This window comes from Pseudorca crassidens, chromosome 2 (assembly GCF_039906515.1).
Source record: "Pseudorca crassidens isolate mPseCra1 chromosome 2, mPseCra1.hap1, whole genome shotgun sequence".
Classification (NCBI taxonomy): domain Eukaryota; kingdom Metazoa; phylum Chordata; class Mammalia; order Artiodactyla; family Delphinidae; genus Pseudorca; species Pseudorca crassidens.
In genome coordinates this window covers 27,982,819-28,207,910 of record NC_090297.1, presented here as the reverse complement: position 1 = coordinate 28,207,910, position 225,092 = coordinate 27,982,819, and the positions used below count along the sequence as shown (strand labels likewise).

General features: G+C 37.5%; 1 protein-coding gene, 1 non-coding gene and 2 pseudogenes across 11 annotated transcripts; 1 reads left to right on the top strand and 3 right to left on the bottom strand.

Moving 5' to 3' along the window:
• Window positions 1–15,276: 15,276 nt before the first annotated feature.
• On the bottom strand, window positions 15,277–190,464 carry ZMYM4 (zinc finger MYM-type containing 4). Of its 10 annotated transcripts, none has more exons than XM_067725443.1 (31): window positions 190,164–190,274; window positions 171,621–171,717; window positions 117,140–117,185; window positions 77,239–77,763; window positions 75,479–75,540; window positions 74,960–75,130; window positions 67,987–68,071; window positions 67,502–67,757; window positions 63,488–63,662; window positions 63,164–63,376; window positions 59,465–59,615; window positions 58,861–58,976; window positions 58,161–58,436; window positions 57,837–57,987; window positions 56,864–57,036; window positions 55,944–56,094; window positions 55,244–55,384; window positions 54,874–54,911; window positions 53,373–53,517; window positions 50,745–50,863; window positions 49,868–50,039; window positions 46,841–46,894; window positions 46,256–46,435; window positions 45,501–45,595; window positions 34,846–35,014; window positions 34,569–34,664; window positions 32,198–32,349; window positions 29,298–29,409; window positions 27,567–27,815; window positions 18,148–18,277; window positions 15,277–17,279 (listed from the first exon to the last, which is right to left on the bottom strand). In XM_067725443.1, exons 4-31 carry the CDS (start codon window positions 77,750–77,752, stop codon window positions 17,072–17,074), a joined length of 4,554 nt encoding a protein of 1,517 aa, XP_067581544.1. In that variant the 5' UTR covers window positions 77,753–77,763; window positions 117,140–117,185; window positions 171,621–171,717; window positions 190,164–190,274; the 3' UTR covers window positions 15,277–17,071. The 10 variants fall into 10 exon arrangements, with proteins under 10 accessions (XP_067581544.1, XP_067581546.1, XP_067581541.1 ...); XM_067725445.1 differs by lacking the exon at window positions 171,621–171,717 and adding an exon at window positions 81,499–81,556 and having other exon boundaries at window positions 190,164–190,234; XM_067725440.1 differs by lacking the exon at window positions 171,621–171,717 and having other exon boundaries at window positions 190,155–190,332.
• LOC137220384 (U2 spliceosomal RNA) lies at window positions 126,065–126,177 on the top strand (annotated as a pseudogene).
• LOC137210254 (neuropilin and tolloid-like protein 2 pseudogene) lies at window positions 134,461–135,686 on the bottom strand (annotated as a pseudogene).
• A 7,267-nt stretch (window positions 190,465–197,731) lies between the features above and the next one.
• On the bottom strand, window positions 197,732–197,838 carry LOC137220408 (U6 spliceosomal RNA). The gene has a single exon (XR_010941696.1). It is a non-coding gene; the product is annotated as a U6 spliceosomal RNA (small nuclear RNA).
• Window positions 197,839–225,092: the final 27,254 nt, after the last annotated feature.

Here is a 225,092-nt window from a genome sequence, read left to right as displayed (position 1 = left end):
TCAAGTAGGCTGCCTCCTCGCAGCCTAGAATCTCTCCCCTCTAAAACCCGGGGCTGCATCTGGGGCTACAGTGACTCACGTGCCTCTACACTCTACACAGCACTCAGCCTCCTGCCTCCTACTTGCTTACAAGTTCATGAGGCTGTGGAGCCATCTCGTGTTTTATAACACTCTTCTGATTCTGGTGGGTTACATGGAGACAAAACACAAGTCTCAAACACCCGTGCGTCAGACAAAGAGGGTTCCTGTCATGCTGCCTATAATCTGCACGTGCTCATCAGTGATTAATGCCAACAACAGGCAGCTCTGGAGAAAGCACAGACACCACTCTGTCCCTACCTTCGCTCAAAAATCCCAAGCTATCTCTATCAAAAGCATGAAGCGCTTTTAAACGTGGTACTCTTTGGATCCATTAAGTGCCATATTCTTTTTTTTTTTTAATTAATTAATTATTTATTTTTGGCTGTGTTGGGTCTTTGTTGCTGCCTGCGGGCTTTCTTTAGTTGCGGTGAGCAGGGACTACTCTTCGTTGCGGTGCATGGGCTTCTCATTGCGGTGGCTTCTCTTGTTGTGGAGCACGGGCTCTAGGCACGTGGGCTTCAGTAGTTGTGACATGTGGGCTCAGTAGTTGTGGCACACGGGCTTAGTTGGTCTGCGGCATGTGGGATCTTCCCGGACCAGGGCTCGAACCCGTGTCCCCTGCATTGGCAGGTGGATTCTTAACCACTGAGTCACCAGGGAAGCCCCCAAATGCCATATTCTTGTTTGGAAAAGCAGCGTCAACTTCAGCATTCCAAAAGTGCCCATGTCATCTTACGGTGGCTGGCATGCACTTGAAAGCATGCCTAGGATGAACACAGAGCCTAGCACAGACTGACCAAGCCAGGGATGCAGAAGAGTTGGCTTCTCAAAACACGCCAGCTGAAGAGGGAAGAGGATCTGGTCACCGCTGAGCTGACACTCCAAGGTAACCTGGCCGAATAAGCTCCCAGGTAGTGCTACTTGAGGGGGAGAATAAAAAGATGGAATTAAAACACTAAACAGTGAATGCCATTTAAGATAGAGGTAGGGTGGTAATTGAAATGAAAGTAATCTAAGCTCCTTTCATAGAAGGACAGTAAAAATGCTGATTAATTTTAGAGTTGAAGTCAGGTGTTCTTGTTATAAATACTGAGTAAGCCACTAAAAATTCAGAACTAGAATATCTAAACCAGAAGAGGAAAAAAAAATTAAAATACTTCAATCAACCAAACAGAAAGCAGGAATAGAGGTAAAACTGCAGCATTAAAAATTTGATCACTGGGCTTCCCTGGTAGCGCAGTGGTTGAGAGTCCGCCTGCTGATGCAGGGGACGCGGGTTCGTGCCCCGGTCCGGGAAGATCCCACATGCCGCGGAGCGGCTAGGCCTGTGAGCCATGGCCGCTGAGCCTGCGCGTCCGGAGCCTGTGCTCCACAACGAGAGAGGCCGCAACAGTGAGAGGCCCGCGTACCGCAAAAAAAAAAAAAAATTTGATCACTTAATAGGCAGAAGTTGTCAGATTGGATATTAAAACAACTACCACTACCACCTCCAAACAGAAGTTAACAGATGGGATGTACCTGTAAAACTATATTCACAACAGACACCTAAAATATAGCATACAGAGATTGAAAATAAAAGGACAGCAAAGATATACTGGGGGTTTTGGTTCCTATTAAGACAATGAAGTAGCATAGACTACTGGCTCCCTTCCTCAAAAATTAACCCTAGGAAAACAATACACCTTAGGAAATAGCATACATCTGAGGAACCACCACCAAAAACCAAACCGACACGAAATCTCCCCCAATCCTGTTAAGAACGCCTAGGACACTGAAGGTCATCAGAAACTGTAAGGGCAGGTAGGACATCAGTGAGTTTACTCTTGCTGAACATGAGACACACAGCCAAGTCACTGGCGTCAGAGGGACACTACCGAGTCAGCCCAAAATCTCTGCTGGGGTAAAAAGAGGGGGTGGGCCAGGCAGCTGCTCTTGGGATTAAAACCTTTCCCCCTCCAAAGCCCCAGGGCTGGTAGATGACAATTAGGAATTGCTGCTTCTTCCTAAGGCTCTGAAAGTAAATCTTTGAGCAGTTACTGGTAGAGTGGTTGACAGTGACTGTGAGGTACCCAGAGGTCATTACCTTCCCCTTCTTAATTGAAAGGGACAGCATAGAGCATGGTCTTGACCTTTCACCAATAAATACTACCAGACAGAAGAGCTAATGCTCTGGAGGGACATAAGCTCACAGGCCAAAATAACCAGAATACAACCCCTGGCCCCCGAAGACAGCAAACTAAACATATACTCTCTAACCAAGAACTGAAAATAAAGCAAAATAAAAATACAGGAAAATATTAGCAATATGAAGCAGGAACAAGAACCAAGTGAAAATGTTATGAAAAATATAACGAATGGGATACAGGGACAGATACAGGTCAAAACCAATTAGTTGGAGCATCATCTCAAGGTCCTTTACCAAAAGGAAGCAGGAAATGGTCAGAAGACACACACACACACACACACACACACACACACACACACACACACACACACACACAGCAGTCCAGCAGTAGAGTAGAAGTGCCAACATCTGAATAAATGGGAGTCCAAAAAGACAAGAGAAAAAAGGAGGAAATATTTGAAGAAATAATGAGAATACGTTGATCAGAATTAAAGAAAGATGAAATAACTCATGGATGATTAAGGAAAACGTACAACCAGAAACACTGTAGTAAGAGATTTAAGACCACCTAAGAAAATGAAAAATTCTGAAAGCTCCCAGAGAGAAATAGCAGATCAATTACAAAGGAGCAAGAATCAGATTGACATCAGGTTTCCTAACAGTATCCTTAGATGAAAGAAGACAAAGGAATCACGTTTTCAAAATGCCGAAGGAAAAGAATTTTGAACTCAAAATTTATATCAAAACAAACCCATTTAAACATGAAAGTAGAATAAAAAGTATTCTCAGGGATACAAAGCTTCAGAATTTTTTCACAATACATCCACCTAAAATATACTTAGAAGTGGTTAAATATGAAAAATAAATTTAGACATGGGAAGACATATAGGAAGTAAGGGTGAGCAAATAAATACTTTGGCAAAGTTTGTACAGATGGTCCCCAACTTACGATGGTTTAAGATTTTTCAACTTCATGATGGTGTGAAAGTCATACAGATTCAGTAGAAACCATCTTTTGAATTTTAATCGTTTCCTAAGCTAGCAATATGTGGAAGGACACCTTCTCGTGATGCTGGGCAGTGGCAGCTGCCACAGCTCCCAGTCAGCCACACGATCACAAGGGTAAAACACCGACACAACTATTTTGTATCCATATAACCCATCTGTTTTTCACTTTCAGTACCATATTCAATAAATTACATGAGATAGTCAACACTTTATTATAAAACAGGCTTTGTGTAAGATGGTATTGCCCAATTAATGTTAATGCAGGCTAATTTAAGTGTTCTGGGCACCTTTAAGGTAGGCTAGGCTAAGCTATGATGTTCAGGTTAGGTGTGTTAAATGCACTTTTTAAAATTTATTTACTGGCTGCATTGGGTCTTCATTGCTGCAAGCGGACTTCCTCTAGTTGAGGTGAGCGGGGGCTACTCTTCGTTGCGGTGCACGGGCTTCTCATTGTGGTGGCTTCTCTTGTTCCGGAGCACGGGCTCTAGGTGCATAGGCTTCAGTAGTTGTAGCACACAGCCTCAGTAGTTGTGGCTTGCAGGCTCTAGAGTGCAGGCTCAGTAGTTGTGGTGCACGGGCTTAGTTGCTCCGTGGCATGTGGGATCTTCCCAGACCAGGGCTCGAACCCATGTCCCCTGCATTGGCAGGCGGATTCCTAACCACTGCACCATCAGGGAAGTCCCATTAAACGCATTTTTAACTTACAATATTTTCAACTTATGATGGGTTTATTGGGACATAACACCATCATAAGTTGAGGAAGATCTGTAGTCTGAAACAGCTAGAAGGAAAGAAGAGGAAGTGGGGAGGAGAGAAGAGGAAGGGGGAGGAGAAGAGAGGAAGGGGAAGGAAAGGAAAACAATGAAGTATATTAACAACCTAGAGCCAAAATTCTAAACAATATCCACATGGTAGCATTGGGAAGACCAAAATCTTACCAGGAAGAAGATTTAGATGACAGTTAAAGAAACCAATAGGGGTAAACACGCATGTTTAGTATTAACATCAATAAAAAAGTAGAATGTATTACTTTTAAACAGGTAGAAGAAAATTTTCCATTGCTACTCAGTGGAAAGCAAGGGGGAAAAAGTACACTAAGTAGAAATTGTGAAATAACAGCAGAAATATGGTTTAATAGCAGTGGTTAAAATGAATGTAAACATCTTAAACTTAACTGAAGGCAGACTCACCCCTTCTTTTCCATCTTCACTTGCCCTCCCTGAATGGACATTAGTGTTTGAGGAAGTAAATGCATGTAAAGGGAGTAACTGGTGGGCCTGGAGCCCACGGAAGCCCACTGGTGAAGGGGGCCACAGTGAAGCAGCCCAGCAACAGGGCAAGTGAGACAGTGGGTGACTAGAATAGGAGACTGATTACATTGTGCAAATACATTAACTGATTGAGAAAATAACTATATATATTGAGGATAATGGGAGACAGATTTCTCAGTGTTTAAGAAAGGATTTATGAACATGGAAAGGGAGAAGGCTTTCTCCCGAGGTATTGAACTCAAATTGGAAGAACTGGTATGAACTCACAGGTTCAGATAGATGACAGATGATAGATAGATAGATAGACAGATAGATGATAGATAGATGATACACAGATGATAGATGATAGATAGATGATAGATGATAGATAGGCAGATAGATGGTAGAGTTGTATATAGTTATATAAACATGTGTATATATTTGCTTATGGATTGAGTCTATCCACTGACAGGGCATAGGAACAATTTTATCTTAGTAGCAACAAGCGTACCAGTTGCTCAGGCATTAGGGCTTCATGGCTGAGTCTAAGACTGGGGAAGGGAAAGTACAAAATAATGCTGGAACATTTGGTTTGGAGTAACTAAATGCTGAAAAAATAATGGGGACATGTCAGAAGGACGAAGAAGCCAGCCAGAAGTGGCTTCCATTGATTAAATCTAGGACAATTTGAGTATCAAAATAAATGAGTATTGAATTATAACCTAATAAATGAAATAGGAATCTATGACTCTATACTGCTATACATAAATGTATAAAAAATTTAAAAGACCCAATATGAATTCTTTTTAAAAAAAACAGCAATTTAGGGCAATAATGATGGAAAAAAAGAATAAACAACAGGAAAAAAACAAGAAAAGAGGAAAAACAGTCATAAAATCAGAGATGGAAAAGAGAAGACTGACAAAACCAAATGATGGTTCTTTAAAAAGATTTTTAAGATAGATAAGACTGATCAAAAAGCAACAAATAACACACAAGGGAATCCCGTTAAGGTTATCAGCTGATTTTTCAGCAGAAACTCTGCAGGCTAGAAGGGAGTGGCACAATATTTAAAGTGATGAAATGGAAGAACCTACAACCAAGAATACTCTACCCAGCAAGGCTCTCAATTCCTATTCGATGGAGAAATCAAAAGCTTTACAGACAGGCAAAAGCTAAGAGAATTCAGCACAACCAAACCAGCTTTACAACAAATGCTAAAGGAACTTCTCTAGGCAGGAAAGAGACCAGCAACTTAAAACAACCTTCTCTATATATAGACGGCTATATCAAAACCTCATGGGAACAGCAAACCAAAAAACTACAAGAGATACACACACACAAAAGAAAAAGCAACCCAAACACAACACCAAAGATAGTCATTCAAATCACAAAGGAAACAAAAGAGGAAGGGAAGAAAAAAGACCTACAAAAACAAATTGAAAACAATTAAGGAAATGTCAATGGGAATATACATATTGATAATTACCTTAAATGTAAATGGATGAAATGCTCCAACCAAAAGACAACAGATACAAAAACAAGACCCATATATATGCTGTCTACAAGAGACCCACATACAGACTGAAAATGAGGTAATGGAAAAACGTATTCCATGCAAATGGAAACCAAAAGAAAGCTGGAGTAGCAATACTCAGACAAAATAGATTAAACACTGTTAGGGCTTCCCTGGTGGCGCAGTGGTTAAGAATCCGCCTGCCAATGCAGGGGACACGGGTTTGAGCCCTGGTCCAGGAAGATCCCACATGCCGTGGAGCAACTAAGCCCATGTGCCACAACTACTGAGCCTGCACTCTAGAGCCCATGAGCCACAACTACTGAGCCCACGTGCCACAACTACTGAAGCCCGTGAACCTAGAGCCCATGCTCCACAAGAGAAGCCACCACAATGAGAAGCCTGCGCACCACAACGAAGAGTAGCCCCCACTTGCCGCAACCAGAGAAAGCCCATGTGCAGCAACGAACACCCAACGCAGCCAAAGATTAAATAAATAAATAAATTTATTTTTTAAAAAAAGGACTGTTACAAGGGACAAGGTAGGACACTACATAATGATCAAGGGATCAATCCAAGAAGATATAACAATTGTAAATATTTATGCACCCAACATAGGAGCACCTCAATATATAAGCCAAACGCTAACAGCCATAAGAGGGGAGATTGACAGTGACACAATAATAGTGGGGGACTTTAACACCCTGCTTATACCAATGGACAGATCATCTGGACAGAAAATCAATAAGGAAACACAGGCCTTAAATGACACGTTAGACTTGATGGACTTAATATTTACAGAACATTCCATCTGAAAGCAGCAGAATACACTTTCTTCTCAAATGCACATTGGAACATTCTCCAGGATACATCACATATTGGGCCACAAATCAAGGCCTGGTAAATTTAAGAAAACTGAAATCATATCAAGCATCTTTTCCAACCACAATGCTATGAGATTAGAAATAAATTACAGGGGAAAAAAACTGTAAAAAACACAAACACATGGAGACTAAACAATATGTTATTAAACAACCAATGGATCATCGAAGAAATCAAAAAATACCAAGAGACAAATGACAATGAAAACACGATAAAAAACCTGTGGGGGGACTTCCCCGGGGGGTCCAATGGCTTAACACTCTGTGCTCCCAACTCAGAGGGCCTGCGTTTGATCCCTGCTCAGGGAACTAGATCCTGAATTCTGCAACTAAAGATCTCACATGCCACAACTGAAACATCCCACATGCCACAACTTAAAAAAAAGAAAAGAAAAGAAAAACAGATCCTGCATGCAGCAACGAACATCCTGCAAACAGAGATGAAGACCCTGAGTGCTGCAACTAAGATCCAGCACAGCCAAATAAATATTAAAAAACAAAAAAACAAAAAAAAAACCCTATGGGATGCAGCAAAAGCAGTTCTAAGAGGGAAGTTTATAGCAATACAATCTTCAAGAAACAAGAAAAGTCTCAAATAAGCAACCTAACCTTACACCTAAAGCAACTAGAGAAAGAAGAAAAAAAAAAAAAAAACCTCAAAGTTAGTAGAAGGAAAGAAATCATAAAGATCAGAGCAGAAATAAATGAACTAGAGATGAAAATAACAATAGAAAAGATCAATGAAACTGAAAGCTAGTTCTTTAAAAAGATAAACAAAATTGATAAACTTTTAGCCAGACTCATCAAGAAAAAAGGGAGAGGGCTCAAATCAATAAAATCAGAACTGAAAAAGGAGAAGTTATAACTGACACCACAGAAATATAAAGGATGATAAGAGACTACTATAAGCAATTATATACCAATATAATGGACAACCTAGAAGAAATGGACAAATTCTTAGAAAGGTACAATCTTCCAAGACTGAACCAGGAAGAAATAGAAAATATGAACAGACCCATAACGAGTACTGAAATTGAAACTGTAATTTTAAAAACTTCCAACAGGGCTTCCCTGGTGGTGCAGTGGTTGAGAGTCTGCCTGCCAATGCAGGGGACACGGGTTCATGCCCCGGTCCGGGAAGATCCCACATGCCGCGAAGCAGCTAGGCCCATGAGCCATGGCCGCTGAGCCTGCGCATCCGGAGCCTGTGCTCCGCAATGGGAGAGGCCATAACAATAAGAGGCCCGTGTACCGCAAAAAAAAAAAAAAAAAAAAAAACAACAACTTCCAACAAATGAAAGTCCAGGAGCAGATGGCTTCACAGGTGAATTCTATCATTTAGAGAAGAGTTAACACCCATCCTTCTCAAACTCTTCAAAAAATTGCAGAGGAAGAAACACTCCCATGCTCATTCTATGAGGCCACCATCACCCGGATACCAAAATCAGACAGATACCACAAAAAAGAAAGTTACAGGCCAATATAACTGATGAACATAAACACAAAAATAAACAAAATACAGGCAAGACAAATCTAACAACACATCAAAAGATCATACACCCTGATCAAGTGGGATTTATCCCAGGAATGCAAGGACTTTTCAATATACGCAAATCAATCAATTTGATACACCATGTTAACAAATTAAAAAATAAAAACCATATGATCATCTCAATAGATGCAGAAAAAGCTTTTGACAAAATTCAACACTGATTTATGAAAAAATTCTCCAGAAAGTGGGCATACAGGGAACCTACCTCAACATAGTAAAGGCCATATATGACAAACCATTATCAATGGTGAAAAACTGAAAGCATTTCCTCTAAGATCAGGAACAAGACAAGGATGTCCCCTCTCAGCATTTTTATTCAACATAGTTTGGGAAGTCCTAGCCATGGCAATCAGAGAAGATAAAGAAATAAAAGGAATCCCAATTGGAAAAGAAGAAGTAAAACTGTCAATGTTTGCAGATGACATGATACTGTACATAGAAAATCCTAAAGATGCCACCCAAAAACTACTGGAGCTCATCAATGAATCTGTAAAGTTGCAGGATACAAAATTAATGCACAGAAATCTCTTGCATTCCTATATACTAACGACAAAAGATCAGAAAGAGAAATTAAGGAAACAATCCTATTTACCATCGCAACAAAAAGATTAAAATACTTAGGAATAAACCTACCTCAGGAGGCAAAACACCTATACTCAGAAAACTATAAAACACTAATGAAAGAAATCAAAATGACACAAACAGATGGAGCGATATACCATGTTCTTGGATTGGAAGAATCAATATTATCAAAATGACTATAATACACAAAGCAATCTACAGATTCAATGCAATCACTATCAAATTACCAATAGCATTTTTCATAGAATTAGAACAAAAACTTTTACAATTTGTATGGAAACATAGAAGACCCCGAATAGCCAAAGCAATTCTGAGAAACAGAGCTGGAGGAATCAGGCTCCCTGACTTCAGACTATACTACAAAGCTACAGTAATCAAAATAGTATGATACTGGCACAAAATCAGAAACACAGATCAGTGGAACAGGATAGAAAGTCCAGAGATAAACCCATATACCTATGGTCAACTAATCCATGACATAGGAGGCAAGGATATATAATGGAGAAAAGACAGCCTGTTTAGTAAGTGGTGCTGGGAAAACTGGACAACTACATGTAAAAGAATGAAATTAGAATTCTCACTAACACCATACACTGAAATAAACACAAAATAGGTCAAAGACCTAAATGTAAGGCCGGACACTATAAAACTTTTAGAGGGGGCTTCCCTGGTGGCGCAGTGGTTGAGAGTCCGCCTGCTGATGCAGGGGATGTCGGTTCGTGCCCCGGTCTGGGAGGATCCCACATGCCGCGGAGCGGTTGGGGCCGTGAGCCATGGCCGCTGAGCCTGCGCGTCCGGAGCCTGTGCTCCGCAACGGGAGAGGCCACAACAGTGAGAGGCCCACGTACTGCAAAAAAAAAAAAAAAAACTCTTAGAGGAAAACATAGGCAGAACACTCTTTGACATAAATCAAAGCAAGATCTTTTTTGATCCACCTCCTAATGAAAATAAAAACAAAAATAAACAAATGGGGCCTAATGAAACGTAAAAGCTTTTGCACAGGAAAGGAAACCATAAACAAGACAAAAAGACAACCCACAGAATGGGAGAAAACATTTGCCATAAAGCTACTGACAGGAGATTAATCTCCAAAGTATACAAAGAGCTCATGCAGCTCAATAACAAAAAGACAAACAACCCAATCAAAAAATGGGCAGAAGATCTAAATAGACATTTCTCCAAAGAAGACATACAGATGGTTAAAAAGCAAATGAAAAGATGCTCAACATCACTAATTATTAGAGAAATGCAAATCAAAACTACAGTGAGGTATCACCTCACACTGGTCAGAATGGGCATCATAAAATAATCTACAAACGATAAATGCTGGAGAGGGTGTGAAGAAAAGGGAACCCTTTTACACTGTTGGTGGGAATGTAAATTGGTACAGCCACTATGGAGAAAAGTATGGAGGTTCCTTAAAAAACTAAAAATAGAGCTAACATATGATCCAGCAATCCCACTCCTGGGCATATACCTAGAGAAAACTATAATTCTAAAAGATACATGCACCCCAATGTTCATTGCAGCACTATTTACAATAGCCAGGACATGAAAGCAACCTAGATGTCCACCGACAGATGAATGGATAAAGAAGATGTGATACATATATACGATGGAATGTTACTCAGCCATAAAAAAGAATGAAATAATGCCATCTGCAGCAACATGGATGGACCTGGAGATTGTTATACTGAGTGAAATAAATCAGACAAAGACAAATAACATATGATATCGCTTATCTACGAAATCTTAAAAAATGGTACAAATGAACTTATTTACAAAACAGAAAGAGAGCCACAGATGTAGAAAACAATCTTATAGTTACCGGGGGGGTGGAAGGGGGGAATGGATAAATTGGGAGATTGGGATTGACATATACACACTACTATATATAAAATAGATAATAAGGACCTACCGTATAGTACAGGGAACTCTACTCAATACTCTGTGATGACCTATATGGGAAAGAATCTAAAAGAGTGGATATATGTATATGTTTAACTGATTCTCTTTGCTATACAGCAGAAACTAACAGAACATTGTAAATCAACTACACTCCAATAAAAATTTAAAAAGAAGGAAGAAAAAAAGAAAAAAGACTGATCAGGAAAAAGAAAATGCAAACAAAACAGAAGAACAAAAAATATAGAATGGAATAAGGAATTATGAACCAAATGCTAATAAACCTGAACATACAGATGAAACTGAGAAAATTATAGAGAAATATAAAAAATCCAAATTGACAACAAAAACTTGAATAGACCAATGAGCATTACATAAACCAAAATGGCAAAGACATGCCCTTAGAGGAATTTTGAAAAATAAACTGAATTAAAAGTTTTATAGTTTGACTACACTTTCAGAATATAAGTTTTATATAAATTGTTCCACAAAATGGAAAAAGAATAGAATTTACCTACTTCTTTTTCTAACAATGATTCCAAAATCAGATGAGAATTCAAGGGAAGAAAATTTTTCACTTTTGATTATAGATGTAAAAACAAAACAAAAACTAAGTAAGATATTAGCAAGCCAAATCTAACAGTATATATATATATTAACAAAGGTGTATCCAAGGGATGCAAGAACCATTCAATGCACTTCACAACATTAACAAAGACAGATTAGTAAGATGACTATATAGAGAAATCCAAAAAAAAAAGCATTTGTAAGTTTAACACATAAAGAAAAACTGATGGCAAACTAGGAAGGTAATATCCTTAACTTGATAAAAATTATATATCTAATCCAATAGTGTGTGTATATATATATATATTTAAAAGTCACGATTGATTAGTATTTCATCAAGGAATGCAGCGATGGTTCAATATTAGAAAAATCCATCAAGGTATTCTGGCAAATGAATAAGGATAAAAATTACATGGACACACACACAGAAAAGACCACTTAATAACATTAATCATTTATTTAATGAGAGGAAAGGGGAAATTTCTTAGTAAAAACTATCAACCTTCTTTAACTCGATGTTTAAAATTGCTCTACAGAATGGATATACACAGTTCTACACTTATTCTTGCAATATGTAAGGGTTTTTATGTCCCTACATCACCGCCACCACTTGGCATTATCAATTTTTCTAATTTTGGCCAGTCTTAAGGATGTAAAGTGACAGCTCTTTTATAAAATCCCATGTTCATACATTTGTTACCGTTTTGGGCTCCTCACCTATGAACTATCATTCTTTGTTTTCTTTACAATTCAGCAGTTTTTGTATATTCGAGGCATAAATCCTTTGGTGGTTTTACACAGCATCTTCTCTGAGCTTGTCATCTGTTTGTCGTCCTTTATTGACAGATATGATTAATCACTAAATACTTTATAGCTTGCATAGCTACTGTGAATAGTATCTTTCCCTTTTAATTACATTATCTAATTGGCTATTGCTCTTGTGGGAAAATGCCTGAAGTTTTTATAAACTTATTTTATAGTAAACTGCCTTAAACTTATTTTTAATGGTATGTTGTTTCTTTTGGCTTAATTTTTATTTTTGGCCTCGTGGCATGGCTTGTGGGATCTTAAGTTCCCTGACCAGGGATCGAACCCGGGCCCACAGCAGTGAAAGCATGGAGTCCTAATCACTGGACTGCCAGGGAATTCTCTCTCTTGGTTTTTTATAGATGTTCCTGAACATCTGAAAATAATGACTTAAATATGAGTTTTACTTCTCACTTGCCAACATTGATAAGCTGTTTCTTTTTCTTTCCTTATAGTCTGGATCAGAACTTCCAGTTCTATATTAAGTAGTAGCATGATACTGGGCATAGCAGGTCTATTAGTTAGGATACTGGTTTGGCTACTTTAGTAGAGGCCAAATAACAATGGCTTCAGTAAGATGGAAGGTTCTTTCTTTTTTATGTGAAGGTCTGAGGTAGCAGGCAGTTCAGGACATAAGTGGCTGCTCCATGAGATTAATGTGCTTAAGGTACGTTGCCCTTTCCCACACAGACAAAACTGGTTTGCCACGACCACTGGCTATGTTTACATTCTGGTGCATGGGAAAGAGGAAATTAGAAGAGGAGGGTGGGCTCTTTCCTTTTAAGGATGTGGCCTGGTTGTTATTTATTTCTGCTTCCATCCCACTGGTCAAAACCTAGTCACTTGTTTACACCTAGTTGCAAGATAGCCTGGAAAATAGAGTCTCTTACCAGGAAGCTACAGGGGTTCAGAATGTGGGGGACAGGGGTTCTGTAATGAGGAAGAAGGATGAAGATGTATATTGCACAGTTGTCTTCTTCCTATGTGGTGGTATATAACCATTACCAAGTAAAAGAAATTTCACAGATTAAGAGTTTCTCCAATTAAAAAAAAAGGGCTTCCCTGGTGGCGCAGTGGTTGAGAGTCTGCCTGACGATGCAGGGGACGCGGGTTCGTGCCCCGGTCTGGGAAGATCCCACATGCTGCGGAGCGGCTGGGCCCGTGAGCCATGGCCACTGAGCCTGCACATCCGGAGCCTGTGCTCCACAACGGGAGAGGCCACGACAGTGAGAGGCCCGCGTACCGCAAAAAAACCAAAAAAAAAAAAAAAACTACATCACATGCTCTTCTTGTATCCATTGATATACCATGTATTACTTCTTACCTTCTTCAATGCAGTGAAATGTATCAATGGATTTTTGTAATGTTGATTACAGTTCATATGCATATAAGCACATGAGTGAAGAACTTATGATTTAGTGTATATAGTATTTAGTTTTTCTAAGTATTTGATTCAAATATATAGAACTGATGATGTTGGGTATTATGTTTTGCACAATCTGAAGCACTGAACTTAGTGAAAATTCAGGCTGCAGTGCGGGAATTAGCACTTATTTAAAATTTTACTATATGTCTAGAATTTTCATATAAGTAAAAAATAGCTGACATTTGAAAATCTACCGTGTGCCAAGTTATAAATAGTTATTATTATTCTCACTTCATGAGAAAACTGAATCACAGAGAGGTTAGGTAACTTACCTAAAGATATACAAACAGTAAGTAGAAAGACTAGGCTCTGAAGCTTCCGATCTTCCCACTCTGTAACAATGCCTCTCAATTATTAGTTTTTCAATGATGATAATAAATTATGATGATGACAGACAAGAGGAGTTGGGGGTATTATTGCTTAATTCTTTCCCAAAATTTCAACTCAGAACCATAGCGAACTTTTCTATTTGCATGGAAAATTAAAATTTGAATTTACTAGAAAAACTGCGATTCATTTACAGAATTTCATTTTACTTAAAACTTTTTGGGAAAGTCCTATTATACAAAATTAGGAATGCCACAGGGCACGTAGATAGAAACAATCTGTGGAATTTGAAGGTATATTTGCACAATACCAATATAGCTCTACAGTCTAAGGAAAATGCCACTTAGTCTCACATTCCCAAATTAAATATGTATTTATACTTAAGAATGGATATATTCTTTATTCTAATTTCATGATTTCAAAATGATTCAAGTTGAACGAGGCAAGCTTTGTGAATCTCAAAAAAAAAAAAGTCTGCCTGAAATGAAATATATACATGATACTTGATACTTCTAGCTTTCAGGGCTTTGAATATAGTTAATAGATTAAAAATCAGAACAAGTCTTTGATGGGAAAAAAAAATTTGAAAAGATTTTGCAGTGAAACAGTATGTTTTCTGGACTGAGTAAAAATCAAACAATTTTCTGAAAAATGCTCTCTTTCTTTGTAATATGCCATCTGTTGGGTCATACATACCAATAGGGTCAAACAGGAAAAAATATTTAAAATTCTTTCAAGACATAACAAAAAGGAATAATTCACCCATCAAATACAAATATACTGTTTTATTCTAAGGGAATATTTCTGTGGTTTCTGCAAGGTGAAAACCCAAGTGTTTAAAAAACAAAAAAGAACAGAATGGATAATTTAATGTTTTCTCTTGTTTGATATTTTTTCTCCCCTGGGGGGGAAAAATGTAATTTAACATAATTTTAATAAAATTTTAAAAAGCAAATAACCAGACACACATATCAATGGCTATGCTTATGAGGAATGACCAATAATATTTTCTTTTACGAATTAATTCAGGATCTGGACAACTGTGTGGACTAACATGCAATTGACATCCTGGTACAGCCATTTACCTGGATATTGGCTGTTCGCAATTAAAAGATACAGATTTTTTTTTTCTCTCTAGTGTTTTACAATAGTTTATCTACTATGCCATATATTTGTTTTTCTACAGAAGGGGAAATATTAGTGTTTATATAAACCATAAAATTTGTATACTGGGGACTATTACACCTGATGTTTCTGGATAGTTTATTGGCAGACTTATCAGACAATCCAACTGTTTTTCCTCCATATCAAACAAGGTCTGGAAGTAAGAAGTTTTCCAGTCAGAAATGACAAACACAGATGGAATTAATCATACAGAACTGGGGCAGATTTACTTCTTTCACATAGTTCTTGGTAACAAAAACAAAATTTGTTACAGGCAGAGGGACAGAACCGTAAGTACACAATGTCAAAAGGCCTACTTTTAAATTTTTATTGTAGTTAAAGAGTTTATTTATTGAAAAAAACCCCAAAAAACAACCTGTCACCCCCATCTGAAAAATGGGACATACTGTAAAGTCTTTCAAGGTTAAAGTTTCTAGGAGGCTTTTTAGACTTCTCTCATTTCTATTAAAGGGTCAAATTAACCTCAGCTAACGAAATTCCGTGATTGGCCAATATCATAAACGCTTTGATTCAAAATTTTGTGGGGAAGAAACAGAATGGAGATGAAGAAGAAGGATCCATATGCCAAACACACCCAGGACTTGCAATCCTCAGAGAACTACTAAAACAGCTAGAGTCTGGAATAATGCTATAGAAGACCTGCTCGTGGATATGAAAGACAGTCAGTGTCTTTGTATCCTAACCCCAAAATCCTATTTTCAAGTTTCTTTGGGCAACAAGCTCATCTTCCAAATGCTTTATATAGGAATATACTAGGACCTCTTCTACCATAATTCTGATAGCTAAGTAACACTGTGTCTTTGTGGAATCACCCACAGGCTTGCCAGAGTAAGGAGAGAGACTCTTTCTGAAATGACAAGGGCCTCCAGAAACTGGTGCAAAAGACAAAATGATAGGAACTATCTGGGAAACAGGAAGATAAAACAATGGGAGAAAAGCTGCCATTTGGGGATAAAATGGAAACAAAAGGAGAACCCCCATTTCTGTGTACCACAGCTCATGCTGTGAGACAGCAGCAATAAAGGCTGACACCCAGAGAAGTGGGCATTTTAGTGGGTTTTCTGCAAACGTTTCAAGACACTTGGGGTCTAATGGGCTCCACAGATTTTCTGTGTGCATAATCATTTTGCAGAGTTTCAGCCCCTTGAACTTAATTTACCCACATCCAGACCCACAGCTGAGAAGGCTAGACCCAGAAAGTGAAAGGGACACATTACTGCATGAACAGCAGTGAAGGCCTTTTCCTCTGATTTGAGGGACCCCATGGCAAAAGCACCAGAGGCTTCTATCCTTCACAGAATTGGCTTGGCAGTGAAAATCAAAATCAAGACCACTTCACTCTCTACCTTTTAAAAAAAGTTGAATATTTTTATTGGGTCTTCAAGTCTGGGTCCCACAGTCCTCATCTGATGCCACTCTTAGCTCCGAACTGATTTCTCCCCTGACTTTTACATAGGGCTTGCCCAAGTAGCCTACTGCAGCCAAGGTTTCACTCCAAAGCTACCTCTCTAAGGTCTAAGGTTACTATGGTAGAGTTTTATACAACAGTTTTCCTTAAAAATATTCCACAATTTGTTATTCCCAAACAAAATAAGATTATGCACCACTCAGAGAAATTGGTTAGTCATTCTGAAGATGTCTAAGAACTATATCACTGCCAAAGAACAACATTTCTCAGTTCATATTCTTTCCTTCAATTTTCATTTGTACATCCACACTGTGGTTCACGAGTCGTCTGTTTTCCATTATCTTATAATCAAGTCAAGAGGACTTGGACTTATAGATCGTTTTCCAAAGCTGGATGCATTCACAGTTTGGTGCATACCAACGTGTATGAAAATAGGAACCCCACTTCCACTTTAATCTGATAATTCAACATCAGAGTCTTCTGATTTGGCTTTGGCAAGTTCTTCGTGTACCTCCCTCACCATGAGAATACGTGTTAACATGGTGTCCAGGGTCCCAGGGTCTATTGGAAACGTGGAGTACCACATGGGGCTATTTGGAACACAGGAGCGCTCAGGTTGAAGGTAAAACACATCATTCCTCTGCTTCACACTTTCAGAACTATCCACAGGAGAAAAAAAGAAAAAGAAAGAAAATTGGGATCAGAGAGTATAGGAAATATGTAACTACTCTTTAAATATAATGGCTCTCAACTTTTCCATACTGCGACTAATAAACAATGCACCCACAGATATAAACAAGTTTACAGGCATTTATGCTCCAGGAGCAACCTGTAACTCTGTATTTTTTCTCCCACACTCAAGAATCACACTGGATTGAAAGTGAGTATAATGTTAATAGATGACAAAGTGTAAATCTTTCAGACTTTAGTACTTAAAACATTACCAGGAGTAACAAAAAATTCAATTCACATGTGACACTATGGCTGAGAACCACATATCCTCAGTGCCCAATATCCTGGAATGAATCCCAAGAGCACTCAATACACATTATCAAAGAACAAACCCAGTGATTATATTTCTTTGAGAAAAAAATGCTTTAGTGTGGATCTTACAACTCTATAAAGTCATAAAGTTTCTGTAAGAAAAACACCACTCAAAAAATTTCAATTCTTTAAAAATAAATTGCTTTCCTATTTATAGAGTTAGTACTACAACTTTTCCCCTTCTTTTCTATATAAATAATAAATTCACAGCAGTTTAGATATCACATAAAGTTGAGTAACAGTTGTAAAGATCAAACAATGGCAGCGATTCTTACTTTTCAAGAGATTTTTGGGAAAAAAATTTACCAAGGTGAAGCAATTTGTTTCTTGGTTCAAAATCCAGGCAGATATGAGAATGGGGAAAAAATAAAATTGTAAGTAAATCCTTGTTTAGAGTTACAGACCAGCTACCTTTCTGAAATCTATAGTATTTTAACTATTTTTTGCAGTGTGTTATATCTAGTTCAGAGGAAAATCACTTACCATTTGGACAGGTAAAACTCATAAAGTCGGACTGGGCATCTTAGTGGGTTGTCAGTATTTTCTGCCATCTCCACACCCACTGGAACCTCATCATCTTCGCTTCGTTTCCTCTTGCCAACAGTTAGTTTATCTTGAGACAGGAAATTATAATCAAAGTATTAGAAAAGTCTTTCTTCGAGTCTTAAGACACCCAATGAGCTTTGCTTCTAGTCACTCCCTCTCCCTTCCTTTCACTTACTCACTCGTTCAACATTTATTGAGGACCTATGGAGGCACCAGATTAGTGCTGGGTTAATCAAACAAAGTCCCTGTCCTGTAAAATTTATGTTTCCCTTCTCACCAAAGTGGAGGCAGCATGACAAAAAGCACTGATGCTTGAGAGTACGTCTCAATTCTGAGCCTGAATTTAAGAGATTTTATTAGGCATAGGGTTGTTAAGCCACAGCAAAATAAAGAGAAAAAAGGGTTCCATATGTTCTTCTATAGTAGAGATCAAGACAGAAGTTGATCTCTTTCTCTGAAAATATTTCTCCTGTGGGGCACCCGTGTCCACTGGGCATCTGTTTAAGTTTCTTTCATTTGCATAGTATTATGAGAAATGAAATCTTTGCTGGGAAAAGAAATTCTCGGTAAGTTGACCATTTGATAAGGAAAGAGCAAACCCTTTTTCACCAACAGAATTTTGCAGAGGCCAAGGATTATCAGAAAGAAGCCGGGGTGAGACTTCCCTGGCAGTCCAGTAGTTAAGACTCTGTGCATTCCAATGCAGGTGGTGCGCGTTTGATCCCTGGTTGAGGAGCTAAGATCCCACGTGCCTTGCGGCCAAAAACCCCACCAAAACATAAAACAGAAGCAATGTTGTATCAAATTCAATAAAGACTTTAAAAATGGTCCACATCAAAAAAAAAAAAGTCCACATCAAAAAAAAAATCTTAAAAAAAAAAAAAAGTGGGGGGGGAGCTTCCCTGGTGGCACAGTGGTTGAGAGTCCGCCTACCAATGCAGGGGACACGGGTTTGTGCCCTGGTCCGGGAAGATCCCACATGCCGCAGAGCGGCTGGGCCCGTGAGCCGTGGCCACTGAGCCTGTGCGTCCAGAGCCTGTGCTCCGCAACAGGAGAGGCCACAACAGTGAGAGGCCCGCGTACCACAAAAAAAAAAAAAAAAAAGAAGAAAGAAAGAAGCCAGGGTGAAGTCATGGAAGGTAGTTTCTTTCCCACTTTCTCCATTGAATTTTCAAGAGAGTATTAGGTGGATCTGAAAACCTGAGGAAAAAGGTTTTCTTGTTTTTTTCTTATAGATACTTTTAACAACTGATCCAGAACTTTCCCTAGCCTCCTGTATTAGTTATGACTTAAACAAAAGTCATCCAGTTTTCCATTTAAAGACTACCTAAATAATTTGCTAGCTGCTCATTCAGAAAAAGAAGCTAAATTTATTACCAATCTGGTAAAGCACCTAATCAGAAAACAGAGAAATGTTGCCTCCTTGCCTCTGCCTCCCTGAATTAATATCAATTAAGAGCATAAAATGGGCTATATATAAACACAATAAAGGAAAGAGGACATGGACACATGGTGAAAAAGCAAGATAATCTTAGTATTTTATAAAGTAAAGGAGCAACTGAGAAAAAAGTTAACACAACGATGAACATCACAATTATTCTTTACAGATTTTAGTTTCAGTAATTTAAAATTCTCACATTGAAAACATATACTCCACTCTTTTCCCAAGGAAGTAACAGCTTGATTTGGGGAATTTTAGAACTTACAATTTTCTTCAAAATTAATAAATGTAATTTCTAGTTCCATAATAACATTAGTTTTTTAAATATTAAAAACAAACTATTACTTAATAGGCTGTTTTTGGAATGCAAGACCATAAACCTTCTAATAAAACAGTCACTGCTGATATTATTCTACTGTGTATGAAGGCAGTATACGCTAGGTCAGGTTTAAGTTCCTTCATATTTTGACAACGTTAACTAAGACGGAGCACTCTGGTAAAAAAAAAAAAAAGTTTTAGAAACAGTAGATGTAAAAGTTAAGCAAGTTCCTTTTAACTAGGAATTGACCTATCAGTTGCCTCTAAATCAGTGATTCCCAACCTTGGCTTTATATTTAAATTCCCTGCGAAGTTTTAAAATGCAGATTATCTGGGCTATAGACCAATTAAATCAGAATTTCTAATTTAAAAGCCAATAAAACAGGACTTCCCTGGCGGTCCAATGGTTAAGACTCTGTGCTTCCACTGCAGGGGGCACAGGTTCAATACCTGGTCTGGGAACTAAGATCCTACAAGCCATGCAGCACAGCAAGGAAAAAAAAAAAAAAACAATAGAAGTGATTCCTCTAATTTTGAGTTGAGCCTTTAACCTGGCCCTGACAATAAAGAAAAGCATTTAAATGTTAAAGCTATACTCTTCCATGTCTAGAATTTGCAATTACTCTTCTGTAATGTGTCTATTTGAATATTAATAAATTGACTTCAAATAGCAATCTTACAAGAGGGGGACAAGATGGCAGAGTAGGAAGATCCTGGGCTCATCTCCTTCCATGAACACACCAAAATTACAACTACACATAGAGGAACTATCCCTGAGAAAGACCTGAAGACTGGCAGAAAAGATTTTCCACAACTAAGGATGAAAAAAAAATCCTCACTAAGATGGGTAGGAGGGGTGGAGATGGTATCTGGCCAGGACCCATACCTCTGGCGCAGGGATCCACAAGCAGGGAGGAGATCAAAACTGTAGAGGTCCTCCTGAGGAGCAAAGGGTGCAAACCCCACTGAGCTCCCCAGCCTCGGGGGAACCATCACCAGAAAGACAAACCCCCATAACAACTGGCTTTGAAAACCAGTGGGACTTATGTCCAGAGAGCTGTAAGAAAATGAAACTCCACTCTAAAGGGCACATGCAAAAACTATCTTGCTCCAAGTCCCATTGCAGAGGAGGTGGTTTGAAAAATACCTGGGTCATACGTAAAGGAGATTCATTGACTGATTTTATGGTGTGTGCAGGAGAGTCAGGGATCTTTTGTAATTTTCTCTGGTTATGTAGCCACTGGGCAACACCAGGATTTTTTGTTCACCTTCTACACCTAGCTGGTACAGTGCTGGTAGGCACCATTTATGACTCTCCACATCTCACCCCAGGTTCACCTGCAGATCCACCCCAGTTGACACTCCTCCAAAGCAACTCCATACGCTATCATACTCAGCAGGTGGCTTCAGCGAGCACTAGACCCCAAAGCATCCCACCATCCTGCCACTGCCAGCAGGCTCCCTCAGCTGGTACTGGAGCCCCTCCAAAAGCAGCTCCCACCCTAGGAGATGGCCCTGCACACCAGAGTACCTGCAAGTCACAGCTGGGCATTATAGCCAGCTGTGCCAGGGGCCAGCCCTGCACACTAGCACACCCACAGCCATCATGGCCCAGCCACAACAGGAGGGTACATGCAGCCTTGTGCTACTGGGCCTCATAGGATACCTTTTACATAAAGCCATGCTTTTAAGAATGGGAGATGTAGCTGATCTATCCAGTACATAGAACCAAACACAGAGAGCTAGGAAAACTGAGGAGACAAAGGAATTGTTCCAAAGGAAAGAACAAGACAAAAACCTCAAAAAAAAAAAAAAAAAAAAAAAAAAAAAAGAACTAAACAAAACAAAGATAGACAATCTACCAGATAAAGAGTTCAAAATAATGGTCATAAAGATACTAACCGAATTCAGGAGAAGAATGGAGGACCACTGTGAGACCTTCAACGAAGAGATAAAGAAAATAAAAAAGAACCAATCAGAGATAAAGAATACAATGACTGAAATGAAAAATCCACTAGAGGGAATCAATAGCAGATTAGATGAAGCAGAAGAATGGATCAGTGACCTGGAAGAAAGAGTGGTAGAAATCACCCCACTGTAACAGCAAAAGGAAAAAAAAACTGAGGATAGCTTACCTCTGGGGACAACATCAAGCATACTAACATTCGCATTATGAGGACTCCAGAAGGAGGAGAGAAGAAGAAACAGAAAACTTATTTGAAGAAAAAATGACTGAAAATTTGACTAACCTGGAGAAGTCATCCAATTTCAGGAAACAGAGAGTCCCAAACAAGATGAACCCAAAGAAACCCACACCAAGACACATTATAATTAAAATGTCAAAAGTTAAAGATAGAGAGAGAATATTTAAAGCAGCAAGAGAAAAACAACTAGTTACATATAGGGGAGCCTGCATAAGACCATCAGCTGGCTTTTCAGCAGAAACTTGACAGGCCAGAAGGGAATGGCATGAGATGTTCAAAATACTGAAAGGAAAAAATTTACAACCAAGACTACTCTATCTGTCAAGATTCTCATTCAGAATTAAAGGAGAAATAAAGTTTCCCAGAGAAGCAGAAACTAAAAGAGTTTATCATTACTAAACTGACCTTACAATAAACATTCAAGAGACTTCTTTAAACATAAGAAAACGCCATAACTAGAAATATGAAAATTATGGAAGAAAAAAAATCTCAATGTAAAGGCAAACATATAGTAAAGGTAGTGAATCAACCACCTATGTACCTAGTATGAAGATTAAAAAAGTAGTAAGATCATATAATCTATAATTATTAAAGAATATACAAAATTTTTAAAAAGTAAAGTATGTCAAAAACATAAAAGGTGAGGGGGGGAGTAAAAATGTAGTACTTTTAGAATGCACTCAAACGTAAGCAACCATCAACTTAAAATAGACTGCTATATACACAAGTTGTTATGTAACAGCCTTATGATAACCACAAACCAAAACCCAATAACAGATATACATACAAGGGCTTCCCTGGTGGCGCAGTGGCTGAGAGTCCACCTGCCGATGCAGGGGGTGCGGGTTCGTGCCCGGTCCGGGAAGATCCCACATGCCACGGAGCGGCTGGGCCCGTGGGCCATGGCCACTGAGCCTGCGCATCCGGAGCCTGTGCTCCGCAACGGGAGAGGCCACAACAGTGAGAGGCCCGCGTACCGCAAAAAATAAAAAATAGATATACACACGAAAAAGAAAAAAGAATACAAACATAACACTAAAAAGCCATTAAATCGCAAGGGAATAGAGCAAGAGAAAAAGAAACAGACAAGAACAATACAACCAACCAGAAAACAGTGAACAAAATGGTAATAAGTATGTACCTATCAGTAATTACTTTACATGTAAATAGACTAAATGCTGCAATCTGAAGACAGAGGGTGGCTGACTGGATACCAAAATAAGATCCATATATATGCTGCCTATCAGAGACTCACTTCAGATCTAAAGAAAACACACAGACGGAAAGCAAGAGGGATAGAAAAAGATATTCCATGCAAATGGAAATGAAAAGACAGCTGGGGTGGCAATACTCATATCAGATGAAACAGACTTTAAAACAAAGAGACAAAGAAGGACACGGCATAATGATAAAGGGATCAGTCCAACAATAAGAAGAAACACTTGTATATATGTATGCATCCTACACAGGAGCACCTAAATATATAAAGCAAACATTAAGAGACATAAAAGGAGAAAGTGACAGTAACACAGTAACAGTAGGGGACTTTAACACTCCACTTACATCAATGAACAGATCATCCAAACACAAAATAAATAAGGAAACATTGGCCTTAAATGACACATTTGACCAGATGGACTTAATAAATAGTACATTCCACCCCAAAATAGTATAACATTCTTTTCAAGTACACATGGAACATTCTCCAGGATAGATCACATGTTAGGCTACAAAACAAATCTCAATAAGTTTAAGAAAACTGAAATCATATTAAGCACCTTTCCTAACCACAACGGTACCAGGCTAGAAATCAATTAAAAGAAAACCATTGGCAAAAACAAATATGTGGAGTCTAAATAACACGCTACTAAACAACCAATGAATCACTGAAGAAATCAAAGAGGAAATCAAAACATACTTTGAGACAAAATCTATGGGATGCAGCAAAAACAGTTCTAAGAGAGAAATTTATAGCAATATTGGTCTACCTTAGGAAACAAGAAAAATCTCAAATAATCTAACCTTACACCTAAAGGAACTAGAAAAAGAACAACCAAAACCCGAAATTAGCAGAAGGAAGGAAATGATCAAGATCAAGATCAAAATGAAAATAAATGAAACAGAGACTAAAAAACAATAGAAAAGAGCCTGTCCTTTGAGAAGATGAACAAAATTGACAAACCTTTAGCCAGATTCATCAAGAAAAAAAAGAGAGGGCCCAAATAAATAAAATGAAAAATGAAACAGAAGTTACAATTGACACCACAGAAATACAACAGATCTTAAGTGATTACTATGAACAACTATATGCCAACAGATTGGACAACCGAGAGGAAATGGATAAATTCCTAGAAACATACTATCTTTCAAGACTAAATCAGGCAAGAAATAGAAAACATGAACAGTAATGAAACTGAATCAGTAATCATAAAACTCCCAACAAACAAAAGTCTGGAACCAGATGGCTTCACAGATGAATTCTACCAAACATTTAAAGAAGAGTTAATACCTATCTGTCTCAAGCTATTCCAAAACATAGAAGAGAAAGGAACTCTTCCAAACTCATTCTACAAGACCAGCATGATACCAAAACCAGACAAAGACACCAAAGAAATAAAATTACAGGCCAATATCGCTGATAAACACAAATGCAAAAATCCTCAACAAGGTATCAGCAAACTGAATTCAACAATACATTAAAAGGATCGTATACCATGAGCAAGTGGGATTTATCCCAGGGATGCAAGGATGGATCAATATTCACAAATCAACATGATACACCACATTAAGAAAATGAAGGATACAAAGCACAAGATCATCTCAATAGATGCAGAAAAAGCTTTTGAAAAAATTCAACATCCATTTCTGATAAAAACTCTCAACAAAGTGGCTACAGAGGGAATATACCGCAACATAATAAATGTCATGTATGACAAACTCATAGCTAACATCATACTCAATGGTGAAAAGCTGAAACTATTTCCTCTAAGATTGGGAATAAGACAAGGATGCCCACTCTTGCCACTTTCATTTAACATGGTATTAGAAGTCCTAGCCATGGCAATCAGATAAGAAGAGGAAATTTTAAAAATCCAAACTGGAAAGGATGAAGTAAAACCACCACCATCTTCAGAGGACATGATACTGTATACAGAATATTCTAAAGACACTACCAAAGAACTATCAGAATAAATAAATTCAGTAAGTACATTTTACAGGATACAAAATATGCAGAAATCTTTTGCATTTCTATACACTCATGACCATCTATCAGAAAGAGAAATTAAGAAAACAATTCCATTTACAATTGCATCAAAAATAATAAAACACCTAGGAATAAATTTAACCAAAGAGGTGAAAGACCTGTACTCTAAAAACTGTAGGACACTGATGAAAGAAATCAAAGACAACACAAATAAATGGAAAGATACACCATGCTCATGGATTGAAAGAATTAATAGTGTTAAAATGTCCATCCCAAAATAACTTACAGATTCAATGCAATGCTATCAAAATACCAGTGGCATTTTTCACAAAAATAGAGCAGATACTCCTAAAATTTATATGAAACCACAAAAGACCCCAAATAGCCAAAGCTATCTTGAGTAAGAAGAACAAAGCTGGAGGTTCACACTCCCTGACTTCAAACTACAGTTGACCCTTACACAACACAAGTTTGAACAACGTGGATCCACTTATACATAGATTTTTTTCAATAATTAGATACTACGGTACTATACAATCATGGCTGTTTGAATCTGCAGATGTGAAACTGTGGATAAGGAGGGCTGACTGTAAAATTATATGCGGATTTTGGACTGTGAGTAGGGTTGGTGGCCCAACCTACGTATTGTTTAAGGGTCAACTGCATACCACAAAGCCATAGTAATCAAAACAGTATGACAGTGGCACAAAAACAAACACACAGATCAATGGAACAGAATAGCTTGCCCAGACATAAACCCATGTTTACATGGCCAATTAACGTATGACAAAGGAAGCAAGAATATACAATGGGGAAAGGACAGACTCTTCAATAAATGGAGTTGAGAAAACTGGACAGCTACATGGAAAAGAATGAAACTGGACCACTTTTTTCACATCATATACAAAATTAAACTCAAAATGGATTAAAGACTTAAACGTTAAGAACTGAAACCATAAAAGTCCTAGAAGAAAACACAGGCAGGAAACTTTGACATCGGTTTTAATAATATTTTTTTGGATCTGTCTCCTCAGGTAAAGACAACCAAAGCAAAAATAAACAAATGGGACCACATCAAACTAAGAAGATTTTGCATAGCAAAGGAAACCCTTAACAAAATGAAAAGGCAACCTACTGAATGGGAGAGGATATTTGCAAATTATATATCTGGAAAGGGATTAATATCCAAAATGTATAAAGAACTCAGAGAACTCAATATCCAAAAAACAAACAAAAAATGCAATTAAAAAATGGGCAGATGATCTGAATAGCCATTCCCAAAGGGACATACAGATTGCCAACAGAAACAGGGAAAGGTGCTCCACATCACTAATCATCAGGGAAATGCAAGTCAAAACCACAATGAGATAACGCCTCACCCTTGTCAGAATGACTATCATGAAAGGGACAAGAGATATCAAGTGTTGGCAACGATGTGTAAAAAGGGGAACACTCATGCACTGTTGGTGGGAATGTAAACTGGTGCAGCCATTGTGAAAAAACAGTATGTAGCTTCCTCAAAAATTAAACATAGAACTACCATATGATCCAGCAATTCCACTTATTGGTATTTTTTACCCAAAGAAAACAAAAACACTAATTCAAAAAGATATGTATGCACCCCTATGTCCACTGCAGCATTATTGATAATACCCAAAATATGGAAGTGTCCATCAACAGAATGGTTTAATTCACTCAGCTATAAAAAAGAATGAAATCTTGCCATTTGTGACAACATAAAGGGTGTTATGCTAAGTGAAATAAGTCAGTGAGAAAAAGAAAAATACCGTATGATTTCACCCAAATGTAGAATACAAAAAATAAAACAAATGAACAAACAAAACAGAAATAGATTCACAGCTACAGAGAACAAATTGGTGGTTGCCAGAGGGAAGAGGGGTGGGGGATGGGCAGAACAGGTGAAGGGGATTAAGAGGAACGAACTTCCAGTTATAAGATAAGGCACAAGGAGGTAACATACAGCATAAGGAATACGGCCAATAATATTGGAGTAACTTTGTACGGAGACAGATAGTTACTAGACTTATCATGGTGATCATTTCATAATGTATTTAAATGTCAAGTCTCTATGTTGCACACCTGAAACTAACATAATATTGTACATCAACTACACTTCAATTAAAAAAAAAGAATGAAAGAAAGGAAACTTAAAAACTCCACCACACACCTGGTTCTGTCTCCTGCTTTTGTGAAGGTGGGAAGAACCTCAGATATGTCATCTTGGTACTGTACTTCAGAGTCCTGGTCCGTCTCATCACATGGGCAAAGGAAAGCTTCAAGTGCTCAGTAACATTCTTTAGTTGAAAGTATTTGGTATTGAAGAAAAGGAGGGTGTTCAAGAGGACGATTGGTGAGTAAGCGCCCAGCTGTTTGCACTCCCACAAATGCTCTTCTTCAATGCGAGAGAACATGTAACCTGAACAGAAGAAAGGGGAAAAAGAAACAGTCCTAAGCTCCTGCTAAATGGGACTAAGTAATTTCTCTAATCCTCAGACAGGAAGATACTAAGGAAAAGACTGTTCCTCTCTTTCTCCCTCTTCCTCATACAGAAAAATAGAAAAAGCACTGCAAAGAAAAGGGCAGATGATTCCACTGAAGCAGACACTGTGAGCACTCCCCTGAAACAGTTTTAATCTATTGTTATTTTAGACCAGGGGCTGGTAAACTTTTTCTGTGAAGAGCCAGATGGTAAACATATTAAGCACTGTGGGCCATGAGGGCTTTGAAAACAACTTTGTTGTTGTAAAAGATAAGGAAGTGTAGACAATACATAAACAAATAGGTGTGGCTATTTGTAAAATTTATTTATAGAAACAAATTTGAATTTCATTCAATTTTCACAGGCCACAAAATATTTTTCTTTAATTTTTTTTCCCAACTATTTAGAAATGTAAAAAATATTTTTAGCTCATGTACTATACAGAAACAGGCAGCAGGCCTGATCTGGCCCGTGAGCTGCAGTTTGCAGACTCCTGTTTGAGATCATTCTGTTTACTGTTAACTGGTTCAGTTTTATTTGTCTAATATCTTTAGAGGACAGATAGAGCTCTCTCTCCCTCCTATCTCTTCTTATTTTAAATTTATATTAAGAGCGATTGCTTCACGATAACTTATCTGGATTTTGCTTGAAAATCAGAGGTCAGAAAAAAAAAAATAAGTATACTTTTAAATGCACCTTCCTCATGATACCCCGTAAACACAGGTCTTTCCTAACGTTCTCTCCCCAATCCTCTTTGTTGCTGCTTCTGCATTCTATTCCTGGAAGGCTATCCATGAACACAGATTTATTACTTGCAAATCTATGTCTCTAGCCCCCTATTTGAATGCTAAATGCATCATGCCACCGCACTGCTCATAATGCGTCAAAGGTGCCCTGTAGCTGAACAGAAAGGGCACACATTTCTGGGCATCACATTTAACCTCTCCATTCATAGCCAAGGAGCATGAGACCAGGAGTGAATTAGGGACTTGTCCAAAGACATATGGTCACAGACAATTCAAGGATGAAGACTTAACTCTCTTTAACAACCAGTTCAGGGTACTTTTTATAAACTATTGAAAAAGGTCCATTGCTAACAGAGTCTAAAAGTAGCATATGTGCCAGCTACTGATACCATGTACAACTTTACCAAAACTACCAGATCAAAAATGGTTTCTAAAAAGTAAATGTAACCTTCAGTTGTTTTTTATATTCAATAGTTAGTATCTATTCATGTACTGTATGGAAGGTATAGTTTTACTAAAATAATTGATAATAAACCAAAGACTTTCTCCTCAAAAGTCCAAATATGTTATAAATCAAGACAAATACAAAATGAACAATTTATAAAAAGAGAATCACAAAACAAGCAATTTAAGAAGGCATATCATGAAAAGAATCAAAATATAATCATCCTACCATTAGGAAGTATTGTAGGTTCCCATATTTTCAAGAGTTTGGTAAGTTCAATCATAAATCTGGAATAGGGCTCAGTAAAAATGTTATCTATTCTACCATTTTCAAACAGGTACTACAAGAGAAAAAAATGGAAACATATATGTTGATACAAAAAAACCCACAAGTTTTTAAAAAGAATATTTTTAGGAATATAGTTTACCCTTAGTTTTTATCCTTACAATACTGTGAACCATTTTAAGGATACAGTTAAAACACCAGAATTTAAGCTAAAGATCCTTTTCACATGAATTAACATTATCTTGAGCACTGAGCTTGTAAGGTAAAGTTTTCTATTTCCTTTTAAAAACATGAATGGTATAAAATAATTATAATAAGTACCCTTTAGTTAGTTAATAAAACTGATATACTAAAAATTGGTCCTAATTCAAATTTCTCAAATCATTTTTCTAATTCTCAGTGTCTGAGGTGCGCACTTAGCAGTTTTTGTTTGTTTTTTAGCCTAGTTATAAGATGACTTCCTGCAAATAATATAGTTATCTAGTGTCAGATAACCTGAGGCTATCCAAAATTTAAAACTATTTATTTGGAGGCTTCTAACCACAGCTCTCAACTCTCTGCCTCACAAGCCAGCCTTCAAAAAGTTCAAGTCTAATTATATGACTTAAAAGTATGCTAATTATAACCATCAAGAATCATATCACAGGGCCTTCCCTGGTGGCACAGTGGTTAAGAATCCACCTGCCAATGCAGGGGACATGGATTCAAGCTCTGGTCCAGGAAGATCCCACATGCCGCGAAGCAACTAAGCCCGTGTGCCGCAACTACTGAGCCTGTGAGTCACAACTACTGAGTCCATGTGCCTAAAGCCTGTGCTCTGCAACGAGAAGCCACCACAATGAGAAACCCGCGCATCGCAATGAAGACTAGCCCCCACTCGCCACAACTAGAGAAAGCCCGTGCGCAGCAACAAAAAAAAAGACCCAATGCAGCCCCCCCAAAAAAAATCACATCACAGAATGGGAAACACGCAACAGTTTGAGTAAATTACTGTTAAATATTTTGACGGTGCAGGTCAGGTCAGAGTCAAGCACTTCAGAGAAATACAATGAACAGAACAAGAGAATAACACAAAGTAGCATAATTATATGCTAAAAATCTTTCAGTGTTCTTTTTTGTTGTTGTTGTTGATACGCGGCCTCTCACTGTTGTGGCCTCTCCCGTTGCGGAGCACAGGCTCCGGACGCGCAGGCTCAGCAGCCATAGTTCATGGGCCCAGATGCTCCGCGGCACGTGGGATCTTCCCGGACCGGGGCACGAACCTGTGTCCCCTACATCAGCAGGCGGACTCTCAACCACTGCGCCACCAGGGAAGCCCCTAGTGTTTTTAAGATCTGGTATTTTAAACTTATTTATCTATGGCTATCTTGGTTTCCTGCTTTTTGATCTATGTATGACTTGCAGTAAATTTTTATTTCCACTTAAATTTATTCCGGCTAATAAAAATTACACACCATTTCAACGTGCATTTTTATAGGCCTCTTCAAAGGCAATTTATGATTGTATCGCCAGATTACAGTTTTGTTGTTGAAAAGTATTCTTCATTTTCTTTATTTTAATAAAGTTATTTTCACAACTTAAAAATATTATATCCTCATTATGGAAAGAGTTTAAAATACAGAAAAGGTGGAAGAAAGATATACTCAAACTCACTACACAAAGGCAACTACTGGTAACAGTCAGGAGTTATTTCAATCTTAAAAAACATTTCCTTTATGAATACACAGAATTGAGTTTTGTACCTTTACTCAAATATGAGTACCTATAAAATACATGGGTTTAAAAAAAATCACTTCCCCCTTAGATCAGAAACAAGATAAAAATGCCACTTCTACTGAACATTGTACAGGAAATCCTAGCCAGAGTAATCAGGTGAGAAAGAGAAATAAAAAGTATTGAAATAGGAAAGGAAGAAGTAAAACCATCTCTATATGCAGTGACATGAACCTATATATAGAAAATTCTAAAGTGTCTACAAAAAAACTAGTTATTAGAGCTAGTAAATGAACTTGGTAAAGCTGCAGAGTATAAGCAACACAAAATCAGTTGTAATAAACAATCCAAAGAGAAAATTAAGAAAATTCCATTTACAATAGCATCAGATAGAATAAAATACTTAAGAATAAATTTAACAAAAGAGGTATGTGATTTACACGCTTAAAGCTACATAAAACTGCTGAAATTAAAGAACACCTAGGAAAAACATCTTGTACTCATGGATCTAAAGACAAAATTGTTAAAACAGCAATATTCCCCAAAGCAATCTACAGATTCAATACAATCCTATCAAAATCCCAACGGTTTAGTTTTTGAAGAAATGGAAAAGTTGATCCTAAAATTGATATGAAATTGCAAGGAACCTCGAATAGCCAAAAGAATCTTGAGGAATCACACTTCCCAATTTCAAAACTTACTACAAACCTACAGTAATCAAAATAGTGAGTACTACCATAAGAATAGCCATAAACCAATGTATTAAAAACTGAGAGTCCAAAATAAACACATGCATATTTAGTCAAACGATTTTGGACAAGGATGTCTCCTGTCACCTATGTCAAATCACCTATGTCACTTCTTTTGTGAACTGCTATTTATGCCTTTTTTGTGCATTTACCAATAAAATGCACCAACCTCAATTCCTCTTATTCTAACAGTCTCAGTTTAACTTATAAAAGGCTTATATGACCAAGACTTTTAAATCAGGGTCAGTAGTTCATTAAGGAGAGAGTATACGAGCAATACCAAACAAACAATATACACTATAAGTTTTCAGCTTAATTCACAAGTTCTATCAGAATTATTAAAAATGCAATAGATTTTGTAACAATTATTGAATTTCGTACCTGCTGAATTCCAAGGCACAAGTATAAGATACTGTCTGGATCATACTTTTCACCATTTGGTCTCCGCACTTCTTGAATAAACTGGCATAAGCCTAAACTCAACTCAGCAAAAGTGCAGGACAGAATATCTTCCTTCAGCTTGATAGAGCGGACTGTGGAAAGGTATAAAACATCTGAAATACTAACTTATAGAAAAATAATAACATTACTCAACTCACTGAATAAACACTGACTACACTGCCCCAGGTATTGTGGTGTACACTGGTGAATACATGGATTAAAGACAGATCCTGATCTCAAGGCTTTTTTAGGTAAAGAAATAAAGACAATGAAGCACATATGACATAATAGGGTGCTATGACAGGGGTTTTATCTAAATAAAATTCTATGAAAAAAAATAAGGGCCATCTAACAGACAGGGAAGGGTCACGTTAGATTCTGGGAGATGTGAAAGGTGGAGAAGAATTAAACAAGTGGAGGAAGAATTCCAATTTGAGGATATAAAAAGATTTCCCGAAGTATACTCCACAAAATACTAATCATGTGAGAGCTCAAGAAAACTGGGTTTCTAAGATCTGATAAATTTGGAAAACAGCAGTATGTTATACCTGCCTCTAAAGAATTCACAATGTTTTTTTAACATATTAAAGGCTCTGGAGATTTCTGCAAAAAAAAATGCTGTTTAACTTTCTTTAAAGTCATATTTATTTGAATAAGGAACACTTTAAGTAACATATAACTTCATGCCTTTGAAAATGCCAGAAAATATAGTATGTGCTCAACCACAAAAGTGAAAAGGTTCAGGGGACTCAGGTGAACAGCGGAAAAGAAAAGAGGGCAGATGCGGGCAGATTATGGTAAGCCTCATATATTACATTAAGAGTTTGAAGACAACTAAGAACTGAATTAGTTTTAGGCAGGAGAGTTATCTAATTTGACTTGTAGAGATCTTACTGCAACAGACTGGTCCACACTGTGGGATGAGTTGAAACACTCTTTCTAGTTACTGCTTTTCTGCATTTAGAAAACACTGCATGTTTCCAAAGATACACTTGAGCTCCCCTGAGTTGGTTTTGCAAATTGAAATAGGTGATTCATGAGGGCAAGGACCATGTCTGATCTTTTCACCTGAGTGCCTACAACCATGCCTGATACATGACAGGTATATTCAGTAAGTATTTTTTTTGGATGAATGAGTAGCGGAAATGAGTAGGCATCCCCTGTAGCTACTGCATTTAGGCTTGGTGGTCTAATACAATATTACTTCTCCATTTTCACTACCCCTCCTTTTTTCTTTCTTTTTAAATTTTTATTTTTTTAAATTGAAGTACAGTTGACTTACATATCCACCGTTTCATTTGTTTATTTTTTGGCCACGCTGTGCGGCATGCAGGATCTTAGTTCCCCAATAGGGGACTGAACCTGTGCCCCCTGCTTTGGGAGAACAGAGTCTTAACTACTGGACCACCAGGGAAGTCCCTACCCTTCCTTCTTTCTTAAAAATGTTGTGCCTCAAACTGGAAGGTGAAAGGCCTAGTAAACTCCCATAACAGGAGTATATTTATATCACTCTGGAGCAGAGAGATTATACTTGATCTGTGGGAACTCAATGAGTCAGTCACAGACCACAGCAGCAACTAACTGCTCCAATAATGAGGGTAGACTGAGGCAAAGCCAAGAGTGCATGCAATCACCCAGGTATTAGAGAGAAGGTATAGTTGGAAAGGGACAAAAATATCTAGTTACAAGGACATATTCATTCCTGCCCCATCTCATCCCACAAAGATTGTATAAGTATCTTATATAAAACACAGATAATAAAAAAGCAAAATACAAACTGAAAACAAAGTTTAGAATAGAACGATCGGGGAAAAAAGAAAGCTAATGATTAGGGTTCTAAATTTATACAGTGTTGCTCTATTTGAACTGTTTATTGGGTTCCAAAGTTTTTGGCACCAAAAATGAAACCTGCAATCATGGTCAGTCATATACAACTCCTTGATAGGAAAAATTCCTACAGTAACAGCAAGGCTTTTCCAGGTATTCTTCTTAACAACAACAACAACAACAAAAAGTGTTACACTGGGTTCCACACTGATTATTCTACAAATATAGGGCTCAAGAAGACAGATTTGAGTTACTTGCATAGTGTTAGAAAAAGAAACAGAATTCCTTATATTTGCACAAGAAACTCATGATCAGAAGATACAACCTTACCTTTATAACAAGCTCTTTAAAATTGGGAGTGGATATTAATTTCTCTTTTTAAACATAAACTTCAAATTTTAAATAATTTTAAATATTCCATTTACAAATTTAAAATCAACAATGATATTACAAGCAATTCAGATCACAAGGAGAGAAATTTTACCTCTACAGCCTGGCTCTGAAGATTCTTGAGAGAGTGCATGGTCTTGAGCACTTCCTAAAGGGTCAGAACACGGGCTAGATGAGGCATGTTCAACTCCTGACAAAGAAAGAAAAATTAATGAGAATAAATAAAGATGGGGAAAAAAATTAAGTAAAGCCAAAATCAAAGTTTTATGGGATTTCTGACCTACTATTTATCCCTTTTGAGTAGATTTATGACTTAATCTGTATTCCTCCCACCCCCTAAATCAAGACACAAATTCATGCCGTGTATTTACCACTTTTCAGATCCCCCTGCTCTTCCTTGGCATTTTTCCACTGAACCCAGTTCTTCCAGGCATTTACCCCATACATGTATTTCAGTGTCATCCCAGACACTGAGCACCCTTGAAAGGCTCCTTGAATAAGACTCCTGGGCTCCACAGACACTACAGACTTCTTCCGTCCCTGTAAGAATTCCAAAAATTTACAGAATATAAAATTTAGTTTCAGAGCTTTAAGAATTGGGATTCTCAAAGACAGAATGGGCATAAATTTACAGAAAATGCAATTTAGTATTAGATCCCAAAGATTCAGAGCTCTTAGAGCTAGAAAGAGCTTAGTCATCTAATCCAATCCATATGAGAAAAGAAAAAAAGAGAAAATTGAAGCGTAGAAGGTAATATTTTAATAATCACTAACATATGGGTATTTACTATGTTCCGGATGCTGGACCCACCCAATGAGGTATGAATAACAGTTATTACCACTCAGGTCTATTTAATGGAACATACGAATAGATGGCTCTAAAAGAAGCCTCAATAAATTCTCTAACTACAATGGAATTCAGCTAGAAATCAGTAATGAAATAGTGTTAGAAAAATCCTGAAAACTCAGAAATTAAACAACACATGTTAAGAAACCACAAATGCGATTAGAGAATATTTTGAACTTAAGTAAAAATGAAAACAAAACGTATCAAACTTTATGTAATAGTGCTAAAGCAGTGCTTATAAGGGCATTTACAGTATTAAAATGCTTCTATGAGAAGTGAAAGAAGTCTAAAATCAATAATCTAGCCTCTGTGTTAAGAAACTAGAAAAAAGACTTCATTAAAACCCAAAGTAAGAAAATAATAAAAAATAGAGCAAAAATCAATAAAAAGAAAAGATAAAGGAAAAATCAATAAAATGAAGAGCTGGTACTTTTAGAAGGTTAAAAAAACATGATAAATCTCTAGCTAGAATGATCAGGGATAAAAGAAAAAAGACACAAATTATCAACACCTGACCCCACACATATAAAAAGAATAATAAAACTGTGAACGTCATTATGACAATAAACTAGACAGCTTAGATAAACTGAACAAATTTCTTGAAAGACACAAACTAACAAAGCTTGCTCTAGAAGAAATAGATAACCTAAGTAGCTAGAGAAATTCAATTCATAGTTTAAAACCTTCCCATAAAAAAAAATCCAGACCCAGATGGCTTCACTGTTGAAGTCTACCCAAGAATTAAGTAATTATATAAACTGTATTTCAGAAAATAGAAGAGGAGGAACACTAACTCACTTATATTACTATTATCCTGACAGCAAGGCCAGATAAAGTCATCACAAGAAAACAGATCAATAGCTCTTTTAAACTGAGACACTTAAAACCTTAACAAATATTAGCAAACTGAATCCAGCAACGTATAGAAGAATAAAAACATCAAAAGAAAGTAGTGCTCATCCCATAAATGCAAGGTTAGTTTATAATTTAAAAAATTAATGTATTTCACCACTTTAAAAGACTCAGAAAAGAAAAACCAGATGATCATCTCAAGAGATCACCTGACAAAGTTCAAAACACAATCAAAAACACTCTGAGCAATTAGAAATAGAAAGGAACTTCCTGAACTTGATAGAGGTCATCTATGAGAAACATATAGGTAACATCATATTCAATATTGTAAGGCTGAACACTTCCCTAAAATTGGGAAGAGGCATGAAGGTCTGCACTCATTACTTATATTAAACATTGTACTAAAGATCCTTGTTAATGCAATAAATCAAAAAAAGAAAGAAAATGCACTAAGATTGTAAAGGAAAAAGTGAAACTGCCTTTATTTACAGATAATATGATTGTGTAGGTAGAAAATCCTAAGGATTTCAGTTGAGCAAAATCACCGTATATAAAATCAATATTCAAAACCATCTCTATTTCTATGTCAATGAAGAACACTAGAAAAGGAAATTTAAAAATAACGCTATTCACAACAGGATCAAAAATATATTAAAATACTTATTAGATAAATTTGGTAAAGTATAAGACTTGTAAAATGAAAAATACAAAACACTGTTGGGAGATAATCTGAATAAAGGTGAAAGATACCATCTTTATGGACTGGATGGCTCAAAGTTGCTAGGATGTCAATTCTCTGCAAATTGATCCATGGATTAAGAACAGCCCCAATCAAAATTTCAGCAGACTTTTTTGTAGAAATTGACAAGCTGATTCTAAAATGTATATGGAAATTCAAATAAATCCTTTGAAAAAGATGAACAAAGATGGAAGACCTACACTCCTATTTCAAGACTCACTGTAAAGCTACATTAATCAAGTCAGTTGGTACTGGTATAAAAATAGACATGTATATCAATGGAACAGAATAGTTTCAGAAACAGACCAAGACATATATGGTCAGTTGCCTTTAACAAAAGTGCCAATGTAACTGAAGGGGAAAAGACAGCGTTTACAAAAGTGGTACTAGAACAACTGTATATCCATACACACAAAAAAATGAAATGTGATGCCTTAACTTATACATAAAAATTATCTCAAAATGGATCACAGAAAACATAAAAGAAAATTATAAAACTAGGAGAAAATGTAAGAGAAAATCTTAATTACCATAGTTAAGTTAAGCAAAGATTTTTAGATGGGATAATAAAAAGCACAAATTATAAAAGAATAAAAACTGATAAAGTAGACTTCTCAAAAGTAAAAAGTTCTGTCCTAGTGTGGGTGACCAAGATGGCAGAATAGGAAGACCCTGAGCTCCCCACCTCCCATGGGCACACCAAAATTATTACTATGTACAGAGCAACTTTCCATAAAAATGACCTGAAGACTAGCAGAAAAGATCTTTTACAGCTAAAGATATAAAGAAGGAACTACAAGATGGGTAGAAAGGGGCAGAGACACGGTATAATCAAGACCCACACCACCAGGTTAGGTGACACACAAATGGGAAGATAATCACAATTGGAGATGTTCTCCCCAAGAAGTGAGAGGTCTGAGCCCCATATAGGGCTCCCCAGTCTGGGGCTCCTGCACTGGGAAGATAAACCTCCAGAACACTTGGTTTTGAAGGCCAGCGGGGCTTGTTTTCAGGAGAGCCAGAGGGCTGCAGGAAACAAGAGACTCCCACTCTCAAAGGGTACACACAAAATCTCACATGATCTGAGACCCAGGGCAAAAGCAGTAATTTGAAAGGAGACTGGGTCAGACCCACTTGATTTCAGAGAGCCTCCCAGAGAGTCAAGAGGAAACTGGGACTCACCCTGGGGACACAGATGCTGGCGGAAGCCATTTTGGGGAGCTCACTCTACAACGAGAACACTGCTGCTAGCAAGCACCATTTTGGACTCCTCCCACTAAGTTAAATGAGAACTGGAGCCAGCCTGCCCACCAGCCAGTTGCCAACAATCCTGGGACGCTTGAGGCCAAGAAGCTAGCCAGGTGGGGACACAGCCCCAAACACCAGCAAGTTTGCTGCCTTAGGCTCCCATGAGCCCTCAGCCACCCTGAACAAGGCTCTGCCCACCAGTGGATAGGCACTAGTCCCAGGACCTCCTGGGCCCTGGCCTTGCCCACCAGCAGGCTGACACCAACTCTAGGATCACCAGGGCCCCACAGCCAGAGATCCTCAGGAGCAGGCTCTTCCCACCAGTGGACCAACACTAGCCCCAGGATACCGTGGGACCTAGACCAATACATCCACAAGCCAATACCAGCTTCAGGAACCAGGCCCCCCAGCCAGAGACCCTGGGACCCAGCTCTGTGCACCAATGGAACAGAACTAGTCCCAGGATACAGCCTCACCCACCACTGGTTGGAACCAGCCCTGGGATCCCATGAGCCCTGGCCCTGCCCACTAGAGAGCAGACACTAGCCCCTGGGTATACCGCAGCCCTGTAGCCACCTGTGTCAGGACCCAGCCTGTAACCCACTGGGTCAAAACCAGGCCAAGAACACCCACCCTCCACCCAGTCCCACCCACCAGCAGGACAGCATTAGCCTGGGAACTCCTCAGGGCTCTGCTGCCTCATGACGTGGCCCTGTCCACCAGTGGGCCAGCACCAGGACCAGAACGCCCCAGGCTGCAGCCAACCACACCAGAGTCGGAGGCCTCTGCATTAGGCAGGGTCTGGCAACCAACCGGTCTTGGACTTTCTGGTCCCAGCACGCCCACAGTAGTCAGCCATGCTGACCATGCTTATCAGAACGCCCACAGTAGTCAGCTTGTCATAAGGGCCCATGCAGTGCATATACAGGGCACCCCTAGAGCATACAGCTCTGGTGACTAGAAGGGAGTCTGCTGCTCAGCCCCGTAGAATGTCTCTTACATAAGGTCACTTATCTAAGATTGGTAAACGGAACCAACCTATGAAATACATAGAAGTAAAAACAAAGAACTAGGCAAAATAAGGCAACAGAGGAATATGTTCCAAAGGAAGCATTCTACCCAATAAGACTGCAAGGCAATGACTGTAAAGATGCTCAAAGCACTCAGGAGAAGAATGAACACAGTGAGAGGTTAGAAGTTTCTAACAAAGAGTTAGAAAATATAATGAACAAGCAAGCAGAGCCAAAAAATACAATAATTGAAATAAAAGGAATTAACAGTAGGTTAGCTGATACAGAGGAACAGATCAGCAAACTAGAAGACAGTGTAGTCAAAATCACTCAAACTGAAGAGAAAAAAGAAAAAGAATTTTAAAAAGTGAGGACAGTTCAAGAGAACTCTGAGACAACTTTAAGTGTACCAACATTTGCATTGTAGAGGTCCTGGAAGAAGAGAGCACGGAAGGAGCAGAGGATGTATTTGAAGACATAATAGCTGAAAACGACCCTAATCTGGGAAAGGAACCAAACATCCAAGTCCCAGAAGTACAGAAAGTCCCAAACAGACTCAATCCAAAGATTTCCACTCAAAGACACATTATAATTAAAATAGCAAACATTAAGGATAAAGAGAGAATTTAAAAGCATCAAAGGAAAAGCAACTAGTTACGTTAAAGGAAAATCCCATAAGGCTATCAGATGACTTTTCAGCAGAAATTCTGCAGGCCAGAAGGGACTGGCACCATGTATGTAAAGTGATGAAAGGGAAAAAACCTACAACGAAGAATACTATACCCAGCAAGCCTTTCATTCAGATTTGATAGAGAGATTAAGAGTTTTTTACAGACAAGCAAAGCTAAAATAATTCAGTACAACAAAACCAGCTTTATAAGAAATGTTAAAGGGAATTCTCTAAGCAGAAAAGAAAAAGCAACAACTAGAAAAATGAAAATTAAAAAAGGAAAAATTTCACTGGTAAAGACAAACATACAGTAAAGATAGTAGATCAGTACTATCTACTAGAAAGATTAAGACAAAAGTAGTAAAATTATCTATATCCATAATAAGTAGTAATGAATACACAAACCAAAAAACGTAAAATATGATGTCAGAAACATTAAATGTGGGGAGGGTAAAAATTCAGGGTTGGTAAAATGTATTCAAAATTAAAAGATCAGCACTTAAAATAATCATGTATAAACATAAATAGACTGGTATACATAAACCTCATGGTAACAACAAACCAAAAATCAGTAATAGATACACACACAAAAAAGAGAAAGGAACCCCAAAATAACACTAAAGATAGTCATCAAATCACAGGGGATGAGAGCAAAACAATGAGGAACAAAAAAGAGCTACAAAAACAACCACAAAGCAATTAACAAAATGACAATAAGTACATACCTATCAATAATTACTTTACATGTAAATGGACTAAATGCTCCAATAAAAAAACATAGGGTAGCTAAATGGATACAAAAACAAGACCCACAGTGCTGCCTAAAAGAGACTCACATCAAATCTAAAGGCACACAAAGACTGAATGTGAGAGGATAGGAAAGGTGCACCTAAATACATAAAGCAAACATTGACAGATATAAAGGGAGAAATGGACAGTTACACAACAAGAGTAGGGGACTTTAAAACCTCGCTTACATCAATGGACAGAGATAAATAAGGAAAATAAGTAAGGAATCACTGGCCATAAATGACACATTACAAGAAATGGATTTAATAGCTATATACAGAATAAACACACACACACACATATGTTTGTGTGTATATATATACATATATATATATGTAATATTTCACCCAAAAGTAGAACACACATTCTTTTCAAGTTCACATGGAACATTCTCTAGATCACTTGCTAGGCCACAAAACAAGTCTCAGTAAATTTAAGAGAAAAGTAAAATCATATCAAGCATCTTTTCCAACCACAATGCTATGAGACTAGAAACCAAATACACAAAAGAACTGTAAAAAACACACAGCACAGAAGACTAAACAATATGTTATTAAACAACCAATGGGTCACCAAAGAAATTAAAGAGGAAATCAAGATTATACCTGGAGACCAATGAAAATGAACACAATTATCCAAAATCTATGGGATACAGCAAAAGCAGTTCTAAGAGGTAAGTTTACAGTGACAAGCCTACTTAAGGAAACAAGAAAAATCTCAAATAAACAAACTAACCTTATACCCTAAGGGAACTAGAAAAAGAAAAAGAAAACCGAAAGTTGGTAAAGGAAAGAAATCATAAAGATCAGAGCAAAAATAAACTAGAGACTAAAAAGCAATAGAAAAGATCAATGAAACCAAGAGCTGATCTTTTTAAAAGATAAGCAAAGTGGATAAACCTTCAGCCGGACTCATCAAGGAAAAAAGAAACGTACAAATAAATTAAAAAAAAAAAATGAGAAGAGAGAAGTTACAACAAACAACACAGAAATATAAAGGATCTTAAGAGACTACTATGAACAATTATACACCAAAAGAATCACCTGGAAGAAATGGAAAAATTTTAGAAATGTACACCCTCCTAAGACTGACCCAGAAATACATAGAAAATATGAACAGACCAATTACTAGTAATGAAATTGAATCAGTAATCATAAAACTCCCAACAAACAAAAGTCTAGGACCAGACAGCTTCACAGATGAAGCTGACCAAACATTTAGAGAAGAGTTAATACCTATCCTTCTCAAACTATTACAAAAAATAGCAGAGGAAGCAACACTTACGAATTCATTCTACGAGGCCAGTATCACCCTGATACCAAAAGTAGATGACCATAAAAGAAGACAATTACAGGCCAATATCACTGATGAACATACATACAAAAATCCTCAACAAAATATCAGCATACCAAATTCAACAATACATTACAAGGATCACACACCATGAGCAAGTGGGATTTATTCCAGGGATGCAAAGAACAATTTGGTATTTGCAAACCAATGTGATACACCACATTAACAAACTGAAGAATAAAAGTCATATGATCATCTCAACAGAAGCAAAAAAAGCCTTTGACAAAATTCAACATTCATTTATGATAAAAATTCTCCACAAAATGGCTATAGCGGGAACATACCCCAATGTAATAGAGGCCAAATATAACAGACCCACAGCTAACATCATACTGAATGATGAAAAACTGAAACAATTTCCTCTAAGATCAGGAATAAGACAAGGATGCCCATTCTGCCACTTTTATTCAACATGGTATTGGAAGTCCCAGCCACAGCAATCAGAGAAGAAAAAGAAATAAAAGGAATCCAAATTGGAAAGGAAGAAAACTGTCACTGTTTGCAGATAACACCATACTATACATAGAAAATCCTAAAGACACCACCAAAAAGTTATGAGAACTCACCAACGAATTCAGTAAAGTTGCATGATACAAAATATACAAAATCTGTTGCATTTCTATAAACTACCAACAAACTGTCAGAGAAATTTTTAAAACAATCCTGTTTATAATTGCATCAAAAAGAATAAAATACCTAGGAATAAATCTAACAAAGGAGGTAAGACTCGACTCAGAAAACTATAAGACACTGATGAAGGAAACTGAAGATTAAACAAACAAATGGAAAAATACACCATTCTCGTGAATTAGAAGAATATTGTCAAAATAACCACACTACCCAAGGCAAACTACAGATTCAATGCAATAAAATCAAACTACCAATGGCATTTTTCACAGAACTAGAACAAATAATTCTAAAATTCATTAGGAAACATAAAACACCCAGAATAGCCAAAACAATCTTGAGAAAGGAGAACAAAGCTAGAGGTATCATACTCCCTGATTTCAAACTATGCTAAAAACTACAGTAATCAAAACAGTATGGTAGTGGCACAAAAACATACACACAGATCAATGGAACAGAATAGACAGCCCAGATAAACCTATGCTTTTATGGTCAATTAATCTATGCCAAAAGAGGCAAGACTATATTGTACAATGAAGAAAAGACTGACTCTTCAGTAAATGGTGTTGGGAGAAGTGGACAGCTACATGGAAAAGAATGAAACTGGACCACTTTTTCATACCATATACAAAATTAAACTGAAAATGTAAGACCTGAGACCATTAAAGTCCTAGAGGAAAACACAGGCAGGAAACTTTGACATCGGTTTTAGTAATATTTTTTGGGTCTGTTCCCTCAGGTAAAGACAACCAAAGCAAAAATAAACAAATGGGACCACATCAAACTAAAAAGATTTTGCATAGCAAAGAAAACCCTCAACAAAATGTAAAGGCAACCTACTGAATGGGAAAGGATATTTCCAAATTATATATCTGGAAAGAGGTTAATATCCAAAATGTATAAATAACTCAATATCCAACAAACAAACAAACAAACAAAAAATGGAATTAAAAAATGGGCAGAGGATCTGAAGAGCCATTTTCCCAAAAGGGACATACAGATTGCCAACAGACACACGGAAAGATGCTCCACATCACTAATCATCAGGGAAATGCGAGACAAAACCACAATGAAATATCACCTCACACCTGTCAGAATGACTACAACGAAAGGGACAAGAGATATCAAGTGTTGGCGACGATGTGTAAAAGGGGGAACACTCATGCACTGTTGGTGGGAATGTAAACTGGTGCAGCCATTGTGGAAAACAGTATGGCGCTTCCTCAAAAATTAAACATAGAACTACCATTTGATCCAGCAATTCCACTTCTGGGTATTTTTTATCCAAAAGAAACAAAAACACTAATTCAAAAAGATATATATGCACCCTTAAGTCCACTGCAGCATTACTGACAACAGCCAAGATATGGAAACAACCTAAGTGTCCTAGATGAATGAATAAAGAAGATGTGGTACACACACACACACACAGTTACATACAATGGAATTATTACTCAACCACAAACAAGAATGAAATCTTGCCATTTGTGACAGCAGGGATGGACCTAGAGGGTATTACAGTAAGTGAAACAAATCAGACAGAGAAAGACAAATACTATATGATTTCACTTATATCTGGAATCTAAAAAACAAATGAACAAACATAATTAAACAGAAACAGAATTATAGATACAGAGAATAAACAAGTGGTTCTCACAGGGGAGGGGGTTGGGAGATGAGAGACATAGGTGAGGGAGATTAAGAGGTACAAACTTCCAGTCACAAAGTAAATGAGTCATGGTTATGTTATGAAATGTACAGTGTGGGGAATACAATCACACAATTATAATTATGTAATATCTTTGTATGCTGACATATTGTAACTAGACTTATCCTAGTGAACATTTTGAAATATGTAGAAATGTTGAATCAGTATGTTGTGCTCCAAGAACTAACAAAGTATTGTAGGTCTATTATATTTCAAAAACAAACAAATTCTTAGAAAAAGAGATCAGATTTGTGGCTACCAGAAGCAGGGAGTAGGGGGAGGGAGACTGGATGAAGGTAGTCAAAAGGCGTAAATTTCCAGTTTAAGTAAGTACTAGGGGTATAATGTGCGACAGGATATATATAATGAACACTGCTCTGTGCTATATATACAAGTTGTGAAGAGAGTAAATCCTAAGAGTTCTCATAGTAAAAAAAAATTTTTTTGTTTCTTTAATTTTTTATCTATATGAGATGATGAATGTTTACAATCTTATTGTGGTATTCATTTCATGATGTATGTAAGTCAAATCATTATGCTCTACACCTTAAACTTAGTCCTGTTATGTCAATTATATCTCAATAAAACTGGAAAAAAATAAATAAATGAACCATGGAAATAGGGAAAAAGTTGTTTTTCACTATTAAGAAAATAAAAATGAAGTCACAAAATAGGAGGAAAAGTCATATTTGATAAAAGAATTATATCCATAATAAAAAACATAACTCAATAAGATGAAAACTAACCCAAGTAAAAAAAAAAAAAAAAAGTGTGCAGGGCTTCCCTGGTGGCACAGTGGTTGAGAGTCTGCCTGACAATGCAGAGGACATGGGTTCGTGCCCTGATCCGGGAAGATCCCACATGCCACGGAGCGGCTGGGCCCGTGAGCCATGGCCGCTGAGCCTGCGCATCTGGAGCCTGTGATCCACAACGGGAGAGGCCACAACAGTGAGAGGCCCGTGTACCGCAAAAAAAAAAAAGAGGAAAGTGTGTAACAACGATTATAAAAAACTAACAGAAAAATCCTTTGATTATAGAAACAAAATAAAAAGTCCCTCCTGAGGAAATATAAAATAAGAGATATGGTTTTTGACTTCAAAAAAACAAAAACAAAAGGACAAAAATACAAGGTTGGAAAACAACAAAGAAAAGAAAATGCTAGAAAAATTAAGTTACTGCTTACTCTTCGTCTGGGCTGGGGGAAGCCATCTCTGTGTCGTCTTCTTGTTCGGGAACGTGCCTGGATTCCCTGTCCTTTATTCAGTGGGTCAAAGGATTCTATGATATCCAAGAGAAAGCATAATGTGAGATAAATCACTCACAGACTTAAATAAACACTTAGGGTGAAGGAGGAAATATCAGGTAATCATCACTATATTCATTACTTTGTTTATGATAAAATATGGATTTTACTTATATACATAAGAAAACAAGGAGATACAGCATGTATAAAAACTTTATTATCTCGCAAAAAAAAAAAAAGGGGGGGGGGGCTTCCCTGTTGGCGCAGTGGTTGAGAGTCCGCCTGCCAATGCAGGGGACACGGGTTCGTGCCCCGGGCCGGGAAGATCCCACATTCCACGGAGCGGCTGGGCCCGTGAGCCATGGCCGCTGAGCCTGCGCGTCCAGAGCCTGTGCTCTGCAACAGGAGAGGCCACAACAGTGAGAGGCCCGTGTACCGCAAAAAAAAACCCCAAACTTTATTAACAATCAAGAAAAATCCCTATATGATTACTGTGGGAAACTTAAAAACAACAACAACAAAAACAAATTAACCCCTTATAAAGAACAATATGGTATGAATTAATACCTTCAAAGGCAGGGACCATTTGTGCCCTAGACAGTTATCATACATTATAACTGCTTCATTATGCCAATTCAGAGTTGTACGAATATTCTAATAAAGGACTTTGAACAGACAGGTTACACTGCACAAACCTGATGGAAAATCTGCTTCCAGATCCTGTTCGGTTTCCCCTTTTGAGAACTGCTTCACTTCTAAATCAGCCTCTTGCACAGTATTTGACTTTAAGGCATAATGATTTAATTCTTCCTCCCAGCTATGTGGAGTAGATACTGCCTCTGATTCAAGATCACCACTGTAAGTACTTCCTTGGTCTGAAATATACAGAAAAACAAACAAGCCCTCAAAATGAGATAATATACTTGACATACTCAGAAACCTCTCTGAAACCCTAAATACCAAAAAGTCAGGTATGGTTGCTGGACAATTCCATAGGTACACTCAAGAATGAAGTAACTTGTTCACCAATATCACAGAACTAGATTTATATTCTTGGTACACACTTCAGAGCATTATTTCAATTAATCCTTAAAACCAATATCTGAGGTAGCTTTTATTAGTCTCTTTACAAATTAGCACAAAATCATAGATGTCTGATGCCCCCTACAAACAGCTAAAATTGCAAATATTAAATCCAAGGATGCTAATACTTTACGGATTTGTTGTCACTAACAGAGGATAATATTTCTAAGATTCAAAATACATTTACAATTACAAACCTTTTTCAAATATCTTGGTGTCTAGAAAGAGCTCCTGTTCAGAAGTTTGGGATCCTAAAGAAAAAGAAAAGCACATAATAAGTCAATTTATATGTATACAAAAAACAAACCGCATCTCAAATGAAATGACTGCACTAGGGAGGTTCTACGTAAATAGTCTTTATATGCAGAAAAGAATGGTTCATTAATAAAAGTCAGGCATTAGTGATAAATACAGTTAAATTACAATTGATAACAGTGGTTACACTTCTAGATAGCAAGCGGTATGAAAGAAGTCATGGCAAGAGAGACCTTTATTTTGGATTCTGTGCTATCTGAAATTCTTTTTTTTTTTTTTAACCACAACACACACACACACACAATATTGATTTACTCACAGGTTGACAAATCTGTTTTAAATTCCTTTTTCCTTCCCTAAATAAAATATGCTTTACCATGCAGTGGAAAGCTGACAAACTTAGAATATAAATACATGAGCAATCAGCACATGGAACTAAACAGAACAAAGTTCTATCAATTATAAACTACTGTAATTTTTTTTTGTTTGTTTTTGGGCCACACCATGCAGCATGTGGGATCTCGGTTCCCCGACCAGGAATCGAACAAGTGCCTTCTGCAGTGGAAGCGCAGAGTCTTAACCACTGGACCGCCAGGGAAGTCCCTATAAACTACTTTAAAAGTAAAGAGTTTAGGGAATTCTCTGGCTGTCCAGTGGTTAGGACCCGGAGCTTTCACTGCTGGGGTCGAGGTTCAATACTTGGTCAGGGAACTAAGATCCCACAAGCTGCACAATGTGGCCAAGAAAAAACAAAAGAAAAAAAAAAAAAGGAAGAAGAAAAAAAGTAAAGTGTTTAAAGATTTAAAGTATTAAAAAAAAGATTTTTTAAAAAACCAAGGAAAATTGTCTCTTTTCCCTGAAATCAAAGATAAATGAGCCAGATCCTTTCAGTTGGAATTAATTTCTCCCCCCTTTATATTTCTAAACCATTTGATTTTAATTACACTATGATGATTAAAACTGTCTGTCTTGAAGCTCAGTCTAAAGTTTTTCTGTTTGACTGAACTGTAGGCAAAGGCAAAGTCACAATATTTGTATAGAGGAAACATTTGATAAATGCTGACTATTAACATGAATGGAGAAGCCAACTTAGAATGAGGTTTCTCATCAGGAATTGCTGGAACTTGCAAAATAAGTATCAGAAATTAGAAGATCAAGCATAGGTGCAGTACTCTTTTTATTTATTTATTTATTTACTTACTTTATTTATTTATTTATTTATTTATTTATTTATTTATTTATTTATTTTTGGCTGCGTTGGGTCTTCGTTGCTGTGCGTGGGCTTTCTCTAGTTGCGGCCAGCAGGAGCTACTCTTTGTTGCAGTGCACGGGATTCTTGTTGCAGTGGCTTCTCTTGTTGCAGAGCGCAGGCTTCAGTAGTTGTAGCTTGCAGGTTCTAGAGCGCAGATTCAGTAGTTGTGGTGCATGGGTTTAGTTGCTCTGCGGCATGTGGGATTTTCATGGACCAGGGCTCGAACCCGTGTCCCCTGCATTGGCAGGCGGATTCTTAACCACTGTGCCACCAGGGAAGCCCAAGGGCAATATTCTAAGACTTTAAAATCCACATATAAATGGGTCAGAATTGATATTATACACTAAAGAGCAAAATGAGACCAGAAACTTTGGGATAATAACAAAAAGCTTTGTACCCATCTCTCAGAGTATATCTGATTTAAAAACGTACTGGCAACACAACAGAAAAGTTGACAGTAGTTTTTTCAAATGCTGTGGTGTTCAGAAAACCAGCTAGAATGTATTACGCAAAATCTGAACCCAGTGGCTAGCTTTATAAAAACCATCACAGAAAAAAAAAAATTGTCAGGAAAGAGTAATTTCTTGGTTCATCAATGATATATGAAAAGGCCACTGTGGGCTTCCCTGGTGGCACAGTGGTTAAGAATCCGCCTGCCAATGGAGGGGACACGAGTTCGAGCCCTGGTCTGGGAAGATCGCACATGCTGCAAAGCAACTAACCCATGCACCACAACTACTGAGCCTGTGCTCTATAACCCGCGAGCCACAACTACTGAAGCCTGTGCACCTAGAGCCTGTGCTCTGCAACAAGAGAAGCCACTGCAGTGAGAAGCCCGCACACCACAGTGAAGAGTAGCTCTTGCTCACCGCAACTAGAGAAAGCCCACGGTGCAGCAATGAAGACCCAATGCAGCCAAAAATAAAATAAATTAAATAAATAAAAAAAATACGCCATTGCAAAAATTCACCTATACATTTCAGCTCCCTTTAACACCATTTCCTTTATCTCTTCTTATATCCAAAAATCAAGGCAGTGCTAAATAAGGCTGGAAACCTTTCTGGAATTTATACTACTGAGTTCTGGTTAAAATCCTTTCTTTGGAGTCAGACAAACCTGGATTCAACTTCTGATTCCATTATTTCCTGATTTCATAACCATGGCAAGCCTATTTTCCAAAAGAGGAATCTAAAGTAAACAGTACCTCACTCATAGGGTTGTTGTGAAAATTAAATGAGGTGACGCACACAGTGCATTTAGGACAATGCCTAGAGTACGGCAAGCACATAAATGTTAATTACTGTTCATTATTCTACACTCATAAAATGGTAGTTATCTATAGGTTACTTTGAACCAAATGGTTTTCCACCCTAAAATTCTTTTTACCTTCTACCAACATGCTGATTATTTTACAACAGTAATTTTTATCTGGAGACCATGGCTTTGACTGCAGGGGATAAAACTAGAACATGACCATGAAACATGGATTTATAAGTTATTTTTCTGGAATCACTAAGAACTAGAAACCGTATCGATTTCTTTCATAAACAGGATAGAGCTCCAGAGTTATCAACAAGTTTAACAAGCCCATAGACTTCATATTTAAAAACAAATAAAGCTTTTAGAAACTCCTTGACTGCCTAATACTTAAAATTACATGAGCTACCTAAAAATTTATAGGTGTGTTTTTCTTTTTTTACTTTAAAATTATACCAACCTCCCTGAGATAGAGTCTTTTCCTTCTCTTCATCTTCTGCAATCATTTCTGCCATCTCAAGGAGATCAGCTTCAAAAGGATGTGAGGGAAGTTTTTCCTTAATGTCTTCAATACTCTCAGTGACTTTATCTTCATTATCCATTGAGGATGGAATAAGCATAGGGACAGGCATCTGAAAGACCAAGGATAGACTGAAGAGTTTCTTGGTCGACCATCAAAACTATTATTTGTGAGATCATTTAAATATAAAAATTATTAATAAACAAATTCAAGATATTTCTATTGCTAATGGTTAAGATAGTCTTGCTAGTTTGTTTTTATAAGACTGCAGCCATTTAAATAGAAATTCAGTAAGTGCTTTTCTGGATACTTAACGTGTCTCTGATTCATCTAAAAGAATAATTAAGTAATGAATTTTTGTTTTGTTTTTGACTATATTTCTTGCTTAATATTTTCACACAAGTGTTTCTCTTAAGAATTCAATACCGAGAAAATATATATTTCCAATAAAAAATGAATACATTTTTCTTTAACGAAAAGTCAGAATCCTGTAAATCACAGTATTCCTCTTTTCATTCTTGCTACAATCTAGGATTCTAGCATTCACACACTGTTTCTGATCTTTTTCTATGTTAGTGGTCTTTTGTGTTTAAAATGTTTTTAAAAAGCTAAATCATAACCTCCTCTGACAAGGCAGGGTACAAATAGAAGCAGTCCTTTATATATTCCATATTTAAGTAATAAAACAGTATGATTAATAGCCAACCAGAGTCAGGTATATTTTACCAACAAGTAAAAAGTATTTTTATGGAGCTGTCAAATCTTAATTGAGAAAAATGCATACTAAATTAGGCTTAATCTCTAAATGACTACTCACTGGAACTGGAATTCCAAATGGGACTGGGGCATACTGAGTATAAAGATGAAGAGGTATAGGTACGAACACTGGTACTGGAACTGGCACCACAATAACTTGGGGCTGAGTTGGAGTGTCTTCTAATGGAAGAAAAAAAAAAAAACCCACAAAAAAACAAAGAGGGTTAGAAACGACATTTTAATTTAAAAAAATTTTTTAGGTATATGAAGACTTATAATTCAAAAGAAGTGTAATTTTAATTTAAAAAAAATTTTTAAAGCATGTGGACATTTACAGCTCAAAAGAAGTATCTATGAGGGACTTCCCTGGTGGCACAGTGGATAAGACTCTGTGCTCCCAATGCAGGGGGCCCAGGTTCAATCCCTGGTCAGGAAACTAGATCCCACAAGCATGCTGCAACTAAGACCTGATGCAACCAAATAAATAAAATTAAATTTAAAAAAAAGAAGTATCTATGATACTAGGAATTCACAGAAAGGAGAAATAGCAAGGCTTGAGTATAACAGCACTAAAAAAAGTGGGCAACACAATAATTATCAGTGATACAAGGATAAGATGAATGAAGGATATAACTTGGATGGATAAATGGAATAGTTATCTTAGAAGAAAGGTATAGAAGACTTAACATGAATAAGTAGTGTATGTTAAAGAGGAGACTGAATAGGTAGAAGGGCCATTTTTGTGAGGCTATAATACACATTTAAAATCATTAGACAGTGGGGAACTACTACAGATTGGTTAGCACAAAGTAATGTGAGGAAAATGGCTGTAAAAAGATTAATTTGGCTGCCATCTTCACATGGAATAGAAAGTATACAATGTGGGAGGCAACTACAATATATAGAGCTAAGAAGATGAGGGCCTGAACTAGGGTGGTTATGATACCTGCAGGAAAAAAAAATAAGTATACAGAGCAGAGGTTCTAAGATATTTTTTAAAAAAAGGAAACAACTTTGGGAACTAACTTAAACATGAGTAGGGAAAAAGTGGGAAGGATGGAGGTAGAAATCATTAACAACTATCTACAGAGTCTTTTCTGTAGGCCAGAAAAATATGTTAGATAACTGTAAAATCATTAATGTAAGAGAAAGGTAATGCTAGTAAAAAGAAGTAAAAAGCTGACAATTTGACTAGGGTTAGAAGTGGGAAATAATATGGGATCAATTTTACCATGGTGCAGTGGACATAAAAAAAAAGTTATCTGATTAGAGATGTCTGATAACCAAGCTACATAATGCTAAACTGTCACTATTTGGGGATTGACATGTACACATTGCTATATTTAAAACAGATAACGAGGACCTACTGTAAAAAAATGATAAATAAAAAAAATATTTTAAAAAATGACTTTTTTATAAAGTCACTATTGGTACAATAAAAATACAGGACTAAGTCATCTATAGCCCTGCTGTTCAACATGACCCGTGGATCAGCAGCACTGACATTACCCAGGAACTTAAAAGATGCAAAACCTTGGCACCACTAAATGAGAATCCACTTAGTAACATTCCCAAATAATTCATATGCATATTAATGTTTGAGAAGTACTGGCCTAGAGGATAACCTTCCAGATCTAAGAATCTAGGATTCCTTTCCACTTTAAAAATTCTGGGGAAAAAAAAAAAAAAATTCTGGGATTTTCAGATGGCAGCATGCCAGAGACCCAATTCTCTAGGGAAACAAGCAAAGTTGGTGAAAACCTAAAAAATAACCACTTAATAAATTCTTTGGAAATTGTCCCAAAGGCATACAGCAAATGGAGAAATATTTATTCAAGAAAATCTACTAAATACAGTAAGAACAGTAGGCATCTGTGACTTCTGATCTACTACCTGCTCCACACCCCTGCCTCAGCCAGCTAAATATGATAGAAACTCCACTCTGGAATGGGTGGGACCAGAAAGAATGGGCTCCTCTTCCTTCAGCTCCCATCAAGGGTTACTGTATCTCACCAGGAGGGACAGGCCACCATCATTTCTTATCCCCTCAAAGTCCAGGTTAAAGAGGTTAATTTCCTAGTGAGTACAGCTACCACCCACAAAGAGAAAACCTACTATAGGAATAGCAGGCCAAGAAAACTAGGGTACGAACTACCTTCACCCCAGATCACTTGTAGGGCAGAGATTCCATGCTAGGAAAGGCAAGTTGAGGAGATCAGAAGCTCACACCATGCCCATCATTCAGAAAAGTAGTAACTCAAAGAGGGTAGAGGCAGTTCATAAGAAAAGAAAGCCCTAAAGCTCTCCCCAAAGGAACTGACATTATTTGAAATAGAGTGTGGAAAAGTTCAAACCTAAGGGTGCTCTGGAAAACAACAGTTCCTCTTAACTAAGACCCTGTTTATGTAATTCCAAAGTCTATGCTTACCCATAATACTACACTATCATGAATAAGGAAATTAAATGAAGCATTCAGAGTATGGTATTATCAACTACCTTCTCTTTGCCATAACTTGTTAAGTTGATGAAAATACCTAACCCACAGGGATATCGTGAGAACTCAATTGGGCAGCGAATATAAGCAACCAAACACAACACCTATAAAATAGAAGGCACTTAATTAATTTAACCAGATCCCACATTACTTTCCCCTAGGAAAAATTAAATGAAGAAAGCACAAGGAACACACCTGTCTGGCATTCTTTGTTTTGGGTATGTGGTTTGCAAGAAGTGGCCTTGGTCTGTGTGATGGGTTTGCACAATAAAGCTTTATTCTTCAAAAGTCTTGGAGGCTGGGAAGGTGGCAGTTTGAGGGCATCTGTTTGTGTACTTGCCTAGTAAAAAAAAATAAGTCAGAAACCAAAAGCTTATCATTAATTACAAGAAACATTATAAATATTATATTTCAAAATATAATTTCAAAAGAAATACTATATTGGAATTACTTGGAAGACACAGAATATAAATATTCAACTAAATATGTAAGGAATATAATATTCCTGAAATATCAATAAAGGAATATTTTGATAACTATATATTGACCCTGAATGTATCTAATTACCAGTTCTGTTTACCAAGAAAAATGCTGTTTGTATTGTGACATACTGTTGATCAATAACAATGGTGGGGCTTCCCTGGTGGCACAGTGGTTGGGGGTCCGCCTGCCGATGCAGGGGACACGGGTTCGTGCCCCGGTCCGGGGGGATCCCGCGTGGCACGGAGTGGCTGGGCCCGTGCGCCATGGCCGCTGAGCCTGCGCGTCCGGAGCCTGTGCTCTGCAGCGGGAGGGGCCGCGGCAGTGGGAGGCCCGCGAACCGCAAAAAAAACAAATAAATAACAATGGTGGTTGAGCTTAAAATGAGAACTGTTGTTTCTTGACTGAGTTAAGTCTTAAAAGAATTAGTTTCAGGCTTCCCTGGTGGCGCAGTGGTTGGGAGTCCGCCTGCCGATGCAGGGGACACGGGTTCATGCCCCAATCCGGGAAAATCCCACATGCCCCGGAGCGGCTGGGCCCGTGCGCCATGGCCGCTGAGCCTGCGCATCCGGAGCCTGTGCTCCACAACGGGAGAGGCCACACAGTGAGAGGCCCGGGTACCGCAAAAAAAAAAAAAAAATAAAAAAATAACTAGAATAGGATCATTTATGATCATTTAAGTTACCTGAAAAAAGATGACATGAAAATTATCCCAGAGACCAGGAAACACTTTAAAAATGCCACTGTTCTAGTCATAAGTTTTTCTCATTATTTATTTTTTTCTTTTTTTAAGAGACAAAGCACAAAAATATTGTTTTTTTTTAAAAAAAGAATGCTTATTTACAGCATAATCTACACTGAGTGGGAAATAAACTATATTTTATAAGTACTTTATTTACAGTCTATGTTACAAAATGCCCCCCAAACCTTTTACGCCTGAATTCTGTACAATTTACTTTAATTCTGTACAATTAAAAAATAACAAAAACCTTCAGTAACTATTATATAGTTACTATTATATAGATACCAAGCATTCAAAGAAATTAAAGTACATAAAAGACCTAACTAAATAACCAGAAAATCCTGTTCCTGAACTCATGCAATTTGTTTTATATAACAAACAAAAAATAAAGGAGGGCAAATCAGCTTAGACATATTCATACTGCATAAAAAGGGAAAAGACAGTGGCAATACCAATAAAAATAATAAAACTTACATCCCCAATGATTTTCGCTGTTACTGTTGGAACTGCACCTGATATAAATAAAAACATATAATGTAGGATCTTATTATTTAAACATTAGTATTAAAAGCTGATATTTGGAAAAAACACACAAAGTTTCATAATAAAAACATGTATTATCTTACTTTAATTCAGGGGAAGAGTAACACCTAAAGCCTAATATGAGAAAAAGAGATCTGGAAACTACAAAAACACTGTTTAATGCCATAGCAGCACATAGTGAGCCACCATTCCTAATATGAATGTGACAAACACATGAAAATGAACACTGACAAAAAAGAGTAGAGAAGCCTTATATTCAACCTCAAAAAGGCTAGATAAATGCTTTCAAATCAAGTCATACCTTGTAAGACACTGTTAGAATTCACTGTGGGCTGAGCAGCAGGAGCACTGGCTAATGATACTACATTAGCTATAACTGGAGTTGAATCTTTTCTGTGAGATGGGGGCCCTGATGAAGCAGCTGGCACCATGGAAACACTTCCTGATTAAAATAAACAAAAATAAGAAAATCTCATGTAATTTATATGCACATACACAGAACCAACATTTCAAGGAGGTTAAACAATGCTTTTAGGTTAGAGTAAATTCTGTTGGAGCCAAGTGTCACTTCAGGATTAACTGGATTTTTTTCTGTTTTTTAATTAGTGAACCTTTAAAGTATTCCATGTACCTTCTCTTGCCTAACTATGCATGTGGTATATTTAAAAGGCTATGTGATTTAGATTCTATGTTCTTTCTCTCAAATCCTTTTCTAAGGAAGTCAAGATGTATATCTTCAATTATAAAACATTAACTGCTATTCTTCCCCATAAAGTTCTTACAGAGTTTATTTGACTCAACATGCTCAGGGAAAACTAAAAGAACTCGTTTTTACAGGGCATTAATCTAAGGTGTTAAACAAAAAGAGATCTAAATGTTAATGTCATTTGAATAGAATGAAATTTACGTTTCATGAAATTATTGACAACTACTTAATGTTCTCAACTTGTAGAACAGTAGTTAGTCCCTGGCATTGACCAAAGACTAAAGTTTAATTTTACCTGCATTATTTTGTGAAGGTGGGTCACACATACTTTGCTGATTACAGAACATCAAGATACAAAGCAGGTTACAGAAATGTTTCATTTCTCCCCGCCATTTCAAGGACTCACTGAGCTTACCCTGTCGCTTACAACCATCACATTTGGCCATCTGAAAAAGAAACAGAAGATAGTAAAGAAGTAAAAAACAAACTGTCTATGGTCTGATGGAATAAAAGCAGGCCACAGGTTAACAAGTGAGGAAATTTGCTTAGAATTTAGATCACAAAAATGAAGGTTAACTATCCTGGGGGGAGGGGCAATATAGAGGTAGGGGACTAAGAGGTACAAACAATTATGTATAAAATAAGTTATAAGGATATATTGTACAACACAGGGAATACAGTCAATATTTTATAATAACTATAAATGAAGTATAACCTTTAAAAAATGTGAATCACTATATTGTATACCTGTTAACTAATATCATACCTCAACTATAATTCAGTTTTTTAAAAAATGAAGGTTAACAATCCTAAATTTGGAAATAATTAGTTACCTATCTACTATTTTGTACAACATTAAAAAAGGTCACATTATAGAGATGCCAATAAATAGTAATTTTAAAATAAGTGAAATGGAAATAGACCGATCTTCCTTAAAGACATCAGAACACAATTCATTTTAGTTAATAAATGAATATAATTTTAAATATTTTAATGTTTTAAGACTGATATGTCTTCTACAAGGAAATTAAAAACAAATGTAACTTCAGTGACATTAAAGTCTTTTTAAAATCTTATATTAATACTAGAGGAGAACAGAATACATTTAATACTTAAGTTTTAAATCATTAATTGTCCTTCACACTATTTGAAAGAAAAAAAGACGGGAAAAATATGCCCTGACTTGAAAAACCCAGGAATGTGAATTATATTTACCTGATAGAACAGAACTGTATATTTGGACATGCACTCTTCACAACAAAACTCTTCTACTTTCCCCCCTAAATTATTCTGTACCAATTTGGGAGATGTCTGTAAACAATAACTGCACATTTTACAGTGATTTCCCCAGCGTTTTGCCAAGTCATGTTTATAAAGCAATTTGCAACCTAAAAAAATCAGAGAAGATAAAATTAACATTAGGGAGAAATAATAAGTATCTACATCTTTAATTTAAATGTCCTACAACAAAGTTTGCACATTTGGGTTCTCACCAATTAGTAGATCAAGAGGTCAATTTAGAGGATTAATACTATCATTTTCTGTTTTTAAACGAAGTAAGACAGCAGAGCAAATATTACAGTGCATCATATATGGTAAAAATCAGTTTTGTTTCATGAAACTTTTGTTTTATTTGGGTATGTGAACATACACTGGGTCACAATGTAAAATGTATGTCTTGTTTGTGTCGTGGTCAAAAGGTTTGAAAGCCACTAGCCTAGGAGGCTAATCCTGCATGGTTTTAGAGTAAAACAAAACATTCTAACCTTATAGTCATCTAAATAAGGAAGACACTGATTCACATATTCAGATCATTTATATTCAGAAACATAATGGATGTTTAAAACAATAAAAGTATTATCTTAGGATGCTACCAAAATTTAAGCAGTTCCCTTTAGAAATAAATACAAGAACTAAAGGATCCCTATCAACCTAATAACTAACATTAAATGTTTTTCACATCACCACCATTTTTTGCTATACACATTGAGGAGATTTTTCTTCATTTTAACATCTATATAATATGAAGAATTAGATCAGAAAAGAGAGAACCAAGTATAAACAAAACAAAAAGGTTTTGGTGTTATACACAAAAGATAAAATAAACTTACACAGTGACAGCTTAAATCATCAACTACTTTTGAAACAACAAACATGCTCAGTAGGTAAGATAATCTTCTATCTTTACCTTCACTACAGAATGACTTGTCAGCACCTGAGAATCGCACAGTCTCCTTTACAATTTTCTCAATTTTACAATATTCACACATTGCCATTAAATTATTTATTTTCTTATATTCATCAGAACAATTTTTGCCACAGAACTGAAACATTTTACCCTGCAAAGAAATAATCATTAAGTACTAATTAAACATTTGGTTTATCTTGTGGAAATCTTTATCCCTCTTATTTTCAAAACAAATAGTGTATTTCTGAAAGGTGAAAAGCCAGAAATAAGTTTACAGATAGACCAGTTTATACTCGAACCCTCTATCATGCTCCTTTACTCTACCTTATAATCAAGAAGTTCTGGTTTTGTGGCAAAGAGACGGTTACAGTGCTGACACTTGAGTTTTACAACACTTCGTGCAAACCCAACATGTTGGGATTGGGCAGCAAGACGCTGGAGACCAGCTGCAGCAGAGCTACTGATGGAGGTGGGAGAAACAGCAGAGGTGTTACCGCCTCCTGCTGACACTGTTGAACCTGTAGGGATGCTTACAATTACTTGGCCCTGAGACAAGGGCACCACTGAAGAATTCATTCCTGCTGGTTTGTTGAACAAATTCTGAAAGAAGAAACAAACAAAAAGATCAATCTACTCATTTGTTCAAACAAGAAGGTACTGAATACCTACCTATGTCAAGCACAGTTCTAGGCACTTAACATATATTTGTGAAAAGGCAAACATCCCTGCCTTTGAGCAGCTTATAGCTGAATGGGGGGAGTGATATTTATATTAAAAAATGAAATAATTTAATAATATTCTTTAAAAATAATATCCTCCCAATAGATAATCTAGGTAATAACAGTACCATTTAATTTCACAGAAGGCAATTAAATAACATGCCTCCAAAAATAGGATGGACCAAAGAACCCAAGTTTAAAAAGACTGAGGTAGAAATTTAGGCAATCCAGGCACTTAGTACCACCTAATAAGTTTACTATCACAGGCAACTAACTGGAGAAAAGGAAGAGTCCTGAAGCCATACCTGGAAAGCTACCACACAACTGTAGCTGCAGAAGTTGCGAATACTTCCATCTGACATGGCTAGGTGATACTGAGGGATTGCTGAGGTTTTGCAACTGTTACACTGAACTTGTACACCTTAGCAAATCAAAATAAAAGCTAATGAGTAATACAAATGTAAACAAATGTATGAGAAAATAAGTATTATATGATACATGAAAATTCAAGAGCCAAGTCAAGTTGCAGGAACTGAAATTAAACTTAGTTACCTCACATATAGACAAAAACTAACAACGTCAAAAATATTTCTGTTTATTTAAAGTTGTCACAGTCTACACCCTGAAACTAAAAAATAAATGAATCTTGAAATAAATCAGGTGTAGATAAAGAAAATACATTTTAAAAGCCATAAATTCTTTTGGTAAGAAAGAATGCACAAATAGGCGCAACTAAATAAACATAAAATAAGCAATCAAGAGGTGATATTTTACAACACAGATCTGAAGTATTTTAAATTTGCGTTAAAAATCAACTAAATTTGGACAAAAATCTGCACTATAACAACAAAGCAATAACCATAAGTTATTCAACTATTATATTTATAAAGTTTATGAAACCAGTATTACCTGCAGAAGTAACCATTTTAACTCTGTAAGCAGATAAGCAATTAACAGAACAGAAAAGCTCTGTCTTTCCCAAGCTATTGGTATTTTCAATCATTTCTGCTGAGGATCTCAATGATTTGCAAAGCGCACATGGTGTAATTTTGGCTGATTTCTATTAAGAGAATAAAATAACATTCATTTTTACCAAGTTACAAGTAAAAGCATAATTCTTTGAAATGTTTATACTTAACACTGTTGAAATATTTTAAATTAGTGGCTTCCAAACTTTTATGATTACAATCCTCAGTAAGAAATAAATTTTACAAAGTGACCCAGTAACACATACTTCTGAGGTTTTGTGTTTGTGTATTAAACATGTATGTATATAAAACTGAAAGGTTTTACGAAACAATATATATCATGATAACATGTGATGCACTTTGATATTTTTCCACTCTACTCTACTTCATTAAAAAATATGTTGGGCACAACCTAGCAATTAATTTTGGGATCTATTAATTTGTTATAACTATAGTTTTAAACGCACTATTTTAGCCTTCCCCCAAGATAAGGTTACGGGGTTAAGCACAAAATACTATGTATAAAATAAATAAGCTGCAAGAATATATTGTACAAAACCTCCAAACAAACAAAAAAACCCACTATTTAAAAAATTACACAACAGGGAATTCATGCTCTTACACTATTCAAAGAATTGGAAGAACTTCCCACAAAAGGTGCTCTATATAGCAATGAAATGTGAATCCAAGGAAATTAATAAACTTACTAGAAAATTCACACTCAAATATTCTACCACTAATAATAACAAAGCACAGGGACTTCCCTGATGGTCCAGTGGTTAAGACTCCGCGTTTCCACTTCAGGGGGCGTGGGTTCGATCCCTGGTCAGGGAACTAAGATCCCGCATGCCGCGTGGTGCAGCCAAAACAAATAATAACAACAACAAAGCACACTCTAAGCAATAAAGTGGGAGGAAACTTTGCATATCCCAAGTGTCCAAATATAAGCAACGAAAGAGTCTGTTATCTTAAATTTCCACTCAGTGATTTAGTAGCAAATAATGCTAAATACTATTAACATGTCATACATTCAGGATAACTTATAAGGTATATCCAGCACCCATTAAGATAATTTCAAGATCTCTATGTCCTCTTCAACGATAAGTCTGTTATACTTACTATTAAAATAAATACATATTCAAGTGAGCATATTCCTACATTCTGGAATCTCTTCTGTATCTCCAACCCTATTTCTCCTTTCCTCCTCCAACAGGACTGCAAACACAAACTTCATTTATAAGAATTAGGTCAAGAGTTATCTCTGAAACTATCAAGTAGAACGACCTTGCTTCCACGGTGCCCCTCTACATCCCATAACACTTCTATCCTAACATCTCTACACACTTGTATCTCCCCCAGGGGACATGTAACACCTCAAAACAGGAATCACATCTAATGTTTGTTGAATAAATTTTATATAAGGAAGAAAAGAAAAGTAGCAGAAATGACCATCTTCAATGTTCCAGGTTCTATACTAGGTGCTTTCTCATTCTTACTTCATATAATCCTAAAAACATCCCAGTGACATTGCTAGTATATACCCATTTACAGATAAGAAAATGGACTCGGGGAGTTTAACTGCTTTCCCCAAGGTTAAATTCTATTTGAACAGAAAGTCTGGGAATCAAACCAAGATCTGCTTTACCTCTAAATCCACGTTCTTTCTCTAAACCACAGTACACACTAATATGTGAAAATTTTAATAGGTATTGGCTAAATTAAAACTAATAAATTTAAAATTAAGGTATTTCAAAATACTTCTCTTATAGAATGTATACCACCTTTCAATGGACTGAATCAAAGTAACTTTTAGAATGTGATACAATATCAGGAAAACTGTCCTTTGTACAAGAATAAAGCTAATGAAGATATTGGGTTTTTCCTCCCCTTTGAGAACAAAAACAAGGTGTTTCTAAGGAAGAAATAAATAGTAACTAACACTAATCCCTTTTAATGTGCTTGTATATTAACAAGAAATAAATTGAAACACTAGAATGTTTAAAATTACAAAATCATTGCAAAGTTTTAAGAACATTTAAGAGAAATTTCCAAATTAACATTATTAAATTCACCAATTTTGGTTAACTGTATAAAAATTTACTATTCTAAGAAAAAGAATGATCAGCAAATGCAGTGAAACAGGAAAATATTGTAAAACTGAAAATGTAAAAAGTTCTTACTATTCCTTTGGGTTTACCAATTTTAAAATTGAACTTTTGATCAAAATTTACTAACAAAATATAAATCTAGTATAAATAAAACTGCCAACATTGCTAATTATTGGAGAAATGCAAATCAAAACAAACCACAGTGAGGTACCACCTCACGCCAGTCAGAATGGCCATCATTAAAAAGTCTACAAATAACAAATGCCAGAGAGGGTATGGAGAAAAGGGAACCCTTCTACACTGTTGGTAGGAACGTAAATTGCAACCACAGTGGTGCAACCACTGTGGAAAACAGTATGGAGGTTCCTCAGAAAACTAAAAGTAGAATTACCACATGATACAGCAATCCCACTCCTGGGCATATATCCAAACAAAACTGTAATTCAAAAAGATACATGCACCCCTATGTTCACAGCAGCACTATTAACAATAGCCAAGACACGGAAACAACCTAAATGTCCATCAACAGATGAATGGATAAAGAAGATGTGGTACATATATACAATGGAATACTACTCAGCCATAAAAAAGAATGAAATAATGCCATTTGCAGCAACATGGATGCAGCTAGAGATTATCACACTAAGTGAAGTAAGTCAAAAAGAGAAAGACAAATACCATATGATATCACTTATATGTGGAATCTAAAATCTGACACAAATGAACCTATCTATGAAACAGAAACAGAATGAGGGACATAGAGAATAGATTGGTGATTGCCAAGGGGAATGGGAGTGGGAGAGGGATGGATTGAGAGTTTGGGATTAGCAGAAGCAAAGATTAGAAGGTATACACCAAAATGATGGGACTGGGTAACTCTAAGAGATGCCTAATTTTTTCTTCTTTGTGCTTTTCTGCATTTTCAAAATCTTGTTCAAAAACATTAATCATATTTTAAATAAAATAATCCATACCCTAAAAACATGTATCGATATTTCAAATGCATTAAGAGAAATACAGTCTGCCCTCCATATCCCTGGGTCCCACATCTGCAGATTTAACCAAATGCAGATCGAAAATATTCCAGGAAAAAAATTCCAGAAAATTCCAAAAAGGAAAAGAATTTGCTGCACACTGGCAACTATTTACATGGCATTTACATTGTATTAGGTATTATAAATAATCTAGAGATGATTTAAAGTATGCAGGAGAATGTGTGTAGGTTATATACAATTACTACACCATTTTATATAAGGGACTTGAGCACTCTCAGATTTTGATATCCTCAGGGTTCCTGGAACCAATTCCCCATGGATACTGAGGTACAACTGCATATGGTACTTATAAAACTCTATAACAAGAGTTTTTTAACACACATGCATTTGAAAAATACTATTTACATGCAAAAAATATTAATTAAGCTAATAACAAGAAATTAATATTTTTGTGACATTTTCATAAATAATTTCTATCAAAAAAATTCAATCCTTCTGGAAGGAACAAAGACGTCAGGATTAAATATGGTCATGTACCTGCTTATATGCTGTGACACACGTGGAACTACAAAACTTCTTAGCCTGTCCCTCTATCTGGAGCATGTGGCATTGTCCAGAGCCACTGTAGCAGTAACCCCCACAGTTTTCACAACAGTTCATGGTGAGGTTGTTAGCAGAGCGAAACTTAGAAAAGCAGGCATCACTGCAAAGTTTATGTACCACATTCTGGTAATTAACTTCATGTCGAATCTAGGAATTATAAAGTAATAACTTAGAAACAACAAGCAAAGACCATCAAAAGCTGCCCTTTAAGCACAAATATCAGACTCCTTCCCCCACTAAAGTAAAAAGATAACTTACAACAGCATTCTTCTGACACATGCTGCATTTGGTTGAAATGCTATTCGTATTTATGGTAACAACAGGTTTTCTTTTCAGTTCATATGTTGACAAACATGACTGACTACAAAAATCTTTACTAGTGGTGGTATTTTCAAACTGGGCACTGATCACATCCTTTGGATTTAAAATGTCTCTAAAAATGACAACAAAGATAAAATAAGCCATAGTATAATTCATTTTTTTCCTTTTTGTCAACTAAAAATATCAAATAAAACAAAGGCAATTAAAAGTGTAGGGAAAGGGCATTGGTATTTAAATCTGAAAACCTGTGTTTTCTTGAATAAAGTGATAAATCACTTTGATCCTCAACCTCTGTTGTATAAAATGAAACTAATACACGGCTTAGTTCATAGAACTGTTGTGAGGATTAGTACACTATGTTTCAAGATTAAAAAGATATACATCAAACATTTATCATTCACTATCTCTAGTAGGTAGGATTATAGAAGATTTTCATTTTCTTCCTTAGGCTCTCCTATATGTTCAAAAATACTCTTTAACATTACACTTGAAAAATTTTAAAGCCACTATCTTTTAAAAGTAGGAATACATTTCAAACTACACAGTGCATATTCTAGCATGATTATATAAAATTGAACATTTCCAGATCTAAATAATTCAATCTGTAAGCATTAGCAGTAAAAGACAATGAAGATTAATACCCTAAGGATTAAGACTCCCTACCACTCCACCCCTTATCCCACTCCCAAATTACTCTTCCTACATAGTAGTTTATCGCTTAAGTACAAACCATTTTAAAAACCAATTTAAAAAATACCTTGATGAAATTCTGTAAACAATGTCTCTCTCCCATGAGTATACACTCACATAATATTTAGTAAATAGTTATATTCACTCTTACATTTTAAACAGATTATACTAATATAGTACTTTTAAGAAAAGATTACAAATATCTCTGCTTCAAAAAAAAGATAATAGCAAATACAGTGGGACTCATCACAAGGAGCACCTGATATTGTACTATGCTGTAATATACAACATCACACCTCATCTTCAATACTTAGTAGCTTGAGAGTGCTCTATTACCTGCATTTTTTTTTGGCCTTTCCAGCTACTTTTTATTGGGTTTTAATCTATTTCATTTATAAGGGTAATTAATAAGCAGTTACCTTGAGCCAGGGACTAGCCCAGCCCTATGTCAAGATATGGTACAAGCCCTCAAGCAGCTCACAGTATACTGGGACAAATAGACAAATGATATATAAAATACCATAAAAGAAGCATTCTTAATATAAAAAAGTAAAATAATTTTGAAAAATGTATTTATATACATAAAATGTACTACAGAAATAGAAATGAAGAAACAATTATTTCAGACAAGATGTGACATGAAAAGCTACCCAAAAGGTGGTATTTTAGCTGGACCTTAAATAGATGTTTTCTAGAAGGCTAAGGAGATAAAAGTTGGAGAACAGCGTGGATCAAGGCAATAGAATCATAAAAGTAGCTACTTCTCACTACTCTCAGTATGCTTAACATCCAACTGCATTACATTTTATTGTAACAGATTACATCTTATCAGAATGAGAAGGAGCAATCTCATTTCAGATAGTAAAAATTCAGATGGTACAGACAATCCTGAAACAGTTACCTCTCTTACTGCCATTATTATCAAGAAAACTGATCTTTCTAATAACAGTATTAACAAAAGTACCCTCCAAGTTACCTCTTTTAAAGTGTAGGATTTGAAACTGATTTTTTTAAAACAAATTGTTAGGTCCCTATTACTAATGAAATCTAAAAATTAAATGATGATTAGCCAAAACATATTCAGAGTTTAGGTTAAATTCAAGATGCTAAGAGATTTGGTTAATAAAAGACTAACAAAAATAAAATTGTTACTCCAAACAGCTAAGGAGTTTCTTTCAACCTAAGTGCTGCTGCTATATTTCTAGTGGTCTACAAAAACAGCAGTAGTTATCAGGAAGGAAATCTTTTCTATCTCCACCTATTCAAATTAAAGTAAAAATCCTTCTTATAGGGACTGACTTACAAATTAAACCTGTTCGATGCATGGACTATCTAGAGGGGAAAATGCATGTGCCAGAACTACCCAGCTATGTGACACTGAGCAAATCATTTAACTTCTTTGAATCTAACTTCCTTATATTTCAGGCACAATCCAAATCAATAATTTTATAATCAGATAAACCAGACTATCCCAAACTGCTGTAATGACTGTGTAAATAAGAGAGGAAAAAGGGAAGGAAAGGAAAAGTGGTGAAAAGGAGATGAAAGAGTAGTACAGAAAATGAAATGGAATACAAAGAAAAACAAGACTGATAAATGGTTGAGAACTGAGCAACAAGAGAAAAACGTATTCTGTAAGAAGAGAAGGGGGGAAAATTAAGAAAGACAGAAAATGAAAAAGAAAAGTTGAGGTGATAGGCAGGCAAGGAGTACCTGAAAGAAGAACAGAAAGGGGTGAATGGAAAAGAACAAGGGATAAAAAAAAAGACAACAGAGTAAGTGAGTGAAAAGGTAGAACAGTTAAAAGTCAAAGAACGACAGGTTAAAATTCATGGATAAGACCAAACATTACAAAAGAAGAACATTTAATCTTTAAAATAATTAAATTACATAAGATCAGACAGAGCTAAGATATGACATGCAGGTAAAAATGACCATCTCCAGATAAAGCAAGGCAAACACCAGAGACCAAAGAGATATAGTAAATTTAGATGAGAAGAACAACATGTATGGACAAGAATTAAAAAACACAGAAAGAAGGCACACATTTTAAAACTTCCATGAGTTTCCTATGGTCATTTTGAAATTCACTGTTAAATCTTTGCACTAAGTATCTATGACTATTATTATGAAAGGAGAAATACTGCTGAAATTTTAGAAAGCGCTGATCGCTAAAGTAAGAATTAAATAAAGAAACATAAAAGGAAGTTTTTACGTGAAATTATTTCATAGCAAAATAGGAAAAGAACAAAGAACCTTATAAAAATTATAATTTTCTAGTTGATTTGATCTTAGAAAGGATGAATATACTGGAATATAGAAATTAGATATCATCTATAAGTACTCTTTTTTAAACATGTTTCATAATTCAAACAGAAGTCTATTTTTACTAAATTAAACTTGAAACATAAGGGGATGCACATATAACTTCTAGAACATCTTCTAACCATACTCAAATTTCTTTTAGAAGTTTCTTTCTATACTTTTTCCAATTGAACCAGAAGAGGGAGCATCTTTTCCCTTTCTAGACAGAGAAAGGGCAGCATCCATGTGAGGTACTCTAAGTACAAATATCGAAACTAATAAATCATGGTTTGAGTAGCTTAATAATAGAAGCCAATATATTTCAGAACAAGAGCATTATTCATCTTTTTCTGACTTATTTAAACAGTGTCTAATGACCACATTGCAAAATTAGCCTAAATTAGTTCATATTCCTCAAATATATCAGGATGATTTTATTAGGATCTAAGGTCATAATTTTTTGTTGTTAAACACTGAAATACAACCTCTGAGATACCTGAGATACTGAGAAAATAAAAATACACACACTGGAATCCAATTAAAGTTAAGATGAAAAGTATTAAATGAATTCCAACTACCTAATAGAAACATTACATAAACATTAAATATTTGTTGCATCTAAGCATCTATTGCCTACAGTTACAAGATAAAATATTGTGGTCATGTAATACCCCTAAATGGCATAGTTTTTGTTTTCTCAAGCATCTCAACTAACAAGGATAGTAAAGTACATTTCAAAAGCACCTCTTATTATATAAAAGGCACATTACTTAAAGTTAAAAGAAAGCTGAGCACCTAGCGTCCAGAAAGATTAAAAGCAGCAACAACATGTTCATAGTAAACAATGTGATATTTCTCAAAAAACATAGAAAGGTAGAAAATTAAACAATACATAAATAAGAACAAAGTATCTTGAAAGAAAGAAAGCAAAGACGATAATTTAGAATTCTGCTATACTTTGAGCAACTTGAACAAGTTTTCTTAGTGGGAGGAGGCGGTGGGCGGGCAGGTGGAACTGTATATCCAGTGAGGCACAGTGTAGAGCAGAATAGCTGAGTAGACCCTTTCCTCTGATAAGCAGTTTGCCCCTTCTGGAGGATTTTTTTACAACCAGAACAGGAAACTCGAACAGCTGTGGCTGGAACTGAAGGAAGCATTTTATTCATGCCAGATGATGCCAGTGAAGGCTGAAAGCCAGTAGTCAACTGTGGAGCTTTAAAAAAAAAAATTTAAAAAAAAAAGTTTTACTTTTTACTATGAATTTTAAGTAGGCATCCTTTCTTTCTCTTCTAGAGCTAGTCTTGAAACCCAACACTAATTATGCAATACACAATTAAAGCCATTCTAAACTGCCTAGTTTACTAATATAAGTAGATACTTCCTCTCACTCATACTGGTCAGAATAAATAAACATGATTCATTCATTCAGTTCTGCTTCTTACCAAGAGGACTGCCACTGACTGAAAACACAGCACTAATTTTCAGTTCCCCTTCTTGAGTTTTTTGCTGTTGGCCATGACTATACTCCTTTTAAAAAGAAACATAAATAAATATGTAAAGAAAAAATAAATACAATGTATCTAAAGAAATCCAGATATTCAAGACATTTTACTATGGCTATATAGGGGTGGAAAATGTTTACTACATTAATATTAATAAGTAATAGCAAGCAAACTATAATTACAATAAGGGTATAACATGTTTATACACGCTGAGAGTTGAGGTAAAAAATGACAGTAGCTATCTAGCCTATAGCACTACCAGATATTCACAAATTATTTTTTAAATTCTTAATATTATTACAGTATTTTAAGTTGCTGTTCATCTATTATAAAAGTAATACACACTTACTATACAAAATTTAGACAAGTAGAAATGAGAAAAAAATTCTAATCATATTTCCATTACCCCAAAACAACCACTGTTACTCTTTTGTTATATTTCTTTCCAGTCTTTTCCCCTGCCGTATGTGTTTCTTCACACAGCTGTAATTATACTGAATATAGCATTCTTATAAAATGATTTTTTGGTCACTTGAATCAACTGAACATTTATTTGCATATTATCACATATTACTCTAAAATAAATTCTAGTGGCTAAATATCAGTGTTTCTAAGGTTGGAGTCCAAGAATCCCTGAGGTTTGTAAAGGCAGACCAGGCAGTCTGAGAATTCTAAAAAAAATATTTTAAAAGTCTGGGTTTTTATTTCAATAATTTTTTTAGTGAATGTAAATATATTTTTAGTCATGAATAACCACATATAACTGAGTTGTACAACAAGTTTTTAGTGCTGTTGTTAGCTTTTACAATTCTATTATTGCATTGTGAAGCCTCTAAGTGGTAGATTTAACTTTGTATTTTAATTCACTGTTTATCACACTGAAACTTGCAAAACCCTGAAAGATGTCTTGTTCTTGGAATTCTCAGGCAACTCCAACATACCGCCTTTTTTTGTGATAAGACGTGTCTGTACATTACTGGAATTCGAGAAAATACTGATATATATTATTTAATAGACATATCAGATTACATAAGGATGAGACTGGGGTGAGGTGAGGCACTTGCCTCAGGCACAAATTAAGGCACCAAAAATCTCAGTAATATTTTTTAAAATGCCATAATCCACGATAAACAAAATACCAAAACTTTAAATAAGTAAAGACAGGATCAGTATTACTAATTTTTCCCTTGGCCTCAGTCTCCAATTTGATAGCCTTGAATGGCACTGAAATTACATAACCACAACCCAGTGTTGGTTCACTTGTTTCCACACATTTGCTTTTATCGGTAATGCCATGATGAACATCTCTGTGAATACTCATACACTCATATTTAGGATTATCTCCTAAGGAAAGAATCTTAAAGTGGAATTACCAGGTAAATAAGTACATAGTAAAGGTTCTTGATGCACAATGACAGATTGTTTTGTAAAACCTTAATTTTATTTATTCTAGCAATTTGTGATAAAAGCCACTTAAAAGTCTCTTCCCATTCTTGTTTTAATTTCCAATTTTTTAAATATCCATTTACAAAAAAAGCATTATAAGGTAACAAGATTAACCTCTGATAACATCTGTTATCAACATTTCCTCAATATGTACTATGAGATAAATTTTACATACTGAAGTTTCCATTTTTATGCCAAAAAATCGACAGTTTTTACCTTTGCGATTCCTTCTATTTCTTACAAAGTTCTACTTCCACAATAAAATACTAAGAAAGTTTTCATTGTTTATAATACAGTCCTTTAATCCAGAGGTCAGCAAACTTTATCTGCAAAGGGCCAGATACTAAATATTTTTGACTTTTCAAGCCATGCTATCACGACTACTCAAGTCTGCCCTGGTAGAGCAAAAGTACCCATAGATAATATGTAAATGAATGAATGTGGCAATGATCCAATAAAACTATAAAAACAGTATGCAGAAAAACAAAACAGAAACAAAGAGGGCAGGCTGGATTTGGCCCACTGCTGAAAGATAATTTGCCAACTCCTGCTTTAATCCATCTGTGATTTATTGATATTTATTTTGATATATAATGAGCATTTTTCTTTTTCTTTCTTTGACTAGCTAATGAATTCCTTCCACTCACCATTAACATATCAACTTCCTCTAAAAATATCTCTTTTATGGCAATCTATTCTGCATCACTATCAGGCTGACGACTCTTATGATATCACACTATCCTAATGAAAATAATTGTGAGATGTTTAATCATTTAATAGTTCACCACATCTCTAATGTTTAGAGCATACATGTAACATAATGTGTGTGTGCATGCCTATTTATTTTTCTTCAAAACGTAAGAAACCACTGATATTTTCATAATTGTATCCATACTGTATCTTAATTTAGGAATAACTAATATCTTATATCAAAAAAAAGTCTCTGCATTCATTCAAGTTGTTTTATCCGATACAAGCACTTTTTAGTTGCTCTGCTGTAGGAAACAGTATATCTTTTCATAATATTGTCTAACTGGGAAACAACTGATTTATAGAAATATTTCTGTTTTATATAACTAAAATTCAACTAGCTACTCCACTAAACTTTCAAGAATTCTATTAATTTTCTAATAAAGATCCTTACCAGTAAATGATGATAATTTTGTCTCCCCTTTTCCATTATTTCTTCTAATTTCTTTAACATGTATTGGGTCGAAAATCCAACAAGAGTTAAATAATAATGCTGACATCAGTAATTTGTGTTCATTTAGTTATTATTAACAGAAGGTTTCCATCATTTTACTTTTAAATTCAATGACTGTTATTGATCAGAAGTAGGTATTTCCTTACCTGATCAAGAGAGTATCTATTATAAGAAATGCATAGTGAATTACATGAAATGTCTTTCGGCATCTGTCTATCTATCTATATATCTAGCCTTATTTGACCTGTTGATGAAGTTACGTATATTAAGAGATTTTCTAATATTGATTCATCATAACATTCCTACATTATATAGTATATGAAAGCATATTACAAGTAAAAAATTTTTTTAAATCTCAGAGAACTCCAGAAAAAAAATCAGTATTCATGGGCATACTTTCATGGTCTCCAGTCAGCTCTCTTTCTCACTGTCTGTGACAGTTATTTCAAACTTCTGATACATTCCTTAAGCCTCAAGTACATATTACTTATATAATATAGTAAAGTAAGAATATATCTTAAGTACTCTGCTTGTACACCCCACAATGCCTTCAAGGCATAATCATGTTTATGTTAGTATCCTCCCAACAATGATTAATTTTACAAATATTTAATAAAAAATCAATGACTAATAACTTGAGAAGTGAAAATCTGATGATCCAAAAGCTTTCAGAAACAGAAAAACAGGTGTCAAAACAAAACCAAAAAATCCTCTACCACAATATCTTTACCTTCCCTTTATTTACCATAAAGTATGTATCAGTATCCCAAGACAGTATTTTAGAAATGAAGAACCCAGTTTCTATAACCAAGTTAACTTGACATGGCTAAAAAAACAAGCCCCAACATTTAATTACTGCATTCCATTTGCCAAGACTATATGACTCACTATTGTGACAATTAATTAATTTGCTTTCCCATTCTAATCCATTTACTTCAATGAGAGATTACAGATCAGCTCTCCTTTTATTATGAGCAAAAAGGAAAGAAAAAAAATCATGATTTTAATATAATATTTACTGAATTTCCAGCTTTCAGAAACTACAGAAAAGGGGAGAAGAAAAAATGACGTCTCTGGCTCTTTAAAGTTTTTATTTTAAAAACTTCTCTAGTCATTTTTTTAAACAACTTTTATTTACAGAAAGTTTGGTAGACTATAATAATAAGGCCTTGATGAAGGCCGCTGATTGGCTCCTTCCTGGCCATATGGCCTTGAGTAACTAACTTATTAACCTCTATGAATCTCAGTTCCCTCACCTAAACATAGAGTTAATATCATCTACTCTGGCCTTCTTATATTGGAGGATGAAACAACATAGTACACATAAAAGTTATCTGTAAGTATTATATACAGAATATATTATAGTAACATGCAATAGGATTTGAATGAAGAAATGTAACTGGGAGGACAAATGATGCTACGCCAGTAACAGAGGCAGGAGGATGACAACTGGCAAACCCAGAAAATTATAACTGAAGAAATAAGAACAATTGGGAAGAAGTAAATATATATATATATAAACATACATTTCAGTATCTTAGTGATTTACATGGGAAAGTAAAAAAATTAAGACCAAAGTGAACTGTGTAAAAAGGAGAATAAGGAAGTGAGTTGAAAGCAGAGCTACAAGTTAAGCAAAGAGAAAAGCCAAGGGAGGTTTTGACGAGGTGCCAGAAGCTAAAGCTATGATCTTATTACACCAAGAGAAAAGTTATTACAAGTAACTGATGGTCAAAAGTAAAGACTGACCACAGCTGTTAAATCTATCAGTATTTTATGAGCATTAGGTTATAGTACTGTTTTCAGAGTCTAAGAGAATAATTTGTTGGAACTCCTTTTTCCAGTCTATGGGAAATGAATAAGAATAATAAAGCATTAGGCAGTGTTGAACAAGGAATATAGATTTCCAATGGTCACTGAGGAGAAATACCTAAAAGAACAGGACAATGAAGAAGGAGGTGGGAGAAGGGGAGAGGAAATAGGAGGGGGGGAGAGGAAGTAGGAGGGAAAGGGAGAGGAGGGGGAGAGAGAAGGTAAGGAAGGGATGGAAAAAAAAGAAAGAACCAGGTATCCATAGTTTAACATGAGGTCAGGGATTTCTAGAAGAGTTATCAAAGGTATGATCCCACAGGATTGGTGCAGCTGATAACAGAAAGGACTTCTCAGAGAACACCTAGTTTTACCACTCACATGCTGGAACTGCCTTATTGTGGGGTCAGGGCAAAGAATGCTTCTGGACCTTATGCCTAGAACTTACACAGATTCCTGCTTGGTTTCAAAGAGTCCAGTCAATCAGGTGGTGAGCCCTTAGGGAAGTTCTTCCCCAAAATCATGACGAAACTTCATATACGGCATTTTATAACACATTATTACACTTTGAATAGTGATAAAAATGTAGGTGTTTCTGTGTCCTGACTGTTCCACCCTGTTGGTATCCTCCAGTCACTGGAATCTATGATTGTTTTCAAAACAGTAATATTGGGTTGGCCAAAAGCTTCATTCAGATTTTTCCGTAAGACATTACAGAAAAACCTGAACGAACCTTCTGGCCAACCCAATACAAATAACCTTTCCTGATGCCCTCTTCCCACAATGTGTTTGGTCTTTGCTATAACTGCCTTTTCAGCTCAAGGAAAGTGTCACTGGGTCATGTACAGGCAGAAAGTGACGTCTTTGGTACCCTGCCAGCATTATGATTTCTTATGGATTTCCCATGTCCAGATTGGGGCACTTAAAAGACAGGAGATCTGCCCTGTATAGGCATGGTAGTAGTCTTCTAAAGCATACACTGCCATATGAACCTCCCCTAGGTGTCAGGACACTTCCTTATCTCTAATTCAGATATCCACGACCTCCACTTTGCCTGCTTTTATTAACACGTTTTCATTATTCAGATATTTTCATATTCCTTCTCTACCATCTTTGTAGCTACCACACTCACAGCCATCCAACTCTACAGCTTTATCACCACTACCCTATACAGCTACTCTCCACTGGGCACCATGGCATTCTCACTTAATTGAAGCATCAATCTGACTCACATAAATCACCTACATCTATAAACCACCTATTCTTCCATTTCCTCACTCTAAAAGAGTGGTTCTCAAAAGCAGAGGATTTTGTCCCCCAGGGGACATCTGGCAATGTCTGGAGACATGGTACTACTGGCATCTAGTAGGTAGAGGTCAAGGATGCTTCTAAACACCCTACAATGCACAGGACAGCCCCTCACAACAAAGAATTACCTGGCCCCAAGTGTCAATAGTGCTGAGAAACCCTGCTAAGAGACATCTGAGTGAAAAAAACTTCTTCCACAGAAGTCTCACATTCTCAACCCCCCTAACATAAAAGAAAGATATGGAAAGGTAAGCTTTCTCCACATCAAATGTCATTTCAAAAAAATAGCTAATTCATGCTATCTTTACTTCTCAGCCTCTGCACTCATACCAGCTGTATAAAACACAGAACACCCTCAAACAACTGCTCTATTGCATATTCATCCCTTGGTCCTTTTCCTACGTTCCAAAATGATTACAGCATCTTTATTCCGTTCCAACCACTGCAATGTCGTCAATTGCATGGATAACTTCACTGACTTCAGCATTCACACTTACAGAATCTTTATGACTTTTACCTCCAGAGCAACCTTGAAATAACAGAGCTCTATCCTTACCCTTATTACTCACAGATCTCAAAACTGGAATCCTATATCACCCATCAAAGCATCAAAACCTCCTTTATCTTCTACCCACTGATCTAATGAACTGGATCTTCAATCACCTAATTTTTCCAAAGATTAATTAATCCCATTAATCCCTCCTGAAAAACACTTAAATCCATACATAGCCTATACTTCATTAGCAGCAACTGCAAAAGGCTTATTACTACCTTATATAAACTCAATCACACCATAAACTCATAAACCATCATAAACCTTCAGCCATGTCTGCTGTATCAATCTCAAATCCTTGAAGACTCACTTTGCCTAATCCTGCACTGAAAATGTAAAATTCACAGAACAGTGGTATTAAGGAACGATGTGGATTAAAAGCCTTAACTACTACTTGGACAAAGTTTCCTATAACTCTGGTTGATTCCTTAGTATTATTCTTATAAGATAATTCAATTGCCTCAACCTTCATTAAGAGTCTCCTCTCACCCCATCAACACAACACTTCACTTCTTAATCAAGAACTTCCTTTCTTGAATGAATAATTCATGTGTGGAACAAAAAGAAGGGGGAAGAAAAGGTGAAATGTTTACTTGAGCATTGTCAGGTTCATCTTTAATTTTGTCTAGTAGTCCCTGCTGTGGTGCCATTGCTTTGTCATACTCATCATCCAAAGGTTCTTCTTTAATTCTAACATTTGATGCAAAGGAATTCCCCAGTTCCGAACCAATGGATTCTTTATTGGCAAATGGATAGCTGGAATCCTAAAACACAATATAAAGGATTAATAAATATTCAGATTTTAAAATTATTCCTCTTCAGGTTTAACACCCAAAGAAAAGCTCACTGGAAATGAAGAACTCTACGGACATTCATTAGAGTCCCTATGCTTACAAGTAAATGTGATATATGTCTAAATATCAAATACAAATAAAGAATCTAAGAGCAGAGGCTTCTGAGAACATCTCCAAAGATGTCCTTACGAAAATAATAAAGGAAATTAAAAAAAATAAAATCAGCGCTCTACCTAACACATATAGTTACAGTTTAGAAAATCACATAAAGAAAACTTGCCACAGTTATAGCAATCTACATACACACTGAAAACTTACCCTAAAGTTTGTTTCTGGGGTTTGTGGTAAATGGGTATGTAATGTTTCTTCAACTTGATTAGCTATTGAAAGAAAAACAAAACAAAACAAAACAAACACATGTATATGAATAACAAATCTTACAAAGAGTGACCTAAAAAGCTATCATTTGATAATCACCTCTCTTTTCCAATGAAGCTGCTCATTAGAGTGAAATGGGTACCAAAAATACCCAAAAGGTAGTTTCACTCAAAACAAACAATCTGGCCCCATCTAACTTTTAGCCTTGCCTCATGCTCTTTCCTTGTTCAAACCTAAATAAAGTGGTTACATTATCCACTATGTTCTGAAAATTACTTATGTTTGTTCTTCCCCATTTCTGCTTATATCATTCCAAGTCCCCTCTATCCTAATATTTATACAGTCTTCCAGACTCAGCTCAGTTCAAAATTCACCTCTCCTCTATAAAACCTGCTCTTGTCCACTGAGTTAAAAATCATCTCTCTCCTAAGAATACCTAAAACAGTTTCAGTTATTTGATAGAAATTTTATTATGCTGCCTTATAACAAACTCTTCTACTACTGTCTTTAATTGTAAATTAAGTTTTATGCTATTCAACTGGTCGTTGACACTTCTGCTACTTGACTTGTCTTGTCCCTTCTGCTATTAGACACTATGTTCCTTGAAGATAAGTACCCTTAAAATTTATCCCTCATAGGGATACTGAAAATACATATTGAATAATATATACTGAAAAATACAGTATACCCTTGTAGAGTCTTGTACATAATGGATACTTAAATTAATTGTTATTTTTAACAATACTGATTTGTTCTTTCAATCATAGTTTTCCTAGCACTGTCAAAAGAAATATAAGGATTGGTGTATTCTACCAAGCTTTCTTTCACACCTATTGAACATTTATTGAAATATTACTATTTTCACTACACCACATTAGGCCCCAAGAACACAAAGATGAATAAGATACAATCTGGCCCTCAATAAACTCCTACACTAGCACGTAAGGCAAAACAAATAGAGCTATAATACCGTGTGATAAGTACTATAAATAATGAGGCATAAACAAAATGCTATGGAAATATAGATAAGGAAACAAACATTCTTGATGTAGAGAGGTTAGGGATGACCATAGGGCAGAAGAGGTTTATGAGTTAGGTGTTGTTGAATAAGAAGCACTTTTACAGGCATATATACAAAGAGAGAAAACGACATTCAGGCAAATGGAACAGCAGGAGGAAAGAGAGGCACAGAAATAAGAAAATGTATATATTCAAGAATGGAACTGAAGCTAAGTATAGGGTACGCTGGGCAAAGAGGCTCAAGAGGAGTCTCAAGAAACTTCTAAAACATAAAATAGAAATGTTATCAAAAAGAAAAACCCTCCCTAATTTGGACTAATTTGTGGGACAGCAGTTTGAATTAGTGCTTACAGCACAAAGAAGTTAAATCCAACTTCAGGTTCCAATGTTCAACCAAAGAATATGAACAGGTGATTCGAGTATCTTGCCTTCTCATCAAAATATTGCAACCAGGGGAGGGAGAAATGAGGTTTAGAGCTATTTTTCAACCATTTATATACCATTACCAATAGTTACTGGGAGAAATTCAGTCACTCTGCAAAGAACAAGGATAAAAGAAAAATGACAAGCTTACAATGAATTTAACTGTTCATACTTTGCTTAGCATCAGAAGTAATAAAAGCTGTATTATTATCAGTACGTTATTTATTGTTTTATGGCTCTATTCCAACAATTATTACCTGCTTTATCAAAAAAACTGCTTTTCAACCTTGAATCCAACTCTTTATGGGGTTTATCCAACCGTTTTTCACGTTCAAGATAAGTTAGGTCTCTATTTTTCTCCTTTCCAGAAAAAGTCTCTTTGCTGTTTTCTCTTACTAGACTAAAATCTTTCCGTATTGATTTAAAGACAGAAACCTGATCAAATTGTTTAGGAAAGTCTTTTTTTAATTTATTTTGAATCTGTATTTCATTTTCATTGTCTGATTCATGCTGTGTGACTCTTCTCTCTACTTCCAAGCTATCATCAGTATGAATTGAAGAAACAAGATTGTCCTTTGAACTAAAATCCTGTTCATCCTCATTGTCACTACCAACGACTGGAATTCCTGCAAGATCCCCAGAGTTCAAAAAATAATCATCTTCATCCAGCAATGAATTTTCAGATCCTGTTTGATTCGGCATTCCATAAGACATGCTGTCAAGGGTAGGAGTTAAGTTGTGGTCTATATCTTCAGACATTTCTGTATCCATGATACCACCACCTTAAAAAGTAAAATACTGTTTAGACAAATGATAGTGCTAAAGATGACCATATTTATAAGGTCTGTCTGGCATTTAACCAAATATATATTTTTTCTTTTCAAACAAAATATAGATAATAATACTGTGGTATTCAATTAGCACTTTGATATAGGTGTGACAGATAAAATATCCCTATCTGACAGATAAGGAAATAGGGACGTAAAACTTGAGAAACTATTTCAGGTTAGAAAGAAAGTCAATGCAATATAGAAAAAAAGAGCACCAACTTCAGAATTAGACATATCTGTGTTGGAATCATAGCATGATTAACTGAAAATCTATGTGATCCTGAGAAGTAAACGCTCAGGCTTCTTTATCTGTAAAACAGTGTAATACTCACCTTGGAGATTAATTTGTGGTGAGGTTTAATGACAGTATGTAAAAAGGGCCTAATAACACAGTGACTGACACATAGAAGGGAATATAAAAGTGATAATTATAGTTATCATAGAGACTACTCTGGGGAGCTGAGATTAGAACCCAGATCTCTGACCTCAGAGTCCTAATTTCTCTGCACTAACTCTAATAAACACTTACAGCAGTTAATGTTTATAATGGTAAATATTTAAACATAAAAATAAAATTTATCCAAGCCAGAATATATATTAAAAACTGTTTACTGTTCAAAACTACATGCTAAAGTCTCTTCCATCCCCAAATAAAACAAACAAAAAAAACTCAGCCCTGTTATTTCTTTTTCCTGACCTAATTCACCTTTCTTTCACAAACTCCTAGGGAAAAAGTTTACATTGGTTTGTTTCTACTTCATCTCCCAGTCATTAATCCTTTGAACTTAATGCAATCTGGTTCCCAACTTCGCATCGGAACTTCTCTCATTAAGATCATCAATGATTTCCTCATGGTCAAGTCCAATTATTTTTTCAATCCTTATGTGGCATATCCCTCCTAGATAAAATACCTTTGGTTTTTTTGTATTGTTCCCTAGTTTTATAATTGTCCTATTAATTTATTTTATATGTCTCTTCCTCTGCTTTATGTGCTCAATATTCCAATTCTCGCCTCATTTTATACACTCAGACTATTTTATTCACCACTATAGCCTTGACTTTGCTGTTGACTTCCTAAGCATTTTAGCTTAGACCTTTCTTCCAAACTTCAGATATCTATATTCAATTAGCTTCTATAGGTCCCCTAGGGACCTTTAACTTAGCACTTCTAAAACCAAATTCATCATGTTCCCGTTCCAAGCATACTTTCTTGTTTTCCCGTCATTTAATTAACAGCATCACCAAGTCAGCAATTTGCTCAAGATAAAAAAGAGAATCACTCCAATTCTCCTTCCCCTGGGACAAATTCTGCAAACTGTATTAATTAATATCTCTCTCAAATCCATCTCCTCCACTTGGTACAATTCCAACACTCCACATCTCTTCCTGTTAACAGTGTACTAACTCAATCCACATGATATCTAGGAGTCAACCATATTCTTACAAATCCTGCCCTGAAACCATATTTAATTGGTCCATGAGCAGACAAACTAGAACTGGTAAAAACACAGAGTGAAGCAAAGACTAAAAATATTAGTGGCACCGACAGCCTTGCTTTTATTTGTTCCTGAAGCCCAGATGAACCCTTTGTGTGGCTGGATCTTCAAATCATTCCCTGGGTTCCATGATCCAGGATAAATTCCTCTTTTTGTTCAAGCTGATTTGATTTGAGTTGGATTACTTATAATCAAGTTCTAACTGATACAGGGTCCAAACGAAAGCTTTCTTCAAGTTGCTCTCCTCCATAAAGACATCAGAATTATCTTTCTACACCATTAATCATTCTACATTATACCTTCACTTGAAATCCTTCAATAACATCCCACAGCCTAAAGTACTCACTCATTCATTCAGCACTTATTTATTAGGAAATCACTCCGTGATAAGTACTATGCTAGATGAAAAAGATAGCTATGATTCCCTCTCCTCAGCGAACCAGAAAAACAGACAAATGGAGGAAATAATAAAATTAGAAAATCACCATTTTCACTTAACTAAGTAATTAATTCAAACAAAGATGCTAATAAAATCTTAGGAATTTCTACAACTTACTTTCACACAGTATATATATTACAGAGAGAAGGGCTTCCCTGGTGGCGCAGTGGTTGAGAGTCTGCCTGCCGATGCAGGGAACACGGGTTCGTGCCCCGGTCTGGGAGGATCCCACATGCTGCGGAGCGGCTGGGCCCGTGAGCCATGGCCGCTGAGCCTGCGCGTCCGGAGCCTGTGCTCCGCAACGGGAGAGGCCACAGCAGTGAGAGGCCCGCGTACCGCAAAAAAAAAAAAAAAACTACAGAGAGAAAAGCAGGGAGGGATGAGAGAGCATGCACAAAACTATATTCACTATACTGTTCTTCCAATTGTTCTAGTTGAAAATTTTCATAATAACAGAAGGTTAAGGAGAAAATATAAATAAAGGAGCAGGGTGGGGCTTCCCTGGTGGCGCAGTGGTTGAGAGTCCGCCTGCCGATGCAGGGGACACGGGTTCATGCCCCGGTCCAGGAAGATCCCACATGCCGCGGAGCGGCTAGGCCTGTGAGCCATGGCCGCTGAGCCTGCGCGTCCGGAGCCTGTGCTCCGCGACGGGAGAGGCCACAACAGTGAGAGGCCCGTGTACCGCAAAAAAAAATAATAATAATAAAATAAAATAAAGGAGCAGGGTGTTAAAACACACACATACATATAGTGTGATAAATTTGCCAGACTGTAAGCAGCTAAAGGTCAGGGTTAGAACCTCCTCTTTACAACAGTTTATCCTTACTACCTGACCACACAGCATATGCTCAGTAACTGTTTCATGCATGAAATATGCACTTTGTGTGATCAACAGTTTAATCTAAGTTCTACAGTATATAAGAAGTCAACTAAAAAGTAACATTGCAAGCAACTTCCAAAATCTCTATGTTTTAATTCAGGATATGGTACTGGGAAAAAAGGTAACCACCTGAAAAAACTGGATTCCTAACTCATACCAAAATAACTTCCAGATGTATTTAAGGTTTAGACATAGAAAATAAAACACTAGTATTAAAAAAACCATGGAAGAATTATTTTTAGAGGAAAAACCTCTCTAAGAATGACAAAACCTAGAATAAAAGACTGATTTACTGAATAAAAGACCAAATGTGACTATAAAAAAATTCCTAAAGAAAACATAACCCAAACCAAAAGATTAAAGACAAAGTTGTTGAAAACAATTTTACTGCACTTTATATCACGAAAGGTCATTTCCCTAATGGATAAAGATTAAGACTCATAGTTCAATAAAGATACCAAAAAGCAAATACATTTGTAAAAGCAAAGGATCTGAACAAACATTTCACAGGAAAGGAAACACTAAGGTTGAACTTTGCTCATAAGTGAAATGCAAATTAATAATGCAATTAGATAACAGGTTCATACAGCAGGCTGATAAAAGACGAAAGGTTTTGATAACAGCCTGGCAGCTATGCTATTGGCCAAAGCTGCCAGACTATGACCTGAGGCCAGAAAAGTATACAAAGAAGAGTGTGGCATAGACCGTATGTGAGCTGAAAAGCCTAAAATATTAATATTTACTATGTGGCCCTTAACAGAAAAAAAGTCTGCCAATCCCTGTAGTAGAATACTATTAGAGGAAGTATAAAATGGTACAGTCGTAAAAAAGAGCAACCAGGCAAATATTCATGATACTTTAAATACACATACCTCTTGATCCAGCAATTCAACTTCTAAGAATTTATCCTACAGATATTTCTCAAAAGATCTATGAAAAAGAACATGTATAAGCAGCAAAGACTGGAAACAGCCTATCTGTTCAACAGTGAGGCTCAATTAATTACAGTACATACCTATAATGGAATATCATATAGCTGTTAAAAAGAATGAGGCAACTTTATACGAGTTCTCAGGGTCAATTAGTAAAAATATCTGAGTGAGGAAGAATATACATATATATGTTATCCTACCACTGCTGTATGTTTTATAATTTATGTGTATGTACAATTGTTTATACATTAAAATACCTTCCACTGATTTTCTGTGACACCAGAATCAGGTGGCTATAAGACAGAAACACTAACTCTTCAAAGCATATCCTTCTGTATCTTGAGTTTTGAAGCACATGCATCTATTGTCTATTGAAAAAAAAATTTTATCCTTATTTGAGTGCACTCAAGCTTTTTCAGAGATGGCAATTTCTAATAAAGCATCTAATGTGAATTTGCAATTTTGCTAGTTATCACACAATAAATCTGTAGGCTGCATAAAATCTTATGAGATTAAATTATGTTAGTTATATTTTAATATATATAATTAAATGGAACAGAATTGTACTCATTCTTGTGGCCCAAATAAAAGAAATAGCTTCTGTTTCTCGGAGTCTACATCTACAGAAAAAATGCAACACTAAAATTATATTTGGGGATCACGGTAGATAATGAAACACTTGAAAGCAAATTTCTCACAGAAGATTCCTAGCTAGTTTTTAGACACTGTGAACAGGCTTGGTATGTTTGAGGGAAAGCAAGGAATATAGGGCTGGAATTGAACAGGCATGAGGAAGAGTGCTTAAAAATGACAAAAGAGAAAAAGCCAGAGGATACATATATTAGGAATCTGCAAACCACAAAAAAGATCCCAAAGAGGAATTCCATGATTTACGTTTTACAAGGAACACCCCAGCTTCTGCAGGAGTACTTTAAGGCTGTTAAATGTTACAGGGAGTGAAGAAGGGAAGGAAGAACACCACATAGGAGGCTAATGCAATAATCCAAGGGAAAACTGGTGGCTAAGACCAGGATAGTAATGGTGGATGTGAGAAAGAGTAGTCAGATTTGGGTATAATTTGAAAGTAGAGGCATTTCTTGGTACATGAGAAGCTGAATATAAAAAGTCAAAAAGAGCACAACAGGGTGCCATTTCTTGAGATGTAAACACTAAGGGAGTAACAGACTGAGAGGGGTAGAATGAATAGTAGTTTGGTTTGGACCCATTAATTTTGAGAACCTTATTAAACCTTCAAATGGAGATATCAAGAAGGCAATTGGACGTATTAAAGAGTTAAAGAGGAGACTCTTGCCAAGAAATGACATAAATTTGGGAGTCATCAATGAAGTTCATGGGACTAGTTAAGATCACCTAGTGACTGTACTTATTACTGATGGAAGAGAGCTGAGAGTCTTGAGATACTTCAACTTTTAGAAATCTGTAGAAAGGAAGGAATCAGAGAAAGAGGCTAAAATGGAACAGCCAATGAGGTAGGAGGAAAATTAGGTGGGTGATGTTATAGAAGCAAAGTGAAGAAAATATTTCAATAAGAAAGAAGTGGCCAACCATAATGAATGTTGTTGAGATAACACATAAAATGAAGACTGAAGATTGATTATTAATACTGGGAAAGATGAAACAAACTTCTTCCTTGACAAGAGCTATATCAGTGAAAAAATGGGTACACAAAAGCTGGAGTGGGGTGATCCCATAAAGAGACTGAGAGGAGAGAACTGGGGAAACTTAAGTACAAACAACTCTTTAGAGGAGTTTTGCTCTAAATTAAAGAAAATGAGCAGAAACTGGACTAAAATCTGGAGTGAAAAGTTTTTCTGACTTTGTATTTTTGTTTTTTTTTTCTTTTTTTTGGTGAGATTGTTTTTCTAAAGATGGAGACTATTACAGCTGACAGTATACTCATGGAAATGATCCAATAAAGAAGGAATAACTATGGGAATAGAATCTAAAAAAGAGTGGATATATGTGTATGTATAACTGACTCACTTTGCTCTACAGCAGAAACTAACACAACACTGTAAATCAGCTATTCTCCAATAAAAAAATTAATTAAAAAAAAGAGGGAATAATTAGTAAGTTCTGAGGGAAAATCAGGGCACGTGATCAGTACATAATTTTCCTTTGTGAAAGAATGAAAGGAGCACATGGGTTAAATGCAGGTAAGTTGTTAGATTTTGTAAAAGGAGAATAAAAGTTATTTTAAGCAATTTAAGTACAATATTTGTGTCTGATAATGAAAGTAAATTTCATGATGTCAAATCAACTTTTACTCCTTGTCCTCGCTTTAGTGGCATACTGATATTTATATACTATACAGAAGAATCATTTCATTTTAAGGTACAACCACCAACAAGGAACCCACATAGATGAACATTATGAAAGGGCTGTTAGTTACTTTCATTGCCAATATATTACTCAATTACTTCCATACATTTTTGTTTTAATCAAAGGATAATTTTCAGAACTAAACTAATATCAATTATAATTTTAAGTTCAGAAGTTATGGTTCTTTAACAATTCTCTGACACTGTTTTCCTCTCTTATATAAAGAAACAAAGGATCAAAAGAAAAAAAAAACACAAACTCCAAAGAATGCAAAACAAATAATAAGCATAAAAATGACGTAATCTTGGTTCATCTTAAATAAAAACTTAAATCTGCACTTTGTTTCTAAGAGATGATTTATTTTCAATAAAATACAATCTCCTAAATAATAAAAGCCTCTTTAAACTATAAGATCAGGAATGCAGTCACCAGTTAAAAGTCCAATAAAGTCAGGAATCTTAAAAATGAAATGTACATGCCTTAAACATTTATTTTTACTTGGAATATATAAAAACGCACATGGGCCAATCATTGACCAATGAAGTCAGGAATCTTAAAAATGAAACGTACATGCCTTAAACATTTATTTTTTTTTGGAATATATAAAAAAGCACCTTGGCCAATCAATGATGATCAATCAAGACTTTGGAAATGGGTATGCTAATTTGAGTTCTTTCTTGAACAAATCACAGCCATAATGCAATCTTCATGATTGCAATTTTGGGTTCTTTAAAATGGCATGAGGGACTTCCCTGGTGGTCCAGTGGTAAAGAATCCGCCTTACAATGCAGGGGACATAGGTTTGATCCCTGGTCAGGGAACAAAGATCCCACGTGCCCATGGGGCAACTAAGCCCTCACGCCACAACTGCTGTGCTCACGGGCCTCAACTAGAGATAGCCTGCATGCCACAAACTACAGAGCCCACACGGTCTGGAACCCACATGCCACAACTACAGAGCCCACACGCCCTGGATCCCACATGCCACAACTAGAGAAGAGAAAACTCTCATGCCACAACTAGAGAGAAGCCCTTGTGCTGCAACGTGCCGCAACTAAGACCCCATGTAGCCAAAGATAAATTAAATAAATAAATAATAAATGTTTTTTAAAATGGAATGAGAAAATAAAGACACTTGCCCCTCCACCTTTTTACTGACTTTACCTACTAAGTCTTTCTAAAGCATTAAAATTATTCACAGAAACAACAATCTACTTTTCAGAGGAAATTTTATTAGTGTCAAAATGGTACAATAAAAATTATTTAATTACAATGACAAGTACTACTCGAATAAACAGGTTTGGGAACAACTGACTCTTGGTAAGCATGCAATTCATCAAGAGCTGAATCAAGTTGTCTTTGTCTGAAACTACTAGATGCTCCTCAATAGCCACTCTAGCTTCTTCCCTTAATGACAGATCCTCATTCTCAATGAGGCACAATTTACAGTAACAAGAAGAATGGTAATTCCTAATTATGATCCTAAGCTGAAAAAGAATCTTAGCTACGAATAGGCCAATAACCAACAGAAAACTTTTCATGAAAATAGGACAATAAGTGAAACACAACAATCCAGTGTTCTTTCAAACTCCAAGCATCAACCCATTAGTGAGCCAGGGCCATGATTTGTTTTTTTTAAATAGGCTAGAATAGAAAACAAAGAACATAATTCAGAGTGACAACAAGTAATGCTACAAAACACCTGTACACACACACACACACACACACACACACACATAAGTAGGTCTCAATGTAAAATATATTTCTAACAGTGTTTCAAAATTTTAAAAAAACAGTGGTAATGGATGTTAACTAAATGTATTATGATAATCATTTTGCAATATATATATATATATAGCAAATCATTGTGTTGTATACCTAAAACTAATACAATGTTATATGTCAATTTTATCTCAATTTTTAAAAATGTCTTAAACAAAACAAAAACAAGCACCCCTAAGATAATTTTGCTTCTGATGCACAATAATGCTTGAGGATCACTGAACTAAACAATGCTTCTCAACAATTACTGGATAACAGAATCTCTTGGTGAGCTTGGAAATGGATTCCTGAGCTCCACTTCTAAAGATTCTGGTTCAGTAGGTCAAGGGTGGCAGCCAAGGATCTGACTTCTAACACACTCTCAGGTGATGCTAATACTGCTGATGCCCTATCACACTTTGAGTGACAGGCTCTAGTTTTTTATGAACCAGCCATAAATAAACTGCAGGTAATAAATCACTGTACTCAGAGGCTGAACAGCGAACTTCAGATTAATCAAGTCCAATCTCTTATCAGATGGTTGAATTTCTTCCACAAAACCCCAAGTGGTCAACCATCCCTTTGAATGTTATACCAACATAGATGACCCACTAAATGCTCTACCACACCAGAGATGAACCATTTATGACAGTTCACAAACAACCCATGTTAAGTACTAATGAAGATGAATTAGTTTCATCAGGGAGTCATGACTAAAGATTACAGCTCTCTTTTCTTGTTTTCATTTAAATACGTGTTGTTACTGTGGCATACTATTAAGGTATGCCACTGTTCATTCTATACATTCAATGAGGAGAGATGAGACTCATAAGTGAGATTCACAGAACTTACTTTCACTAATTTTTGCTTTTATTTGTTCCCACAGTGGGGAAAAAACAGTTTGAAACCGGTGGAATACTTAGAACTTGATTTTATAACTTACTAAAAGGTGATTAACAAATACGAACACTTGAAACACCTCTAACAGAAATCAGTTACGTTTTACTAATTTCAATAGTCCACTTGTACACTATTAAAGCTAAAATATAATTTAACACACATTATAAAGTAAAACACATTAACTATTTCTTCTTCACTATGAGGACAACTGAAATAAATACAACAGACTTTACTCATTGACATTTACAGTGCTCTGAAAGCAATGATCAAGAAGATCAGAGACATCTATAAATGGATATATTCGGCATGTACCTAAAAATTGTCCACGGTCTATTAAAACTGAAGCATATCACTACAACAGAATGTTGTACATTTTAATGGAATAAAATGTTTATATGTTTTTATAACATTTCAGAAAACATATTTCTTCTATAAGTAGAAAACAATGAAATTTTAACAAAACAAAAGCAAAAGTAATTTATGCTAATAGTTGCAGAAGCACTACGCCACAGAGGTATGGAGAGATAGTTCCAACTGCGTCCCAAACCACAGTTCTACAACATTCCTGCAAATTCTAAAACTTCTCTAATATATTTACAGATAAACAAGGATCTGTTCCAGTCCTGAACCTAAATTTTTATCCCTTTTAACCGGGAAAAAATGCAACGTTCAAATAATCATTTTTTAAGGGCTTTAAAACTGTAGAAACATAGTAACTTGCACTTTTCCCCCTTCGATGGCATTAGTAAACTTCTAACAATTCCACACTGTTACTCTCATGAACTCATTAAACACAAGATACACCAATTCTACTGGCACATATTACCTGCGACAATGGTCAACAGAGATTTAAACAAAGAAAGAAAAAGTCCTACTTGAACAATTTTATAGTAGGGGTTGGTAAACTACAACCTTTGACCAAGGGATGGCCCCTGAGCTAAAAATAGTTACTACATTTTTGAGAGAGTAGAAGAAAGAAGACAAAAGAGAGGGGAGGGGAAGGGAGGAAGAGGAGGAAGAGAAGAATACACAGGACACCATGTTTTCTGACTACACCCAACAGAGCTTAAATGTTTACTATTTGGCCTTTTTCAGAAAAGATTTCCTGAGCCCTACCTACAGGAATATTGCTGAGTGTAGTTCACACAGTATAACTGCATCATGCCAGAAAATCATATGAAGCTAAATAGGCCTAGGAAAGTCCTTAGGGCAATTATCTCTAGAACTATTTGTGAGCTATATCCAAAATGATTTAGAACAGGGCTTCCCTGGTGGCTCAGTGGTTAAGAATCCACCTGCCAAGACAGGGGACATGGGTTCAAGCACTGGTCCGGGAAGATCCTACATGCCATGGAGCAACTAAGCCCGAGCGCCACAACTACTAAGCCAGTGCTCTAGAGACCGCGAGCCACAACTACTGAACCCGAGTGCCACAACTACTGAAGCCCGCATGCCTAGAGCCCATGCTCCAAAAGGAGAAGCCGCTGCATGAGAAGCTCGTGCACCGCAACAAAGAGTAGCCCCTGCCTGCCACAACTACAGAAAAGCCCGCACACAGCAACGAAGACCCAACGCAGACAAAAATAAAACAAAAAATAAAATTAAAAAATTTTTTTTAATGATTTAGAACAAAGAAATTGTAAATTAGGCACTAGCTACAATCCACTGTCATAAAACTCTACTTCCAGCTGTGGCACAGTACTGATAGAAGAATAATCCTCCTGTTGTGAATAAAAAGCTTGACAAAATATATAAAACCAATGTATTCAAAGTACGGACAACAATCAACAAAAGACTATGATCTCTGAGAAAACGAACTAACGAGGTGACTGTCCTAGGCTTTCTGCCTGGGAACATATAGCAAGTTCCAGTATAGAGAGGAAAAACTCAAGTAGAGAACACTAGTCTCAATAAACTGGGGAGACAACAGACTGAGAAAGCTAAAGGAGCTGGTATTTGCAGGACAGATTACCAAGGAAAAGACAAAGACCCACTGAAAGAGGACTAGAAATTCTTTGCCAGAACAGTAAACCACACATGAGACAGTGGGGAACGTTATGCTTGTGTGATGTAAAGGAACATATGGGAACTCTGTACATTCTGCTCAATTTTGCTCTGAACTTAAAAAATGTTCTAAAAATTAAAGTTTATTTTTACAAAAGAAAAAGAGACTTGGTCAAACAACTGGGAGCATCAATGGAGACCTCTGAAAAATGGCACATTAAAAGTAGGGCTAGGGGGACTTCCCTGGTGGTCCAGTGGTTAAGACTCCACACTCCCAATGCAGGGGGCCAGGGCTCGATCCCTGGTCAGGGAACTAGATCCTGCATGCCGCAATGAAAAGATCCTGCATGCTGCAAATAAACACCCCGCAGGCGTCAACGAAGATCCCGTGTGCTACAACTAAGACCCGGTGCAGCCAAAAATATAAATAAGTAAATATTTTAAAAAATGAAATAAAAGTAGGGCTAAACTAATTCTAAAGTAAGGCCAATCCTAGAGCTGCCCTAAAAAGTTTTAAAAACAAGTCTCAAATCCTAAAGATGCTACCAGAAAACTACTACAGCTAATAAATGAATTTGGTAAACTAGCAGGAAACAAAATTAATGCACAGAAATCTATGGCATTCCTATACACTAATGATGAAAAAGCTGAAAGAAAAATTAAGGAAACACTCCCATTTACCATTGCAACAGAAAGAATAAAATACCTAGGAATAAACCTACCTAAGGGGACAAAAGACCTGTATACAGAAAACTGTAAGACACTGATGAAAGAAATCAAAGATGATACAAACACATGGAGAGATATACCATGTTCTTGGATTAGAAGAATCAACATTGTGAAAATGACGATACTACCCAAAGCAATCTACAGATTCAATGCAATCCCTATCAAACTACCAATGGCATTTTTCACAGAGCTAGAACAAAAAATTTCACAATTGGTATGGAAACACAAAAGACCCCAAATAGCCAAAGCAATCTTGAGAAAGAAGAACGGAGTTGGAGGAATCAGGCTCCTGGACTTCAGACTATACTACAAAGCTACAGTATGGTACTGGCAAAAAGACAGAAATATAGATCAATGGAACAGGATAGAAAGCCCAGAGATAAACCCACACACATGTGGTCACCTTATTTTTGATAAAGGAGGCAAGAATATACAATGGAGAAAAGAGAGCCTCTTCAATAAGTGGTGCTGGGAAAACTGGACAGCTACATGTAAAAGAATGAAATTAGAACACTCCCTAACACCACACACAAAAGTAAACTCAACATGGATTAAAGACCTAAATGTAAGGACAGACACTATAAAATGCTTAGAGGAAAATATAGGCAGAACACTCTATGACATAAATCACAGCAAGATCCTTTTTGACCCACCTCCTAGAGAAATGGAAATAAAAACAAAAAGAAATAAATGGGACCTAATGAAACTTAAAAGCTTTTGCACAGCAAAGGAAACTATAAACAAGATGAAAAGACAACCCTAAGAATGGAAGAAAATATTTGAAAATGAAGCAACTGACAAAAGATTAATCTCCAAAATTTACAAGCAGCACAATATCAAAAAAAAATCCAAAAATGGGCAGAAGAGCTCAAGAGACATTTCTCCAAAGAAGATATACAGATTGCCAACAAACACATGAAAGGATGCTCAACATCACTAATCATTAAAGAAATGCAAATCAAAACTACAATGAGGGATCACCTCACACTGGTCAGAATGGCCATCAACAAAAACTCTACAAACAATAAATGCTGAAGAGGGTGTGGAGAAAAGGGATACCTCTTGCACTGTTGGTGGGAATGTAAATTGATACAGCCACTAAGGAAAACAGTATGGAGGTTCCTTAAAAAACTAAAAATAGAACTACCATCCGACCCAGCAATCCCACTACTGGGCATATACCCTGAGAAAACCATAATTCAAAAAGAGTCAAGTACCACAATGTTCATTGCAGCTCTATTTACAATAGCCAGGACATGGAAGCAACCTAAGTGTCCATCGACTGATGAATGGATAAAGAAGATGTGGCACATATATACAATGGAATAATACTCAGCCATAAGAAGAAAAGAAATTGAGTTATTTGTAGTGAGGTGGATGGACCTAGAGTCTCTCATACAGAGTGAAGTCAGAAAGAGAAAAATAAATACTGTATGCTAACACATATATATGGAATCTAAAAAAAAAAAATGGTTCTGATGAGCATAGGGACAGGACAGGAATAAAGATGCACACGTAGAGAATGGACTTGAGGACATGGGAGGGAGGGGAAGCTGGGACGAAGTGAGAGAGTAGCACTGACATATATAAACTACCAAATGTAAAATAGATAGCTAGTGGGAAGCAGCTGCATAGCAGAGGGAGGTCAGCTCACTGCTTTGTGACCACCTAGAAGGATGGGATAGGGAGGGTGGGATAGAGGCACAAGAGGCAGGGTATATGGGGATATATGTATACATATAGCTGATTCACTTTGTTATACAGCAGAAACTAACACAACATTGTAAAGCAATTACACTCCAATAAAGATGTTTAAAAAAAGTCTCAAAAAGATCAAGCTGATCCAAAGCAAACTAACTGCATGTCAGAATGAAAATCAACACTCCTAAAGGAAATAGAATATAAAATATAATCTGACACTCAACAATGTAACAGTGTAACCCAGCATCCAATCAAACATTATCACACATTTGAAAAAGCAAGACATGAGAGCCATAACCAGAAGACAATTCAGCCAACAGAATTGGGGCCGGAAATAATACAAATGATGGAATTAGAATTACCACAAAGGACTTGAAAAGTTATAAGAAAGTATAAAGATTTAATGGAAAACATGAACTTGACAAGAATAAAATTAGAAACCGTATTTTTTAAAAAGAAGCTTCTAAACTGAAAAATATAGCTGAAATGAAAAATCAACTGAATGAGTTAACTGCACATTAGACCATGTAGAAGAAAATAACAGTGAAACAGGAAGAGAGGGCAGTAAAAAATTATATAGAAAGAAGCATAGAGAGTTTAAGGTTGAAAAATAACAGTGTCAGACATGTGATACAATATTAAGCAGGCTAACATATTTAATTGGAGTTGGAGAGATGGGTATTTGAAGAAATAAATACTTTCTAAAGCAGTTGAACCTAAAAGTGCCAGGACAAAAATCTTGTCAACCTAGAATTCTGTAAGAGAAAATAATCTTCAAAAAGGAAGATGAAATAAAAATATTTTTAGATGAAAGCTGAAAGAATGTGTTACCAACAGACCTGCATGACAAGAAATGTTAAAGTTCTTTAGCTAGAAGGAAGAAGACACCTGATGGAAACCTGAATCTCAACAAGAGAATGAACACTGGAAACTGACAGAATTAAAAGCAAAAACAGGTAACCCCACAGTAATATATGAATGGTTCAACGTTCCTCTGCCAGTAATTGAACAGTCAGAAAATCAAGAAAAATAGAGAAGACCTGAAAAGATGCTGTCAATCAATTAAACCTAAATGACATTTATAAAATGTTAACCCCAAAATGGCAGAACACATTCTTTTCCAATACACATGGAACAATCACCAACACTGATGACATGATAAACGATGGAAATATTGCATGGTAAAATTATCAAATAATGGAACTCATACAGAATATCTACTTTGATCAAAATGTACTCAGTAACAAAAGCACATGTGGAAATCCCCCAAATATTTAGAAATACTTCTTTGAAAAAAAGTCATAAGTCAAAGAAGAAATCACAAGGAAAATTAGAAAATATGAACTGAATGGCAATTAAAACACAACTTACCAAAATTTGAGAACTGCAGTAAAAGAAGTCCTCAGAGGGAAACTTACGGATTTATACACTTCTATCAAGAAAAATTCTAAAATCTATGACCTAAACCTCTGGCTTCAGAAGCAAGAAAAAGATCAAATTAAGCACAAAGTAGACGGAAAAGTAAAGATAAAAGAAAAATCTGTGTAATAGAAAATAAACAGTGAAGAAAAACTAAGGAAACCAAGAGCAAGATACTTAAAAAGAACAAAAATGATAAACTCCTAGACAAACTGACCATAAACAGAGAGAAGTACAAAAAGCAAACAAGTACATGAAAAAAATGTTCAACATCACCAATCATTTGGGAAATATACATGAAAATTACAATGAGATAACACCTCACACCCAGTAGGCTGATTACCATCAAAAGGACAAAAATAACCACACTGGTGAGGATGTGGACAAATTGGAACCCTTGTGCACTAGTGGTGTGGATGCAAAATGGTACAGCTGTTATGAAAAACAGTATGGCAGTTCCTAAAAAAGTTGAAAATAGAATTACCATATGATCTGAAAAGAATTAAAAGCAGGGTCTGTAAGAGATATTTATATTGGTACACCATGTTCATTGCAGCATTATTCACAATAGCTTAAAGATGGAAATAATCCAAGTGTCTGTCCACTGATGAATAAACCGATAAAATGTGATATATCCATACAATGGAATATTACTCGGCCTTAAAAAAGGAAAGAAGGGCTTCCCTGGGGGCGCAGTGATTGAGAGTCCGCCTGCCGATGCAGGGGACACGGGTTCGTGCCCCAGTCTGGGAAGATCCCACATGCCACGGAGCGGCTGGGCCCGTGAGCCATGGCCGCTGAGCCTGTGCTCCGCAACGGGAGAGGCCACAGCAGTGAGAGGCCTGCATACAGCAAAAAAAAAAAAAAAAAAAAAAAAGGAAAGAAATTCTGACACATGCTTCAACATAGATATACCTCAAGGACATTATGCAAAATGAAATAAGCCAGTCCCATAAAGACAAACACTATGACTCCACTTATATGAGGTACCCAGAGTAGTCAAATTCATACAGACAGTAAAAAGGTGGTTGACACAGCTGCAAGGAGAAACAGGGAGCTGTCTAGTTCAGTTTTGGGGACTTCCCTGGTGATCCAGTGGCTAAGAATACACGCTCCCAATACAGGGGGCACGGGTTCAATCCCTGGTGAGGGAACTGGATCCCACACAATGCAACAAAGATCCCGCATGCCGTAACTAAGACCAGGCACAGAGAAACAAATAAATAAATATTTTTTAAAAAAGAATTTCAGTTGTGCAAGATGAAAAGTTATGGAGGTTGGCTGCACAACAATATGAGTGTAATTAACACTATTGAACTGGACACTTAAAAATGATAAAATGGTAAATTTTAGTTTCTGTGTATTTTACCCTTAAAATATTTTAATGAAAAAATACAAAGAGAGTTGAGGGGGGAGGAAAGGAGACAAAGAGAAGATGACTTAAATTACCAATCTCAGGAATAAAAGAGCACTAAAGATTTCATTAGAGAGTAAAAATAAATTAAGAAAAAATTATAAACAACTTTGTATCTCCATATATACGTGTGTGTCTCTCTCTCTACATATATACATACATATATATATATATATATATATATATATATATATATATATTTGCCACACTGTGAAGCTTCCAGGATCTTAGTTCACCAACCAGGGATCGAACCTGGGCCCCCTGCACTGGAAGTACAGAGTCCTAACAACTGGACCCCAGGGAATTCCCTACAAACAACTTTATAGAAACAGATTTTAAAACTATGAACAACTTTATGACAGTACATTTAAAATTTATTAACAATTTTATAGAAATGAATTTACAACTTAGAGCTACAATAGCCAGTGCAGTAAGCCAACAGCCACCTGTGACGATTTAAATAAAATTAAAACTGCAGCTCTGCACTCATCACATTTCAAGTACTCAACTGCCACAGGTAGTCGGTGGCTACTGTATTTAAGAGTGCACATAGAGAACATTTCAAGTGACACAGAAAGTTCTACCAGACTGTGCTGTCTTATGAGAAAATGTCTTGAAAGGTGCAAATTACACAGAAGAAACAGAAAATATGAACAACATCAAGCCCAGATGACGTAAACGAAGTAAAATATTTAAGGAAGAATAATACCCATCTTGAATGAACTCTTTCAGCAAATATAAGGGAAAGGAACACTTCCTAACTAATTGTATGAAGGCACTATCACCCTGGAATCAAAGCCAGAGAAAGACGTGACAACGAAAGAAAACTATATACCAATATCCTTCATAAACATAGGTACATAAAAATCAGCATACTTAAAATATTAGCAAATTGAGATTTAAAAGATATGAAACAAATAACAGATCATGACAAAGTAGGACTTATCCCATGAATGCAAGGTGGGTTTAAGATTCAAAAATCAATTCACCACATTAACACAATAAAGAAAAACACGATCATTTCAGCAGATGAAGAGGAACCATTTGACAAAATATTCATTCACTGAAAAAAATCGTTCAGCAAATATAGAGAAGGTCCTCGGCCTGAGAAAAGGCATCTACAAAGATAATAATGATCAACTGGAAACTTAAAAAAATTTTTTTAATCATTATAATAGAATAAAAAATAGGAATATTACATTTCAAGTTAGTAAGGAAAGAATGGATTATTATTCACTAACTTGGAAAAGAAAAATTGGCTAGTCCTATGGGGGAAAACTGACCCTCAATTCATCCACACACACACAAAACCCAGACAAAATATTGAAAACACAAAAAATAGGAAGGCCAAATTTCTTTTTTTTTTTTAAATAAATGTATTTATTTTATTTATTTATTTTTGGCTGCATTTGGTCTTCATTGCTATGCGAGGGCTTTTCTCTGGTTGTTGAGAACGGGGGCTACCCTTCATTGCAGTGCACAGGTTTCTCATTGAGGTGGTTTCTCTTGTTGCAGAGCACGGGCTCCAGGCGTGCGGTCTTCAGCAGATGAGGCTCGCGGGCTCTAGAGTGCACGCTCAGTAGTTGTAGCGCACAGGCCTAGTCGCTCCACGGCATGTGGGATCTTCCTGGACCAGGGCTCAAACCCGTGGCCTCTGAATTGACAGGCAGATTCTTAACCACTGTGCCACAAGGCAAGCCCTAAATTTCCCTTTATTTTTATTTATTTATTTTAACATCTTTATTGGAGTATAACTGCTTGACAATGGTGTGTTACTTTCTGCTTTGGAAAAAAGTGAATCAGCTATACATATACATATATCCCCATATCTCCTGCCTCTTGCATCTCCCTCCCACCCACCCATGCCACCCCTCTAGGTGGTCATGGAGCACTGAGCTAATCTCCCTGTGCAATGCGGCTGCTTCCCACTAGCTATCTATTTTACATTTGGCAGTGTATATATGTCCATGCCACTCTCCCACTTCGTCCCAGCTTGTCCCTCCCCCTCCCCATGTCATTTTTTTTTTTTAACATTCCATATATATGTATTAGCATACAGTATTTGTTTTTCTCTTTCCGACTTACTTCACTCTACATGACAGACTCTAGGTCCATCCACCTCACTACAAATAACTCAATTTCATTTCTTTTTATGGCTGAGTAATATTCCATTGCATATATATGCCACATCTTCTTTATCCAATCATCTGTCGATGGACACTTAGGTTGCTTACATGTCCTGGCTATTGTAAATAGAGCTGCAATGAACATTGTGGTATTGACTCTTTTTGAATTCTGGTTTTCTCAGGGTATGTGCCCAGTAGTGGGATTCCTGGGTCGTATGGTAGTTCTATTTTTAGTTTTTTAAGGAACCTCCATACTGTTTTCCTTAGTGGCTGTATCAATTTACACTCCCACCAACAGTGCAAGAGGTATCCCTTTTCTCCACACCCTCTCTAGCATTTATTGTTTGTAGAGTTTTTGTTGATGGCCATTCTGACCAGTGTGAGGTGATCCCTCATTGTAGTTTTGATTTGCATTTCTATAATGATTAGTGATGTTGAGCATCCTTTCATGTGTTTGTTGGCAATCTGTATATCTTCTTTGGAGAAATGTCTCTTAAGGTCTTCTGCCCATTTTTGGATTAGGTTGGTTTTTTGTTATTGAGGTTCATAAGCTGCTTGTAAATTTTGGAGATTAATCCTTAGTCAGTTGCTTCATTTGCAAATATTTTCTCCCATTCTGAGGGTTGTCTTTTCATCTTGTTTATTGTTTCCTTTGCTGTGGAAAAGCTTTTAAGTTTCATTAGGTCCCATTTGTTTATTTCGGTTTTTATTTCCATTTCTCTAGGAGGTGGGTCAAAAAGGATCTTGCTGTGATTTATGTTATAGAGTGTTCTGCCTATGTTTTCCTCTAAGCGTTTTATAGTGTCTGGCCTTACATTCAGGTCTTTAATCGATGTTAAGTTTATTTTTGTGTATGGTGTTAGGGAGTGTTGTAATTTCATTCTTTTACATGTAGCTGTCCAGTTTTCCCAGCAACACTTATTGAAGAGGCTGTCTTTTCTCCATTGTATATTCTTGGCCTCCTTTATCAAAAATAAGGTGACCACATGTGCGTGGGTTTATCTCTGGGCTTTCTATCCTGTTCCATTGATTTATATTTCTGTTTTTGTGCCAGTACCAAACTGTCTTCATTACTGTAGCTTTGTAGTATAGCCTGAAGTCAGGGAGCCTGATTCCTCCACCTCTGTATTTCTTTCTCAAGATTGCTTTGGCTATTCGGAGTCCTTTGTGGAAATGGAAGGATCATATGGAAATAAAAATTATGAAATTTTTGTTCTAGTTCTGTGAAAAATACCATTGGTAGTTTGATAGGGATTATTACACTGAATCTGTAGTTTGTTCTGGGTAGTATCGTCATTTTCACAATGCTGATTCTTCCAATACAAGAACATGATATGTTTCTCCTTCTGTTTGTGTCATCTTTGATTTCTTTCATCAGTGTCTTATAGTTTTCTGCATACAGGTCTTTTGTCTCCTTGGGTAGGTTTATTCCTAGGTATTTTATTCTTTTTGTTGCAATGGTAAATGTGAGTGTTATCTTAATTTTTCTTTAGCTTTTTCACCATTAGTGTATAGGAATGCCATAGATTTCTGTGCATTAATTTTGTATCCTGCTACTTTACCAGATTAATTGATTAGCTCTAGTAGTTTTCTGGTAGCATCTTTAGGATTCCCTATGTATAGCATCATGTCACCTGCAAACAGTGACAGCTTTACTTCTTCTTTTCCGATTTGGATTCCTTTTATTTCTTTTTCTTCTCTGATTGCTGTGACTAAAACTTCCAAAACTATATCGAATAACAGTGGTGACAGTGAGCAACGTTGTCTTTTTCCTGATCTTAGCGGAAATGGTTTCCGTTTTTCACCATTGAGAACGATGTTGGCTGTGGGTTTGTCATATATGGCCTTTATTATGTTGAGGTAAGTTCCCTCTTTGCCTACTTTCTGGAGGGTTCTTATAATAGGTGTTGAATTTTTTCAAAAGATTTTTCTTCATCTATTGATATTACCATATGGTTTTTCTCCTTCAGTTTGTTAATATGCTGTATCATACTGATTGATTTGCGTATACTGAAGAATCCTTGCATTCCTGGGATAAACCCCACTTCATCATGGTGTACAATCCTTTTAATGTGCTGTTGGATTCTGTTTGCTAGTATTTTGTTGAGGATTTTTACATCTACGTTCATCAGTGATACTGGAATGTAGTTTTCTTTCTTTGTGACATCTTTGTCTTGTTTTGGTATCAGAGTGATGGTGGCCTCACAGAATGAGTTTGGGAGTGTTCCTCCCTCTGCTATATTTTGGAAGAGTTTGAGAAGGATAGGTGTTAACTATTCTCTAAATGTTTGATAGAATTTGCCTGTGAAGCCATCTCATCCTGGGCTTCTGTTTGTTGGAAGATTTTTAATCACAGTCTCAATTTCAGTGCCTGTGATTGGTCTGTTTATATTTTCTATTTCTTCCTGGTTCAGTCTTGGAAAGTTGTGCTTTTCTAAGAATTTGTCCATGTCTTCCAGGTTGTCCATTTTACTGGCACATAGTTGGTTGTAGTAATCTCTCATGATCCTTTGGATTTCTGTAGTGTCAGCTGTTACTTCTCCTTTTTCATTTCTAATTTTATTGATTTGAGTCTTCTCCCTTTTTTTCTTGATGAGTCTGGCTAATGGTTTATGAATTTTGTTTATCATCTCAAAGAACCAGCTTTTAGTTTTATTGATCTTTCCCATTGTTTCCTTCATTTCTTTTTCATTTATTTCTGATCTGATCTTTATAATTTCTTTCCTTCCACTAACTTTGGGGTTTTTTTGTTCTTCTTTCTCTAATTGCTTCAGGTGTAAGGTTAGGTTGTTTATTTGAGATGCTTCTTGTTTCTTGAGGTAGGATTGTATTGCTATAAACTTCCCTCTTAGAACTGCTTTTGCTGCATCCCATAGGTTTTGGGTCATTGTGTTTTCACTGTCATTTGTTCCTAGGTATTTTTTGATTTCCTCTTTGATTTCTTCAGTGGTCTCTTGGTTATTAAGTAGTATATTCTTTAGCCTCCATTTGTTTCTATTTTTTACAGATTTTTTCCTGTAATTGATACCTAGTCTTATAGTGTTGTATTTGGAAAAGATATTTGATATGATTTCAGTTTTCTTAAATTTACCAAGGCTTCATTTGTGACCCAAGATATGATCTATCCTGGAGAACGTTCCATGAGCACTTGAGAAGAAAGTGTATTCTTTTGTTTTTGGATGGAATGTCCTGTAAATATCAATTAAGTCCATCTTGTTTAATGTATCATTTAAAGCTTGTGTTTCCTTATTTATTTTCAGCTTGTATGATCTATCCACTGGTGAAAATGGGGTGTTAAAGTCCCCTACTATGATTGTGTTACTGTCGATTTCCCCCTTCAAAGCTGTTAGCATTTGCCTTATGTACTGAGGTGCTCCTATGTTGGCTGCATAAATATTTACAATTGTTATATCTTCTTCTTGGATTGATCCCTTTATCATTATGTAGTGTCCTTCTTTGTCTCTTGTAATAATCTTTAAAGTCTATTTTGTATGATATGAGAATTGCTACTCCAGCTTTCTTTTGATTTCCATTTGCATGGAATATCTTTTTCCATCCTCTTTCACTCTGTATGTGCCCCTAGGCCTGAAGTGGGCCTCTTTTAGACAGCATATATATGGGTCTTGGTTTTGTATCCATTCAGCCAGTCATTGTCTTTTGGTTGGAGCATTTAATCCATTTACATTTAAGGTAATTATCGATATGTAAGTTCCTACTACCATTTTCTTAATTGTTTTGGGTTTGTTATTGTAAGTCTTTTCCTTCTCTTGTGTTTCCTGCCTAGAGAAGTTTCTTTAGCATTTGTTGTAAAGCTGGTTTGCTGGTGCTGAATTCTCTCAGCTTTTGCTTGTCTGTAAAGGTTTTAATTTCTCCATCGAATCTGAATGAGATCCTTGCTGGGTAGAGAAATCTTGGTTCTAGGGTTTCCCTTTCATCACTTTAAGTATGTCCTGCCACTCCCTTCTGGCTTGCAGCATTTCTGCTGAAAGATCAGCTGTTACCCTTGTGGAGATTCCCTTGTATGTTATTTGTTGTTTTTCCCTTGCTGCTTTTAATATTTTTTCTTTGTATTTAATTTTTGATTAATGTGTGTCTTGGCATGTTTCTTCTTGGATTTATCCTCTATGGGACTCTGTGTGCTTCCTGGACTTGATTGACTATTTCCTTTCCCGTATTAGGGAAGTTTTCAACTATAATCTCTTCAAATATTTTCTCAGTCCCTTTCTTTTTCTCTTCTTCTGGGACCCCTATAATTCGAATGTTGGTGCATTTAATGTTGTCCCAGAGGTCTCTGAGACTGTCCTCAATTCTGTTCATTCTTTTTTCTTTATTCTGCTCTGCAGTAGTTATCTCCACTATTTTATCTTCCAGGTCACTTATCCATTGTTTTGTCTCAGTTATTCTGCTATTGATTCCTTCTAGAGAATTTTTAATTTCATTTATTGTGTTGTTCATCATTGTTTGTTTGCTCTTTAGTTCTTCTAGGTCCTTGTTAAACGTTTCTTGTATTTTCTCAATTCTATTTCCAAGATTTTGGATCATCTTTACTATCATTACTCTGAATTCTTTTTCATGTAGACTGCCTATTTCCTCTTCATTTATTTGGTCTGGTGGGTTTTTACCTTGCTCCTTCAACTGCTGTGTGTATCTCTGTCTTCTTATTTTGCTTAACTTACTGTGTTTGGGGTCCCCCTTTCACAGGCTGCAGGTTTGTAGTTCCCATTGTTTTTGGTGTCTGCCCCCAGTGGCTAAGGTTGGTTCAGTGGGTTGTGTAGGCTTCCTGGTGGAGGGGACTAGTGCCTGTGTTGTGGTGGATGGCTGAATCTTGTCTTTCTGGTGGGCAGGACCATGTCCGGCAGTATGTTTTGGGGTGTCTGTGACCTTATTATGATTTTAGGCAGGCTCTCTGCTAATGGGTGGGGTTGTGTTCCTGTCTTGCTAGTTGTTTGGCATAGGGTTTCCAGCACTCTAGTTTGCTGGTCACTGAGTGGAGCTGGGTCTTAGCACTGAGATGGAGATCTCTGGGAGAGCTTTCACCGTTTGATATTACATGGAGCCAGGAGGTCTCTGGTAGACCAATGTCCTGAACTCAGCTCTCCCACCTCAGACGCACAGGCCTGACACCTGGCCGGAGCACCAAGACCCTGTCAGCCACACGGCTGCTAGTGTTGGAGGGTCTCCTGCAGAGGTGGGGGGTGGCTGTGGCCCAATGCGGGGACAAGGACACTGGCAGCAGAAGTTCTGGGAGGTACTCCTTGGCATGAGCCCTCCCGGAATCTGCCATTAGTCCCACCAAAGACTCTCTAGGCCCTAAATTTCTTAAATACTTGTAAAATCTATAGACTGAAAACTACAAAGGTTATTTAGAAATTTAATAATTTAGAAATTATTTACAGATTTAAAGAACTAAATAAATTCAGAATTATGTCATGCTCATGGATATATTTAAGATGTCAATTCTCCTCCGAATTAATCTACAGATTTAATGCAATTCCAATAGAACTCCCAATGGCTTATCTGTATATTGATACACTTACATGTTGATTCTATGTATAAATGCAAAGGACTTGAATAGACAAAGCAATTTTTTTTAAGAACAGAGTTGGATGACTTATAGTAACTTGTTTTTAAGTCTGTAATTATTTCAAAGTTAAAGTTAAAATAAAAATGATTTCAGCTGTAAAAAGGAACGAAATGGGATCATTTGTAGACACATGGATGGACCTGGAGACTGTCATACAGAGTGAAGTAAGTCAGAAAGAAAACGGTATTGTATATTAACGCATATATGTGGAATCTAGAGCAATGGTACAGATGAACCTGTTTGCAAGGCAGAAATAGAGACACAGACGGAGAGAACAAACGTATGGACATGAAGGGGGGAAAGGAGAGTGGAATGAATTGCAAGACTGGGTTTGACATACATATACTAATATGTATAAAATAGATAAATAATGAGAACCTGCTGTATAGCATAGGGAACTCCACTTCACTGTACAGTAGAAACTAATACAACATTGTAAAACAAATATACCCCAATTTTTTTAAATTTAAAAATAAATAAAAATGATTTCAAGATACAGTATATTTTTATCTGTAAATTATATTTCAGCAAATTTAGTTTTTTAAAATTTCATTTACAATAGCACAAGAAGTTTTAAATATACAGGGATAACAAAATATGCATAAGACCTGTACTTGAAAACTACAAAACATTGCTTAAAGGAAAGAAGAGCTAAATAAATTGAAAGACACATCATATATATGAATTGGAAGACCACTAGTATTTAGATAGAAATTCTCCCCAAACTCATTTATAGATCCAACACAATCCCAATCACAAACCCAGGAAGATTTTTTTATAGAAAATGACAAGGTGCTTCTAAGAAATTCCATGAAAATGCAAAAGATCTGGAATAGCAAAAACAACTTTGAAAAAAAATTACTTAGAATATCTCATTTAATATAAAACCAAAGTAATTAAGACAGTGAGGTACTGACTTAAGGAAAGGCATACAGATCCTTGGAACAGACTGAGTCTCGAAATAAATTCAAATATACAGATCAACTGATTTTCAACAAAAATACCAAGGTAAATCAATCAGAAAGAACAATCTTTTCAATAAATGTTGCTAATACAACTAGATATCCATATGCAAAAATTATTTATTTTGACTCTTAAATAACACTATACACAAAAGCTATCTTGAAATGGATAATAAACCTAGTCATAAAAACTAAGGCTAGGGACTTCCCTGGTGGTCCAGTGGTAAAGAATCCGCTTTCCAATGCAGGGGATGTGGATTTGATCCTTGGTGAGGGAACTAAGATCCAACACGCCACGGGGCAACTAAGCCCATGTGCCGCAACTACTTAGCTCCTGCACCTCAATGAGAGAGCCTGCGTACTGCAAACTACAGAGCCCATGCGCCCTGGAGCCTGAGCACCACAACTAGAGAGAGAAAACCCACGCACCAAAACAAAGAGCCCCCGCTGCAACAAAAGATCTCGCATGCCTCAATGAAGACCCCACTTGCTGCAACTAAGACCTGACACAGCCAAAAAAGAAAAAGAAAGAAAGAAAGAAAGAAAATAAATTAAAAAATAACAAAGAAATAAAATAAAAACTAAAAGGTAAGGTTAAAACTATTAAGTTTCTAGGAATAAGTACATGAACATATTCTTGATCTTGCAATAGGTCTTCTAGTCAGAATACAATAAATATAGCCCACAAAAATATAATAATTAAAAAATGGAACTTCATCAAAATTAAAACTTGTGCTTTTCAAAGGACACTACTGAGATAATGAAAAGGTCAGCCACAGAATACATGGATGGATGGATGAATGAATGGGTGGGTGGATGCATAGATATGGAAAGAGCTATACAGATACAGATGGATGGAGATAGAGATATCCACATCTATTTCTAATGATCTATAAAACAGAAGATTTGTATCCAGAATATGTAAAAAACCCTTACAACTTAATAATAGAAAAGAAAAACTCACAAATTTTTAAAAGGGGCAAAGATCTGAACAGACACTTTACAAAAGAACATTTTAAGAATGGCCAATATGGGCTTCCCTGGTGGCGCAGTCGTTAAGAATCTGCCTGCCAATGGAGGGGACACAGGTTCAAGCCCCGGCCCGGGAAGATCCCACCTGCTGCGTAGCAACTAATCCCGTGCACCACAACTACTGAGCCTGAGCTCTAGAGCCCACAAGCCACAACTACTGAAGCCTGCCTGCCTAGAGCCCATGTTCTACAACAAGAGAAGTCACGACAATGAGAAGACCGCGCACCGCAATGAAGAGTAGCCCCTGCTCACTGCAACTAGAGAAAGCCCGCACACAGCAACGAAGACCCGACACAGCCCAAAATAAATAAATTGATATTAAAAAAAGAATGGCCAATACACACACTGAAAAGATATTCAAAATTATTAGTCAGCAGGGAAACGCAAATTAAAACCACAATGAGTTGCCACTATCGTTCCCATTTTTAAAAAAAACTATAATTCAAAAGACAAAGACCACTTAAATGAAATGAACAAATTACTTGAAAAACACAATTTACCAAATCTGACACAAGATTAAATATAAACTATAAATAATCCTGTATCTATTTGAAAATTTGAATTCATAATTTACAAACTCACACCAAGAAATCTCCAAGCCAAGATGGTTTTATTGGTGAATCCTATAAAACATTTCATAAAGCTGTAACTCCAATTGTACACAAAGTCTGTTAGAAAAATCCTTAATGAAATATTAGCAAATTGATCCCAGTAATTTTTTAAATACTAACATTCTTCACCCATTCCTCAATGTAAAATGGGAATAATAATTTTTAAAAATGTAATAAAGCCTTAGCAAATGTGACAGTAACCTACAATAATTATCCCTAAATGATTATGAGAACCACTTAACTGGACTCAAAAATTAGTCAAAAGTGACAACTACCTTGATTATTACTTACAATAAAATCCTGAGGTTTGGCAAAAACATTAAATACATAATTTGAGTAGTCACTGGGATAAAGAAATAAAATATTTTTAGTTGATACAGTTTTATGACTGGAAAACTAGGCTCAAATTTTAAAAGACTATTAGATTTAATAAGGAAATTAAGTAAAATAATAGACTGTTCTTGTAATAAGAACATAGAAATGAAAAAAACTCCATTTGCAAAGTTCAAATGATACGAGAAAAGCACAATACATATTACTTGTAAGCAACTATAAAATTTAAGTAAACGGCATAAACCAAAATCTGTATAAGATGTAGTCTGCTCCTGAATAGAAAAATATAGTAAACTACTGATTCTCCCTAAAAAGTAACATATAAAGGTATGCATTTTCAATTAGAATTCCAACAGACTATTTTTGGATCTTCAATACAATCACATTAAAATTCAGTGGATGAACAGCCTAAAGAAAAGCTTTAAAATAACAGAAATTAAAACTAAGACATTGGCTTGACATAGCAGATAAATGTCTATACCTCAAAGCGAAAAAATATTTCTTATAATAATATATACTAATAATAAAATCAATGACAATAGTATAGAATTAAATATTTACTGTAAACATTAACATGTAAATATATAAATACAGACTTTAACAGAAATACAGAAAAAGATTCCCTTATATATAAAACTTAAATATACCTCATAGTGCCAATTCGGTTCACTGATAAAAATATTAACTATTAAGAGGAAAAGATAAATTTTTAACATGTCAGCACAATCAGCTACTCATCTGAAGAAAGCGGACCCCAATCTTATCCTAAATCCAAAAATAAATATCAAACTAAGACTTAAATGCTAAAATATAAAATCTTCCAAGATAATCCATTATAGATTATAAAATTTTATTGAAAAGCATTAAAGATTTAAATAAATGAAAAGACACACGAAGTTCATAGATAGAACGACTCACTATCATAAACATGCCAATTCTCTCTCAGGTGATCTATAGACTCAAAGACAATCCCATCAAAATTTTGCGCTTATTTGATTTTGTTTTGTTAGTGACTTGGCAAGATATTTCTAAAATGAACAGTAGGAAGAACAGGTGAAACATTCCTGAAGAAAACTTTTCAAGAATGTCAACCATCAGGTTATCAAGACTTATTATAAAGTAAATTAATTAAAAGAACATGGCACAGAAATAAACAAAACGTCCATTGGAGAATGTGGAGAAAAAGCCCATAGGTATACACTACAGAGTAGCTTTTCAGGTAACTATGTAAAGGAAATAGTATTTCATAAATGGTGGTGAGACAATTTGTTAGTATTATGGAAAGAAATAAAATTAGTTCCCTAAGCCAAACCATGAAACAGTTGATTCTATGATAAAGTAAAACCAATGAACATTTTAGGAAATAATATGTAAGATCTTTCTGACCTCAACCTAGAAAAGGTTTACCTAAATAAAATTAAAAAAAAAAAAGAAAATCAAACCATAAAGGAAAAGACTGATACATTTATTATCATTCAAATAAATTAAAATTAATTTCTGCTTATGCAAAGTATTATAAAGATAAATCATGAGTTAGGAAATTTTATTTTCAATATCTATAACTGACAAGTTTATTCTTCAGGATATTTAGAGAACAACAATGCAGTTAAGAAAAGACCTCAATGTAGTTTTGATTTGCATTTCTCTAATGATTAATGCAAATCAAAACTACAATGAGATATCATCTCACACCAGTCAGAATAGCCATCATCAAAAAATCTACAAACAATAAATGCTGGAGAGGGTGTGGAGAAAAGGGAACACTCTTGCACTGCTGGTGGGAACGTGAATTGGTACAGCCACTAAGGAGAACAGTATGGAGGTTCCTTAAAAAACTACAAATAGAACTACATATGACCCAGCAATCCCACTACTGGGCATATACCCTGAGAAAACCATAATTCAAAAAGAGTCCTGTACCAAAATGTTCATTGCAGCTCTATTTACAATAGCCCAGAGATGGAAACAACCTAAGTGCCCATCATCGCATGAATGGATAAAGAAGATATGGCACATATATACAATGGAATATTACTCAGCCATAAAAATAAACAAAATTGAGCTATTTGTAATGAGGTGGATAGACCTAGAGTCTGTCATACAGAGTGAAGTAAGTCAGAAAGAGAAAGACAAATACCGTATGCTAACACATATATATGGAATTTAAGAAAAAAAAATGTCATGAAGAACCTAGGGGTAAGACAGGAATAAAGATACAGACCTACTAGAGAATGGACTTGAGGATATGGGGAGGGGGAAGGGTAAGCTGTGACAAAGCGAGAGAGAGACATGGACATATATACACTACCAAACGTAAGGTAGATAGCTAGTGGGAAGCAGCCGCATAGCACAGGGAGATCAGCTCGGTGCTTTGTGACCGCCTGGAGGGATAGGATAGGGAGGGTTGGAGGGAGGGAGACGCAAGAGGGAAGAGATATGGGAACATATGTATAACTGATTCACTTTGTTATAAAGCAGAAACTAACACACCATTGTAAAGCAATTATACTCCAATAAAGATGTAAAAAAAAAGAAAAGACCAACAACCCAATAGCAAGTGGGCAACAGATTTTGCAAGTGGGCAACAGATTTTGCAAAAGAATCAGAAATGGCCAAAACACATGAAAAAATGTTCAACTAAATTACTAATCAGGAAAACATAAATTTTAAAAAGTGAATTCCATGTTATACCTGCTATAATTACAAAGTTTAAAAGTCTGATAATATCAAGTGTTGGCCAAATGCATAGTGACCAAAACTCTAAACAATGGTAGAATTATAAATGGATGAAACTACTGAAAAAATTGAGCTTTGCATTTCTAGTAAGTTGAGAATGTACACATCCAATGCCTGAGCAATCACTTTCCATATACACCCTAGAGCAGGGGTAGGTAAATTGTGTCTGCATGCTAAATCCAGAAGCCACCTGTGCTGTATTCGTATAACCCATGAGCTAAGAATGGTTTTAACATTTTTAAGTGGTTAAAAAAAAATTAAAAGAAAGATATTTCTTGACACCTGAAAATTACACTAAATTCAGTATTCAGTGCCGATAAAGTTTAATTGGAAACAAACACACTAATCCCTTCTTATACTGTCTATGACTGCTTTCATGCTAAAAAGTCAGAGCTGAATGCTGCAACAGAGAAAGCATACCTATAAAGCCTAAAATATTTACTATCTGGTCTTTTAGAGAAAAAGTTTGACAATTCCTGTCCTAAAGAAATATATTCTAAACTTGTTTTTGACAGACTCACCACAAGAAATAGATTTCACATTGAACTCCATACATGGTACTTTCTTGTATGAATCAGAAAACATGCAAGGATGTTCGTAGAGGAAAGATTTGTAATGGAAAAACTAGAAACATCAAGAAGTATTGGATCGGCCAAAAGGTTCGTCATTTTCTGTAGGATGGCTCTAGTAGGATTTAACTGTCTTTAAACTTCATTCAAAACAATTTTGTTAGGTTGTATTGTGACAGCTGTCTTATCAGCGAGTACTTAAAAAAAAAACATCAAAATTGGTAAACTTTTGTGCAGCCATTTTAATACTGAAGATGGAAGCAAGAAAGCAACATTTCCGGCATATTATGCTTTATTATTTCAAGAAAGGTAAAAACGCAACTGAAACACACAAAAAAGATTTGTGCAGTATATGGAGAAGGTGCTGTGACTGACTGAACGTGTCAAAAGTGGTTTGCAAAGTTTCGTGCTGAAGATTTGTTGCTGGGCAATGCTCCACAGTCAAGTAGACCAGTTGAAGTTGACAGTGATCAAATCGAGACATTAAGTGAGAACAGTCAACGCTATACCACATGGGAGATAGCCAACATACTCAAAATATACAAATCAAGTGTTGAAAATCATTTACACCAGCTTGGTTATGTTAATCGCTTTGATGTTTGCGTCCCAAGTAAATCAAGCAAAAAAAACCTTCTTGACTGTATTTCCGCGTGCGATTCTCTACTTACACGTAAGGAAAACATTCATTTTTAAAACAAATTGTGACAGGTGATGAAAAATGGATACTGTACAATAATGTGGAATGGAAGAGACTGTGGGGCAAGCCACAGAAGAAATGAACCGCCACCAACCACACCAAATGCCGGTCTTCATCCCAAGAAGGTGATGTTGTGTATATGGTGGGACTGGAAGGGAGTCCTCTATTATGAGCTCCTCCTGAAAAACCAAACCATTAATTCCAACAAGTACTGTTCCCAATTAGACCAACTGAAAGCAGCATTCGACTAAAAGCATCCAGAATTAGTCAACAGAAAATGCATAATCTTCCATCAGGATACTACAAGACTGCATGTTTCTTTGATGACCAGGCAAAAACTGTTAAAGCTTGGCCAGGAAGTTCTGATTCATCTGCCGTATTCAGCAGACATTGCACCTTCAAATTTCCATTTATTTCAGTCTTTTCAAAATTCTCTTAGTGGAAAAAATTTCAATCCCCTGGAAGACTGTTAAAAGGCACCTGAAACAGCTCTTTGCTCAAAGATAAAAAGTCTTGGGAAGATGGAATTACGCAGTTGCCTGAAAAATGATAGAAGTGGAACAAAAGGGTGAATACGTTGCTCAATAAAGTTCTTGGTGAAAATGAAAAATGTGCCTTTTATTTTTACGTAGAAACCAAAGGAACGGGCTTCCCTGGTGGCGCAGTGGTTGAGAGTCCGCCTGCCGATGCAGGAGACATGGGTTCGTGCCCCGGTCCGGGAAGATCCCAGGTGCCGCAGAGTGGCTGGGCCCGTGAGCCATGGCCGTTGAGCCTGCGTGTCCAGAGCCCGTGCTCCGCAACGGGAGAGGCCACAACAGTGAGAGGCCCGCATACCAGAAAAAAAAAAAAAAAACCAAAGGAACTTTTTGGCCAACCCAATATATATACACTAAAATAGATTTTGAAATTTTGATATATTTTAAACATAAGACCTAAAAGTATAAAACTCCTAAAAGAAAACATAGGGAAAAACCTTCATGACACTGGATTAGGCAATGATTTCTTGGACATGACACCAAAAACACAGGCAACAAAAGCAAAAATAAACAAATGGGACTACCTACATCAAATTTTTAAAACTTCTGGATGTCAAAAGAAACAACCAACAGAGTGAAAAGGTAACACATGGAATGGAAGCAAGTATTTGCAAATCATACATCTGACGGGGGTAATATCCAGAATATATAAAGAACTCTTACAAATCAACAATAAGAAAAAAAACAAATAACCCAATTCAAAACTGGCGAAAGGACTTGGAAAAAGACATTTCTCCAAGAAGACAAATGGCCAACAAGCATATCAAAAGATGCTCAACATTACTAATCATTAGAGAAATGCTAATCAAAACTACAATGAGATATCACCTCATACCCATTAGGATGGTTACGATCAAAAACACAGAAAGTGACAAGTGTTGACAAGGATGTGGAGAAACTGGAATCCCTGTGTTAGTGCGAATGTAAAATGGTGCCACCGCTCCTGAAAACAGTATGGCAAGTCCTCAAAAAAAATGAAAACAGAATTACCATATGAACAAGCAATCCCATTTCTGGGTATATATCCAAGACAAATGAAAGCAGAATCATGAAGAGATATTTGCTCGCCATGTTCAGTGCAGCATCATTCACAAAAACCAAGAGGCAGAAGCAATCCAAATGCCCATCAACAGGTGAATGGATAAACAAAATGTGGTACTACCCATACAGCGGAATATTATTCAGCCTTAAAAAGGAAGGAGGGCTTCCCTGGTGGTGCAGTGGTTGAGAGTCCGCCTGCCGATGCAGGGGACACGGGTCCGTGCCCCGGTCTGGGAAGATCCCACATGCCACGGAGCGGTTGGGCCAGTGAGCCATAGCTGCTGAGCCTGCGTGTCCAGAGCCTGTGCTCCGCAGCGGGAGAGGCTACAACAGTGAGAGGCCCGCATACCGCAAAAGAAAAAAAGGGGGAAGGACATCCCAATACATGTTACAACATGTATAAACCTTAAGAGGGGAGGGAAATTTTGTTCAATGGATACAGAAATTTCAGTTTTGCAAGATAAAATAGTTCTACAGATTTGTTGCATAAAAACGTGAATGTACTTAATATTATGGAACTATACACTTAAAAATGATTAAGATGGTAAATTTTTACATTATGTGGGTTTTTTTACCACAATTTAAAATGAATAAATGAAAATTATGGGCTTCCCTGGTGGTGCAGTGGTTGAGAATCTGCCTGCTAATGCAGGGGACACAGGTTTGAGCCCTGGTCTGGGAGGATCCCACATGCCGTGGAGCAACTAGGCCCGTGAGCCACAACTACTGAGCCTGTGCGTCTGGAGCCTGTGCTCCGCAACAAGAGAGGCCATGATAGTGAGAGGCCCGCGCGCCGCGATGAAGAGTGGCCCCCACTTGCCACAACTAGAGAAAGCCCTCGTACAGAAACGAAGACCCAACACAGCAAAAATTAATTAATTAATTAATAAACTCCTACCCCCAACATCTTCTTTTAAAAAAAAAAAATATAATGTTTATATAATGAATTACTATACATCAGTGATGAATGAATGAGAGCTAAATGATCAGTACAGACAAATCTCAAGAATATACAATAAGGGACTTCCCTGGTGGCGCAGTGGTTAAGAATCCGCCTGCCAATGCAGGGGACACGGGTTTGAGCCCTGGTCCGGGAAGATCCCACATGGCTCAGAGCAGCTAAGCCCGTGCACCACAACTACTGAGCCCGTGTGCCACAACTACTGAAGCCTAGGCGCCTAGAGCCCATTCTCTGCAACAAGAGAAGCCACTGTAATGAGAAGCCCATGCACCATAACGAAGAGCAGCCCCCACTCGCCACAACTAGAGAAAAACCACGCACAGCAATGAAGACCCAATGCAGCCAAAAATAAAATTATTTAATTTTAAGAAAAAGAATATACAATGATAAAACAAAGTGGTAACATATACAGTATGATTAAAAAATACAGAGTTCATAAATAAGCAAAACTAAACAATATATTGATCAACAATGAAAATGTGGTTAAAAACTATAAGAAAAGCAAGGAAAAATGGCAATAAATACATACTTATCAATAATTACTGTAAATGTCACTGGACTAAAAGCTCCGATCAAAAGCATAGAGTGACTGATTGGATAATAAAACAAGAACGTAAAATATGCTGCCTACAAGAGAGTCGCTTTAGGGCAAAAGACATGAATGGATTGAAAGTGAGGGGATGGAAAAAGATATTTCACGCAAATGTAAATGACAAGAAAGTGGGGACAGCAACACTCGTATCAAATAAAATGGACTTTAAAACAAAGAGTATAAAAAAAGGCAAAGAAGGACACTATATAATGATAAAAGGATCGATACAAAAAGAGGATATTACACTCATTAACATAAATGCACCTAATATAGAAGCACCCAAACACATAAAATACTAACAGACATAAGAGGAGAAACTGACGGGAACACAATAATAGATTTAACAACCCCACTCACATCAACGGACAGATTTTCCAGACAGAAAACTAATAAGGCAACACAGACTCTAAATGACACAACAGAACAGTTAGACTGAATTGATATCTATAGGACACTATAGCCAAAACAAACAGAACACACATTCTCTTCGAGAGCGCGTGAAACACTCTCAAGGATAGACCACAGTCTGTGGCCCAAAACAAGCCTCAACAAATTTAAAAGGACAGAAATTATTTCAAGCATCTTCTCTGACCACAAAGGCATGAAACTAGAAATCAACCACAGAGAGAAAAGCAAGAAAAAAAAACGATTACAGGGCTTCCCTGGTGGCGCAGTGGTTAAGAGTCCACCTGCCAATGCAGGGGACATGGGTTCGTGCCCGGTCCGGGAAGATCCCACATGCCGCGGAGCAGCTGGGCCCGTTAGCCACGGCCGCTCAGCCTGCGCATCCAGAGCCTGTGCTCCGCAACGGGAGAGGCCACAATGGTGAGAGTCCCACGTACCACAAAAAAAAAAAAAAAAGATTACATGGAGACTAAACAACATGCTACTAAAAAACTAATGGGTCAACAATGAAATCAAACAGGAAATTAAAAAATACCTCGAGATAAATGACAATGAAAACAAAACCATATAAAATCTATGGGATGCAACAAAAGCAGATCTAAGAGGGAAGTTCACAGAGATACAGGCCTTCCTCAAAAAAGAAGAAAAATCTCAAATAAGCAACCTAACCTACCACCTACAATAATGAGAAAAAGAAGAACAAACAAAACTTAATGTCAGAAGAAGGAAGGAAATAATAAAAATCAGAGAGGAAATAGAGACTTTTTTAAAAAATCAATAAAACCAAGAGCTGATTTTCTGAAAGGATAAACAAAATTGACAAATCACTGGCCAGGATCACTAGGGAGAAAAGAGAGAAAAGCCAAATAAACAAAATAAGAAATGAAAGAGGAGAAACAACCAATACAGCAGAAACTCAAAAAATCCTAAGGAATTACTATGAACAGTTATATGCCAATAAAATATACAACCTAGAAGAAACAGACAAGTTCCTAGAAACATACAGCCTGCCAAAACTGAATCAAGAAGAAACAGATAATTTGAACAGACCAATCACTAGAAGTGAAACAGAACTTGTAATAAAAAACAAAGAAACAAAACCCTCCTTGCAAACAAAATCCAGGACCATAAGGCTTCACTGGGTAATTCTACCAAATATACATAGAAGAACTCATACTTATACTTCTACAACTCTTCCAAAGGATTGAAGAGGAGGGTCATGATTGAAGAGGAGGGTCAATGACTCCCGCATTCATTCTATGAAGCCACCTACACCCTAATACCAAAACCAGACAAAGAAAATACAAGAAGAGAAAATTACAGGCCAATATCTTTGAATGAAAACAGGTGCAAAAATCCTCAACAAAATATTAGCAAACAGAATCCAACAACACATAAGGATTATACAACATGATCAACTTGGATTTATTCCAGGGTCACAGGGATAGTTCAACATATGCAAAGCAATCAATGTGATACATCACATCAACAAAAGACAAAAACCAACAGATACAGAAAAAGCATTTGATAAAATTCAACATCCATTCATGATAAAAACTCTCACCAAAATGGGTATAGAGGGAACATATCTCAACATAATAAAAGCCATTTATGACAAACCCACAGTCAATACAGCACTCAGTGGTGAAAACCTGAAAGCCTTCCTGCTAAATTCTGGAACAACACAAGGATGCCCAATCTCACTGCTTCTATTCAAACATAATATTGGAAGTCCTAGCCACAGAAATCAGACAAGAAAAAGAAAATGTATCCAAATTGGAAGGCAAGAGGTAAAATTGTCATTGTACACAGATGACACAATACTCTATATAGAAAACCCTAAAGACTCCACACAAAAACTATCAGAACTAATAAATGCATTCAGCAAGGTAAAAGGATACAAGCTTAATGTAAAGATATCTGTTGCATTTCTTTACGCTAACAATGAAATCTTAAAAAGAAAGCTTAAAAAAAAATCCCATTTAAAATCACATCAGAAAAAAAAAAAAAAATCACATCAGGTGACATGACACTATACATAGAGAATCTTAAAAATGCCACCAAAAAACTACTGGAGCTAACCGATGAATTTCATAAAGTAGCAGGATACAAAATTAATGCACAGAAATCTCTTTTACCAATTATTCCTTTATTTCTACCAAATAACAATTATAATTCAAAACCTGTGATTCTAGTGAACTAGGGGGCAATTCAGAAATTAACACAACATTGTAAATCAACTATACTTCAATAAAAATTTTTTTAATTTCTCTGTTCTATTTTTTCTTATATTTATTTGGCTGCGCCAGGTCTTAGTTGCGGCATGCAAAATCTTCGTGGCCACATGCAGGATCTTTTTTAGTTGTGGCATGTGGGATCTTGAGCTGCACATGTGAACTCTTAGTTTCGGCATGCGGGATCTAGTTCCCTGACCAGGGATGGAACCCGGACCCCTGCATTGGTAGCACGGAGTCTTAATCACTGGACCACCAGGGAAGTCCCTCTCTATTCTATCTGAACTTCTTTCAAACTTCACATAAAGTGGCAATGGTTAAGGGAACATGAATTAGGGTAATGCACCGTATAACAGTCACTTCCACTATCACCATGTTATCTTGAATAATCCACAGCACAAATCCTCCAAATGATGAACTAGAAGTTGGACAGCCCTACTCTCTCTTTTGATTTGCATAAAATACTGAAGGCTTTTTTCTTTTAAATCCCTTTCACCGAAAACACTACATATTTGTAAAATCAATTCAGCTTTTTCATGTTTAAACCAAATTTCCCAAAGTCCTCACTGATGGAGTTACATTCTATCAGTTTATGCGTCCCAACAATTAGCAGACACTATAGTCTGCTGAAAGTTTCAGAAGGACTGTGCCTAGAAGGGCCGAACTTGATCTATAAAACCAAATACGTGAAGCCGCACGTCCTGGTGGTCTTGGGCAATGAACATATGGTAAGTCTGGTATTACACAAAACATTTTGATGCACTTGCCTGAGAAACAGTGAATTTCCTTTTTTCTGTACATCGACATCAAGACAAAATGGTAGGCCTCAAATGACCATCTTTGGAATCAAGCACTTCCTGAATACCATCTGTGTAGCAGTCTGCCCTTATCTCTCCTGAATAGGTGTCTGTGTTCCTGAGTTCCCTTCACGGAGGGAGGCCAGTCTCCTCTTCCAAGCTAGTCACTTCTCTGCCTTCAACAGCCCCTTAATTATAAACTACCAGAAAGGGGGAGATAAAGGTAATCTTTACCACACCATTTGCACTTAACATTTGGTATAAAATCCCCTGCTTGTAAATCTCCAGCCTAAAAATGTTTGCAGGGATGAAGCAAAAAAAGCACCAGGCACCAGAAACATAAACCCCAAATGTTGTGTGTACAGACCCATTGTATAGCAGCTTGGTTACTGCCTTAAGATTTCTGCTACCGCTTTAAGATTGTTGTTACTGCAACATCTTTAACAAATAAAGCATCAGATTAAAACCATCATTAGAAAGCTATTTGATTAATTTCTATTACTAGTATACAGGCTTGAGCAAAGGCATATCCAGAAGCAGGAAATCAAAATTTATTTGCTAAAAGTGAGACATAATGGCTGAGGGATACCTTCTAACAGCCCCATGTTTTACTTTTTGATCTGTTACCCCTGACCACAGATGACTGGTTCAAAGATAAACATCGGATGCAAGCTGGCCCAATCATAATCTTCTTCCTAGGAACTTAAAATCTAAAATGGATAAAAATAACGACTAAAAGTCATTGGAGCATAACTGCTTTCTGGCAGTACTAGAGACAACAGGCCCACAATCACATTAGACTGAGTTCCCTGGGGGAAATTTGTTCTTTACCTCCTCCTTAAATTCTGTGAAATCCCCCAATATACTTCTGAAGTGTTTTTCTGGATAAGTGAGCAAGAGTCTATTTTTCTTGCTTAAATGCAACAGAAAGGATATTCAATAACTAAACCCAACGAGGATCAGGAGAGCTAGTTACTTCTCAACATGTAGTCTGAAAACTGTTATCACTCAAAAAATATAAACAAACTAATTCCAAAGAGAAAGAAGGTACTCACAGATCCTTCTGGTGAAAGTAAACAAAAAACAAAAGAAATGAACATTCTCCTTGACTCAGGAATTCTAGATGATAAAATTTATCCTTCATAAACAACTGCATGAACATCCTTTGATGATTCATCAATTCTATTGTTAGATTCACTAAACTTATTGAGGTAATCATTTCACGATGTATGTAAGTCAAAACAGTATGTCAATTATATGTCAATAAAACTGGAAGAAAAAGTCTATCCTTAGAATTTATCCTACAAAAACACTTCAGCAAGTAGACAAAGATGTGTATAGAAATGCATACTTAATATTGTTTATAATAGTAAAAAGTTGAAAATAATACACACACATGTAAAAGAGGAATCTGATTAACTTATAGTACAGCCATACAATAAAATACTGAGTACCCACTAGAAAGGATGCAATAGGTCCATATCCACTGACACAGAATATATCTAGGCAGTTGTATGAAAAAAGCAAGAACAACATTCACAGGATACATAAATCCCCTCCCATCACATAGAGATATACATTTACATTCATAGAAAAAAGTCTGGAAAGATATATATTACATGTTTAAAACTGATTCTCCTTGGAGAATGGTAAAGGCTTTTATTTTCTGCTTTATTCATTTTTGTATTATAAGATAGAATGTATTACTTTTATAATCTAAGAAACAAAGTTTCTTTTAAGAAAACCATATAACAATGGAAAAAATATGAAGAGAAAATTAAGAGACCCTGTAAACAAAGTAGAAACCTTTACTGAGTGATAAGTTCAATATGATCCACACACACACAAAGCATGGCTATATTTCAACATTAATAACCATGAGAATAAAATATTTAAAGAAAAGAGTAAGATTCTTACAATTCAGATTAACTTTATTAAAATACTAACAAAGTGTGATAAGATCTAAACTTAAATCAAATTGGACCATCACATTAATTAGCCCTAACTAATCACTATTACAGATTAATGTTTTCTCTAGACATATTTATTATCTAGCTAAAGACATGATTGGTTTCTTTCTAGAACGGTACTTACAGTTCTCTACAATTTCATCAAAAACTGCACCAGTTTTCTGCTCAAACTGAAAAAGCAAAAAAGAAAAAGTAACATTATTATCATATCCTTCATTCATACCCTTTAGTGTCCCTCCTTGCTCTCCTTAGAGCTGTAATCTTCAACCCAAAGTATATGAATTCACAACAACATGAACAAAAACACCACCAAACAGAGTAAAGTAAAATTCAGAATGAATAAAACGGGTTCTCAGGCCAAAGCCCGCAACCCAAAAATGAAGACATAAATACATACCCTCACTATAAAAAAGCTACTTATTTTATTTTTTTAAGGTTTTTTTAAAAAACTGAAGTATAGGGCTTCCCTGGTGGCGCAGTGGTTGAGAGTCCGCCTGCCGATGCAGGGGACACGGGTTCGTGCCCTGGTCCGGGAAGATCCCACATGCCGCGGAGCAGCTGGGCCCGTGAGCCATGGCCGCTGAGCCTGCGTGTTTGGAGCCTGTGCTCCGCAACGGGAGAGACCACAACAGTGAGAGGCCCGCGTACCGCAAAAAAAAAAAAAAAACTGAAGTATAGTTGGTTTACAAGGTTTCAGGTGTACAAAAAAGTGATTCAAAAAAGCTACTTATTTTTCAAAAATCACTTTCCTATCACAAAATACAGAGGATCATATACTTTTGTAATAATAATAATAAAAAACACAGCCAACACTTACTGAGAACTTACTAACAACACTTATTATTAAGAACTATGTAAAACTTCTAATCAAAACTGAACAGAACAGGGCTTCCCGGGTGGCGCATTGGTTAAGAATCTGCCTGCCAATGCAGGGGACACGGGTTCAAGCCCTGGTCCGTGAAGATGCCACATGCTGCGGAGCAACTAAGCCCGTGTGCCACAACTACTGAGCCTGTGCACTAGAGCCTGCAAGCCAGAACTACTGAGCCCATGCGCCACAACTACTGAGCCTACACTCTAGAGCCCGTGCTCTGCAACAAGAGAAGCCACTGCAATGAGAAGCCCACGCACCCAACGAAGAGTAGCCCCTGCTTGAGGCAACTAAAGAAAGCCCGCGTGCAGCACTGAAGACCCAACACAACCAAAATTAATTAATTAAAAAAATAATAACTAAACAGAACAACCAGCATCAATAGGTTTTGCTCTTAGGCTAAAGCCAGAAGTCTGCTGCTCTTTAATATTTATTTATTTTTTGGCTGCGTCGGGTCTTAGTTGCAGCACGCGGGATCTTTCGTTGTGGCACTCGGGCTCTTAATTGCGGTGCGCAGGCTTAGTTGCCCTGTGGAATGTGGGATCTTAGTTTCCTGACCAGGGATCAAATCAGTGTCCCCTGCATTGCAAGATAGATTCTTAACCACTGGACCACCAGGGAAGTCCCTCTGCTTCTCTTTAAATGAAAGTAAGCCATATTACAGGAATGGTTCCTTTTTGAGTATGTTAGGGCCCAAGACAGAAGCAGAGCCAAGTCTGACGTAATTTCAGGCCTTTAAAACAGACATGGGGGGAAAAAAGTAAAGCAGCGGCAACTCCACCCAGAAGCTAATAAAGACACTACTAGTATGTTTCACTCCTAGTCTTCAAAGGTCTCCTCACTTTGGCAAGTTTGAGCATTCCAATCTCCTGCTTCTCTACCTACTACTCATCAATGAGGCAAAAACAGAAACAAGTCAGCTTTGTGATAAACCTTGCCTACTAAGCTAGAGTGAAATCTCCCCATTCAAGGGAAAAACTTCAGGGAAAAAGAACTACCTACGTAACTACAGATGAAACACAACACGACAGCTAGCTAACACTCATAAATGTGAACAGACAACCAAGGATCCCAGGTTTCTGAAAGAAATTAACTATGGGAAAGAGAAGGCTCAAGGTGAATTAACAGAATAACCACTCCAGAAGGAAACAATTTACAGAAAACGAACTTCTAAAAAATATTTTAAGTGGTATCTGAGATATCTGAGAGGCTACTGATACAAAAAACTAAACATCAGAAAATATTTAGATGGGCCATGAAAAGGAGACATGAGAAAATATTTGGAAACAAGAAAATGGCAGCAAAAATAAAAATCTTACTGGCCAAGCTAACGACAGAGTTCTCAATCAGTTTCCAAAAAACAAAAAGTCAAAGAGTTGGAAGATACTTTATATGAAAACATGGAAGATTAAACGATTAGGTGTAACAGAAATCTCAAAGGCAAATCCAAAGAAGAGAACAATAGACAGGTGAAATAATAGAAGAAAATTTCCCTGAACTAAATAAATTAATATTTGAGATTGAATGGGTCCACCAAATAACAAAGAGAAAGTGAAAAAAAAGATACATCCTGGTGAAATGTCAGAGTTTCCAAAAGCAAACAAAAAGAGAAAATAAAAAATTATAGTGCAGGTGATTCATTAAACACATTTAACATAACTGAATTCAATGATATGAACACTGAAAAGGAAAGCAAAGAAAAGAAATTGTAAAGGTTATTCTACCTACCATTCCACTCAATGAGCTATGTTCTAGAATAAAAGGGAAATGGGAGATGTGACTGCAAGCCAAAGAATGAAAGCACTTGTCTACACTGAAAGGTATCCGAGGGTGGTACGACGAATTGGAAGATTGGGATTGACATATATACACTATTGATACTACATATAAAATAGGTAACTAATAAGAACCTACTGTACAGCTCAGGGAATTCTACTCAGTCCTCGGTGGTGACCTAAATGGGAAGGAAATCCAAAAAAGAGGGGATATATGTATATGTATAGCTGATTCATTTTGCTGTACAGTAGAAACACAACATTGTAAAGCAATTATACTCCAATAAAATTTTTAAAAATAAAGTAAAATATGTAAGAAAAAAAGAAAGAAGGGGATCCAAGTGTTTGAAGATAATGCTCTTTTTCTACAATACTGCCTTTCTTTTTTCTGGTGATGAAAATGTTCTAACGTTGATGTGGCTGCACAACTGTGAAAATACAGCTACTGAATTATGCACTTTAAATGGGTGAACTGCATGACATATGAATTACATCTCTATTAAGCTGTTTTAAAAACACATTGAGAAAAATACTTCTATAAAGTTTAGGTATTAAAAACCAAAAGGCACTACTGAAACAAGATTAACAGGGAGTTGTTATGTGGGCATATACCAGTATTTTTTAAAGAATAATTTTTAAAATATACATTCAAATGTGTTAAATAAATAATATGTTTAATACAATGAAGTCCCTCAAGTACAATTTCCTGTGTGATGAGGTTACCTCATTTTAGTGCTAACTCTTTATGTATTTGAACTTCTTGATAAGGCAGAGCATCAATTAGGGGAGAGTCTGTCTTTGACTCATTTTGATTTTGTTGTTGTTTTTTTCTTCTTTAAAAATCCTTTTTATTTTATATTGGAGTATAGTTGATTTACAATGTTGTGTTAGTTTCAGGTGTACAGCAAAGTGACTCAGTTATACATATACACATATCTATTCTTTTTCAAATTCTTTTCCCATATAGGTTACTACAGAGTATTGAGTAGAGTTCCCTGTGCTATACAATAGGTCCTTGTTGATTATTTTATATATAGTAGTATGTATGTTAATCCCAACCTCCTAATTTATCCCTCCCACCCACCTTTCCCCTTTGGTAACCTTAAATTTGTTTTTGAAGTCTGTGAGTCTCTTTCTGTTTTGCAAATAAGTTTATTTGTTTCATTCTTTTTGTTTCCACATATAAGTGATATCATATGATATTTATCTTTGACTTACTTCACTTAGTAAGATAATCTCTAGGTCCATCCATGTTGCTGCAAATGGCATTATTTCATTCTTTTTTAAAATGGCTGAGTTATATTCCACTGTATATATGTACATCTTCTTTATCCATTCATCTGTTGATGGTCATTTAGGTTGCTTCCATGTCTTGGCTATTGTAGATAGTACTGCAGTGAACATTGGGGTGCATGTATATTTTCAAATTATTGGTTTTTTCCAGATACATGCCCAGGAGTGGGACTGCTGGATCATATGATAGCTCTATTTTTAGGTTTTTAAGGAACCTCCATACTGTTCTCCATAGTGGCTGTACCAATTTACATTCCCACCAACAGTGTAGCAGGGTTCCCTTTTCTCCACACCCTCTCCAGAATTTATCATTTGTAGACTTTTTGAGGACGGCCATTCTGACTGGTGTGAGGTGATACTTCATTGTAGCTTTGATTCACATTTCTCTAATAATTAGTGTCGTTGAGCATCTTTTCATGTGCCTGTTGGCCATGTATATGTCTTCTTTGGAGAAATGTCTATTGAGATCTTCTGCCCATTTTTTGATTGGGTTGTGTGTTTTTTTGAGTTTTTATTTGTTTTAATTCAAACCTGCTGGTGACTACTCACTTAACATTGCCCAAGCAGGTCACACTAACATCACTCTCAATTATGGACTCCATCAGGACTCCAGAACACCTGCTTGGCCTATAATCTAACCAATGGGGTGTCAACAAATGTACAAGTAATAAGACTTAGCTTTGTTACAATATAGTGATTTCGCTAAATATGTTTGGGTGCTTCTTGTCCAGCCTGTATATTTATAAATAAGAAATTAGATACAAATAGTAATTTAGCTTTGAAATTAATGTACTACTCATCGCTCAAGTTTCATGAAAGATTTAATTGGACTTAAAAGCAAAGCTGACTTCAGGACTTCCCTGGTGGCGCAGTGGATGAGACTCCGAGCTCCCAACGCAGGGAACTGGATCCCACATGCATGCCGCAACTGAGTTCACATGCCACAACTGAGTTCACATGCCACAACTGAGGACCCCACATGCCGCAACTAAGGAGCCCTGGAGCCACAACTGAGGGGCCCATTTGCCACAACTAAGACTTGGTGCAACCAAATAAGTAAATATTTTTTTAAAAATCCATAATAAATATTTTGTATGGGCAAGGATTTTCTCAGTACTACAAAACTTAAAATTAAAAAAATAAATGAATATAGATATTAATTTAGGACAAAAAATTACCGGTTCATTTTTAGTTATCAAAATAGTCTCATAGGTTCTACCCATTCAAAACATATAACTGTTCATATTTAAACTTATAAAATAAATAACTTTAAGGTTTTTACTTTCAAATTTCCTTACCCACAAAATATATATATAGTGATACTTACACTTCCCAGGATTGTTAGGATGATTAAATGAAAAGCATTTAGCATGGTACTTAGCAAAGTAAATATACAGTAAATGTAAGCAATATGATTACACTAATAAAAGATATCTTCCCTTGTTTTAAAAATTAGGGTTCATTACAACATTTCACTTGTAAAAATGTGTCCACTGCTTAAAATAAAAGGAAAGCACTGGGCAAATGTTTCAGCCCTCTGTATTTCAAAAATTAAGCATTGGGGATAAACTATATTTTTACTTAAAAAACAGAACACTGAAGTTCCCTAACCCTGGAGGAATTAAAAATCCCAATATACTGTGAATTGATAAACACCACCCACAGCCACCTGCAGAAAAAAAATTAAACATTTAAAAAATCACAGTTAGAGGGAATCCCCTGGCTGTCCAGTGGTTAGGACTCTGCGCTTCCACTGCAGGGGGCCCGGGTTCGATCTCTGGTCAGGGAACTAATCCCACGTGCCACGTGGTGTGGCCAAAAAAAAAAAAAAAATCACAGTTAGAAATTTATTGGGACTTCCCTGGTGGTCCAGTGGTAAAGAGTTCACTTTCCAATGCAGGGGACGGAGGTTCAATCCCTGGTTGGGGAACTAAGATCCCACATGCCATGGGGCAACTAAGCCCACATGCCACAACTACTGAGCCCACATGCCTCAACTACAGAGCCCGCATGCTGCAAACTACAGAGCCCACGTGCCACAACTAGACAGAGAAAACTCACACACCACACCTAGACAGAAGCCCACGCACCGCAATGAAGATCCCCCATGCCGCAACTAAGACCCAATGCAGCCAAGAATAAAATAATTTTTTTAAAAAAAGAAACTTATTGGATCCTAAACCAATAATTTTTATTTTATTTTAAAAAAGTTAATTTGGGCTTCCCTGGTGGCGCAGTGGTTGAGAGTCCGCCCGCCGATGCAGGGGACACGGGTTCATGCCCCGGTCCAGGAAGATCCCACATGCTGCGGAGCGGCTAGGCCCGTGAGCCATGGCCGTTGAGCCTGCGCGTCTCCGCAACGGGAGAGGCCACAACAGTGAGAGGTCCGCGTAACGCAAAAAAAAAAAAAGTTACTTTTCTCTTTGATCCTCCATACAACTTCACAAATTCCCTGGACATAATTGCTAGAATGCCTAAGTACCATAAACACTTTTCTCAAACTGGTTTTAATATCTGTAACAATTTGAGAGTTTATATGATAAATTTATTCAATGAAAACTAAACAATAGACCAATAGCTATAAAACAGTTGAGGGAGCTGAAGGTGGATTTTTCAATGATTAAGCAGATACTGAAAACTATCAAATGTGCTTCAGCCTCTTCTTCTCTAAAACCTACTCTTTTCACCTTTTTTCATTTTAGTAGTAGCCCCAACACCCTGGAAGTCAAACAAGAACTCTCAAAACTTTTCATCCATTCTCTTCAACTGATCAGTAGTAAGACTATCAGTTATATTTCCAACACATCTTAGGGTTTTAGATAAACCACTACTCTCCATGATGAGCTAACCTATACAGGAGGTCAGGAGAGACAAAGAAACACTGTTCTGTAATTTAAGATCTGAAGGATGACTAAGAATTAAAACAGGTGAAAAGATGGGAGAGAAAGTTCAAGAAAAGAACAGCAAATGTAAAGGTTCTTAGCAGGAGATAAAATAGAGAATTCAAAATTCAGAAAGACTAGGTGGATAAGAATTCTGGCAGTAAAGCAGGTCAGCACTGTAAAATAAAGCTGATGACAAATCATGGGCCAAACACTGGACATTCTTCATAGACAGGGTGACCACATATTCCAGTTAGCCAAAAGCATCTCAGCTTAGGCCTATCATCCCCATGTAATTGTTAATGTGCTCCCTTTCACTCTCAAAAGTGTCTCAGTTTGGGACTTCCTTGGCAGTCCAGTAGTTAAGACTCCCCGCTTCCAATGCAGGGGGCGCAGGTTTTGATCCCTGGTCGGGGAACAAGGATCTGGCATGCCACAGGGTGCAGCCAAAAAAATAAAAGCAAAGAAAAAAACGTCTCAGTTTGGTCACCCTAAGTATTAGTCATGTTTAGACACTGGACTTTATCCTAAGAAAAAAAAATGAAGGAGATGGCAAGAAGGAAGATTCGTGCTCCGAAAATTACTCTATGGAGTAAGGTTATTTCTTACTCCTACCCAAAGTTCTCATCATACCATTCTCATATTGTTTTCCTTCTACTGGGAATGACTTCTATCTGATAAAATTCCAATGCTACTGCTGGGTTTTTTTGTTGTTTTTTTTTTCTCCCGCGCCGCGCAGCTTGCAGGATCTTAGTTACCCAACCAGGGATTTAATCGGAGCCACTAGCAGTGGAAGTGTGGAGTTCTAACCACTGGACCACCAGGGAATTCTCTCCAGTGCTTCTTTAAAATACAGCTCTTCAATAAGGCCTTTTCTGATAACCCATTTAGAATTCTTGACTCCTTCTCTGTAGCACTTGATTCACATTTCATTTACAGTCACTTATGGCACAGTTAACTTATGTATGTGTCAGTATCACTTTCTAGATAAATCTTTTTTATCGTGGGATACCTATAGGCCATAACACATTGTGTTGTATCATCTCTCAGTATCTTTTATATAAAGTGAATATCACAACTTTGCATTTCTCATTATTTGTTATGCAAAACCTTCAAGGGGCCCTAAGAAAAAAGAGTTCTGTGATCAGATATTTTTTCCAAATATAATATTATAGAACTTTTCCACCATTTGGCATGGAGTTTTATTCACCATCCTCAATTTGGTAGGAAAAAGATGTTATCTCATTTAAATTTGCATTTTGCTGTTTTATTTACATTTAATTGCTTTCATTTTCATAATTTTGAAGCATCTTTCCATATAGTTATTAACCATTTGTGATTATCATTTCTATCAACTGCCTGATTACAGAATTTTTTAGATTACCTGATGCAATGGTTCACAAACCATAATGATTAGTGGTCAATACTTAGCAAGAACCTTACCCTGTGTCTGGTCTTTTTCAAGCACTTTACATGACTTAATTCAATTTAACCTCCTCAAAATCTCATCAAGTAAGTACTGTTAACACCTCTATTTTGTAGGTGAAGAAATGGAGGTACTGAGAGTTTAAAAGTACACACACATAGCGCTGTGAAAAAGGCTCCCCAGAAAAAAGCCCAAACTTCTGACCCTCCACAGTCTGGCCCTACTTCCTCTACTGCTTCATCTTTTCCTGCCTTCATATACCCATTACATCCCCATTCCCAAAGCAAATACTCTAGCTAATGACCTACAGCTCACCCAATCCATCACGTAGTTTCATCTCTCTAGACCACTGTGCAGTGTTTAAGCTTCTCCAGTCTTAAAATCAATAGCTAATGTCTAAACTAAAGTTACAACTCTTTAACGATGCCATAATCTCACATAATCCACAAACATCCAACCTCCTGAACAAGGCAGAATTCACAACTCTTTCCCAGCTCTACACCTACAGATGCGTCAATGACAGCAACTATAAAAACTTTACTCCCAAGTTGGGGATTCTATAAGAAATCAAGTACCCATCCACATCTCTGAAGCTGTATCATGAAATATCCCATCGACAGGGGTTATATAAACCTGGAGTTGTAACCCCATTTTGGAGACTATCTAAAAAAGGAACAATAAACACTGTCTACACAAAAGCCTTTAAAGTTATACAAAAAGTAAAAATAGTTTCTTTCAACAGAACCTAAATGAAATCAAGACTCATAAAGAATTAGAGATTCTACATTTTTCAAAGCAGGGAATCACTTCTCGGCCTTTCGGCTAAGATCAAGTGTAGTATCTGTTCTTACCAGTTCAAAGCAGGAAGAAAGTTAAAGTATATTCTAGTCTAGAGAGATCTGTGTCTGTCCCATACTGCTGTAAGCCTAGCACCTACAACAACAATGCCTAACATACAGAAGATCAATAAATGTTTGCTGAACAAAAGAATTACTTTTACTAGTTAATAAGTATTTAAAACTCATTTTATATTAAAAACTTAAACATCCTCAGTTTACTTTAAAATTTGCAAGAATCACAAAAATTAAGCAGGAGCATCAAATAGTTTTTATGCTTGCAACAGACCACTCCAAATTAAATGTCCAGTCCTCTTCCCTCAACCCCACAATTGTAATGCTAGTCTTTTTTCCCTATTGCTACTCCAATTCAAACATCCTTTACTTAAAGCTTCAAATTTATTCATATTGATAATCTTTATAATCATTTATCAACTTGGAAAATATAACAAATTTCTTATGGGAAAAACATACTTTTTATACAGGAAGTGCTCACTTTGCACTGTAGTACAGGACCACAAAAATGACTTTGCAATCTGAAATCAAGCAAAGCAATCTGAATAATTAAAGGGAAAAAATTACATTGTTCTGTTTAAGACTCTTTTACTGTCAGTTAAAATGTATAGAGAAATGAAGAATACTGTGTAATATTTACTATTTTATAATTTAAAACATAAGAAACATTGAGAATCAGTATTTTGTTTCTCTGTAAAAACCTTACCAAGAAAGTAAGACAGTGCTTACCTCCTTCTTTTCCTCATATAACTTATGATACAGAATAAGTATCTCTTCCAAGCCTTGGCAAAATGTCATAAATCTTTCCAAGTTTGGTTGGACATGCAACATTTTATCCTTTGCCCTTTCAATCTTGTCATATACTTCCAAGAGTTCCTTTAACGTGATATTTTTTCCAGTCACTTCCTGAGACATTTTCATCCTTTCTGTCACAATCACTTTTCTTCATTTATGTTCATAAATTTGCCTTTACTAAGTTCCTCAGACTTTATATCTATATTCTCCACCTTATGACCACTTCATGATCCTGTCTTCCGTCACATAAATTACTGATGAGACTGCCTTCCAAAACAGACCTATCCCACATTAAATAGTTGATGATCAATTATTTGCTCAACTAATCTTTGGAATCTGGGAGTAAAATTCACAGCAGCATCCCTATCTGCTCTAGCAGCATGCTGATTCTGAAATGAAACCAGCCTTTACTGGTAATGAAAATTTCTTCAGTCTCCTTGTAACTAGTTTTCTTTCAATGCAGCTTGGCATGAATGTTAGCCAAACTGATTGAGATCTGTTTCTATTACAATTTAAACTATATGATGTTGAAGCAATTTTACCTTATTTTTTATATTCATCTCATGTTTTCAATACAGTTCATACCAAACCTTCATACAGGAAAAGTACTTGTCCTATCTTCACTACCTGCCACTACTTTCAAATCTTCTGTAACATCCAATTTTTCAGATCTAGTATTATCACCTTTCATTTCTTTGATGAACTTCCATCTTTGCTGGTCAACTCTCTCCTTTGATTGTCCAGTTTTGTAAAATGTCACATGAATTTATCATTGGAAAACAAAGAGGTAACACATCTGTAAACTTTGTTATCTGTACAAAAAATGAATAACAGACGCACAGTGACCAACCTCCAACAGACTTTGAGAGAAGTAATGTGATTGGTCACCAATTATTATGGGCATCTATCTATTGATATATGTAGTGATTTGTGAACTGAAGAGCGAGCATCAAAGTTTATACACTACACAATTATTCAGTTAACATACCACAGTAAATGACAGTTGAACTGTATTGTTAGGTGACCGGTGTTTTTTAACTAAACTATACCAACAGAAATTCGAGCATATCAGAAGCCTGCAAAGTGAAGACTGACTGTACAGAGTAAACAAAATGTAAGTATGTAGTTAGATGTGGAAAATATTTGCTGTCAAATATGTAATAGGTCTCAAGAAAGACTGTTAGCATCAGTAGAGTTTCTTTCTAGATGCTACTCTGCTTCTAATTCACTAACAGACCTTAAACTAGAAACTTAACTCTTCCGTGGTTCAAATTCTTCAACCCATATAAATGAATGAAGTTGGTCTACAATACCCTAGAAGTTCTCTCCAGCCTCTCAAACTTGATGCTCACAATTCCCTTCAAGCTAGGCATAAACTAAAAACTCAAATTGGTGTAACGGAGACTGAAAACTTGATGAAGACACTAAAAAAGTAGACCTCATTCTCTCTCCTTAGGTGCTTTTTTCCCAATTAAATGACTTAAGATATTGACAAGTCTTCCCTTAAAATGGAATCAAATCCGCACTCCTTTCACATTTTTATTCATTCTAAAATTTATGTAAAGTAAAATATAATAATTATTTCCACTAAAATTACTTTGACATGAACTAAAACTTAAATGGGCTCGATTTCTCCAACAAAACAAAACTGACTCACTATCAACTTACTATAAGTATACTTAGTGTTTGTAATTAGTATCTCACGTGCTGTCACCAAAGTTACAATTAGAAGCAACTTAAGTGGACTTTCCTGGTGGCGCAGTGGTTAAGAACCCGCCTGCCAATGCAGGGGACACGGGTTCGAGCCCTGGTCCGGGAAGAACCCACATGCCATGGAGCAACTAAGCCCATGCACCACAACTACTGAGCCTGTGCTCTAGAGCCCACGACCCACAACTACTAAGCCCGCATGCCACAACTACTGAAGCCCGCGTGCCTAGAGCCTGTGTTCCGCAACAAGAGAAGCCACTGCAATGAGAAGCCCGCACACCGCAACGAAGAGTAACCTCAAACCGCCGCAACTACAGAAAGCCCACACGCAGCAACGAAGACCCAACACAGCCAAAAATTAATTAATTTTAAAAACAAAAGAAACAACTGAAGTAAGCTGGATTTTACAAATTCATAATTCTATGAACTGAAGCAACTGAATTAATTCCAAATTCAGAATTATATTGAACTCAGACAATAGAAATGTATTACTAAAGAGTCACAGAATGTATCATTTCACTGCTTAATTAACATGCATATTTTAATGGAAAAGACATTTGTTCAAATAGCTACAAAAACCTTATAAATAAAATGGACAATATTTATCACCAAATATAGACAGAGTATAGATTCTCAGTCATCACTGAGAAAAAAACTTCAAATAAAAATCAGACTCAACTGTGAAAAGCTATCGTCCTAAAATAACTTCTTTTATGACTTTTTTCACAACAGCTAAGGAGAAAATTAAGCTATCCAGATTTAAAAAGGAAAAAGAAAAGTCATTTTTGAATAGGTGGACAATGTCTCCCTTTCAATCTGAATATGTATTGATAGAATGCTGCATTTACCCTGAAACATAAACTAAGGAAGAAGGAAAATATGTGCTCCCATGATTCTTTATAATATGTTTGAAACTGTTTAGCTATACTTTTGTCATCAAATTTTCTACTCCAAAATGATGTATAAATTTGGTTCCTCATTTGGAAGCTCAGGAACATTTATTATAAAATTCATGAGACTTCCCTGGCAGTCCAGTGGTTAAGACTCCAAGTTTCCAATGCAGGGGGCGAGGGTCCAATCCCTGGTCGGGGAACTAAGATCCCACATGTCAGATGGCCAAAACAAAACAAAACAAAACAAAACAAAAAATATTCACTGTTATTAAGATCCCACAGGCCACACAGTTGCGGCCAGAAAAAAACGAAAGCAAAAAACAAAAAAATAATAATAAAATTCGTGATATCCCTCAAGGGAAATATCTTCACTGCTTCCTAATATCTACAACAAATACAAAGTTGTAAATTATAAAACTTAAAACAAATAAAAGTTTTCTTCAATTATTTAAGGTAAAAGTAAAAACCTCGGATCCCTGACATCAATCAAGGTGCAAACTGCCACAACCCAAAAAAGTAAAAATCAATCCGAAGAAATCTCCTAAATCATATATTGACAAAACATTGAAAAGTTAACTGATGTCTAGCTTCAAAGTATCTGTGGAATGAAAAAACAAAGACAAACAAAGATTACTCAGCCTACAAATATCTGCCGCCATCTAAGAAACCTCTGAAAAATAAAACCCCAGAAGCAGTGGTTCTCTACATGTGGTTCTTAGACCATAAGGGTCCCAGAATCCTTTCAGGAGTCCCCCAAAGTCAAAACTATTTTCACAGTAATACTAAGACATTCCATGTATTTTTACCGTGTTGACATTAGCACTAATGGTATAAAATCAATTCTGGGTACAACTACTGGCCCCTTAGGCAGTAGCACCAAACTGTACGGATCGTTGAGTGTATTCATCACTGCCCAATAACGGCTGTCATGCATATATATTAGAAAGAAAATATGATTTAAATATTTAAAATTTCTTAAGAGAGAGTATCTCATAGAACTAACCAGACATGATCAAGCACTTCTATTTAAAGAATAACTTAAAAGCAAGCCCAGTCAGTTCAAGTTTAATTGAAATTAAAATATTAATTCCTTTAGTGATAACACACTAACTTTTTCTATCACGAAAGACATTTACAAAATCTAAGTTTTCTGTGTTTTTTCCAAAGCCACAATTAATGTATGGTAATAAGATTGTATGTAATTATACTTTAGTGTAACATTTAATATATTAAACAAGATAATATAGGTAGAGGCCAGAAGGATCAAACTTAAGTTGTCACTAAAAAAAATTATTTTTAGTTGAAAAATAATTTTTAACTAAATTTTCATAGTTTTTAGTTCTCACACCTAATTTACTGTGTCATGTTATGTTAATCCCAGATAATCTGACAGACCAGTAAAAAAGAAACCAATAAAAATATGTCTAACAAGATTGAAAACTTAGTATTTCTGGATCATTCACCTTATAAAAAAACGAGAGTTGGGACTTCCCTGGTGGCGCAGTGGTTTAGAATCCACTGCCAATGCCGGGGACACGGGTTCAATCCCTGGTCCGGGAAGATCCCACATGCCACAGAGCAACTAAGCCCATGCGCCACAAATACTGAGCCTGCACTCTAGAGCTCGTGAGCCACAACTACTGAGGCCGTGTGCCACAACTACTGAAGCCCGCACCTAGAACCCGTGCTCCACAACAGAAGAAGCCACCGCAATGAGAAGCCCGTGCACTGCAACGAACAGTAGTCCCCGCTCGCTGCAACTAGAGAAAGCCCACGCGCAGCAACGAAGAACCAACACAGCCAAAAATAAATAAATATTTTTTTAAAAAAGAAAAACATGAGAGTTATTTGTCATTTTAAATGAACTTTTTGTTAAATGCATACAGGCATACCTTGTTTTATTACACTTCATTTTATTGCACTTTACACATTGAGATTTTTACAAATTGAAGATTTGTGGCAATCCTGCATCAAGTAAGCCTATCAGCACCCTTTTTCCAAAAGCTTCTCACTTTCTGTCTCTGTGTCACATTTTGGTAATTCTCACAATATTTCAATTTTTTCATTATTATTATATTTTTACAGTGATCTGTGATCAGTGACCTTTGATATTAACATTGTAATCTTTTCAGGGTGTCATGAACTGCAGCTATAAAAGACAGTGAATTTAACTGATAAGTGTGTGTGTTCTGACTGCTCCACTAACCAGCCATCTCCCCCTCTCTCTCCCTCTCCTCAGGCCTCCCTGTTCCGAGACACAACAATATTGAAATTAGGCCAGTTAATAACCCAACAATCGCTTCTAAGTGTTCAAGTAAAAGGAAGAGCTACACACCTCTCGTTTTAAATCAAAACCTAGAAATGATTAAGCTTAGTGAGGAAGACATGTCAAATGCCGATAGGGCAAAAGCTAGGCTTCTTGCACCAAACAGTTGGCCAAGATGTGAATGCAAAGGAGAAATAATTGTAGGAAATAAAAAGTGCTACTCCAGTGAACACACGAATGATAGAAATGCAGAAGAGCCCTATTATTGATACAGAGAAAGTTTTAGTGGTCTGGAGAGAAGATCAAAGCAGCCACAGCACTCTCTTAAACCAAAGCCTAATCCAGAGCAAGGCTCTAACTCTATCTTCAGTTCTGTGAAGGCTGAGAGAGGTGAGAAAGCCACAGAAAAAAGACTGAAGCTGGCAGAGGTTGGCTCATGGGCTTTAAGGAAAGAAGCCATCTCCATAACATCAAAGTACAAGGTGAAGCAGCAAGTATTGATGTAGAAGCTGCAGAAAGTTATCCAAAAGATCTAAGATAATTAATGAAGGTGGTTACATTAAACAGCAGATTTTCAAGATAGATGAAACAGCCTTCTACTGGAATAAGATGCTATCTAGGACTTTCATAATTAGAGAAGTCAATGCCTGGCTTCAAAGTTTCAAAGGACAGGCTGACTCTCGTGTAGGGGCTAATGTAGCTGGTGACTTGAAGTTGAAGCCAAAGCTCACTTACCATTCTGAAAATCCAAGGGCCCTTAAGAATTATGCTAAATCTACTCTGCTTGTGCTCTACAAATACAACAACAAAGCCTAGACGACAGCACATCTGTCGAAAAGATGGTTTACTGAGTATTTTAAGCACACTGTCGAGACCTACTGCTCAGAAAAAAAAAATTCCTTTCAAAATATTACTGCTCACTGACAATGCACCTGGTCACTCAAGATCTCCAATGGAGATTAATGTTGTTTCGTGTCTGCTAACACAACATTCATTCTGCAGCCCATGGATCAAGAGGTCACTGTGGCTTTCAAGTCTTATTACTTAAGAAATACATTTCATAAGGCTATAGCTGCAATACACAGTGACTTCCTCTGCTGGATCTGGGCAAAGCCAACTGGAAGCCTCCTGGAAAGGATTCACCATTCCAGATGTCATTAAGAACATTCATGATTCATGGAAAGAGGTCAAAATATCAACATTAACAGGAGTTTGGAGGAAGTTGATTTCAACCTTCATGGATGACTTTGAAGGGTTTAAGACTTTGGTGGAAGAAGTAATTGCAGATGTGGTAGAAACAGAATTAGAATTGGACCCTGACAATGTGATTGAATTTCTGCAATCTCATGATGAAATTATAATCAACAAGGAGTTGGTTATAACTCCTAAGGGATGAGCAAAAAACTGGTTTCTTGAGAAGAAATCTACTCCTGGTGAAGATGCTGTGAAGACTTGAAATAACAACAAAGGACTTAGAACATCATATAAACTTAGTTGATAAAGTAGTGACGGGGTCTGAGAGGAATGACTCCAATATTGAAATTTTACTGGGGGTAAAATGCTATCAAACAGCATTACATGCTAGAGAGAAATCGTTTGTGAAAGGAAGGGTCAATTCATGCAGCAAACTTAATTGTTGTCTTATTTTAAGAAATTGCCACAGTTGCCACAATCTTTAGCAATCACCACCCTGTTCAGTCAGCAGCCATCAACATCAAGGCAGGAGGCCCTTCCACCAGAAAGAATATGATTTGCTGAATGCTCAGATAATGGTTAGCATTTTTAAGCAACAAAGTATTTTAAAATTAAGGTATACATATCGTTTTTTCAGATACAATGCTATTGCACACAGTAGATTATAATACAGTATAAATATAACTTTCATATGCACTAGGAAACCGAAAATTCATGTGAGTTGCTTTATTGATATATTCGATTTATTACAGTGATCTGGAACTGAACACACAATATCTCTGAAATATGTCTATATGTGCTCTCTCTTTCCAAAAGTGAGGAAAAGATAATCTATATAAAATTTCCTAGCTAGAGAAACTGGATGAACTCAATCATTTGTCTGTAAAACTCTTAGCTAATGAGATTCTATAAATGCTGTTTTAGAATTATTTAAAGATTAGCTGCTCCCTTTTTGAAAGGACATACATACACCTGAAACGCACCTCTTTAAACCAGGAATATATAATAACTATATGTATGCATAAATTACATAAGAGTTGATATATATATAATCTCAATTATAAGCACTTATGTAATATTCAAAATTTTAAATAATCATATATCACTCTGATAAACAAAAAATAAAATTGTAAGCCCAGATAAGTTATACTATGTACACAATTAAAATATATACACTTTTGGGCTTCCCTGGTGGTGCAGTGGTTGAGAGTCCACCTGCCAATGCAGGGGACACGGGTTTGTGCCCCGGTCTGGGAGGATCCCACATGGCCGCTGAGTCTGCGCGTCCAGAGCCTGTGCTCTGCAACGGGAGAGGCCACAACGGTGAGAGGCTCGCGTATCGCAAAAAAATAAAAATAAAAATAAATAAAATATATACACTTTGAATATAACTCTTTTTTTTTAATATATTTATTTATTTATTTTTGGCTGCGTTGGGTCTTCGTTGCTGTGCGTGGACTTTCTCTAGTTGCAGCAAGTGGGGGCTACTCTTTGTTGCAGTGCGAGGGCTTCTCATTGCAGTGGCTTCTCTGGCTTCTCTTGTGGAGCACGGGCTCTAGGTATGCGGGCTTCAGTAGTTGTGGCACACGGGCTCAGCAGTTGTGGCTCACAGGCCATAGAGCATGCGGGCTCAGTAGTTGTGGCTTGCGGGCTCTAGAACGCAGGCTCGGTAGTTGTGGTGCACGGGCTTAGTTGCTCTGCGGCAGGTGGGATCTCCCCAGACCAGGGCTCCAACACATGTCCCCTGCATTGGTAGGCGGATTCTTAACCAGTGTGCCACCATAGAAGTAAGTCCCTTGATCCACTTTCCATGTCAACTTAGCTTTTGGAGTAGCTTTAATCGTCCATATGCAATCAACTGCTTGGCCAGGTTTTGTTGTTTTCCTCTTGTTCTACCTCACTAGAACGTACTATTCCGTCAGCTTCTGACAGCTCAAACTGGCAATTTCCTAGGTAGGTAAAGTCTGGATCTGGAATAAACAAATATTTTGCTGGAAATCCCAGTCCTTCAAGTTCTTCATCAGAACTTAACTTAATCCACATGAATCTCCCTGGTGATCTAATTAATGGAGGGCTTTTCACACCACAGCAACGATCTACAAGTGGAGAGAAACCAAACGGCCCATCTTGAACTTCCAAGTAATCAAACTGACTTTCAAATGATGGTTCTATATAATAATGTTCATCAAAGGTCAACTCTGTTTTTTGACATGGAGCACCTTCCAAAATGTAGATACATTCTTTGTTTGGTGGATATGAGTCAGGTTAATTTGGTGAAGCAAAATGACCTCCATTGCTGGTTCAAACCCAAATCCCACACTGGGTTGCAGGAATGTGCTTGATTCCAATATTTTCTCCATCTTGGGCCTTCTGGCCACAGCAGTCCCTTCCACTACAAGTACTGTTATTAACAACACTTTGAGGACCAAGCAGAGCTGCTCCAGGGCCATGTTCCCGAGCTGCCCGGCGCTTCGCGAGGGGCCGAAGCAGCAGCAGTGGAAGCGCAGGGCTCACAGCTCAGCGTGGCAGCTGCCCCACTCCGTCCCCATAGCCCGCACCAGGTTGCTCCCTGCGGGGTAGGCCTCAGGTCTGGCGCCCGCCATACCCAAGCCTCTCAGCAGGCTCTCGTGCTGCCCCAGCCCCACGACGGGCACCACACCCTGCTCTGCAGCACTCCATCCCATCGACCGCTTACAGCCTGAGAGCGCAGACACGAGGGACCAGACCCATGCAGGCCAGTCTGCCTGCGGCCACAGCACAGACCCCGCTGAAGTGGCCTAATATAATTTTTTAAAAACAAAATGGCAACAACTGACAATACAATAAAGGTCTTTATCTTAGCCAACACACACACACACACACACACACACACACACACACACACACACACACACACACACACACACACACACACACACACACCCTTTACAAATACCCTAACTTCCAGAACTGTCCCTGGAAACAAAGTAACAGATAAAAGCTTATTTTTAACAACATGCAGGATAGACATTTTTGCCACATAATTTCCAACTATGAAAATTTATTAAAAAGTCCCTATGCAGGGAAACAATTAAGTTATTTATTAATACACATTATACTATGGAATTCTATGCAGACTTTACAAAGAATGAGGTAGAAAGTTCTGAAGATGGAGGTGATGTTTCCCTAATATTCTGAATATACTTATTGCCACTAAACTTAAAAATGATTAAAATGGCAAATGTTATGTATATTTTAACACCATAGACACACACACACAAATAAGGTAGATCTGAATATAGTACTATGATGGGACACATATACTGAGTGAAAACAGAAAGATTTAAAACTCTGAAACAACTTAAGGACAGAAAAACTAACAGAAAGACCAATGTCTCAACAAGGAAACAGAAGATATAATGAAAAAACAGATTAAAGTTTTAAAACTGAAAAATCAAAAAACCAAAATAAGAACTCACTGAGTGGTTACCAGGGGCTGGGGGGAGGGGCAAGGGGGTAACGGGATAGTCATTATTTAATGGGTAAAGAGTTTCAGTTTGGGATAATGGAATAGTTCTGAAGATGGATAGGGTTTACAAATCAATGTGAAAGTTATTAACGCCAATTAATTCAACACTTAAAAATGGGTAAAATAGTAAATTTTGTTATGTATACTTTACCACAATAAAAAATGCATAATGAATAAAACTAAAACAATCTCTCATTCATGGGCTCATTAGCAAAACAGAGATGGAGAGGAAAGAGTCATGAAAATAGATCAACAGAATCACTTTATCTTAAAAGAAAGAGAAAAAAAGATTGAGGGGATAAAAAAGAATGGTGCCTCAGAAATCTGTGAGCCATATCAAAATACAACATTCTTGTAATCAGAATCCCTAGAGTGCAGAAAAAATACTTGAAGAAATAATGGCTGAAAACTTCACAAGCTTGAAAAAACACATATATATCTGCAGATTTAAAATAAGCAAACCCCAAACAGGATAAATCTAAAGATATTCACATTAAGACACTCATAATTAAACTGCTGAAAACTAAAAACAAAGAAAAACATCTCGAAAACAGGCAGAGAAAAACATTTTACTTATCACTGCATATTTCTCATCAGAAATCTTGGATGCTAAAAAAAAAAGGAAACTATTTTTAAAGTGCTGGGAAAAAAGAACTGTTAAACTCATAAATCTATATACAATGAATATACCTTTTGAAATAAAGGTGACATAAGGATATTCTTTGATGAGGAACACTAAAAGCATTGACTATCAGTGGACCTGCTCTAAAATAATTGTTAAGAAAGTTTCTTGACCCAAGTGAAATGATATCAAAAAAATTCAGAATATCAGGAATGAAGAAAGAGCAACAGAAACTAGTAACTACCTGAATAACTATAAACACAGAGCAATCTTCTACCCTTGAGTTCTTTTAACATATATTTGACATCTGAATGTAAAAATTATAACATTATACAATAGAAATTTGGTAAGTATATGAAATATGACAACAACAATATAAAAGGGAAGGATAAAACACCTATATGGTGGTATCTAAATTCCACTTAAAGTGATGAAACATTGATTCTAAGAAGCCAGTCTCAAAATGTTAACATTCTGTTTCAGTTCACCTTTCACAAGTCTCCAAAACACAAAATTATACTGACAGAAAACAAAACAGTGGTTGCCAGTGGTTAAGCAGGAACAGATAATAGGACTATAAAAAAAATATCACACTAGAGTTTCTTGGAGTGACAGGATTGTTAAGAATCTTGTTTGTAGTGCTGGTTACAGGAATCTATGTCTGTGTTCAAAATTCATACAACTATACACCAAATCCAAAAAAAGAAATTTTAGCATTTGTTCATTTCTAAAATAAAATACACATACACATGCAAGATAAGCTTATACATAATCATAAATAAATATACTGAGTAGTGAAATTACAAAAGATTTTTATTTTTATATCTTTTAAAAATCTTTCAAACTGTCTAAAATGACTAAATGCTTTTGTAATAAAATAAAATGATTCAAAAATAATCAAAATATACTTAAACTATGAATATGCCACTTAAGTACAGTTCACAAATAGCATTACTTGAAAAATGAATAAATTAGAACTTAACGTGAGACTTCACTGGTGGCACAGTGGTTAAACATCTGCCTGCCAATGCAGGGGACACGGGTTCAATCCCTGGTCCAGGAAGATCCCACATGCTGCGGAGCAACTAAGCCCATGTGCCGCAACTACTGAAGCCACCGCAGTCTAGGGACCACGTGCCACAACTACTGAGCCCATGTGCTGCAACAACTGAAGCCTGCAAGCGTAGAGCCTGTGCTCTGCAACAAGAGAAGCCACTGCAATGAGAAGCCCGCACAACGTGATGAAGAGTAGCCCCTGCTTGCCACAACTAGAGAAAGCCTGCGTGAAGCAACGAAAACCCAATGCAGCCAAATAAATAAATACCTATCCCACACACACACAAAAAAACAACACAACGTATTCTGAGATCTCAAAGTGTAAAGCTTAATCATAACAGCAGACAGCTGCTATCTAACCCCCACCCCATTCTCTCACAACGAATTGCCCTCTCTCAAAATTTACAACAAATAATCCCAAGGACTCTAAAGAGTCACATTAAACTGTACAACCACATGCAAAAGAATGAAACTGGATCACTATCTTACACCATACACAAAAAGTAACTCAAAATCGTTAAAGACATGAATGTAAGAATTGAAACCATAAAGTTCCTAGAAAAACATAGACAGTAAGCTCCTTGACATCAATTTTGCAGATGACTTTTTGGATTTAACAGCAAAAATAAAAGGCAAAGAAAGAAAAAAAGAAGGTGGGTTTACATCAAACTAAAAACCTTCTGCACACCAAAGGAAACCATCAACCAAATGAAAGGGCAACATACAGGAGAAAATATTTGCAGATCACATATCTGATGAGATTAATATCCAAAGTATACCAAAAACTCATACAACCCAATAGGAAAAAAGAAAACACTCCAATTAAAAAATGGGCAGAGAATCTAAACAAATATTTTTCCAAAGACATACAGATGATGAACAGGTACAGAAAAATGAGCTAAATATCATTAATCATCAGGAAAATACAAATCAAAACCACAAACCTGTTAAGATGGCTATTAATAAAAAGACAAGAAATAACTTCTTGTGAGGATGTTGAGAAAAGGGAACCCTTATGTACTGTTGGTGACAACGTAAACTGGTGCAGGTACTATGTAAAACAGTATGCAGATTGCTCAAGAAATTAAAAATAGGTCTTCCCTCATGGCACAGTGGTTAAGAATCTGCCTGCCAATGCAGGGGACACGGGTTTGAGCCCTGGTCCAGGAAGACCCCACATGCCACGGAGCAACCAAGCCCGTGCACCACAACTACCGAGCCTACACTCTAGAGCCCGCACGCCACAACTACAGAAGCCTGTGCACCTAGAGCCCATGCTCCTCAACGAGAAGCCACCGCAATGAGAAGCCCGCGCACCGCAACAAAGAGTAGCCCCCACTCACTGCAACTAGAGAAAGCCCATGTGCAGCAACGAAGACCCAATGAAGCCAAAAATAAATACATAAAATAAATAAATTTATTAAAACAAAGAAATTAAAAACAGAATTACCATATGATTGAGCAATTCCACTTCTGAGAATTTACCACAGAAAATGAAAACTCTAACTGGAAAAGATATATGCACCTCCATGTTCACTGCAGCATTATTTACAATAGCCAACACATGGAAGCAACCTAAGTGTACATCAATACATGAACAGATTAAAAAAATGTGGCATAGATACACAATGGATATTATTCAGCCATAGAAAAGGGGGAAGTTTTGCCATCGGCAGCAACATGAATATACCCTGAGGGCATTATACTAAGTAAAATAAGACAGACAACTATTGCACGATCTCACTTACACGTAGAATCAAAAAAAAAAAAAAACACAAGCTTATAGATACAGAGAACACACTGATGGTTGCCAGCGGTTGGGGGGGAAAGGGGTAGGCAAAATCGGGGAAAGGGGTCAAAAGGTACAAACCTCCACTAGTAAAACAAATAAGTTGTAAGGATATAACGTACAGCATGATGACTACAGTTAATAATGCTGTACTACATATTTAAAAGTTACTAAAGAGCAGATCTTCAAAGTTCTCATCAAAGAAAAAAACTTCTAACACTATGGTGATGTGTGTTAACTAGACCTACTGTGGTGATCATTTCACAATATATACAAATATAAGAATCATTTCAGACGAGGAGCTGGAATAACCTACATAAATGATAATCACCCATCAGCAGACAAGCGGATTCAACGTTTACTGAGCTCTGCCCAACAGAGCAATACCCAGCTCTACACACCACCAGTCCCTCCTATCAGGAAGCTTGCACAAGCCTCTTAGATAGCCTCATCCACCAGAGGGCAGACAGCGTAAGCAAGAAGAACTACAATCCTGCAGACTGTGGAACGAAAACCACATTCACAGAAAGATAGACAAATTGAAAAGGCAGAGGACTACGTACCAGATGAAGGAACAAGATAAAACCCCCGAAAAAAAGCTAAATGAAGTGGAGATACACAACCTTCCTGAAAGAGAACTCAGAATAATGATAGTGCAGACAATCCAGGACCTCAGAAAAGAATGGAGGCAAAGATCAAGAAGATGCAAGAAATGTTTAACAAAGACCTAGAAAAATTAAAGGAGAAACAGAGATGCACAATACAACAACTGAAATGAAAAATATACTAAAAGGAATCAATAGCAGAATAACTGACTCAGAAGAACGGATAAGTGACCTGGAAGACAGAATAATGGAATTCACTGCCATGGAACAGAATAAAGAAAAAAGAATCAAAACAAATGAAAGACAGCCTAAGAAACTTCTGGAACAATATTAAGCACACCAGCGTTCACACTGTAGGAGCCCCAGAAGAAGAGACAGAGAAAATTCCAAGAAAAATTGTGAAGCGATTATAGTTGAAAACTTCCCGAACACGGGAAAGGAAATAGCCACCCAATTCCAGGAAGCACAGAGAGTCCCAAGCAGGATAAACCCAAGAAGAAACATGCCGAGACACACAGCAATCAAACTGACAAAATTAACGACAGGGCTTCCCTGGTGGCGCAGTGGTTAAGAATCCAGCCGCCAATGTAGGGGACACAGGTTCGAGCCGTGGTCCAGGAATATCCCACATGCCACAGAGCGACTAAGACCGTGCACCACAACTTCTCAGCCTGCACTCTAGAGTCTGCAAGCTACAACCACTGAGCCCACGTGCGACAACTACTGAAGCCTGCACACCTGAGGCCCAAGCTCCGCAGTGAGAGAAACCACCACAATGAGAAGCCCACATACCACAACAAAGAGTGGCCCCTGCTTGCCACAACTAGAAAAAGCCCACGTGCAGCAATGCAGACCCAATGCAGCCATAAATAAATTAATTTTTAAAAAATTAAAGACAAAGAAAAATTATTCAAAGGAAAAATGACAAATAACATACAAGTGAACTCCCATAAGGTTAACAGCTGATTTCTCAGCAGAAACTCCACAGGCCAGAAGGGAGAGGCATGATATATTTGAAGTGATGAAAGGGAAAAACCTACAACCAAGATCACTCTACCCGACAAGGTTCTCATTCAGATTCTATGGAGAAATCAAAAGATTTACAGAGAAGTAAAAGCTAAGAGAATTAGGCACCACCAACTAGCTCTACAACAAATGCTAAAGGAACTTCCCTAAGTGGGAAACACAACAGAACAAAAGGACCTACAAAAACAAACCCAAAGCAATTAAGAAAACAGTAATAGAAACATACATATCAATATTACCTTAAATGTGAATAGATTAAGTGCTACAACCAAAAGACACAGGCTCACTGAATGGATACAAATACAAGACCCATATATATGCTGTCTGCAAGAGACCCACTTCAGACCTAGGGATACATACAGACTGAAAATGAGGGAATGGAAAAAGATAACCCATGCAAATGTAAATCGAAAGAAAGCTGGAGTAACAAAACTCATATCCAATAAAATAGACTTTAAAATAAAGAATGTTACAAGAGACAAGGAAGGACACTACATAATGATCAAGGGATCAATCCAAGAACAAGACATAACTATTATAAATATATATGCACCCAACATAGAAGCACTTCAATACATAAGGCAAAAGCAAACAACTATAAAATAGGAAATCGACAGCAACACAACAATACTGGGAGACTTTAACACCTCAATTACACCAATGGACATTTCATCCAAGTAGAAAATTAAGAAAGAAAAACAAGCTTTTTTAAAAAAAAATTATTTATTTTTGGCTGCATTGGGTGTTAGTTGCTGCACGTGGGCTTTATTCGTGGTGAGTGGGGGCTATACACTTCGTTGTGGTGTGCAGGCTTCTCATTATGGTGGCTCCTCTTGTTGTGCAGCATGAGCTCTAGGCACGAGGGCTCAGTAGTTGTGGCATGGGCTCTAGAGCACAGGCTCAGTAGTTGTGGCTCACGGGCTTAGTTGCTCCACAGCAGGTGGGATCTTCCCAGGCGAGGGCTCAAACACATGTCCCCTGCATTGGCAGGTGGATTCTTAACCACGGCACCACCAGGGAAGCCCAAAACACAAGCCTTAAATGACACAATACCAGATAGATTTAATTGATATTCATAGAACTTTTCAACCAATAACAGCAGATTACACTTTCTTCTCAAATGCACATACAACAATCTCCAGGATATATCACATCTTGGGTCACAAATCAAGCCTTGGTAAACTTTAGAAAACTGAAATCATATCAAGCATCTTTTGCGAGCACAATGCTATGACATTAGAAATAAACTAGAGGAAAAATAACATAAGAAACACAAACACGTGGAGGCTAAACAATATGTTACTAAATAACCAAGAGATCACTGAAGAAATCAAAGAGAAAATCATACAATACCTAGAGACAAGTGAAAACGAAAATATGATGATCCAAAACCTATGGGATGCAGTAAAAGCAGTTCTAAGAGGCAAGTTTATAGCAACACAATCCTAGCTCAAGAAACAAGAAAAATCTCAAACAATCTAACCTTACACCTAAAGGAGGTAAAGAAAAACATAGAAAACCCGAAGTTAGGAGAAGGAAAGAAATCATTAAGATCAGAGCACACGTAAATGAAACAGAAACAAAGAAAACAGCAAAGACCAATAAAACTAAAACCTGGTTCTTTGAGAAGAAAAACAAAATTGATAAACCTTTAGCCAGACTCACCAAGAGAAAGAGAGAACTCAAATCAATAAAATTATAAATGAAAAAGGAGAAGTTACAACAGACACCGCAGAAATAAAAAGCATCCTAAGAGACTACTACAAGCAACTCTATGCCAATAAAGTGGACAACCTGGAAGAAATGGACAAATTCTTAGAAAGGTATAACCTTCCAAGACTGAACCAGGAAGAAACAGAAAATATGAACAGACCAATCACAAGTACGAAGTTTAAACTGTGAGTAAAAATCTTCCAACAAACAACAACAGTCCAGGACCAGATGGCTTCACAGGTGAATTCTATCAAACATTTAGAGAAGAGCTAACACCGATCCTTCTCAAACTCTTCCACAAAATTGCAGAGGAAGGAACATCCCAAACTCACTCTACAAGGCTTCCATCACCCTGATACCAAAACCAGACATAGTACAAAAACAGAAAATTACAGACAACAACACTGATGAATATAGATGCAAAAATTCTCAATAAAATACTAGCAAACATAATCCAACAACACATTAAAAGGATCATACACCATGTTCAAGTGGGATTTATCCCAGGGATGGGAAGATTCTTCAATATACACAAATCAATCAATGTGAGACACCATATTAACAAATTGAAGAATAAAAACCATATGATCATCTCAACAGATGCAGAAAAAGCTTTTGACCAAATTCAACACAAATTTATGATAAACTCTATCCAGAAAGTGGCCAAAGAACCTACTTCAACATAATAAAGGCCATATATGACAAACCCACAGCAAACATCATTATCAATGGTGAAAAACGGAAAGCAACTCCTCTAAGATCAGGAACAAGACAAGGATGTCTACTCTCGCCACTATTATTCATTTTTGCAAGTCCTAGCCACTACAATCAGAGAAGAAAAAGAAATGAAAGGAATCCAAATTGGAAAAGAAGAAATAAAACTAACTGTTTGCTAATGACATAATACTATACATAGAGAGTCCTAAAGATGCCACCAGTAAACTACTACAGCTAATCAATGAATGTGGTAAAGTAGCAGGATACAAAATTAATGCACAGAAATCTCTTGCATTCATATACACTAACAACGAAAGAACAGAAAGAGAAATTAAGGGAACAATCCCATTCACCACTGCAACAAAAAGAATAAAATACCTACGAATAAACCTACCTAAGGAGGTGAAAGACCTGTACTCAGAAAACTATAAGACACTGATGAAAGAAATCAAGATGACACAGAGAGTGAGATAAATCATGCTCTTGGAAGAATCAATATTGTGAAAATGACTATACTACTCAAAGCAATCTACAGATTCAATGCAATCCCTATCAAACTACCAATGGCATTTTTCACAGAACTAGAACAAAAAATTTCACAATTTGTACAGAAACATAAAGGACCCTGAATAGCCAAAGCAATCTTGAGAAAGAAAAACAGAGCTGGAGGAATCAGGCTCCCGGACTTCAGACTATACTAGAAAGCTACAGTAATCAAGACAGTATGGTACCGGCACAAAAACAGAAATATAGATCAATGGAACAGGACAGAAAGCCCAGAGATAAACCCACACACACGGTCATCTTATTTTTGATAAAGGAAGCAAGAATATACAATGGAGAAAAGACAGCCTCTTCAATAAATGGTGCTGGGAAAACTGGACAGCTACATGTAAAAGAATGAAATTAGACCACTCCCTAACACCATACACAAAAATAAACTCAATATGGATTAAGTACCTAAATGTAAGGCCAGACATCATAAAGCTCTTAGAGGAAAACAGAAAAAGAAAACGCTTTGACATGAATCACGTAAGATGTTTTTTGAGCCACCTCCTAGAGTAATGGAAATAAAAACAAAAATAAACAAATTGGACCTAATGAAACTTAAAAGATTTTGCACAGCAAAGGAAACCATAAACAAGATGAAAAAACAACCCTCAGAATGGGAGAAAATATTTGCAAACGCATCAACAGGCAAAGGATTAATCTCCAAAATATATAAACAGCTCATGCAGCTCAATATTAAAAAAACAAACAACCCAATTAAAAAATGGGCAGAAGACCTAAATAGACATTTCTCCAAAGAAGACATACAGATGGCCTAGAGGCACATGAAAAGCTGCTAAACATCACTAATTATGCAAATCAAAACTACAGTGAGGTATCATCACACACCAGTTAGAATGGGCATCATCAGAAAATCTACAAACAACAAATGCTGGAGAGTGTGTGGGGAAAAGGGAACCCTCTTGCACAGCTGGTGGGAATGTAAATTGATACAGCCACTATGAAGAACAGTATGGAGGTTCCTTAAAAAACTAAAAACAGAATTACCATATGACCCAGCAATCCCACTACTGGGCATATACCCAGAGAAAACCATAATTCAAATGAGACATGCACCCCAATGTTCACTGCAGCACTATTTACAATAGCCAGGTCATGGAAGCAACCTAAATGCCCATCGACAGACAAATGGATAAAGAAGCAGTGGTACATATAATACAATGGACTATTATTCAGCCATTAAAAGGAACAAAATTGGGTTTTTGTAGAGCCATGGATGGACCTAGACACTGTCATACAGAGTGAAGTAAGTCAGAAAAAGAAAAATAAATATCATACATTAACGCATATATGTGGAATCTACAAAAATGGTACAGATGGGGCTCCCCTGGTGGCGCAGTGGTTGAGAGTCCACCTGCCGATGCAGGGGACACGGGTTCGTGTCCTGGTCTGGGAAGATCCCACATGCCGCGGAGCGGCTGGGCCCGTGAGCCATGGCCACTGAGCCTGCACATCCGGAGCCTGTGCTCCGCAACAGGAGAGGCCACAACAGGGAGAGGCCCGCATACCGCAAAAAAAAAAAAAAAGGTACAGATGAACCAGTCTGCAAGGCACAAATAGAGACACAGATGTAGAGAGCAAACATATGGACACCAAGGGGGGAAAGCAGGGGTGGGGGGGGGTTGGGGAGGGTGAAATGGGAGATCGGGATTGACATATATACACTAATCTCTGTAAAATAGGTAACTAACAAGAATCTGCTGTATACAAAAATAAAATAAAATTCAAACAAACAAAACAAAACAAACTTACCCTTTCCGTATAAGATAAGCCTATCACAGTACCTGGTACAATTTAGATAATGAATATGTTTATTGACTGAATAATGAAAAGATAAAGCTACTCTTATAACCTATGGAAAATATACACTTTCAATCTGCATCAAAGAAATAAGCTAAATTTCCAAAAGTACATCCAAAGAATAAAGCTTACTGAAATAACCAATAAAAATAGAAATGGAAATATATATATATATATATATATATATATATTTTTTTTTTTTTTTTTTTTGGCTGTGCCCCACAGCTTGTGCGATCTTAGTTCCCCAACCAGGGATTGAACCCAGGCACGGCAGTGAAAGTACTGAGTCCTAACCATTGGACAGCCAGGGAATTACCAAATAAAATAATTTTTAAAGATGTTAAATGAAAAGATATATGTTGCAATTTCCAGGGCAACCTCTAAAAGGAAAACTGACACAAAGACGAACAGCTAAACACTCAAAGTGGAACAATGAAAGAGACGCAACACAACTACAAGGGAGGAATGAAGAATAAATGAATAAATAAAAAATAGATTTCAAGATAGAAAACTTAAACCTAACTATAAAAGTAATTACATTACCTCTAACAGGAATAAATGCAACAATTAAGTGTCACACAAGAGATGGGTAAGACGCAACTATATGGTATTACAAAAAACACATTTTAAACATGAAGACACAGATACGCAGAAAGTAAAAGGAGAGAGGGAAACACATGCCATTCAGATACTAAGCACAAAAAACCTGATTTAACTATATTAATGTCAGATAAAGTAGACTTGAATAGATAGAGTATTACAAAAACAGTCATTTAATATAAGATAATCAACAAGGTATAATCCTAAAAATGTTAGCAACTAATTAACACAACTTAAAAATACATGAAGCAGGGACTTCCCTGGGGGTGCAATCGTTAAGAATCCGCTTGCCAGTGCAGGGGATATGGGTTCGAACTGTGGTCAGAGAACTGGTGGTCAGCAACTAAGCCCGTGCACCACAACTACTGAGCCTGCGCCCTAGAGTCCGTGAGCCACAACTACTGAGCCTGCGCTCTAGTGCCCAGGGGCCACAACTACTGAAGCCCACATGCCTAGAGCCCGTGTTCTGCAACAAGAGAAGCCACTGCACAACAACAAAGGGTAGCACCTGCTCACCACAAGTAAAGAAAGCCCGTGCACAGTAATGAAGACCCAACACAGCCAAAAATAAATTAATTTTTTAAAAATACATGAAGCAAAAAATAGAACTTAAGTGATAAACAAAATCTCCAACTATGATTGTAGATTTTAGGTATCAGTAGTTTTAGAACAAGGAGACAAAAAAAAAAAAAAAGACACAAAAATTGTTAATGACTCCATCAAAAAACTAGACCTAATTGATATTTATGAAACACTAAGCAACTGTACTATATACTCCTTTTTTAAGTGTACCTAGAACAAGCACCAAGATATACATGCTGTACCATTAAAAAAAAGCATCAATAAAAATAAAAGACAGTACATTTACTGACTTCCAGCATATTAGATATAGCTAACAAATAATAACACCAACATTTACACACTAAATATGTTTATAATAATGCATGTATCAGATGTTTTAAAATCACAGAGGAAATAATATAATATTTAGAGCTAAATGATAATGAAAACAAAACTAAGTCTTGGAACGTATTTAAAGCAGTACTTAGAGATGTTTAGTTTTAAATTCCTTTGTATTTTTCAAAAGGGTGTCAAATCAAGCAGCTAGGAATAGAAAGCAAAATAAACCCAAAGGCAGTGAAAAGGAAATAATAAAGATATGAACAAAAATCAAACAGAAAATGAAAAACTAAAAAGAAAATCAGTGAAATCAAAAGTTCTTTCTTTCAAAATATTAATATAATTGAAAAACAGCTAGCTAGGCTGATCAAAGAAAAAATAAAGAAGACCCAAATTGACAATAAATATCAAAGAAGAGACACAACTACACAGTCTGTAAAACATTCATTAAAAGAATAAGGGAATTTTATGAATAATTTTATGCCAATAAACTGAATTACTTAAGATGAAACGGAAAAACTTCTCAAGACACGCAAGTCACCAAAAATAAAACAAGAAAAAGTAGAAATTCCTGTACTTGCTTTAAAACTCAAATGAATAAGTTAACTTCTCATAAAGAAAATTCCAAGCCCAAATGAATTTACTGACAAAAATATCAAACATTTGGGGACTTCCCTCGTGGTCCAGTGGTTAAGACTCTGCACTCCCAATGCAGGTTCAATCCCTGGTCAGGGAACTAGGTCCCACATGCCGCAGCTATGAGTTCACATGCCACAACTAAAGCTCCTGCATGGTGCAACTAAGACCCAGAGCAGCCTAAATAATTTTTTTTTTAATCAAAGATTTCAGAAAGATATAACAGTAATCTCACCCAAGCTCATTCAAAAATTAGGAGGAAGGCATAGTCCCAAACACAATTTATAAGGCCTACATTACTCTGATACCCAAACCAGACAAAGACAGTACAAGAAAATAAAACTGCTAATCAATATTCCACATGAACATATATACCAAAATTCTCATCAAAATAATACAAACCTAATCAGCAACATATAAAAAGTATTATCCCTCATTATCATACAGAGATCACAACAGGAATGCAAGGTTAGTTTAACATTTAAAAACCAAATGAACAGACTTAAATAGAAGAAACTATATAATCTCTGCAACACGTTCAGAAAAAGCATTGCACAAAGTTTAACTCCATTATGTAAAAAAAAACCACCCTCAGCAAACAAATAATAGAAGGGACTTCCTAGGAGTCGCCTTCAAAATGGCGGAAGAAGGGCTTCCCTGGTGGCGCAGTGGTTGAGAGTCCGCCTGCTGATGCAGGAGACACAGGTTCGTGCCCCGGTCTGGGAAGATCCCACATGCCGCGGAGCGGCTAGGCCCGTGAGCCGTGGCCACTAAGCCTGAGCATCCGTAGCCCGTGCTCTGCAACGGGAGAGGCCACAACAGTGAGAGGCCCTCATACCGCGCAAAAAAAAAAATGGCGGAGGTATAAGGCATGGAGATCACCTTCCTCCCCACAAATACATGAAAACTACATCTACATGTGGAACAACTCCTACGGAACACCTACTGAACACTGGCAGAAGACTTCAGACTTCCTAAAAGGCAAGAAACTCCCAAGTAGCTGGGTAAGGCAAAAGAAAAAAGGAAAAACAGAGACAAAAGTATAGGGATGGGACCTGCCCCTCTGGGAGGGAGCTGTGAAGGAGGAAAAGTTTCCACAGACTAGGAAGCCCCTTCCCAGGCAGAGACGGAGGGGAAGCTTCGGAGCCACGGAGGAGAGCGCAACAACACGGGTGCAGTGGGCAAAGAGGAGAGATTCCCACACAGAGGATCGGTACCAACCAGCACTCACCAGCTGGAGAGGCTTCTCTGCTCACCTGCCAAGACAGGTAGGAGCTGGGGGCTGAGGCTCAGGCTTCGGAGGTCAGATTCCAGGGAGAGGACTGGGGATGGCTGCGTGAACACAGCCTGAAGGGGGCTAGTGTGCCAAAGCTAGCCAGGAGGGAGTGCAGGAAAAAGTCTGGACCTGCCTAAGAGGCATAAGACCATTGTTTTGGGGTGCACGAGGAGAAGGGATTCAGAGCACTGGCTTAAACAAGCTCCAGAGACAGGTGCGAGCCGCGGCTATTAGCACGGACCCCAGAGACGAGCATGAAACGCTAAAGCTGCTCCTGCCGCCACCAAGAAGCCTGTGTGCGAGCACAGGTCACTATCCACACCTCCCCTCCCAGGAGCCTGTGCAGCCCGCCACTGCCAGGGTCCCGTGAACCAGGGACAACTTCCCCGGGAGAACACACGGCACGACTCAGGCTGCAACGTCACGCTGGCATCTTGCCACCTCAGGTTCGCCCCGCATTCTGTACCCTTCCCTCGCCCCGGCATGAGTGAGCTAGAGCCCCCTAATCAGCCACTCCTCTAACCCCCTCCTGTCTGGGTGAAGAACAGACACCAGAGAGCAACCTACATGCAGAGGCAGGGTGAAATACAAACCTGAACCCCAGGAGCTGTGCGAACAAAGAAGAAAGGGGAATTTCTCCCAGCAGCCTCAGGAGCAGCGGATTAAATCTCCACAGTCAACTTGATGTACCCTGCATCTGTGGAATACCTGAATAGACAACAAATCATCCCAAATTGAGGAGGTGGACTTTGGGAGCAACTGTATACTTGGGGTCTGCTTTCTACATCTAATTTGTTTCTGGTTTTATGTTTAGTTTAGTTTAATATTTAGAGCTTATTATCATTGGTAGTTTATTTGCTTGCTCTCTTGTTTTTTTTTAATGTATCTTTTCCTTTTTCTCTTTTTGTATGTACATGTATGCTTGTGTGATTTTGTCTGTATAGCTTTACTATTACCATCTGCCCTAGAGTTCTATTTTCTTTTTTTTTTTGGCATAGTTTTTAGCGCTTGCTATCATTGATGGATTTGTTTTTTGGTTTTGTTGTTCTCTTCTTCTAACTTTATTTTTTAACTTTATATCTTTTTTCTTTCCTTTTTTTCTCTCTTTTCCTCTGAGCCATGTAGCTAACAGGCTCTTTGTGCTCTGGCCGGGTGTCAGGGTTGACCCTCTGAGATGGAAGGGCCAAGTTCAGGACATTGGTCCACCAGAAACCTCCAGCCCCATGTAATACCAAATGGCAAAAGCTCTCCCAGAGATCTCCATCTCAACACTAAGAACCAGCTCTACTCAACGACCAGCAAGCTACAGTGTTGGATACCCTATGCCAAACAACTAGCAAGACAGGAACACAACCCCACCCATTAGCAAAGAGGCTGCCTAAAATAATAATAAGTTCACAGACACCCAAAACACATCACCATACATGGTCCTGCCCACCAGAAAGACAAGGTTCAGGCTCATCCACCAGAACACAAGCACCAGTTCCCTCCACCAGGAAGCCTACACATGCCACTGAACCAACCTTACCCACTGGGAGCAGACTCCAAAAACAATGAGAATGATGAACCTGCAGCCTACAAAAAGGAGACCCCAAACACACTAAGTTAAGCAAAATGAGAAGACAGAAAAATAAGCAGCAGATGAAGGAGCAAGGTAAAAACCCACCTGACCAAACAAATGAGGAAATAATCAGTTTACCTGAAAGAGAATTCAGAGTAATGATAGTAAAGAGCATCCAAAATCTTCCAAATAGAATGGAAAAAATGCAAGAAATGTTTAACAAGGACTTACAAGTACTAAGCAGCAAACGAACAATGATGAACAACACAATACATGAAATTAAAAATCCTACAGAAGGAATCAATAGCAGAATAACTGAGGCAGAAAAACAGATAAGTGACTTGGAAAATAAAACAGTGGAAATAACTACCGCAGATCAGAATTAAGAAAAACTAATGAAAAGAATTGAGGACAATCTCAGAGACTTCTGTGAAAACACTACATGCACCAACATTCGAATTATAGGGGTCCAAGAAGAAAAAGAGAAAAGAAAAAGGGACTGAGAAAATATATGAATAGATTATAGTTGAAAACTTCCCTAATATGGGAAAGAAAATAGTCAAGTCCAGGAAGCATACAGAGTTCCATACAAGATAAATCCAAGGAGAAACACACCAAGACACATATTAATCAAACTATCAAAAATTAAATACAAAGAAAAAATATTAAAAGCAGCAAAGGAAAAGCAACAACTAACATACAAGGGAATCCCCATATGGTTAACAGCTGATCTTTAGCAGAAACTCTGCAAGCCAAGAGTGTCAGGACATATTTAAAGTGATGAAAGGGAAAAACCTACAACCAAAATTACTCTACCCAGCAAGGATGTCATTCAGATTGGACAGAGAAATTAAAACCTTTACAGACAAGCAAAAGCTAAGAGAATTCAACACCACCAAACCAGCTTTACAACAAATGTTAAGGAATTTCTCTACGCAGTAAACACAAGAGAAATGAAAGACTTGTAACAAAAAACCCAGAACAATTAAGAAAATGTTAATAGGAACATACATATCAATAATTACCTTAAATGTAAATGGATTAAACGCTCCAACCAAAAGACACAGATTGGCTGAATGGATACAAAAACAAGACCCGTATGTATGCTGCCTACAAGAAACCCACTTCAGACCTAGGGACACATACAGACTGAAAGTGAGGGGATGGGGAAGGATATTCCATGCAAATGGAAATCAAAAGAAAGCTGGAGTAGCAATTCTCTTATCAGACAAAACAGACTTTAAAATAAAGACTATTACAAGAGACAAAGAAGGACAGTACATAATGATAAAGGGATCAATCCAAGAAGAAAAAGATATAACAGTTGTAAATACTTATACACCCAACACAGGAGCACCTCAATACATAAGGCAAATGCTAACAGCCATAAAAGGGGAAGTAGACAATAACACAATCATAGTAGGGGACTTTAACACCCCACTTTCACCAATGGACAAATCATCCAAACTGAAAATAAATAAGGAAACAGAAGCTTTAAAGGGTACACTAAACAAAATGGACTTAACTGATATTTATAGGACATTCCACCCCAATACAACAGAATACACTTTCTTCTCAAGTGCTCATGGAACATTCTCCAAGATACATCATATCTTGGGCCACAAATCAAGCCTTGGTAAATTTAAGAAAACTGAAATCATATCAAATATCTTTTCCAAATACAACACAATAAGACTAGATATCAATTACAGGAAAAAATCTGTAAAAAATACAAACACATGGGCTTCCCTGGTGGCGCAGTGGTTGAGAGTCCGCCTGCTAATGCAGGAGACACGGGTTCGTGCCCCGGTCTGGGAAGATCCCACATGCCATGGAGCGGCTGGGCCCGTGAGCCGTGGCCGCTGAGCTTGCACGTCCGGAGTCTGTGCTCCCCAACGGGAGAGGCCATGGCAGTGGGAGGCCCGTGTACCGAAAAAAAAAAAAAAACACATGGAGGCTAAACAATACACTACTAAATAACCAAGAGATCACTGAAGAAATCAAAGAGGAAATCAAGAAATACCTAGAAACAAATGACAAAACACGATGACCCAAAACCTATGGGATGCAGCAAAAGCAGTTTTAAGAGGGAAGTTTACAGTAATACAATCCTACCTCAAGAAACAAGAAACAACTCAAATAAACCTAACCTTACACCTAAAGCAATTAGAGAAAGAAGAACAAAACAACGCCAAAGTTAGCAGAAGGAAATAAATCATAAAGATCAGATCAGAAATAAATGAAAAAGAAATGTAGGAAATAATAGCAAAGATCAATAAAACTAAAAGATAGTTTTTTGAGAAGTTAAAAAAAATTGATAAACCATTAGCCAGACGCATCAAGAAAAAAAAAGGGAGAAGACTCAAATCAATATAATTAGAAATGAAAAAGGATAAGTAACAACTGACAATGCAGAAATACAAAGCATCATGAGAGATTGCTACAAGCAACTATATGCCAATAAAATGGACAACCTGGAAGAAATGGACAAATTCTTAGAAAAGCACAACCTTCCAAGACTGAACCAGGAAGAAATAGAAAATATAAACTGAACAATCACAAGCACTGAAATTGAAACTGTGATCAAAAATCTTCCAACAAACAAAAGCCCAGGACCAGATGGCTTCACAGGCAAGTTCTATAAAACATTTAGAGAAAAGCTACCACCTATCCTTCTCAAATTCTTCCAAATATTGCAGAAGGAGAAAAACTCCCAAACTCATTCTACAAGGCCAGCATCACCCTAATACCAAAACAAGACAAAAATGTCACTAAAAAAGAAAACTACAGGCCAATATCACTGATGAACATAGATGCAAAAATCCTCAACAAAATACTAGCAAACAGAATCCAACAGCACGTTAAAAGGATCATACACCATGATCAAGTGGGGTTTATCCCAGGAATGCAAGGATTCAATATATGCAAATCAATCAATGTGATATACCATATTAACAAACTGAAAAAGAAAAACCATATGATCATTTTAATAAATGCAGCAAAAGATGTTGACAAAATTCAATACCCATTAATGATAAGAACCCTCCAGAAAGTAGGCAGAGAGGGAACTTACCTCAACGTAATAAAGCGCATATATGATAAACCCACAGCCAACATCGTTCTCAGTGGTGAAAAACTGAAACCATTTCCTCTAAGATCAGGAACAAGACAAGGTTGCCCACTCTCACCGCTATTATTCAACATAATTTTGCAAGTTTTGGCCACAGCAATCAGAGAAAAAAAGAAATAAAAGGAATCCAAATGGGAAAAGAAGTAAAACTGTCACTGTTTGCAGATGACATGATACTATACATAGAGAATCCTAAAGATGCTACAAGAAAACTACTAGAACTAATCAATGATTTTGGTAAAGTAACAGGATACAAAATTAATGCACAGAAATCTCTTGTACTCCTATACACTAATGATGAAAAATCTGAAAGACAAATTAAGGAAACAGTCCCATTTACTACTGCAACAAAAAGAATAAAATATCTAGGAATAAACCTACCTAAGGAGATGGAAGACCTGTATGCAGAAAACTATAAGACACTGATGAAACAAATTAAAGATGATAACAAACAGATGGAAAGACATACCATGTTCTTGGATTGGAAGAATCAACAATGTGAAAATGACTCTACTACCCAAAGCAATCTACAGATTCAATGCAATCCCTGTCAAACTACCAATGGCATTTTTCACAGAACTAGAACAAAAAATTTCACAATTTGTACAGAAACATAAAAGACCCCGAACAGCCAAAGCAATCTTGAGAAAGAAAAACGGAGCTGGAGGATTCAGGCTCCCTGACTTCAAACTATACTACAAGACAGTATGGTACTGGCACAAAAACAGATACATAGATCAATGGAACAGGATAAAAAGCCCAGAGATAAACCCACGCATATATGGTCACCTTATCTTTGACAAAGAAGACAAGAATATACAATGGAGAAAAGACAGCCTCTTCAATAAGTGGTGCTGGGAAAACTGGACAGTTACATGTAAAAGAATGAAATTAGAAAACTCCCTAACACCATACACAAAAATAAACTCAACATGGATTAAAGACCTAAATGTAAGGCCAGACACTATCAAACTCTTAGAGGAAAACATAGGCAGAACACTCTATGACATAAATCACAGCAAGATCCTTTTTGACCCACCTCCTAGAGAAATGGAAATAAAAACAAAAACAAACAAATGGGACCTAATGAAACTGAAAAGCTTTTGCACAACAAAGGAAACCATAAGCAAGACAAAAATAAAACCCTCAGAATGGGAGAAAATATTTGCAAATGAAGCAACTGACAAAGGATTCATCTCCAAAATTCAGAAGCAGCTCACAGCAGCTCAATATCAGAAAAACAAACAACCCAATCCAAAAATGGGCAGAAGAGCTAAACAGACATTTCTCCAAAGAAGATATACAGATTGTCAACAAATACATGAAAGGATGCTCAACATAACTAATCATTAAAGAAATGCAAATCAAAACTATAATGAGGTATCACCTCACACAGGTCAGAATGGCCATCATCAAAAAATCTACAAACAATAAATGCTGGAGAGGGTGTGGAGAAAAGAGAACCCTCTTGCACTGTTGGTGGGAATGTAAATTGATACAGCCACTATGGAAAACAGTATGGAGGTTCCTTATAAAACTGAACATAGAACTATCATAGGACCCAGCAATCCCACTACTGGGCATATACCCTGAAAAAACCATAATTCAAAAAGAGTCATGTACTACAATGTTCACTGCAGCTCTATTTACAATAGCCAGGACATGGAAGCAACCTAAATGTCCATCAACAGACGAATGGGTAAAGAAGATGTGGCACATATATACAATGGAATATTACTCAGCCATAAAAAGAAACGAAATTGAGTTATTTGTAGTGAGGTGCATGGACCTAGAGACTGTCCCACAGAGTGAAGTAAGTCAGAAAGAGAAAAGCAAATACTGTATACGATCACATATATATGGAATCTACAAAGAGGAAAAAAAAGGTTCTGAAGAACCTAGGGGCAGGACAGGAATAAAGATGCAGACATAGAGAATGGGCTTGAGGACACGGGGAGGGGGAAGGGTAAGCTGGGACAAAGTGAGAGAGTGGCATACATATATACACTACCAAATGTAAAATAGATAGCTAGTGGGAAGCAGCACAGGGAGATCATCTCGGTGCTTTGTGTCCACCTGGAGGGGCGGGATAGGGAGGGTGGGAAGGAGATGCAAAAGGGAGGAAATATGGGCATATATGTATAGCTGATTCACTTTGTTATACAGCAGAAACTAACACACCATTGTAAAGCAATTATACTCCTATAAAGATGTTAAAAAAAAGAAAAGGGACTTGTAAACCTGAGAGATGAAATCTATGAAAATCCTACAACTAACATAATATGTGTGGGAATATCTAAATGTCCATTCTCACCACCTCCATTCAGATTGTACTGCAAGATCTAGCCAGCATGATATTGCAAGGAAAACAAGGAAAAGGCAAAGTAAACAGTACAGAAAAATTAAAACCATCTTTTTTGGTAGGGGGTGGGGGCTGGCAGCAAAAGCACCAAGTCCTAACCAGTGGACCTCCACAGCATTCCCCAAAACCATCTTTATTCAGAGAATATAATCATGTCCATGGTCAATCCTAAGAAACCACCAAAATCCTTCTACAATTAATGAATTTAGCAAGATCCCAAGTTAAAAAGATAAAAATACAAAGATCTAATCTTATTTTTGCATACCAGCAACAAATGCCTGAAAAATGAAAATGTTAAAAACTTGTATGAATTGATGTTAACTAGACTTATTGTGGTGTCATTTTTCAATATATATAAATACCAAATTATTGTGTTGTACATCTGAAAACAATTTAATGTGTCATTTATATCTCAATTTTTTTAATGTAAACATTGAGAAGATGGAAGACTAAGAAGGCACCAAGATTCTATCTCCCCAGCTAGACAAAAACTACACAGGTAGAGTCTGTCTGATAAATTATTTTGGAACTCTAGAGGCTACAGAAAGCTTGCAACTTTCAGGGGGAGGACTTGGAAGGAAATTTTTCATCAATTTCTTTTCTTAGCAGATTAACAGCTACCCATCCTCCACCTCCAACTACATGACAAGCAGCTGTATACATCTTCTTGTGGGAGCCCCTTGTGAGAGCCAAGGTGGGCAAAAATGACTATATACTAAAATATTAAGAATCTGTGGTCTGATTCCACATTGCAGCTTCTCGTCACAGATATAAAGACAAAGAGGCAGGCGGCCATTTTTGTTGCACCTACCCCACTGCTACAACTCTCTCCACTTAACAGCCAGTGCCCTTCTCCTCCTCTTTTTTTTTCTTTTTCCCCTTTGAAAGCCTATGACGTTAAAGACTATGACATTGGGGCTTCCCTGGTGGCGAAGTGGTTAAAAATCTGCCTGCCAATGCAGGAGACACAGGTTCGAGCCCTGGTCCGGGAAGATCCCACAAGCTGTGGAGCAACTAGGCCCATGTGCCACAACTACTGAGCCTGCACTATAGAGCCTTTGAGCCACAGCTACTGAAGCCCACGAGCCTAGAGCCCATGCTCCGCAACGACAAGCCCATGTACCACAACGAAGAGTGGCCCCCGCTCGCTGCAACTAGAGAAAGCCTGCGCACAGTAACGAAGACCCAACGCAGCCAAAAATAAATAATTAGTTAATTGATTTTAAAAAAAGACTATGACATTCAAAACCAACTGCATATACAAAAGAAATTAGAAAGGTACAATGCATGGGCTTCCCTGGTGGCACAGTGGTTAAGAATCCGCCTGCCAGTTCGTGCCCCGGTATGGGAAGATCCCACATGCCGCGGAGCGGCTGGGCCAGTGAGCCATGGCCGCTGAGCCTGCGCGTCCGGAGCCTGTGCTCCGCAATGGGAGAGGCCACAGCTGTGAGAGGCCCGCGTACCGCAAAAAAAAAAAAAAAAAAAAAAGAATCCGCCTGCCAATACAGGGGACATGGATTTGAACCCTGGTCCAGGAAGATCCCACATGCCGCAGAGCAACTAAGCCCGTGCACCACAACTACTTAGCCTGCGCTCTAGAGGCCGCGGGCCACAACTACTGAAGCCTGTGCTCTAGAGCCCGTGCTCTGCAACAAGAGAAGCCACCACAGTGAGAAGCCCACGCACCACAACGAAGAGTAGCCCCCACTCACTGCAACTAGAGAAACCCACGCACAGCAACAAAGACCCAACACAAATAAATAAATTAAATTAAATTATTAAAAAAAAAAAAAAAAGAAAGCCACAATGCATGTCCAGGGTAAGGCACGGACTGAGAAAAGACCTGAGAAGAACTTAAGTTTACACCTCAAGCTGATCCTAAGCCCAAAGGCAGACTACAACATCAGAAAACAAAACCAATACCAAAAACAAAAATCAGATAATTCTGGGGAAGGAGGAGAATGCGATTTCCAGAGTTACCATACTATTAGATTCACAAGTCCAGTTTTCCACTAAAACAAAACAAAACAAAAACAAATTAACAGGAAAGTATGACCCATACAAAGGAAAACTGTAAACTAACAGCACCTGTGCCTGGAAAAGACCTGAGGGTGGATCTACTAAGGAAAGACAGTAAAACAACTGTCTTAAAGATGCTCGAGGGACTTCTCTGGAGGTCCAGTGGTTAAGACTCCACACTCCCAACGCCAGGGGCATGGGTCTGATCCCTGGTCGGGGAGCTAACATCCCATATGTAGCACGGCACAGCCAAAAAAACAAAAAAAAAAAACAAAAAAGATGCTCAAAAAACTAAAGGATGATATGGAAAAAGTCAACAAAATGATATATAAACAAAATAAAAACATCAATAAAGAGATGCAAAATCCATAAAGAAACTGAAAATAAATTATGGAGACAAAAAGTTCAGTATCTAAAATGAAAAATTCACTAGAGGGATTCAAATACAGCTTTAAGCAGGCAGAAGAAAGATTAATCAAGCTTGAAGACAAAACGATGGAAATTACCAAGTCTGAGGAGGAGAAAGAAAAATGACAGAAAAAAAATGAACAGAGAGCAGGTATCTGTGGGACATAAACCAGTGGACCAACATATACCTTGTGGGAGTCCCAGAAGGAGAAGAGAGAGAAAAGGGGCAGACAGAGTATTTGAAAAATTAATAATTGAAAACTTCTCCAATGTGATGAAAGACATGAACATAAACTTCCAAGAAGCTCTACAAACACCATAAAGATAAACTCAAAGAGATCCACATAAAGACACTTTGGACAGTCAAAGACAAAGAGAAAATCTTGAAAGCAGCAAGACACAAGTGACTCACCACATATGAAGTATCCTCAATAAGTATATAAGCAGATTTCTCATCAGAAACATTGGAAGCCAGAAGCCAGCAAGGTAATATATTCAAAATGTTAAAAGAAAAAGCAGGGACTTCCCTCGTGGTCCAGTGGCCAAGACTCCACACTCCCAATGCAGGGGGCCCAGGTTCAATCCCTGGTCAGGGAACTAGATCACACATGTCACAACTAAGAGTTCACATACTGCAACTAAAAGATCCCACATGCCACAACAAAGAACCCGCATGCTGCAACTAAGACCCGGAGCAGCCAACTAAATAAATGTTTTTAAAGAAAAAAAGAAAAGAAAAAGCATACAACCAAGAATATTATGTTTGGTAAAACTCTCCTTCAAGGAGAAATTAAGACATTACCAGATACATAAAACCTGAGGAAGTTTATACTGCTGAAGGAAGTCAGGCAGAATGAAATGAAAAGACAACGGAAAGTAATTCAGAGCCATATGAAAAAAAAAAATCTTCATAAAGGTAAACACAGGGGCAATTATAAAAGCTAGTATTATTATAACTTTGGTTTATAACTCCAAAGTTAATTTTCTACATAATTTAAGAGATTGATGCAATTTTTAAAATTCTTACTTTATGTTTTTAGGCACATGGTGTATAAAGATGTTATTCTGTGACATCAGTAACCAAAAAGAGTGAAGCTGAAGCTATAAGAAAACATAGTCTTTCTATATTATTGAAGTTAAGCTGGTATAAATTCAAATTAGTGTGTTATAACTTTAGGATGTTAAATGTAATCCCCATGGTAACCACAAAGAAAATAGCTCTAAAATATAAACAAACCGCAATGAGAAAGAAATTTAAACATGTCACTACAAAATAAAATCAACTAAACACAAAAGAAAACTAATTCAGAGAATAATAAAAAAGCTACAAGGCATGTAGAAAAAATTAGCAAAACAACAGAAGTCCCTCCTTATCATCAATTACTCAATGTAACATATTAAATTCTCCAATAAAAACACATTGGTAGAATTGGTAAAAACACATGACCTAACTATACGTTGTCCTCAAGAGACTCTTTATTTTTTTTCTTTTTTGAATACCTTCTTTTATTTTTTTAACATCTTTATTGGAGTATAATTGCTTTACAATGTTGTGTTACTTTCTGCTGTATACCAAAGTGAATCAGCTGTATGTATACATGTATCCCTATATCCCCTCCCTCCTGTGTCTCCCTCCCACCCTCCCTATCCCACCCTTCCAGGTGGTCACAAAGCACAGAGCTGATCTCCCTGTGCTATGCGGCTGCTTCCCACTAGCTATCTATTTTACATTTGGTAGTGTATATATGTCAGTGCTACTTTCTCACTTTGTCCCAGCTTACCCTTCCCCCTCCCAAGAGACTCATTTTAGATCCAAAGAAACAAATAGGTTGAAAGTAGATAAATGGCAAAAGATATTCTATGAAAACAGTAATTAAAACAGAACGAAGGGTGGCTATTCTAACACTGGACAAAATATACTTTAAATCAGAAAAGTACAAGACACAAAGAAAACTATTAAATATTAATAAAAAGTTCTAATACAGCAAGAAGATATAACAATTATAAACATTTATACACCTAATGATAGACCACTAAAATACATGAAGCAAAAACTGACAGAACTGAAGGGAGAAACAGACAATTCTACAATAACACAGACTTCAATATCTCACTGTCAATAATGGATATAACAACCAGACAAGAGATAAATAAGGGAATAGAGAATCTAAACAATAAACAAAATAGACTCAGCAGACATATACAACACCCTCTACCCAACAACAACAGCACATACATTCTTTTCAAGTGCATGTGGGATATCTTCTAGAATAGACCATGTGTTGGGCTACAGTTAAGTCTCAAAATATTTAAAAATATAGATATCATACAAACTATCTTCTCCAACCACAACAGGATGAAGTCAAAAATCAGTATCAAAAGTAGAATTAGAAAATTCACAAATTTGTGAAAATCAACACACTCTTAAGCAACCAAAGGACCAAGAAGAAATCAAGAAAAATTAGAAAATACTTAGAGACAAATAAAAACAAAACACAACATATCAAAACTTATGGGACGTAACAAAAGCAGTGCTAAGGGGTAAACATAGTGATAAACGCTTACCTTATAAAATAAGTAAGATATATCAACAACATAACTTTCCAGCTTAAAGAACTAAAAACGAATAACTAACTAAACAAGCAAGCAGGAAGATGGAAATAATAAAGATTAGAGGAGAAATTTTTAAAATAGAGACTGGAAAAGCACCAGAGAAAAAAATGAAACCAAAAGCTGATAGTATGAAAAGATCAACAAAATTGAAAACCTTTAGCTACATGGAGTAGGAGGAAAAAAGAGAAGATGTGAATTATTAAAATCAAACATGAAAGTGGAGATATAACTACTGTAGATTCTACAGAAATAAAAAGGACTCTTATACAGTACTATGAACAATTTTAAGCGAACAAACTGGGTAACTTAGATTAAATGGATAATTTCCTAAAACAACCTACCAAGACTAAATTATGAAGAAATAGAAAATCTGAATGAACCTATAACTAGTAAAGAGATTGAATCAGTAATAAAATATCTCCTGAAAAAGAAAACTCTTGGACCTGATGGATTCACTGGTAAATTGCACCAAATAATTAAAGAAAAACTAATATCAATCCTTCTCAAAGTTTTTCCCAAACAAATGAAGCAGAAGGAACACTTCTGTGAGGCTGAGATTACCCTAATACCAAAGCCAAAGATACTACAAGAAAACTAAAGACCAACATCCCTTAGAACACTGAAGAAAAAACCCTTAACAAAATACCAGCAAACAAATTCAGCAGCATATTAAAAGAATTATATACCATGACCAAGTAGAATTTATTCCTAGATTGCAAGGATGGTTCAATATATGAAAATAGACCAACATAATATAACACAACAACAGAATGAAAAAAAAATTACCTAATCATCTCAATTGATGCAGAAAAAAATTTTTTTTGAAAAAATGTAATACCATTTCATGATAAAAACACTCAATAAACTAAGAATAAAAGGACACTATCTTGGGACTTCCCTGGTGGTCCAGTGGCTAAGACTCCACGCTCCCAATGCAGGGGACCCCGGGTTCAATCCCTGGTCAAGGATCTAGCTCCCACATGCTACAACTAAGAGTTCGCATGCTGCAACTAAAAGATCCCTCAGGCCACGACGAAGGTCCCGTACACGGCAACGAAGATCCCACGTGCCGCAACTAAGAGCCGGCACGGCCAAATAAATATTTCTAAAAATTATTTTCTAAAAAGTACACTATCTCAGCATAATTAAAGCCACACATAAAAACCCACAGCAAACATCACACCAAATGGTGAAATATTGAAAGCTTTTCCTCTACTAACAGGAATAAGGCAAGGATACCCACACTTACCACTTACTTACAACATAGGAATGGAAGTCCTAGACAGCAAGAAAAAGAAATCAAAGGCATCCAAATTGGAAAGGAAGAAATAAAAATTTTTCAGATGATTATTCAGATGCTATGTTAAATGTGGGAAACCTTACAGATTATACACACACAAATTATTTTTAGAACTAATAAATGAATTCAGCTAAGTAGCACAAGATATAAAGCCAATACACAAATATCAGTACTCAGTTGCATTTCTATACACTAATAATGAATAACTTGAAAAGGAAATTACAAAAATGATTCTATTAACAAGAGCATCAGAAAGAAAACCATACCCAGAAATTCATTTAACCAAGGAATTGAAAAAATCATACAATGAAAACTATAAAACATTTCTGAAAGAAAGTAAATAAGACAAATAAATGGAAATACACAGTGTGTTCATGGGCTAGAAAACTTAAAATTGTTAAAATATCAATACTACCCAAAGCAATCAGATTCAGTGCAATCCCTATCAAAATCCCAGTGACTTTTTTTTGCAGAACTAGAATAAGCCATCCCAAAATTCATATGGAATCTCAAGGGACCCCAAATAACCAGAACAGTCCTGAAAGAAAGGACAAGGCTGGAGGACTCACACTTTCTGATTTTAAACGTACTACAAAGCTACAGTAATCAAAACAGTGTGGTACTGGCATAAAGAAAGACATACAGACCGATCAAACAGGGAGCTCAGAAAAAACCCTCACGTATGTGGTCAAATAATTTCGACAAGGCTGTGCCAATATCATTCAATGGGGAAAGGACAATCTTTTCAACAAATGATTGGAAAATTGGATCTCCACATGCAAAGGAATGAAGTTGGACCCTTAAGTTGGACCCTTATCTCACACCACATGTAGAAGTTACCTCAAAGAGATCAAAAACCTAAAAGTAAGACCTAAAACATAAAATTATTAGAAGAAAACATACGGCAAAAACTTCATGACACTGCGTTTGACAATGACTTCTTGGATATGACAACAAATGCACAGGCAACAGAAGAATAAACAAATTAGACTTCATGAGAGTTTTAAAATTTTGTGCATCAAAAGACAGTATCAACAGAGTAAAAAGACAAGTCACAGGGCTTCCCTGGTGGTGCAGTGGTTGAGAATCTGCCTGCTAATGCAGGAGACATGGGTTCGAGCCCTGGTCTGGGAGGATCCCACATGCCGCGGAGCTACTGGGCCCGTGAGCCACAACTACTGAGCCTGCGCGTCTGGAGCCTGTGCTCTGCAACAAGAGAGGCCGTGACAGTGAGAGGCCCGCGCACTGCGATGAAGACTGGCCCCTGCTTGCCACAACTAGAGAAAGCCCTTGCACAGAAACAAAGACCCAACACAGCAAAAATAAATAAAATAAATCAACAAACTCCTACTCCCAACATCTTAAAAAAAAAAAAATGACAACTCACAGAATGGGTTAAAATACAGCTGACCCTTGAACAACACAGATTTGATCTGTATGGGTCCACTTACACATGAATTTTTTCAACAGTACATACTACAGTACTACATGTATATGGAGAAACCACAGATACAGAGAAACAACTATGAATTACATATGGATGTTCAACTGCATGGAGGGTTGATGCCCCAACCCCCATGTTGCTCAAGGGTCAACTGTATTTACAAATCTTCTGGTAAGGGATTAACATCGAGAATACATAGAAAACTCCTAAAACCCAACAAAAAAACAACCACCCCAATTCAATAAGGGGCAAAGGGGACTTCCCTGGAAGTCGAGTGGTTAAGACTCCGCGCTTCCACTGCAGGAGCCATGGGTTCAATCCCTGGTTGGGGAACTAAGATCCCGCATAATGTGTGGCACCACCAAAAAGTAAAATTTGATTAAAAAGGGAGGGGGCAAGGGACTTGAACACACATTTCTCCCAAGAAGATATATAAATGGCCAATAAGCATAAAAAAGATGATCAATGTCTCTATTATTTGGGAAACGCAAATGAAAACTACAATGAGGGGACTTTCCCGGTGGTGCAGTGGTTAGGAATCCGCCTGCCAATGCAGGGAACACGGGTTTGAGTCCTGGTCCGGGAAGATCCCAGATGCCGTGGAGCAACTAAGCCCATGCACCACAACTACTGAGCCTATGCTCTAGAGCCCAGGCTCTAGAATCCCTGGCCAGGGAACTAAGAATTCGCAAGCTGTGTGGCGCAGCCAAAAAAAAAAAGTGTTATCAAGTGTTACAGTCTCTAAATACCATTTCTGAACAAAAGGAACCAGGTCTCCTGGGAATAATGGTTGATTTCAGATCTACAGCAGAGAATATACAGATGAGGCTGCTTCATCTTGCACCAGAAAGCAAGTATAATACCAAAGACTACTGAAGTCATGACAAAACGACTAAAGAGCTAATTGAGTAGGCTTTTACTGACCAAAGACGTTCAACAGACTGACATACAATGCAATAAATAATACAAAAATCCATTCTTAATGACTGAACAGGATAGCTCCCTCATCCCCCCACCCTGAAAAAACAACCTTCAGCAGTCTTTTGTGGAGGCATCAACTCATTCTTAAGAACGATAAATACAAGAATAAAGTATTTATCTTGTCTTTTCTGTATTAACAATATTTCAAGGTAATAAGGAAACCAGGGAGCTAACTGACAAGTTTTTCTCTATAAAATAATCACAGCTAACAGATACCGGAAAAATAAAAGAATTAGGAAACCATCATTTTATAACCCCTAATGAAATAGTGAATCAAGAACTAATCAATGAACAATAAAACTATTAGGTCAAGGACTTCCCTGGTGGGCCAATGGTTAAGAATCGCCTTCCAGGGACTTCCCTGGTGCAGCAGTGGTTAAGAATCCACCTGCCAATGCAGGGGACACGGGTTCAAGCCCTGGTCCGGGAAGATCCCACATGCTGCAGAACAACTAAGCCCATGCACCATAACTACTGAACCTGCGCTCTAGAGCTCGTGAGCCACAACTACTGAGCCCATGTACCACAACTACTGAAACCTGCATGCCTAGAGCCTATGCTCCGCAACAAGAGAAGCCACTGTAATGAGAAACCCGCACACCACAACGAAGAGTAGCTCCTGCTTGCCTCACCTAGAGAAAGCCCGCGCGCAGCAACGAAGACCCAGTGCAGCCAAAAATAAATAAATTTATTTTTTTAAAAAGAGAGAAAATTTAAAAGTGTTTCTTTAAAAATTAAAAAAAAGATCCACCTTCCAATGCAGGAGACGGGGGTTTGATCCCTGCTCGGGGAACTAAGAACCTACATGCCGTGAGGCAACTAAGCCCTCATGCCACAACTACTGAGCCCACGCACTCTGGAGCCGTGCACCACAACTAGAGAGAAGCCTGCACACCGCAACAAAGAGCCTGCGTGCCACAAAAGATCCCCCATTCTGCAATGAAGACCCTGCGTACCGCAACTAAGACCCAAGGCAGCCAAAAATAAAATTTAAAAAATAAAAACCATTAGGTCAAAACTGAAGGGGAATTTCTTAATATATGGATTAGGCTGACATCACCTGAACTAGGATAAACATCACTAAAAGTGACGTGTTTCCAGTAGGGGTGTCGTAGGAAGAATACAACACCACCTAAGAAGAACTCTATGGAAAAAAAAAAAATTTTGAACCTGAATCTAATCATACTTCTAACAGCTTACAGGGAACATAAAGGATGGAGGAACATGTTCAATGACACCAGGATATAACCAGCAAAACCCAGAATGTAGGAAACGCTACAAAACAAATCAAAGTGTCTTCTAAAAATAAATGGCACTTTTTTTTAAATGGGGGAGATTTATTGATGAAAAGAGGCTGAAGAGACACAGCAACCCAAAGACCTTGTTTTAGAAACACACGAATCTCATTTAAGCTCCTAACTTTTTGAAATAAACAGTTTCAACAATTGAACAGAGTATTAGGTGATATTAAGGAATTACTGCTGATTTTATTAAGTGTGATAATGTTATTTAGAATTATGATTTGTAAAAAAAAAAAAGATTCATCTCTTAGAGATACATACATTACGTATTCATAGGTGAAAAGAAATATATCCAGGATTTGCTTTAAAATTTTATAGGCAAAGAAATGTGGGAGGAATCGAAGAAACAAGAGGCAGAAAATTGATGACTCTTAAAAAAGATGAATAATGAATACATGAGCATTAGTTGAACGATCCGTTTATATTTATATTTGAAAATTTTCATAACAAAGGTGAAAAAAGTAGTAATCAAGTAGAAACCTCTTAAACACAGTTGTATTCCTCACACTAAACAAGCAGCTTTTTTCCAAATAAAACTTCTTACAACAACCCTAAAAATAATTATTTGGGGGTCTTTCTGTATTCTTTCCTTCCAACAAATGGCAACGAAATGAATACAGCAAATCTTCTTTTGTTAATAGACACAGGACCCTTTTTTCCTTTTCATTATGGTCAAATACTCTTCCAATTAAAATGAAATTATTTTCCATATATAAAAATTACAGTAAAAAAAGTACTCACTTCTCTAATACATATATAAGGCATCAAACATGAAGGAAACCTGAAGGTCAGTAAACATGCGTATTTTCTATAACTATCTTTAGAGAAGCATTTCAACTTTGACATAAATTCATGAAAACTCATATGAAGATCATATAAAAAAAGCAAAGAAGTTACTATGATATATTGGAATTTGAGAACTTCCAAAAACATCAGTCAATTTTAGGAGAAAAAAGGGGTTGAATAAAAAGAATAATTGGAGCAAACATTTCCTTCTAAAATAATTCAAGTGTCACATAGAATGGAACGTAAGAAAAGAAAGGAGTAATGTTCACTCCCACTTCCTGGCAATGATGACTTCTAAGGCTTCCATGACATTACCCTTGGTTCTTACTCTTTCCCCTTTGCTTTTAGAAATCACCACCTAGTGTATTTCATGTGCACTAACCTACTGAAAACTACTAAGACTCAAGAGTGTCTTTATTTCCATTTTACCCATAAGGAAACACAAACCATGTTACTGGTAAGGACCAGAGCCAAATTCTACTGCCAGTGGTTCCTACTCTGCAATCTTCCACTTTCTCCCTCAATTCTATTTCAAAAGGTCTAGGATAGACAGAAACTGAATGGGGACTTCCCTGGTGGCACAGTGGTTAAGAATCCGCCTGCCAATGCAGGGCACATGGGTTTGATCCCTGGTCTGGGAAGATCCCACATGCCTCGGAGGAACTAAGCCCGTGCGCCACAACTACTGAGCCTGTGCTCTAGAGCCCGTGAGCTACAACTACTGAGCCTGCATGCCACAACTACTGAAGCCCAAGCGCCTAGAGCCCATGCTCTGCAACAAGAAAAGCCACTGCAATGAGAAGGGCGCACACGACAACGAAGAGCCCCCATTCACCGCAACTACAGAAAGCCCACACGCGGCAACAAAGACCCAGTGCAGTCAACATAGATAAATAAATAAATAGTTGTTATTTTAAAAAAGAAAAAAGATATATTGTGTTCTTCATTAGAAATGATCAATATTGTTAAAATGACCATACTACCCAAGGCAATCTACAGATTCAGTGCAACCCCTATCAAACTACCAATGGTATTTTTCACAGAACTACAACAAATAATTTTAAAATTCGTATGGAAACACAAAAGACCCCAAAGAGCCAAAACAACCTTGAGAAGGAAAAAGGGAGCTGAAAGAGTCATGCTCCCTGACTTTAGACTATACTACAAAGCTACAGCAATCAAACAGATTTTAAAAAAAGACACACAGATTAATGGAACAGGATAAAGAGCCCAGAAATATACCCATGTACTTATGGTCAATTAATCTAAGACAAAGGAAATAAGAATGTACAGTGGAAAAAGACTGTCTCTTCAGTAAGTGGCACTGGGAAAACTGGACAGCTACATGTAAAACAATGAAATTAGAACATTCTCTGACACCATACACAAAAATAAACTCAAAATGGATTGAAGACCTAAGTGTAAGACCAGATACTAAACTCCTAGAGAAAAGCATAGGCAGAACACTCTTCTGACATAAATTGCAGCAATAATTTTTTTGGAACCATCTCCTAGAGTAATGGAAACAAAAACGAAAATAAATAAATGGAACCTAATTAAACTTAAAAGCTTTTGCAGAGCAAAGGAAACCATAAACAAAATGAAAAGAAAACCTATGGAATGGGTGAAAATATTTGCAAATGATGCAACTGACAAGGGATTAATTTCCAAAATTTACAAACAGCTCAGACTGCTCAATACCAAAAAAACAAACAAACAAACAAAAAAATTGAAAAATGGGCAGTGACTTCCCAGGTGGTCCAGTGGTTAAGAACCCACCTTCCAATGCAGGGGACGTGGATTGAATCCCTGGCTCAGGGAATTAAGATCCCACATACCATGGGGTAACTAAGCCTACATGCCACAACTACTGAGCCTGCACACTCTGGAGTCCACGCCCCACAACTAGAGAGAAGCCCGCGCGCCACAACGAAAGATCCCGCATGCTGCAACTAAGATCCCGCATGCTGCAACTAAGATCCAATGCAGCCAAATAAAAAACAAAACAAAAAAAAAATGGGCAAAAAACCTAAATAGACATTTCTTCAAAGAAGACATACAGATGGCCAACAGGCACATGAAAAGATGCTCCACATCGCTAAGGAAAATGCAAATCTAAACTACAATGAGATATCACCTCACACCAGTCAGAACAGCCATCATCAATAAGCATACAAATGATAACTGCTAGAGACGGTGTGAAGAAAAGGGAACCCTGCTACACTGCTCGTGGGAATATAAACTGGTGTAGCCACTATAGAGAACAGTACGGAGATTCCTTAAAAAACTAAAAATAGTGTCGCCATATGATCCAGCAATCCCACTCCTGGGCATATATCCGGAAAAGATGAACTCTAACTCAAAAAGATTCATGCACCGCAATGTTCACAGTGGCACTATATACAATAGCGAAGACACGGAAACAACCTAAATGTCCATCAACAGATGAATGCATAAGAAGATTATATATATAGAATATATAGAATATATATACATATGTATATATATATACACATACACACACAAAGGAATATTACTCAGCCATAAAAAAGAATGAAATAATGCCATTTGCAGCAACAGGGATGGAATTTATCATACTAAGTGAAGCAAGTTGGAAAAGAAAACAAATATATCACTTATAGGTGGAATCTAAAAAAATGATACAAATGAACTTATTTACAAAACAGAAATAGACTCACAGACATAGAAAACAAGCTTACAGTTACCAAAAGGCAAGAGGGAGGAGGGATAAATTAGGAATTTGGGAATAACAGATACACACTGCTCTGTATAAAATAAACAACAAGGACTTACTGTATGGCACAGGGGAACTACATTCAATATCTTGTAATAACCTACAATGGAAAAGAATCTGAAAAAAATAGGTAAATATACGTATAACTGAATCCCTTTGCTGTACACCTGAAACTAACACAACACTGTAAATCAACTATACTTCAATAAAAATTTACTTGTTTTGGAAAAAAATAGGAAAAAGAAATACACCATGATATGTTTTCTCCTGGGTCCTTTGATGTGATCTATGTGCTGATTCCCACAAAATTAAATTTGTGTCTGTGAGTACATTTATCAATCTCAATTTCTGCTCTTTGAAAAACACTTTAAAAAAAATGAAATTGAGCCATAGACTAGGAAAAAATATTTGCAAAACACATATCTAATAAAGGATTTGTATCCAAAATACATAAATAACTCTCAAAATGCAATGTAAGGAAACATTATATGACCTAGCAGTCCCACACCTAATTATTTACCTAAAATGAAAACGTATGTGTATACAAAAACCTATAAGCAAGAAATTCAGTTGTTTTCTGTTAAAAAGGAAATGTTATTGTTCCTTATATCTCAGTGTCTCCTACTGAAGATTCACATCTGAAATTACTTTTAGAATCACTGCTAGAAAATACTGGTTTTTTTAAGTGGATCCAGTAATGTTTGCTCCGTTTAATAATGGCACACACTTACATAATCGTATTCTCTGATCAATCACAACATTAGAATTATCTGTATTTTCCTACTGCAGTCCTTTTTTAAGTCTGTTTCTACTTTTTTTTTAATTAATTCTTATTGGAGTATAGTTGCTTTACAATGTTGTGTTAGTTTCTACTGTACAGAAAAATAAATCAGCTATACATATACACAGATCCCCTCTTTTTTGGATTTCCTCCTCATGTAGGTCACCACAGTGTATTACACAGAGTTCCCTGTGCTATACAGTATGTTCTCATTAGTTGTCTATTTTATACATAGTATCAATAGTGTATATGTGTCAATCCTAACCTCCCAATTCCTCCCACCTCCCCTGTCCTTACTTCTTTTAATCTTTTTTTCATATATATTTTTATGAACTGCCCCAAATTCATTGTGGAAAGGGTTAAGTTTAAACAAATATAAAGAAATTATACCCAGGGACTTCCCTGGCAGTCCAGTGGTTAAGACTCCGGGCTTCCACTGTAGAGGGCACAGGTTCAACGTCTGGTTGGGGAACTAAGATTCCACATGCTGCGCGCAGAGCGGCCAAAAAAAAAAAACAAATTATACCCAACATAATAAACTTATGAAGAGGTTTTTTTTCCCATTTGTATACTTTGCTTTAAATTTTTTGAAACAGCAAATTGTTAAAGGTATGTTCTTACTGTATTAAGTACATTCTTAATATAGTATTTTTTAAAAACCTATAGGCAAATATTATGACTTTATTCATAAATACCAAAAACTATAAATACAATTGTCTTTCAACTGGCAAGTGGATAAACAAATTGTGCTACATCCATAAAATAGAATGTTAGTCACCAATAAAAAGCAACTGCTGATGCATGCAACAATATGGATGAATCTCAAATACATTATGCTAAGTGAAAGAAGCAAAACTCATACGGCTGCATACTGTATTATGTCATTTATACAACTTTCTGAAAACACAAAATTACAGAAAAGAAAACAGATCGGGGCTAGAGGTAAGGGACAGGCTGGCTGTAAAGGGACATGAAGGAATTTGGGGGTTGATGGAACTGTTCTACATCTTGACTATGTTGGTAGCTACTGAAATATATGTATTTGTGAAAACTTACTGAATTATACAATAAGAAAGGTAAATTTTACTCTATATAAATTTTACCTCAATAAACCTTAAATATATTTTTCACATGCCTTGAATCAGTAATTTCACTTCTACAGTTACAGACAAAAATTACACATAATACTGTTTGCTTTAGCCTTTTTCAGTAACAACTTCAATGAGATATAATTCACATGCCATATAATTCACCCATTTAAAGTGCACAATTCAGGGCTTCCCTGGTGGCGCAGTGCTTGAGAGTCCGCCTGCTAATGCAGGGGACGCGGGTTCACGCCCTGGTCCGGGAAGATTACACATGCCTCGGAGCGGCTGGGCCCGGGAGCCATGGCCGCTGAGCCTGCGTGTCCGGAGCCTGTGCTCCGCAACGGGAGAGGCCACAGCAGTGAGAGGCCCGCGTACCGCAAAAAAAAAAAAAAACACTAAAGTGCACAATTCAATCAGTGTTAGTATCTTCAGAGTTATACAACCACGACCACAATCAATTTTAGAATATTTTCATTACCCCAGAAAGAAATCTCAAACCCTTTGTCTATCACTCCCTTGTCCCAGCATTTTCCCCTAGTTTAGCCTCATTTTTGATAGGAAATAATTTTAAACAACCTAAGAACTGGAGAATATTCCTATATTATGGTTTATCTGTAGGAAAGAATATTACAATGTCATTAAAATTATGTTAAGTATATTTTTAATAACAGAAGCAGTGCTTAGGACAAAAATTTAGGTTAAAAAAATTCAGGAAACAAAATTATGTAAGTAGTAGCTATGCCTGAATGAAATATTATGATTTTTAAAAAGGCACGAAGGTTAAGAAAAAATGGCCTGTCAATCAATGTGGCTGTATTATCAGAATTTCTATTAGAGAATGGAATGAGAAGTAGTTGGAACAATTTGGACAGGTCTTTAGGATATATGGTAAAAATATCTAGAGAACTGGTACTCGACCAGGGGCAATTTTGCCCCTCAGGAGACATCTCGCCGTGCCTGGAGGTATTTTTAGTTCTCACAAATGGGGAATGAGGGCTACTGGCATGTAGTTGATAGAGAGCAGGTATGCTGCTAAACATCCACAATGCACAGAACAATTCGCCCTGCCCCAAACAATTACGTGGTCCAAAACGCCAATGGTATTGAGACTGAGAAACTCTAACCTACACTTTATAATGAAGTTGTTATATAAAGAAATAATAGTTTCCTCCTTCATCCCCATTACTACGTATATTCTTTTCCAGTTTTCCCACCTCAGTTTATAGTGCCACCAACTATCTAGTTTAACAAGGTGAAAACCTAGGGGTCAGCAGTCTTCTTTATTTTTCTACATTCATCCATCAACAAGTCCTATTGACTCCATCTCTAAAATGTATCACAACCAATTCTCACCATCTCCACCTACCCCAAACAATGGTTACCTTCACACAAGCATTACAGCCAAAGAGCCTCCTAACTGACCCTGTTGCCCACCTTGCTCCCTGAAGTTCATCCTGCACACAGGAGTCAAAGGAATCTTTTTAAGAGCTCATATTTAATACCACAAACTGCTTCTCAGAGAAATATCTAACATTGTTTCTTCCCACCCCAATCACTAACTATCATATTATCCTGTGCTCTCTTATGTTCTTCACTACCTGAAATTACTTTATCAATTTCTTGTTTATTTTCTATCTTGCCCCCCCATTAGCACAAACCTTGACTTTCTTTTTCTTTTGTTCATTATTATTTCTCTAGCACCTAAAACCATGTGTGAAATGTGTCTTAAGTATTTGTTGAATGAACCAATCTCTCTTACACTAATGTTGATCTATTTGCTCCACTGGAGCCAAAGACTAATATGACACTACATCTCCGAAGAAAGGAGACTGAATCTCCTGAAGTGCACTGCTATTCTTAATGTTAGTCAGCCAAAAAACAAGAAATTATAGTTCAGGATGTTAGCTCCTTAGAAGGACGGGGGAATGAGTTCTTTCCCCCAGATGTCAAACTGCTTCCAAGTTCCAAAGAAAAGATATCCTCTGCTCACTAGACAAGCTGAAGGCTTAGTAGATAAATGTTGCCCATTTCTCCTAGATCAGCCATATATAAGAGCCAGTTGTATTTGTTTTCTAATTCCCTCCTACTATGCTAAACTTTTAATAGCCTTGTGTAAAAGTCATAGCCTGATCCTGATCTCAGCTGTGATGGGTGGAATTAAGCAAAGATCCTGTCTCCACATTTGGGCTGCAGAGCCCAAGCAGAACCCCTACCAAAGCTAACATGATAGTAGCAGAGATAACCAAAAGGAAACTCTCCCATGAAGGAAAAGTAAACTAGGATGAGAGTAAGAGCTGTGAGGCAACCTGCCGCTTGCCACAGGGAGAGAATCCAAAGAGGACCTATCTTGGAGAATTAGAATAGTAGTGGGGGAGCCAATGTGTTACCTTACAGATGAACAGATTTTCATTTCTGAAGATAAATCAGTCTCCAACGTATAAAATGAATGGGGTAGAGGAAACAGTAGAGAACGGAAAGGGAAAACGAGTCGTGAAGGCAAGGAAAGTAAAAAGACAAAGCACGTAAAACAAGTACCAGAACTAGGGTGGTGGCAGGAGAAATAAAGTTTTAAAAATCATGGGACTTGGGACTTCCAAGACTTTCAACAAGATTGAAAACTTAGTATTTCTGGATCATTCACCTTATAAAAAAATGAGAGTTGGGACTTCCCTGGTGGCACAGTGGTTTAGAATCCACCTGCCAATGCAGGGGACACGGGTTCGATGCCTGGTCCAGGAAGATCCCACGTGCCACGGAGCAACTAAGCCCGTGCGCCACAACTACTGAAGCTGTATGCCACAACTACTGAAGCCTGCGTGCCTAGAGCCCATGCTCTGCAACAAGAGAAGCCACCACAGTGAGAAGCCTGCGCACCACAACAAAGAGTAGATCCCGCTCGCCGCAACTAGAGAAAGCCCCCGCACAGCAACAGAGACCCAACACAGCCAAAAAATAAATAAATTTATTTAAAAAAAAAAAATCATGGGACTTCCCTGGTGGTCCAGTGGATAAGAATTCGCCTTCCAATGCAGGGAACGCGGGTTTGATCCCTGCTCGGGGAACTAAGATCCCACATGCTGCAGGGCAACTAAGCCCGCACGCCACAACAAAAGATCCCACGTGCCGCAACTAAGACCCGAAGCAGCCAAAATAAATTTTAAAAAATAAATTTAATTTTTATTAATTAATTTAATTAAAATCATATCAGATAATCTCAACAAGACTTACCAATTAAAACTGGATTAATGGACTTCCCCGGTGGTGCAGTGATTAAGAATCCGCCTGCCCATGCAAGGGATACGGGTTTGAGCCCTGGTCCAAGAAGATCCCACATGCTGCAGAGCAACTAAGCCTGAGCGCCACAGCTACTGAGCCTGCGCTCTAAAACCCGCGAGCCACAACTACTGAAGCCCGCACGCCTAGAGCCCGTGCTCCACAACAAGAGAAGCCACCACAATGAGATGCCCGCGCACCCCAACAAAGAGTAGCCCCGCTCACCACAACTAGAGAAAGCTCGAGCGCAGCAATGAAGATGCGACACAGCCATAAATAAATAAACAAAAACAAAAACTGGATTAATAAGAGAAAGGGAAGAAGCAAGATAACTCAGAGTTTCTAACTTGGGTGAGATAACACAGGAAGAAAAACAGGTTAAGAAGGAACAAAGCACTATTTGGGAGAGTAAGTACTTGTCAAGGATACAGAGAGTTCTTCCATTTTAGGCATAATGACTTAGCAATATTTGTAAGACATCAAAATACAAGTCAAAGCTCACATTTGGAAACACTGATTCTGAGTTTTAGAGACAACAGGGGAGCAAAGAAGAAAGGAAATCACATAATGTATTTAATGGGTAGTGGTTAAAATCACTGTAGAAGGGATTACCCAAGAAAAATGCAGGCTGAGGGAACAAGTCCTACTGGGCAAACAAAGAGTCAAAATGACTGAAAAGCAGCAATTCAAGAGAAGAACCATGCGAATGCCTTCTTATAAATAAAGAAGTTTCAAGGAAGGAGTGGGCAATAGGGTCAGATGTCTAACAAAGATCAAAAAAGGAGGGGCTTCCCTGGTGGCGCAGTGGTTAAGAATCCGCCTGCTAATGCAGGAGACAAGGGTTCAAACCCTAGTCCGGGAAGATGCCACATGCCGCGGAGCAACTAAGCCCATGCACCACAACTACTGAGCCCGCCCACCACAACTACTGAAGCTTGCCTGCCTAGAGTCCATGCTCCAGAAGGAGAGAAGCCACTGCGATGAGAAGCCCACGCACCACAAGGAAGAGTAGCCCCCGCTCACCACAACTAGAGAAAGCCCACGCGCAGCAACAAAGACCCAACGCAACCAAAAATAAGATAAAAAAATATTTTTTTTAAAAAAAAAGGAAAGTTCTGAAAAAGCATCAATTAGATTTGGTGATTATTAGATCATTTCAGTGATCTTAAAGAGAATTTCCGAGGGGTGGGATGAATTGGGAGATTGGATTGACATATATATACTACTGATACTATGTATAAAATGGATAACTAATGAGAATCTACTGTATAGCACAGGGAACTCTACTAAATGCTCTGCGGTGACCTAAATGGGAAGGATATCCAAAAAAGAGGGGATATATGTATACATATAGCTGATTCACTCTGCTGTACAGTAGAAACTAACACAACATTGTAAAGCAACCATATACTCCAATAAAAATTTTTTTAAAAATAAGAGAATTTCAGTGGTGAAACAGAAGGAAAAGCAGATGTGGTTGAGCAGTGAATGGGAAATATACTGCTGATACCATCTCAAAAAAACTCCAAAGTCAAAAGACTTGCCTGAGTTCAAACTGTAGTCTATAACTACCATTTCCCACTGAAAGGAAGTTCTTGGAGTTAATTCCAAATCTGAAATGGTAATGTATAGGATGAGCCTAGAAACATCTTTTTGGCCAAAAAGGGAAGACTCTTTCAAGGACGACTGGAGTTAAGTCAAAAGGATACAGGCGCCTAAGTATTTTATTCTTCTTGATGCTAATATAAATGAAATCATTTTCTTGATTTCCTTTCAGGATTGTTCATTACTAGTGTATTGAAATACAACTGATTTTTTTGTGTTGATTTTTTTACCCTGAACTTTTTTGAATTTCCCACAGGGTTTGATTTTGGTGGGGGGGTAGATTTTTAGAGGTTTCTACATACATGATCATGTCCTCTGTAAATACAGTTTTACTTCTTTCTTTCCAATTTGGATGTCTTTCATTTCTTTCTTGCCTAACTGCTCAGGCTAAAACTTCTTATATATTGAGTAGAAATGCCAAAATAGGGTATCCTTGTCTTATTCCTATTCTGAGGGGAAAAATTTTCAGTCTTTCATCATCAAATATGATGTTAGCTATGATTTTTCATATATGGCCTTTATCATGTTGAGAAAGTTCCCTTCTATTCCTAGTTTCTTGAGTGCTTTTATAAAAGGTGTTGGTTTTTTTTCAAATGCTTTTTTTTCCTATATCAACAAACATGATCATGTGTTTCTTTCCTTCATTCTATCAATGTGGTGTATTACACTCACTGATACTTCGAAAAATTTAACCAAGGAGGTGTAAGACTTACACACTGCGAGACTTGTACAAAACATTGCTGAAAGAAATTAAAGAAGACCTAAATAAATTGGAAGACATCCCATTTATTGGGACATTTAATAGTGTTGGGATGAAAAATACTTCCCAAGAGACTGACAGATTCAATGCAATCCCTATCAAAATTCAAATGGCACTTTTCACAGAAACAGAAAAAAATCCTAAATTTCATACGGAATTTTAAAAGACCCCAAGTAGCCAAAACAATCTTGAAAAAAAAACAAAGTTGGAGGACTTACACTTTCCAATTTCAAACTTCCTACAAAGCTACAGTAATCAAAACAGTGTAAACAAGGGACTTCCCTGGCAGTCCAGTGGTTAAGACTCCGTGCTCTTGGGACTTCCCTGGTGGCACAGTGGTTAAGAATCTTCCTGCCAATGCAGGGGATATGGGGTCAATCCCTGGTCTGGGAGGATCCCATATGCTGTGGAGCAACTAAGCCCGTGTGCCACAACTACTGAGCCTGAATTCTAGAGCCCACAAGCCACAGCTACTAAACCCCACGCACCTAGAGTCCATGCTCTGCAACAAGAGAAGCCACCACAATGAGTAGCACGTGGACCGCAACAAAAAACAGCCCCCGCTCGTTGCAACTAGAGAAAACGCACGCGCAGCAACCAAGACCCAACACAACCAAAAATAAATAAATAAATAAAATTTATTTTAAAAAAAGATTCTGCTCTCACTGCCAAGGGCCCAGCTTCAATCCCTGGTCGGAAAACTAAAATCCCCAAGTCGCTAGGGCAAAACAAACAAACAAAAAAACCACAATGAGGGATAAATTAGGAATTTGGGATTAACAGATACATACTACCATATATAAAATAGATAAACAACAAGGACCTGCTGTAGAGCACAGGGAATTATATTCAATATCTTGTAATAACCTATAATGGAAAAGAATCTGAAAAAGATTATATACATGTATAACTGAATCACTCTACTGTACACCTGAACATTGTAAATCAACTATACTTGAAAAAAAATCAGAACTACAATGAATACAACATGATAAATATAATTAATACTGCTGTATGTTACACATGAAAGTTGTTAACAGAATAAGTTCTAAGAGTTCTCATCACAAGAAAAAAAATTTTTTCTATTTAAGTTTGTATCTATACGAGATGATGGATGGTCACTAAATTTATTGTGATGATCATTTCATGATGTATGTAAGTCAGATCATTATGCTGTACACCTTAAACTTATACAATCCTGTACGTCAGTTATATCTCAATAAAACAGGGGGAAAAAACCCGCAATGAGATGCCACTTCACACCCACTAGGATAGCTATTACCAAAAGAAAAGAACAAGCGTTGGAGAGGATGCAGAGAAATCAGAACCCCCATGCGTTGCTAGTAAGAATGGAAATCGGTGCAGTCTCTGTGGAAAGCAGTCTGGTGATTCCTCAAAAAGATAGACATAGAATTTCTATATGACCCAGCAAATCCATTTCTTGGTACATACTCAAAACAACTGAAAGCAGAAACTCAGATACTTGTATGGCAATGGTTACAGCAACGTAAAGGTAGAAACAACCCAAGCGTCAATCGACAGAGGAACAGATAAACAAAATGTGTTACATACATACAATGGACTATTATTAGGCCATTAAAAAAATGAAGTTCTGATACATGCTTCAACATAGATAAATATTGAAAACATTATGCTAAGTGAACTAAGACACCGATGGTCAAATATTTATGATTTCACTTATATGAAATACCTAGAATAGGCAAATTCTGATTAGAATAGGCAGAAAACACACCAAGGGCTGGAGGGAAAGGCAACGGAGAGTTATGCCTTAATGTACATACAAAGTTTCTGTTTGGGATGAAATAGTGGTGATAGTTGCACAACATTGTTAATGTACTTAATGCCACTGAATTATAAACTTTAAATGATTAAAATGATAAATTTTATGTTGTGTATATTTTAAGACATGAGAAATTTTTAAGGTAATTGTTTAAATATAAAATAATAACAATTTTTAAAAAGGATGCAGGTACTAACCTTAAAGACCCTGTTGTAGGCTGAATTGTGGCCCCCAAAAGATATGTCCACCCAGAATCTAAGAATGTGATCTTTTTGAAATAAACTTCTTTGCAGATGTAATTAATATAAAGATCTTGAGATGAAATCACCCTGGATTAGGGTGGGCCCTAAATCCAATGAAGATCATCCTTAGACAGAAAAGAAGAAACAGAGAGAGGAGGCCATGTGAAGGTGGAGGCAGAAACTGGAGGAATGCTGCCACAAAAATCAAAGAACACCTGGGTCCACCAGAGGTTGGAAGAGACAAAGGATTCTTCCCGAGTCTTCAGAGACAGCATGGTCCTGCTGACACCTTGATTTTGGACTTCTGGCCTCCAGAACCGTGCAAAATAAATTTCTGCTGTTTTAAGCCACCAAGTTTCTGGTGATTTGGTATGCCAAATCTAGGAAAATAATACAGATTTTGGTATATACAGGTGGCGTGCTGCTGTAATAAATACCTAAAAATGTGGAACTAACTTTAGAATTGGGAAATGGGTAGAAGGTGGATGAATTTTGAGAAGCATGATAGAAAAAGTCTAGATTGCCTTGAAGAGATGGTTGGTACAAATATAGATATATCTGTATTCACCAATTCTAATGAAGGTTCAGGAAGAAGTGAGGAGCAAAAAAGAGAAAGCTACTATTACTTTAGAGAATACATATACTATGAACAGAATGTTGGAAAAAAATGTTAAGGGTGCTTCTGGTGAGATCTCAGAGGGAAATGAAGAATATGTTACTGAGAACTAGATGGTGATCCTTGTTAGAAAGGAGCAGAAAACTCAGCTGAATTGTGTTCTACTGTTAGGTAGAAGGCAGAACTTGGATGCAATGAACTCGGAGATTTCTAAGCAAAGTGTTGAGGTGAGCCTGGATACTCCTTGCTGCTTATAGGAAAAAGGGAAAGGAAAGAGGTAAACTGAAGAACGAACCATTAAGCAAAAAGGAAACAACTCTTAATGATTTGAGCCTATCTAGATTGCAAAGGATGCTAAAATTAGGAAATCCATTATAAGAAAAGTGTGCTCTAGGGAGAGGGTGAAGGGTGTAGCTGGGCAACCACTTACTGAAGATACTGTGTGTGACTCATGGATCCAATTAATCATCTCAACTTAAGTCAGGAATAGAGATGGGGTTATCCAGGAAAGATCTGTGAAGAACTATCTTTTCTAACTGTGTGGATACCCTTAATATATAGAGGAGACTCACAGGTTTTTGAGCATTATTAAACCAGAAAAAACACGGCCAGACTGTTCTTAAAGGAACAGAGACTAGACAAAGTGGGGGAAAAAAAAACTGACTTCTGGAATTCTATGGGCAGGAAAGAGCTAATAAAATTACTCAGCTGCAAACAAGTGCTACTCTTCAAGAAAAAGAAAAATGACTCCAAAGACAGAGCCACAGACACAAAGGCAGAGGCTAGAGAAGCAGGCCCAAAACAGGGGTCTACAGTGCCTTCATGGACCCAGAGGGCAGAAGATCAAGTCACAGAGAATTATTCTCAGGTCTTGAGAATTATTCTCTTGTCCTTGTGGGTTCTGAACTTGATTAGGACTAGTGATCCCTTTATTCCTTCCATTTTCTTCCTTTTAGAAAAGAAATGTCCATGCTATGCTTGTCCCACAATTGTATTTTGGAAGTAGAAAATTTGTTTTCTGGTTTCACAGGTCCACAAATAAAGAGAAATTTTATTCCAGATGGATCATACCCAGAGTCACACCTATACCTAATTTAGATGGTTGAGATACTGAGATTTGGGACTTTTTGAGCTGATGATATTAGATGAGTTGGGCTTAAAAATTCACGTTGTAATGAGTTGAGACTTTCAGGGTGTTGAGATGAGGTGAATGTACTTTGCATACAGAATAGACATGAAGTTTGGGGACAAAAGGGAGGACTGTAGTGGGTTGAATTGTGGCCCCTAAAAGACATGTCCACACAGAACCTCAGAATGTGTGCAGAATGGGTTTTGCAGATGTAATTAAGGCAAGGATCTTGAGATGAGAGCATCCTGAATTAGGATGGACCCTAAATCCAATGAAGAGTATCCTTAGAAGACACTGAAAGACATAGAGAGAAGGCGGCAGTGTGAAGATGGAGGCAGAAACTGGAGTTATACTGCCACAAATCAAGGAACACAAATCAATCCACAAGAAGCTGGAAGAGGCAAGGAAGGATTCTTTCCTACAGCCTTCAGAGAGAACACTACCTTGCCAACACCTTATTTTCAGACAGTCAGCCTCCAGAACTGTGAGATAACAAATTTCTGTTGTTTTAAGCCAAGTTGGTAGTAATTTGTTATGGCAGCCTTCGGAAACTAATACAGACACCCACTGATCAAAAATTTGACAAATTTAAACATCAAAAAGAATACTAGGGGGCTTCCCTGGTGGCGCAGCAGTTGAGAGTCTGCCTGCCAATGCTGGGGATACGGGTTCGTGCCCCGGTCCGGGAGGATCCCACATGCCGCAGAGTGGCTGGGCCCGTGAGCCATGGCCGCTGAGGCTGCGTGTCTGGAGCCTGTGCTCCGCAATGGGAGAGGCCACAACAGTGAGAGGCCCGCGTACCGTAAAAAAAAAAAAAAAAAAAGAATACTAACCACAATAAATTTAAATATATAAACTATATTAAAATTCATGAGTTCACAGTGGTATCCCCTCCCAAACCTCAACTTTGGGATTTGCTAAGGTATCAATTCATTCTTCTGAAGACTGGTATACAAAGGGGAAAAAATAAGGATTTATTCTGCTTCTCCTGTATAAATGATTTGACAGGGTAACCAAATAATTGATAAAGGAACTCTTTATGAAAGAATTTCAGTGAATAAATATAGGAGAGATGATAGAAAATCACTCTTCTAATGAAATAGTGGATGTAGGCAACAATCATCAATGGCTGATAAATCCATTAGGTGAAAAGTTAAGAACTATGTTGGATTCTGCTGACAGAACCTAAACTGATCAATTTTAGTATCACTAAGTGTGACACATATAAAACAAATGAAATGGTAAATCTCATTTGGATAGTGATTTAAACAAACCAATTGTAAAAAGACATTTAAAGGATCAAAGAAATCTGAACTGGATTAAGGAACTCTTAATTTTGTTAGGTATAACAGTACTGTGGTTGTATTTTTCTTTAATTTTTATGTTAGAAATACATACAGAAGTACTTATAGATTAAATGATGTGATACCTGAGACTTCTTTGAAGTTATTTCATAGAAAGGAAGGAAAGAAGGGAGGGAGGGAGCAAGGAAAGAAAGGAAAGAAAGGAAAGAAAGAAAGAAAAAGAAAGGAAGGAAGAAGTTAGATGAAACAGGAATGGCAAAATATGGATAACTGTTTAGTTGCCTCCTAGAATGATGCAATTAAGAATTTGCAGCATCACCTAATAGAGTGACTATACGTCCTAATTAGTACAGGACAGTCCCAGTTCATGGCTATTGTCCCACTGTAATTATTAAATAGCACACCCTTTCATTCTTAAAATTGTCTGATGGGAAATAAATTATACAATCACTCTATTTATGAATTTTTCTTTCCAAAGAAACTGAACCTAAATCTCATAAAGCTCTACCAATTCAAGTTCTCAACCTTGGCTGCAGACTGAAATCACTTGGGAAATTTTTTAAAATACTGATGCCTAGAATCCACCCTATGAATTCTGATTTAATTGACCTAGGAATCAGGATATTTAAGAGCTCGCCACGTAATTCTAATGTTTCAGCCAAAATAGAGAACCACTGCTCTATATCTAACTATTTTGTGGAAAATATGAAGGGTAATTGAACGCGTTAAACACCACGAGAATTCGATCAGCCAAAACCAGAATGCGGTAAATTCTCCTGGACAAATAAGCTAGTTTTTTTAAACAAATAAATAGCATGAGAAAAAGTGCAGGGGCTATAGGGGACAGGGGATGGGGGGATGGTTAAAGTTAACAGAAACTTAAGAGACATATAAACCAAATGAAATGGTAAATCTCATTTGGATAGCGACTTAAACAAACCAATTGTAAAAAGACATTTAAAGAATCAGAGAAATCTGAACTGGATTAAGAAACTCTTAATTTTGTTAGGTATGATAGTATTGTGGTTGTATTTCTTTTTAATTATCTGTTAGAAATACATACAGAAGTATTTATAGATTAAATGATGTGATACCTAAGATTTCTTTGAAGTTATTTAATCAAAGAAAGAAAGGAAAAGAGAAATGAAGGAAGAAGTTGGATGAGACAGGAATGGCAAAATGTTAATAACTGTTTAGTTGTCAAAACTGGGTATTAAGAACATGGGGTTTATTGTACCAATCTATATTTTATATTCTATATTGATATGGAATTGTGAAACAAAGTTTTTTAATTTTCCTATAAATGTGTAGTATGCATGTGAGTGTATATATATAAATCTGTAAGACATTTTGGGAAATGTAAAGAAAGATGAACACATATGATCTTTGACCTCAAAGATTAGTGGGTAGCCTATATGTTGGACAAAAAAGGTTTGTTCAGGTACTGTCTTTGGTCAAAGGCAGGAAGGCAGCTAACTCAAGATTCTGGGAGGCCAGAACGATAAGAATGAAATTAAAATAACATTATAAGTATTCCCTAAGCATAAGAAAGGGAGTGTGGGTATATTATTGTTAAATACCAGAGGATGAACATAACCAGACTTTGAAAAGCCCATGCTCTTACTATTGGGTTGAGCCATATGAAAAGGCATTTCTGTACGTCAAATATTAGCAACTTTGTATGGCAGAGCCCAATACTATGTTAAAATGCTTTCTTTTTCTTTCTTTTGCTAAAATAATTACATACTGTTAACTCATAGTAAAATAATCAGAATATTTAAGGGAAATGTCAGTCTTTTTTAAAAAGTAGTAGTAGTTAGTCTTCTTTAAAAGTTGGTCTCCTAATACAGAACTCAAAAATATCTTCTAAATATCCAGAGAAATGGCAATTGTACATTTATCTATTTATATTCTCTTTAGTATATAAAAAATCATTCCATTTTCAAAGGAAGCACATAGCTTTATCTTTAAAATGAATCATAGTTTTAAAATATTTGGTATATATTTCTTAAAAATAAACATGTGAACTGCATATGTTTTAAGGTTATCTCATATATTCCATAGGCAGAAAGTTAATTTGATGCTTCCTGAGAAGTAATTTACATCGATTTGATTTAAATATAATTCAATGTTTTTTGTTTTGTTTCTTCCTGGTTTTTTTCGGGGGGAGGCCGCACCGCGCAGCACGCAGGATCTTAGTTCCCCAACCACGGATCGAAGCCAGCGCCCTCTGCAGAGGAAGTGCGGAGTCTTAACAACTGGACCACCAGGGAAGTCCCTAATTCAATATTATTTTAACAACCAAAAATTCCAAATAATGAATTCTGAACCTATACTATTATTTACACATATTACTATATATCATATATATTAATAACTAATGTATGTTTTTTAATTACTGCATGTTATTATAATGAATTCTAACCTATACTGTTTATCAAACAGTACAGTTTTTCAAATGGTACTTGATCCTGGTTTAGCCTATTATATCATGACCTTGAGCTCTCTCTGTGCTGCGGTTTCCTCATTTATAAAATGGGACAATAATAGTAACTACTATTTATGGAGTTAATGAGGATTAAAAAACATACTACATATAAAATATTTAGAATGACTGGAAATTAAAATGTTTATAAATACCAGGTATTATCATTATTTACAGAAGCCTCTGCTAGTTACAAGAGGGACACTGTGAAAACAATACAGGATCACTGTCAACACTAGAATGGTCTCTTCGAAATGCTCTCTATACGAAGAGCCAATGCATTCTTAAAGTAGATAACTTACACTATGTACACATGATCTGCAAATATTTTTAATGATATGTACCACCATGTTTTTAAGCAACACATTTAGCCAAAAGATAAAAAGTTCATTAAGGAATTAAGAGGGATAAACCTTTTGCAATTATTTTATTATAAAATATTAAAATAACAGAAATCCAAAACAAAACTCCATAATTCCATCAGTAGTAAAGTCAATGTTTTCATTTGTTCATGTTATTTTCTATCCCTGTCAACATGCACTTTCAATTTTTACATACTTACAATAACAAAGTAGATTACATTTTCACTTAATATTATACCCCGAGTATTTTTCCATTTTGCAAAATTCTGCCCCTTAGTCTCACTTTCCTTTCTCATCCCCACCTGCTGAAGGTAATCAATGGTAACAGCCTGACATGTGTCCTCCACAAGTTTCTCCAAGCTCATACATATACAAGTATAGACACATATGTGAGGAAGAAAGATCACTTTGTTTTTACAAAAATGGAAGCATACTACTTATACATATGCTTTCTCTTTCTATTAAGCATGCCAAATACATATACCTCAAATTTAACATACAGAAAAGTTTAAGTATGAAAATGGACACAACTTACTAGACCAGGTAATAACACATACATTTACAAAAGTTATTATTATTTTGTATGTAACCTTTGAAAAGATAAAGGGATTTCACAAAAAAATATGGCCACCAGATTTAGTTAGATCTCATGCTTCTAATAGTTTATTATAATAACCATGCATAAAATAACCCCTCTACTTACAAGCCTACGCAATGAATTTTAAAACTTATTTCAGAAAATAAAAATTTTACAGTCTTTAAAAAACACATAAATAATATCTCAAAAGTATCCTGACTTTAAAGTAAGAGAGTGTGAATGTGTGTGTATAATACTGGCTTTCAGGGACTTCCCTGGTGGTCCAGTGGTTAAGACTTCGCCTTCCAATGCAGGGGGTGCGGGTTTGATCCCTGGTCAGGGAGCTAAGATCCCACATACGTCATAGCCAAAAAACCAAAACAACATAAAACAGAAACAATATTGTAACAAAATTCAATAAAGACTTTAAAAATGGTCCACAACAAAATAAAAAACCTCAGTGTCTTAAAAAAAAAAAATATATTGGCCTTCATTTGAACTTGGTTCTTTCTAAGGCAGAGATGATAGATGGATGTAGTGCTCACCCACCCACATATTCAGCTTCCCCGTGTTCACAAACTGAGAGACTGGCATTCAGATATAGTCTGAATACAATCAAATCAATCTTACCTAATTAATACCTATTGTCCTAAGTGCCCACAAACATAAGACACCAGGCAGACCTACAAAGAGTTTAAGGTTGTTAACTCAATGGTTTTAAAACACACTCTCCCATCTAACCGTAATCCAGAACGATCACAAGATCCTTAAATCTGGATTCTCAGAAGAGAATTTAGGGTGTAAAGGGTGATATGAAAGATAACTGAAGGTCCCAGAATTACAAACCAGATAACTTGGTACCCAAGCCATAGAGCCTCTAATGCAACAGGTAAACTTTTCTTACCAAAAATCCATTTTTGAGTTCCTATTATGTGAAGGTCATAGGTGTTGGAGATGCAAAAAGCATATAATGGCCCTACCCTTATGGAGTTCACAATATAGCAGAAGAGTCAGAATATATAATTCTAAATTATCATAAATACCATATACCACAGCACAATGCCTAGCATATAGTTCATGAACTAGCACAGGTACTCAACAATTTTTTGTGACTTATGATTATAAAAGTCAAAGGCAGTAAGCATCATAAATACAATACCATGTCATCAATGAAACTTCAGATTAAATAATCTAAACTTATTATCTAGGCCTAACTACCTCAAGGCAGACTATTTTATAAGATACTGTACTTTTGTACACAGTCCCCACTAATTTGCTTGGAGTACACATATGGAATCCACGTGGAGTTTAAGCACAGGCACAGACGAAAAATGAAGGAAAAAAGCACATGCACCATGTGTACCATTTAAGACAACTCTACTGAACATTCTAACCAAACTATCAAAACCAAAATGGATTATGGAGCCTAAAAGACACTGACTGTAACCTTCCTCCACAATGAAACTGGTAAAATAATGGGGAAAACCTGTACGAGTGCTCTGTATATTACATACTGTTAAAATATAATAAAAGTTTAGGGCTTCCCTGATGGCACAGTGGTTGGGAGTCCGCCTGCCAATGCAGGGGACACGGGTTCTTGCCCCGGTCCGGGAAGATCCCACATGCCGTGGAGCGGCTGGGCCCGTGAGCCATGGCCGCTGAGCCTGCGCGTCCGGAGCCTGTGCTCCGCAACTGGAGAGGCCACAGGAGTGAAAGGCCCGCGTACCGCAAAAATAAAATAAAATAAAATAAAATAATAATAAAAGTTTAGACTGCTACCAGTGTGGCACCTTTTAAGTATATTAGAAGAGAAAGAAGTATTTAATATCTAGTTGAATTTGTTACCAAAGCACACAGATGTTTTCTAAAACATTCTATCTTATACTGTGAATGACAACAGCACTAGTATTAACTGGATTCAGAGACCTCCTTGAATAAACATTACACATCTAAAATAATTTATTCTTTATATTTTAATTGGTGGACCACATGCCATACGCCTTCACTCAAGCATAATGAGGATCCAGTTTAAAACTGGCTCACAGCATGAAGAACAATTTAAATTTTCAAAACACATGCATTCCATAACCAATATTTATACTAAGTGAACTATTTGGACATACTATCACATGGCTTAATTTGTCCTATGTATGAGGAAGATCTAATTATTGCATGAGGAAGATCTAAAATTTTATAAACCTAAGACTATCAACAATAAATTTTAATTGCTCAATACTACAGTGAAATGCATTAAAATAAGAACTGATGAATAAAGAGATAAATGTGGATTAATACGTGATAAAACAAGTATAGTAAAATGTTAACGGTAGACTCTAGATGGTGGATACTATGGACACTCCCTGTAAATTTTTTCAGCTATGTAGTTAAAAATATTTTCCTAATCAATTGTGGAAAAAATACTGCTTGACAACTCCCTCGTTATTTACCATTTAAGCTTTTAAGGAGAGAAACACAGATTTTAAAAACTATGTGGCATGCAAAACAAGCACCGTAGTTGGGACAAACATGGATTCAAATCCCAGCTCAACCTCTTAACTATCTGATCTTAACTATTTAACCCCTCTACGCTTACATTTCCTCATCTGCAAAATGTGTTTTACATAGTAAATGTGAGGTTTAATTCTTCCTATAAAGCACAGTGCCAGGCACATGGTAAGCACTCAAAATGTTAGTTGTATTATCTATATGAGATTGCTAACTTTATGATAAATCGAAAGGGCGTTCTCAATAAAGATTACGCAGTAATTTTTTAGGCAGTTAGCTTAACACTAACTTCATTTTGATACCATTCACAAAAAGGAAGATTCCTGGTAGTAAACTTACTGCTTAACACGCTAAGCGGGAGGGCGGCGGGGGGTAAAAGAAAAAATCTAAAAATACTGCTCAATCGACAGTACTGTATTATTCTCCATCTGAAAAAAAAAAATCACTCAGAATTAAATAAGAAAAGTTTCAAGACAAACTTTAAAAGGCACTCAACAACTATGTGGAATTGGCTTCGCCTCTGCAGGTTGTTTGGGTACATCCTTGATATGACAAAACTTGTCACACTCTTCCCCGTTCTTAAATGTTGGTAAAGGGGCTAGACTAGAAAATGACATTCATAGTTGCCAAAATCTTTCTCATACATCAGGGCATGCCAACGACCCCACTTCTTCTCAGGTAAGAGCACCACCTCCACCTTGGTCTTGATAACGGTTGGTGGGGGGGGGGGGGGAGAGTGGAAAGGAGGCAGGAAAATGAATTCGCGATGGTATCACCGAAGACCCCTCCACCACTCATTCCCGCCACCACCACCCCCACCTGAGCTCTCTCCTGTTAAACTTCCAGACTCTGGTTCACCAAAGATGCACTTAAGTATCTGACACCTTCCCTCCCCTGACCCAAATAACCCACCCCCAGTGTTGGAAAAATAAAGAAACCCAAACAACAGCCCCCGCCCCTCCCCCTCCCAACCAGCAGCAAATCTTTGTCCCACCTGCCGAAGGACCACTCTAAGCGCGCTCCAGACCCAAGGTTGCCTCAGTCCTGCCCGCAACCTTTCCCCAACCGGGCCTCGGCTACCCCTCCACGAGACTACGCATGGCCCATTCCCGGCCCCGGCCCCGGGACGCGGCCCCCGCCCCGCCCCCCGCCGCCCGCCGCCCGAGTTCTGCCTCACCTCACCTACCCTCTTTCGGGGGCTGGACTCCACCTCTCTCTCCGCCATGTTGAGCCCCGCTCGGAACCACTGCGGCTCCCAGCGCTGTGGCGGCGGAACCTCTCGGGCCCCCGGCCCCCGCCCACACTGCAGGCACGGCCGCCTCGCGGCAGCTTCCCCGGACCTGGCCGAGCCTGGCGCTTACAGTGGGGAGGGGGCGGATGCCGCGCGCCGGGTCGGAGATCTTGAGATCCCACGGGTGCGCGCGTAGGCGGTAGGGCCTGCCCGGGAAAGGGGGGGGGCCGGGACTCGGGGGGTTAATGGCCTCCAAGGGGCCCCGTGAGTAGGATTATTTTCTCTCAGAGAAATTCCTCCGCCTGCGGTTTCTTAAAGGGATCACCAAACCAGCCCCTTGCGCGCGCCCTTGATGCGCAGGCGCACCCTAAGCCCCTCCTTCCTTTCCCACCAAGCCCCCGGTCCCGAGCGTGCGCGTTGAGTGGCCCAGGGTAGGCCAAATCCTGCAAGTCTTTTTGCAGCCAGCAGCTGCTCCCACTACTCAACTATGGCCGCTCCCTTAAAGGGACCATGACTCAGTGATGAAGGAGGAATGAAAGAAATTAGTAAAAGGGCTGTCTGGAGTATTGCGTGAAATGTCAGTGAGGGGTCCAGATCACCATCTTACACCTGACTGCAGAGATACCATTGTAAGGGGAAGATGGTGGTGAGCTGAGGTTCACAGTGGACCTCTGAATGTGAAGAATCCCAAGCAATGAGGGAACAAGCCAGTCATCTCAAGAAGATCCAGCTTGCCTGCCTTTAGACAGCCCGATCTGAAGCACAGGACATAGACTATTAAGGGCCAACTTTGATAGCCTAATGTCAAAGCCAAATCCTTTGGTGATTTTGAAGACTGAACAAACAACTGGAGATAATTTCCCCGGTAGTAATTTGTCCTTTGAATATCTAAATCGAGAAGGATCTCAGGAACCATCTACTGTGAAGTTCCCAATGGTAAAAGTGCAGCCTGGTCAGGGGAAGTAATTTGCCCCAAAGCATGTAGAGGTTGGTGTGAAATTAGAATCAAGACTTGAGTATCAACCCTCCAAGGTTTTCAATGCACCAAGCTGTCTTCGAAACAAGAAATAAATTCATTTTAATCTAGAAGATTAAAAATGAAAGTTCATGATATTTCAAGAATACTGTAATTATCCTCTGAAGATGTGTGATGGTTTGCAAATATTGTGTGTCCTCATTCACCTCCACCGAAGGAACTTTGAGAATCTGACTCAAAGCATGAGCATCTTATTCTCTAAGCAGAAAATTGGGAAGGAGATTTGGGTCTATCTTGCCCTGAAACCAGAGCTGAAGATGGCTGAAGAAAATGAGGGCTTGATCCATTCCTCTTCATCCATTCCAGTGCCCCACCCTCAGATGGAGAAAAATTGCCCTAATGGAGTTATAATGATAGCTTCGGGGCAATCATATAAGAAAGAAATACAAAGAATTTGCTTCCTGAAAGGCATTCCCCATGATGAGATATATTCAAATGCAAAGGAGCAACTCATAAAATTACAGGATAATGAGATAATAACTTTTGTGTGTCACTTTAACTTTTATATGTTACTTGGTAGCTGTTTTGAAACTAAGAAGTTTCCTAATCCATCACATTTTGCTGAAAACTCTCTGTGAGATTGCTAGAAGTTTCCATGCTGGTCTTTGCTTACTCTTGTTCACCTTTAATTTCACTTTTGGGTAGGAAAGAGGAGAGAAAGCCATAAATAAATAAATAAATAAGTGTTATCGTAGCCAGAATTTAAAAGAAACGTCAGACCCTTCAGTTCCATGTTAAGAACAAGAAGGAATTCAAAAGAGAAGCCAAGAGGGCCTCCCTGGTGGCGCAGTGCTTGAGAGTCCGCCTGCCGATGCAGGGGACACGGGTTCGTGCCCCGGTCCGGGAAGATCCCACATGCCGGGAGCGCCTGGACTCGTGAGCCATGGCCGCTGAGGCTGCGCGTCCAGAGCCTGTGCTCCACAACGGGAGAGGCCACAACAGTGAGAGGCCCACGTACCGCAAAAAAAAAAAAAAGAGAAGCCAAGAAAAGATAGTTCCAGGGAATTTGGGTACATAAAAGGTCTAGTCATTTCCTTCTAATAAAATCTGGCGGCTTAAAATGGAGTTGCTAAATTTAAAGTGGAAATGGAGAAGCCATACGCCTGTTCACCCAGCTTCCCCCTTGCACTCATTGTTCTCCTTCTTTCATGCCCCCACTGTTAGAGAAATGTTCTGTTTCTCAGAATACAGTTTAAAGCCATTGATTTCCTCCACATTTTAAAGACGGAGCCACTGAGGCCCAGAGATAAGATGTGACTTGCTTGAGATCACACAAAGGATTAGGAACAATATCAGGACTGGAACAGAGCCTAGGGCTGTCTCCTATATCAGACTGTTTCTAGAGGTATTGGGAGTGTGTTGGGTCTTGAACAGTAGGCAAGATTTATGCATTCCAGATAATATACAAGCATACCATGAGCGTTCAGAGCAATCATCCATGTGGGGGGAAGGAGAGAATAGAAAACCACCACTTAGTGAGCACTGCAAGGTTAAGTGGTTTTTTTAAGTGACAGTCCAATATCATTCAGCAGAGAAGCCAAGTCAGAATTCAAAGCCTTTGTCTTTCTAGCTTATGCAAATATATCATAAACAGGAGGTTGCAGATTGGTGGTTTTGCAGACAAATTTTTCTCACAGTCATGTATTTGGTTTGCACCATGTACAGTTTAGTCAGGTTACTTGCTCTGTGTCTCAGTTTCCTCATCTGTAAAATAGGTTTTTGGGATAATTAGTTAATACCTCTAAGTCTCTTAGAACACTTTTGGTTCCTAACAGCAAAAGAGCATATTATTTTATATATTTTTATAATTTTTAAATTAAGATATTGATTATATGCCAACATTTAAAAAGGGATATTTCACGTACTAATCCAATTTTCTGACTTCTCTTTAAAAAATGTAGAATATAATGGTGTAATATTTTGTGAATATCAAACTGATTGATTTTAATTTTCTTCTTTAAATTATGTTCCATTATAGACTATTGTCTGAAGTAGCTCTGAGACTTATTTCCCTAATCAGGAGAGACTAGAATAGGCTTAGTGGAGAGAAAAAGAATTTGCTAAATTTCCTTAATTCTGTTTAACCTATGAAGTTCACATCGTAAGAATCTCATATTCTCCCACATTCCAGAGGAGATACTCCTTCCATCTAGGACAGCTCTGCCATGAACCTGTGACATAGGGAAGTAAAAGAAAAGCCTGACTCTTAATTAAAAGGTAGAGGGAAGAAGGAAGAGAGAGATAAGAGAGGCAACGACTGAGAGACACATGCCTCTGTCTTCCCACAGAATTCCATATACAAAATTAGATACAGGGTTTTGGAAGGAGCTCTGCAAGTGAGGGGCCCTTAGCTCCAGTGTGATATGGAATGTATCCAGAAGTTCCCAAACACCCTGTGGAGGAATAGGGAAGGTAGCCAAGAGAACTGGCTGGCGAGAATAGGGGGAGGTAGCTTTGAAGATCGGGCTGGGAACAAAAAGTAGTTATAGCCAGATCTCAGGAAGAACTGGTTTGCCCCCATGTTCTCAGCAAGCTTAGTGAGGCCAAGCTACAAGATAGACTGCTCGCGATGAACAGGTTGTTGAGCATCCAGAGAAGTCAGAGAATAGTACAAGGACACAAAATGGATCCAAGGTCTCAGGCTTCCTCAGCAATATAACGCTTCCTACACGCCAACAACGCTATTTTAGGGACATGTGCAGAAGCAGAGAGAAGTTGTAGGAAATACTTGGTGTTTCTTCCCCAAAGAGGTTATTACCTAAAGGAATTTCATCTGTCAGATTCAAATATGTCTTAAACAAAATTACATGCTTAGATATATTAGATAAATTCTGAGAATGTTAAGAAGAAAATAAAACAGGGTGCTGGGATAAAAAGTGACTAGAGTAGGACTACTTTAGTTATTTAGTTTCTGAACAACTTCTAAACCTTGGTTGTGGGAACATGAACAAGTACAACAGAAGGGGAGTTGGGCACCCTTCTTGTGGACTGCCACTTGTAGAGGGACACCTTCCTTCTTTCCCTGCTACCTGGTGGGACAGTTTCAAGAATTCCATAGTTATAAGGCTTGTAGAAGATCTTAATTTTCCTCCTCTCTATCCCCTGCCCTCACTGGAATACGAGGAGGAACAGTAATGTCTTGCTGTCTGTCTCTGGCTGCTTCCTTGAGTTTCTTGATGCCATAGGAACCTGTCTTCCCAGATAGAAATGATCTACCCTGTATAGACTCTTATGTGCCCTTGCTGGGAACTGGGACATAGTCAATTGATTCAAGGCTCATAAGAGAACAGATTCTTACATTATACAATGTAGGGGTTCTCTGTCAGCCACTGAGTGACCTTGGGCCAGTCACTTTACCTTTATGGACCTCAATGTTATAATGTAAGGTGATTAGATTAGTTCAGATAGGGTCTCACTGGGAGCTCCAATTACTTGGTAATGACAGCTGGGGGCATTATGCAGAAAACATCTGTTGGGCCACATTTAGGTTCAGTAATTGATTAGTGATGTCTGCCACAGATGAGACGGGGTGGAGGGGAGCTACATTGCCCATCACATATCCCATCCCTAAGTTAAATGCTCTACTAATTATTCCTAATTCTAGATTTCTTTGATTCTATAAACTCATGTGACTGCTGTTGAGATAAAGCAATTAAATTTCACTGTTTTAAGCATTTGCGGTTGTGTCAGTGGGAATGCAGAGAAGGAATGGAAAAAAAGTTGATCCTCCAATTTGACGCTGCCCTTTGCGTAATGAAGACTTAGAAATCTGGTCTATAGCTTTTCTTTGAAACAAAGCCTTTTAATTAGCTGAAGAAGAAAAACAAAACCTGGAGAAGGATTCTTTTGTTAAAGGATAACCCCTGTTTTTCTTGTCCTAAAATGGAGAAAATACTGCTTATCTCCTTTTCACATACCAGGCCATTGTGCAGAAAGTTCTGACTTAAAGAATGACCTTCAAATATTATTTTTTAAAAAATTAAATTAAAAAACAATTTAAAGATTCTCATTCTGAAATGAGGAAAATGGAAAAACTAAAATTAAGCAAGTAATAAAATATATTTCTGTTCCTTTTTGAAAGAATAAAAAATAATAGTGAAAAGGACCATGGAAACTTTTCAGCTTCAAGGACTTATGTGCCTGAGGAGTGTAGTTCAGAGGACTGAATACATAAATATAAATATAATTAACATCTATCTACCAAAAATATTAGGAAAAAGGGTGACTATTCAGTTTAACGGGTAGTTAATATGTATGTTGTGCGTGAATTAATGTTCAAAAATTTAGAATACGAGAGTATAATTCACATAAAAAACTATTCAGACTACAATTTAATCTTGCTTTGGTGGTTTGAAGACATTCCAAGATTTTGCAGTGCTGCTGGGTCATCAAGTCAAACATACTAGCTCTCTAACAGAAGGTATGGGGGGCTGGGCTGACTCATTCCTGACTTACATCTTGACATACATTGGAAAAATAAGGGACATTTTGTTTGTCATTTTTCAAAAAAGTAGTATTCAGGAAATAGAGGAAAAATTGTTACTGATTTGAAGTTATTTGGATTCCTTATGACAAGTTTACTGTACCTTTTATTAACAGAATGTCCCCATTTTCAATTCAATTTTTTCAGAAGTGTCCTTTATACAAATCTCCTATCACAGATATTTAGAAGGGTATAACGCCTAAACAATGAGTGCACATTGTATTGTCTTCATGTGAACAAGATATTTTCCCCATTTGCCTTCACAAAAAGTGACCCAGTAAGGCATGAATGTACTCCAGGTGTGTGAGAGAGGCTCAGAAGAGAGTCAGCTTTACAGGGCCTGGAAGATGGGAAATTTCCCTGGTGGAATTTCATCCACCACATAATTCATTGGCTGCCTCTATTGATATCTTCAGTCCAGACCTTTATCGGAGCTCTAGAACCTCATATCCACTGCATGATGATTTAACATAATTTATTTATTTGCAAGCCTGGCACATGCCAGAAATTAGGCACGTTATTAGGCACATTATCTTATAAATAAGATAATGACTGATATGGACATATAATTAGACAATTAAACTGGGTGGTAAGAGAGAAGTGAGTCCAGTATGATAGGGAGCACAGAGGAAGGGTACCCAAGCTTTGTAGGCTCCAGTTATTACAAGTATGTTTCAACTTGAGCTCATTAACTTTGTTCCCACCCAAACTTATACTTCAAGAAACTAAAAGCTGATGAAATGCAAACTATGGGGACCTGACATGACTTGTGAGAACCTAAAAATCCTTTCAAGGCAACACTATACCATATGGGGAATTGTGGGTCAAGAGAGTTCTTTTTAAGATGGGATTCATTAAAGCATATTAAAAATAGTAAAGCATCACCAAACATATTAGAAAGGTCAAATGAACCACACAACATCAAAGACCTCTGCCTCCAAGATGGCACAAGCTATGGAGACAAGGCTGAAAGAGCAAATAAAGGCCAGGAAGTGGATGATGAGGTGGGTCAAAAAGAGGAAATCATGCATCATGGGGTCAAGCCATCTTTAGAAGCCAATGCTCCATCCAACATTTAATCTTTGGGAAATGCATTCTGTAGAGTTGTCATAGTTATTGGCTTCTTTCAGTGAAAGAAGGTAAATATCACTGTACTGCTGCTGGTATAAACCTTGTTCTTCAGGTCATAGCAGAGGGGGTAAAATTCAAGACTAACAAGGATATATTAAAGGTGAGCATATTTAACGCTGATGAGTTAGGTATTTTGAAATTTCAGAAAGAAAAGATCAATGGCATAGCCTGGCAAGTGGCAATAATTGTCGTAGGCTAGCTGAATAATTATGAGATATTTTTATTTTCTACCATAACAATAACGATAATAACATTGCTTTCAATAATATGAAAATTATTTTTCAAAAGGAAAGTTCCAAAGGCTTATATTTTATTTTATTTTATTTATTTATTTGCGGTACGCGGGGCTCTCACTGCTGTGGCCTCTCCCGTTGTGGAGCACAGGCTCCGGACGCACAGGCCCAGTGGCCATGGCTCACGGGCCCAGCCGCTCCGCAGCACGTGGGATCCTCCCAGACCGGGGCACGAACCCGTGTCCCCTGCATTGGCAGGCAAACTCTCAACCACTGCGCCACCAGGGAAGCCCAAAGGCTTATATTTTAAAAATATTTTTTTTATTTATTTGGCTGCACTGGGTCTTAGTTGTGGCACGTGGGATCTTCATTGCGGCATGCAGGATCTTGAATTGCAGCACGTGGAATCTTTTAGTTGAAGCATGTGGGCTCATAGTTGTGGCATGTGGACTCTTTGTTGTGGCACGCAGACTTCTTAGTTGTGGCATGCAGACTCTTATCTGTGGCTTGCGTGCAGGATCTGGTTCCCCAACCAGGGTTCGAACCCAGGCCCCCTGCATTAGGAGTGTGGAGTTTTACCCACTGGACCACTAGGGAAGTCCAACTCAATGGGATTTTGTTTTGTTTTGTTTTGTTTTTTTAAAATATGGAACACTTCACAAATTTGTGTGTCATCCTTGCACAGGGGCCATGCTAATCTTCTCTGTATCATTCCAATTTTAGTATATGTGCTGCCGAAGCGAGCACTCAATGGGTTTTATAAATTGTGATAAAACACACATAATATAAAATTTACCACTTTACCATTTTAAGTGTACAAATGGTATTAAGTACATTCGCATTGTTCTGCAACCATCACAACCGTCCAATTCAGGAATTCTTTTCATCTTGCAAAACTGAAATCTGTACCTAGTAAACAATAATGCCCAATTGCTTGATGAATTTTTAAAACATCAAACCAGCTCTCAGGTCAATAAATAAAATACTACCAGCCTCCTTAAAGCCCTTCTAACTCTCTCCTTTTAGTAACTAAACTCACACACAAGGGGGTGATTTTTAGCTGGGTTGCTTCTAACTATGACAATTAGATAAAATAATGGTATCGTACTGTTAACTTAATTCCTTTGAATTAGTTAAGGAGGCTGAACTCTTTAAAATATGACTTTGACCATTTGCATTTCTTCTTTAGAAATTGGTATTACATTATCTTATTTAATCCTCACAAAACATAGTGAGATAAAAATAAATGAAGCCAAGACTTGTTTCTTTGAAAAGATCAACAAAAGTGACAAAACGTTAGCTAGATTGACTAAGAAAAAGGAGAGACGATTCAAATAACTAAAATGAGAAATGATAGTGGGGACATTACTACTGACACCACAGAAATAAAAAATATTATAACAGAGTACTATGAACAATTATACGCCAATAAATTGGATAACCAGATGAAATGGATAAATTCCCAAACACACATAACCTACCAGGACAAAACAATGAAGAAAAAAATCTGAACCAATTAGGAGATTGAATCAGTAATAATAAGAAAACCCTCAACAAAGAAAAGCCCAGGACCATATGTCACCACTGGTGAATTCCACCAAACATTTACAGAATTAACAACAATCCTGCTCAATCTCTTCCAAAAAGTTGAAGAGGAGAGGATACTTCCTAATGCATTCTATTAGGTCAGCATTACCCTAATGACTAAGCCAGACAAAGAGACTACGAGAAAACAAAACTATAGACCAATATCCCTTATGAAAACTAAAGCAAAAATCTTCAACAAAATACTAGCAAACTAAATTCAACGGCATACTAAAAGGATTATACACATGACCATATAGGATTTAGTCCTAGAATGCAAGGATGGTTCAATGTATGAACATGGTTCAATGTATGAACATCAATCAATGAACATCAATCAATCAGCACCACATTAACAGAATAAAGAAAATAAACCACATGATCAACTCAAGCGATGCAGAAAAAGCATTTGACTAAATATAACAAAATTTTATGATAAAAAACATTCAACAAACAAGGAATAGAAGGACAGTATCTCAATATAATAAAGACCACATATGAAAACCCACAACAAACAGCATACTCAATGGTGAAAGACTAAAAGCTTTTTCTCTAAGATCAGAAACAAGACAAGGATGCCCCTTTACCACTTATATACAATAGAGTAGTGGAAATCCTAATTGGAGCAATTAGATAAGAAAAAGAAATGAAAGGCATCCAAATTGGAAAGGAGTAAGTAAAATTTTCATAGATGATTTTACAGACACATGATCTTAAATGTGGAAAACTCTATAGATTACAAACACACATACATACACACAAACTGTTAGACCTAATAAATGAATTCAGCGAAGTAACAGGATACAAAGTTAACACAAAAATCAGTTACATTTCTGTACACTAACAATGAATAATCTGAAAAGGAAATTACAAAAACAATTCCATTCACAATAGCATTAAAAAGAATACAATACCTAGAAATTAATTTAACCAAAGAGGTAAGACTCATACAATGAAAACTACAAAGCATTTCCAAAAGAAATTAAAGAAAACATGAATAAAGGAAATCATATCCCACGTTCATGGATTACAAGACTTATTAATGTCAAAATGTCACTACTATCCAAAGAGGTCTACAGATTCAATGCAATCCCTATCAAAATCCCAATGACCTTTATGCAGAACTAAAATAACTCACCCTAAAATTCGTCTCAAATCTCAGGGAACCTGGAATAGCAAAAACAGTCCTGAAAGAGAAGAACAAAGCTGAAGGACTCAGACTTCCTGATTTTATTATTTTTTTATAAATTTCATGTTTTTTATTTATTTATTTATTTTTGGCTTCATTGGGTCTTCATTGCTGCACGCGGGCTTTCTCTAGTTGGGGTGACGGGGCTAATCTTCATTGCAGTGCGTGGCCTTCTCATTGCAGTGGCTTCTGGTTGTTGTGGAGCATGGGCTCTAGGTGTGCAGGCTTCAGTAGTTGTGGCACATGGGCTTAGTTGTTCCGCGGCACATGGGATCTTCCTGGACCAGGCTCAAACCCGTGTCCCCTGCATTGGCAGGTGGATTCTTAACCACTGCGCCACCAGGGAAGTCCCATACTTCCTGATTTTAAAATTCCAAAGCTATAGTGGTGACCTAAATGGGAAGGAAATCCAAAAAAGAGGGGATATATGTATATGTATAGCTGATTCATTTTGTTGAACAGTAGAAACTAACACAACGTTGTACAGCAACTATACTCCAATAAAAATTAATTAAAAATAAATAAATAAAATTACAAAGCTACAGTAATTAAAATACTGTGGTACTGGCATAAAGACAGACATATAGACCATTGCAGTAGAATAGGGAGCTCAGAAAAAAGCTCTCCTATAAATGGTCAAATGATTTTGACAACAGTGGGCCAAGACCATTCAACAGGAAAAGGATAGTCTTTTCAAGAGATGGTGTTGGGAAAACTTGATATCCACATGCAAAAGAAAGAAGTTTAAACCCCTACCTTACACTGTATTAAAAATTAACTCGAAGTGGATCACAGACCTAAACATAAGAGCTAAAACTATAAAACCCTTAGAAGAAAATATAAGGGAAAAACTTCATGACATTGCACTTGGCAACCATTTTTTGGACATGACACCAAAAGCACAGGCAACAAAGGAAAAAAAATTAGATAAGTTGGGCTTCATCAAAGTTCAAAACTTTTTTTTTTTTTTTGCAGTATGCGGGCCTCTCACTGTTGCGGCCTCTCCCGTTGCGGAGCACAGGCTCCGGACGCGCAGGCTCAGCGGCCATGGCTCACAGGCCCAGCTGTTCCGCAGCACGTGGGATCTTCCCAGACCGAGGCACGAACCCGTGTCCCCTGCATCGGCAGGCGGACTCTCAACCACCGCGCCACCAGGGAAGCCCCCAAAGTTCGAAACTTTTATGCATCAAAGGATACTATCAACAGAGTGAAAAGGCAACCCACACAATGGGATAAAATATTTGCATATCATTTGATATCCAGAGTACATAAAGAACTCTTGGGCTTCCCTGATGGCACAGTGGTTAAGAATCCGCCTGCCAATGCAGGGGACACGGGTTTGAGCCCTGGCCCGGGAAGATCCCATATGCCGTGGAGAAACTAAGCCCGAGCGCCACAACTACTGAGCCTGCACTCTAGAGCCCGTGAGCCACAACTATTGAAGCCCACGTGCCTAGAGCCCATGCTCTCTTGCCCATGCAGCAAGAGAAGTCACCGCAGTGAGAAGTCCGCGCACCGCAATGAAGAGTATCCCCCACTTGCCGCAACTAAAGAAAGCCTGTGCGCAAAAACAAAGACCCAACGCAGCCAAAAATAAATAAATAAATAAAAATTTTTTTAAAAACCTCCTACAGTTCAACAACACCACAAAACAATTTTAAATAATTAGTAAAGGTGGGAGTTCCCTGGTGGCCTAGTGATTAGGATTCCAGGCTTTCACTGCTGAGGCCCAGGTTCAATCCCTGGTCAGGGAACTGAGATCCAGCAAGCCATGTGGTGTGGCAAAAAAAAAAAAAAAAAAGGTAAAGGATTTGAATTTCTCCAGAGAAGATATACAAATGGCCAATAAGCATAAGGAAAGGTGCTCAACCATATATACACTACTATGTATAAAATAGATAACTAATGAGAACCTACTGTATAGCACAGGGAACTCTACTCAGTGCTCTGTGGTGACCTAAATGGGAAGGAAATCTAAAAACGAGGGGATATATGTATATGTATAACTGATTCACTTTACTGTACTGCAGAAACTAACACAACCTTGTAAAGCAACTATACTCCAATAAAAATTAATTTAAAAAAAGAAAAGGATTGGAAAATGCAAATCAAAACCACAATAAGATACCACTGCATACACATTAGGATGACTATTACAAAAAAAAAAAAAACAGAAAATAACACGTGCTGATGAGGATGTAGAGAAATTGGAACCCATGTACATTGCTGGTAGGAATGTAAATGGTGCAGCCACTGTGGAAAAGGGTATTGCAGTTCCTCAAAAAATTAAACATAGAATTATTAAATGATCCAACATATCTACTTCTGGATATATACCCCAAAGAAATGAAAGCAGGGATTTGAACAGATATTTGTATACCCATGTCCATTGCTGCATTATTCATAGTAACCAAAAGGTAGAAGCAACCCAAGTGTCTATCAACAGATGAATGGGTAAACAAAAGGTGGTATATCCATATAATAGAATATTATTCAGCCTTTAAAAGGACAGAAGGGCTTCCCTGGTGGCACAGTGGTTAAGAATCCGCCTGTCAATGCAGGGGACATGGGTTTGAGCCCTGGTCCGGGAAGATCCCACATGCCATGGAGCAACTAAGCCTGTGCACCACAACTACTGAGCCGGTGCTCTAGAGCCCGCAAGCCACAATTACTGAGCCTGCACATCACAACTTCTGAAGCCTGCGCGCCTAGAGCCCATGTTCTGCAACAAGAGAAGCCCCTGCTCACCACAACTAGAGAAAGCCTGCACGTAGCAACGAAGACCCAACACAGCCAAAAATAAATAAATAAAATAAATGAATTTATTTTTTAAAAAATGGACAGAAATTTTGACATACAGTACATGGATGAACCTTGAAGAATTATGATATATGAAAAAAGCCATTCACAAAAGGACAAATACTGTACAATTCCACTTGTATGAAATATCTAGCGTAGCCCAAATCATAGAAACAGAAAGTAGAAAGGGGATTGACAGGGGTTGGGGGAAGAGGAGAATGCAGATTTAGTGTTTAATGGGTACAAAGTTTCAGCTGGGGAAGATGAGAATGTTCTGGAGATGGATGATGGTAATGGTTGCACAGTGATATAAGTGTACTAAATGCTATAAAACTGTACACTTTAAAAATGGTTAAAATGGGGATTTCCCTGGTGGTCCAGTGGGTAAGACTCCACGCTCCCAATGCAGGGGGCCTGGGTTCGATCCCTGGTCAGGGAACCAGATCCCACATGCATGCCACAACGAAGATCCTGTGTGTCACGACTAAGACCCGGAGCAGCCAAACTAAATAAATAAATATTTTAAAAACGAAGAAGAAGAAATTGGGACTGGGATATGGTTATTAAAAAAGTGGTTAAAATGGTAAATTTATGTTATATACACTTGACCACAATAAAAAAAATGAAGTAAACAAATTTCCTATTTTATAGATTAAAAAAATAAAGTCTATCAAGATTAAGTGACTTTACACAGCTAGGAATTGGAAATGGTATTCAAATACAAGGCTTTTTAACACCAAAGCTTATGTTCTTACTATTACTACATCAGTGTTTGTTTAAGGTAAAAGTTTGATACAGTGAAATGCATAGATCTAAAGTGTACAATTTAATGAATTTTGATAAATTAATATACCCTTCTAACCAGCGCCCCAATCAAGATAAAGCACATTTCCATGAACCCAGAGAATGCCCTTATGCCCCCTTCCACTCAACCTCCATTCTCTATGTCTGCATCTTTATTCCTGTCCTGCAGCTAGGTTCATCAGTACCATTTTTTTTTAGATTCCATATATATGTGTTAGTATATGGTATTTGTGTTTCTCTTTCTGACTTACTTCACTCTGTATGACAGACTCTAGGTCCATAGGTCTATCCACCTCAGTACAAATAACTCAATTTTGTTTCTTTTTATGGCTGAGTAATATTCCATTGTATATATGTGCCACATCTTCTTTATCCATTCATCTGTTGATGGACACTTAGGTTGCTTCCATGTCCTGGCTATTGGAAATAGTGCTGCAATGAATATTGTGGTACATGTCTCTTTTTGAATTATGGTTTTCTCAGGGTATATGCCCAGTAGTGGGATTGCTGGGTCATATGGTAGGTCTATATTTAGTTTTATAAGGAACCTCAATACTATTCTCCATAGCAGCTGTATCAATTGACTTTCCCACCAACAGAGCAGGAGGGTTCCCTTTTCACTACCCCCTCTCCAGCATTTTTTTTTAATCTTAAAGCGAGACAATCCTTTTATTTCTCCAGCATTTATTGTTTCTAGATTTTTTTGATGATGGCCATTCTGACTGGTGTTTGGTGATAACTCATTGCAGTTTTTTTTTGTTGTTTTTTTGTGTGTGTTACGCGGGCCTTTCACTGGTGTGGCCTCTCCCATTGCGGAGCACAGGCTCCGGAAGCGCAGGCTCAGCGGCCATGGCCCATGGGCCCAGCCGCTCCGCGGCATGTGGGATCTTCCCAGACCGGGGCACAAACCCGTGTCCCCTGCATCGGCAGGCGGACTCCCAACCACAACGGCACCAGGGAAGCCCCTCATTGTAGTTTTGATTTGCATTTCTCTAATAATTAGTGATGTTGAGCATCTTTTCATGTGCCTCTTGGCCATCTGTATGTCTTCTTTGGTGAAATTTCTATTTAGGTCTTCCACCTATTTTTTAATTGAGTTGTTTGTTATTCTTTCTCTTACTGATGGACATTTGGATTGTTTCCTGTTGTTGGCTCTTATGAATAAATCTACTCTAAACATTTTTTCACAACTCAATGTATGGATATATTTTCATTTCTTTTCTCATGTGACTTGCTTTCATTACAGGGGCAATAGCAAACTTGATACAAACAACTGAAAATTTGCTTTTGTAATTTTAATTCTTCTCTAACCTTGTTACTACCATGGGAACAAACACAGGCTAGCCTGCTGAAAGATGACAGACCATGTGGAGTGAAGCCAAGTCATCCCACCTGAGGCCTCTCTAGACTAGCCAACCCCCAGGCAATTTGACAGGTGTTATGGATTCATGAACAACTCCAACTGAGATTGGCCTAGTCCAGCCCTGGTCAGAAGAGCTGCCCGGGTGACACCTAGAGTCATGACAAATAATAGATGGTAGTTCCTTTAAGCTGCTGAGTTTTGGGATGGTTTGTTATACAGAATTATTGTGGCGATAGATAATTTATACACATCTGTACCAGTTTTCTACCACTGCATAACAAATTATCAGAAACTTAGTGGATTAAAATAATACATTCATTATCTCAGTTTCTGTGGGTCAGAAATCTGGGCATGGGTAAGCTAGGTCCTCTGCTCTGTTCTTATCAAGCTGAAATCAATATGTCAGCCAGGACTTTGATGTCATCTGAGGCTAAGGGTCCTCTTCCAAGCTTGCTGCTTGTTGGCTGAATTCAATTTCTTCTAGTCGTAGGATTGAGGCCCTCAGCTCTTAGAGGCCAACCACCATGTCCTGCTACACAGATCTCTCTATAACATAGCAACTTGCCTCTTTAAAGCCAACAGATGAGCATCTCTGGTGCTTCAAATCTTTCTGACTTCTCTTTCTGAGCTCTAGGCCCCTTTTCAAAGAGCCCAGCTGATTAGGTCAGGCCCACCCAGGATAATCTCCCTTTTGATTACCTTAAAGTCAACTGATTAGAAACCTTATTACATCTCCAAAATCCCTTCACTTTTGCTATATAAAATAACCTAATGACAAAATTATATCCCATCATATTTACAGGTCCCACCCATCCTTAAGGGTAGGATTTTATAGAATGTGTACACAAAGGGATGGAAATTTGGGGAGCCAATTTGGAACCCAAGATATGCAAACAATTTTTAAAGATAAAGAAATATATCAGTTAAGCAATGAAAATAGGTTTATGTAATATTATATACTGTAGGACTTCCCTGGTGGCACAGTGGTTAAGAATCCACCTGCCAATGCAGGGGACACATGTTCAAGCCCTGGTCTGGGAAGATCCCACATGCCGCAAAGCAACTAAGCCTGTGGGCCACAACCACTAAGCCTGAGTGCCACAACTACTGAAGCCCCCTTGCCTAGAGCCAGTGCTCCACAAGAGAAGCCACTGCAATGAGAAGCCCGTGCACTGCAATGAAGGGTAGCTCCTGCTCGCCGCAACTAGAGAGAAAGCCCACGTGCAGCAACGAAGACCCAACTCCGCCAATAAATAAATAAATGTTATAATGGTGTATATTATAATATATAATATATAATAATGTATATTAATTATATCACATATAAATTATATTATATTGTATAATCTATTATGCAATAGATTATACAATATACATACAATTATATAATGGTATATATATTATAATTATAATATGATTTATAACATATATAATTATTTTCACTTAAAAATAATAGTTATATGTTATACCATATTATATATATAATGGTACACAATTGTAATATAATATATAATTGTAAATATATACCATTATATGGTATATTACATGATATACATTACATACTATAATATATAACATATAATTACAATATAATATATACCATTGCCTAATATAATATGAAGTGTACCATGTAATATACCATATTAATCTTCAAATAAACAGCTATTTGCAAGTTAGTATCTTTTGTACATAAAATATAATTCAATTAATTTTTAAACTTACCAAAGGAAGAAGAGAAGACTTGACTGTGAGAGGTGGTTGGTGGAGGAGTGGTACAAGGAAGTTATTCTTTAGAAGATGTACTCTTTTCTTGCCCATTTTCACCAATTTTTCAGTCTTTTAGGAGTTCATAGTTTTTTATTTTTTGTTTTATTTGGCTGTGTTGGGTCTTTCTTGCTGCACGCGGGCTTTCTCTAGTTGCAGCCAGCGGGGGCTACTCTTCGTCATGGTGCGTGGGCTTCTCATTGCGGCGGCTTCTCTTGTTGTGCAGCACGGGCTCTAGGCACGCGGGCCTCAGTAGTTGCAGCACATGGGCTCAGTAGTTGTGGCTTGTGGGCTCTAGAGCACAGGCTCAGTAGTTGTGGTGCATGGCATGTGGGATCTTCCCAGACCAGGGCTCAAACCCGTGTCCCCTGCACTGGCAGGCGGATTCTTAACCAGTGTGCCACCAGGGAAGTCCCTAGGATCTCATGGTTTTCTTGCACTTAAACTGCATTTAAAAATAAATTTATAACAAGAAAAACTACCTCTAGAACAAAATAAAGGCTAAATCCAAAAGCGCTTTGAAAAATGGAAATGACATAAACACATCTGACTGATCATAGGAGATGCTTCATTTCTCACTTGACGTACATATGCAAAACAAAACAAAACATTTGTGTTCATCTAACTCTAGAGCACAATTCAAATGTGTTCATATGATATTCTCTAAATCTGTTGTGCCAAATAAAGTGGTGAGTGTATCTTTACCTAAAGCCATAGTATTGAAATATTATATGATAAAAAGAGAGGATACTGCTTTTTAAGTGAAAAAAATTGTAGCACCGGGGAAAATGAGTCATTGACTGAAAAATGGAATAATTTTTTAAGAGCCATTGTGGCAAAAACTCGTTATCTGAACGATCTTTATGTGAAGTAAATCTATATCCGTCCCTCCTTAACTCCAGATGTAAAGTTCTTACTGTCAATTTACTGAACTGATAGTTCCCATATCTAATCAGTACGACAGTTGAGCTGCCATATACTAATTTAAATCTCATTACTAGATACTGAGGATGAAAGTGAGGTTTAGAAAGCTGAAGTAACTTGTTCAAGGTCATACAGGTTGGAATTAGTAGAGTTGGGTTTTGAATCCAAGTCTGTTCAAGTCCACAGCCTGGTCTCTTAGCCTCTTCTGCCAGTCTAAAGCTTGGCGTTTGGTATATGGGAAGAAAAACTTTTCTGGAATATAAGAACAGCTTACGTTCAAGGCCACCTCTCCCAGTTAATAGATGTTCAGCCTTAGGCAAGTTTCTTAACATTGAAGAGGCTATTTTGTCCCTATCAAACAGGGAGAGTAATTCCTACCTTGTACAGTTATTTTATTTGTTGGTTTGAATTCAAGAGACGATGTTTGTGAAAAACATATTTAGTAAATTATAGGTGCATCCTCCATAAACGATAGAAGCATCTGAGCCTGAAACTCATGATTTCTCATCCCCTCTCTACCACCCCCATAAACCTGCTCCTTATTTTTTGTTTCTTTCAAGGTTATGGCAACCATCAGTCACTCTGCCTGGAAAACTAAATCATCTTTAATGCCTCTTTGTCTTTGCTTTCAGCCTCATCACCACCCATACCTTCAAAATCAAACCAGTTATCAGAACCAATCAATTCCACTTTTACAATGTCTGTCCTGTCTCCACCTCTCCATTTCATTGCATCAATCATAGATGAGACCCTCGCCAACTGTCACTGAAACTATCTTCTCTTTCTTAATTATTTAAGTAAAATTTTGAATAATAATACATATATATCTGATGGGAAATGTTTTAAGATATAAAAGGTTATATAGTGAAAAGTAAATCTCCCTTCCACTATTGTCTCCCAGCCATCTATCTCCACGTCAGAGGCAGCCACTCTTACAAGTTTCTTGTATATCTTTTCAGAAGCTACAAATCTGCCACACACACACATATTTTTCACACGTGATAGCACACTATGCCCATTGCTCTCAACCTTTTTTTTTTTACTAACAATATATTTTGGAGATAGTTCTATATTTGTACCCATAAAACTGATTCATTCTTTTCAATGGCTTCATGCTTTGCCATTGTATGGATAGCTTAACTTATTTAACCATTCTCTACAGACGTTTAGAGTCTTTCCATACATAAGTATGCAATGTGTCTGTGTGTAATTTTGAATAAATGTGCATATATTTGTAGTATAAATTCTTTTTTTAAAGAAAAGAGTTGCTGCAAGCATGGGCTACTCTCTAGTTGCTGCGAGCAGGGGCTACTCTTAGTTGTGGTGCGCGGGCTTCTCATTGCGGTGGCTTCTCTTGTGGCAGAGCATGGGCTCTAGGTGCTAGGGCTTCAGTAGTTGTGGCACGCAGGCTCAGTAGTTGTAGCTCACAGGCTTATTTGCTCTGCGGCATGTGGGATCTTCCCGGACCAGGGCTCAAACCCGTGTCCCCTGCATTGGCAGGTGGATTTTTTTTTTTTTTTTGCGGCACGCGGGCCTCTCACTGTTGTGGCCTCTCCCGTTGCGGAGCACACGCTCCGGACGCGCAGGCTCAGCGGCCATGGCTCACAGGCCCAGCTGCTCCGCGGCATGTGGGATCTTCCCGGACCGGGGCAGGAACCTGTATCCCCTGTATCGGCAGGAGGACTCTCAACCACTACGCCACCAGGGAGGTCCTGGCAGGCGGATTCTTAACCACTGTGCCACCAGGGAAGCCCCATAAATTCTTATAAATTTCTGGGTCAACATACAGGGATACTTTAAATATTGATAGATATTAATGTTTTGTGAAGATCTGTCCATCCACCGGCTGTGTATAAAAGTGACTGTTTCTCTGTACCTTCACCTACTCAGTCTATCACCAGACTTCTTGAGCACTGCCAATCAGTTAGATGAAAAAATGGCATCTTCCTGTAGTTTTGAGTATTCTTAAAGTTTCTACTGGGTTGAAACCTTTTCCCTGTACTTTTTGTTACTTTGCATTCGGATTGTAGGATGTTCATCACAACTATTTTAATAGCTTCCTCACTGACCTCCCTATCTTCAATTTTTAACCTTTTCAGACTTTCCAGATAGCATCTTGAGAATTACACTCTTAAAAACAGTCCTAATCATGTTGCACTCAGCCCCTAAATCACCAGTTCTGAAGTTCTTTGTTTCAGGACCCCTTTACACTCTTAAAAATTACTGAGCTTTTGTTATGTATATACTGAGCTTTTGTTTATGTTTATGTATATTACTGAACTTTTGTTTATGTATATGTATACTGAGCTTTTGTTTATGTATATTACTGCGTTTTTGTTTATGTTTTGTTATGTATATATTTGATATTAAAGCTGAGAAAGTTTTAAAATATATTTTAGTTTCCTTAAAATGATAGCAATAAACCAACTGTGTGTTAATATAAGTGACATATTTTATGAAAAATAACTATATTTTCCAAAATAAAAAAACTAGAGAGAAAAGTGAAATGCTTTACATTTTTGCAAACCTCGTTCATGTCTGGCTTAATAGAAACAGTTGGATACTCATATCTTCTGCATTCAATCTATTGCAATATGCTATTTCGGTTGAAGTCTATGAAGAAAGTCTGGCCTCACACAGATATATTATTGGAAAAGGGAAAGTATTTTAAAAGCCTTTGGGGATGTGGATATTCTTCTTTGGTATTACATACACATAGTAGTTTATGAAAGGTTAGTTTCAGTGTGGAATCTGAAGCCATATCAATGAATTCTGTATTCTGTTACATTAAAATTCATTGGTCTATCTTATACCTTGAATAGATGCTCCACCCAAGAATAATTTTATAACACCATGCATTGGTCATATGGAAAATATTGATTCATTATGTTATGCTAATCTTCCAAATGCTGACAGATTTCGTTATGAAATATCAAAAATCTCATTCATTAATGTCACCATAAATCTTATCATAAAAGTCTTCAAGTATTGCAAACCTGTCAAGGTCATGATAGTAGATACAAGTTTTCCAAAATTATAATTTCACATGAAAACTTGAAACAAATACTGTCAGTTGTTTTCCTTGAGGTAATAGTCTCATTTCGTTCCATTTTGAGGACATGTTTGCCAATTATGCAAGTCTGTATAACCATCATTTGTCAATCATTCTTTCAAGTAGAAATGGTGTTACGTGAAAAAAGCCAGATCTGCTCCCAACTCAAACAATCTCACAAGAGCTTTTCCTTGAAATAAACCTCATACTTTGATACGCAGCTCAATTGCTTTATGCCTTCATCACATTTTGCCACAAAGAATATGAAAAAGATATGTCCTCAAGAGTCAAAATTTAATAAAATTAAAATTAATCATTTTTACTGCTTCATCAAGAACACTTGTTTTACTGGGATTATGTGACAGTAAAGAATATAGATTCAGGGACTTCCCTGGTGGTCCAGTGGCTAAGACTTCGTGCTCCCAATGCAGGGGGCCCAGGTTGGATTCCTGGTGAGGGAACTAGATCCCACATGCCACAACTAAAAGATCCCGCACGATGCAACTAAAAGATCCCACATGCTGCAATGAAGATCCCGCACGCAGCAACTAAGACCTGGCCAGCCAAATAAATAAATAAATAAACAATTTTAAAAAACACAACAAGAATACAGATTCAAAAAAAAAAAAGAATACAGATTCAGTTTGGGGCCACTGTGTTATGCTGACCCACTTTTTTTGTTGTTGTTGTTGTTTTGATGAATACATAAAAGAGTTGGTTCTTTTTTGTGTGTGTGTGAGATAAGTGTTTTTTGTTTGTTTGTTTTGCATCTTTATTGGAGTATAATTGCTTTACAATGGTGTGTTAGTTTCTGCTTTATAACAAAGTGAATCAGTTATACATATACATATGTTCCCATATCTCTTCCCTCTTGCGTCTCCCTCCCTCCCACCCTCCCTATCCCACCCCTCTAGATGGTCACAAAGCACCGAGCTGATCTCCCTGTGCTATGCGGCTGCTTCCCACTAGCTATCTATTTTACGTTTGGTAGTGTATATATGTCCATGCCACTCTCTCACTTTGTCACAGCTTACCCTTCCCCCTCCTCATATCCTCAAGTCCATTCTCTAGTAGGTGTGTGTCTTTATTCCTGTCCTACCCCTAGGTTCTTCATGACATTTTTTTTTCTTAAATTCCATATATATGTGTTAGCATATGGTATTTGTCTTTCTCTTTCTGACTTACTTCACTCTGTATGACAGACTCTAGGACAATCCACCTCATTACAAATAGCTCAATTTCATTTCTTTTTATGGCTGAGTAACATTCCATTGTAAATATGTGCCACATCTTCTTTATCCATTCATCCGATGATGGACACTTAGGTTGTTTCCATCTCCAGGCTATTGTAAATAGAGCTGCAATGAACATTTTGGTATATGACTTTTTTGAATTATGGTTTTCTCAGGATATATGCCCAGTAGTGGGATTGCTGGGTCATATGGTAGTTCTATATGTAGTTTTTTAAGGAACCTCCATACTGTTCTCCATAGTGGCTGTACCAATTCACATTCCCACCAGCAGTGCAAGAGTGTTCCCTTTTCTCCACACCCTCTCCAGCATTTATTGTTTGTAGATTTTTTGATGATGGCCATTCTGACTGGTGTGAGATGATATCTCATTGTAGTTTTGATTTGCATTTCTCTAATGATTAATTATGTTGAGCATTCTTTCATGTGTTTGTTGGCACTCTGTATATCTTCTTTGGAGAAATGTCTATTTAGGTCTTCTGCCCATTTTTGGATTGGGTTGTTTGGTTTTTTTGCTATTGAGCTGCATGAGCTGCTTGTAAATTTTGGAGATTAATCCTTTGTCAGTTGCTTCATTTGCAAATATTTACTCCCATTCTAAGAGTTGTCTTTTTTTTTTTTTTTTTTGGCGGTATGCGGGCCTCTCACTGTTGTGGCCTCTCCGGTTGTGGAGCACAGACTCCGGACGCGCAGGCTCAGCAGCCATGGCTCACGGGCCCAGCCGCTCCGCGGCACGTGGGATCCTCCCGGACCGGGGCACGAACCCGCGTCCCCCGCATGGGCAGGCAGACTCTCCACCACTGCGCCATCAGGGAAGCCCTAGTGTGCTTTTTACCACCATTTTTTTTTTTTTTTTTTTTTGGCTGCGCCATGTGACATGCAGGATCTTACTTCCCAACTAGGGATCGAACCCGTGTCCCCTGCAGTGGAAGCACAGGGTCTTAACCACTACGACCATTTTTAAAGGCAAAATATTTTTTATTATTAAAATAGTTTTAACCTCATGGACACTCTGAAAAGGTCTCAGGGACTGTCATGGACCACATCTTGAGAACTGTTGCTATAAATCATCTGTGGGCTCCCGATTACCTTCAGAATGAAGTCCACACTCCACAACATGGCGTGCAGGACAATTCGTGATCTGGCCTCATTTCCTTTCTCTGCATCTACTTCTCTGTGCTTCAACCACACAGACAGTAGCTATTCCCCAAACACAAAATGCACTTTCACACTTCTCTGGCTTTGCTCAAGCAACATTCTAGGGACTACCTTCTTTTTTTTTTTAAATTTAATTAATTAATTAATTTTGTGGGGAGGCTGCGTTGGATCTTCGTTGCTGCGCGTGGGTTTTCTCTAGTCACAACGAGTGGGGGCTACTCTTTGCTGCAGTGCGTGGGCTTCTCACTGTAGTGGCTTCTCTTGTTGCGGAGTGCGAGCTCTAGCTTCAGTAGTTGTGGCACGCGGGCTCAGTAGTTGTGGCGCACGGGCTTGGTTGCTCCGCGGCATGTGGGATCTTCCCGGACCAGGGCTTGAACCCGTGTCCCCTGCATTGGCAGGCGAATTCTTAACCACTGAGCCACCAGGGAAGCCCCCTACCTTGTTATTTTATTTAAAATCCTACTCATCCTTTAGAGTCCAGCCCGAATACCTGTCCCCACCAAGTCAGGAAAAATTGTCCTTCCTGTGTGCTCTCTGGATATTTTGCTTGTATCTTTACCTTCTCATTTATTCCCTTTGTTTTATATTATAGTCTTTTGTATATCTGTCTTGCCAGTAGATTGTAGAACTTCCAGAGTAAGAGCCTGTTTCCCTCACAGCATATTCAGCAAAGCGCCTTCTTGGGTGAACTTGGGCAAATTAGCTGCCATCCTAACTTCGGTTTCCTCATTTGTAAAGAGGGAATAATGACACCCATCTTGCAAGTTCCTGGGAAAATTCAATAAGGTCATGTCTATGGATACCTAGCCTAGTGCCAGGTACATTGTAGGCCCTCAATAAATGAGAAGGCCTTTGCTTCCCTCAGTATGTGTTGAATGAACAGATGAATCAACAGATTTGATAGGAAGCATTGTAAAATTCACAACAAGGGGATTTAGAGAAATGTTTGTGATCTTGATATTGGTTATTAATAAATAATACTAGGATTATGAAGGCCTAACATTTGCTGTTAGAACACTTGGAGCAAATTCTTTGTTTCAAGGAAAATCTAGTCTTCTCTCCATGGTCCTCTGACTTTCCTCATGCAGATTTGGTCTCATGATTCTTTTTAGGCTTCCCTGGAGAACCCTGGGCACTCAAAATTTGGTGGAATGATGTTTTCAGCTGTTGCTGCAAGTCTTACAAAATCCATGAGATATTCAAAATTAAATGAGATATTTTAAATATTCAAAATGAATAATTGTCTCATTCTAGGAATATGTGAGAATGCAAGATTCTAAGATTCCTTCAAGTTCCAAAGTATTTAAAACTCAAAAATTTAAGTGGAAGACAACATATCCTTGGATCCCCTCAAATTCAGTTGTTTTAAGAATTAGGAAGAAATGACGTACACATATTCAAGAACCAAAGAAATGCAAAATTCAGTCAATTAATTAATATGAGTAGAAGGTGAGAAGAAGGAAAAATTAGGAAATGTGTATATTTAACATGGGCTTGTTATACTCCACTTGAAGTTAATGAGTATTGATTTAACAATTTTAAGGAGGGTTCAGTATTTCTGTGGTCATTCATAACTTCAGTAAATGTCTCCCTTTCTGGTCTGCATTATTCCCTGCAGCATGCGGGATCCTATTACCCTGACCAGGGACTGAAACCACGTCCCCTGAAGTAGAAGCACGGAGTCTTAACCATTGGCTCGCCAGGGAAGTCCCCTGCATCTTCTAAGACTGGGAAGTTTTAGAATTTAATACAGAAAAGTGTAAGAGAATCAAACTATGTGTGTGTTAAGAAAGAATATATGCACAATTGATATTTTATATACCTTTATGTTAAGAGAAATTGCCTCTAGATTGAAAGAGCCTACCAAATGAACGAAAAGAGGCTCACTTTAAGGCACACATTCTTGAAATCTCAGGTTACAGGGACTTCCCTGACGGTCCAGTGGTTAAGACTCCATGCTCCCAATGCAGGGGGCAAGGGTTCGATCCCTGGTTGGGGAACTAAGATCCCATATAACACATGGAGCAGCCTTAAAAAAAAGAAAAAAAAAAATAGATGTATGAGCATACGATTAAGAGACATGAAAGTAGATACCAGAAAAAAATATAGGTAACACGGTTGAGAGTCTGGGGAGTGGAATTAGTGGGTGGGGACTGGTATGCAAAAGATGACTAGGTTTCATAAGCCAGGTCATACTGATATTTTAATTACATGTACATTAAAACCTTTATATTAATTTTTTAAAATTATAAATGATGCTGCAATATATATATATCTTTATATTCATTTCTGATTATGCCCTTACCATCAATTCTAAGAAATAAAATTTCAAAGTTGGGGGCATGCATATGTTTAAGGTTTTTTGTCTTCTGGGTTTTGTTTTGGGTTTTTTTGGCTGCATTGGGTCTTCCTTGCTGTGCACGGCCTTTCTCTAGTTGCGGCGAGCAGGGGCTATTCTTCGTTGCAGTGTGCGGGCTTCTCACTGCGGTGGCTTCTTTTGTTGCGGAGCACGGGCTCTAGCCACTCGGGCTTCAGTAGTTGTGGCGCTTGGACTTAGTTGCTCCACGGCATGTGGGATCTTCCTGAACCAGGGATCAAACCCACGTCCCCTGCATTAGCAGGCAGATTGTTTTTCTTTGTAATCAATTTTTAAAAATTAGTTAATTGGGGCTTCCCTGGTGGTGCAGTGGTTGAGAGTCCGCCTGCCGATGCAGGGGACACGGGTTCGTGCCCCGGTCCGGGAAGATCCCACATGCCGCGGAGTGGCTGGGCCCGTGAGCCATGGCCGCTGAGCCTGCGCGTCCGGAGCCTGTGCTCCGCAGCGGGAGGGGCCGCAACAGTGAGAGGCCCGCATACCGCAAAAAAAAAAATTGTTAATTAATGTCTTTATTTTTGGCTGTGTTGGGTCTTCATTGCTGCACGCAGGCTTTCTCTAGTTGCGGCGAGCGAGGGTTACTCTTCCCTGCAGTGTGTGGACTTCTCATTGCGTTGGCTTCTCTTGTTGCAGAGCAGGGGCTCTAGGCATGCGGGCTTCAGTAGTGGCGCACGGGGGTTTGTTGCTCTGCAGCATGTGGGATCTTCCCAGACCAGGGATAGAACCCGTGTCCTCTGCGTTGACAGGTGGATTCTTAACTACTGGCAGGCAGATTCTTAACCACTGCACCACCCAGGAAGTTCCTGTTCAAGGTTTTTGATACTAGCTGTCAAATAACTCTCTAGCAGGGCTAGGCTGATTTGCCTTCCCATAAACAGAGGGCTAGCCTGGCCCATCACCTCCACACCAGGTTGTCAGCATCTCCAAATCCAATTTAACAGGTTATTCTTATTTGCCTCCGGGGTCATTCCTGTGCCTTCTATTAGAAGCCAAGATTTTGAGCTGGGAAGTTTATTTGGTGAAAGAGAAGCCTGGACCAGCAATTCTGTTCTGGCTCTGCTACTGCCTGACTACATGGTTTTGAACACATTTCTTCCTTTCTCTGACCTCAGTTTTAGCATCTGTAAAATGAGGTGCTTGGACCAGTACTCCTCAAAAATTTTCCACTAAGGCCCTTACTTTGAACATCATGTTTTTACCTACTGAACAAATTGCATTTACTAAGAAATTATCTATTCTCTTTCCTGGTGTGTATTACTCAGAGAAGGGGTGACAATCAATGAGAATTTCTGAATAGCAGGGTAGAGATACCTCTTGCAGCCTAAGTTAATTAGTAAATTCAAGCCAAAAGAATTTTGTTACCCAGCTTGCACAGCCTAGCTGAAGCAAATATATAAACTATGTTGGAATCCTCACAGACCCCCCCATTGCCATTTTCAGATTCCTCAGGGTGAACGGGGTGGGCTAACTCTCTGAGATCCAATCATTCATTTTTCCCTCCCTATACCCCCACCATCATCAGACGTTACTCTGTGAAGATTGCTCCCTCAGCTAAATCAGTTTAACAACTGGCCTTGTGCATATTTGCTGGAGCTAGCCTACAAGCAAAGGCCACTGGAGCAAACATTAGCACTTTGCCCTATAAGGAAAGAAGGAAGGAAATAAGATTTATTGTAAAGTTAATGAAGCTTAAGTTTCAGGACCCCTCACTTGCAGGGGACCCCATGAGAGGTGGGAGTCGCTGGGAGTTGTAGTCTGGGAGTTGAGGAGAGGAAGTAGTTTGCAGTCAAGAAGCATTTCTGGAAAATTGCCTAAAGATCTCAGAAAAGAGTATCTGAAACTGAGTCTTCAATAATTTGATCTCTTTTCTTATTCTAAAGAAATATTCACGTTCATACTTAATATTGTACTCATAATTTTGTATTCTTTTTCTTGGAGAGGGCCTTCAGAACTGTAGAAGCTCAGGTCCTACAAAACCTGGATCCACTGCATATATAAAAACACATCCCTCCCAAGCCAGATAATAGCTAGTGATCTGGCTTCTTCACGGGAAGCAGAAGAGAAATGGTTCTCTTGTTTCCTTATCTTTGACCAGCAAATCCAGGCAGGTAGGGTCCAATACCATAACATGGAGCACACGGGTGAACAGAGACTCTATATAGTCCCAGATTATTCCAGCTACCTCACTGGGGACACTGAGAGTCTGTGTGAGTGACTGACCATTCAAATAACTTCTCAATTTCTTCCTGACCTTTGCTTTCAAATCTCCCTCCCCCCTGTTGTTTTTCCTTCCCTTCTAATACATTTCAAAAGCAATGTGTTGGCTTTCCTATGCATGGCACATTTGAAGGCATGCAATAGATAATTGTTAAATGAATAATTTAGAAGAACAAATCCTAGCCTTTCTGGTTCTCAGTCTCTGACAAGAGTGCAAAGAAACTATAAAATTACAAAAATATGAGCAGGCGTAGGAAAGAGGAGTCTTTATTCACTGAACCAGTGATTTGCAAACTGAGTTTGCTTTTGAGAGTCTTATTTGCAATGCAGATTCCAGGGCTGTGTCCCTGGAGGTTGGAATCAGTAGTTTGGGAAGGGATTCAGGAGGCCACATTTTGATTAATGGCCCCTGGTGATTCTGATGTAGGCCACTTCTTTTTTTTTAATGTTTAAGACAGTGCCTGCAGTTATATTTATTCATTTATTTATTTATTTGACTGTGTCGGGTCTTAGCTGTGGCATGTGCATGGGCTCCATAGTTTGCAGCACGGGGGCTTAGTTGCCCCGCTGGCACGTGGGATCTTAGTTCCCCCACCAGGGAAAGAACCTGTGTCCCCTGCATTGGAAGGTGGATTCTTAACCACTGGACCACCAGGGAAGTCCCTGGGCCACTTCTTGAGAAACACCACGAAAGGGACTGTGTCTGGCTGGGTATAGAATTTAGTTGTCTCTTGCAACCACTCCCTATGTTGCCAGTTCTGCTCCAAGATCTATCTGGAGGTAGTTCCAGGGAAGATTTTGTCCCTTGGGATTGTGGTAATCCTTAATTTCTTTTCTTCAGGCAAATATTCACAGCTTCTATAGTGATAACAATGCAGATTTGGAAACTCAGACAGATCTGGCTTCCAGTTGTGACATCTCTCTGAGCCTCAATTTATCCATAAAATAGGGATACTATTGCTACTCATAATTAATGTGCGGATTAAATACACTGACTTATGTGAAATTGTACGCAATGCCTAGTAGGGACTAGTTTTTCAGTAAAAGTTTGTTTTTACCTCATTTTTTTTACCTGAATACCATCAAGGATCAAGTTTCTCCTGAGAACTGAGATACCTGAAATTCTCCCATTTAGATATTTACCTCTTAGGCTTCAGCCTTTAGTCCCTGTTGAAATGTAAATGACCCTGAAATTAGTAACTAGATGCCCCACTGTTATTTATGACTTAGTCAAAAGCGGTTCATGAATTGTTTTGAGAAAGCAGAGGCAGGAGAACCGCTTGGGAGTGCCATAAAGGGAAAAGAAGGAGGGGAGAGGATGAGGGACAGGGGACGAGTGTAGAAAAAAACTGAAGGTACCTGAAAACAAACTTTTCCAACATTATAGTCTTACATGGGAGCCTGCAAAGGACAATAGTTTTCAGCTAATACTCCTGGTTGTCATGTGAAGAAATGTTCAAGGAGTGCTAGACACTAGGGAATTTTACCTCATCTGTGGATGAAAAGGATGTTCTTAGTGTAAAGGTGCAAAAATTTTAACAGCTTTGCTAAGGGAAAGTTTTTCTTTGAGAAAATATCTTGATAATCCTCTTAAAGTAGAAGGTGAAACCCTAGGGGAATGACTGTGGCTGGATAAACCACTTCAAGCAAATTGGGGACTTTGGGTTTGCCCTTGAGAGGGAGAGGAAAGAAGAATGGGATGGGACAGAGAAATGTGGAAAGGGCATGAGGTTGGAGACTCTGTAGAGTGAAAATGGCTGGTATGAATTCCTTAGCAGTGGGGGAGCCAAATAACATTAGAAAAAGGAATGCCTGGTGTTCACACTGCAATTTTTGGTGGTAAAGTAATGAAGGCAATGATGAATAGCTACTAAAGTGTTGGATTTTCCCATATCCATCTTTTTTTTTAATATAAATTTATTTATTTATTTTTGGTTGTGTTGGGTCTTCGTTGCTGCGCGCGGGCTCTCTCTAGCTGCAGTGAGTGGCAGCTGCTCTTCGTTGCGGTGCGCGGGCTTCTCATTGTGGTGGCTTCTCTTGTTGAGGAGCACGGGCTCTAGGCGCACAGGCTTCAGTAGTTGTGGCACGTGGGCTCAGTAGTTGTGGCTCGCGGGCTCTAGAGCGCAGGCTCAGTAGTTGTGGTGCACGGGCTTAGTTGCTCCGTGGCATGTGGCATCTCCCCGGACCAGGGCTCGAACCCGTGTCCCCTGCACTGGCAGGCGGATTCTTAACCACTGCGCCACCAGGGAAGCCCGGCAACTAATTTTTTGTTTTATAAATTTACTTATTTATTTTTGGTTGTGTTGGGTCTTCGTTGCTGCGCGCGGGCTCTCTCTAGCTGCAGTGAGTGGCAGCTGCTCTTCGTTGCGGTGCGCGGGCTTCTCATTGTGGTGGCTTCTCTTGTTGAGGAGCACGGGCTCTAGGCGCACAGGCTTCAGTAGTTGTGGCACGTGGGCTCAGTAGTTGTGGCTCGCGGGCTCTAGAGCGCAGGCTCAGTAGTTGTGGTGCACGGGCTTAGTTGCTCCGTGGCATGTGGCATCTCCCCGGACCAGGGCTCGAACCCGTGTCCCCTGCACTGGCAGGCGGATTCTTAACCACTGCGCCACCAGGGAAGCCCGGCAACTAATTTTTTGTTTTATAAATTTACTTATTTATTTTTGGCTGCGTTGGGTCTTCGTTGCTGCGCGTGGGCTTTCTCTAGTTGCAGCAAGCAGGGGCTACTCTTCATTGTGCTGTGTGGGCTTATCATTGCGGTGGTTTCTCTTGTTGCAGAGCCTGAGCTCTAGGTGCCCGGGCTTCAGTAGTTGCAGCACGTGGGCTCAGTAGCTGTGGCTCGTGGGCTCTAGAGCGCAGGCTCAAGAGTTGTGGTCTGTGGACTTAGTTGCTCCGTGGCACGTGGGATCCTCCCGGAGCAGGGCTTGAACCCGTGTCCCCTGTATTGGCAGGTGGATTCTTAACCACTGCACCACCAGGGAAGTCCTCCCATATCACCCTTAGGATGCTTGCACTCCAACTTTGGCAGAGACTGCTGATGGTCTCCCCAAAATCCAGCCTCCCCTTCTTTAATCTTTATAGAAGCTTTAGCTGAGCATAGAGCTGCTATGAGACTACAGTTCCCAGCTTCCATTGCAGCTAGGTATGGCCATGTGACTAGGTTCATGGCCAATGGAATATGAGCAGAATGAATGAAATGTGCAACTTCCAGGTGTGTCTTTAAAAACAAAGAGTATATTGTCCCTTTTCTACTGAATGTGGATGCAATGGCAGGCTCTACAGCACTCACCTTAGCCATGCAACAACCGAAACTCCCACTGTAGCCACAGCAGCTACTTGTTAAACAGAGCTATTAGATACAAGAAACCTGGGTCTTTTATCAACCTTGTGAAGCAAATTGCCTTATCAGCTCTGGCCTGTGCTGTCTATACCTTTTTGATAGAAAGAAATTAATTTCTATCATGTTTTAATATTTTCTTTTTGTTATAGCAACCAAACTTACCTCCTTAACTAATATACAAAAATGCATTATGTTTGTTCTTAGGCAGAACTTTTAAAAGCGCATTTATTTTTTCATTATAAAAATAACATACCGGGCTTCCTTGGTGGCGCAGTGGTTGAGAGTCCGCCTGCCGATGCAGGGAACAGGGGTTCGTGCCCCGGTCCGGGAGGATCCCATATCCCGCAGAGCGGCTAGGCCCGTGAGCCATGGCGGCTGAGCCTGCGCGTCCGGAGCCTGTGCTCCGCAACGGGAGAGGCCACAACAGTGAGATGCCCACGTACCGCAAAAAAAAAAAAAAAAAAAAATTACATACCAACAAGTGAAATAATTACACTTGTTATGATGAGAATGGTACTCTATTTCCGTGGTCTTCTTCCCCTAAACCTATAACTCCAGTCCAATTGGGAGAAAAACATCATACAAATCTTACAAAACAACTGACTATCCCCCGAACTATCAAGGTCATCAAAAACAAGGAAAGGCTGAGAAACTGTCACAACCAAGAGGAGCCTGAGGAGACATAATGACTAAATCTGTTGTCAGCCCTCCACATCCATGGGTTCCACATCCACAGATTCAACCAACTGTGGATCAAATATATTTTTGAAAAATTCCAGAAAGTTCCAGAAAGCAAAACTTGAATTTGCTGTGCACTGGCAACTGTTTACATAACATTTACATTGTATTAGGTATTATGAGTAATCTAGAGATGATTTAAAGTATACAGGAGGATGCGTGTAGGTTACACACAAATACTATGCTATTTTATATAAAGGACTTCAGCATTTTCGGATTTTGGTATCTGCGGGAGTCCTGGAAACAAGGGACAACTGTATGTGGTATCCTGGATAGGATCCTGGAACAGGAAAACGACATTAGGTAAAAACTAATGTCCTTTTAGTACGGAGTTAAAGTATAAATGATCCTTTAAGTAAAGCATGAATAACACTTCACTTAAAGAATGTATGGACTTTAATTCATAATAATGATCAATATTGGTTCGTTAATAGTGACAAAATATGTTAATAATGGGGCAAATTGAGTGTGGCGTATAAGAGAACTCTCTCTTCTATGTTTGCAACTTCTCTGTAATCTAAGTCTACTCTAAAATAAAAAGTTTATTGAAAAAGTAATTAAAAAATAACATGCATCAAAATGCAGTTTTACGACGGGAGAGGCCACAGCAGTGAGAGGCCCGCGTACCGCAAAAAAAAAAAAAAAAATGCAGTTAAAAAAAAAAATAACATGCAGCGTTTCAGAAAATTTGGAGTAAAAATTGAAAATTTAAAAATCTTCCCAAATCCCTTGGTGGCCCAGTGGTTAGGACTCTGTGCTGTCACTGCGGAGGGCCTGGGTTCAATCCTTGGTCGGGGAACTAAAATCCCACAAGCACGCACGCATGGCGCGGCCAAAAAAAAAGCAAAAACATCATTCCAAACAAAACAAGGTCCTACTGTATAGCACAGGGAACTCTATTCAGTATCCTCTGAGGAACCAAAATGGAAAAGAATATAAAAAATAATGTATATATATGTATAACTGAATCACTTTGCTGTACTGCAGGAATTAACACAAAATTGTAAATCAACTATACTTTAATTAAACAAAAACTTACCCCCCAAATTTTGCTGTATCTGTCTGTGTGTTTTGAATGAAAACTACCATACCATGTACACAATTTTCTGTCTTGATTATTTTACTTAATATGTATCATTGAGCATTTTTTGAATGGTTTAGCCAACTGTGGTACATTTATTTATTTTTTAAGTTATTTATTTATTCATTTATGGCTGCGTTGGGTCTTGGTTGCTGGGCATGGGCTTTCTCTAGATGCAGTGGGTGGGGGCTACTCTTCGTTGTGCTCGGGCTTCTCACTGTGGTGGCTTCTCTTATTGCGGAGCACGGACTCTAGGCACCCGGGCTTCAGTAGTTGTGGCTCGGGGCTCTAGAGCACAGGCTCAGTAGTTGTGATGCATAGGCTTGGTTGCTCCGCGGCATGTGGGATCTTCCTGGACCAGGGCTTGAATCCGTGTCGCCTGCATTGGCAGGAGGATTTTTAAGCACTGAGCCCCAGGGAAGGCCCCATTAAGCATTTTTTTTTAAGTATTTATTTGGGCTGCACCAGGTCTTAGTTGCGGTACATGGGATCCTTTAGTTGCGGCATGTGGGATCTAATTCCCTGACCAGGGATCGAACCCAGGTCCCCTGCAGTGAGAGCGCAGTCTTAGCCACTGAACCACCAGGGAAGTCCCATCATTAAGCATTTTTATGCACATTCATTTTCTAGCCCTTCAAGAGGACTAGAAGCAATGACCCTACAATAACATTGAATACCCTTGGAACAAGGAACACTTAGATAAATGACTGATTACAGGGCTGGGACAGAATGAGCCTGCAAATATTTTGTTGTGCCAGAAAGTAAGTAGTGCTCAAAGAATGATGGGACATGTCAAAAGTACACATGAGCCAGCTTGAAGAGGCTACCACTGGTCAAATCTAGAACAATTTGAAAGTCAACACTCATTGATTAGTCAGTCATTAGTGACAGTAACGACAAATAACCCAGTGAATAAAGTAAGAAAGCAGTTTTAACAGTTTACTCTGTTTCCCCATACCCTTGACAATACTGGATATTAGCACTATTTTACGTTTTGCCAATCAAAGGATAAAAAGTAGTAGCTCACTATTATTATAGGTTTTGAAATCACTGCTTACTAATGAGGAATATTTACTGACCATATGTGTTTATTTCTTCAGGGAATTTTTGATTCATATTCTTTGCCAATATTTCAACTGGATTATCTGTGTTTTTCTTTTTGAGTTTTAGAAACTCTTATATGTTATGAATATTAAGCCTTTGTCTGCTACATATGTTGCAAAATTTTTCTCCCAGTCTTTTGCCTAATTTTAAAATTTTGCCGTAGTATTTTTCAAGGGTAACTGTAACATAATGGTTGAGAGCATGGACCCTGGATCTAGGTTGCATGAGTTCTAGTCCGGGGCTCCACAATATTAGCTGGTCTTGGGCAAAGTATTTAATCTTGTTGTGCCTCAGTTTCCTTATAGTAAAAGGGAAATGATAATAGTGCCTGTATCATAAGATTATTACGATGCTTAAATGAGTTAAGAGATGTAAAGTGCTTAGAACAGAAACTGTCATATAAAGTGACAAATAACTGCTGGTTATTATACTTCAGGTGGAAAGATTTTTGTGTGTGTGTGTGTGTAGTCAGTCATGGCTTCTCGATTTTCCCTCTTGTGTAGGAAGGTTTTATGTACCCCAAGAATTTAAAAATAAATGTCTTCCAATATTTCCTTGTAGTATTTTAATAGCTTGTTTTCTATGTCAAAATCTATAACAGTATGCCAGGCATTGTGTTGGTTGCTAGGGATACAAGGATAAGCAAGACTGAAGGTCTGTTCCTTGCCCTCCTGGATCTTACAATGTAGTGGAGTAATGGACAAAAACCAAGAAACCAATTAATAAAATGATAAATTAGATAAGCATCATGAAACAAAAACATTATTAATTTTTCTACATACTTATAATCTCTTACCTCCTCCCCAGAAAGGTTTCTTCTCCTTGTAATGTAGTTTATACTTAGCATGAATAAAGCAAATATATAAACAACAAGGACCTACTGTATAACACAGGAAACTCTATTCAGTATCCGGTGATAAACCATAATAGAAAAGACTATGAAAAAAATATATATATATAAAACCGATTCACTTTGCTTTACAGCAGAAATTAACACAACATTGTATACTTCGATAAAATTAAAAAAAAAAAGCAAGTAGAAAGAAAAGGGGGGAGAAGGAAATAAGTCTAAACCAGCAGCTTTTGGTAGAGTTCATCCCTTTTCCTCCATCTTTTCCGTCCTATATGTCATCTCCACTGTTCTACGTTGTAGTGGAGTTTCCTTGTAACCTTTAAAAATATTTTTTTCATCAAGATGTAATTGACATATAATATTATATTAATTTCATGTGTACATAATGATTTGATTTTTGTATATATTGTAAA

Bases quoted from the DNA above. Each gene is read 5' to 3' on its own strand.
- ZMYM4 (XM_067725440.1), bottom strand. From the start codon at position 190,202: ATGGCGGAGAGAGAGGTGGAGTCCAGCCCCCGAAAGAGGGTAGGTGAG. The intron at 29,410-32,197 runs GTACGAAATTCA...TTTCTCTTGTAG, and splicing joins TGTGCCTTGGAATTCAGCAG to TACCTGTTTGAAAATGGTAG. The intron at 18,278-27,566 runs GTGTGTGGTGGA...TCCTGTCTCAAG, and splicing joins AAAGCAGGAGACAGAACCAG to ATAAACTAACTGTTGGCAAG.